Source organism: Schistocerca nitens, chromosome 7 (genome assembly GCF_023898315.1).
Source record: "Schistocerca nitens isolate TAMUIC-IGC-003100 chromosome 7, iqSchNite1.1, whole genome shotgun sequence".
In the NCBI taxonomy this organism is placed as follows: Eukaryota; Metazoa; Arthropoda; class Insecta; order Orthoptera; family Acrididae; genus Schistocerca; species Schistocerca nitens.
This window is the reverse complement of record NC_064620.1, coordinates 497,947,606-498,235,963: the sequence shown is the minus strand read 5'-3', so window position 1 is coordinate 498,235,963 and position 288,358 is coordinate 497,947,606. Positions and strand designations below refer to the sequence as shown.

At 41.6% G+C, this 288,358-nt stretch overlaps 1 protein-coding gene across 1 annotated transcript; it reads left to right on the top strand.

Moving 5' to 3' along the window:
* The first annotated feature begins 91,125 nt into the window (after positions 1-91,125).
* Positions 91,126-262,311, top strand: LOC126195105 (glycogen phosphorylase). Its single transcript, XM_049933575.1, has 15 exons — positions 91,126-91,424; positions 224,306-224,407; positions 224,519-224,701; positions 226,725-226,856; positions 228,806-228,917; positions 229,002-229,147; positions 229,223-229,396; positions 229,670-229,816; positions 236,915-237,078; positions 245,307-245,421; positions 253,289-253,471; positions 253,564-253,689; positions 260,740-260,961; positions 261,444-261,773; positions 261,916-262,311. The coding sequence occupies exons 1-15, from the start codon at positions 91,182-91,184 to the stop codon at positions 262,108-262,110; spliced, it is 2,574 nt and encodes an 857-aa protein (XP_049789532.1). The 5' UTR covers positions 91,126-91,181; the 3' UTR covers positions 262,111-262,311.
* The last annotated feature ends 26,047 nt before the right edge of the window (positions 262,312-288,358 follow it).

The following is a 288,358-nucleotide window of genomic DNA, read 5'->3' as shown; positions in this document are numbered from 1 at the left end:
GCCAGACTGAAAAATGTAAGCGGTTGGTAGAACATCAGAGTGTCAAAAGTATCTAAAGTTGTTGTGAAACTTATGTACGAGGCACGTTTTTTTAAGTAAGTACCGTTTTGAGATTTAAAAAAAGACGTGCTAAGATATCTCAATAATTTTATTTTTACATGAAAGCCTGTACCTTAATCTACTTTTCTACATAATTTCCATCAATATTGAGGCACTCATCATAACGGTGTACCAGTTTTTGAATACTCTTCTCATAGAAGTCTGCCGCCTGACTTGTTAATCACTGCATCACCACTGTTTTGACTTCATCATTGTTTTGAAGACGCTGACCACCCAGGTGTTTCTTCAAGTGCAGGAACAGATGGTAGTCACTGGGCACAAGATCCGGGCTGTACAGAGGATGATCTAGAGTTTCCCATCAAAAAGATGTGATGAGATCTTTGGTCTGATTCGCCACATGCGGACGGACATTGTCTTGCAGCAAAAGGATGCCCTTGCTCAACTTCCATGAACTGTTGCTTTGATTCTGGTGTGATGTAGGGCATCACCCATAGCAATTTGGCTTAAGAAGTCATCAACATCATTGTGGTACCGCTCAAGGAAAGTCAATGCAATGTCTAAACTTTTGGCTTTGTGCACATCCGTCAACATTTTCGGTACCCAACGTGTACACAATTTTCAGTAATTCAAGTGCTCGGTCACAATGCAATACAAAACTCTACGAGAAACATAAGGAAAGTCATCCCGCAAGGAGGAAATCGTAAAGCACCCGTTTTCTCTCACTTTATTGTCCACTTCCTGCACCAAACTTTCATTAACGACCGATGGAGGCCCACTCCATTGTTCATGATGCACATTTGTGTGGCCATCTTTAAATGCTCTCAACAACTTTCTTACCATTCCATCACTCATAATGTTTTCTCCGTAAACTGCACAGATCTCACGATGAATACCGATCGCTTTTAGGCCTTTAGCACTAAGAAATAACAGCCTGTACTTTACAGTCGGCGGGACTCACGATTATCAGAGGCATCTTAAACACTCAGTACACAACGAAACAAGGAAGAATCAGACGGTAATAGTGTCATTGTGTAGTTTAAGGTGCAGGCTTTCATGTAAAAATAAAATTATTGAGATATCTTAGCACATCTTTTTTTAATTTCGAAATGGTACTTACTTAAAAAACACGCCCTCTAGAATGCGACATCTAATGATCCACTTGTGGTTACTGTGCCCCAGGCTTAGGAACTTTAATTTAAAAAAAGAGCTGATACACATATTAACACAACAGTAAATACTCCCAAATGTAGTTGGATTCAAGTGAAAAAAAATTGCACCTGCTGTTATCAATATGAGAACAATGTGTAACAAACTTGAAGACTGGAGCATCTACAAGAGTTCAAGAAAAGGGTTATACTGACTTAACAAAGAACTTGGTTTTACCGTCACAACAATATAAAAATAACTTTTCAGCTGAAAAGAAAAAGGATCTGCAAACAGATGCTGTCATACTTGAAAACAAATAATAGAAAATTTTTTGAACAGTTAATCAATTAAAATTGCTTTGTGCACTATAAAATGAAAAGAAGGATTAAAAACAATTAATCACAGGGTAGTGTACCTGTAAAATACGTCTCTAAATTGTTTATTATTAAAAAAATCTGATAAATTCATACCTAGTTTTAACCAGTACCACTATCATACTTAGCACATACTGTGTTTTGCAGAATGAAATATTTATTTTCATTGATAAAAGAAAGGGAACTAAAAAAATTTTGCAATGGTAGTGTGAGTGTTACTGTAGACAGTAAATAAAAAATATAGTTGAAGTTTTTTCATTAAAATATTTTTGTCAAAATAAAAAACAGCACTGAATAACTTTGATTTGGTTTATTAGCACTTAGCCCGTTGATTTCCACTGTATATGTGATGTTCCTCAACTGCTTCTAGTTGAACCACAGTCATAACCAGTTTTGTAACTGACAAGATCTTAATATTATGAAAAGGATAGACTGTCACTCACCATAACAATGACTCAATGAGTTACAGACAGGCACAGTGAGTAGACTGTCACACATTGAGCTGTCAGCCAAGCTTACTTCAGAAAGAAAAACACATACAGATTCACACAGGCAAGTGCACTTCACACAAACATGACTGTTAGCTCCAGCTGCTTTGACCAGAATACAACTGTGTCTTGTTGAACTGAAGTAGCAATCAGAAGAACGGTAGGAAAGCATGCAGGGACTAGATGGTGGCAGGACAAGGCTGCCAGGTACAACACTGGGTGAACAAGGGAGAAATAGAGAAGGGGAAAGACCAGTGGGTGTGCATTGGCAGAGAGTAGTGCACAGTGAGGGTGAGGGGATGTAAATTTGGAGGAGTTGATAGGATAAAGGGGCAGAAACTGTTGGACGAAGGGTACAGAAACAGTAGGTTACCATAGGTTGATTGAGAATGTGTTGTAAGGGTAACTCCCATCTGCACAGTTTAGAAAAGCTGGTAGTGGAGGGTAGAACCCAGCCATTGAAATCAAGTGTATTATGTTCAGCTGCATGTTGTGCCACAGTGTGGTCCACTTTGCTCTTGGCCACAGTTTGGCAGATCTCATTCTCTGCTCTTAAAATCATCCCAGCCTAAAATACAGTAACACACTGTCCCCACACCCTCCACCCAAGTGTCTTTGCCCTCTCTGTCCTATAACATCCTCTCAGTTCATGTCACCTCCCCCTCATTATGCGCCACTCTCTGCCAATGCAACACCTGTCTTTGCCCCTTCTCTGCTCCTTTCTTTATCTGCTCCTCATTTCCCATCCCTTCCCTCTCCTACAGCCTCCTGATGATGCACTTGGCAGCCTTGTCGTGCCACCATCTAGACCTTGCATGCTGCGTATTCCCCCACCCCACTCCAGACTGCTACTTCGGTTCAACATGACACAGTTGCATTCTGGCAGGTGTGGCTGAAGGTAGCAGTCACATGTGTGTGAGGTGTGTTTGCTTGTGTGAATCTGTTTGTGTGTTTTCAGATCTGAAGAATGCTTTGCCCAAAAGCTCAATGTGGAACAGTCTTTTCATTGTGCCTGTCTGCAGCTCAGTGTGTCATCTTTACTGTGAGTAGCAATCTATCTTTTACAGTTTCAGTGAGTCAAAGGGCTAGGATTGAGTGGGTGTGTCATTCATTTAAGACATAATCCATTTATTATGATATTAAAAGCCAACAAACATTTCATTAAAATAATTTTTAAAATATCCACTAACAATTTCTGTTTTACAATTTTAAAATCTCAACCTTCCCAGGAAGTTTATTGTGATGATCCCTGATGCAATAAAAATAATAATGATAATTGTAGTAACACTGTTCACGTTTACGTCGCACTTCACTTAGCTTAGACCGGGACTGTGTCCTAGGCATGCCCGATGTTAACTGACTGGGCACGGCCCGTGCTGCCTAAGTTGTTGTTGTAGTTGTTACGCCGGCAGAGGTCACGACTGAATTCTTGCGTGCCCTCTGGTGGATGGGACGCTACTTGCGGCAACTATCGTCCGTGACGCGCCGTGCCAATGTGTGCCTCCCGCGATCTTTCTGGTGGCTACTGCACTCATCCTCCTTCAGGGGGTGAAGCCACTGTGATCCACTACATCGGAAGGTGGAGCATCGGGCAGGAGCAATGACCTCCACATCCATTGGAAGGCCGGAGTCGAGGGGATCTGCCAACCCTCGAGCCAGAACCTTCGAATATGGCTGGAAGTGACCCACACGAAAAGGCCCCCGTCGTCCCACCACCAGAGCCCGGGACAGAACGGGTGACAAGCTGACGAACTCCAGATCCTGTTCCACCTTGGGAGGGGCAAGACCCAGGGGTGGGGACGATGGGGAAGGGACGACCACAGGTGAACCAGCGTCCTGAGAAACCGGGCCTCCGAGGGGGGCCAGCTCTCGCTGGGGCATCTCGAACGATGGTGATGCCAGTGCTGGAGCTACTGGAGGCTGCCAAGGCTGAGAACCATCGCAGTGTGGCAGAGTCAAAGCGGGGAGAGGCGGTAACGTCCCCTGAGAAACCAACACGGGTGCCGGCAATGGGGAAGCTGGTGTCCGAGAGGTCGGAGGGTGGGTGCCCAAACGTGGACGTAGCTGATTTTGGTGACGACGTACCACCCGGTCCCCCACCTGCAAGGTATAGAGCCGGCGGCCATTTCAGCGCAGGACCACCGCCGGTATCCAATGTGGATTGCGACCAATCCCACGTGCCCAGACCGACATACCCAGTGGAAAGCCAGGTACTCCGTTTTGCGAAGACTGGCGAGGACCAGGCCGGAGGAGGTGCAGCAGAGTCCTAGGTTGGCGCCCATGGAGGAGCTCTGCGGGGCTGCGTTCTCGCATTGGTGTGGTCCGGTATGCCGTCAGGAAAAACGTCAATGCCTCCTCCACAGGAAATTCGTGCACATACTTTTTCATCTGCGTCTTAAATGTGCGCACCATGTGCTCGGCTTCCCCATTCGATTGTGGATGGAAAGGGGGAGAGCAAAAGTGCCGAATACCAAAGCGCCTACAAAAATCCTGGAAGGTCTGCGAAATAAACTGCGGTCCATTTTCCGAGACCAGGGTGATTGGCAGACCTTCCACAGAAAAGATTTTTGCGAGTGCCTGGATTGCAACGTCTGAAGTGAAGTGGTTGAGAAGCAGCGAACCACATATGGGAATCGGGAATAAGCATCAATGATAATGAGCCAAAAGCCATTGAGAAACGGGCCCACAAAATCAATGTGAACACGTTCCCATGCTTGGGTTGCCGGCGGCCATGAAGAGAACGTTGCCCTGGGAGATGCCTGTTGGCTCGCACACTGGGAACAGGCGGCCACCAAGTGCTCAATTTCTCTGTCAATACCGGGCCAGTACACATGTCTGCGAGCCAAGGTTTTAGTACAGGAAACACCCCAGTGCCCCGCATGTAATAACGTGAGGACCTCCCTTTGTAAACTTGCAGGAACAACCACGTGAGGAGCTGTATCATCAGTAGCCAGAAGGAGAACTCCTTCCAAGACCGAGAGGCGGTCTCATAGAATAAAATAATTACGAAGAGGGTCCGAGGCCCGGCCTGGAGGGCGGAATGACCACCCCTGCTGAATGAGGTGAACTACCTGCCGGAGAACAGGGTCAGCTGCCGTTTCCCTGGCGACTTGAGAACTAGTGATCGGGAAGCCATCAACCGCTTGGCGGGACGCCACATCCAAATGAAAACACATAATCTCCTCTCGATCGAACGTAGGATCCGGGCCCACCGGAAGATGGGAAAGAGCGTTGGCGTTGGCATGCTGTCTGGTAGGGCAAAAATGAATGTCATAATGGTACTTAGAGAGGAACAAGGCCCAGCGCTGTAGTCTGTGGGCCGCCCTATCCGGAATCTGAGAGGCGGGGCCAAATAATGATATCAACGGCTTATGGTCAGTGATTAACTGAAACTTCGTGCCATACAAGAAAGGGTGAAACTTCATAACAGCGTAGACAATGGCCAAAGCCTCTTTATCCACCTGGGAGTAATAGGCCTGCGCGGGACTAAGAGTTTTAGACACAAACGCCAGTGGTTGCTCGGAACCATCTGCGTTGCGATGGGCCAGGACCGCCCCCACCCCATACTGCGAAGCATCTGTAGCCAGGACCAACGGCTTATGGGGGTCAAAAGTAGCCAAACAAGGTGCTGACGTGAGGAGGCCCTTCAACGAGGTGAACGCTCGCTCGCATGCAGGCGACCAATCAAAAGGAACACCCTTGCGCAGAAGGCAGTACAGGGGGCGGGCTATGGTGGAAGCCCTGGGAATGAACCGGTGGTAATAGGCTATCTTACCTAAAAAAGCTTCTAACTCTTTCAGCGAAGCGGGCCGAGGAAGGTCGACGATACCTTGGACCAAACTTCCTAGTGGCTGGACGCCATGCCGAGAGATGGTGTAGCCCACATACTCAATGTACGGTTGGAAGAAGTTTGACTTATGCAGGTTGCAACGCAAGCCCACAGACCTGAATTTGAGAAAGAGGGTGCAAAGGTTGTGCAAGTGTTCCTCCGTGCTGCGGCCTGTGACAATTATGTCATCCAAGTAATTAATACATGAGGGATTGTCGACGTGACGTGCTCAAGATAACGCTGGAATATCGCTGGGGCACTGGATATTCCGAAGGCCAACCACTGGTATTGCTAAAGGCCAAACGGGGTGTTGACGACCGCCAGCCATTTGGAGTCCTCATCAAATGGTATCTGATGATAAGCCTCCGAAAGATCGATTTTCGAAAAATATTGGCCTCCCGCCACGGAGGAGAACAATTCATCAGCACGAGGCAAAGGTTAGGTGTCCACCACCAATTGGGAATTAATGGTGGCCTTGAAATCGCCACAAAGACGTAATTTTGCCGAGGGCTTCCTTACAATAACGAGGGGCGAAGTCCACTCACTAGAAGAAATGGGAAGAACGACCTCTAGGGCTGTCAGCTGGTCTAGCTCTTCCTTTACCTGAGGGCGTAGAATCCGCGGGTGAGCCGATGCCTTCAACGTTAAATGAACTTCAAAGTCTGAAACACGCCCCAGGCCCTCCTCAAAGATATCTGGAAATTCTGAGATCAAAGATTCCAATGATTGATAGGGAACGTCTTCGGACACCAACTGTATGGTGTCAGCGATAGAAAAACCGAAAGCTTGAAAGGCATCCAGGCCAAAAAGGTTAGCGGAGCTCGCATCACTGACAACAATAAAAGTAATAGGCCGAGTGACTGATTTGTAAGTCACGTCGGTAGCGAATTGACCCAGTAGGGGAATGAACTGTTTACCATACCCGCGTAGACGCCGGTAAACTGGCGCCAATGGGGGCAATCCAAGGTCGGAGTAAGTTTGTGCATTCAACAACGAAATTGCCGCGCCCGTATCTACTTGCAGTTGTAACCGGCGCGGCCGAACCGACACCTCGATAAAGAGTTTGCGTGCCGATGCGTCGGGAGCCTGGCCCGATGAAACTTCCTGAATGTCAACGTCCATGTCCTCTGTACCTGCTTCCTTCGATTCTTTTGAGGCTGAGCGGCAAACTTTAGCAATGTGACCTTTTTTATTACATTTGCGACAAACGGCCCAACGCTGGGGGCACTCTGACCGATCATATAGCACGACGCACAGGACGGCAACAGGGGCCGGCGGCCGGAATTCTGTTTATGCGCCGTGCGGGAGCGGCCGTAACCGCCGGATTGTACCGCTCGCACGTCGTCCACCCCGGACACAGTGGACGCGGCCGTGCCGCCCTGAACCGCCGCGACGTCGCACCACGCTTCCAGCTGTTGACCTGCGTGAGAGATTTCATACGATTGAACAATGGACAGGACTTCCTCGAGGGAAGGGTCTTCTAACTGCAGGGCCCGTTGCCGGACCTCCCTATCAGGGGCCGAACGAACAATGACGTCGCGTACCATAATGTGGGCATACGACTCTCGTGACTGCTGCGTGACGAAATGACACTTGCGACTAAGACAGTGCAGGGTAGCGGCCCACGCCCGGTAAGACTGATGGGGCTGTTTCTTACATTGATAGAACTCGACCCTAGCCGCCACAACATGCGTGCGACGGCGATAATATGAAGACAGCAATGAACACAATGCGTCAAAAGACAAGGAAGAGGGTTCCTGCAACGGCGCTAGCTGCGCAAAACTTGATACAGCGAGGGAGATATCCAAGACAAGAAGAGAGCACGACCTACCTCCGCATTGGCAACATGAAACGCCTGGAAATGCTGCCGAAGGCGATGTTCATATGCGTCCCAGTCCTCCGCCGTCTCGTCATACGGGGGAAAGGGAGGAGGGAACGGCGCTGGAGTAGACTGCGTGGAGAACAACGCCGGAAGCACTTGTTTCATGGTGGCCATGAGCTCCGTCTGCTGCTCAACCAAAACCCGCACTACATCCTCCATGCCGTGGAGAAGCTGCGAAACCGGAACAACGACGCAACACGCGAAAGAACGACCCTACTCGTCGCCAATTGTGTAGTAACACTGTTCACGTTTACGTCGCACTTCACTTAGCGTAGACCGGGACTGTGTCCTAGGCATGCCCGATGTTAACTGACTGGGCACGGCCCGTGCTGCCTGAGTTGTTGTTGTTGTTACGCCGGCAGAGGTCGCGTCCGAATTCTCGCGTGCCCTCTGGTGGACGGGACTCTAGTTGCGGCAACTACCGTCCGTGACGCGCCGTGCCGATGTGCGCCTCCCGCGATCTTTCTGGTGGCTACTGCAATAATAATAATAATAATGAATTGGAAAATTTTTCAGATAACTTCTCACACAATAATATATATATAACAAGACAGAGTTTCAAAACGCTTAATTGCAAATAATTTCTCATGCAGTTATAACAAGGCAGAATTTCAAACACTTACTTCCAAAAAACAAAAAAAAACAAAAAAAAGAAGAAACCCTGATATAAATTTACAGCTTAGCATTGCAAGCTAGTACACAACCACCCCTTTTACAACAGAAAAGTTTTAACTGAGCAGTACATAACTGCACACTCAATTTATGAAGAACATGCCTGGATGATGATTCTCCAAGACACACAGGTGTCTAATGCACCGAATAAGAAAACGTTACAGCTTATAAAATAAATAAAAATAAAATGGAATAGAATATTAATGATTAATTATTCTGTATGTATGATGATTGGTTGTAATTGGTATTTGCTTATCTGGAACGTGGACGTTTAATTATTCGGTATCAGACGCTTGACAATGGCTATTTGGAAAAGGCAATGTAACTCGTAGTTGACCGTGAAAGAAAACTGAAATAATCGGACTTTGTAATTAAATTGTTTCCAAAGACTGCTGCGGTAGGTACGGACTCATGATCTAATCTCAATATTACAATGATTTGCCAGCCATGCCAATACGTCGTACAGAGGTGATTGTCTACTAAACATAAAAAGTTACACAGTTAGTTAAATCAGATATATTCAATGAAATAGCCTACAGTTCATAATCCTACTTACTTTTATAAATATAAATTCATTACAGAATCGAGTGCCTAGTGTGGTTGCAACTCGCAGTATTCTTCTATAACATGAAAATATGGCGGTGTGCCAGACAATAAAATAAAATACGTGCTTCTCGCACCACTTCTACCTGAGCTCTCTCCTCTCTTAATCAAACATAAGAGTAACGTAATTATTCTTTTGTCTTTATCAGCGACACAGCGCTGCAGTTGTGTGCCATAGGCTTTATTTATTAGTCACTGATTATTTATTTAATTAATATTTCGCGTTTCCGCGGAAACTCACGCTCGGCATGCAAATGTGCCTTTATAAGCTCAACACTATTCACAGTCGTCAAAATGTGTTCTTCCACAGTAACTTCTAGCACCTATAACCTATTTAACATTACTTGCTTCATGATAACGTCAGCACCACTTTACATGCCCTAACCAGCACGGGGTCTGCACTGACACATTAGCCATGTTGTTTACTGGCAGCCAACAAAGTTAAACCTCAGCTACAAGCTTGTTTGACCATCGACGCCAACCAGTACATTAGTGACAAGTGTGATGGTGACTGCCACTGTTTCTGATACCGACCAAGTCAACAAGCTGCACTGGTGTAGCAAACAGCATGTGGCAGTGAGAGCAAGGTGATGCCGACCTTTCCAGGTTGTGAACACAATCAGACAGTAGCTCCCACAATGTGTCTGGTAAGCCACAGCTGGAACTAGGAGGTGCCACGTTTGGTGCTGCTCACAATGCCACACTGCAATGAGTGCAGAAGATGTGGATGGTGGAATTCAGGTCACCACAACTTGTGAGAACTACAGACAGCACAGCATCATTTTCATAATATTGATGATATTCCAACATGGACTTCCCTTTGTTTGAAAGGACCATAGTTCAGTTAATTTTTTTTTAGTCATTTTGACATTTTCTGTAGGAAGAAGGGCATGAAAATAACCTCCAAATGGGGTAACATAACATGTGGGGTGCCACAGGGCACTTGGCCCACTCGTTTTTTCTAATATATATAAATGATCTTCCAATAACTTTAAATAGTTGTTCAAAAACTGTAATGTTTGCTGATAATACATACATATTAACCAAATGCTCAAACTCAGCCCTAACAGGAACAGCTCAACAGGCCTTCTAATGGTTCACAAGTAACAATGCAAGTCTTAATCATCAAGGAACCTAAAACAGACAGAGATTTGAGGTTTTACTTATCTATCATCATGCTCTGAACTGAGGGACATCCTACCCAAGACCCTTCCCATACCTCCTAAAGTGGTGTTCTGTCATCCACCCAACCTCCTCAGCATGCTAGTCCATTCCCATGCCACTCCTAATCCCAACCCCTTGCCACAGGCTGCAAGACCTGCTAATCCACCCAGTCAGCACTTCCTATTCTAGTCCTGTCACCAGCTTGTACTGTAATCAGAGATTGGGATTCTTTGAAAGCAATCATGTCATATATCATGTCTGCTGCAACCACTGTATAGCTAGCTCTTTATATGGGTGTGACTACCAACTAATTGAGTTAACTGTCCGCCGGCCAGGGTGGCCGAGCGGTTCTAGGTGCTACAGTCTGGAACCGCGCGACCGCTGCGGTCGCAGGTTCGAATCCTGCCTCGGGCATGGATGTGTGTGATGTCCTTAGGTTAGTTAGGTTTAATTAGTTCTAAGTTCTAGGGGACTGATGACCTTAGCAGTTAAGTCCCATAGTGCTCAGAGCCATTTGAACCATTTTTGAGTTAACTGTCCACCAGGGTGATGAATGACCACCATCAAATTGAAGCCAAGAGCAAAGGGAACCACCCTGTTGCACAACATGCAGCTGAGCATAACATGCTCAGTTTCAGTGCCTCCTCCACAACCCGAGCCATCTGAAACCTCCCCTCCACCACCAGTTTCTCTGAAGTGCACAGATGGGAGTTATCCTTACAATGCATGCTATAACGATACAGACTTCCCCAAAACTCTAATGAAATGTCCGATACCAACCTTTTTTTTAATATGCATCCACATAATTATCGGGCAATTTAGTGCTTCCTAAGGCTTTGTATGTGTGTCTTTATATATATCATTCTGTCCAATTTGCTAAAACACTTGATATTCATTGTGAAAGCAAATAGAAGGTTTTGGAAAAATTTATATTATCATGATTGTCAGGGGACTGTTGTCATTATCAAAATTATGTACAGCTTCCAAATCAAAAACCTAGATGAGAAGTTGAAGTAACAGATATTTAGTAACAAATGTTAAAAGGCCATGGAAATGTTGGCATAAGTGGCTGGTGCCTCTAATTACCATAATTAGAATTGAATAACGAGTAGACACAGAAAACATCTTTACTTTGAGAAACAGCTTAAAAGTTATTACCAAGCGATGTATTTTCATTTGTTATCTATTTTATGTCCTCCTCTGTAATTAATATCCTTTATAATTAACTCTCCAATTGGTTATATCACACAATTTTCCAATTTTCAGAATTTGAGGCATTTTTTTGTAACTTTCACGTAAGTAACCAGATAAAGTATGAGTTCTGTACTACCATTGAATGTTAGTAACCAAATCCAAACAGTAATTAATTACGTAACTAAAATAGTACAAGAGACATCATTGTAATTAAAGTTCAGATCGATTTTCATATTTAAAACTAGTGGTGATACTATAAAAATTACATCAGTTAATATTGTAGTTTTTACCTTATTCAGCTGTAACATCAGTTTCTTTACGTTTTGTAAATTTTAATTGTAACATTGAAATTGTACAAATTTAATAATGGATTATGTTGTAATTTATTGTTAAAAATTCTATATAAAGCAAAGCAGCGATGCTGCCAGTCACTCAGCCTTGAAGTTAGTTTTGGAAGTCAAAGAGATCAGTGAAATATGTCAGTCAGTGTTTTGTTAACATGACGAGTATGCAATTCAGTTGTCAATAAATTTTGTGAAGTTGGAAACTGTTATTTTCATTCATCAAATGAACTCCAGGCCAAGTTAAGTTAATTTAAGTAACGTTCAAGAATATAGTGTCGTTACAATGCTGTGCTCCTGAAATTTTCCCAGCCTCAAATACAGGAACTTTCTACACCCACACCCTCCACCCAACAGTTTCTGCCTGCTATGTCCTGTCATCTCTTTCCAATTCATGTCCCCTCACCCTTACTGTACGCCACTCTGTGCAAATGAACCCATCAGTCTTTTCCCTTTTTCTGCTCCTCTCTTTTTCTGCTCCATCTCTCCCCTCCTCTCCCACTTCCACTGCACCTGGCAGTCTTGTCCTGCAACCATCTAGTCCATGCATGCTGCACAGTTCCCCATCCCTCTCCAATTTGCTACTTCACTTCAACATGACACAGTTGCATTCTGGCCACAGCTGCTGGTGTTAGTGGTCATGTATACGTGATGTAAGGGACACATCCTTAAATGTTCCACAATAATTCCTTGAATTATTTCTTCATAATAACATCACTATATAATGTCTCTCACCCTTTCCTAGGTGGAAGATAAAATTCATTAAACTGCAGAAAGAATTTGGTACTTGCCAATTAAAGATGGCTTTAGTGTCTATGTTTCTTCTCATTTTGTGTAATATTCCATAAAAGGAGGTCCTGGGTGTTATAAGCTTTGTCTGAACAAGTAACAGTTTCAGTTTACAACAGCTGTTCATATTATTTTTTTATTTGAGCACACACATTTTCACAAATAGTGCATACACTTTTTCAAAAGCAAACATAGAAAATGTATCTTGTTCATACAGTAATATGACTTTAATTGAAAACTGTTCAATTGTAAACTGAAAGCAACATGGGCCGTTCTCTAAAAATGCCAATTCCACTCTGATGTACATGGTGCCAAAAAATTAATATACAGGGTGGACCATTTTACTCCACAATGAGAAATAGCACAGGAGAGAGATGAGATACTGCAAAATGTTTTCAATAAAAGTTGTAGGTGGAAAAGAGAGTCCCACATTGCTACTAACAGTCATGACATTGAATGTTATTTTCAAAGTGATTTTGGGGTTAAAGTGATTTTTTTTTAAATGGGAACCCTAATATTTGATTAAAAACTTGAAAGTGCTGCAAATTTGATGTATAAATTGATACATTATTCAAGGCCATGGCAAGATTCAATGAAGGTCAAATAAGTGAATATGTTTTTAGTTCTAGTAGGGATTAACTTAAAGTAGAGGAGGAATACAGCAAAATGCAATGTTAGATACAAACTGGCAGGGGCGCCCATAGGAATGAGATACAAGGGGGCTCATTTAATGACTTGTAAATCATGATATACCGGTACATATTATGTATGTATTTTTTTTTTTTTGAAAATGTCAAAATAACATTTATATGTTTTGATGTATTTATTTTTGCCCGCAAATATGTTAACTAACACTTAAAATTCAAAACTCTCTTGTCTCTTTCGATATCTGACGTCACAAAAACCTTCGATAATTACATTTAAGATCATGGCATGTGACCCCTCATGCCCCTTCCAAATTGTATCTAACATTGTATTTTGCTGTATCCCTCCTCTGCTCCAAGTTAATCTCTACTAGGGCTAAAAACATTGTTGCTTATTTGACCTTCATTGAACCTTATAATGACCTAGAACAATGTATCAATTTATACAAAAATCTGCTGCTCTTTTCAAATCTTAAATCAAATATTGGGTTTCCTATTTTAAAAAATAGCTTTAACCGCCAAATCACCTTGAAAATCACGTTCAAGGTCATGGCCATTGGTAGCAATGCTGGACGCTCTTTGCCACTTACAATTTTTACCTACAACATATCACTGTATCTCATCTCTGTCCTGAGTTATTCCCATTGTAGATTGTAATGGTCCACACTGTATATGTTACAAGCCCAGGTTCCAGAACCTTTGAGAACACCAAGTAGACCAAATTAGTATTAAGATAGCTTTCTTTATTGAAATTGTTATCAACTTTTTGGAAAAAAATTATTTAAGTGAAGATTTATAGGCCTAATGATTAATAACAAAGGTTGCAAATTTTTGGAAATATGAAAACTACAGGATTCCTGTTATTTTATAAAATCAGACTCATTATCAACAATAAAAGTAATAAAATTATAAATGGAGACAGATATTCTGTTTGCAGATAATGTTGAAGAATAAAAGTTATTGTGCTAATGTGTATGCCAATTCAGATCACATACTTGTAAAACTGAGACTACTAATTTTCATAGTGTAAGAGCAATACCTGATTATATATCAAAATACAAATAGAAAATTGTACAAGGTGGTCAGAAATCTCTCTTGACATCCACAGATAAGAGCTACATAATTTACATAAGAAAATCCACTTCAGTCTGGCTAAATATAAAGTGGTATGTGGTATTCATTACTTGAGAAGGAGTTCTGAGGGAGGTGGATCTGTACAATATCCCCCCCCCCCCTCACACAATATTACACACACACTTTGTAGAATATTTTGTGACTTTCGGTATAATGCATGAAAATAAGATGTTGCCTAAAAAAAATGTAACAAAAGATGAAGGTACTGGAAGCCTTTGATATTGAGAAGCCTTTTTAGTAATAATAATGTCATGCAATATGATGATACATGAAACTGAAACATTAAACTCTTTTACGTAAGTTATTAAGAATATTTGAAGAAACATAATTTTCTATGACCATAATGATTGTAACATGCAAATCAATTTTGAATGTGAAGAAATGATACACTATATGAAATACAGCACACAGCACATGGATACCTAGAAAATGGCCTGTATGCTGGATCATATTATTATTTATTTTGTTTATTTGTTCTTTTCTTTTCAAATATGTAAGCTATAAATATATAAAGCCAAAGGTAAAGTAACTAGTTATTTTATGGCAAAGATAATGTTTTGATACATAAAAAGAGAAGAGATACACTCTTCAGTTGATTAATTTCAGTATCTTCATCTGCTTGATTCTATGAGTGGTAGCAGGCAGATGTATACTAACTCCATCATACCAGTATTGTTTAAAAATGTGTATTCCAACTGTATATTAAAAAGTGTTATGAACTAATTAGGACGGCCAAGTTTATTCATATATTTACATCAATCACACCTGGCTCTTAACGAATTCACCTGTGATGAGAATTCTGCATCAAGAACTTCGAAGCAGACGAGAGGAATTTATGCGAGCAGCAGAGAGATGATCCTGTATCGGTATTGTTATAACCAACACTATGCACAGTGGAACTAATGTGAAGCAGTGCGTAACTAAAAATACGAATATTGATTTTAAATGTACTGAAATTTAAGGTTAGTTGATACTAATACCAGTTAAAGTTCACCCAGGATATGTGTACAGAATTATAAATTATCTTCCAATTTCTCTCAATTACTCTTTCCAATCAATTTTTTTAAAGTATTCAAGCAACAATTATTAATCAGTTTCTGTTGTTTGCCGCCACCTATATGCCACTATTCAATGGCATCCGTTTAAAGGACGGCACCAAGTGGAACATGAACAGACCTACCAACAGTTGAGATAAAAAAAATTTTGAGATAAATGATTCACTTTATTGTCACAAGAAACTAATGAAACTTTTGTTGCATTTGTTACATGTCCATGAGATTGGGAATAAGAAAAACATTGAAGGAGCAAATTAAAATTAAATTCTGCCCGCAAACGAGACGCACAGGGAATGCTAGTTTCAGCGGTAAAGGTAGGAAGCTGCTATGCTGTATGCTTATATGGTCATGCTTGGCACTGTCTCTCTGGCAGTAGATAATCTCTTTTCCTTCCAATTAATATCCTTTACGGAAAGTGCATTTCCACAGAAAAGACGAAAATTGCTATAAAGTCATCATTAAAGTGCAAGATAAATCATTAGATTCTATAAAACTGTGTCAGATAATAATGAGGTTCATTAATTAAAAAGTACTGATACAGGCAAATTTTCATTTTTGAAAATTTTTTTTCATAATTTTGTTCAACACTATTCACAATGGAGTGAAAGGAAATGGCCATTCTCGAAAATTCATTACAAAATGCAGTATGCCAAGACGTAGGAAATCCAAGCTTGGCAACAGTTGAAGGTAATGCGCCAACTCATGAACTGGCCGATGGCAACCAAAATAATGAGGTTGGCATCCCACTATCAAAAGTGGACGACACTGATAATATAACTAATCATGATGTCACTTTTATGATGCTTGCTCAGTTCTCACCGGGAAACATTTTTTCAAATAGTCAAACTGAAGTGCGTGACAGTGAAAATTCTTTTGATTACTTGGCTCATGACATCGTGAATGCAAGAACAGGAAACAGTTCATAAAAGCAATGTAAATAATAGTGAGATGCACAATTTGATACAACTCATACAACTAATAACACGACAGGAATTTCAGCAAAGTGTAACACAACAACTTAAGGGTGTGCCACAGCAGTTCACAAAACATCAGGAAAATACAGGACAACAATTTACACAGTAGAATAAGACATTTAATGATTTCAAGAACAGTATTAGTCAACAGTTCAGTGAGGTGAGCAAAACTATATGCACTGAAATATCAGACGGACTATCCGGGAAGTTGACTGAGCTAGGTAAACAACTAAAACAAGAAATAATTACTGACATGTGTGCAATATAAATACGTTAACAAAAAAGGTTTCATCCATAGATGACAAACAGGAACAACTTTTAGGTGAGTTACAAAACCTTAGTGAACCATATTCTCAAATTCAGGAGACTCAATCCCATGCATCAGTAAAAATTGTGATGGAGGCAGTCAGCGAGTTACAAGACATATGCAAAAACTTACCTACAAAAGCACAGAAAAGTTAAATTTAGAGACAAAATTTGCCAAAAAACAGAGGGATAAGGTATGTGTAGATGTAAAGGAAATAACTGAAAAAGCTGAAGCCGGTACACTGGTAAGAACAGCACCCTTGCTGAAAAGGTAGTGTCAGAGTGCAAAATTTATTTCAAGTCTTTCAAATTATGTTACAGTATGAGACAACTAGCTCATTCTTATATGTTTTCTTAAAAATTGAATTATTTAGCTACTTATGTAAAAAAAAATATTGGCCATAAATTATGCCAAAAATGTCACTAACACTGAAATTTACTTTAAAGAGCTGTTCATTAACTATTTGTCACAGTTACATTTATAATTCTTATTTCACATGTACATAAAGTACACTGATTCAATGGGGCAATATGAAAGTTCAAAACATATACAAAGCAATATCAAACACCAAAAAATTATTTATGATAGTAAACACAAGTAAATTATATACAGTACAACATATAGCAGTTATTTTGTGAGAAATGGTGTGGTGCTTTCTACACACATTCCCAAAATTAGAATACAAGAAATGTCATATTTTCATCGGGTGATCAATAATTTTAGATAGCAAAACAAGATGCTTTAATGGTTATTTTTGTGCTTTCAGAGCCTTTTTTCTCTTTTTTTACACAAATATCACGATCAAAATTAACAGGGAAATGACACAAGTACTAATCCATTATGTACCATAAAGAAAGTTATATTAAGAACTGAATAAATGTTCAGAATTGATTGATACTTGCACTTAAAAATTACTCTAAAAATTGACAAATAACACTCTAAAAAATAAACTAATTACTTCTCATGAAAGAACATAATAAAATAAAAATCATGACTTATTTACAACCTGTAGAAAGTAATGCAGTACAGTCAAAAGTAATAATTTACAGCTAGATCATTTGCACAAAAATGTAGGAGAAACTGTAACTTCATAGTTCATTAAATGTGCTAGAAAACATTTTGTTTCTGTAACATTCCAGTAAGAATCCTCTTCATTAGTTATCTTTACATTTTTGTTTGTATTGTTTCAATGAGGTAATGATTCTGAACCCCAAGAAGCTCTTTAGATTTAAGATAAATCATTTTGTAGACATTGGGATGCAGTTTCTCAAAGGCATCAAATGGACCAACATACATACCCAAAAAACTAATTAACTCAGATGTTAACAGTTTAGATTTCTCATGTGCTTTAACAAGAATGTAATCTCCAGTGTTAAACTTAGTGATTTTGACATTATTATTGTGTTTTTTTTTCTTTCGCATCTCTCCCTGTTTTTCATGGATTCTCTCACAACTGCTTCACATTCTTGAGCAGATGTGACAGTACATGGTGAATAATCTACTAATTCAAAGACAAGATTTGCTGGTTGATTGTGAAACATAACTACAAAAGGTGAAAATCCTGTGGAACTGTGTTGCAAACTATTCATTACATCTTCAAAGTCACTAATGTATTCATACCATGTAAGGTGTTTGTGGTTACAATATGTGCAACAGAGATAATTAATTTCATATCCATATCTCTCTGCTGGATTGGATGAAGGATTATAAACTGAAATCAAAATGTGTTTAATGCCAGATTTTTCTATGAATGACTTTCAACACTTAGATACAAGCCATAATCCATTGACAGGATTACTTCATGTTTTCCTACATTTTTTAAGTAATCTCTCTCAATTTTGGCCATAATCTATTTACGTGTAGCTTTTCTGAAACGATATAATTTTACATATTTGGAGAAAATATCAACCATAACAAAAATAAAACAATAACCATTTTTACTTTCGGCTAAAATTCCATAAAAATCCACAGCAACTAAATCCATAAGTTTCTCAGGTGTTAATTTTGCATCCCACCTTGACTCTCTGACACTTGTCACAAGCAGATAGTTCTCTCCTAGATTTTTTAGTCATATTATAGAAATAGACATTTTTTGTAGCTTTTGAATACATTTTTGAATACCACAGCGTCCATAGCTTCCTGTATATACTTAATCAAGTGTACTTTTCCAGCTTCTTTCTCTGGCCAACATGACTTCCAATCATCAGAATCCACATCTGTTCTCGTGAAAAGTGTTTCTTTCTATACTTTATAATACCTGTCCAATTTTTCATAACGTCTTTTGCTTAAACAGCTCTTTCCTAACCCCCAGTTTGATTCATGGTTTTAGTTCCTTTTAATTTTGTTGAACATTCTCCTAATAATTTTCTCTTCATGTATACCCTTCATATATCTGATTTTAAACTCTTTTTCCATGTTTCAATCAAAACTTTCTTTATCTCCACCCAATGGCATCCTTGACAAAGCATCTGTAACAATATTGTCTGCAGCTTTAATATATTTCATTTCATAATCAAACTGTTGCAAATACATTCCCCATGTGGTAAGTCTGTTGTGATATAGTCTACAATCCTGTAGGTAGATTAGTGCTTTGTGGGCCAAATATACAATAACTTTATCTGTCAATGGTCCGCAGCTCGTGGTCTTGTGGCAGCGTTCTCGCTTCCCGCGCACGGGGTCCCGGGTTCGATTCCCAGCGGGGCCAGGGATTTTCTCTGCCTCGTGATGACTGGGTGATGTGTGTCTTTCATCATCATTTCATCCCCATCGACACGCAAGTTGCCGAAGTGGCGTCAACTCGAAAGACTTGCACCAGGCGAACGGTCTACCCAACGGAAGGCCCTAGCCACACGGCATTTCCATATTTATATCTGCCAATGGATAGTTCCTGAATTTAGTAAAAGCCCTGTAAACAGTTAATAATTCCTTCTCTGTAACTGTGTAAGATTTCTCCTGTTTTAACAGCATTCTACTTGCAAAGGCAATTATGTCTTGCATAATTTCCTCACAACTTGTTTTCCCTGAAATAGTTATGCTGTCAAACCATAATCACTACTAACTGTGTGTAAACAAAATGATAGGCTAAAATCTGGCCTGTGTAGCAAATTTTGATTATTCAATTCTTTCTTAATGTTTTCAAATGCTTGCTAACATTCTTGGGCCCAAACCCAATCAGTATTCTTTTTAAGTACATGGTTAAACAGGATGCTTTCAAACTTTGTCCACTCACAAATTTTCAATAAAATCCACATAATCCATACAATGACTTCAACTGTCTTCTACTACATGGTACTGGGAAATCTGAGATTGTTTTAATTTTATCAGGACCTGTCAAGATACCTTCCCCAGTAATTATGTGACCTAAGAATTTTAGTTCAGAGACAGCAAATTTACATTTTTTGAGTTTCGGGGTCATACCCCCTTGTCCAAGTTTTTCACGTACCTGCTTCAACAACTCAAAGTGCTTTCCCCAACTTTGTCCAGTTACCAAAATGTCATCCACATAAACAGTAAGTTTTCCTACCAGATCTTGGTCAAGTACAAAATATGGCTTTATAAAGAATGGTTTATGTGGTTTTAGCTGTAAAGTACACTGATATCCTCTAACTTTACCTGGAATATTACTAAACACATCGCTATACTCCCATAATAAAGATTCCAATGCCTGTTTCTGATTATCAGTTAACCCTTTTGCTTCTGAAATCTTAGCTCCTGGCATATCTTTGACTACAAACCCAATTAAATATTGTATGCTATTTATTTTACCCCTCATAAGATATAGTTAACTTTATAAGATCAGTACAAATACAATCTCCATCAGGTGAACTGATAACCAACTTCTGTAATCCCTAATCAAAACCTGCATTCACCCTAATTATTCATGTCATGCTACAGATAAGATCTTCACAGTGATCTTGAATTATTAAACATCCTTGTGTAAAAGTCACTCCCTCAGTTGTAAAAGTTATTAAAGTCTGACTTTTAACCAATTTAAATGATTAATGGAAAATCTCATATAAAGATGTGAAACAAATACTAACAAAGAGATGGAGGGGCTGGCCAGTACTTACCTCAGTTCAGTACAGCTGATAGATACACAAAACAGAGCAGAAAATTTAAGTTCCTAGCTTTCGGAACTTTATTCCTTTGTCGGGGAGGAGAGAGGGGAAAAAAGGGAAGAAGGGAAAGTGGATTCAGTTACTCACAACCCAGACCCAGATCACGTAAGAAACAGATTGACCGTCCTTACGGCAGAACAGGCAACCGAAAAAATAGTTTTCCCGTCGGTCAACAGATGTCGCAGGCGACGCTTCAATGCTAACTGACCTGTCCATGTTGCGGAATTGGCAACACTGTATCTTCTGTGACGTGAATGACGCTGATTTGCGTTCGGCTAGAGCGATGCGCGCGAAATGCATTCGTCACACTGTTGACTGTAGTAGCTCATGATCGGCTGTGGTTTTTCCCGAGTTTTCAATCTAAGAATGTAGATTAGCTCCTGTAATTCTACAAACCAAGTTTATTTCTCACAATCATATGCGAAATGAAATAAATGAAACGTAACATACAAACATTTCTCACGAGTTACTGTTTAAATGCAGACTGTATTGCATTCACATAGGTTTTACACTCGCCTTCCATGCCGTCTATTTCCTCTTTGCTATACAGCTCTTCTCATACGGATTATGGTAGTAAAAAAGATCTCCACGTGCAGGTTAACACTAGAAAGTTTTCAAAATCCGCACTCCGCTATGATGCGAATTAATGCTGAGCATATATCAGTGACAGTCATTTCAAATTTAAATTCTTTTACTTTGCATGTAACTTATCGTAAATGATATAAGAGTGGCACAAAACGATGAATTTTGGATTGTTGTTGAAAGGGGGCTGCAAACGCGGTAATGTACAAGTGGAAGCGTGTTTTTTGAGCATATTTTGGCGGTGTCAACTTTGAAGAGCCACAGACGGCAAACCATAATTATGTTAAAAATTTACTTTGTATAGTTTAAAGATAATCCACAAATATTCGCAACAGAGGTACGCTTTTATCTGCAACACAGTTATTACTGGGGATATTCGCACTCACGCAGACCTGTTACTATAAGTAGTGTTGTTTTCGAGTGAAAGCTGTGGGAGGATTATTAGCGCACAGATAAAAAAAAATTAAAACAGGCAGCGTCTATAGTTTGCATGTTATGCTCGTTCTCTTCTATTCTCCTCCCTTCATTCCAGTATAAACGCTTGTTCACAAGTATAAACGAATGGCAGTGAAAATTGGCGAATTATCTATGAATACTCGTTTGCTGCAGTGTAAACGAGGTTTTACACTCATTCACTTCGTTTGCTCTAGTATATACCAGGATTTAGAGGGACCGATGACCTAGCAGTTAGATGACGGCTATTATTCATTTATTTCACTGTTGGGATTTCAGCTCTAGAGCCATTTTCAAGTACCAAGGGAAAGGTCTTGTAAGGTAATGCTTCTTAAATTGTTTACCAAATGTTACCACACTATGCTTTGCATTTTGTTATCCATATCTTATATTGGTTTCAGTTTTCACATTGCACACAAAAATGCCTCTACAGCCAAAATTACAATAGTGCAGTGAATAAACAGTTTAAAAAAGTCCAAATCGCAGCAAAGATTTCATTTAAAAATTGTATGCTATGATTCTTGTACAGGAAGGGCTGCCACGTTGTACCAGAATATAAGATCGACAAAATTTAGATAGGATCGAATGCTTAGGGCTCTTTATTAATTCTTACTCGTAACTAATTTATTGATTTATCTTAATTTAAAATCCACTCCCGTAACCTTTCTTTATCTTTGACGGGAAATCTGAACATTTTTAGTTCAGGATTTGTCCGTCTACTCCTTCCACAGTTGATATACTCACATGCCCTCGACATGACGACTCGATCCACTACCACCGGTATGTCAGAAACAGCTGTACTTCACAGACGCCAAATGGTGGAAAGCTGCATGCGTTCGGACGATGTTGCCACATATTTCACAGAACGGAGTGCCATCTAGTGGCTGATGCCACAAGTAAGGGTGTGACGCAGTTGCCGCCTGGTGGCTGTTCCCTGACAAGAGTTGCCTGATAGACCAAGCGATTGGGCAATCTGTTTCTTACGTGATCTGGGACCCAGGTTATGAAGCAACAGGGAAAGGTAAACTGGGAGGGTAGCAAGGATGGAGGCATGGTTGTCAGAGGGAAGCCAAAGATATTCTACTGTAAGTACTGTGCCAGCTTCAAACCAGAGAGGATGCATACAGAGGTAAAGAGGTATATAGTATAAACACAACTATGTAGGATGAAAAGATGTGTGAATGGCTAAAGAGGAAAGGGAAAAAGGAGAAGACTGAAGAGTAATTGGGAGTGAGGTTGGTTAACATAGGTTCAGTCCAGGGGGATGGCGGGATGGAACCTGCTACACCGTACGTGCCATTTGGCTTCTTCCACACAACACCAGTCCCTCGGAACTGCGGAGATGGGAACTTGCACTCCAAAACATCCTTTCATCCCACCATCCCCCTGGACTGAACCTATGTTAACCAACCTCACTCCCATTTACTCTTCAGTCTTCTCCTTTTTCCCTTTCCTCTTTAGCCATTCACATATCTTTTCATCCTACATTATCTTTATACTATATACCTCTTTACTTCTGTATGCATCCTCTTTGGTTTGAAGCTGGCACAGTACTTACAGTAGAATATCTTTGGCTTTCCTCTGACAACCATGCCTCCATCCTTGCTACCCTCCCTGTTTACCTTTTCCTGTTGCTTTATAACCTGGGTTGTGAGTAACTGAATCCACTTTCCCTTCTTCCCTTTTTTTCCCCTCTCTCCTCCCTGTTGAAGGAACAAAGTTCTGAAAGCAAGGAACATAAATTTTCTGTTCTGTTTTGTGTCTGGCCAGCCTCTCTATCTCTTTGTTAGTATTTGTTTTAACCAATTTACCATGTTTCCCAGTTGCACATTTAATCCATACTCGAATTACAGGTAATTATACATAATAATAATAATAATAATAATAATTTTGTTGTCTTTAAGCTATTACAGCAATAGACAAAGTCATACACATAATATGATACAGTACATGCTATAAAAGAACAGAGTGGTTATTAACGTTACAGCTTAATATCACAGGTCATGAAATCCTTTATATTGTAGAATGGGTTTACAACTAACCAGTCATAAAGTGTTGTTTGTATTGTTGCTCTGGTAAATTTTGTGTAGCTTGTGGAAGTTTGTTAAATAATTTGTGGCCCATAAATTCATAACTGTTAACTGATTTTGACAGTCTGTGGTAGGGCGTATAGATAAAGCTGTTTGTCCTAGTGCTGTAACAATGTATATTTGCCCTGCGTTTTACTTTAGGTAAGTTCTTTTTTGTGTAGATTAAAACATAATAAATATATAGGTTTATTACTTGGAGTCTCCCCATAAAATAATACCTTAGGATATGATGATTTGGAAAAATGAGTAGTAAGATACTCTAACATAATTTTTAGGTACACAGTGCATTAATCGCCTTAACAAATATATTACCCTAGACAATTTACCACTAATATACTTAATATGTGGATTCCAAGAAAGTTTATCATCCAAATATACCCCCAAAAATTTAACACAACGAGGATCATCTGATGGAAACTTATCTTTTAAACTAAATACCATCTGCTTTCATTAAGCAAGAACCCATTTTCTTTAAACCAGAGTGAAGCTTGCTCAATTGTCTCTGTAACACATGCTTTAAGGCTACTAAGATCACTACTGCTGTTCAGAAACGTTGTATCATCAGCATAGAGTACTGTTCTGGATTTAATAAATGATGGCAGGTCATTTATCATTATCAGGAAAAGGAAAGGGCCCAGCATGGATCCCTGCGGAACACCTACCTTAACTTGTTCTATACTGTACATTTCTTTTCCAACATAGACGGCTTGCTTATGGTTTTGTAAATATGATCTTAATAGCTTAAGGCTGTTACCTTTAACACCATAAAAGTCCATTTTTTCGAGTAGCAGTGTATGTTCTACACAGTCAAAGGCTTTGCTTAGGTCACAAAAGTCACTTGAGCAAAGCATTTATCTTCAAATACTTGATGGATGCATTTAACAATATTGTCTATGGCATCAATGGTTGACAGGTTTTCCTAAAGCCGTACTGTGATCCACTTATTAATCCTATGTTATCAAAGTAGGCAGATAATTGTTGGTAAATTATGCATTCTAGAACTTTTGAAAAAACTGGGACTATGGATATTGGCCTGTAACTTGAGACAGAATTTTTATCTCCTTTTTTATGTACTGGAACTACCCTAGACAGTTTTAGCTCATCTGGGAAAAAACCCTCCAGTATATATTTGTTTATACAATGTGTTAGGGGGAAAACTATACAGTCTATTACTTTCTTCAGCATGTTACAAGACAGATCATATATGTCTACACTGTCTGATGATTTTAACTGCTTCACTATTCTTAACACAAAACCAGGTGACCTCAGAAAAATTGAAAGTACTTGTGTTTGTTGATGACCTAGCAACATTTTTTGACAGTAACTGTGATGAGCTGATTTCAGGTTTAATTATAGCACTTCCTACTTCCTCAACTGATTTAATAAAAAAGTCATTATATTCCTGGGGAGATATACTAATTTTTTCACTTCTTGTATCTTTGGCAACACTATTTATTAGTGTCCATGCTGCTTTGCACTTATTGGTGGATTTCTCAATACTTCTGAGATTGTGTGCTTGTTTGGCTTCCACAATTGCTTTTTTGTACTCATCCCAAGATGTAACATAAGCTAGTTTAGCATGGTTGGTTTTCAGATTTCTGTAAATAATGTACAAGAACATAACTTGATTGTTCATAGTAGACAGCTGTTTTGTGTACCATGTATTTTGTCTATTTGGAACTTTTGCTTTTAGAACTCTCATTAAAGTGTCCCAAAAATGCTTTAAGAAACCTATCAAATAGCACCTTTGCTGGCAGATAATTGCTTAGAGTATAATACGTGTCATCATAACACAGGCCAAACCAATCTCTGTTAGAAAGGGATGTGCGAAACCTGTCAATTTTCTCATCTGTGACTGGTCTAGTGACCACAACTTCTGGGACAGGCTTATTTACGTTACTCTCATCAAGAGGGAACCTACTTGTATAATTTAAAGATACTGAATCGTGATCAGAATATGGAAATACTGTCACACAATATGATTCTTCTGTTGTTTTAAAATTTATGAAAATATTGTCAAGATATGCACGTACTCTTGTACACTTGTTATTGACTGAATGTAAGTTGCACTGTCTTAGTAGGTTTTGGAGTTCAGTGACAGTACGTGTTTGTGTTGTAACATCAAAATCAGCATTCACATCTCCACCTATCACAATATCATAAAGCATCCATCTAGTATCTGTAAGTACATGTAACAGCAGGTCCAGTTTTTCTAAAAATACATTGGTTATACCCTTAGGTGACCTGTACAGGGAAATTACAACTAACTTAAAACTGTCTATTACTATAGCAGCAGCTTCAAAGTTTTGTTCATCACACAGAAAATCTAGATATAATCTATTGACTGTGCTGCAAAGTGACTTGTTAACATAGATTGCCAAGCCACCTCTTAAATGCAATTTTCTGCAGTAGCTACTGGGTAGATTATAATTATCAAATTTAATAAATTTGAGTTCACTCTCACTAGCCCAGTGCTCACTTAAAAAAAAGATATCAAACTTATTTTCTAATCTAAAGTCATTGACAATAAATTCTTTATCCCATACACCTTCAATGTTAAGGTAACAGATTATAAAATCAAACCTGTCTTTCTTTACAGATGCACTATTTTGCTGAGAGGCTATTAGATCTCTGGCACTTTTTATCTTATGGGCTTCTTCCCCTTGCTGCCTTCTACTAAAAAATCGTTTAGACATAATTGAGGTACAGTTTTCTGTTTGCCCGCTACACTTGATAATGCTTCTACTCTTGAAGGTCTCTTCTCTTCTTCTTGTTCATGACATGATCTAAGTGGCTGGGTTCCCGCTGTAGGTAGTTCAAATGTTGCTGCAGAATGGACAGCTGGATCACCTGTTGGTACACTTGTTGCTGAATATGCTGCCACCTTTATTGTTTCTATTATCTTAGTTCCTGAATGGGGTGTTCTACCTGTTGTAACTGTAGTTACAGTTGCTTCTCTCCCAACACATTCTTTTGTAATTTTTTACTTAAGGATTCTGATACTCGAAATTTGGCTGCCTGTATCAGCAAGACACCTGCCATCCCATGATCCTATTCTGACCTTAATGAATGGACAACAAACTTCTGTACCTTTATCAGTCTTAACATCCTCATGTGACAGCTCATCTTCTATCTCTTCAAAACTAAAGCCTGTAAAATAACTCTTGTTCTAACTATTTTCATTGCCTTGACACACTTTCATTAAATTAACACAGATATCATTGTCACTGTCACAGAATTTCATCAATCCATATGCACTTACCTGTTTCACTTAGATCAGCACTATGGTACTTGTCTTTAAGATCTTTTACAATAAGATGTTTAATTTTATGTCACCAGTCTGGATACAAAGTTAAACACAAGTTTTTTATCATGATTCTAAAGCTTTCATCTTTCTCAATAGCTGCACTATTTAACCATGTGTTATATAAAAAGGATTCATTTTCATTCATAATATTAAGCAAGTTACTCTCACTGTCATAACCGGTAACTGAATTACTGTGATCATCTATACATACCTCCTTCCTAACAATTAAATCAAGAGTTTTATTTGCTACGATACAGTCATTAATGTCCTTTTTTCTTTTGACAGTGTCCTTGGGTATCTTTACAACATAGAGCTACTACTACACATTTCCTTATTAATCCTAATGCCTCCAGTTCTTCTTTAAGGCTAAGAAAATACTTTTCTCCCTCATTGCTATTCGCATCATTGCTTACCTTCAATTCATTATGTTCAGAAATACCATAAATATCATTAATATCATCACACAAATTACCGACATCATAATTCTCTACTTCATTATTGTTTAAGTGCCCAGTTTCACTTAAGTAATAATAATACTTTTTTCAGCATCAAATGATTCCTTGCATATGTATAAAAACAGGTTACAATTCTTGATACAAATCACAGTAATACATTCTTTGAACATGTCATTGACTGCCAAAATGATTAGATTACAAATAAACACTATGTACACATTTTTTGAAGCACTTCCTATTATGCATGTAAGCATGGTATTCTTCTAATGTGTAAAATTAATTTGTAACAGGAATTTCTTTAGCTGAAATTTAAGCTTCATTGTGGATAGAGCCATAACTTTATTCGACAGTTCATTGGCTAACTTTAAACCAACATATTGTACACCTTTTACACAGACTGCTGTTCTGTGGCTGCTGATGTAAAATTTTTCTTTATTTCTGGTATTTTACTGATACAAATTGGAACAAATGTTGGGCTGCAGTCTTTTAATAAGTAATATGGCTTTTAGAATGTAAATGTTTACTACAGTTAGTACACCAGTTTTTGGATACAAGCTATGGCATGATTCCTTATATTCTGCTCCACAGATGGTTCTTATAGCCCTTTCCTGAAGTAAGAATAGCTTATTTAGATTTGCTTTGGTTCTTGCTCCTCATATTTCTGTTCTGTAATTCAGGTAAGGGGGAAATAGAGCATGATTGTTGCTCCTCATATTTCTATTCTGTAATTCAGGTAAGGGGGAAATAGAGCATGGTATGCGGTCTTTAGGACAACAGTGTCTTTGCGGAACTTGCTGGTTGTATTAATTGCAAATATATTCTTAGACAATGTACATGCTAGAGTGTCAACTTGTGTATCCCCCTTTAGATTGATTTGAATTGTTAAACTGAGGAATTTTACATTAAACTCTTTTTTTATTAATTCATTGCCTATGTATAGTTTTATTTTGACATTAAAACTACTGTTGTTAAACTCCATGAGACTTGTTTTACTACTGCGTATATTTAAGTGTCTTTCATTAAAGCACTGTACAAATGCATTTGTCATGTTATTACAGTAGATCTCTAGTGCATTATAAGATTCATTTTTACACACAATGGATGTATCATCCACATACAGAACTATTTTGGAATTCTAATATAACAGCTTATGTCATTTACATAAATCAGAAACAGAAGAGGACCCAATATTGAGCCCTGGGTCACTTCATATTTTATATAAGTGATTTTGGATTTGTGACCACCACTTTCAGTTTTAAGAAGTACAAACTGTTTTCGGTTACTCATATAAGATTTTATTAGGTCATGAGCAGTGCCTCTGATGCCAATGTTCCTCAGCTTTTCTAATATGATTGTGGTGTTCACAGAGTCAGAAGCTTTCACAAGATCGAGGTATATATCTGCAACATGTTGCTTGTTCTCGATGCCACTTATTATCTCTTCAATTAACTGAACAGCTGGTGTGCTGGTTGATTTATATTTTAAGAATCCATTTTGATTTTCATGAATTACACTGTGCACATGGAGAAAGTTTACAGTTCTGCTGTATATGACTTTTTCAACTATTTTGGAAAAGACTGGAAGTATTGAGATTGGTCTGTAGGTTTGAATTTTGAGTTTGTCTCCTTTTTTAAAGATTGGTGTTACTGGAGCTGTTTTTAGTCTGTCTGGGAAGGTGCCTGATTGTATTATATTATGTACTGCTACAGACAGAGGTACAGAGACACTTTGCCTGCACACTTTTAATACATTAATACTAAGACCATCATGCCCTGCGGAACTGGAAGATTTTAGAGCGCTAATGATGCCATTCATTTCTTTGACATTTGTGGGGGTATATATATGCTATGTTCAGATGGATTGCCTTTAAAATTATACTGCAAGTTATTGTGCTTGTCATTGATAGCTTCCCCTGCTGAAGATATATATTCACTGAATATATCAGCAATTTCAATCTGATCTTTTACTACCATCCAATTGCGGCCAATATTGAAGTCCATACAGCATTTGCCTCTGCCTGTTCTAAAACTATTTATCACTCCCCAGACACCAGTGGTAACACTGTGTGAAGCCTGAAGCTTGTTTGCAACATAGCTGCTCCTAGTCTGTATTAATAAATTTTTATAGCATTCTTGATAAGTTTTGAAGGCCTCCTTTAGCTTGAAATTTTGTCTATTATTCAACATTGCACTATGAAATAATTTTAATTTTTCTGTTGCTTCAATAACCTCATTAGTTATCCAGATACTTTTGTTTATATTTTTAGTTTGACTTTTGTGGCTACAGCTGGGCATGTGGCATCAAAATAGTAGAAGTCAGCAGCAAAGCCATCATAGGAAACCTATCATTCTCAAATCATGGTATGTGTGCTAAGATGCAGTTTAGTCAGTTGATGTTATCATTATACATAATTCTTTTGCTTACATATAGAAAGGGCATCTCATTTGCCTGCAATTGAAGCTGTACTGCATGGTGATCAGAGATGGCCAGTTTCAGAACAGCTGTACTGTAGGAAAAATGGGTCATGTTTGTTATTATATTATCCAGACATGTTTTGCTGTTGCCAGTCTCTCTAGCTGGCTCGTGGATAAGTGGTGTCAGATTGAATTCATCTAGTAGGAGGTGTAGCATTTTGGTGTTGGCATAATTGGTTAATAAGTCTATATTTATATCCCCTCTTATTGTAGTATTTGCTATTCCTTAATACAGTATTCACTTTTTTCTTAGCTGGTTCTTACATAAGTTTCCAAATTCCAAAATCATCAAAAAATCAGTAACTTCAGTATTTAACAAATGACAGTTATAGAATTCTGACAAATTAATTTCTTCAGTATCCTCTTTTTCAGTTTCTGTGAGCTCACTTACCTTATTTGCATATTTTGCCTTACCTGTGGAACGTATTTCTTTCCCAATAGATATCACATTAACAAGATAGTACACATCTTTAGGATAGCTACCGATTCCCTCACTAGAGTGTTTTTCTTGTGTGTGTAAGTATTTGTGTAATTTCTGGTCCATTTGTTTTCTGTTTCGTGAGCCCCTAACTTGAGGACCAACAATGGGGCCAAGCTAGTTTTTTGTTTCCTGAATTAATGCCCCATCTTGCTTCCTTGTGTTTCTGTTATCACCTCTATTTCAATTTCTGTTCCAACCATGTTGCTCTCCAAAATGAAAATTGTTACCATTTACTCCATTATGTTCCTTCTGATGATAATTGTTACCATTGTGAGTGCTATTTTCTCTCCTGTTGTGATTATGTTGTGATTATCACTGTGCCAATTTTGATTACTAATGCTTTTAAAATGTATGTGCCTATTGTAATTCCCTGTTTTTTTCCAATACTCTATCTAAGTTATCTAAATATTTCAAAAAGTGGCCTACAGTATCGTCTGGCCCATGGACTAGGTCTCGCTGTACCTAAGCTGGTAACCTCCTTTTTAGAACATCAACCTGGGTAAGTTCATCAAAAGGTTAGCTCAAATGTGCTAATTTTTTAAGCTGATGTTTGCAAAACTGTTTTATACTGATCTGCCCTTCCCTGTAATTTGGTGCATTGAGAAATAAACTTTTTATTTTAGCTTGTTCAGTCTCTGACCAACATTTATATAAAAATCCTTTCCCAAAATCTACATAGGCTGTGTCATTATTAATATACTGATTTGCCCAACTTAATGTTTCACCCTCCAGAAACTTCTTAACAAACTTGATTTTCATAATATCAGTCCTGTCAGACAAAGTTATCTCTGCAATGCTGCAGAAAATCTACAGGATGTGAACTACCTTCACCTGAAAAGTTTTTGCTGAAATGTTGCAAAACATGGTACCCATATTGTTAACAAGATTTCAGTCAGCTACTTCATTAGACAATTCTTCAAATTTTTATACAAAACAGAAACACTACTTTCTAGGGTGCTAGTTTTACTGTTACTTAATTTTACATTTTCTGTGAGTTTGCTGTCTACTGTTTTCATGTGTTCAACAAAACTGCTTTCAACAAGTGTCACTTTTGAGCCAACATTAGTTTCGAAAGTCTAAATCCGACTATTTACGTTTTTGTCAACAGTTCTTATTTCCTTATGCACTTATTAAAAACAATTTTTTTTTTTGACTTCATTGGTCTCATCTTTGACATTTTAACTTCAGTATTAAATTTAAGTTCAATTTCTTTCATTTTGTACTCCAAAGACTCCACTCGATCATCTAACCTTTCAATTTTTTGATCGATATCATTTCACTGAGCTGTCTTTCTACCGATACAAGCAAGTAATGTTCCTATTGAATGACCAATTTCTGTGAACTGATTCTTATTTTCTTGTTTATAACCCATGATCACTCACGTTGTAAGAAACATCTAACATTTATGATTTTAATGAAATATTCCAACACATTTCAAAGCTAATGAACTGAAAATCTAGAAATGCTTTCTTTCGTATCCTGTGCTTCAATTAATCTGTGACTCAACAATCAAATCTCAACAACAACTTGCTAGTTGTGCCATTATTTTAAGTGGTGCACAGTGTCAGATTTTTTCGAACACGGGAATCTTTACGTAACAATTACTTCTCCTTTCGTGGAATACCGCCTTCTTCCTTTTAGTCTGTTTCTTGTACTTGTAACATGTGGCTGTGTTTGATTGTTTTCTACTAAAAGTGTTCAGCATATGTTATGTATTTTATAAGAAAAGTAAGTATTCTTATTGGGTTTTACAAATTGAATGAAGCAATTGTTTAGACAGAGTACATGACATTCCCTGTCAGATATGAAAAAATATAAAACATTTCAGTGAGGAAGTCTTGTCAGAGGAACAGATATTGATGTGGCTAGATGAACCATTAGACAAGGATATTTACACGGAGGGTTTGTCATCAGATACTGACGCATCCTCTGAGCATGAAGAGATCAATGCTGCAACAGATCAGTCAGACAGCGAATCTGATACTTCTGCTACAGCTGTTTCTCAATATACAGATCGTGAAACATTTGTTGGTAAGGATGGAATAACAGAATGGTTGAAGCAACATGCTCCTCCAGCAAAAACTGCCCATCAGAATACTGTAACACAGCTTCCAGGTGTGAAGGGTATTGCAAAAAATTCGAAAACAATTTTGGAATGCTGGAAATTATTTTTACGAGATAGTGTAATTGGTTGCATTGTGGAATACACAAACCAGAACTTGACAGAATGGCACCATATTATTCACGGAGTGCCCGAGACTGCCCACAGACATATTTTGAAGAGTTATCTGCTTTCTTTGGTTTATTATAGCTCACAGGAGTGAAAAAGGCACAGCATCTTAATACTGATGATGTATGGGCCAGAGATGGGACTGCACCAGATTTCTTAATTGCATCGATGAGCAAATGTAGATTCCGCACACTTCTCCAAGCTACACGTTTTGACAACAAATCTACGAGAGCTAAGAGAAAGGAAACAGATAATCTGACACCTATTAGAGAAATATTTGACAAATTTGTGGATTTTTGCAAGAAGAGCTATAGTTCCGGTGCACTGACATTGATAGACGAGATGTTTCAACCATTCCGTGGACATTGCAAATTCAGGCAGTACATAGCAAACAAGCCTGCAAAATATGGCATCAAGGTATATGTGCTCCGTGATGCCAGGACATTTTATACACTAAATATGGAAGTATATGCAGGTAAACAGCCTACTGGGCCATATCAAGTACCCAGTGATGCAGAGACTGTGGCTGTTATGATTGATTCGACTGACTGACAAAACAGGTAGAAACATGAGGATGGACAATTATTTTACATCTATACCATTGCCTAACAAAATGTACGCCAGTCATCAAGTCACAGTAGTAGGTACTCTACAGAATAATAAAAGAGAAATTCCACCAGAACTTCTGGACATAAAGTGTAGGCAACTAAACAGCAGCATATTCGCATTTGGAGAAAAACCAAGCAACCACTGCTTGATTTGCTTATACGTCCCAAGAAAGAAACAGAAACAGAATGTTCTAATGCATGCACAGCGATGATGTTGTAGATACTGACAGTGGTGAAGTGAACAAACCTGAAGTATTACATTTTACAATCTCACAAAAGGAGGTGTAGATGTTGTTGACTATTTTAAATCAGAATATTCTGTTTCAAGAATAAGCAACCACTTGCCTCTTACACTGTTTTTGCAGCTTGTTGAACATCAGAGCAATAAATGCTCAAATGATATATAAGTTAAACACAAATGACTTAATTCCGCGGAGAAGATTCATCACAGAATTGATGCTTACAAAAGCCCACATGATCAAAAACACGTCAATTTCGAGGGTATCACTTCGCTTGAAGGAGAAAATAAAAGATGTTGTACACATTTGCAAACTACCAACAGCTAAATAAGAAAATGAATCAAGAGAAAAAACAAGATGTCACTGCTGCCCTAAAAGAAAGAACAGATTCACACAGCATCACTGCCATCATTGTTCCAGCCCCATGTGTAAAGAACATACAGCGTCGAATATTCTTATTTGCCAGGAGTGCATGTCACAAGAAGCCATATCTGAATGAGATGAGTAAAAGGGAGTGTGGTACACCTTTTATTCATCGCTTGCTATAAATATTACGAAGTGATGTTCACGCAGGTGTTGTAATTGTAATCAAAAAAGTTTGTGAAATCTTTGCATGTTGAAATATTTTTAAGTTTACAAAAATTGCATGTTCCATACAATGTTTATACTAATTTATAATGTTTTGGTAATAATAAAGAAATGATTTATTGTATAAACATGTATTTGTCTGGCATAAAGAGATAAAAAAGGTGCAAGATCTCATTGTTAGAAAAAATCTAACACGGGAGTTATAGTGTGACAACAATATACACGAACAACCACAGGTTAATTTTCAAGTTACGTATCCATTTTTGCCAACTGGTCTTTACTCATATTTGTTAACTGATCCTTATTATCATTGCCCATTTTTATTAACAATGATAGCATGGTACTTATGCCATTATTATCATATCATTTTAATTCATCCGTTAGTTTATCCAGTTTATTACCGACTTTTTCCTGTTCTTGTTTCACTACACTATTTGTCTCCCATGTCCATATTATTCCCTATTGTTCCAGATTCTTCAGTGACTGTCATTATTAATAATTATGCAATGAAGCAACAAAGAAAAAATAAATTACTATTTTCAGTACTTAACTTTGTCCTTGGATGTCAATGTTGTTAGTTGCTCGTTATTGTTGCTGTTTTGTAATTCTGGTTCATATCTGGCCAATCTTTCACACAAAAGTTTCACACTATTTTCTAATATACAACAAGAAAAATAGCCCAACAAGTATTCACATTTCACTTTCAGAAAATCCATATTCTGACCATCCCCACCCTCTCGTTGCCCAAAGTTGGTTTGTTAATGTTTGGAGTAAGTTAGTAACCCAGGTAATCAATAACGTTTTCACAGCACTTGCCTTGCTGAGATAGTGACACACTGCAGCAAGTGACAGGAACAATCAAATTTAAATAACCAGTTCTGTTAACATGAAAATAGTCATCTTTTTTGTTGCTCTTCTTTGTTATGTATTGATGGCTCATTTTTCTTCTCCTTTCTGTGGTTTATCTTTCTATAATCATCTACAGCATGATTGGGTTGATATTTCAATAACAATATGAATTCTGGTGAATTTTGTGCAGAATTACACATATATTTTCAGTCATTTCACTTCAGAATACAAATCAATAAAACGCACATAACTCGTTCTTCATCCTCACACTTCAAACTCACGCAACCAACTGCCCAAAAGAAAAAAGATTTATCTCTAACAATACATAGCAAAGAAATTGCTACAGTATCATATATCAATCTATATATGCAAAACAATCTTTAGAACATAAATTTCATAAATAAAATACAATTAATCATCTATCTTTTTTGAGAAGTCCATAATCATTGTTGTAATTACATTAATTATTTATTAATGTTCGCATTTAAACATTTTCGTATAGCTGTGTAGTAGTGGATTTTTGGTTGTTGTTTCTTCAGTGCTGTATCGTTCACTTCATATGATCCAAGGTCAGTTAGCACATTTATCTCACCATAATCAGTTTTATTACAATATCGTGGCTCTTTATTCACAAACACTGGCAGAAAATCACAATGTGCTGATTGTAATAGACCATTTTTCAAGCTACTTGGAAATAACAGATAGCCTTAATCATCAAGCCAACACTGTGATGCAAGCAATGGTGAATTATTGATTACCAAAGTTCTGTGTTCTGCAAATGTTAATTATCAATCAGGGCATCATTGTTAAGTCAGAGTTAATGAAACAGCTGTGTCATCAGTTACTTATGCTTAAATAGAGAATGAACACATTACATTCACGGGTGAACGGAAAAACAGAGAGGGTGCATCGAACAACAGGGAAAACATCCACTATGTAAATAGCCATTACAATGACTGCAACACTCTGTTGCCATACATTGCCACAGATTGTAATTCAAATCCATGAAAATTTTGGCCCGTCACCAAATGAAGTACTATATGGCTGCAGAACACTGTCAGTCTTTGAGATTTTCAAACCAAAAATGGAAAAGAATGTAGGACTTAGGGGTAGCTCTCACATGTTATGTTTCCCCCTGCCAGTAGTTAGAATTTTTTTTTTTTTTTCAAATTCGTTAGATTCCTAAAATAGCCATTTTCATAATGTATAGTAGAAACATGAAAACTTGAACATCATAGTCAGGCCCAGTTCAATGTAATATTATTACTCAAATTGTTCTTCTGATTATTCTATATCCATTATATAATTAGTTTGGCTAGAGAGCATGTTAATTACATACTATCAGTAACTGAAACCACACAATATGACTCTGCAGATTTATGAGAGTTAACATACATATTTCAATATAATGACCTGTACTGTTCTATAGTACAATATTCCAACTTTCAAGTAACACATTTTATTTTCCTCAAAATTAATTATCTTCTGTGTTAATTAAATTTGAAGTTCAGAGAGGCTGCTACTTTTTATTGTAAATTCTGTCTTAATTAATGTGAGATTCGGGACTTCTATTGCATACTTTTGTTGCCTTAATTTTTCTGCACAATATGTCATACAATATTGACTGATTAAGTCATTAATTAATAATTTCATGTAATCACTCTAATTTGCAATATGATGCTCATTCATATAAACAAGGGGATTCACATTGTGCAAAGATAATAGTTCCACATATGTTTCTAATGTTCTATAACTGGAAATCAAATTAATTGTTGTAATTCATCAAAAATGGTAAAATACTACCTAGATGTTTTTCAGAGCATTATGTAATTTTATAAATAACAGTTTGTTCTTGCACCAATCTATAAGTAATCTAATGTCGCCCAAAACAGCCAGTGTACAGTTCGAAAGTGACTGCGTATTTGACACACTTTCATTGTTGACTCATACCACAATCATTCACATGTTATAAGTGAAAATATGTGTACCAAAAACCAGAAAACTTAAGAACTGTAATGTGTAAAGAATTTTGAATGATTTCTGTTACCCACAGGCAAGAATATGTTGATTAATTTGTGTTGTAATTAGCAAGACTGTGAACTGTTGTGTCACTGTAATCAGTGATTATTTGACATGACGAATTTGATTAGGGGAGGACTTGATTGAACTATCACTGTGCAATCCTCTTTACAGATTGCTATAGGACAGTTTTAATTGTGAACTGTGTCATTTTTAGATAAACATGAACTATTTATTTTGTGCCACAATAAACAATTAACTTCACCACTGTAAGAATGGGAGCCAATTGTGGATAATTGTACCAATGATTTTTTGTAGTGTATAAACTGGTCACTATACTTAATAAGTGAACTTCATAGGGGATAAAGGTGTGTGTTAATAAAACCTAAATATTGGTGTCATGTAATTTTGGAACTAACACCATTTCACACTTTTGTAGACTTTCTGCTTTGGGGTGATCCATATTGGCGCTACTGAGGTGGGACTATGTAATCCATGCAGTTCCATTATGGTATTGGGCACAGAAAGCCAATACAAAAGCTCTTGAACATCTGGAACAAATGTGACAGCACAATAGAAAGCTGCCAGAGTACTGTGTGATGATAGTGAGAAACCCGCACACCCCAAAGGAAAAATGAAGAAACTCATAGTCCAGCATCAAGATCCATATCGCAAAATTAAACTGTTCTCAACAGCGAACATTAAAATAGAGCTACTGATGTGTATAACAGTTGTGAATCTTGGAAATATCCATTCTTTACTGTACACGTGCTTAGCTAAGTGGTAACGTGCTTGCCTTCCATGCAACACGGATGTGGCGAAATGTGAGGAGATAGATGATAATGTATTCTCAGCCATTGTAACCATAGAAAATGAAATGACTCACAGCTGATCAGAAGTTTAAAAACAAGCCAAAATTATGGATTACTTTTAAATCCAATGATTTCTGGAAACTTTTAAGTACACACTGCTAATTCTTTTACTCAATTTAATTTTTTTTAATGATGAAAGTATTGTATTTTAAACTTTTAATTATTGACTATTTCAGAAGAAAGAAAACAATATGCATAAAAATCTATCTTGATTTCCTTTTTATGTTAACAAAGCTAAACATAGGTCTAGATCACACACAAATGTGAAAAAAACATAGTACTGTAATAACAAAATTGTAGATTTACTACTTTTTTTTCAGGAACCTAATTATATCAAACACTAGATATATCAAATGAATTTTGCCTTCCCTAGAGATTTGATATATCAAGGTTTGAGTGAATACAAGAGTCTTGGAGTGATGGGTGGGTATACCACCATAGAGTTATCAGTTGACACTTGAATGTTATTGGTGGATACAGATGTGACTTAATTTAGAGGTTATAATATGTGGGAAAATTTCATTTTGTGATAGGTTAACAATTTTGGGTGATGTCATACGAACTGTTTTTGTCTTGTTAGTATACCAAACTGGTGACTGCTTTCAGAATGAGATTTTCACTCTGCAGCGGAGTGTGCGCTGATGTGAAACTTCCTGGCAGATTAAAACTGTGTGCCCGACCGAGACTCGAACTCGGGACCTTTGCCTTTCGCGGGCAAGTGCTCTACCATAGCGCACACTCCGCTGCAGAGTGAAAATCTCATTCTGGAAACGTCCCCCAGGCTGTGGCTAAGCCATGTCTCCGCTATATCCTTTCTTTCAGGAGTGCTAGTTCTGCAAGATTTGCAGGAGAGCTTCTGTAAAGTTTGGAAGGTAGGAGACGAGATACTTGCAGAAGTAAAGCTGTGAGTACCGGGCGTGAGTCGTGCTTCGGTAGCTCAGATGGTAGAGCACTTGCCCGCGAAAGGCAAAGGTCCCGAGTTCGAGTCTCAGTCGGGCACACAGTTTTAATCTGCCAGGAAGTTTCATATCAGCGCACACTCCGCTGCAGAGTGAAAATCTCATTCTGGAAACGTCCCCCAGGCTGTGGCTAAGCCATGTCTCCGCTATATCCTTTCTTTCAGGAGTGCTAGTTCTGCAAGATTCGCAGGAGAGCTTCTGTAAAGTTTGGAAGGTAGGAGACGAGATACTGGCAGAAGTAAAGCTGTGAGTACCGGGCGTGAGTTGTGCTTCGGTAGCTCAGATGGTAGAGCACTTGCCCGCGAAAGGCAAAGGTCCCTGGTGACTGCTTTGTTGGATTTCACAGTGTACTTGAGATGACATTTGTTTGTTTTGTTGTATACAGTGTTGGGAGATATAGCGATGAGTATTTTCTGTTTGTATGACTGTGGTCATAGCTCTGGCAACAGTATTGCTTAATTATTATCATTATTTGAAGTGGCAAATGCAGGGAAAAGATGACTCTTTATAAAATTTATGGAGAAATGAATTAAATGGAGAAAAAGCTCATTGTAATTAGTTATGTATAAGTTCAGGAAGAGCATACTACAAACTGCTTCTCTTAACTTAGCATGGAACATTGGGAGATGAAGTAATTCACAGTAATTGTCTCATGTAATGACCATCTAGGATGACTGAGACTGCCACAGGGACTTGTGAATTGCTTTTAGGAGGGACAGAAATGGAAGGATGCCCCATGGGACATCCCTGCACTGCAACCTCATTTCCAGAAGGCAGGTCACCATTGGGTATATGCAGTATATCATCCAGTGGCAGGTATTGCAAGTTGTTATGAGCAATGTTAGTCTAACGGCAGCAGAATGTTAATAAATGGTATAACGTGTGACATTTCACAGCCAACTTGACATCCAGTGCATATAATAGGAGCTAAAGTTCTGAACCTAACATATCTGCTACAGCAATTTCCAAACAAACCTTTGGGAATATTACCTTCAAACCTCCCCTGCTCAGTTCTCTGGACAAGCTTAGAGCAGAGCAGAAGGGAAACTTTAGCACAGAGCAGATGTTTGAAGACATTCAACAGTATCATCGTTAGTATCATCACAAAATCATGATGACAGAGACCTCATCTTCAAGTATCATCTTGATCCTAGTTCTTGTTTGTGCAACCTAAAGTATGTGTGACTGTGGCAGAGAACTGCCCACCCAGCCAAACTCCCTGTGCACCATCCCTAGAGTGTAAATACTTTTGGGTGCTCCAGTTGTCAAAAACTGTGAGTTGGACTGTTCTAGTGGTAGAAACAGTTACTGTGAAAAGTGTAGAAAGATAAATGTAGCACTTACTGTATAACATTTAAGTCATAAACAGATCTAGCAGCAGCATAGATTTAGTAGACTGAATTTTCTACATGGAGAATGAGTGTTGCACCAACACCTTCCCTAGCAGACTTCACAATCCACAGCCAGGTAGGCCAGTATGCTGTCTTTGAAGTTCTGCTGCGGGAGCCACAATAATGTGAGGCAACATGGTTCAAGACACCAGCCTGGCTCAGTTGCATGTAGAGTTACCTGATGTTGCACTGTGTTTGGCTCCTCTACAAGATTAGAAACAGTGCCTTGTCATAATAGAACTGAGCTGAGCTGAGCAAGTAGAAATACTGGCCATTCCGGCCTGTCTGTATCTGTTGTAGATTGTTGTCATACTACTCCTCTGGTGACCCAACGCAGATCACCTAGCCTCATCTAGAACTAGGTGACAGCTCCATTATCTTATGGTCTTTGTGCTCTATGTGCTTTTCCTAGGCCTCATGCTACTGGTGCCTGAATGGGTGCCATCCAGCTGGTGTCTCCTCCCAACCGTTGTTAACTGAGTGCTGGACATCTCTGAGGGGTTCTACGTTCACAGTCCACACTTATGTGCATCTCGCACCTAGCCTGCTGCTGAAGCTACTAGGTGTCCAGTACCTCCTCGCTTTGCTGTCAGTAAAATGCCTGACATAATTATGCACCCACATGGTCACTGATGCAGCAACTCTGCCAAGTCCTCCTTGCTGCCTGCTGGCATCTGTGCAGTGTCAACACATTGCCTTGTTTTATGCTCCCACCCAGCTTAACACATACCATTGAGATGCCATTTACAACTACCGTACTAGTTCTTGTTCAAAAAAGTGTGATGTTTATAGTGGTGTATTTTTGATTCCACAGCTGCTGAGGAACTGGTGCTACACACCATCTCTCTGCTCACCATTCTGAGTTATCATCCCAACATTTTATAGTGTCCGTAATTACTGGAGTACCCTGATACTTATTGGGCTACCTGCCTGTAACACATTGTAAGTCAGTTACTGCAAAGGTTTAAATAATGGCTTCATACAATTGTTTTGTTATGACTTTATTCAAGTATGACTGTTGCAAGGTGTGATAGCTCCACTTGCAACATCCTACTTCTTAATTATGTAATCTCTTTTTCTTTTCTCCATTACACACATAATGCATATACCGTAGTTACATAAAGTGAATAATTCTTACCTTTCCAATAACTCATTAAACTTCATTGTTCACAGTGCAATGTTATTCCCTCTAATGAACTGTGTCAAGCTTCTGTTAATTAGGGTAGCTTACTAATCTGTGATAAAATATTGAATCACATGCATTTTACTAAGGTGATCATTGAAATGGAACTTGTTGTTGTTGTTGTGGTCTTCAGTCCCGAGACTGGTTTGATGCAGCTCTCCATGCTACTCTATCCTGTGCAAGATTCTTCATCTCTGAGTAACTACTGCAACCTACATCCTTCTGAATCTGCTTAGTGTATTCCTCTCTTGGTCTCCCTCTACGATTTTTACCCTCCACACTGCCCTCCAATACTAAACTGGTGATCCCTTTATGCCTCAGAACATATCCTACCAACCGATCCCTTCTTCTTTTCAAGTTGTGCCACAAACTCCTCTTCCCCCCAGTTCTGTTCAATACCTCCTCATTAGTTATGTGATCTACCCATCTAATCTTCAGCATTCTTCTGTAGCACCACATTTTGAAAGCTTCTATTCTCTTCTTGTCCAAACTATTTATCGTCCATGTTTCACTTCCATACATGGCTACACTCTGTAAAAATACTTTCAGAAACGACTTCATGACATTTAAATCTATACTCGATGTTAACAAATTTCTTTTCTTCAGAAACTCTTTCCTTGCCATTGCCAGTCTATATTTTATATCCTGTCTACTTTGACCATCATCAGTTATCTTGCTCCCCAAATAGCAAAACTCCTTTACTACTTTAAGTGTCTCATTTCCTAATCTAATTCCCTCAGCATCACCCGAGGCAACTCGACTACATTCCATTATCCTCGTTTTGCTTTTGTTGATGTCATCTTACATCCTCCTTTCAAGACACTGTCCATTCCATTCAACTGCTCTTCCAAGTCCTTTGCTGTCTCTGACAGAAATACAATGTCATCAGCGAACCTCAAAGTTTTTATTTCTTCTCGATGGATTTTAATACCTACTCCAAATTTTTCTTTTGTTTCCTTTACTGCTTGCTCAATATACAGATTGAATAACATCGGGGAGAGGCTACAACCCTGTCTCACTCCCTTCCCAACCGCTGCTTTTCTTTCATGCCCCTTGACTCTTATAACTGCCTTCTGGTTTATTTAGTATCAATAAATATTGTGTTGTGTATATTATTTAGCAACTATTTATAAAATCCATTCATTGCAGGAGTGCAGATAAACAGAAATTCCTTGAGACTTAGAAGATGTAAAACAGGTCAGTAACATTTCAGTTTGTGTCCAGCATGTTAGTCTTAATTTTCTCACAGTGGCAGCTTTACTTTAAGTCAGTACAAGATCATATGTTTGACTTTTGAAAATTTTCTTCAATATGTATTGAAGAGTATTAAACTGAAAATTTTACATACATTAATTAGAATACCACCTTTTGAGATACAGCAAACACCTAGGAAACTTAAAGATGCATGAAGCAGATAATGAAACTCATTGTCAACAACAAACAACCAGACAGGATAAGTAAAATTTTATAATTCTGTTGCATTCTGCTACTACATTTTCTAAGTTTGTGTCATGCATCATTATTTATCAGAAACAATACACACTACGAAACAGCATTTTTGTCTGAGCTCGTGATAGAAGAATGTCACAATGGCAAGTAGCGGTGTTCGTTATACAGAAGCAAGACAAGTAATGATGTGTTATAAGTAGGACTCCATATTCATGCATGTAAAAAATATTTTATTTGGAAAATACCGCTGTAATCAAGTAAACAGTAAGCTACTAATAGCAGATAAACATCAGCTATAAAATAAAACTGTGAAGCCAGCAGATTTTTTCAAACTAGAAGATTCCTTACCAGTTTACACAGTAAAATTTAGAAGCCATAAGTATGAACAGCATTATAATAATATTTTATTGTTCATACAGTAGCCATATTAAGTTCTATGATATCTTTGTTGTATGTCAATGTACTTGTTTCACATGCCTTAAGGTTCTCCTGCTTTGTGATGAAAGGAATAATCAGTAAAAGTAAGCTTATGACACTGGTTGTTTAGTTTATAGCAAATGTGGTCACAGGGAAATGTTTACAGTTTATTCGTGGATGCAAATCTGGTATAATAATATTTCTCATTTTACCATGAGATGACAGGTAACTTGCTAAAAGATTATTTAAATAGAGCAAAATCGCACTGTTACTTTGACATTATAGTTGTATCTGTATCTTTTATCATGTTTGTAGAATGTCATAATTTGCCTGGGGCAAAAAATGCATTTGTTAGTTAATTTACTGTCATAGTGGAATGTAATTCTTCCCATATGCCATAATGAAATATTTATCAGTGTGTGCATCTCTAGAGCTGTAGCTACTGATGAAGCACTTCGATTCAAGTTATAGAGAAGAGTACATTTGACAAATATGAGGCACATCCATACATCAACTTTCCTTGGGGTAGTGAACAGACACAAAACACAATTTGATTGAAAGATTTATTGGAACAGATATAGGAATAGTTGAGCTATTTTTCAGCAGATTCATCAACCAAATTCCCTGTTTCATAGAAGTCTGCCACCTGAGATTGGAACCATTGTGTGAGGACCATGTCTGCCTCTCTGTCAGTCTGAAAATGCTAACTCTAACTGAATACAAATTTCTTGAAGTTCTGGAACAGCTGGAAATCACTGGGAGTGAAGTCCAGGCTGTAGGGTGGGTGATCAAATAAATCCCAGTCAAATGTTTGCACGAGCTCTGTTGCCTGTTAAGTCATGTGTGGCAGAGTGTTATCTTGCAGAAAGACATAACCAGCATTTAGTATCCCATGCTGCTCATTTTGAGTGGCCCGTCACCATTTCCATATTGTTTTGCAGTAATGCTCAGCATTTACCACCTCACCTCTGGTCAGGAATTTTATGAGGAGAACTATCTATCTGTCCCAGAATACTGAACACAGCACTTCCCACTCTGACAGTCTGCTTGAATTTCATCTTGCAGGAGAGCCATTGTAACACTAATGCACTGACTACTGCTTGGCTTCTGAGTTATTGTATGCAACGCACATCTCATCACCTATGGTGATACAGTCCAGAAACTTGTTGCTGTCATCTTGCTACTACTATAGAAAAGTCAAAACTTCTCTTATGAACATTGCCTCGTGTTCCCTCATGAACATTGCCTTTAACTAACAAATGCGTTGTTTTTTTAGGCAAATTATGACATTCTACAAACATGATAAAAGATACAGATACAACTATCATGTCAAAGTAACAGTGTGATTTTGTTCTATTTAAAGAAACTTTTAGCAAGTTACCTGTCATTTCATGTAAAATGAGAAATATTGTTATACCAGATTTGCATCCACGAATAAACTGTAAACATTTTCCTGTGACCATATGTGCTATAAACTAAACAACCAGTGTCATAAGCTTACTTTTACTGATTATTCCTTTCATCATATGAAGCATTTCCAATTTAAATAAAAATTAATGTTTAAGGTACCCTCAATTCATTCATGCATTTATCATATTCCACCTGAATCACAATTTCCAGAATACCAGGTGTCTGTCAAGTTACATGATTGTGAAGCGACGATTCTCAGTAATGTGTTCCCACACTTGCTCCACAAGGTCACCTGTAATTATGTGTAGCCTTCTGCTGCAGTCCCCATCATAAACATTGTGGCGACCTGCTGCAAAGTCTCTGCATCAATAATTCATCATTTGCTTGCTCATGGTGTTAGGCCCATAGAACTGGCACAGCTGATGATGAATTTCAATCACCAATATTTTCAAAACTGGAATGCATCTACAAACCTGCAGGAGAGACAAAACATGAAAATGCAAGCGACTGCCACAATCTGGAGACTGGAATAAACAATACCCAAATGTAAATATTATAGAAGTAACTAGTGATACTCCACCTCCATCTGTGCCTGCACCCATTACAAATGTGACGATGTCAAACTAAAAACAGTCACTACTGTGTCCCAGGTCATGGCCATGGAAGATTTGGGGGGCGACTTCAATTTAAATTTATTATTTGACACACCCACTTTGCAAAGGCACAATAATCATGTACCTGACAGAAGTATACAGCAACCATTATTATTCATAAGGTATAATCACGACGATGAACTGTTACGAGAGAACATACAATGTCGTTCATCAACCAATGAAATTGTTTTGGCCTCAACTACTGGGATTGTGGGTAGTGTTCCCACTACTATTATTCTGTACACAGGAGCAGCTGTTAGTGTCTTGTGATTTTTACAAGAAAATGTATAAGTTTGAATCCCTACCAGAGTATCCTGTCAAGAATTGTAAAATTTCAACTGCCGTAGGCAATAAGTCTTCTAGGGTTAAGAAACAGATATTTGTGACAGTCAAGGTAGGTAATGGAATCGTACAATGGTCATTCCTTGTCATCCAAAATCTGGTCACTAATTGTATTTTAGGTGTAGATATATTGCGCGAGAAGGACAGCACTATTGACTTCTCCCAACGTAAATGTATACTTAAAGATAGGGGCAGTGAAATTTCAATTGACCTGGATACCAGGACTCTGAAGCACGATATATATTGTACAGGGTACAAGATTCAGTTAACACAAGACACTGATGATGTTGACACACAGACACATGCACCTGATGCTGAGTTTGAGGACTTAAAAACTTTAATTAGTAAGAAGTTATCAGAAACAACAGCTGTCACACATGATGAATGTAATGAACTTTATGATATTTTGTCCAATTACATACAAGTATTTAGCAAACAACCAGGTGTGATCAACACATATATGTATAAAACATAAGTTAAGCCTCAACAGATTTTCTCCCACAAAACCAGTAATGTGCCACTATCCCAATGATCTGCTGTGTGGCACGAGTTGAAACAAATGTTAGAGAAGGTACAATACATATGTAGAATTGTGGACAGTTGGGAATGTGAGTCTCACGGGAAGCGTGCAAGGGATAAGTCCCGGCGGTCGCGCTATTCATCTGTGTCCTCGGTGGCTCAAATGGATAGAGCGTCTGCCATGTAAGCAGGAGATCCCGGGTTCGAGTCCCGGTCGGGGCACACATTTTCAGCTGTCCACATCGAGGTATAACAACAACACCTGTCAGCAGCTGAGGTTGTCAGTTAGTAATCATTTATTTCAGGGAAAAGCTGCATGGTCATCAACAATAACTGTTCTTTCGAGAACAAGTTACTGTCTTTGTATATATATAGTTAAAGGCTACCCAGCCATTGACCTTTGTCTGTGCGAATGCGCACAGGTTGCCCAAACTCCTGCAGTCGCGCTATTCATCTGTGTCCTCGGTGGCTCAGATGGATAGAGCGTCTGCCATGTAAGCAGGAGATCCCGGGTTCGAGTCCCGGTTGGGGCACACATTTTCAGCTGTCCACATCGAGGTATAACAACAACACCTGTCAGCAGCTGAGGTTGTCAGTTAGTAATCATTTATTTCAGGGAAAAGCTGCACGGTCATCAACAATAACTGTTCTTTCGAGAACAAGTTACTGTCTTTGTATATATATAGTTAAAGGCTACCCAGCCATTGACCTTTGTCTGTGCGAATGCGCACAGGTTGCCCAAACTCTTACGGGAATCGCCAACGCGTGCGCGAGTAATGAGTGGGTGGGCAAATGTCTATAAGGTACAATATATATGTAGAATTGTGGACAGTTGGGAATGTGAGTCTCACGGGAAGCGTGCAAGGGATAAGTCCCTGCAGTTGCGCTATTCATCTGTGTCCTCGGTGGCTCAGATGGATAGAGCGTCTGCCATGTAAGCAGGAGATCCCGGGTTCGAGTCCCGGTCGGGGCACACATTTTCAGCTGTCCACATCGAGGTATAACAACAACACCTGTCAGCAGCTGAGGTTGTCAGTAATCATTTATTTAGAGAAGAAAATTATCGAACCTTCCATGTCACCTTACTGCAGCCATTTACTTGTTGTAAAGAAACCCAACAGGAATATCAGAGATGTTTTGAAAGCTCTTGCAATTAATGAAATTATTTTACCTGTTCATATGAAACCTGAGAATTCAGAGGAGCAACTCCCGAAATTTTTAGTTTCTAAGTATTTTTCTATGATAGATCTGACCAATTCATTCTGGCAAGTCACAATCATGGCAGATTCTAGATGGTATACTGCATTTATATTCAGGGGGCAAACCTATCTATTTTGTGTCCTTCCCTTTGGTCTGAACGTCAGTTCAGGCATGTTTATCACCACATTGGATACTGTACTTGGTGAATAATTGGTGAATCAGTTACTCATTACACTGATGACCTGCTCATAGCTAGTAAGACTTGATCTGAACACATTGATACTTTGCAAAAGATTCTGCATAAATTTGCACAAGCTGGAGTGACAGTGACAACTAATATAAAAAAGTTGAAATTTGCTTGCAGTGATATTAAGTAGCTTGGACATATTATTAATGCTCAGGGTACATGACCTGAGCCAGATAAGTCCACAGACTAGAAAGCAACTGAAATCTTTCCTTGGACTCTGTTCTTTCTTTTGACAATTTTTACCACACCAACTTTTAAACAGCAAACATCTATGGAACCTACTCAAAAAGAATCAGATATGGATATGGTCTGGCCAGTGTCAGAAAGACTTTGATAGTCTTAAGCATGCTTTGATTAACGTAAACATTTTGAATCATCCTGATTTTAACTTCGATTTTTGTATGACATGTGAGGCCTCATCCTATGGCTTAGGCTGTTGTTTGTTTCAAGTTGTAAAGAATGGAGAACAAGAACATGTGAAAATTATCAGTTTTGCGAGCCACACATTTAGTGAATGTGAATGCACTTACTCTACCACAGAACTTGAAATGCTCTCTAAAGTGTGGGCCTTTAAGAAATTCAATTATTATTTGTATGGTAAGCACACAAAAATTTATACTGACCACCAAGCTGTCACATTTCAGTTAACTTGTAAGCTTGTACATAACAGACTGTCACGCTGAGCTTTACCTTTGCAAACTATTCCTTTGAAACTGCATATATTAAGGGTAAAGATAACATCATTTCCGATGCTTTGTCTCATCTGCCTCAAGGCTTGAATGAGTGTAATTCTGACCTGGAGAATGTGAATAATTACCAAATACTTCTTATGCAGGATAAGCTATATCATCAGTATTATATCGACTTATGCTGTGGAATGGGAATCCACTGGTCTTCTATCAGGTGATGTACGACCTATGGCAAAAAGCAGTGACATCAGTCTAAATAAACAGTGCAACCAGTGAAAAAATATAAACTGTGCTACGAGCGATCGCACACACGTATCTGTATCAAAATTGCAAACTGTTACATTTAACTGCCACAAACAATGCTCACCTTTATAATGTTATTGTATGTTTTTGGTCCATAGGACTGTGAACAATGACACATTGTGAAAAGATGTTATATCTGAAACAAAAAGACATTTCAAGTGCAATACTGTGTGGAAGAGACTATCAGCAATTAGAATTTGTAATTTCATGTTAACAAATGTTGTAACTTTAGGATTTTGTATCTGTTTTAAATGTTAAACCATATTTGTGAAATCCATGATGATAAATGTTGTCTCTGTGGTGTCATGTGCACATGAACACACAGACTGAGTAGAAACCACGAGTCGTGTGATGAAGTCGCTTCGCAACGGCCACACTAGTACTGAACTTTACTGTTATAGGCGCATGCACCACATTCTAACATTGAAAATCTGTTCTGTGTAAATATTATGTTATGATATGTGTGTTACATATGATACATATGTGTATGTGTAGACTTATGTATGTAATGAGCTTTAGTGTGAGTTGCTCACCTGCAGGTGTGTCCTTTTGCCCCACAACTCAGTTCAAAGGCATATTTGCATGCTGAGCTTTTATTAGCAGAAAAAGTAATTTTAAGTAATGAAATAAAGAAATAATTTGAGACATAGATGTAGTCCATGGCTGTATAAATATTGTATGCAGCTGCTGGAAACATTTGAAGATTTTTGATCGTCACATCATTAGCAAAATAAGAGGCACATTTTGTTTTCTAGGTCTTGTCCAGATCAGACGTATTTTGGCACACCACCATTAATGCTACATTATTTTATTAATACATTCATGAGTTGCAACCATTCGGCACTCATAATTGCATAATGTAAGTGTCATAACTTAAATCGTGTTTTTATTTCAGAATATACTGTTACTATTAACCTATGTACGTTTTATTTTGTATCTTTAGTCATTGTACGATTCTTGGGTGACTTGGCATGGCAAAAGGTTCCATACTTCTAAGCAAAAAGTCATCCAGCTTGATCCACCATCATCTTCGGGTGCTGTCTTACTACAAAGTCTGATTTTAAACACAGAGAGAAGAAACACGGTTAAAAAATATATGAACTGACCTTTAAAAAAAAAGCCATGTTCAAGTGCCGAGAGTTAGCATGATATTTAGTATTCATTACTATAATTCACTGTATTGTCTCAGTCCTGAAATGAATGAACCAAAAAAAATTAAAAGCTTCAGCAATGCTTCCAGGAAATGCATGTTGTTTCAGCATTGCCATGAGAGAAGGCATATGCGATGGCTCACATTTTGACCTCATATAAATCTTCTGCTGTAGTAGACAGACAGAAGAACAAACTTTTTGTCCAGTTAAAGTGGCTCATAAAACAATGATATTTCAATTAGACACTGGTGCATCTGTCTCCCTGATCAATAAAGACACATATGAAAGGATCGGTAGCCCATCACCAAAGGAGCCTAATTCTGTCTTGTCTGCATACAACAGACATGAAATTACAAGTACTTGGAGTGTGCTGTTTGCCGGAAACTTTTCATGTCATTAAAAAATGTGTCTTGTTTCATGCACTCAGTTCGAGGAACAGAATAAACATTTTTTATTTAGACTTATTTGCTACGTTCAGTCTCTGCACACAAGACAGTGTGTTACAAATCAGTGTTTCAGTTCCTCGTGCTATTGTTTCTGCTTATGTAATAAAAACAGTGAACTGTCTGAACCAGTTTTAGGAAGGGCTGAATATTTTGAAGGAGAGATAACTGTTAAAGACAAAGTGCAACCACAATTTTTTCATGCAGGGCCTGTCCCTCATGCAATATGTGAGCAAGTTGCTCAGGAAGTGCAACAATGGAAAGACAGTGGGGTTATACAATCCCTTTCTACAAGTCAGTGGGCATTGTCCTTGGTCATTCTCAAAAAGCCATCAGGAAGTTTACATCTGTGTGCTGACAGGGAAAATTCTTTTCCAAGACTGATTTACATGAGGCACACTTACAGTTACTGCTGGATGAGCAATCTAAGCAATATTTTATGATCAACATTCAGCTGGGATTGTTCCAGTTTCAAAGACTGCCTTTTGGAAGTGCTTTGGCTCCTCCAATTTTTCATAGGTTCCTGGAACAATTAAGAGCATAAATCCCTTCATGTACAAACTATCTGAGTGATGTTGTTGTTATGAGTTGTACGCCCGCTGAACATTTAGCAAATTTAGACTGCTTGTTTTAAGTTCTTTCTGTGGTTGGTTTAAAGTGCAACATGGAAAAGTGCTCCTGTTTCCACTCAGAACCTGAATATTTAGGACATGTTATAAATGCACAACGTATTCATCCTGCTAATTCACACTTGTCTGTAATTAAAGATCTGTTCGGTCCCTATAACATGGCAATGCTGGAAAAGCGCTTCCTTCAAATAGTCACAAGAACATTAGAATGCATTTCAGTATTAAAGGACATTTATTCAATTGTCATTGTTTGATTCATTTTGATCCAGCTAAATCTGTTGTGTTACCTGTGGATGCATCTTCTTAAGGTATTAGAGTTGTGCTCTCTCATACAATTGGTTCATCTAATAGGCTCATTGAAAAACTTGCAACAAAGTGCAGTGCAATTAGAGGTAACTTGAAAAAGAGGCACTCAACATTATCTTTGGTGTTACCAAGTTCCACCAACACTTGAATGGTCAGAAGTTCTTTTTTACCGCAGACCATCAGCCTTTGATGGCTTTGTTCAGTCATTCTAAGCCTGTCCCACCATATTATTCAGTGCAAAAACTGCAATGTTGGGCTCTGATATTATCTAATTATCAGTTTTATCAGTATGAATTGTTGTACAGGCCCAAAGCCCAACATTAGAATGCTGACTTGTTGTCTCAGTCAACAGTTGGTAATGACATGGAGTTTGATTCATCAGAGGAATCATGTTACCAAATCGATAACCACAATTTTGAAATTCTTCAAAATTTCCATCTCGATTTTTGGTGTATTGCTGCAGCAACTGCTTCTCACCCAGCCCTTCAGGTATTCCTGTGATATGTGTGCCATGGGTGGCCATGTAGTTTGAAAGAAATTCCCCACCCAGTGACATGTCATTGTTTTCCACATCATTACACACTATCTACACAGTCAGTTATTCTGCTGTTGCATACAGAGAATAATGATGCATGGGTTGTGATTCCTCACTCCTTCCAGTGGAAAGTTTTATCTTTGTTGCACCAAGGTCACTGGGGTTTAGTTTGCACAAAGCAACTCACCTAATTTCATTGACACCCAGATTGAGCAAATGAGCTCCTGTTGTAACATTACTGTAGAACATCAATCAGCTCCATCACAATGCTATCCAGAAAATATCAATGCATCCATATTGATTTCTCAGGTTCATTCTGGAACGTGTGACACTTGTTGGTGGTAGACACATACAATAAATTTCCTTTTGTTCTCCTCATGACATCCACCACTACTGCAAGTATGTTAGTGGCTTTGTCTTCTATTTTTTGTTTCGAAGGTCATTTAGAGGTGCTTGTCTTGGACAATGGACCACAATTCACATCAGCCTATTCTCAAACAGATTATTGCTGCCATCAGTATATGCCTTGTGACTGCTGCTCCCTTTCACACTCAGTCTAATGATGAAGCTGAACAGTTTGTTCAATCATTCAAAAGTCATATGGAACAACTCTTCTCCTCGCACACACGGGGGCAAGTCTTAAGATTTTCTTTCCGTCTACTACTCCTTACCACATGACAGAAAGTCATCAGAAGAATTATTATATGGCCATCATCACATCGTCACTGTACCCTTTTGGATCTTATGCAGCCACTGCAGGAACAAAAAAATTTGTTCTGCAGTCTTAGCCACAGGATGAAGTCTTCTTTAAACTTTTTGTCAAGGAACAGTGTCAGGAGCATGGTGTCATTACATACATCTTGGGATGTTCATCTTACATCATCCAAGGTTCCACTGGATTGCATCAGCATCACCAGAACCAGCTGCGGTGTTCTTATGTCAGTTATTCGGCTGCAGAATTTTTGCCCACAGACCCAGTACACCACTGGGGTCCGCAGCAACAGACATCTCCACCCCTCCACCAGTAATGGTCGGCACCATACAGAGTGGTGCCAATGCAGATTGACATCACCCCTCCACCTCTGTTGCTGAAGTCAGAGGCCTTTCTGCAGTCTGAGTCAATGCTTGTGGAGACGCCGCTCCCAGACAGTCACCATGCTGCCCCTGGAGTTCCACTTACTACGCATACATCTTGTGGCTGGTTTTTCGGCAAGCAGGATAACAGGGTGCAGACAGGGAGGTGCCATGAGTAACCATTTCACATCCTGTCTCCTCCTCTATGCCCACATTCAGGTCTCTGCCACTTCGTTGTCACATCACACAGCACTATGCGATGATGGTGCTGAGGTTTGGGGGTGGAAGGTGGTTTCGTCCAAAGAACAAGGTCCCAAGGCAAGGTTGGTACCTTGTGTCAGAACCACAAATAAGCACAGTCGCTGCCAGCTGCAACGAAGAATGAGAGACATCAGCGTAGACATGCTCTCAAGAGTTCCCATATGCCACCACTGGAGCATGCTCACTTACGTCAGAGTGGAGTACCAATTAGCCCAGTCTGCAATCACTGAAGATGACAGCATCATTTCAGTAAAAGGGCCACCAGTGTGAGTTATATTAGACAGATGATGTATCAAAGTTTATAATCAACTGTACTCTGATCCTTATGTTATATTGTCGATTGCATTTACTTAAACTTATAGTCTGACTCTTTTGAGTTCATAGACATTTTATTTTTATCTGTTATTGCTTTTCTGTTGTAATTTCATATATTGACACGTTCCATGAACTTGGAGATTTGCTCCTCAATTTGGTCCTATGGAACTCGATGTGTAAATAAAATAAATAAATAAACTCTGAGAGAAGACACTATTATCCTGTACTGCATCAAGTGATCCAATAGCATTCAGTAACAGTAATAAATATACATGACATTCTTGTGTCAAGGGATTGTTACAAAGTTAAATATTTCATTTGGTTCAAGTTATAATATAGTGATCTAATATTTTGTGTGTGTTGTAGTACCAACTCAGTCTGCACCAAAAGTAAATCTAAGAACCCACCGCTGAGCTGGCAAGTGTTACCTCCTCCAGCACAAAACATATTTTACATTGAAGATGATGTTATGGGAACAGGATACGATTATCGGTTGAATACAATAACTATCCCCATTAAATTCCACATAGAGATATATTTCATAGTTAGTCATAAACGTGTACACTGCTTGAGATACAGAACAGAACTAAAAACTAACATGGAGACTCGGCAGAGCGATAAGAGTCCAAAGATGGTGTTAATCATAGTCAATACGACCTATCGATGCCACACAGCCCAGCTCACCCCCCCCCCCCACCCCGCAGTACGGAGTACCACCCAAGAGGCTTGAGTGGAGGTGTAATGTGGGAGTCGGCGTCGGTACTATTCGTGTGAGGCAGCAGGCGCACGACCGGGATTTTCATCTCGGTCGAGGCGGAGTGTGGAGGTGGAGTGATTGGCAGCAGGTCCACCTCGTAGTCCAGGGGTGGGCAGGAATCCTGCACAAGTGCGGTGCACTTGCTCGTGTGCAGTTAACAGGTGTTCTGCATGCACACAGGGGCGAGCTGACCACCTGCTTCTCTCCCCTCCTCACCATAGCTTGCTTTATTGAATGAAGGAATAAGGTTAGTAGGAGTGCTTGAAAGAAATCATGGTTTGAAAGAGTGCCTATTACATACGATACATTTTATTTAATTATCACAGGTGAGGTTTACAATACATTTAATGTCTGGAACAAAATTTCTACATACAGATAAATGCAAACAGTTAAGTAAATTTTCATCACTGATGTTTGCTCTCGCAAACGAATGTCGAGCCAAACACTGACATTATCTTCGCAGCTTCACGATGGAGACGAGGAAGCTCTTGCTGTGGAAAGTCATGATAAAAGTCTATTACACATCTCGCCATAAGGAACTTATCTCTCAGGTGAGAATTACACTGTAGATCTATTAATTCCATTTGCAAATTGGGATGAATATCATCTACAGAAACAGCAAATGGTTTCAAGAACCATCCAAAAGCTTGGGATAAATATGATATATCCCCAAATTGCTTGAGAAATTCCTCTTTTATTGCACTAAGTATGGAAACATATTCTATTGTCGCACAGTAGACAGAGTAGGGAAATGTACTGCATTCCCTGATGAGAGCTGTCATTCCCACAGCTCAAGCTTGTTAGTGAAAGCTTGCACCTTTTCAGCCATTTCACAAATTAGCTGATTTTCTCCTTGCAAACTTGTGTCCAATGTATTCATGTGTCCGGTAATGTCCACTAAAAATTCAAGGTCGGTAACCCACTCTGGATCTTCTAACTTGGGATCGTACCTTCCTTTGTCCTTTAAAAACTGATTTATTGGTATTCTCAGCTCAAAAAATCTTTTGAGTGCATTACCACAGCTAAGCTAGCGGCCTTTACTGTGGTATGGTACGTCACCGTACTCTTCCCCAATTTCAGCTAAATATGTGTGAAACTGTGTATGTGTAAGCCCGGGGGATCTCAAATAATTAACTGCCCGAATAACCAATTGCAAGACGTCCTGCAGTTTTACTGCTTTTGCACAGAGTACTTCTTGGTGCAAAATGCAGTGGATGCTGTACAACAATTCTTCTGTATGCTGTAGCTTTTTTCTTAGTAATCCAACAAATCCCATTTGTTCCCCTTTCATTGCAGGTGCTCCGTCTGTTGTCACTGACACCAAACGTTCCCAATTTAAGCCAGCTGAATCAACAGCTTCTTCAACGGCTTTTAGGATGTCGGCGGCGGTGGTTATGCTTGCTTTTTAAAGATATCATATCTAAAAAATCCTCTGTTATGTGCAGAGCAGTGTCCACGCCGCGGACATAAATCACTAATTGTGTGGTGTCTGAAATATCTGTGGACTCATCAAGTGCGATGGAAAATACAATAAACTCCTGCACTGCACTCATTAATTGACAGTAAACGTCACCTGCCATGGCACTTATTCGATGACTTATGAGCTCGAAACTGATTTGCATTCAGTAGGCAAAGTAAATCAGCAGCGTCACTGATGCACTCCTTTATAAACTCACCTTCAGCAAATGGTTTTCCAGCTATCACTATATTAAGCGCAATCTTAAAACTTGCACGTACCACTGGGCTATCATTGTTGTTGTCCTGAAAAATTGAAAACAGTGCTCCATAAAATGTTAAATCAGTTAGATGAGAGACATGACGAAAGAAAGTCACAGATCTCTCGTGACAACAGCAACTTACATCAGATTCATCTAGTATCGTCAGATCGCTCTTCTTAAGCTCAGTCAATTTCCCCATCCGCTCAGAATCCGACAATAAATTGTACTCGTCCTTGTGAAATTTGTTATAATGGCTTTCAATACTAAACTTCTGCTGAGCAGTGAGAATACTGCCATATATTAAACATTTTGAATTTTCACATTTTCGCACAAAGAAAAAATGATTCTCCCATTACTTTTTAAAAGAAAGCAAATCTCCACTTCTCCATTTCCTTGATTCACTCTGCATTCTCCGGTTCTTGAAATACAATGTTCACTACGTAGCAGTCGCTTAGCATCAATGTCCACAGCCTAGCCTGGTACTACACTACTACACTACCACACTACCGCAACCTGCCGGCTGTCGCCACTGCCCCGGTCGACGATTGCATGCGAACAGCACACGTGAGGCGCTGCGCACTCATGAGCTGCGGTGATGTTGGGTAAAGGAACAGCTTCCACCCAGTGAGACATGCGGTCGATTGTGGATAGAATATATCTGTGGCCCTCCAACGGTGGTAGTGGACCGATAAGGTCGATATGTACATGACGAAATCTTCCTTGCGGAATGTCGAACTTGCCTAGTGGAGGGAAGGTGTGACGAGAGATTTTGTTGTGTTGACAGGAGATGCAGCTGACTGCCCAGGTCTGACAGTCCCATTTAACATTTTTCCAAATAAAATGCTCAGATATGAGCCATGTGGTGGTGCAGACACCAGGGTGAGCGAGGTTATGCAAGGCATCAAAGGCTCGCCAGTGCAATGGTCGCAGGAACAACGGCCGCAGGGTGCCAGTAGAAGAATCGCACCACACCTCGTCCAAAATACCAAGGCACTTGGCTTTGGTAAACACAAGAGATGTTTGAGGATCTGTGAAGAGAGCTTGAGATTCCTCCTCAGAGGCCTGGAGAGCGGCCAGGTTGGATAAGTCGATGATGCGTGAGACAGTATTGATTTGTGAGAAAAAATCAGTGGGGATGTTTTCTGTGCCTTTGATGTAGCGAACGTCTATTGTGAATTGAGAGACTAAATCAAAGTGGTGGAAACGCCGTGGGGGTAGGCCCTTGGGAGGGTTGCAGAAAGCATCCTCTAGTGGTTTGTGATCAGTAAGGGTGAAGAAAGAATGGCCCTCGACATTGGGGCAAAAGTGTTTGATGGCTTCATTCATCACCAGAAGTTCCCTATCAAAAGCGGAATATTTCTTCTGAGCAGTAGACAGTTTTTTAGAGAAGAAATGAAGGGGAAAAACCATGTCACCTTTGTGTTGCTGTAGTACTGCCCCCATTGAGATGTTGCTGCCGTCCATAGTGATGAACAACTTGGCTGACAGGTCGGGATGGGCGACTGTCACGGCATGGGCTAAGGAAGTTTTTAGAGCCTTGAAGGCCTCCAGCATAGGTTCAGTCCAGCAAACTGGTTTAAGGCCTGAAGTCTGTTTGCCCAACAGCAAGTCTGTCAGCGGGGCCTGCACAGCAGCGGCAGAAGGCAGATGCCGACAGTAATAATTTATTGTACCCAAGAATCGTCAGAGTTCTTTGTAAGTAGCTGCAGGCGGCAATGATGTGATGGCCTGCACACAGGATTTGGGAGGCTGTATACCATCTGTGGATACTGTGTAACCCAAAAATGTGACATAAGACTGGCGCAGTTGGAATTTGTCCTTGTTGACCTCGACGTCATTGGAGTCAAGGTCTGGAGGACCTCGGATAAATGATTTTCATGTTCCTCAGCCGAGTTGCTGAAAATGAGTATGTCATCCAGATATGCAAAGCAAAACTTGAACTGTTGTAAGATTGAGTCGACGAAACGTTGTCATGTTTGTGCCACATTTTTCGGGCTGAATGGCTTGAAGTTGTATTGGAACAAATAATAGCTGTCTTTGGAATGTCTTCCCACGTTTACAGTCAACAACACTGAAGATTGTGGCGCCCAATAACATAAGAGTGAAATTGTTTATGTTTGGCACTGTGTAATTACCCATGATGGTACGAGCTTTTAAGCATCTGTAGTGACTGCACATTCGGAAAGAACCGTCATGTTTGGTGACGAGGTGAATGGGTGAAGACCAGTGCTGTCTGATGGTTGCAGGATACCTGCCTCCAAAAGTTCGTTAATTTGCTGTCGGGCCATACACAACTTAATGGGTTTGAGGCGTCTAACCTTGTGCCTAATAGGAGGGCCAGCAGTGGTAACTGTCTTGTGTGTCATTCCGTCAGTGACGGAAGAAACTGAGAACTGCACATGAGACTGAGCAATGTCCTGACGTGAAGTTTTTGGACGAGTGGGGCACGACAAGGCGTAACTGCTAGTGCAAGTGGGAAAAGGCAGCACGAAAGTCACATGCCAATTACGTGAGCATGGCGTGAGCTTGTTTGGAGAAGTCGGTTGCACGCACAAGGCGGAGCAGGTCGGGATGCGCAGCAACTGTCTGTTGTCAGCCTTGCCTTGCATAACCAGCGTGGGCGAGAGAGGCTTTGGCGTCGTGCGGTGAACAGCGATGGCCGCCAAGTCCTGTGGCTGGCACGCGAGAGAGGAGGAATGTTTATCAACACGCGGGATGGCTGTCTGTGCAGTGGGCATGGTCGTATCATGCACATGACTGTCAGTAGAAGCACTGTTTGAAACACATGGCACTGAACATGGCAAGCGCGCCTGGGTGCGGTGTCCATCGGACGGGAATCTTCACATGCAATTAATGTTTTTGGACTAACCTGCTGAGTATCCGAGCTGGTGTCTGCTGGAGAAACACAATTAGGTGGTGGCACTGTGGACTGCAATTTCAGCAGCAAGGTATGAGCTGCGTTGAGCTCGTTGTTTCAGCTCGTCATTTTCCCAGCAGAGTTGTGCTGCCGAGTCGTATTCTGACAGTAGGCTAGTGACACAGGTGATAATGTCGCCCACAATGTCAGAGCACTCGTGTACTAACTCACATGTCGCAAGAGAAACAGAACGTGGAACATAAGTGCAGGAGCACAGTATCTGAGTGTTAGTGGGATGATGTAGCACTGAGCCCTGCACCACGTTTGGAGAGAGTTTGTAATGTGAAAAAAAAAAAAAAAACATACAGAAAATGGGTTCATCAATGTAGTAAGTCCACAGAAAACACAGAGAAGGAGATAGGTGCTCTGTAACTTTGACAGAGCCTGAGGTTTGTAACGATGACACTTTGACAGCTTATAGAAGTGACCTCATCAGTGAAAAGGCAGGAGGAGCCAACAATGTGGGTATGATAGACACGTCAGTGCCTGTGTCGACTAGGAAGACGAGCCGTGATGAAATGTGGTCATATATAAATGACCACTCGGCCGGGTGGATGGAGTGCAATGTGTGAGGACGCCTGTGAGGTTCCCCACAGGACTCGGTGTCTTCTAGATCCTGTGGTCAGCGTTTGGGTGCTGGCAAGGTAATCAACACTTCTTGGCATCATTGCTGAAAATCTTGTGGTACCAACAATATGGATGAGCCAGATGTGGTAGTGGCGGTGACTGCGGCAGCAGAGGAGATTTGTCCTCACTGATTTGTTCCAGGATGTATACTGGCACGTATGGTGCGTGGGCGATTCTTGAGTGCTCGGATGGAGGATCGAGCGAGCGGATACTGCCAGGCAGTGTAGACAGTGCGGAGGTGGAGCAAGCTCTGCCTCTGCCCGCATACAGCCAGTAAACAGGAGCAGTTGTGCCAGCCAGTCGTGAGTGGTGTGCTGGTTGGTGTTGTCGTAGCAGTGCATACAGCTGGTCTGCAAGGCGAAGGTGGTACTTCGTACGACAACAGTGTGAGTTTTCTGTGCACATCAGGAACACACACCGTGTGGTTGGACTGTAAATTACTGGTGAAACTTGCTGAAGATCACATTGTTATGGTACAACGTTCCTGGAAGGCAAAGCGCCGTAAGATGTGCTCGAGCCCACGTTGTCAAAAAACTGAGCAACAGGTCTGGTGGGTGAGCAATGGGAATTTAGTGCATGAAAATGTCCATCGTTAGTTTGTGAGTGAGGCAAAACCGGAATAGGTTGATAGCATGTGAGTTTTCCACAAATGGCGGCGTTGCACACGGCACGACTGTAACTGACATTGCAGCCCATTGAGAGTCAAAGTACGTGTGCGAATGTAGATCACTTTGAACATTACACGACCAATCAGTAGTTACACAGTTCTGAAAATTACCCACTTCACATTTCACATGTTGGCGAGCACAGTCTGGTGACATGAAACCTGAGTCCATTGTTTGAGTTAACGGTGTAGCACTCGACCATTGTAGAACAACAAAGTTTGAGGTTAACTTGGTTGGAGATCATGAATCACTGTCGATTAGTGGAGAGCCGGCCATTGGTGAAGGATTGGAGTGGCCTGGTTGTCATAGTTGGGCCTCCAAATCTTCGAACAAAGCATTGGGTGTGGTAGCCATGGCGTCTTGCACATGACCTGTTGATTTACAACACCCGGCACATAAGTCGCAGAAGACATAGAAACTTCGGGGTCGCCAGTATGGGAATGGGAAACGATTATCAGCCAAATGCAATAACTATCCCCATTAAATTCTGCATAGAGATATATTTCATAGTTATTCATAAATGTGTGCACTGCTCAGCAAAGCAATAAGAGTCCAATTATGGTGTTAATCGTGGTCGATATGGCCTATCGATGCCACAATGTTATAGACTCACTAGTACTTGACGAGTACCTTTCAGTGGTGTGTATTTGCTCTAGAAGTTTATTTTCATTGAGTATCAAATTGTAAAAGCGCATACAAGGGAGGCTAACAAATGTGGTTTTTATCATTGTCAGCACTTTTACTGTCTCTAACTTGTGTCTGTTTCTTTAATCTGTCCACAAAGCTTTAATTACTGGTAACATTCTTTGAATAGACTGGAATAACAAGTGGAAGTTCAACCAAGTTTCAAATATGTTTCAAATATTCAAGTTCAAATATATCACTCATTGTGAAAATGAGAAAAAATTTCCTGACATTTTTCACTAAGGCTAACATTTGATTTCATATCCAGTTCATAATTTTACCTTCACAGAATTTACTTACACAACAGTACTCGCCAAATAATTCTCTCTCATTCACAGTGAAGTTTGTGACACTATATTTCACAAAACTGTACAATTCTTTAACGCTAAATCAGTTGATGGTTTTATTTAGGGTGGTACACTACATTGGCTGAGGTTCCAGAAATGGCTCACACCATTCCTGAATATATCAAATGCAGTTACAATAGAAAGCTGTAATAATATGACTAAATCGATAAGCTGTTACTAGTACATCACTTTCCAGCTCAAGAACAGCTGTTTCATTGAGATGCCAAAAATCTTTTGGATTTTCTGGCTTCTAGTTTCTTGAGCAAAATATTTATTTTGTCAGAAACTACAATTGTAGATACAACTTCTTTATCTGAGTACAGAATACAGTCGGAGAAAATACTTAAATGGCCTGAAAGGAATTGAAGGGTGCTGAAGGACAGCATATTTTTGAAGAAAAATTCTTCACAGTGATAGGACACTTGTCAAGAGATGGGAAGTAGGATTTTAATGCTTGAAAAACACTGATGACTCTTTCAACAGCTGCTACAAAAAAAACCATCTATGACCTGGATGGAAAATAGGAACCCGGGTAAGCTACTACAAACAGCTTAGTGAACGCATTATTGTGGCCAAGATAGATACGAAGCCCACACCTACTACAGTAGTACAAGTTTATATGCCAACTAGCTCTGCAGATGACGAAGAAATTGAAGAAATGTATGATGAAATAAAAGAAATTATTCAGATAGTGAAGGGAGACGAAAATTTAATAGTCATGGGTGACTGGAATTCGAGTGTAGGAAAAGGGAGAGAAGGAAACATAGTAGGTGAATATGGACTGGGGCTAAGAAATGAAAGAGGAAGCCGCCTGGTAGAATTTTGCACAGAGCACAACTTAATCATAGCTAACACTTGGTTTAAGAATCATGATAGAAGGTTGTATACATGGAAGAACCCCGGAGATACTAAAAGGTATCAGATAGATTATATAATGGAAAGACAGAGATTTAGGAACCAGGTTTTAAATTGTAAGACATTTCCAGGGGCAGATGTGGACTCTGACCACAATCTATTGGTTATGACCTGTAGATTAAAACTGAAGAAACTGCAAAAAGGTGGGAATTTAAGGAGATGGGACCTGGATAAACTGAAAGAACCAGAGGTTGTTCAGAGTTTCAGGGAGAGCATAAGGGAACAATTGACAGGAATGGGGGAAAGAAATACAGTAGAAGAAGAATGGGTAGCTTTGAGGGATGAAGTAGTGAAGGCAGCAGAGGATCAAGTAGGTAAAAAGACGAGGGCTAGTAGAAATCCTTGGGTAACAGAAGAAATATTGAATTTAATTGATGAAAGAAGAAAATATAAAAATGCAGTAAATGAAGCAGGCAAAAAGAGATACAAACGTCTCAAAAATGAGATCGACAAGAAGTGCAAAATGGCTAAGCAGGGATGGATAGAGGACAAATGTAAGGATGTAGAGGCTTATCTCACTAGGGGTAAGATAGATACTGCCTACAGGAAAATTAAAGAGACCTTTGGAGATAAGAGAACCACTTGTATGAACATCAAGAGCTCAGATGGAAACCCAGTTCTAAGCAAAGAATGGAAGGCAGAAAGGTGGAAGGAGTATATAGAGGGTCTATACAAGGGCGATGTACTTGAGGACAACATTATGGAAATGGAAGAGGATGTAGATGAAGATGAAATGGGAGATACGATACTGCGTGAAGAGTTTGACAGAGCACTGAAAGACCTGAGTCGAAACAAGGCCCCCGGAGTAGACAACATTCCATTGGAACTACTGATGGCCTTGGGAGAGCCATTCCTGACAAAACTCTACCATCTGGTGAGCAAGATGTATGAAACAGGCGAAATACCCTCAGACTTCAAGAAGAATATAATAATTCCAATCCCAAAGAAAGCAGGTGTTGACAAATGTGAAAATTACCGAACTATCAGTTTAATAAGTCACAGCTGCAAAATACTAATGCGAATTCTTTACAGACGAATGGAAAAACTGGTAGAAGCGGACCTCGGGGAAGATCAGTTTGGATTCCGTAGAAATGTTGGAACACGTGAGGCAATACTGACCTTACGACTTATCTTAGAAGAAAGATTAAGGAAAGGCAAACCTACGTTTCTAACATTTGTAGACTTAGAGAAAGTTTTGACAATGTTGACTGGAATACTCTCTTTCAAATTCTAAAGGTGGCAGGGGTAAAATACAGGGAGCGAAAGGCTATTTACAATTTGTACAGAAACCAGATGGCAGTTATAAGAGTCGAGGGACATGAGAGGGAAGCAGTGGTTGGGAAGGGAGTAAGATAGGGTTGTAGCCTCTCCCCGATGTTATTCAATCTGTATATTGAGCAAGCAGTAAAGGAAACAAAAGAAAAATTCGGAGTAGGTATTAAAATCCATGGAGAAGAAATAAAAACTTTGAGGTTCGCCGATGACATTGTAATTCTGTCAGAGACAGCAAAGGACTTGGAAGAGCAGTTGAACGGAATGGATGGTGTCTTGAAGGGAGGATATAAGATGAACATCAACAAAAGCAAAACGAGGATAACGGAATGCAGTCGAATTAAGTTGGGGTGATGTTGAGGGTATTAGATTAGGAAATGAGACACTTAAAGTAGTAAAGGAGTTTTGCTATTTGGGGAGCAAAATAACTGATGATGGTCGAAGTAGAGAGGATATCAAATGTAGACTGGCAATAGCAAGGAAAGCGTTTCTGAAGAAGAGAAATTTCTTAACATCGAGTAAAGACTTAAGTGTCAGGAAGTCATTTCTGAAAGTATTTGTATGGAGTGTAGCCATGTATGGAAGTGAAACATGGACGGTAAATACTTTGGACAAGAAGAGAATAGAAGCTTTCGAAATGTGGTGCTACAGAAGAATGCTGAAGATTAGATGGGTAGATCACATAACTAATGAGGAGGTACTGAATAGGATTGGGGAGAAGAGGAGTTTGTGGCACAACTTGACCAGAAGAAGGGATCGGTTGGTAGGACATGTTCTGAGGCATCAAGGGATCACCAATTTAGTATTGGAGGGCAGCGTGGAGGGTAAAAATCGTAGGGGGAGACCAAGAGATGAATACACTAAGCAGATTCAGAATGATGTAGGTTGCAGTAGGTACTGGGAGATGAAGAAGCTTGCACATGATAGAGTAGCATGGAGAGCTGCATCAAACCAGTCTCAGGACTGAAGACCACAACAACAACATGACCTGGAAGTTTCTTGTATTCTACTTCGACAAAATCACAGAACGATTTTAGTTTTTCAAAACATGCTGCATTAATGTGGAAATGTTGATAGGTTTTACTAGTTATGAGCTGTATATCAATGGGTAAACTGTCAGCACCAGTTTCAACAGAATTATGCACAATATGAGCTGGATGTACGGTAACTATTAAATTATTTTCACTCTTTTCTTGCAACTTAATATGAAGATTGATTTCACCTTTCCTTTTCATTCCTCCATAATTGGTATTTGTATTGTCAACCAAAATTACTATAATACTATTCTTAAGACTGAACTTATCCAATCCCTCAGAGACATACAAAGTCAAATGTTCTGTATTTTCAACATGAAGGTTCATCATCTCCAACATTCTCACTACAATTCCTTTGGCTGGGTGATAAAATCTAACCATTACAGGAACCAGTTTGCAGTCTGTGTGGCTGGAAGAATACATCACCATTGAAGTAAACTGTACTTCTTTCAATTCCTCCATCATCTGTTCTATCACAAACAGTGCAATCACTTTTGTGATAACTGATCTTGTTTTAGCCTGTGAGCATGAGAACTTCTTATTAAACAATAATTTAATTATGTCAGTCATGCAGTCCATCTTTGGTTGTGCATAACAGCGCGGTATGTAAATGTGGGTTCTTGCATCGAAAGTTGCTTATCCATATCTGAAACTACCTTCACTAATAAGCATTTATCAGTATTTGATATCAAAGAGTTGAACAGCATCACAATTTCATGTTTGTTTGACTTTACATGAATTACTATGTTTTATGCATCATCTGTTTCCAGTGCTAAATTTTGCTCTACAAACTGTACACTCAGCATTCCACTGCGTCCTGTAATAAGTGAGAATTCTCACATAATCTTACTGTTCAGTTTGCACTTATGTTTTCCCACGATTAACACAGGTAATATTAAGATAAATTTTATCAAAGTCACTGCAGCAAACAGTGGAAATGGTATGAAAACATGTGGTTGTTCATTGCAAGAGAATCATTACAATCGAGCTTGACAACTGATACAGTTTAGTTTCCCCATGTGAATGAAACACAGCCAACATTGCAAACCTGGCAAAAAAACATTGCATTAGGACAAGTGATCTAAATAAATAAATAAAAATTAAAAAAAACACAAGCTAAGATGAAAATCTGGGACGAAGAGGCTTTGGGGATATGATGACATTTTATTAAAATCAGAACTGTTTGAAAAAAATTGGAATGAAAGAGAACCCTACTTATGCTGGTGAATTATTAATAAAACTGCTACTTTGAAAAAAGGCTGCTATCGCCTCAGTTTTATTATACCAGGTGCCAAGGAGGGATGGTCAATATTCAAGGATATGACAGGAATGATCATTTAAAAGAAAAAAGTCTTGTAATCATGGGCTCTAAGCTGCATATGTTAAGAGCTACGTATTTTGCAGTATCAAAGATGAACAAGTGCTCATAACTCATAAGTTTTGTTTTGTTTTGGTTTAGGGCACAAAAACAACTAGGGCTGTACATGCCCTTGTCAAAACTGAAGAACATGAAGACCAAGAGAGGAGTTAAAAGTGACTACACATCAATCCCAATCGACGGAAGGGAAGACAGCTCGAAACAGGGACATGGAGGAAGGTCTATAAAATACACCATAGGGAAATGGAGGTCCAGAACTTAAATAGTCTCTGACATATTCCTATGATGGATAAAAAGTAAATGTAGTCAACAGCCCATGCCTCGTTCGCTGAAATGGCTGATAGCTCATATGTCAATCACAAACAGTTAAAAAAAGGGCATCCTGTTAGGAAACGGTAAACAGTCAAAAGTTGGGTGCAATGTGCACAAAGTTGTGGTGGAGCATCACTTAACAAATGGCGATGGCTAAAGAGACAGTGCCCAATATGCAACCTAGTTAAAATGATCTCCTTGCAGCGAGAGGGCTGAGAGAAGGTGGTAGAAGCCACTGCAAGACCCGTAGCTTGTTCCCATGAAGGGAGGACAGGTGGTGATGCCAAAGTGACACCATCTGCTGACAGATGGCAACACAGAGCTCATCGGAGGGAATTTAAGAACTAGCAGGCTGACATATAAGGACTGCTGCCTTTGCAGCAATGTCAGCGGCCTCATTTTCTGTTGTACCGACTTGACCAGGAGCCCACATAAACATCACAGTGGCTCCATCAAGAATGAGTAAGTGACAGTTTTTCTGGACCCATTGGACTAAGGGATTGATGGTGATCAGCAGACAGAGGCTTTGAAGGGTGCTGAGGGAATCTGAGCAGATGATGTAATTGAAATGTCTGTGTCACCAGATTTACTGCTTGGCCTGATACAGGACAAAGAGCTCTGCTGTAAATACTGAGCAGCGTTCCAGAAGCTGATACGAAAATACGTCGGTGCCAATGATGGAGGCACACCCGACACCACAGTCTGAGAGCCATCAGTGTACACAAAGGTACTATAAAAAATTCCATGCAAAGGTCATGAAACTGAAGGCAATAGAGCGAGGCTGGAGTAGTGTCGTTAAGAAGAAAATGAAGGCCAAGGTGAACACGAGCCACCACATGAAGCCAAAGTGGTGAGGGTTTCACAACCAACTGGGAGAATTGCAGGTAGCATGAAGTTAAGCTGCTGGAGCAAGAGCCAAAAGTGAACTCCAGGAGGTAACAGAGAAGAGGGGGTGCTCCCCATACTGGTGATCAAAGGAGTCATCAAAGAAGGAGGCCTTGAATGGATGGCCACGCATGGCAGATAAACGGCATGCATATATGCTAAGGAGAAAGTCACGGCAGTATAACAGCGAATCGGGCTAGGGTAGAAGGCGCCAATGGCAAAATGGATGCCACACAAATGGATAGTATTGAAATGGCGTAATAGGGATGGACGTACAGATGCTTAAACAAAATACCGATAGTCTAGTTTTGACTGGACAAGGGACCAGTAAAAATAAAGGAGGGTGGTTTGATTAGCACCCCAGGAAGTACCATTGAGGACACATAGGATATTGACGGACCGCACACAGCAGCTGCCAAGTAAGACACATGGTAGGACCAAGAAAGTTTCCTACTGACAAGGGAACCTCCCCATCGCACCCCCCTCAGATTTAGGTATAAGTTGACACAGTGGATAGGCCTTGAAAAACTGAACACAGATCAATCGAGAAAACAGGAAGAAGTTGTATGGAACTATGAAAAAAATTAGTAAAATATACAAACTGAGTAGTCCATGCGCAAGATAGGCAACATCAAGGAGTATGTAAGCTCAGAAGCGCCGTGGTCCCGTGGTTAGCGTGAGTAACTGCGGTACGAGAGGTCCGTGGTTCAAGTTTTCCCTCGACTGAAAATTTTACTTTCTTTATTTTCGCAAAGTTATGGCCTGTCCGTTTGTTCATTGACGTCTCTGTTCACTGTAATAAGTTTAGTGCCTGTGTTTTGCGACCGCACCGCAAAACCGTGTGATTAGTAGACGAAAGGACGTGCCTCTCCAGTGGGAACCGAAAACATTTGATCGCAAGGTCATAGGTCAACCGATTCCTCCACAGGAAAACACGTCTGATATATTCTATACGACACTGGTGACGGCATGTGCGTCACATGACAGGAATATGTTGTCGACCCACCTAACTTGTACACTTAGCGAATGGGTAAAAAGATTCTTCTACCTTGCCCGATTTAGGTTTTCTTGTGGATGTGATAATCACTCCCAAAAAAGTGGTGAAAACATAAGAGTTTGACACATAAACTGAAAATAAAAAACTAAATTTTCACTCAAGGGAAGACTTGAACCTAGGATCTCTTGTTCTATAGCTGCTCTCGCTAACCACGGGACCACGGCGCTCCTAGACGTTCGTTCGCCTTGGTGTTGCATATCTTCACATGGACTACTCAGTTTGTATATTTTACTAATTTTTTTCATAGTTCTTCCTATTTTCTCGATTGATCTGTGTTCAGTTTTTCAAGGCCTATCCACTGTGCCAGCTTATAACTAAATCTGAGGGGGATGCGATGGGGAGGTTCCCTTGTGAGCATGAGCCCCAAGAATTTCACAGTGTCAGAGAAGAACAGCAACAGATCCAAGATCTAAAGATAGTGGAAGAAACCAGTTGCACTGCTAGAAATTCATAAAAATGGTTATGTCAGTGCAAAAATGAGTCACTGTTGATGCTCCATGAGTAGAGATGATCGAGACATTGCTGAAGATAGATGGCAAAATCGTCAACAAAAGGGGAGCCAGAGATTACCAGCAGGACACAGGGGTTAATGGCGACAGCAAATAGGATGACGCTCAGGGTGGAACCCTGAGGCACACTGTTTTTCTGGATAAAGGTGTCCGACAAGGCAGAATCCACACATACCTTGAAAACTCGGTCTTTTAAAAATTCCTGAAGGAAAAGGGGCACAGAAGCCCCATGTGTAGAGAGTATGGATGGTACCAGTCCTCCAGCAGGTGTCATAAGAAAGAGAAACAGCATTTTTAGTACTGGCTGCTTGCTTTTCAACAGTTTTGGATATTTTTCCACCTAATTTACAAATTGCTTTTGCAGTAAAGTCATTTGCTACCCCAACTTGAGCTACTATGTCAATTTCCCTATCAGCTGTGTCACTGTCTAAAATTTCTTGTTTTCTTTTTGTTTGTAATCATATTATAACTTCTTTCGATCATCTCCGCAGCCGAATAGACAGTTCACCTTCAGTGCCGAAGCGGTGCAGGTGGAGCTGTTTACGTCCTCACCACGACATGTGCCTCATGGTTGTTTACTTCACAGTGGTATTTGCACATGTTACAATCAACAATAGAATGGGTAACTCCTACTATGAAACCACACTGAAGTTCACCTTTATGGATGAATATGTGTGACCAAAAGCACTGACTGTTGAACAATTCCTACATGACAAAGTGAAGATCCTCCAGAAGACTTGATTAGAATACACATGACCATTGAAAATAGCATGGTTTATGTGAAAGTGAGAAATGAAGTAGCTTGCAACAAGATCTTAGAATGGATGAATGATGGCCTCAGATTCCAGCATTGGACGACAACACTGGCCCAGTAGTTGTTGAACATGCCAGTCTGGGATTATGTATGATCCGTGTCTTCAAAATTCCATTCGAAATGCTGGTAGAAGATGTGATGGCAGGACTGCATCCTCCAGAAACAGTACTTGGACATGTAGCAAACAAATAAGCACACTGCACTACATACCGATAGAGGTACTCAAAGCACCCTCCGCAACACACCGCCAGGGGGCTTGCAGACTATGGATGTAGATGTAGATACCCAGTTTTGAACAGAATGCGGCAAGTATGCATCGAGCTAAAGAAACATATCCCATCCTACCTCTTCACTGATGGTTGCCGGGCCATAGTCATATATGATGACAGCCAAAGACCTGTTCTGGATGTGATGAAGAAGGGCGTGTGTGAAGTGAACGCCTCCAACACAGAATTACGCAGCTGTGGACTGACAAAGCTTTCCTCTTTCCGGCTATGACATCCCTTCCATACAACTTTGTGGTAGCACTGAGACCCGATGCCTGCACAGCAACTTCTGCTTGATTTTCCACAACCTGCAGAGACGGGATGAGATAAGGTCAACCACCTCCTCCCCCAGAGATCACGATGCGAGATGAAGATCTTATGGATGTGAAGGTGACAGGGTTTTCAATGCCATGGCTGTGCCTACTGCCGCCTTCATTCTCAAATGTTGTGACTCCATAGCATCATCCAACTCTGAACCACAACCCCACAGACAAAGCTCAACAAAATTATGCAAGAAGAGCAGGATGATATAGACAGAAGAGTTGGAGACGTACTTCCAGGATGAAACCGTCATGCGTCTACCAGATGATTCCCAGGAGAAGGACACAAACACAGTTGCTGGTACCCACTCCCCTCCTGGGTAGGACAATTTACTGAGTGACTCTGGAACACAACAATACCCAGAAGACACCCATGGCAACATTTCCCATGCCATCAACAAGGAAACCCTTATGACAACAGATCTCCCTGCATTAGCGCTGATTGGACTTAACTGCCCCGTTTCATGGGCAGACTAGACTGTTCCTGGACCCTCGCCAGATGAAGAAATGCCACAGGCTGCCCTGGTGAACCAGGCATTATCAGGAGACAGACAATGCTTAAGACACCATGACATGTAGACACCACAACATATTTTCTTACCGATATGAGAGCGCACGGCAATGTGGTGCTGATGCAGGCATACAGAATTGCCACCATCAGTTTAACTCTGATCAGTTCCTATGTTAAATTTCAATTGTTATGTGACATATTATGAACAGTAGACATTGACATGGCCCTGTTCCTGGAGTTATGGACAGAGACTTAGCTGGTTTTTATGGTAATGCTGCATACTTCACACCAGCCACCAATGGAGGCAGTGGAGCAGCAATTATCGTACACAATGGCATTGCAGTAGAAGACATCACTTACTTGCAGCCAACACAAGGGCTAACACTAACACTCCATAGGATCAGACTACTGAATGTCTATGCACCATCTGGCACAGACCAATGATGAAGGCACTCATACTTTTATTCTGAAAAAATCAAATCACTTTTTCTGTGATGATATAATCACATAATTATCCGCAGAGATATCAACTATGTTCTCAAGAGGAAGGACCAATATCCAAATTTTACTACCTCTCCCAAACTCCTTTACACAATACTTCAACTCGCAGAAAGGTGGCCTTTGACCTTCTGAGATCATAGTATTTACGTGCGCACAATCAACCTCCAACTACAAACAATAGGGTGCAGTTGGGGTCAATACAAACTTAATTATGCCTACTTACAGAAACTGGATTTTTGATTAATAGTCATGACCACATTGGATTCTTGTGAAAGATGCATCACACAATACTCGTCCATACTTCTGTGGTGGGTACAATGTGTAAAGCCAGCCACATGCCATGCACTGGTCTAGTATGGCAAGGAATGAAAGCAGTAGCACCAAGACATGGCAGAATTTTATTACCTGATTCTTTGGGATCTTATGGAGCACCCACCAGGTCAAGGTTCAATGCATCAAGGCTAAAATTTTGGCCCTTAATCGGCACCGCTTGCAAGGCATAGTTGTCTGAGTGTGATGCCAAGACAGCATCAATGGAGAAATGTCCTCAATGCATCATGTCATCACAAATCTCAGACACTGTCAACAGTCACTGGTCCATTCTTTAGATTTGCCTGACAGCCAGTGGCTGGTATCGAATGTGTACAATGCAACAGCCTTCAAAGCTCACTATCATCACTTCTATCACGAAGAAGACTCTAATATTGAGGCACTTACAGACATACTACAGACAGTCTGGTGAAAGCTTGATGGCCAGGTGGCAGACACTCTTTTAGCAAACATCTTCACTGAAGACACCACAGATCCACTCGCCAAGGGGCTCCAATTGATTGCCTAGACCAGACGACCTATTGTAAGAATTTTCAAGGACTTAATGTGCCATAATGTAGAGAAATGCACCAGAAACTACTGTCCCCTGAAATGTCATCACCACCAGAATTTCTGGAAGATCTAATTATTCCGATACCCAAACCCTCTGGAGGCACACAACCTGACAGCTATCAGCAAATCACTTTACTCAATTCAGATTTTAAGATTTTTACAAACCTCCTTGCAATGTGTCTCAGACAGGTCTTGCACCAGGCCCTGTCACATGCACAGATGCCCTTGGGCAGTATTCTAATATACAGTCAATGCTATGAGATTATAGATATGTCATCACCACTGCAAGAGTCTGTCAACTGCAGGGAGCCATGACTTCCATTGATTTCAATCATACATTCAATAGCATGAACCACCCCTTCCTCACGAAGGTGATAGAACAGATGGCTTTCTCACCAGCCTTTGTCCTCATAATTATGCGCCTACCTAGTGATGCTTCGTTGAGCGTGATGGTTAACTGATGGGTGATGATACCAATATCAATCGCATGGTCAGTCTGACAGGGTTGTCCCCTTTCAACAACCTTGTACACCATCGCACTAGAATGACTTCTCTGTGGCCAGCAACATTGTTTATCAGGGATCACCCTGCAAAGACTCACAAGTGCCGCACCTATGCAGACGACCTTGTCTTTATTGTATGTACCAATTAAGAGGTTCAAGAGGCAACACAGTGGATCGAATGATACAGGAGCGGCATGGTGTCACCAAATACTGTGTGATGACCATTGGAAGGGGACTACCTGATGATAGTGTGGCTGTGTTCAGGATGGGGAGACTCAGCAACATATAAGAATAGTTTTTACTGAGACAGCCATTGTACCATGGTGATCAGCTTCCAGCATCTACTTCAGAACATCAGGATGGCCATTCAAAGTCAGTAATTGTGAGAAATGGACTTGTTAAGAATGGTGCAGCTTATTAACATTTATATGGCATCCCGCATAACACATCATACAAATTTAACCTGTCTCTACAGTGATGGTGTGTTGGATTCAAGCAGTCTTCAGTTATTGTGTCAGTACTGGACACATATTCAAGGTCAAGTGTGACACCCTCACAGTTTCTAAGTGAAGAGAGGGTCTTGCTCCGGTCAGTGTCCACGCATGTGCTACTGATCTTTCCATATGTACAATCTTGAAGTTATAGAATCATAACCTCAACAATATCACTGGACATTTGGTAGAAGAACTCACACAACATTCTTGTCAACTGTCGATCGCCCTCACCCACAATGCACCAGCGCAATCACATATCACACTTTTCCATGAAGACATTCCTCGTACTATGGCTCCCACTATGTGGACTCTCCACAGGAATGCTGTTGAAGGACATCACCAAGAGGTTAGGTGGCTGGCAGTGTGGCCGATAGCTCATCAACCATACATCACCACAGAAATAAGCGCCACTTGGTACAACGTCATTACAAGTAAATACCTGACATGATGCAAACTCCTTGTCATTGCCCTGGCAGAGAGACCCCTCTGTCGGAGGTGTAACATGGATGACACAGACAAACACCATCTCCTCTGCAGCATATGGTTGCTTCGTCAGCAGATACTGGCCCTCTGTCTCTGGGTCCACACATTATTGTCCCCAGTATGCTCCTCTGTCTGGACAAGACATATTTTCCACCATCAAAGATGCATAGTGTTACCTGGATAAAGGGTATGTCCATCTTTTGTCTCATCAGAAATAGACCCAAGAACGTGATTGATTTTTGGACATTTTTGCTAACACAACACCACATACTGAGACAGCACATTAAATACCAGTCCACTTTTGCTAATTATCTGGGGAGCATTTTTTCAAACCTGCTCCACAGTTGGAATCTCTCTGATGGGCAGGGTTGACAGATGAAACTATATTCTCACGACCATCAAAGGCTTGGTGTTCCCTTTCTGAAGGCATGTCCCCAACTTGCGACTTAAAAATGAGCAGTTGTAGATTCATTTTCACACACCAGAAGCATCTCTGAATTATTTTTTCCTGTTTCCCATGTTAAATAAAGGAGTTTTCTAGTATTCTTTTTACACTGAATAACAAGAAAAGACCCACACACAATTATTTTGCCAGTTACCAGTGTTCTGTAATTTTTAGTCAAAGGATAAAAGTTAATTTAGGAGTGAGTGCTGTTTAATGTAAGAACTATGATTATTATGTTCATATATATAAATTTGTTTTGTTATCAGCATTCCTAACTGAAATATTGTATTTTGTAATGCTGGAACAGCATTCTTGTGAAATTTAATTGCAAAAGTTGCTAACACATGCCTGCACGGTGAAACTTGATTCAGAGGGGTAGGGGGAAAGGTTAGCATCACTATCTTTAGTGCTGAAGGACCCAGGTTCAATTCCTGGTACTGCCTCAGATTTTTCCTGAGTTAGGGAGATCTGGTATGGGGTCCACTCAGACCTTCTGAGGCCAAATGAGGAGCAGCTTGAATAAATAAGCAGCAACATCATCATCGGGATTTATCTACTAGCAATAATGACTGAGGGATTGGTGAAATGCTGACCACTTGTTCCATGATCATAGACTGCATCTCATAGTGCCTTGTAGGCAGCAGATGACCACTCAGAACAGGCCTGAGACCTAATCCATGAGTGGTGTTTACATTTGCTATAATCTATTTTCAAGACACTATCCAATCCGTTCAAATGATATACGATGTCCTTTGCCATCTCTAGGAGAATTACAATCTCATTGGCAAGGCTTAAGGATTTTACTTCTTCTAACAGAAATTCAGACAACCTTAAAAACAAATTTATTAACAACAATTCTTTCTCAACAGTTATTAGAAAACACTGTCTTTAAGCCCAGTGTAATTATAACACCAATTAAAAGTTTCATCTCAAGCTCAATAACTACTTGTGATAAAAGCTTAAAATGCCCAAGGCTGTTTCAAAATGCATGTAGTAACCTTTAAACAAATTTACAATAATAAACTGACAGCAATTCAAACCTAAAAACAGTAGTCAGATAAATCCAATTTAACCAAAGCACTTGAAATACACAATAAATTACAAATTACAGTGAACCTTCTTATCACAAGTTTTTTACATGCTTTTCTTTTTTTTTTTTGGGGGGGGGGGGGGAGGGGGGTTGCCACAGTTTAAAATTTGTTCATTTACTGTACAGGAGTACCGCACAATTTCAACCAAGTTTAGGTGTAAACCTCTTCAGATGAAAGCCCAATAGACATGTGTGAATTATTCAATCACAAAGATAATTGCTTAACTCAAGAACAAATCTGAAGCATTAGAGTTCATCTGCTGCTACCACAGTGGGTTTACAGAGCCATAATCTCGCCATCTTATTTTATTTCACGCATCAGTCTTGTGCACACTTCCTGGCAATACATTACACACATCATTAAATTGGTGTGATAAGACCTGAAACATAAATCAGTTACCACTGGTCCCACACATGCATACAAATAATGGGACACACTAGGGCAAACTCAAAGACAACCTTGTAACATGAACAGTTAAAACAAACAAATGACCAGTCATGAAATAGTGCAACTAATAGCATCCCACAAGAGCAGATGCAGTAACAATTTTGGAAGATGAACAACTAAACACACAGATGGGCAAATACTCAATAATAAGGTTACACAGGTTCACATGGAGTTGTCAGTACTCATGTGTCAATGCAACCAGGGTGCAACGACAGTATAGTGACAGATGTACAGACCTCCAACAGCTGCTTTAACTCCTTCAGGCAACATCAGTATTCTGCATGCAAAATGGGAGCTCCTTTCCAAATTACAGAGTCCCAAACAATGGCTCTCAACTACAACTAGACCGCACTATCATTCCAGGTGCAGCAAAATTATTTTCCAGCACATACATAGACTGCTCCCAGCATAGAGCCGCACTTGTCACCTTGCTTGTGCCACTGCTAACTCAAGACCCCTCCACTGCCTGAGCCATGCCACCTTGCGGACCATGTTCACACCACAAGACTCTCTTGTAAAGAGATTCTACACAATCAGCAATTCCACAAGAGAGGCACAAAGTCAAAAAATACCAAATTTTGTGGAAGGTTTTGATGCACAGCACAACAAATACTAATTACTCCAAAATAATACATTTGACACATCAAAATGATAAGCACTCCTTGTAAAGGAACAATCTCTGTACTTCTTTAATATATCAGAGTTTTCCATGGTCATACTATTTTCCTTCCATTAACTCCTATTTCAAATTTCAAATGATACTGTATCATGAATGTCACATAGCAGTTGCTTAATTCAATTGAAGGAATTTGCCAATATCTACTTAAATTGACCCATTTTGTGGCCAGAACCTTACAATATGTAGAGATTAATTAATCTGCACAAGCTATCTATCATATGGCAGTGATGTTTCACAGATTATGAAATGAGTTAAAATAACCTTCTAGCTTCCATATGACCCACTTATCTTAGGAACATGAAAGGTGTCTTGTAAACTCCTGCTGATCTGGTCAAGATTATGACATACCACTCAGATTTCATCATTGTAATACCTAGTTACGAGGGTGGTTTGGAAAGTTCTCAGAATCACCACGAGAGGTCAGTGCTAGCGCAACAAGTTGTTCACATGATATTCATTGGAATGTTGCCTGTAAACACATGCCACATCAGTGCTCTTGGAAGAAAGCTGTGGCAGTGACATGGCTCTGTTGTCGTTCCCGTGTAGTGATTTGCAAAGATGGGAAAAAATCAAGATTCGAGCAGTGATTAAGTGCTTTGTAAAGAAAGGTATGAAACCATCAACTGTTGCCAAGTGGACAAATGAATTTAAATTTCGTCGGGAGAGCTTAGATGATGATCCTCACAGTGGTCGGCCAAGATGTGTCACTACTCCAGAAATCATAGCAAAAGTGAACAAAACGGTCATGGAAAATCACCGATTGAAAGTACTTGAAATTGCTTGCACTTTCCAGATGTCATCTCAGAGGGTATATCACATTTTAACTGAAGAATTAGAAATGAAGAAATTATCTGCAAGGTGGTTGCCGCGACTCTTGACACTGGATCAACAACATGTGGCATCGCTGCGGCAAAATTACATGAACTAAGGCATGAATTGTTGCCACACCCACCTTATTCACCTGATATGGCTCTGCCAGACTTCCATCTCTTCCCAAAACTGAAAATTTTTCTTGGTGAATGAAGATTCACTTCAAATGAAGAACTGACAGCCACAGTTGACAACTATTTTGCAGGCCTGGAGGAAACTCATTTTCGAGATGGGATCAAGGCACTGGAACATCATTGGACCAAGTGTATTTATCTACAAGGAGACTACATGGAAAAATAAAAAACGTTTCAGGGATGTCAGTACTTTTTTTCTATTCCGTTTCGAGAACTTTTCAAACCACCCTCATATTTTGCACCAACTTTCACACTCTCTTTTATCAGGGCATGGCAAAGCCTTTCTCTGTTATACATTCCTTATTAGTAACGTCTTCTACAAATTACCTTATTGTTCACACTCAAGGATTTTCATTAACTTTGTGAGAGGAAGCAATGTTCATAATAATTATAGTCATATCTTTAAACAACATCATATTCGCCATATCTTTCTATTTATTACAATATAAATTGTTGCAATTATGACCTTAGGTCATTTTCAAGTGGTTATAACTGCAGTCAATAGATATATTACTAATGAAGAGACATATATGTTTCACTATACATCAGTGAAAGATTTGGCTTAAGAATTAACTAAAAATTACTCACATGCAGAAAACACAGAATTAACCAAAAATTACTCAAGTGCACAAAACCAGAATCAGAAACAGCTCACCTGGCTCCGATTCACTGATGACATCTTCATGACCTGGACAATGGGTGAGGACACCCCATCCACTTTTCTCTTGTCCCTCAACACCTTCCCTCCCATTCGCTTCACCTGTTTCTCCTCAGCCCAACAAGCCATCTTCCTTTATGTCGACCTCCACCTCACAGATGGCTCCATCACTATCTCCTTGCACATGATACCTACCAGTCACCAACAATACCTCCATTTCAGCAGCTGTCACCCATTCCAGACCAATAAGTCCCTTCCAAACAGCCAGTACACTCACGGTTGATGCATATACAGTAATAAGCAGTTCCTCTCCAAATATATTGAGGTCCTTGCTGAGGCAGTCACAGACCAATATTACCTTCCACATTTTGTTGACAAACAGATCTCCCGTAATTTGTTTCCTCCAGGCACTTACCATTCCCCCACCTCCAGTACTCACTCATTGGCCACAAATGAGTGCCCCCTTGTAACTCAGTACCACCCAGGACTGGAGCAACTGAATCACATTCTCCATGAGGGAGTTGTCTACCTCTCATCATGTCCTGAAATGAGAAATATCCTCCACTACCCACAATGGTGTTCCTCCACTCACCCAGCCTACTCAGTATCTTGTCAACTTGTTCTTCCCTAGTCCACCCAAGCCGATGTGGCTGCTAGCTATTCACTGCAATTGGGAGATGATGAGGGTTTTCTGTGTAAGAGCTGTACATGTATGAATGTGTATGTGAGAGGTGGTGGGAGTGGCCCCTCCCACCTACATCTGAGAAGGACTTTGACTGATAACTTAGTCTACTTTTAAATGTAATTGCACCTGACTGTTGCTCTGTACCTCCTCTTTGTTTAAACTATATTACTGCTTGTATTTTAAAATTAGTTGTATCCTAACACCCCAATACTTCAGTTCCATATGTGAGCTATGGCTACACCACTACAGAACACACAATAAGCATTTGATTATAAATATGAACTTGTGATAAAATATTTCACTGTATAAACTGATTTGTTTAATTTTTGGCACAGAAGACCATTGTGATGCTCCCAAGACAGATGCCTGGCTACATTTCATAAAGGTTGATAGTAGGGTCATCTGTTTTTATTTCTATTAGGAGTAACCTTTTAACAACAAAAATACACGGTAGAAGTAACACACAGAGCCATTCTGGATTTTGCCAGTAATTATTTGTCAATTAATAGGCTGTTTGATTTCAAGGAAAAGAACATATTCTTCAAAAAATTAAATGCTGATTCAAAATCACTGTTCTTTACTAAATGTGATCATAAAGTAGTGATTACCAATTTCCCTAACACAGTCAGTTAAATGAATGCCTACAGTTTAATAGGCAATCCACATCACATTTGTCCTTCTCTCAGTGAAAATTATGTACCCATGTCTATTGGTAATGCATTCCTGTGCAATGGCTTTCGATGGTGAGGTAAGCTGGTTCGAATCCTGGTGCTAGGGAAAAATTTTGACTGCCAATGTTTGGCAAGGAGTAGATTATGTGCCAGCATTGGGTTTCACCCTCTCCTTTCTCTCATTATCATCATACAATGGAAAATACAGGATGGAATGTAACAATATTATGAGAAGGAAAGTTGCTACTCATCATATAGCAGAGATGCTGAGTTGCAGATAGGCACAATGAAAAGACTTTCACACTTAAAGTTTTCGGCCAATGGCCCTCATCAACAATAGACACACATACGCATACACACACACACACACACACACACACACACACACACACACACACACAACTGCAGTCTCAGACAGCCTCAGTTGCCTGAGACTGCAGTCATGTGTGTTAGTTGCATTTGCATGAGTGTGTGTGTGTGTGTTTATGTGTGTCTATTGTTGATGAAGGCCATTGGCCGGAAGCTTTAAGTGTGAAACTCTTTTTGTTATGTCTATCTGCAACTCAGCATCTCCGCTACATGCTGAGTAGCAACTTTCCTTCTCCTAATATTTTACCATCATACAATACACACACACACACACACACACACACACACACACACACACACAAAATACATACGTGTTACAAATATTGTAATGGAGCATATTGCAAATAAATAAACAAAAAAAACATAATTACGTTAAGGACCAGAAAATCCACTGGATCCCTTTATCAACAGTCTGGAAGTTGACAAACTGGACTATGGATTTAAGGGTTTAAAAACATTTAAAATAAATGAATTTAGCTTAAAGAAACTAAGTTAACTGGACTATGGATTTAAGGGTTTAAAAACATTTAAAATAAATGAATTTAGCTTAAAGAAACTAAGTTATGTGAGGAGATCATAAAGAAAATAATGGTGCTACTACAATAAAAACATATAATGATGATTAGTTCAAGAATTCGAGAAAAGTGTTAGCAGACTTGTCCACTCATTTAAATAACAGTTGACAAAGGCGGTCAAAACATATCCAATCATGTCAGCCCTCACCCTATTTTTGAGCACCTATGGTACCACACCAATTGATGGACGTAGTCCGGTGGAGCTCCTCCATGGGCAACAGCCGTGGACCCTGATCCATTTGCTGACGCCGTCCCCCTCCTGCTCCCACTCCCGGCCCTCTCAGCATTACACCCCCGGTGTCATCGACCATCCAATGGCTTCAAATATTTTTGGCCTGGATGCATTTCAACTGTTTGGCTTTTCAATTTCTGATGAAGTTAAGGTCGTTTCCACAACTGTTCCTTTTCAGTACTTGGAAGATCTGTGCTCTGCTTTTGCGTCGTTGTTTGTGACGGATCTCGGATGTGCTTCCGATTTTCAGGCACACATCACACTTTGGCCAGATGTCCAGCCTCACTTTTTCTGGGCCCGACCCCTTCTGGTGGCCTTATGGCTGGCAGTCAAGCAGGAACTTGATCGGCTCCAGGCCGCTGGTGTTCTGGATCCTGTGACATACAGTGCCTGGAAGACGCCATTGGTGGTCATATGGAAACCCAAAGGGTCCCTTTGGCTATGTGGGGACATTGGCGCTACTGTCAGTGCTCAGTTTGTCATAGACACTTACCCCATTCCCCGACAGGAAGACCTTCTCGCCAAGCTTGCGGGGGGAGAGTACTTTTCCTGGCTGAGGCATACCACCAGTTACCCTTGGATGCCGATTCCCAGAACATCTCGGTTATCAATATGCCTTTCAGATTGTACAAGTACAAGTGCCTTCCATTTGGTGTCTCTTTGGCACCGGCCATTTCCCAGCAGTTCATGGAGCAGCTTACACAGCCTATCCCCGCCTGCATGAATTATCTGGATGACATCTTGGTCACCAGGCATTCCCACCAGAAACATCTGCAAAACCTCAGTGCCTTATTGCACGCTCTCCAATCTGCAGGTGTACGCTGTCGGCTGGACAAGTGTTGATTTTTTCAGCTGGAAATGGAATACTTAGGCCACTGGCTTAGCAAAGATGGCATTCGCCCTTCGGATCGTAATGTCGCGGCCATTGAGGCCCTTCCTCGTCCCGAGGACTTATCTGAACTCCAGGTGTTTTTGGGCATGGTTACTTATTACTTAAAGTTATTACCCCAGGCTGCTTCCATTGCTCAACCCCTCAATCACTTGTGTCACAAAGGGGTGCCTTTCGATTGGACTCCTGCCTGTGACCAGGCTTTTTTCATTTAAAGGCGATGCTGAAGTCCATCCCTTGCCTCACTCCCTTCTCTCTAGACCACCCTTCGGTTGTGGAGGCTGGCGCGTTGGCATACGGCGTCGGGGCTGTCCTCACACATCGGGATGCCGATGGCTCGGAACAACCCATCGCTTGTGCATCTAAGACGTTGACCCCAGCACAATGGAACTACTCCCAGATTGCAAAGGAGGCCCTGGCAGTCATCGTCCAAAAATTTCACACCTATCTCTTTGGGACAAAGTTCACCCTCCTGACGGACCATAAACCCATAGTTAGGCTTTCCCGACCCCACTCTCACCTTCCAGAGCGGACGGCTCAACGTCTCCAGCGCTGGGCGTTATTTTTACGAAATTATGCTTACAGCATCCAGTATAAGCCCACTGCCCACCATGCTAACGCAGACACTTTGTCACGTCTCCCAGCAGGCCCCGATCCTGCGTTTGACCAACAGGATGTCCTCTGCTTTCACATTGATTCTGCCTGCTGGGATGAGCTGTACAGTCTGCCTCTTATGGCTGCTCACATTGCCACAGCTACACGAGGTGACCCTATCTTGTGGAAGGTTCTCTGCTACACGGTCCACGGGTACCCTCCTACATTACTCATCGGACGCATACCGACTTCAGTCCCGGGAACCACCCGTCCCGCAGGCTCTCCGTGGTTGCTGATGTCCTTCCGTTGGCCACAGAGTCGGATGCCCACTGGATGGTCATCCCTCCAGATTTGCAGCATCAAGTGCTCAGTTTGTTGCACCACGGGCACTGGGGTATGTCCCATATGAAAGTTTAGGCTCACTGCCACGTGTATCGGCCTGGCATTGGTGGCGATATCGACCGCCTGGTCCACAGGTGCACTGTTTGTGCGCATCACCGGGCAAGCCCCCCTCAGTCGTTCGCACCCTGGCCTGTGCCTCATCGGCCCTGGGATCGCATCCATCTCAATTTTGCAGGACCGTATTTGGGGTCCGCGTGGTTACTTATCCTTGATGCCTACTCCAAATACCCGTATGTCGAACGCACGGCATCCACCACCGTGGAGGTCACACTCGTGGCCCTGGCCCAGGTTCTTGCCACTGAAGGCCTGCCTCACACACTGGTCTCCAATAATGGCCCCCAATTCACGGCATCCCCCTTCCACGACTTCTGTCAGGCCAACGGCATCAGTTGTAGCCCGCCTTTCCACCCTTCCTCCAATGGCACAGTGGAGAGGCTTGTCTGCACATTTAAACAACAGTTGATGAAGGCGGTCGAGACAACTCCAACCGTGGCGGCCCTCACCCTATTTTTGAGCACCTATTGCACCACACCAATTGATGGACGTAGTCCGGTGGAGCTCCTCCGTGGGCGACAGCCGCGGACCCTGATCCATTTGCTGATTCAATCCCCCTCCCGCCCCCACTCCCGGCCCTCTCAGCATTATGCCTCCAGTGCGGCCGTGTGGGCCCGCGTGTACAGAAGCAAGGTGGGTTGGATGCCCGCCACAGTCATCGTGGCCCATGGGTGGCGTGTGATGTCGGTGCAGTCATCTAAAGGGTTGGAGCACCATCATCATATCCAGATCTGCCTGCACACCTCCACGGGACTCCCGCTGCCGCCTCCTCCTCATTCACCTCCTCCGAGTACAGACATGGTCCTCAAGTCACAGTCGCTGCTTCCAGTTGCTGCCTCCCTGCGGGCCTGTCACCAGCCTTCCCTGCCCCCACGTGGATTGGTGGCTCCGTCTGCCGCCCTGGCCTCTGGGTCAGTTGTCATGGACATCTCAGACATCCCTTCCTCCCCACCAACGGCAGTTGATGAGCTTGGGTGTTCTCTCATCTGCCGACCACCGCGGCACTGTACGGGGTGTTTCCCCCCCCCCCAAGCACAAGTTTTAGGGGGGAGGGATCTAGTACTGAGCACCGCGGGTTTTGAATCTGCCCCAGACAGCATGGACCTCGATTATCACTAGAGGTCTCTGCAGCCGTCGCGCCATAAGCCGTGGCTGCACACACGTATAATGTGAGGGCGCCACGGTAGAGCACGTGTTTCCAGCTGCCAATAGCGACGTACCCTTCCACGTACTTAAGTGCCTGCCTCTCGCTCAGTGAGGCAGTCTGATATTCGCATGAGTTTATCGACATCTTGCCTACAGACAGTGTGTTTACTTTGTTTCGATGTACGAGTGGACATTGTCGATTCGTGAGGTTTTCACTTGTGACACTGTTGCTTTTTGTGTGTTGTTGTTCGTAAAGTCTTGCCCAGTCATCTGTCGTTGTTCTTGTCCGTCCTTTCCCATTCGTTTTGTTTGTTCACGGGCCGCTCCCATTTGGTCCCACCACGCTTTTGTTCTTCCCCCCCCCCCCCTCCCCATGGTCACAACAGTTATCATGATCCCTTACTTGAGCTTTCCATCTACTACACCCTTTTTTCTGCAGGTTCTCCCTCTGACTCCCTGGATTTCCATGTAATATCATTTTAGTTATATTATCATCCAGGCCACATATCCACCCATCTCAGTTTGAATTACTTCAATATTCTTTGAATAAGTGGATATTTACATATATTGTACAGTCAGATTTTACCTAGTCATATGTCTTCTTCCTTCACAGGTTTCAAAGCATCTTCCTCTAATAGGCATGTAGCATTCCAATATCTTTTGATCTTAATGGCAAAGTTTAAAACACTTATAAGTGTTTTATAAATCATTAATTTGGTGATATGAGTTATGGGTGTTGGGGAAAAAGGTTTTTTTAATGCAACATAGGCTGTTGGGTGCTATTAATTTCTTATTTCTTACGAGGTGTCATTAGAGATGGCGACAGTTGATCCCTGATATTTAAACTGCACAGGTATCTCAAAAGTATATTTGTCCAATGTTACTGAGGATAGCATGATGTACTTACTTGCTTTCCCAGCAGCCATATATTATATGATTTTCTGTTGGTTGACATTGAGTTCCATGTCCCTACTGGCCTGCAAAAGTGCAATGAATGTCTCTTCCGCTGCTTTCCTAGTTCCAAAGAAGTCAGATGTATTTGTTTTCAGTAACAAATTACTAATATTATGAAGTATTATGATACCTATTTACATTGAAACTTTACAGACAGGAAAGCCATGTCTGCCATGTATCAAGGACGAATATTTTTCCCACATCTGTGTCAGGTATGTGACAAAAATAATCAACAGAAGGTATACAATGGCAAATGTAGAATACAGTTACTATACATTCTGCACAGAAGAAATACACAGGAATTTGAATTAACAATACTGTGGGAGTACCATGACTACAGGAAAAACTTCTCTGATGGTAATAAAGGCTTTGCCGGTACTCCCTGTGAAAGAAAGTATGAAACTTTAGCTGTCTTAACTGTTGTGTGATCTTCTCAATTATTATATGTCAAATAGCTGAATCTCACTTAATCTATGTTGTAGGTGTCTGAGCAGAGCTAAAAGAAATATTCTTGTGAACAAAATCAAACATCAGACTCTCTATTTTATAACAGAATGTCAAACTATGCTGAATTATGTGAAAACAGGAATTTACTGCCTTCTTTCATTTAATATCTTACGTATATCTTGAAGCCATCAAAATCTGAAGAAAGTGTACTACTATAGGTCTACTTCAAGATCTGTAATACACGTTGAATATACTCTCACAAATCTCTCTGGAATTCAGTTAGATGTGATTAATCTTTCAACAAATCACACTGTGGAATTATTGTCACAGCTAAATAAGATTCATCTATGGAGAGTAACATATTGCTTTTAACATGTTGTATTGTAAATATTGTAATGGAGCATGTTGTAAATACAGAAAAACAACATTGCTTCGAATGGAATTTTTAGCTAATGCTGATATCATGAGTACAGACAATGGTATTTGTCAGTTCTCCAAGTACTAGTTTAAATCTCTAACTGCTATTAAAAGTCAGCTAAATTAAACAGATGCTGCTGTTTATAACTACATAATTGTGAAACTTTAATTTGCTGCAGTAAAATTTTCCTCGTATGAAGGTTGAATGAAAAGTAATGCTTCCACCTTCGTTAATTGGGTTTGGATGGGAATATTTTAATAAATCAGATGTAGAGATAATCCTTAGAATGTGATCTTTAATTACCAATATTCACTTTTCCACATAACCACAGCCAACTCTATACTTTTCTGCCAACAATGAAAAAGTTTTCTGAAGCCGCCACGGAAGAAGTCGAAACTTTGTTTCCGCAATCACAGTCTCACAGTTCTCTCAGTGTCTTCATCAGAAGCACAGTGATGTTCCTGCAGATCATCTTTCATTATCAGGAACATATGGAAACTATGCTAAATCTGGACTGTGTGGAGTATGCCACACAGTGGTGAGATTCAGTCGCAGAAGTTCTGCTGTGCTGGCACGTGAAGTGTGTGGTATAGCATTGTCATGCTGCAGGTAAACATTTCCCTTTTCCTTTCAGACCCTTGTTACCTGTCGTTTCAGAATTCACAGCGTTGTGATGTAATGCTCTGAATTTATTGTTGTTCCATGATCAAGGAAATAAACATGGATAACACCATCTGTGTCCCAGAACTCTGTGGCCATGATTTTTCCAGCTGTGGGCTGTGTCTTGAATTTCTTTTTCTAGGGCGAGTCTTTGTGTTGATATTTCATAGAATGACGTTTCGTCTCCAGGTCATAATGGTGTATCCACCTTTCGTCTCCTGTCACAAGTGAATGGAGAAAGGCATCACCTTCATTCTCGTGACGCGAGGAGTTCCTGGCAATTTTCAAGTCTGTGCACTTTCATTTCAGGGGTCAGCATCCAGGATACCCATCATGCACAGATCTTCCGAGAGCCAAGCAAAGCAATAATGTGACCTACATGTTCTTGTGAAATGCCGATAGTTCTTGCAATTCCTCTCTGAGTGATACGACGATCATCCTGAATCAATCTGTCAACATTTTGCTTGTGCAACTCAGTGGTTGCTGTCACAGGCCATCCAATTCTTTGTTTGTCACGCAGGTCACATGCTCCCGTCTCAACATCTTTAAACTTACTCGCCCAACGACACACAGTACTCACATGAACACAATCACCATAAACTGCTTTCATTCTCTGATGAATCTCCTTTGGGGTGACACCTTCTGCTGTCAAGAATTCAATGGCTGCACATCACTTAAATCACATTGACTGGCCATCTGCGCAGGGTTCCATACTTTACACTGTAACAACACAACCGTTCAATGCTAAGGTTTCCTGCCAACTGAAGCTGTAGAGAAGAGGCTATGTAACAAGCCAGTACCTGCCGCATACCAATGCTCCCAACTGTTGAAGAGTTACAAAGGTGGGGGCATTACTTTTCAGTCAACCCTCATACCTATGTCATATAGATGTTGATACAACAAAAATGTCAGACTGCTGTTCAAAACAAAATGAAGTTACTTGGCATCATTGGTGAACCATCAAGTTTCTTTCAAAAGATTGACTTTTTTTTTTACTACTTTCCTTACGTTAATTTCTAGTATGTGGAAGAATGTGAATAGTCTCCACTGACAATGAAATGTGAAAGCTTGTTTACTTCAATTTTTGCACTTTATTATAATTTATTAATTCTCAAGGGATATTCTTCACTCAGAAAAATGCAATAAGAGTAATATTTTAATGTACATTTTTGAACTTTGTGCAGGATGTCGTTCCAGTGTAGTGAAATTCTAATGCTACCATCCCAAAACCCTGATTGTGGGTTCATCACTGTCCCTGCACAAAGTTATACACAAAGCAACATGAAAGTCTCCACATAAGAACATTTTTAACCAGATGATCATAAGTTGATTGATGCCAGACACAAGTTGGACCCCTTGGACATCAGGATTCTCAGAGGCCCAAATGTAGTTTCGAGCCATATTCTGCTGTGGATACGACTGAGGGCTAAAATCTCCAATGCATCTAATGGAACCCAAACCAACAGAGAAAAATATAATTTAACAGCTCTAGAATCATCTGCAATTATAGAGCAATAGCAGGAGTATCACATATCATTGGGTTTCTGAAGATGTTACAGCATCGAGGATATGAGGGAAATGACAAAGAATGTGGGGGAGATGTCAGCAAATGAAACACTGAATACTGAGTCAAGGTGCATAAAATCTGCTTAGTCTGATATCGTGTGAGAGATAGGAACAGATGAAAAGAATGTGGCATGCAGAATAGCATTGCAATTCAATTGTACAAGAGCACTAGTGGAACTTTATAAAGAAAAAAAGTAGGACTGAAGAGAGGATGCATTGACAAAAGAAAGAGGGAGTAGATGAAAGCAAACATCAAAGAACTGGAATAAATGAGGAACCAGAACGAGATGAGTAAATTTTATATGGAGGTAAATGCTGCCCATAAGCCCTTCAGTCATTAAACTAGCTTGTTAAACTATGAAACAGGAAAATCATGTGTGAGAAAAGCTATCTGTGAGAAATGGCACCACAATTTTGATAAGCTCCTCAGCTCCAGAATGATACCAAGAGGGTAAACTATCACTTACAAATTCCCATTCCTCTTACATAGTAAGATGAAGTAATTGCAGCTACAGTGTGCAAGGAAATGTCTAAGTGCTTGATGCATAGTTTAAAATTCTTTGAAATTGTTATGTTAATTGCTTTTGAATAAGCAAATTGTAAATTATTATCATGGGCACAAGAACAGAAAGTAACTTCTTCTGGATCTGGAGAGGTATCTCACATTGTGAAATGTATGACACTTTAGCATGCTAATGGCCAGTGATGTGCGTATCATATAATCTTTTTAAAAGATGGAAAAATTTATAACAAATTCTGAAGACTGCAGGCTCCATTTGCAAGGCCACGAACACTCAAACAATTCCATCCCACATTAATTGATTGATCCTGTGAAATTATATTTTGTACAAAGATTGTACTGTAATGTAAAACAGGTCAATTAATGCAATGTTATATGGCAAAAAAGAAGAAAAAGAAACAATACTATAATCAGTATCAGTACAGGATATACAATATTACATTCAAGGTTTCAATAAAAACAACAGTACTGCAGGCAGTATTGTACAAGATATAGTATTACATACATTGGAATACAATTACATCACTTATGTTATAATACATCTTTTACAAAAATTATAGCTCTAGAAATTCATTTAAATTATATACAGTATGGTTTATGAGGAACTGTTTTAGTTTCCTCCTGAATACATGAAGATTGTCAATGGCCTTTTCTATACTCAGTGGGAGATTATTGTAAGTTCTTATTCCTGCCTGGATAAATTTTTTTGTCCTACATTAAGAGTAGCTGAGCCTCTGTGAAGGCTTTGCTTCTGCCTTGTGTTATGACTGTGACTGTCATAGTTTGTCCTGAAATACCTCTAGTTGTTGATTACAAATGAGTAGATGTACTGACTTGCGAGTGTCAATATTCCAAGTGTCTTGAATAGCTGCCTACAGAATGTCAAACTTGAAACACCATAGGTCAATCTCACAGCTCATTTATGTATATGAAAAACGCTTTTCACTTTTGCAGCATTTCCCAAGAATATTACATCATATGAGATGGAAAAATGCTAAATACGACAAGATTATTGTCTCCTTATCAAAATAGCACAAAATAGCTCTTGGAGGAAAACGTGCTGAGCTTTTCTTGAGCAGGTAATCAATGTGTTAATTCCATCTTAATTTATTAACTATTTGTTAAATCATATGTGTGAAGTTTCATTTATTTTCTGACCACTGAAATCTATTTCAAAGCCTTTAAGCTTGTTATTTGCTGTCGGAAATTGTGTTGAATTTGTTTTTGAAAGCTTAATGACAGACTATCTGCTGTGAACCATTTGTATATTTGTTGTGTTATTGCTTCAGTTGTAATTTGCATTGAGGATTCTGTACCCTTGATCAAGATACTATCATCATCAGCAAACATTACTACATTTGCATTTTTATGTACTGATATTGGTAGGTCATTAATGTGCACTAAGAAGATCAGTGGAGCAGGGATTGGGCCTTGGGGAACATTGTATTCAACAGTTGCCCACTCTGATTTTATTGTTTCAGCAGCACCTGTTAGGGCAACCCTGTTTCCTTTACCTGTGTATGATTCTTGCCAAGCTAATGTTGGTTTTTGATGCCATTGTGAGAAAGTATTGTAGTAATTTGTTTTACACAGTTTCTGATTACACATTTAAGATTTTACAATATATCTTATAGTGTATTTTCTTTGCTTTGTGTGTACTATTCCTCTATCCTGGGTAAAGTTCTCTTTTTCTGACAAATGATATTCTAATCCCATATGTTACCCATTCTTTCTGCCTACTTAGATTTGATTTAGTTTTGTCTTTGGAGGAAACTTGCTTCAAAGTGTTTCAGAAAAAGGTTTAAAAATGAGTAACAGTTTCTTATCCATAATGTCTTCATGGTAGGATTCTTCCCATAGTTCCTGCTGTAGACTGTTTCTACAAATATTGGAGGATTCATTGTTTATTATTCTGATACACCTAACTTGGGTTTGTCCATAAAATGTTTTTCTGTTCCTGAATTTTAAGATTGTTATTTGACCATCAAGATCAGATTGGCCTTTTACTACAGCCTGTATATTTACATCATAGTACACTGTGGAGTATGGGGAAGCACTGTCAATCACAGGCTTACTGCAGTCATGCACCCATACACATACAAATCCTTCTTGAGAAGGAGTTGAAAGGGTATAAGTCAAAATAGACATCACTGTTCCTAATTTATACAGTTACTATTGGTTGACAAAAAGCCAATGTTAAAAACGCCACATTAGGAAATTTTACTGTTACTCTTGTAAAGTTTTGTACAGACTCTTTCTAACTGAGAATGAAACTTTGGGATATCTCCTACTGGTGCCCTATAGATGATATGATTATGTCGTACTGCTTCTAGAGATTTAGTTTGACTGCCCAGTTTTCACAATCTTATTCAGTGCAGTAGTTACACCTACAACCTGTGACCTAAGAGTGTTGTGAATAAAAATTGCAACATCTCCTTTTTTTAAGTTGGTTCTAACTCTCGCAAAAGAATCAGGAATGTCATTAACTTAAGATGAAAATCGATAAGAAAACTGTAACACTCTCGCCAGCCTCCTATTTTATTATTTTGTTCTTCATATACATGCAAAATTAACACGTCTCGTGATCTTGCGAACATTTTCTAAAGATGGCTGAATCTAATAGTGGTCCTACCTCGATTCTAGTCAGAATCTCACCATACAAGTCCCTACGGATATGCCTTTCTTGTTGATGCCACAAACTGAAGAGAATTGGACGGTAGTAGTATCGCAGATACAGTGTGCGCTCATTACTAAATCGGCCGATAAACATCTACTCTCATTAAAGCTAACAGGTAATTAATATAAAAGAGACGTTATAAGAGGCAGTAGACGTACAAGAATGAAATGACTAACGAAAATCCTGGCTACAATCTCTGGAAGAAACAAATACGTCCGAATTCTTTTAAGTACGTATGAAAAGAATAACAAAGAAAACAACAACAGAGAGGAAAATACGTACATGTGACTGTGTCAAACGTTCACACAGTCACTCCTCTAAACAAGCACAAGCAACAAAAGCTATCAGTTTCGGAGACTCGTATACAGTGACTAACCACCTACGCCGTAGTTATAGGGCACCCTTAAAACGTATTCGCATTAAATGCTTCCATCACTTATGTTCTAAGGAGTCTATCTAACCACTGTGGAAGAATAACATGAACTGTAAAGAATCACGTACCCTCCTTTTTGAACTTCCCTCGTCGGCGCGCAGCAGATGACAGCTACACCAGTGACACCTATCGCCACTGTTTCCAGACACGACCTTCCTGAAGGTGACTATCCCATTCGCGGTCTGTGTTGGTTAGGGCTCGGAAGCAAAGTGTAAGGATGGCATTACCTCAGTCTGATATCGAGAAGAGGAAGCAGATTAGCGTGAGAGGAATAGCACAAGTGGAAACTGTATCTACACTAAAGAAATCGTTTAATCGGCATCTGCATTACACTCTTGCCAAAGACCGAAATGTTTCGACACCGAGGGACTACTATTTTGCTTTAGCCCATTGTGTTAGAGACAATTTAGTCTCAAGATGGATCAGGACACAGCAGTATTATTACGAAAAAGACCCAAAGGTAAGTGTCTTTTTTATGTATGTAATTTAATGTATGCTGAAACATGCAAGCGTTGTAGCTTTGTCGTCTGCTTCTAATCCACATTTGTAAATAAACAAACAGCTGATTGTTGTGGGTAAACACCCTTTCTCGTGCTGTAAAAAACTTACATAAATAGCAGCATTAACACTTTCAAAAACTAGGACAGATTTTGTTTTTACTGTATGTTTCCGCTTGTATATACGATTAGCATTGTTCATGAGTAGTTGCAAATGTGTGTATCTTTCTAGTAAACTACGCTAAAACCCTTCTTTCTTAAGGAAAATAATTAAAAACTGTAGATGTGACATGCAAAAATTTCTGTTCGAATAATTTGATTAAGGTATAACCTAACACCATAGCCTCGAAATTTCTTTCCAACAAAGTCATCTTTATTATCAAAAAGGAAATGTAGTTGTCAGAAAAAATTCCACTAAAACATAATTTTCAATTTTGTACGCGGTTTTCTAATTGTTGTTAAATGTAAGACAACGTGTTTTTTGCGCTAGATATTGAAATAAAATCTTACAGTACTACATGAATCTCGCGCGCCGGCGATTGTGAAATGACACCAACGTTTGCATTTTCAGATCGGTGATATATTCGCATTATTCTTATTTTTGTGCTAATGTATAGTTCCTTTACGCATCGTTCTAGACTTAAAAATAATTGATATTTTGACTCTTGCTTTCAAGTATTTGTGGTATATTCCGATCTATGTGGTATTAAGCGTAGATAGCTTCGTAAGTGGGCGTACAGAGGACATCTACTGTTACAGTATAAACGCTGTCAATTCATTTGATAGCCTCCATTTTTACTGTTTATATTTAAATCCTGTTGATATGTCGTTTATGGAGAACTGCGCAGAGTCGTAAGACAGGTCATTAGAGAGCATCCCGTCACTAAACGCGGAAGTACCTTCCTGTCCTCGAGGCTTCAAGCGTGAGACTGCCAGTTCTCCTCTTTTCTCAATACTTTACATTTTAATTACAGTCGCCAAGGCAGAGATATAAATTTTTTGGCCTGTAATTTATCGTTGCTAATCAAAACCAAAATGGAACCATTGGAAATGATTGTTCTGTGACGGTATTTGACGAAGGTACTTGTATTATCTATGGTCATTGTTGTACTAGTGAACATCTAAGACTCTACAGCTCACAGTTTTTTTGGAGATCTTATGTGGAATGTTAGAAGAAAGAAGGGATGACGGTTAGAGCTGAAAATCCTTCCAAGGCCACAAGGAACGCAGCGTTTGGTTTGGATATGGGTAGGGATAGAAACCCGTGGCGTTGTCAAAGAACCTTCCCGGCATTTGCCTGGATCACGGAATGCGTAAATCAGGTTGGCTTTACAGGAATATTAACAGCTTTCCTCCTTAATGACACCCAGTGTCATAACAAATTCCCCACTTCGGTCTATAGAGATGTAAAAAGTTACGTAAAGCTTGTTTGAAAAAATGTAAGGTCAAATATACAAACGAACGCGACACGAAGCAAGACATCTGGTGAAAGAAGAAAAGCTGCTAACTTATATTATTTAGACGTTGCCCCAATATGCCAATATGTTGTCGATAAATAATGGTCATTAAAAGCTTAGGTTCTATTAAAGAAGCTAAAACACACAACTGATGTGTTAAAGTTTCCGCAATTCTAACGCATAATTTTTTACATTTTCATGTTATTCTGTTGCGGTAAAGATCACTTCGTACGAATACAGGTTTGCGTCTGTTTTACTCCTGTACTCTGCAAACCACTGTGAATGCATAGCAGAGGGATACTTCAAATTGTACGACATAGGGCTCCAAAAATGGCTCTGAGCAATATGGGACTGAACTACTGTGGTCATCAGTCCCCTAGAACTTAGAACTACTTAAACCTAACTAACCTAAGGACATCACACAAATCCATGCCCGAGGCAGGATTCGAACCTGCGGCCGTAGCAGTCGCACGGTTCCGGACTGCGCGCCTAGAACCGCGAGACCACCGCGGCCGGCGTACGACATAGGTCTTCGTTCTATTCCATTCGCGTGTGGAGTGCTTAAAGTATGATCGCTAAATCCGGGCGCGCTTAATCATTATGTCTTCGCGGTCCTTGCGGGATGGATTCACGGGGAGTTGTATATTTCTCGATTACTAACTTAATACTGTTCCTTTTTTTATACAAAAAAAACTCCTTACGTAGGCTTTAGCGGGAGCTTTCCCATGGGTCAAACCTGTGACCATATGTGCTGCCTTTTGTAAATGCCAATCTCCCCTGACAGTCATATTTGGCATGGAACCTGCACACTAGGGCTACATTCTAGCATGGGTCGTACGAGTGTTCAGTAAGGAAATTACTTCGTAGGCCCAATGCATTTTTCAAGTGCCCTGTCTGTTAATCGAAGTCTGCCATTTGATTTACCCACGACTGAGCCCTTAAGATGATTCCATTTCATAACCCTACAAACTGTTCACCCATGTATCTGGATGAGTTGACTGATTCCATTTGTGACTTATTGATATTGTAGTTTTTGTTGTGTGAAGTGTAGAATTTTACATTTTTGAGCATTTAAAGCGAGTAGCCAGTCTTAGCACAATTTTGAAATCTTATCAAGACCTGACTTGAATATTTCTGCGGCTCTTTTCAGACATTACATCGTTTGGATAACGACGTCATCTGCAAAAAAATTGCCAAGTCATTAATATACAGCAGCAACAGCATGGATCCATGTATACTTACATAAAGCGCGCCGGAAGTTATACTTTATCCAAGAGTACATAATGCGTTCGCCTTCGACCAAGAGATCCTGAGTCCAGTTGCGACAGCGTGTAGACACAAACGCGTTGTGCTATGTAATCTCTTTAGGATCTCACACCTGTGAAAGGGGGGAGGCAATTTTGAACTGCCAAGTGCCTGCCAACTGACATCCGCATTAGAGAAACAAGCGGATTAGGACCATTTATCGTTAGGGACTAGACCGTTGGTTCTTGTTTATTTTAGACCTTAAATGCCTGGCTATAACCTATGCCAGTGGTTCACAACCGGGGGGATGTTACCCCCTTAGGAGTAAAATGAAACTTTCTAAGGAGTAAAAAATAAACGATTCTATTCTGTTTCAGTCACGAAACTAAAATATTTTCAAAAGATCCTTACTATTATCACAATTTTGTAAGACTCTAATATTGATTATATAAATTATCAATAATTATTTCTTTTCAGTTAGTAGCATTAATACGATATAGGTTACAGGCTCTTTAGATAGTCAACCTACTGCACATCTATGTTATGCTCTGTCCCGTATGTCGCTGATGATAAAAGTGAGACATATACGTAACAAATGCGAAACACCTCTAGAAAACGTTTTCTCCATGTTGTACATAGGACCTGCAGGAGTCCAGAAATTGCGTCATTACTCGCGCCGAAAGAGATAAATGAATTAATTGACAGCACGACACAGCAGGGCTACTATAGTGCTGTACAGAGTTTTTTTACTAGAGTGATCAGACGGAAAGCAATAACAGCCTGAAGTCGTCTTAATTTCTGCCATTTCAGAAGTAAGGACTGCAGCAACAACGTGATTTACGAACAGTAAGTATACTGCGCACATCTGAACTTGTTTGATTTTAAATGGGTTGCAGTGTGCAACTCAAGCAAGTTCAAATGGCTCTGAGCCCTATGGGACTTAACTTCTGAGGTCCTCAGTCCCCTAGAACTTAGAACTACGTAAACCTAACTAACCTAAGAACATCACATATATCCATGCCCGAGGCAGGATTCGAACCTGCGACCGTAGCGGTGGGCGGTTCCAGACTGTAGCGCTTAGAACCGCTCGGCCACCCCGGCCGGCCCCAACCAAGTGTTGCAATGGAGAGGAATAATGCAGGGGAAGCATGTTTTGTAACAAATATGTATCCTCAGTGTGGATAGTTAGTTTGCTTTTCTGAGAAGGAGTTGTGGGTAGCACTTGGGATGCACCACACAGAAACTAAATATCATTCGTCTTTCATCATTTAAATAAGTGTTCGAAAAAAAGTCTTTCATTCTAAAGTTTAGTTGGGTGCTAAAGTTGGTGATTATGAGGGGTAGGGCGGAGGTACTACCTAATGTCTAATTGCACTCAGGGGTAATGGTCGAAGAAAGGTTGGGAGCCACTGACCTATAGCCAGCCACAAGACAATCATTTGTCAACTGACGTGGAATCGCATTCAGGAGAATGTGTGCTTAAATCGCCCCCACCTCCCCCAGGCTATCTGGATTTCAAATTGCCTTGGTATCCCAGAGTTACTCAGAGTAAAAGCTGTGATGGGTACATTCCCTTTCCAGTCCAGACGAGCAATTGTTCCTTCTCTATAGTGCTCTCATAGTCAGGCTGACGTTAAACCTTAGTCTTGCTTCCTTTTTTCTTTTCAGTTGTAACACATCGCCATTCTAAAATTCAGTTACGTTAATCATCGTAGTCAAAGACAGACACGTATAATATGTGTAATTCTTGTTGAGACTTGCACACGCTGTGAAAGTCGGCAGAAAAGATTTAACATAAGTCTGTCACGTCCGTTAGGAGTGGTCGTATTAACATCTCTCCTCACTCCATCATGTATCTCTTGCGAAATTTTAACACATTTTTTCGCAGCAGTGGTAGTTCACCCCAAATGACTAACTAGCTTCATACGTCCCATTAAAGTAACTTCGTCTGTCTCGACAGAGATGTTGTTCTGAACAACTGTAGCATACTTCCTCTTTCATGACATAGTGACTGGGTTTCACGTGCATCTACTGTTTTACACATATTGTGTTACAAATTATAGATCCTTGTATAATGCGTTGCTTCGTCACTTCCGTGGCGCCACCTTATTCACTTTGCTCTCGTACTGCACTTTGTTTTCGGAGCGCATAGGGATCTCCTTATCGGTGTAACAGTTCACAGGTCTATCGCTGTCCAATTTTTTTATGATGTCAGTCTATGATGATTTCATGTTACTAACAAGGGCAGGGGAGTATCACTAAGGCGTCGCCTAGAATGTTTGGAAAATTCTTGGAGAAAAAGGTTAATGTGGTTGGAACCAGAAAATAGTCCGACTCGTTACGAAAATAGTATTTTGGGAATTCGATTGTTTTCCTAAGACATAACAGTTGCACTTAAGCTGACCTTGATTGATCCTGCAGAGACAATCTGCTACGCATCGTATCATCTCTGTTTCCAAGGTGCTTAGTTGACGCTCTGCCTTCTCCGTAGTAGGAGTTCCATCATTGTAGGAAACGACATGACGGTGTGATAATCGATCGGTCTCAGGTGTCATTGGTTTTGGTCGCGCGCGCACGTGTGTGTGTGTGTGTGTGTGTGTGTGTGTGTTGTCAGAGACTTTTCAAAACCGAGGTGCAACATGAAATTTCTGTGTTTCTTCGTATTCACCAGTGTCTCTCTTCATTGCATTCATGTCTACATCTTCGACAGATAGATCCTACGTACAAAAGCATTTTTTAAAAAAAAATTTGCAGGGTTTTTAGTTCCATTAAGCCATTAAATCTCCTCTCGTGTCTTCAACTGTTTTCGTCGGGGTTAGTCTGAATGCCACGCCCAGTATAAAAGATAAGTTCCAAGCTAAGCCTATAGCTCGCTCAACTTACATAGCGATAATATCAACCTTTCTTCGCAAATGATCTGTTTAACTGTATTCAAAACCAGTTTTATTAGAACTTTTTATATCGAGAACTTCCGTCGACTGAAACTTACATTGTTGTAGAAAGCAGATAATTACTTTGGATGGAAATAGTATTGTAGAGCAGCACCTTTCCGAAATCAAAGAACTGTTGAATAACGCATTCATCAAGGTTACATTTGTTGAGAATTTACAGACAGGTTCAAAATAGTTCAAATGGCTCCAAGCACTATGGGACTTTTTTAACATCTGAGGTCATCAGTCCCCTAGACTTAGAACTACTTAAACCTAACTAACCTAAGGACATCACACACATCCATGCCCGAGGCAGGATTCGAACCTGCGACCGTAGCAGCAGCGTGGTTCTTGACTGAAGCGCCTAGAACCGCTCGGCCACTGCGGCTAGCTTACAGACAGGACATGCGAAATTGTTAACAAGCGAACCGATGTTCGCAGGAGAGCTTCTGTAAAGTTTGGAATGTGGGAGACGAGGTACTGCCAGGAGTAAAGCTGTGAGGACGGGGCGTGAACGGTGCTTGGGTGGCTCAGTTGGTAGAGCACTTGCCCGCGAAAGGCAAAGGTCCCGTGTTCGAGTCTCCGCCCGGCACACAGTTTTAATCTGCCAGGAAGTTTCATATCAGCGCACACTCCGCTGCAGAGTGAAAATCTCATTCTGTGTAAGGCGTTATTATGTGACATCAATTTGAACTTGATGCGCCAAACTGATAGAGAGAAAAATGGTCGAAAGAGACAGACAGACGGATAAAAAATGACGAAAGAATATTTTTTTCATTTTATACATGGTGATTCACGAAGATATGCAAATATTTTAGTATGATATTCTACAAGTAAAACTAAAGGAAAAAGTTCCGATAAACCTAGGTCCGCAAATGTTTAGTAACGAAGTTACGACCAATAAGAGATTTTTCCTGAAATTTAGCAACTTCGCTAATACAATGCCATCGCAAAACTGTACGAGGTTAAAGTAATGCACAATTTCCGTTTATTTTATTGTTATTGGTCTGGTGAATCTAATAAAACAAGTCCCGGATCTGCAGTAGTTTTCGAGAACATCCAGAGAAGCAAAGACGTAATTTCGTAAAATTTTTAATTTATTAAGTACTTGGCTCAATATGTTTTTTAAATTCCAGACAATTGCACAGTTTTCAACAGAAGAACATTTGCCATAAATAAACACCATATCGGCGTATTCCTATGTCGTAAATTTGAAAGGCATCCCTATTTCACAAGTAAACTACAACAGTTACTATGTGGTTTCACTTAAATGCACTGTTGTTATTATGTTCTTTCACTGAACAACAAGAAAACTAGCACGTTTGAAGGTTAAGAAACGACTGAAACAGCTCACTAATGGTTGCTAATAACGACATAAACATTTCTACATTCTTAATGGAAAGTAAACAAATTTACTTGTAAGTAATCTTTGCTTTTCTAGATGTTCTCGAAAACAACTGCAGATACACGCCTGGGACATGTTTTATTAGATTTACCAGACTAATAACAACAAAATAAATGGAAATCGTGCTTTACTTTAACCTCGTACAGTTTTGCGATGGCTTCATATTGGCCAAGTTGCTAAATTTCAGGGAAAATCTCTTATTAGCCGTAACTTCGCAACCAAACATTTGCGGACCTATGTTAGTATGAACTCTTGTCTTTAGTTTTACTTGTAGAATAACATATCGAAATATTTGCACATCTTCGTGAATCACCCTGTATAATTACGAATTCAGAATTTTCGGATTTTTTTTCCTTTACTAGTAATGCGAAGCCTTGCTTCATGCCAAATTTCGTGGTTCTAGGTGAACGGAAAGCACCCTGTAAGTCTTGGCGAGTGAGTTTCCGAATGTCAAAATATGTGACGTAAATGGTCATATCTTTTGATTGCATTGACTTAATAGCTCAAAATTTTTACGCCGACGAGCGACTGTAATTCTTAATATACGACATACGAGGGTCACTCCAAAAGAAATGCACAGTATATTTTTTTTAAATCCATCATTTATTCTACATGTTTGAAAGTTTTACAGTGTGTAGATACATCCTTTAGGAACAATATTTTCGTTTCTCCACATAATTTCCATCCCTCTCAACTGCCTTACGCCATCTTGGAACCAGCGCCTGTATATCCGAACGGTAAAATTCTGGACCAACCTTTTGGAGCGACCGTTTGACAGCGTTCACAAGGGAGTCATCATCTTCAAACCTTGTTCCACGAAGAGTCTTTCAGTTTCCCAAAGAGATGATAGTCACATGGAGCCAGGTCAGGACTGTAAGGCGGGTGTTTCAGTGTTGTCCATCAGTTTTGTGATCGCTTCCATGGTTTTTTGACTGACATGTGGCCGTGCATTGTCGTGCAGCAGCAATACATCCTGCTTTTGCCGATGTGGTCGAACACGACTCAGTCGAGCTTGAAGTTTCTTCAGTGTCATCACATATGCATCACAATTTATGGTGGTTCCACTTCGCATGGTATCCAAAAGCAAGAGTCCTTCGGAATCGAAAAACACTGTAGCCATAACTTTTCCAGCAGAAGGTGTGGTTTTGAATTTTTTTTTTTTTTTTTTTTTGTTTTCTTGGGTGAATTTACATGATGCCACTCCATTGATTTCCTCTTCGTCTTTGGTCAAAACTGATGGAGCCATGTTTCATCACCTGTCACAATTCTTCCAAGAAATTCAACTTCACCATTCTCGTACTGTTCCAAAAGTTCGCTGCATACCGTTTTTCTTGTTTCTTTGTGAGCCACTGTCAACATCCTGGGAACCCAACTGGCACAAACCCTTTTTTAACGCCGATACTTTCAGTATTCTGCAAACACTTCCCTCCCCTATCCCAACGTAGCGTTTCAATTCGTTCACTGTGATGCGTCTGTCAGCAATCAACAATTCGTTAACTCTCTGCACATTGTCTGGAGTGCGTGCAGTACGAGACCTGCCGCTGCGAGGACAATCGTCAATATTGCCGTGCCCGCTTTCATCACGTAACCTGCTTGCCCACCGACTAACTGTACTGCGATCGACAGCAGCATCTCCATACACCGTCTTCAGCCTCTTTTGGATCTTTCCCACTGTCTCGTTTTCACAGCTCAGGAATTCTATGACAGTACGGTGTTTCTGACGAACGTCAAGTGTAGCAGCCATCTTGAAGACACGCTGTGACGGCGCCACTTACGGGAACAGGTTGAACTAACAAGGAGACGGCACGACCGTGGGGACGGGGATTTGCCCGCAATTTTGTGTGGTGAAAGAGGACCCCTAACACCTCACGTGGTTAAAATATTAGGACGCACTACTCGGAAAATCCCGAGAAAAATCGATCCAAAGTTTCTTAGGTGCCGAATGAGTATAAAATGTTAGTCCATTGCCGAGCCGCAGTTTGGCCTACATGCCGGCACGGTAGCTCAGCGTGTTCGGTCGGAGGGTTAGCAGCCCTCTGTAATAAAAAAACTGAGTTAATGGATGAACAACGAACTGGAACGGGTGTCTTGCGACGTCCGCTCCGAGCAGATGCAACGAACAAAATGAGATTATGAAAAAAAAAAACATGGTTAGCGTTTGGACAATTACGCCAGAGGTCTCGGGTTCGATTCCTTCTCCAGCACATTTTTTTCCTTCTGTTGCTTGCAAAATTGCAGCGCATTGTTACAGGAGAATCGTGAAATTAATTCCCGGGAAGATTGTATAAAAATTCATTCTACAATTCACCATCAATCGTCGTCACCAATATTTCGAGACATGATTCAATATTCCTGGTTTGCATCAAAATTATCAGAAACTCAAAACATTTTCGTAAATGTTAATGGGGCATGTTTTTGTACAGATTTATTGCAAATTCCCTGTGACTGTAAAAAATCCGTTTTCATATGTTGCGCAAGATGTCGCAAAAACTATTGCTTTGTTTGCAGTTCTTGTTTATAATTATTATATGTATAAAATTTGAATGTTTCCCAATCGACTTTGTTATTCTGATTAAAAACCCATTGTTTCTTCTCATATACTTTACAATGAAAAATGGAAAACCCACTGCCATGAATTGTGTTGTTGGACAAAAAGAAAATAATTTTTATTCAATAATGTAACTAATTTGCTAAAGATAATGTAGGTTTGGAAAACCTTCTGAGTAATTGGTGGAACAACAAAAGAAAATGAAACAGAAGTGCCGGAGGAGGAATCGAACCCAAGTCCTTTGGCGTAAGAGTCCGAGCACTAAACTCTTTTTTTTTTTTTACAAAACGAAGTTTTTTACGAAACAAATCCATCCTGCCATGGAACAGCTCCAGTAGTACTGAAATAATGTTTATATTTATTTCTAACAGTTTCTGCGCTTTCAAAAATTTGTCCACTCCTTCCACGTTGCAGGGCGTGCATAATTTCTTCGTCACATCTTTCACCCAGTTCAAGAGAACATTCGTTGATATTTTCGCGATCCATTGACTCATATGGTGTGTAAAATTGCGGGTTTTTTTCTGCGCAAAAAGTTGTGTAAAACACATTAAGTTAATATCACAGTGCCAATATTCTATAGCTTCAAGTTTATGGTTGTATGGAAAATACGAAACCTTGATGCCAATATTCCAAATGTATTTTCAACAACTCTGCGTGCCCTAGAGCGCGGTAATTAAAGATCCTTTCTTCCTTCGATAATTTTTCTTGACGATATGGCTTCATTAAATCTTTGCGAATTGCGAAGGCATAATCACCAACAAAAACATACTCCATTAGGCCTATTTCCAGCGAATTTGCAATTCGTTGAGGTTTCTAGGCCAGACGGCGCCTCGGCAATGCACTAAAATTTTATACTCATACGGCACCTAAGAAACTTTGGATGGATTTTTCCCGGGATTTTCCGGGTTGTGCGTCCTAATATTTTAACCACGTGAGGTGTTAGGGGTTCTCCTTCACCACACTAAAATTCGGACAAATCCCCGACCCCACGGTCGTGCCGTCTCCTTGTAAGTTTGAAAACAAGCGGGAATGACGTATCTACACACAGTAAAACTTTTACACATGCAGAATGAAAACTGTATTTTTACAAATATAGTATGTGTTTCTTTTGGAGTGACCCTCTTACAGATGAACGTTTCCTGAGAAAAAAGGGTTCTTGACAGACACACACACAACTCCTTTTTTCGTTGCACGTAGAGTGCAAGGAGAGGAAGATTTGGAGGTCTGCCCCGTGGTGCAGTGCCAAGCCAGACAGCTGATCGCTCGCCAGGCCCCTGGCACCTGCGTTTTAATTGTGCCGTTTCGCAACACGTGGACGAGTCCTAGTCGGAAAGTGAGCGTCTGCCTCTATGACCATCACCACCAGCCAGTGCGATACGTGACCTATTCCACTTCTTTCGCGATCATTTCCACTCCTAATCGATGCTCTAACGAGGTGCAAAGCTCATTGTTTGTTTCGAAAGTAAAGCTCTATGTACTGACTTGGCAGAAAATCGTAAGAAATTTTGGTCTTATGTCAAAGCGATAGGTGGATCAAAACAAAATGTCCAGACACTCTGTGACCAAAATGGTACTGAAATAGAGGATGACAGACTAAAGGCCGAAATACTAAATGTCTTTTTCCAAAACTGTTTCCCAGAGGAAGACTGCACTGTAGTTACTTCTCTAGATTGTCGCACAGATGACAAAATGGTAGATATCGAAATAGACGACAGAGGGATAGAGAAACAATTAAAATCGCTCAAAAGAGGAAAGGCCGCTGGACCTGATGGGATACCAGTTCGATTTCACACAGAGTACGCGAAGGAACTTGCCCCCCTTCTTGCAGCGGTGTACCGTAGGTCTCTAGAAGAGCGTAGCGTTCCAAAGGATTGGAAAAGGGCACAGGTCATCCCCGTTTTCAAGAAGGGACGTCGAACAGATGTGCAGAACTATAGACCTATATCTCTAACGTCGATCAGTTGTAGAATTTTTGAACACGTATTATGTTCGAGAATAATGACTTTTCTGGAGACTAGAAATCTACTCTGTAGGAATCAGACCGGGTTTCGAAAAAGACGATCGTGTGAAACCCAGCTCGCGCTATTCGTCCACGAGACTCGGAGGGCCATAGACACGGGTTCCCAGGTAGATGCCGTGTTCCTTGACTTCCGCAAGGCGTTCGATACAGTTCCCTACAGTCGTTTAATGAACAAAGTAAGAGCACATGGACTATCAGACCAATTGTGTGATTGGATTGAAGAGTTCGTAGATAACAGAACGCAGCATGTCATTCTCAATGGAGAGAAGTCTTCCGAAGTAAGAGTGATTTCAGATGCGCCGCGGGGGAGTGTCGTAGGACCGTTGCTATTCACAATATACATAAATGACCTTGTGGATAACATCGGAAGTTCACTGAGGCTTTTTGCGGATGATGCTGTGGTATATCGAGAGGTTGTAACAATGGAAAATTGTACTGAAATGCAGGAGGATCTGCAACGAATTGACGCATGGTGCAGGGAATGGCAATTGAATCTCAATATAGACAAGTGTAATGTGCTGCGAATACATAGAAATAAAGATTATAATTCAGCTACAATATAGAAGGTCAGCAACTGGAAGCAGTTAATTCCATAAATTATCTGGGAGCAGGCATTTGGAGTGATTTAAAATGGAATGACCATATAAAATTAATCGTCGGTAAAGTAGATGCCAGATTCATTGGAAGAATCCTAAGGAAATGCGGTTCGAAAACAAAGGAAGTAGGTTACGGGACACTTGTTCGCCCATTGCTTGAATACTGCTTACCGGTGTGGGATCCGTATCCGATAGGGTTGATAGAAGAGATAGAGAAGATCCAACGGAGAGCAGCGCGCTTTGTTACAGGATCATTTAGTAATCGTGAAAGCGTTACGGAGATGATAGATAAACTCCGTGGAAGACTCTGCAGGAGAGACGCTCAGTAGCTCGGTACGGGCTTTTGTTGAAGTTTCGAGAACTTACCTTCACCGAAGAGTCAGCAGTATATTGCTCCCTCCTACGTATATCTCGCGAAGAGACCATGAGGATAATATCAGAGAAATTAGAGCCCACACAGAAGCATACCGACAATCTTTCTTTCCACGAACAATAGGAGACTGGAATGGAAGCGAGAACCGATAGAGATACTCAAAGTACCCTCCGCCACACACCGTGAGGTGGCTTGCGGAGTATGGGTGTAGATGTAGATGAAACATTACTGTTACGTGTGTAATTGAACAGTAATTTCCTCTGTTATGACGCTTGGTAAACTGTCCTCAACGCGACAGTTGAACACCACAGTGGTTTATTAGCCATGGTCATTTTGCGGCAGGTATGTTCTTCCCTTCCTCTAACATTAGACACGACTTAACGAGCCACTTATAGCGAGGCCTGAAGTTCAATGTGGTCGCAGAACCACTCTTGGGCAAAACGTGTTCGTATAAATGTGTTGTGTGTGACAACTTCTTTGAGTCCTCAGTCTTCTGGCTCGCATGATGTGGCCCGCCAAGAATTCCTCTTCTGTGTCAATCTTTACATTTCAGATCAACACGTGAAACCTTTGTCCTCAGTTTCTAACTGGTTTTCATTCAATTTTTGTCGTTCAAATGGCTCTGAGCACTATGCGACTTAACTTCTGAGGTCATCAGTCACCTAGAACTTAGAACTAATTAAACCTAACCAACCTAAGGACATCACGCACATCCAAGGCAGAGGCAGGATTCTAACCTGCGACCGTAGCGGTCGCTCGGTTCCAGACTGTAGCGCCTAGAACCGCACGGCCACTCCGTCCGGGTTTTGTCGTTCTCTATAGCTTCTACCGTCTACAGCTCCCTCTACTGTCTTGAAAGTTATTCCCTGATGTCTTAACACATGTCCTAAGCGCTGTCGGGCGTGGTCGGCACTTGGATGGGTGACCATCTGGGCCGCCATGCGCTGTTGCCATTTTTCGGGGTGCACTCAGCCTCGTGATGCCAATTGAGGAGCTACTCGACTGAATAGTAGTGGCTTCGGTCACGAATACCATCATAACGACCGGGAGAGCGGTGTGCTGACCCCACGCCCCTCCTAACCTCATCCTCCATGAGGATGACACGGCGGTCGGATGGTCCCGGTAGGCCACTCGTGGCCTGAAGACAGAGTGCTTAACACATGTCTTACCTTCCTGTCCCTTCTTCTCGTCAGTGTTTTCTACATATTGCTTTCCTTGCCGATTCTACAGCGAACCTCCTCGTTCCTTACCTTATCAATTCACCTAATTTTCAACATTCGTCTGTAACACCACATCTCAAATGCTTCGATTCTCTTCTATTCCGGTTTTCCCGTAGTTCATGTTTCACTACCATGCAATTCTGTGCTCCAAACGTACTTCCTCAGAAATGAGTTCCTCACATTTCATACTAGTAGCCTTCTATTGGCATGAAATGCCCTTTTTGGGAGTACTAGTCTGCTTTTTACGTCCTCCTTGCTCCGTCCGTCATAGGTTATTTTGCTGCCTAGGTAGCAGAATTTCTTAACTTCATCTGCTTCGTGATCACCAATTCTGATAAGTTTCTCGCTGTTCTCATGTCTACTACTTCTCTTTACTTTTGTCTTCCTTCGGTTCACTATCGGTCCGTATTCTGTACTCGTTAGACTTTTCATTCCATCCAAGAGATCGTGCAATTCTTCTTCACTTTCACTCAGGACAACAAGGTCATCAGTGAATCTTATCATTGATACCCATTTACCTTGAATTTTAGACCCACTCTTGAACTTTCCTTTTATGTCCGTCATTGCTTCTTTGATGTATAGATTGAACACTAGGGGCGAAAGACTACATCCATGGCTTACTCTCTTTCTAATCCATGCACTTTGTTCTTGGTCATACACTCTTTTGTTCTCTCTTAGTTCTTGGACGTACTATTTATTACTCATCTTTCCCAATAGCTTATCCCTATTTTTCTCTGAATTTTGAACATCTTGCACCATCTGACATTGTCGAACGCTTTTTCCAGGTCGACAAATCCTATGATCGTGTCTCGATTTTTGGCTAGTCTTGCCTCCATTATTAACCGCATCGTCAGAACTGCTTTTCGTGTGCCTTTACCTTTCCTAAAGCCAAATTGACCGTCATCTAACAGATCCTCGATTTTCTTTTCCGTTCGTCTGCATATTATACGTGTCAGCAATTTGGATGCATGAGCTGTTAAGCTGACTGTGCTACAATTGTCGCACTTGTCGGCTCTTGTAATCTTCGGAATTGTATGGATAATATCTTTCCGACAGTCTGATGGTATATCGTCAGTCTCGTACATTATGCACACCGACGTGAATATTCGTTATGTTGCCACTGCCCTCAGTGATTTTAGAAATTCCGATGGAATGTTGTCAATCCCTTCTGCCTTATTTAAGTACCGATGACCTCGCTGTCTGGTCTCCCTCCCCCAACCAACCAACCAACCAACCAACCTTATTTAAGTCTTCCAGAGCTCTTTTAAATTCTGATTGTAATTCTGGATCACCTATCTATTCCCTGTCGACTCCTGTTCTTCCTCTATCACGGCATCAGTCAGACAGACAGAATCACTGAATTTCTTTCGCTTACAAGTTATTCACTGCCACGGATGCGAAGTGAAAAACGTGACACTTCTTAGCGTCTTCGTGTCATCGCATGTTAAGACTTCAACGTACAAGGGGACAGCGCCTACTTACTGTCATCGATTTTGTACAAACTTATGGTATAAGCAAGGCTTGACCAGAAATGTGAAAGGAGCGGGAACTCCAGATGGGCAAGCGTTTAGGGAAAAAAAAGCAGTTTTGGTGCTGGTTGAACTAGACATGGGCCATATATATATATATATATATATATATATATATATATATATGTTACTGTTCTGTACTCTATCCGCTATATATATATATATATATATATATATATATATATATATATATATATATATATATATATATATATATATAGCGGATAGAGTACAGAACAGTAACATCCGCTATATATATATATATATATATATATATATATATATATATATATATATATATATATATATATATAGCGGATAGAGTACAGAACAGTAACATGAGGACCGTGCGGTCGAGTCCCAATCGAGAAAGGCCTACTAACACCGTCCACGAGGACTCTGGGTAACTTTTCAAGAAGGGATTGTAATTAAAGCATACAGAAATTCCGTTAGTGTCATTTCGACGTTCGAGCAGCTTTCCTCAGCTACTGGCGAATAAGAAGTTCCCGTGGTTTAGCCTGTAAATCGTCAACCGTAAAATAACAAAAGAATCTTATATGTGTTCTCGTGGACGCCTTGCACTGAGGTGACAAAAGTCATGAGATACCTTCTAATATTATGTCGGCGTTTCTTTTGCTCGGCGTAGTGCAGCATGGACTCCATAATTCCGAGTGTGTTGCCGGTGCAGGATATTGTGCTCGAACTGAGCTCTCGATTATGTCCCATAAATATTCGATGGGATTCATGTCGGGCGATCGAGGTGGCCAAACCATTCGTTAGAATTGTCGGGAATGTTTTTCAAACCAATCGCTAACAATTGTGGCTAGGTGACTTGATGCATTGTCATCCATAAAATTTCCATTGTTGGTTGGGAAACTGAAGTTCATGAATGCAAATGGTCTCCAAGCACCAGAACATAATCACTTCCAGTCAATGATCGGTTCAGTTGGACCAGGGGGCCCAGCCCATTCCATGTAAACACAACGCACACAATTATGTAGCCACGACCAGCTAACACGGCGCCTTGTTGACAGCTTGGCTCCATGGCTCCGTGAGGTCTGCGCCACAATCGGAAATCGGGACTCATCTGTCCAGGTCACGTTTTTACAACTGTCTACCGTCCAACCGACATGGTCACGAGCCTAGGAGAAGAGCTGAAGGCGACGTAGTGCTGCTAGCAAAGGCACTCGCTTCAGTCGTCTGCTGCCTTAGTCCCTTAACGCCAAATTTCACCGCACTACCCTACAACCGTAAAATAAAAAGAATCTAATTTTACATACATAAGTTATCGTGGATCATAAGGAAGGGCAAACCTATGTTTCTAGCATTTGCAGACTTGGAGAAAGCTTTTGCCAATGTTGACTGGAATACTCTCTTTCAAATTCTGAAGGTGGCAGGGGTAAAATACAAGGATCGAAAGCCTATTTACAATTTGTACAGAAACCAGATGGCAGTTATAAGAATCGAGGGGCATGAAAGGGAAGCAGTGGTTGGGAAGGGAGTGAGACTGGGTTGTAGCCTCTCCCCGATGTTATTCAATCTGTATATTGAGCAAGCAGTAAAGGAAACAAAAGAAAAATTCGGAGTAGGTATTAAAATCCATGGAGAAGAAATAAAAACCTTGAGGTTCGCCGAAGACATTGTAATTCTGTCAGAGACATCAAAGGACTTGGAAGAGCAGTTGAACGAAATGGACAGTGTCTTGAAAGGAGGATATAAGATGAACATCAGCAAAAGCAAAACGAGGATAATGGAATGTAGTCGAATTAAGTCGGGTGATGCTGAGGGAATTAGATTAGGAAATGAGACACTTAAAGTAGTAAAGGAGTTTTGCTATTTGGGGAGCAAAATAACTGATGATGGTCGAAGTAGAGAGGATATAAAATGTAGACTGACAGTGGCAAGGAAAGTGTTTCTGAAGAAGAGAAATTTGTTAACATCGAGTATAGATTTAAGTGTCAGGAAGTCATTTCTGAAAGTATTTGTATGGAGTGTAGCCATGTATGGAAGTGAAATATGGACGATAAATAGTTTGGACAAGAAGAGAATAGAAGCTTTTGAAATGTGCTGCTACAGAAGAATGCTGAAGATTAGATGGGTAGATCACATAACTAATGAGGAAGTATTGAATAGGATTGGGGGGAAGAGAAGTTTGTGGCACAACTTGACTAGAAGAAGGGATCGGTTGGTAGGGCATGTTCTGAGGCATCAAGGGATCACCAATTTAGTGTTGGAGGGCAGCGTGGAGGGTAAAAATCGTAGAGGGAGACCAAGAGATGAATACACTAAGCAGATTCAGAAGGAAGTAGGTTGCGGTAGGTACTGGGAGATGAAGAGGCTTGCACAGGACAGAGTAGCATGGAGAGCTGCATCAAACCAGTCTCAGGACTGAAGACCACAATAACAACAAGTTATCGTGGACACGTTATAATTCCTTCCTTGAAATTTATTTGCAGTGTAACATTTTCCTTTGTCTTTTCTTTCCATGACTTTCATGAAAATGTTAATAAATACAACGTACTGGACATCATTTCAGTTTATTTGCAGTATAAGTAACGTAAAAATTGGAAAGAAATTGATTCCACATTGGGACTCGAACACTCGACCCTCGTCTTAGCGTTGTGAACTCTTGCTGCTGCGCCAAACGCCGCTGCTTGAATATAGCTCGCCCGATCCGCGCCAAAATTGCTTTTTTTTTTTTTTTTTTTTTTTTTTTTTCTAACGCCTGGCCTTCAGGAGCTCACACTTACGTTTCTATCATTTCCAGCCAAACCCTGCAATCACCATAAATTTGAACAGGCCCCCAAGGTACATCAGATGATATTAATGCCCAGGGGGGATTCTAGAACATTCTGGTTTCCATAAAATGAAAAAAGGCCTCCCGTTTTTCTTATGCTGAAGTGTGGAGTGTGACTACTCAAATGTCTTTCTCTTAGTAGGAGTATCCATGCACTCAAGCACTCCGTCTTCAGGCCACAAGTGGCCCACCGGGACCATCCAACCGCCGTGTCATCCTCAGCTGAGGATGCGGATAGGAAATGGCTCTGAGCACTACGGGACTTATCTATGGTCATCAGTCCCCTAGAACTTAGAACTACTTAAACCTAACTAACATAAGGACGTCACACAGCACCCTGTCATCACGAGGCTGAGAAAATCCCTGACCCCACCGGGAATCGAACCCGGGAACCCGGGCGTTGGAAGCGAGAACGCTACCGCACGACCACGAGCTGCGGACTGCAGATAGGAGGGGCGTCAGGTCAGCACACCGCTCTCCCGGTCGTTACGATGGTTTTCTTTGACCGGAGCCGCTACTATTCGGTCGAGTAGCTCCTCAATTGGCATCACGAGGCTGAGTGCACCCCGAAAAATTGCAACAGCGCATGGCGGCCCGGATGGTCAGCCATCAAAGTGCCGGCCACGCCCGACAGCGCTTAACTTCGGTGATCTGACGGGAATCGGTGTATCCACTGCGGCAAGGCTGTTGCTAAGAGTATCCATGGCGAACATGAAATTTGTGCAAAGACAGTAGCTGTTTCTTGAAAACGAGGAAGAAAGGCTATTAATTCCCCTATGGCGTTCATCTCTTTACAAGCCGAATATCTGTGGATTTCTAGCAAATGATGTATGGAACTATCAGTATGTCCAGCTGTTCGCATTTGGACGTTAAACTGAAAGTTTGCAACTTGAGCATATCTGGTTACTGCCAGTATGAAGCAGAATGGCTAAAATCACCACAGTCTCGAAGAAAAGACAGCACAAGTATTAAAAGGTCGTTGGGTTAGTTTATCGAATCATTCGGATGTTGCAAAATATTGATAACAGCCTATTTCCATTTTAGTTGTACACAGCGATCAGCATCGTGGACTACTTAATGAGTGCGTGCTGAAAAGTAATGCCTCCGAATCTTTGATGTAAAAACTCTTAAAGCTTCTTAAGCAGTACAAACTTTATTGAGATTCTACATTTTTATTCTTCGTGTCTACATATTTGCAGCCCACTGCCACTTGTGTTCAGTGTCATCGATCATCCCCCCATACAATTCCGACGTGGCCTCATACGATTTTCATCTGTTTCCAAAACTTAAAAAAAAAAGGAAAGAACCTCTGAGGACTTAAAAAAGAACTTTGACTTCACTTTGGTAATGTTGAAGTGGTGCAAGTGGAAGTGAGGTTGTGTCTTCGTCAACAAAGTCGAGCATTCTACAGTGACCGTATCAACAAATTGGTCTGTCGTAGGGAGAAATGTGTAAATATGTAGGCGTGAAGAATAAAAATAAGAATGGTAATAAAGTTTGTTTTATTTGAGATTTTTAAGACTTTTCACATAAAAAGTTCGGAGATATTACTTTTCAGCAGGCCCCCGTACATCTGTGTAGTATCTGAGAGAGTAGGTGCTTATTTTCAAAAGTTCATTGTTTCAGGAAAGTTGTGTGTTGGTTTTGCATTATTTAGGAAATTACGTAATGTAGTTTTCTGGTAGCGGGATATTTCTGAATACTTCGTCTAGAGCGTTATGTGGAAATTTGCCAGCTGGCTCCTTCTACAATAGAAAAGATACTGTTTCTTGCGAAACTTTCCACATGGGACTATGGCAGCATAAGTACCAGATGGTTATAATTAAAATGCGGCTGCTCACAGAGGTCAAGTGTGAGCTGTAATTATCGTATGGCAGTGAAACTTGAGGAGATATGTTCATGAATTAATGCGGAACCGATTACCACTGGAGAAAGATTAGTCCCAAATTTGTCAACCAAGTGCAAATTTGGCGCTGTGAATGCAAGAAAGACGTTTAGAAATGTTACCTTTTAATAGCTTAGGAACGGGAGATAGGCAGAAAAGGTCAAACAAGTGAGAAACGCATAATGTTAATTTTCTTATTAACCCTTATTGCTTGTCAGAAGACAGCATAGATGTCATACAATGTTCGGCGCCAGATTTGCACATGTTGATCAAAACCGAAACCGTTTTTTCTTCAGTACAAATCGGTTTCGCTCTAAGAACACTTGTATTCGTGTCGAGTTTTGCCGCCATACAAAAATTACAGCCCACACTGGACCCCCGTCAGTAGCTCACTTTAATTTTAGCCACCTGGTATGAAAACCGTACATGAGAAAGACAGATCGGTTCTTGTTGTTCATTGGGTTTCCACAAAGTATGCAAATTTATCTACTTTGTTAAGATGCAGTGTCTGTAAGTTATAGCAGTCTTCATTTCTTTGTAATGATATTCGAGTGGGGATATCAAATTGAACGTACGCTTATGCACAACTATACGTAAAGAGCATGAGAGATTTCGCTTCATTAATAATAAAGAGTTCATCTACGAACGAGACCGCTTATAGAAGCTTTTACCAACAATGCACTATTAAGGAACGTCAAGTGAATATAAAGAAATGCAGGCTTTTCTTTACTTTATATGAATGTTTGAAAGCAATACTGCAGAATCGCTTGTGGCAGACGTATGGGGAAAGACACCTGATGTAACACGGAAAACGTATGTACACATGCATTTACATACATACTCTGCAGATAAGTGCATGGCGGAAGGTACTTCGCGAAAAATTAGCGATTTTCTATCTTATTCCGTTGACGTACTGAGAGAGTGGAAATAAATGTCTACGTACACACCCTAATCTCTTACTTGATTCTCATGATCCTTACGCTGAATGCGGGATCCTGGAAGCCGATTTGTCGCACCGTTTTCTTGGATTACACAGTTTCTAAATTTATCCAACCGGGTTTCATGAGAACTGCTCGACTTTCTTCCAAGGATTCTCTTTTCATTTCCCATAGAATTAGTGTTAAACTTTCGTATGGGCTATGCCGCCCCATTACGATCCTAGCAGCGCGTGTCGTGTCGTTTGATGTTCGTTGTCATGTCCACTTCATAAGGATTCAAACGACATGTCAATGCTTTAGAATCAGTTACACTGACGTCTTGGATGTTGTTTCCTCCACAGATGCTCTGCAGTTTCCCCGAACCTTCCCAATAAATTTGTCTTCCGTTCGCATTCCCTGATTTATTTTATATAGTCGCGTATTTCATATCGTGTCATACACCGAAATACGTACACGATGTGGACTACTTACGTTCGCCACTAGTCTTGTAATCGCAAACTCTCAGATTCTTTCTCGCCGTTAAAGGTATTATGTTGCATTTATCCACATTTAAAGGGAGCTACCATTCCTAACACAGAGTGGAATTTGGTCCAAGTCTTCCAACATTTCTTTACGATCGTCCGTCGACGATACATTGCCGAAGACAACATCATAGTGTGCTAAAAACTTTATAGTACATCTGCTAAGACATTCCGCATGATCGTACTTTAATCAGCAGGCGCCTGTGTTTTTACAGTGTCTGGCGCCTTTCGGAAATCCAGCAATACGGAATCCACCTGTTCACTTGAATGTGTTTGTAATATGTCCAAGAAATCATTCTCAAAGGCAAAATCTGCTCGTGTTCTTAATCCCCCTTCTTATCGCTGTTGTTAAGACCAAGAAGATAAAATAAGAATAATGACTGTTCACGCAGACGCACATCAACAGCCATTCCTCCCATATTCTGGTCGTAAACATGATTGGAGGGGGTTATTAATCTGACTGCACATCTGTTTCTTTTTTTTTTTTTTACCTTGCGGGATGCTTGGTTAACAGTGAGCTCACAGTATCATAAACGTTACCATTGTCCTAAAGAATTTTAAAATTGCTTTGGTCTACTCCATTCGTCTACGGAGAAGGCTGAAAACTGTGTACTTAATTTTTTGTGTCGTATTTTGTGTTGTACCTGCGCTTCACCGCAGATAGTTGGAAAATTACTTTTATTGGTAGATATGTGCATTCCACGGGAAATCTTTGACAAACTGCATACAGTAAACACGGACGGATCTTAATGAAAATGCTAAAATGTCTTACTCTTACGTCGAGCTCAGTCATGTACAGTTTTGCAGAAACCACAGAATTCGGGGTTAAACTGAAGTTTCTTTTGCAGGAAGTACATCACATTTCAGATTTTAGTATCGTCTAGATTCCATCCCGTTTTTTTTTTTTTAAATTATTAGTACTATCGTGACCAGTTTCGTTTCCCATCAATCATCTTCAGGTGTGATTGTAAATGGTACAAGAGTAACTCCTGCAATTCATCAGCAAAATTTGCACTCTTCTTCATAGGATAATATTTGCGACTTAGCATGTTAATTTTGTAGATGAATTGGTTGGGTTACTATTGTTAATATGTGCAGCCATTCTTCCGCGGTTGTTACTTCAAAATGTTATATTTAACGTGGTAAATACGAAAAGTTCCATTTTTTTTCTAACAAAACATGTTTTACCTACCCATACTAGGCATCATCAGTGTTTTTTATTTAACTGTTTTTCATGTATACGAGTATTCGCCTGTAGATACTAAATACACAGTAGAGGTTTTCAACTGATGGGTCACATTTGTACAATTAACTACTCACAGCTTTTCCCATAGCATACTGCACTTAGCCGTGCTCGCTTGCTGTAGTGTGCAGTCAATTCAACAGCAAGTGAGCAAGGCCATGTGCAGTGTGCCCTGCAGGTCACTTTGAACTAATTCTTTTTCGCCCATAGTTAAATATATTAATCAGCGCTGTTTATGGTGATCTAGTTGGAAATTAATGGAAATAATCGTAGAAATGGACAGTTTCTCCATGACATGGCAAAAACTCTCCATCGGCCCTCAGACGGTGATGACGACCTCTGTGTGGAGGGTACACCATGCCTCAAACAAAAGATCCCCCTGTGCTACGACAGCTGGAAAGAGCGATGTTGTGTTCGTTCTGGTCACAGTGTAACAAAACACCTGCGACACTTCGTCTCGTGTTTGTTACCCACGCAACACGCGAAGCGGCCAGGAAGTTATACCATCGAGCTCGGCGTGAGCTTGCAAATGCGAATCATAACTGTTTATATTGATATGCAGAATGGGTTTTACAGTCGTAAGCGTCTGTAGCGCAATAAATTGGAACAACAGCAAGATTTTGTGTGTGTGTGTGTGTGTGTGTGTGTGTGTGTGTGTGTGTGTGTGTGTGTGTGTGTGTGTGAACCGCTACATTATAAAACAGTTTATTTACGATTGTCTTGTAACCTACAGATAATTAATGAAGAATGTCGTGTTCTTTTAAGAACAAAAAAATTGCTAGTAAACATCAGAAGACCTGACATTTGCAGGAAGACATCGCATATCTACTCTACAACGTGAATTTTTGTTCACCAAACGTTGAGTCAAATCTGTGAATGTGGAACGTAGAAACTGGCATGGAAGGCGATATCTGCATTATTTAACACACCAATTAAGCCACCACAACTGCAAGTGAAGGAAAAACGACACAGACATGACAATAAAACAACAAAATCAGCAGAACTGTTTCCCAACACAGAGCAGCCAATTTCACGATTGTTGCTACATCTGAGCCACAAACGGCAAGAATCTTAAAACACATTCGCTTCTGAGACAAAAGTAATTACATTCACAAAAATATTCATGTATTAGAAAGCCGAGTGAAGTGTAAGAATGTGCGCATCATTAGACTTCCTGCGTGTCAACGAAGTGACTTCCACCACAAGAACAAACAACAAAAGAAATATATGCTTCTCATGCACGAAATGTGAGTTTATTTTCTCTTGCTTTCAGCTGATTGTAATGAAGTTATACGCATATTCGAAAGTATTTCTTAACAAATAAGTTGTCGTTAATATAACTGAATCAGTGACTTTAGGCTGTTTTTACATTTATTTCACTATCATTCACGTCTTCTGATAATTTACTAATGCTTAGAACGCAAAAATGTATTAACTGCTGTGTTAATTAAGTAGAGAAATAATTACAATGACGGTTCCTTTTCGCCGCTTGGGGCGCTAGAGTCGTATCACCTGTCAGACCGTAATAATTTTTACAGTAGTGAGCGTCGCGGCTGAGTTATGTTAGACTGTGGTGCTGATCATGAAGGTACATTTGCAAGTTCTCGCGTCCTTTAGCCCGAGTGACCTCTTTCGAGCGCAGGACGCAATCTTCACGCATACTCGCGACAGTTAGTGCTCATCGCTGCTATAGTGCCAACAGGCGTCACGTGGTATCTTGATGATCAGCCACTAACTGGCCCGGCGCTGACCCCGTCTCGCAACGAATCGTTTCTCCGGAAGCTAATGAAGGCTGCCTTAACTTGTGGCATGTCTTTCGTACCTGTTCAAGCCCACCGCTGTTTCAGCCCGCCTGATTTTCTCACTTCTTTGGGCGGGGTGTCGCCAGTCTTTCGACTAGTTTAATGAGTCATACTATGACCCTTGCCAGTGTCTTCATCTCAGAGATGTTCACTACATATTCCTGTTCTCCGCTTCCGCAGAGAACAACCTTATTTCGTAACAGTTAAATTGATTTTCAACAGTTAACACCACATCCCTGACGTGCGTGTAGAACACCGACTGATACGCTTCCGACCTGGCTGTAAGACAAGAGGTGCACAATATTGGCTCAAAAAGGGCGAATATGATAAGAAAAAGGAGATATTGGGCGCTAGTACCACATCTAAAAATATAATGAAATATGCATTGATGGAGAATGACAAGAAACAGGGAGAAGAAACAGAAGTCATATCTCTTTCCGCCCAAGGGAGCTGTAAACTACCTGTCGGAACATGGTCTGTATCCCACCTACGAGGGTCACTCCAAAAGAAATGCACACTATTTTTTTTTAAATCCATCTTTTATTCTACATATTTGAAAGTTTTACAGTGTGTAGATACATCCTTTAGGAACAAATATTTTCATTGAAACTTCCTGGCAGATTAAAACTGTGTGCCGGACCGAGACTCGAACTCGAGACCTTTGCCATTCTGGGAATATTTTCATTTCTCCACATAATTTCCATCCCTCTCAACTGCCTTACGCCATCTTGGAACCAGCGCCTGTATACCCGAGCGGTAAAATTCTGGACCAACCTGTTGGAGCCACTGTTTGGCAGCGTGCACAAGGAGTCATCATCTTCAAACCTTGTTCCACGAAGAGTGTCTTTCAGTTTCCCAAAGAGGTGATAGTCACATGGAGCCAGGTCAGGACTGTAAGGCGGGTCTTTCAGTGTTGTCCGTCCGAGTTTTGTGATCGCTTCCATGGTTTTTTGACTGACATGTGGCCGTGCATTGTAGTGCAACAGCAAAACATCCTGCTTTTGCCGATGTGGTCGAACACGACTCAGTCGAGCTTGAAGTTTCTCCACTGTCATCACATATCCATCAGAATTTACGGTGGTTCCACTTGTCATGATGTCCACAAGCAAGAGTCATTCGGAATCAAAAACAATGTAGCCAAAACTTTTCCAGCAGAAGGTGTGCTTTTGATATATATATATATATATATATATATATATATATATATATATATATATATATATATATATATATTCCTTGGGTGAATTTGCATGATGCCACGCCATAGATTGCCTCTTCGTCTCTGGTGAAAAATGATGGAGCCATGTTTCATCACCTGTCACAATTCTTCCAAGAAATTCATCTCCACCATTCTCGTACTGTTCCAAAAGTTCGCTACATACTGTTTTTGTTTCTTTGTGAGCCACTGTCAACATCCTGGGAACCCACCTGGCACAAACCTTTTTTAACGCCAACACTTTCAGTATTCTGCAAACACTTCCTTCCCCTATCCTAACGTAACGTGACAATTCGTTCACTGTGATGCGTCTGTCAGTAGTCACCAATTCTTTAACTCTCTGCACATTGTCTGGAGTGTGTGCACTACGAGGCCTGCCGCTGCGAGGACAATCCTCAATATTGCCGTGCCCGCTTTCATCACGTAACCTGCTTGCCCACCGACTAACTGCATACACCTTTTTCAACCTCTTGTGGATGTTTCCCACTGTCTCGTTTTCACAGCAAAGGAATTCTATGACAGCACGTTGCTTCTGACGAGCGTAAAGTGTAGCAACCATCTTGAAGACATGCTGTGACGGCGCCACTCACGGGAACAGGTTGAACTAAGATTGAAAACAAGCGGGAAGGATGTATCTACACACTGAAAACTTTCACACGTGCAGAACGAAAACTGTATTTTTACAAAAATAGTGTGCATTTCTTTTGGAGTGACTCTCGTATGTAGTGAAAATACCCCAACGCACCACAGACACTTGTGAATGCAGAGCAATCGGCACCCTGGATCACATCATCTGGCAATGCGTCAGCAGTCTTGGTAATACGCCAGTGTATAAAATAATAAGGAATGAAAAACTGGGACATGAACTGAAATTTCTGACGGTCAAAATATCAGCTTACGAAATGCAAGGCTACATGGTGGAGAGAGATTAAAGAAGAGGAGGCCATACGTCATGACAACGAGTCCGTAAGCGCCGAGGAGATGAGTCTAGGGCAGCACTAGGAAGGATTTCCTGAGACCCAACAGCCATTTCGCAGTCTCAGCACTTCGGGTGCCGTGGTCGTACAGCCCATGCGAATCCTGAGCTATGTCTCCATGCGCCAGAGGTTAACAACCCAGACAAAATGAGGAAATCTAGCTTTGCTTCTGATACCAAGTACAGTAGAGTAGTGTAGTGTAGTGCAGTGGTGCATAGTCTAGTATTGTATAGTATAGTATAGTATAGTATAGTGTAATCTAGAATTATAAACTACAAAATTTGTGACGTAGCTATGTCGTATAGTACAGTAGACCAGTAGTGTGTGCCTTCCGAATTCCGGATTAACATATACCTACGTGGCATATGGCCAAAGAGTAGTGTGTAGATTTAGTTATTTTTTGTTTATTTCAGTAGATATTGTTATACATTTTTTCCTTAAACACCATATCGCTGAGTTTTACGAACATATTTGAAATTTTGTTTTAAAATATTGCGTTTTATGCTCATAATACCAATTCATGTGCACTATTTGGTCTGTTCTTGCAATTAGGTAACAGGCTAAAAGAAAATATCAAATAAAAAGTATTTCACTTTCATGCAGTTCTGTACTGCAGACGTAAATTCACATTAATTTTAATTCTGAAGTTAGGGCCTAGTAGACCTTTCGCCCGTGGAATGGTATCTTTGCCTTTGCGAACCTGTTTCTTATGCCCCCTTGTTTTCGTTCTTCACGCATTATTTCGTTGCCAAAAGAAAGTCATTCGGGGGTGAGGACCAGAGAACACGCCTTGCTGAGCAGCCTCCGTGGCATCCTTCACTACGGCAGGGAGGGTCGTGGGGTCAGCAAACCGTTGTTAGCGTTCCAGAACTTGGATCCGCTACTTCTCGTTCCTGTAGTTCAATCTGGCCTCAAGAGGTTGATTGCACTCCGTTCCAGTCCTGCCACTAGCAAAAATCCCAATCTGTATCGGGATTGTACTAGATCATCTGCATTGCACGATGAGGCACTAATGGCTGAACTACTGAAGTGGGTATATTTTGCGTGCAAGGTGGTAGAATTCCTTCACTTCATCTCCACGGAGTCACAAATTTTGAAATTTTGACACAAAGTTTGTCGCTAATCTCATTTCTGTCACTTCTCAATGATTTGGCTTTCTTTCTTTTTCTTTACTCTCGATCCATATTCAGTTATCATTAGCCTGTTCATTCCCTTCAACAGGTCCTGTAATTCTTGCTAGCATTCAGCGAGAACAGCAATGCCATCAGCGAATCTTACCAAGATACCTTTTCGAACTGTCACCTCGTTAATCGTAGTTTAATCCTACGCTGTAACATCCCCTAAGTCGGGTACTTTTTACGGTCGATTTCAGCCAGCTGACGAAAACTTGGGCATAACTCGTTTATTGGTGTGGATGGACGATCTATCTTACTGAAATTGCATCGCCATTGGTAGATAAAGTATTGTCCCTTCATTCCACACACCGATGACTCTCATTACCGCTAGGGCTGAACATCTCTCTGTGCTGTTTTAAATAATTATTATACTAGATAATTACCCGTCGTTTCCCGGTTGTTTATCCCATCATTAGATAGGGAAAGGAATGAAATCGGTGCATATTTTGGAAACAGTTCACTACGTATTCACATCCGCTGCGCTAACTTTATGCAAGCATATTAGCATAGGCAAAGGGTATTCTTCGTTAAAAGATGTCTACTACTACTACTAAACATAGGATCTGATTTGAAGAATAAATTTCTGAGAATATACGCTACGAACACGGAAGTGTATCATGGACGGTGGTAAAACCAAAAGAGAAGAGAATCGAAATGTTTTGAGAAGTGGTGTCACAGAAAATCCCTCACGAATCGGAGGTGAATACATGGAAAACACGGACTAGAAGAATGAACTGGATAATAGGGTGTGTGTTAAGTCAGGGAATAACTTCGATGATACCAGAGCGAGCCGCATAGGGCAAAAACGCTAAGGCCGACCAGAGGCTGGAATATGTCCAAAGCATAATCGAGGTCGTTGAGTGCAAGTTTCGATTTTATAGAGAATAATCATCGGCACTGACACGTTTCTTGCCTTGCATTTATCGTGAATCTGTCGTCCAGCCCAAAGGCCACACTGACTGATAAAAAAAAAGAAAAACTCAGGTGACTCCTGTCTATAAGAAGGGTAAGAGACCGGTCCCGCAGAACTACAGATCAGTAACCTCAACATCGTTTTGCTGCAGAATTCTTGACTATGTTCCAAGTTGGACTACATAAAATACCCTTCAGGCAGAAAGCTTCTGTCCACAAATCAGCGCGGATTTAGAAAGCATCGCTGGTGCGAAACTCAGCTTGCCTATTTCTCTCACGATATTCTGCGAACAGTGAACGAAGGGCGAGAGACATTCCTAGATTTTTGTTGCCACAGCGGCCCATTGCTGACTGTTAACGAAGGTTCGAGCATACGGAATAGACTCTCAGATATACATTTACAGTTATACTCCGCAAGCCACCCAACGGTGATTGGCTTGAAAACTTCTTAAGAGATAAAACCCCAGTACCTTGTCATGGACGGCAAGTGTTCATCAGAGACAAGATTATCGCCAGGAGTTCTCCAGGCAAATCTCATAGGACTGCTCTTGTTGAGGACAGGGTCAGCAACCGTCTGCGACTGTTTGCTGGTGACGCTGTAATGACGGGAAATTGTCGTCGTCGAGTGATTGCAAGAGGACATAGGATGACTTAGACAGAATTTCTATTTGGTGTGACAAATGGTAGCTTGCTCCAAGCATAGATAAATCAGATATGTGCAGATGATTAAGAAAAGCAATCCTGTAGTGTTCGAATACAGTATTAGTGCAGCACTGCTTACCACACTGACTTCGATTAAATATCTAGGCGTAACGTTGCAAAGCGATATTAAATAAAAGAGCACGTAAGGTTGGCAGTAGCAGGAGAGAGGTTGATATCGGTATATTGGGAAAATTCTACGAAAGTTGTAACTCCTCTATAAAGGAAATCGCATATAGAACACAAGTGCGACCCATTCTCGAGTACTGCTCCATTGTTAGGGTCTGTACCAAGTCGGATTAAAGGCAGACATCGAAGCAATTCGGAGGCTTGCTGCTAGGTTTATTACCGGCAGGTTCACCCAACACGCGAGTATTACATAGATGCTTCATGAACTCAAATGGGAATGCGTGGGATGAAGACGACATTGTTTTCAGGAAGCGCTAATGAGATATATTAAAGAGGCATTTGCAGCTGCCTGCAGAAAGATTCTACTGCCGCCAACGTACATTTCGCCTAAGATCTAAGAAGACAAGGTAAGAGAAATTAGGACTTGTAAAGCTAGTAATGGTGCAATCTAGCCTCCTCCGTACATCCTATGGTGACTTGCGAAGTACGTACATAAAATTTGATGAGAGGAAGTCGTGGCGAATCGTGTCAAAGCAGTCTTGATGACCCCAAGGGACTATATCCTGATCGTGCACGGTAACATTACGCTGAGGTGTCAAATGTCGTGGATTACCTCCTAATTTCGAGTCGGGTCTTCTGCCCGTCGCAGTATAATTGACGTGGCGTGGACTCAAGAAGTCGTTGGAAGTCACCCGCACAAATATCGAGTCATACCGCCTCTACCGCCGTCCGCAATTGCGAAAGTGTTGCCGGTGCACGATTTTGTGCACGAGTTGACTTCTCGATTACGTTCCATAAACGTTCGATGGGTTTATGTCGGTCGATCTGGGTGGCCAGGTCATTCGCTGGAATTGTCCAAGTTGTTCTTCAAGCACATAGGCCATTGTCACTCATAAAAATTCCATCGTCCTTCGGGAAAGCCGGCCGGGGTGACCGAGCGGTTCTAGGCGCTACAGTCTGGAACCGCGCGACCGCTCCCGTCGTAGGTTCGAATCCCACCTCGGGCATGGATGTGTGTGATGTCCTTAGGTTAGTTAGGTTTAAGTAGTTCTAAGTTCTAGGTGACTGATGACCTCAGCAGTTGAGTCCCATAGTGCTCAGAACCATTTGAACCTTCGGGCAAATGAAGTCCATGAATGGCTGCAAATGGTCTTCAGGTAGCCGAAGACAACCATTTCCAGTCAATGACCTGTTCAATTGGGCCAGAGGACTCAGTCCATAGCGTATAAACACAGTCCACGCCATTACGGAGCTACCTCCAGCTTGCACAGTGCTTGTTGACTACTTGCGTCTGCACCACACTCAGCTCTTAGCAACCGAAATCGGGCCTCACCTGACCAGGCCGCTGTTTTCCATTCCTCTAGGGTCCACCCGATATGGACACGAGCCCAGGAGAGGGCCGCAGTCTTGCTTTTAGCAAAGACACTAGCGTCGGTCGTCTGCTACCATAGCCCGTTAATGCCATATTCAAACGCACTGTCCTAACGGATACATTCGTCGTACGTTCGACATTGATTTCTGCGGTTATTTGACGCAGTGTTGCTTGTCTGTTGGCACTCACAACTCTACGCTGCTCTCAGCCTTAAGTGAAGGCCGTCAGCCACTGCGTTGTTCGTGGTGAGAGGTAATACCTGAAATCTGGTATTCTCGGCCCACTCTTGACGCTGTGCATCTCGAAATATTGAATTCCCTAACGATTTCCGAAGTGGAATGACCCATCTCCAGCTACCATTCAGCATTCGAAGTCTGTTAATTGGCGTTGTGTGGCAGTAATAAAGTTGGAAACCTTTTCACATGAACCACCTGAGTACAAATGACAGCTCCAGCAATGCCCTGCCCTTTTATACCACGTGTAGTTGATACTATCACCATCTGCATAGGGGCATATCGCTATCCCACCACTTTTGTCATCTCAGTGTAGGCTGTGTGAGACGGTGCCACAGGAACGCGCCCAGAGGCCATTGTGAATGCCATACTTCATATTTCTTCTCCGGGATATCGTGATGACGAGACATCGCAACCTAATAAGTAAAGCCTTTGGGCGTGATCGTGCAGACAACCTGTCCACGCGTTCAGGTTTCAGCGAGACCGCGCCGAGTCAGCTGTCGGCGGAACACGCGTTGGCGATAACCGTTCCGCAACCCCGTGGAGATTAAGCCGGGCTCTGGCGCGGGAGGACTGACCGCCAGCCACTGCCCTCGCACACTATAGCCTCGTGCTCAGTTGCGCGAGGTCTCCGTGACGTCACGCTCTTACATCACGCAGTGTACGGGCGCCTCTTCGCGTCTTGTCGCGCTCTCGCTGCGTGTGGTGGACGCGGAAATGATTGCACCAGTACAACCGGTTCCATCCAGTTGCTCTCAAACCGCCTAATTACTTCCCGCTTATTTTCGATTGGCACCGTGCAGTGGACTCAGTGACACACTAAACATTAGTCAGCTTCAGCATAATTATGTCCATTATCGTCAGGTGGAAACACGGCTGCATTGCGTCCACACGAAGTTGTTTGGATACAGCTGCCCACACACTAAGGTGCCTATGCAAATCTCTTCGTTTCTGCATAACTACAGCAACCTACGTCCATCTGGACTGACTTACTATAGTCAGACCTTAGTATTCCTCAATAATTACGAAATAGACGATTCCTTGACGCCTCAGCACGTCGATCGATTGATTCCACAGTCTCAACGGCATCCTAACTTTCTTCCTGACGATCCAGACCATTATCGACATTTATACTCCGCAAGCCACCGTACGGTGTGTGGCGGAGGGTGCTTTGTATAGAAGTGTCACTTCCTCCTCCTGTTCCAATCGCGAATAGTTCGCGGGAAGAACGATTGCTGGTAAGCCTACGTGTAGGCTCGAATCTCTCTAATTTTATCTTCATGGTCTTTTCCTCTTTAAGGAAAGCACGCCCTCAGAACTTAAACAGTAAACGCTAACGTGATGCAGAATGGCTCGCTTGCGGCGTATGCCATGGAATTGGCTCGTATGCCATGGAATTGGCTAAGCATCTCCGTGACGCTTTCGCTCTTGCTAAATGAACCTGTAACAAAACGTGTTGATCTTCTTTGGATCTTCTCTGTTTCCTCTATCAGTCCTATAACGTACGGACACAATATTGCAGTACTGGTCTAACGAATGTAAGTTATCCCTTTCTCGATAGACTAAATTTTCTGAGGACTCTTCCAATGAATCTTTCTGTCATCTACCTTACTTGCGATTAGTTAAGCATACTACTAGATATTTTACGGAAGTAAATGCTTCCACTGATTGTTCCGCAATTTTGTAATCATATGGTAAATTGTGTTTCTGTATTTGTATTCGCAGTACATTGCATTAGCTTATGTTGAGAGTTAATTGCCAATCCATGCACCAAACGTCGATCCTCTGCTGTCTTCCTGTATTTCGGTACAATTTTCTAGCGTCGTCACGTTTCTGTATGCAACAGCATCATCCCCGGACAGCTTCATGAAACTTCCGACGTTATCTGCTAGGTCACTCATATATGAGGTAGTAGTAGAGGGTGTTTTTGGGCTCACGACAGCAAGGTCTTCAGCGCCCGCTCAGTAACAAATTGAGACGGGTGTCAAGAAAATGCTCAGAACAGTAAGATAAAACAGAACGTAAAACACAGGTAACAAGGTTTGAAAAATGTGTGCCTACCCACACCGAAGCGTGGGACGAAGCATGTCGTCAGCAGTAAAACATGGACAACACAGGAAGAAATTGTAGAGGAAGCTAAAACAATATAGCAGATGGAAGTGGCTGGCTGACCGCAAGGAAAAAAGTGAGGAGCCAGCCACTCTGCAATACACTAAAACCGACATCCTAAAAGTTTAGGCCAGAGTCCAGAAACATCACAAAATTTTAAAACCCTAGACCCACACGTCTCATCGTTAGCTAAAACACAAGGCAGATCCCCATCAACTTGTGCTTTTGCCCTTGCATCATGGTATAAAATGCAGTCTGGTAAAACGTGCCGGACATCATCTACACTCCTGGAAATTGAAATAAGAACACCGTGAATTCATTGTCCCAGGAAGGGGAAACTTTATTGACACATTCCTGGGGTCAGATACATCACATGACCACACTGACAGAACCACAGGCACATAGACACAGGCAACAGAGCATGCACAATGTCGGCACTAGTACAGTGTATATCCACCTTTCGCAGCAATGCAGGCTGCTATTCTCCCATGGAGACGATCGTAGAGATGCTGGATGTAGTCCTGTGGAACGGCTTGCCATGCCATTTCCACCTGGCGCCTCAGTTGGACCAGCGTTCGTGCTGGACGTGCAGACCGCGTGAGACGACGCTTCATCCAGTCCCAAACATGCTCAATGGGGGACAGATCGGGAGATCTTGCTGGCCAGGGTAGTTGACTTACACCTTCTAGAGCACGTTGGGTGGCACGGGATACATGCGGACGTGCATTGTTCTGTTGGAACAGCAAGTTCCCTTGCCGGTCTAGGAATGGTAGAACGATGGGTTCGATGACGGTTTGGATGTACCGTGCACTATTCAGTGTCCCCTCGACGATCACCAGTGGTGTACGGCCAGTGTAGGAGATCGCTCCCCACACCATGATGCCGGGTGTTGGCCCTGTGTGCCTCGGTCGTATGCAGTCCTGATTGTGGCGCTCACCTGCACGGCGCCAAACACGCATACGACCATCATTGGCACCAAGGCAGAAGCGACTCTCATCGCTGAAGACGACACGTCTCCATTCGTCCCTCCATTCACGCCTGTCGCGACATCACTGGAGGCGGGCTGCACGATGTTGGGGCGTGAGCGGAAGACGGCCTAACGGTGTGCGGGACCGTAGCCCAGCTTCATGGAGACGGTTGCGAATGGTCCTCGCCGATACCCCAGGAGCAACAGTGTCCCTAATTTGCTGGGAAGTGGCGGTGCGGTCCCCTACGGCACTGCGTAGGATCCTACGGTCTTGGCGTGCATCCGTGCGTCGCTGCGGTCCGGTCCCAGGTCGACGGGCACGTGCACCTTCCGCCGACCACTGGCGACAACATCGATGTACTGTGGAGACCTCACGCCCCACGTGTTGGGCAATTCGGCGGTACGTCCACCCGGCCTCCCGCATGCCCACTGTACGCCCTCGCTCAAAGTCTGTCAACTGCACATACGGTTCACGTCCACGCTGTCGCGGCATGCTACCAGTGTTAAAGACTGCGATGGAGCTCCGTATGCCACGGCAAACTGGCTGACACTGACGGCGGCGGTGCACAAATGCTGCGCAGCTAGTGCCGTTCGACGGCCAACACCGCGCTTCCTGGTGTGTCCGCTGTGCCGTGCGTGTGATCATTGCTTGTACAGCCCTCTCGCAGTGTCCGGAGCAAGTATGGTGGGTCTGACACACCGGTGTCAATGTGTTCTTTTTTCCATTTCCAGGAGTGTATATAGGAAATTAATGATGCCTTAACACTCTCCTGTTTTACTTTTACGTCTGAAGACTACTCTCCGTTCAGAATGACATGCCGTGTTCTGTTCGCTCAAAACTTCACTCAGATGGTCGAGTATTTATATGCTCGTATTTTGTTCATTAGACGGCAGTGAGAAACTGTGTCGAATGCCTTTTGGCAGTCAAGGAACACGGTGTCTACCTGAACGCCTGGATCTACTGCTTTGAGTGCCTCGTGGGCAAACAGAGCGACCTGGGCTTCGCACAGTCGTTGTTTTCGGAACCCATGTTGGTTCCTGCAGAGGAGATTTTCGGTTTCCAGATATGTCCTAAGGACTTAACCTGTTATGAAATGCGCTGTCTCTTTTTGGAATCAGTCGAACAAGACTTTGTAAGCTACCTCTTTCGTGATGGATTACACTTCTTCAGGTTTCTGTGAGTGAATCAGTCTGGCGCCTACGTTACCTGCGGTATGTTACCGTTCGCCGCCTGTGGGTCCTCCCGTAACGCGTGTGAGAACATTGTCATTTGACAATAAAGAAGTACAATAGCGAAATGCGTTCGTTTACCCGAGTTCAGATTTTTCTGAAGAATGTTACAGTGGCACGGCAAATTTCTTACTTGGTGACGAAAAGGTGCTACCTGTCAGTTACTATATGCTACTGCAATAGAGTAAAGCATATACTGTAGCTACCGTACACTGTATAGTTCCGAAGATATAATCAATATGCAGGCTCAACTTTAACGGTCGATCGTCGAGGGCGTAAGCGCATTGGTAGCAGTAGCTGTAGTAGTATTCATGTTTATAAAAATTTCCTTATCACGATCTTATTTGTTATTGTCGACATAGCAAACCAAAGATATTCACTTTCTATCAAGTTCCACAGCAATTCATCTTTGGTCCTAATAACATTTAATCTTGAACTAGTTTATGATTTTTCATTAAAAAAACCACACTCACGAAGTTTCACTTTTAAAGAATAATTGGCTTTTGGACTAGTTCCAACTAACACTTTTCCATAATTAGTATGACTTTCCACTTTAAAACTGCATTTAACGTAACTTACAATATCCAGCGACTTGAGCGTAGTAGTCCGTCGCAGCTGCGCTTCAAGTACAAAGATAATCTTTGTCTGTTGATTTACAACTGTCACTTGAAAACTTATTTCGCCCGTAATGTGATAAACCTTCGTTTCTGCAATGTTATGAATTTAGATTTATCTTTTGTATGCCTGCTAAAGAAAATCTCAGCATCCTATTCGCCGTGAGGTGTAGTCCATAAAATATCATGTCCGTGCATTCAATATTCCAAAGATAGCATTATCCCGTATAATTTGATCTCCGTTTCATTAAGCTCACTTCAACTTTAAAAAATCAGCTTCACTTAATCCACAATATATTCCACTCTGACACAGTTCGTAACAATTATCCTCATATAAACTTTTCGACTGAACACTTCAGAATTAATAAGTTCACTTTTTATCCACTTCATTACAGTGAAATCACACAGTTATAAATAGCCACGTATCAAACATTAGCAACGTGGATGAGTAAGTTTGCAACAATTCGTGACTAAAGCTGAACATAAACTCTCTCGATCTTTACAGTATCAATTCCATACAAAATCTTTTTCAGTTTGTAACATTCTTCTTTTTCCAATTATTACGGCAAGGTTAGGCGAGTCGCTTCGGGACGCCTTCTTTGAAATTCGACGGTCGTTGTGACGTTTTTGATGGCCGGTAACTCTGTGACAACGGGAAGACATTTCCTTCCGTTACTGCCACACCCCTGCTCGTATCATGAAACAGAAATAAACACAAACATTTCTTCCAGTATTGCAGTTGAAACAACAAACTATAATATTTGTTTTGCCATCTCTAAACATTATAACAAACCTACAGCTACTTACATTCCATGTGTCACGTGGCGGAAACAGGTTGGTGGTACGGCGCTCCAAACACTTTATCATCATAATGTTTTGATGTTTTTAATCCTTTAACAAGGGGAGGCCGCCAAGTTAAGGGAAGAAGTAGAAACGATATTCTGAAACGAATACGTATAGCGTAAGTCAAACGTTCGAATTAGAATAGAGACCCCACGAACACAAATTCGCTGTGGCAGGTATGAAATATAAACTCCGTTACTCGCTCGTTACACTTGAAGGACAGATGTTGAATGGGCCGAAACGAGCCGTCGCATAACAGCGTAGTTGCCTGCTAACGTCGAAAGAAGGTAGATGCGGTCCCTAGCGCAACTTATAATATCGTCGAAAATCAGTGCGGACGGGAGAGCTTTGGTACACCCTGTTAAAAAAACGGAAAAATGGAGGCGGTACAATTGGAGAGCGATCCGCCTTCACCAACATGCATAAGCAATTCATTAATAGTTTATATATATATTTGAATTACAAAAAACTAATAATAAAAAAAATTGCATGGCGCGAGATTCGATCCGGCGACCTTCGGATTACGAACCCGAGCGCTTACCGCTGCGCCACGACGCTGTAGAAAACTATTTATCGTAGAGAGTATTTCACAGCAACGGTTTCTTTTAACTGTCGATTTTCTCGACAGCGGCTGAGAAGTGCATCTTGGTGCTTTGCCACATTACACCTCTGACCATGAGCTTTTATTATGCGCAGTATGAATCGAATCTAAATTTCACAATTGGCGGCCTCCCCTTGTAAGTACTTTACTTTTCTTCACAGCTAAGAAGAACTTTATTAAAGCCTTGAAACTTGCTAAAGATCTGTGCGCTGGAGGTCGATCAGAGCAAGTACAAAATATTAATTAATTAATAATAATAATACTGTCGTTGTCGTCATCGTCTGCCTCGTTTCCGTACAGACACTTCGAATTCCGAGCTGATGGAATGTATTAGATGAACAAGTATTTTTGCTCAGGCCTTTCGATTTCGGTCCGTTACACCAAACATGCTATTCAGCCACAAAAATCAGTTCATTGCACCACGACGACTTTCAAGGCACCTCCCCTCATCTTCGGATATATAACTTCATTAGTAATCGAATATAAATCGTAGTTTTCCAGACACGATATGATTGTTCCATAATTTAATCGAACTGCGTTAGACATGAAACTTGCGCCAGTAAGGAGTTTCTTTGAGTAAGCGGAGGCAGTTGGCTTTAATTAGTTGTGCTCTCTTTGTGGGACAGATGTTACACACAATATGTTGTTTTAAGTGCTCATTGTGAAATCTAAGAATTGTTTTCTTCTCAGTGAGCTGTTATTCGCTTGCAGACGAGGGGAAACCCTCTGAAAGTTTCTTGGAGTAGTAGATATGGTGTGCACTTGTTCCCATGTTGGACAGTCATAGAAGTCTACCGTAGGTTATTACGTAAGGCTTCTTTCCGAGTAGCCCAGATTCTGCCAGGACGTTATCAATCCGGTGGTAGTCTGCCCTTCGCAAATGACAGAGGAGAGGATTGAAGATCGAGGACGTGTGGTAATATTGATAACTGTCAGAGCGTCCGAAACAAACATTATGATGATGATGATGATGTACAGTAATACTCCAAACTTCACTTCTAAAATGACGTGTGGTATTCGGTATTGCCACCTACTTTCATTTACATTCCACATTGAGAGCGAGACACGATTTCGTTACCGAGTAGAAGTACGTGTTTGTACTCTGTAATCACAGAATAGAAATGAAGTGAAAGCAGTCCTTACATGACAGTACTGGAGAAAGCTGACTCGTTCTCGTAGGTCTACCTCTTCACTGGGTTTCGGTGGATGCAGATACACGAGGTCTCTATTGTCAGTATCAGACAGTGGTGCTTAAATTTTACGGTAGGCCCGACAACCAAAATCCCATCTTAGCTGAAAGTTCCTAATTAGGCTGGAACTAATGAAAGTTCTTGCATACACAACAGCATTTGACTGATGCTCCCGCATTTAGTCTATCATACGTACGCATCTATTGGTACTTGCGTTAGAAATCGTAAGATTTTTGTTTTAACCCTTGTTAGTAGTTAGTTTGGTTTGTACAGGTTTCAGACATCCGCCACTTGCTCGGAAATTAACGAAAAATCACTTCAACAGTCTCTCTCTCTCTCTCTCTCTCTCTCTCTCTCTCTCTCTTTCACTCTGTGTGTGTGTGTGTGTGTGTGTGTGTGTGTGTGTGTGTGTGTGTGTGTGTGTGTAGTGCCATTTTGTTTACCAGTTTTTCTGACATTTCCTTACCTTTTTTTTATTTTTGGGCATAAGAGGTATGCCATATGTGGGTCATTTTAGGTCTTTACGGTTCCACATAAACAGTGCCAATAATCGCAGGTGTGCCTCACAAAGTCTGGACACACAGTTTTCTTTTTTTAATTTTTCCTTTTTACTCTCATTTGGTTCTTGTACATAAAGTACTAGTTCGCTTCTGCAGTTTATTCCATACTGTTGTCAAGTGACACCAATCATCCGATGGATAACATCAGAAACTCCCAGGGACTGTTCCCAGATGATACTGTTGTCTATGGGATGGTTTCAAAGTCAGAGGACTGTAGCAAATTCAGGAACACCTGCGGAGCACAAATAATTGATGCAAGTACTGACAGTTTGCCGTGATTGTAAATTATTGTAACATATTGCAAATAAATAGGGGAAGAGACTGATTATTGTTTGATTACGGTTTTGGTGGAAACCACTGGAAACGATAACAACCATGAGATACCTCGGAATAATTCTTTCGGAACGACTTTAAGTGGAATATTCACATAAAACTAATACTAGGATAATCAGATGGTAAGTTGTGATTCATTGGGAGAATATCAAGGAACTGTAATGACTTGTTGTTGTTGTTGTTGTCTTCAGACCAGAGACTGGTTTGATGCAGCTCTCCATGCTACTCTATCCTGTGCAAGCTTCTTCATCTCCCAGTACCTACTGCAACATACATCCTTCTGAATCTGCTTAGTGTATTCATCTCTTGGTCTCCCTCTACGATTTTTACCCTCCACGCTGCCCTCCAATACTAAATTGGTGATCCTTGATGCCTCAGAATATGCCCTGCCAACCGATCCCTTCTTCTAGTCAAGTTGCGCCACAAATTTCTCTTCTCTCCAATTCCATTCAATACCTCCTCATTAGTTATGTGGTCTACCCATCTAATCTTCAGCATTCTTCTGTAGCACCACATTTCGAAAGCTTCTATTCTCTTCTTGTCTAAACTATTTATTGTCCACATTTCACTTCCATGCATGGCTACACTCCATACTAATACTTTCAAAAACGAATTCCTGACACTTGATGTTAACAAATTTCTCTTCTTCAGAAACGCTTTCCTTGCCATTGCCAGTCTACATTTAATATCCTCTCTACTTCAACCATCATTAGTTATTTTGCTCCCCAAATAGCAAAACTCCTTTACTACTTTAAATGTCTCATTTCCTAATCTAATTCCCTCAGCATCACCCGAGTTAACTCGACTACATTCCATTATCCTAATTTTGCTTTTGTTGACGTTCATCTTGTATCCCCCTCTCAAGATACTGTCCATTCCATTCAACTGCCCTTCCAGGTCCGTTGCTGTCGCTGATAGAATTACAATGTCATCGGCGAACCTCAAAGTTTTTATTTCTACTCCATAGATTTTAATTCCTACTCCAAATTTTTCTTTTGTTTCCTTTACTGCTTGCTCAATATACAGATTGAATAACATCGGGGATACGCTACAACCCTGTCTCACTCCCTTCCCAACCACTGCTTCCCTTTCGTGTCCCTCGACTCTTATAACTGCCATCTGGTTTCTATACAAATTGTAAATAGCCTTTCGCTCCCCGTATTTTACCCCGGCCACCTTCAAAATTCGAAAGAGAGTATTCCAGTCAACTAGTAAAAAGCTTTCTCTAATTGTACAAATGCTACAAACGTAGGTTTGCCTTTCCTTAATCTATCTTCCAATATAAGTCGTAGGGTCAGTATTGCCTCACGTGTTCCAGCATTTGTAATGACTTACAAACCACATTTTCGACTGAATTTTGAATACTGCTAATCAGTCTGAGATCGATGCGAATTTGGATAAAAAAGAGATAGAAGAGATCCAAAGAAGAGCGGCACGTTTCGTTATGGGATCGTGCAGTGAAAGCAGCGCGATACGAAGATGCTGAGGAAACGCCAATGGCAGACGCCACAAGAAAGGCGTTGTGTATCATGGAGAAGTTTACTGTCGAAAATCCGATAGCGTACCTTCCAAGACGAGTCGGACAACATATTCGTTCCAAATGTGACTTGCGAAATGACCACGACAAGAAAATGAGAGAATTAGAGCTAAAGCGTGGGAAAGACAGTGGAGTTGATGATATACCAGCAAAACTCATCGAGACTACTAGACAACAGGTTCATTAGGAACACTTTCATCTCACACAAGTTATATACGAAACAGGGTGCTCTAAACAGACTTTTGAAATGTATTACAGTGCAGTACCAAAGACAGCATCTGCAAATACACTCCTGGAAATTGAAGTAAGAACACCGTGAATTCATTGTCCCAGGAAGGGGAAACTTTATTGACACATTCCTGGGGTCCGATACATCACATGATCACACTGACAGAACCACAGGCACATAGACACAGGCAACAGAGCATGCACAATGTCGGCACTAGTACAGTGTATATCCACCTTTCGCAGCAATGCAGGCTGCTATTCTCCCATGGAGACGATCGTAGAGATGCTGGATGTAGTCCTGTGGAACGGCTTGCCATGCCATTTCCACCTGGCGCCTCAGTTGGACCAGCGTTCGTGCTGGACGTGCAGACCGCGTGAGACGACGCTTCATCCAGTCCCAAACATGCTCAATGGGGACAGATCCGGAGATCTTGCTGGCCAGGGTAGTTGACTTACACCTTCTAGAGCACGTTGGGTGGCACGGGATACATGCGGACGTGCATTGTCCTGTTGGAACAGCAAGTTCCCTTGCCGGTCTAGGAATGGTAGAACGATGGGTTCGATGACGGTTTGGATGTACCGTGCACTATTCAGTGTCCCCTCGACGATCACCAGTGGTGTACGGCCAGTGTAGGAGATCGCTCCCCACACCATGATGCCGGGTGTTGGCCCTGTGTGCCTCGGTCGTATGCAGTCCTGATTGTGGCGCTCACCTGCACGGCGCCAAACACGCATACGACCATCATTGGCACCAAGGCAGAAGCGACTCTCATCGCTGAAGACGACACGTCTCCATTCGTCCCTCCATTCACGCCTGTCGCGACACCACTGGAGGCGGGCTGCACGATGTTGGGGCGTGAGCGGAAGACGGCCTAACGGTGTGCGGGATCGTAGCCCAGCTTCATGGAGACGGTTGCGAATGGTCCTCGCCGATACCCCAGGAGCAACAGTGTCCCTGATTTGCTGGGAAGTGGCGGTGCGGTCCCCTACGGCACTGCGTAGGATCCTACGGTCTTGGCGTGCATCCGTGCGTCGCTGCGGTCCGGTCCCAGGTCGACGGGCACGTGCACCTTCCGCCGACCACTGGCGACAACATCGCTGTACTGTGGAGACCTCACGCCCCACGTGTTGGGCAATTCGGCGGTACGTCCACCCGGCCTCCCGCATGCCCACTATACGCCCTCGCTCAAAGTCCGTCAACTGCACATACGGTTCACGTCCACGCTGTCGCGGCATGCTACCAAGTGTTAAAGACTGCGATGGAGCTCCGTATGCCACGGCAAACTGGCTGACACTGACGGCGGCGGTGCACAAATGCTGCGCAGCTAGCGCCATTCGACGGCCAACACCGCGGTTCCTGGTGTGTCCGCTGTGCCGTGCGTGTGATCATTGCTTGTACAGCCCTCTCGCAGTGTCCGGGGCAAGTATGGTGGGTCTGACACACCGGTGTCAATGTGTTCTTTTTTCCATTTCCAGGAGTGTAGATGTGAACAATGTATGACCCTCAGTTTGATAACACAAGCTTCCACGATCTTGACCTCTACCATTCTAAAGCGGATCAAAGCCAGGATAGACGCAGTGATCTTAGACAACCAGTTTGGGTTTGGAAGAGGTGTAGGCACGCTAGAAGAAATACTCGGCTTACAATTAATTTTTGATAAAACGCTATGGAAGCTCAAGACACATATTGCGACCGTCGATTAGGAAAAAGCATTTGACAGGGTGGACTGGCTACAGATTTTTGAGATGCTGAGAGGGAGTGGCATACAGTATAGAGACAGAAAATTACTGCAGAGATAAAATGTGAAGTACTGCCGTGATAAAATGTGAAGAACATCAAGAAGAAGCTGCTAGTAAGGAGGGTATACAACAAGGCTCTTCACACGCTCCTGTCTTGCTCAATGGAAACATTCTGAGGCCAACATATGAAGTCGGTGAGAAACAAGAAACTACAGAAGGAATTACATTTCATGGTAAGAAAATAGAGATGTTCAGATTTTCTGATGACCTCGCAGTGTTAAGTGAAGATTGGGAACAATTAGAAGCTTCGCTCTCCCTGATGGAGGCTACCCTGAGTTCTTCTTACAACATCAAAATTAATAATGGAAAACAAAAATCTTAGTAGTGAGTAGACAAAACACCGTTGCCCAATGCTCACTTAACAATGAGCGACTGGAGACTGTCGAATCCTCTACCTATCTGGAGTGTAAAACTACGTCAGATGCAAGCTCAAGGAAGAACACTGGAAGCCGGACCCACCAGGCAAAAGCCGCTTTTAACTAGAAAAGAAACCTCAGGAAAGACCTCATAAAGACGTTTGGGGTGTGCTGCTGTGTAGAAGTGAAACATGGACATTCGGAGAAACAGAAAAACACACGATAACAGTCTTGAGATGCGGTGTTACCACAAGATGGTCAACATTTGCATTGGCAAGATATCAAACGATGAGGTTCTCCACAGAGTGGAGGAAGAAAAACTCTCTTGAAGGTTATCCAACACACAAGGGACACATGGGTGGGCCATCTGCTGCGCCATGATGGTATCATTAAAATTATCATTGAAGGGACAGTAGAAAGTAAGTATACAAGAGGCAGAGACTACAATAGAAAGAGATTTTCACTCTGCAGCGGAGTGTGCGCTGATATGAAACTTCCTGGCAGATTAAAACTGTGTGCCGGATCGAGACTCGAACTCGGGACCTTTGCCTTTCGCGGGCAAGTGCTCTACCGACTGAGCTACCCAAGCACGACTCACGCCCCGTCCTCATAGCTTTACTTCTGCCAGTACCTCGTCTCCTACCTTCCAAACTTTACAGAAGCTCTCCTGCGAACCTTGCAGAACTAGCACTCCCGAAAGAAAGGATATTGCGGAGACATGGCTTAGCCACAGCCTGGGGGATGTTTCTAGAATGAAATTTTCACTCTACAGCGGAGTGTGCGCTGATATGAAACTTCCTGGCAGATTAAAACTGTGTGAAGAACCGAGACTCGAACTCGGGACCTTTGCCTTTCTCAGGCAACTTTGGAATGTAGGAGACGAGGTACTGGCGGGAGTAAAGCTGTGAGGACGGGCCGTGAGTCGTGCTTGGGTAGCTCAGGCGGTAGACCACTTGCCCGCGAAAGGCAAAGGTCCCGAGTTCGAGTCTCGATCCGGCACACAGTTTTAATCTGCCAGATCACGGAGGATACCAGCTGCACCACCTGTAGTGTTCTCAAGAGGAAGGCGTAAGACAAATCCATGGCGAGCTGCTGCTAACAAGCCTGATGTTTGAAGACCTAATATGGGGGCTTAGCGGTAGTCGTTTCTACCGCGCACTATTCGTGAATGTAATAGGGGAAAGTGGTGGGGGGATTGATAGTAGTATCAGAAATACCCACCGCCACATTCCGTTAGTTTCAGAGTGCAGATGTGGATGGTAAAGAGTAGCAGTCCAGAGGGACGCACTTACGAGGGTGAGTCAAATGAAAACCTTAAATTTGTAATAACAAATCAAAATTTCGCCCCGTTATCCTGTAAGCGTGCTACAAACAGCGTGCAGAATGGCCTGTAGGTGGCAGCATAGTGTAGATGCAGACATACCGTCGCAGTATCAGTATAAAGATGGCCGCCCCACTTGCGACTTGCAACAGGGAAGAACAGCGTTCTGTTATTCGATTTTTGCGTAGTGAAGGTGTGAAACCTATTGAAATTCATCGACGAATGAGGGTTCAGTGCGGTGATGCATGTTTGACACAGCACCAAGTCTACGAATGGAGTAGGAAGTTCGCAAATGGTGTGACTTCAGTGGAAGATGCTCCTCATCCAGGTCAGGCACAACGAGTTGTGACTCCACAGAACATTGCAGTAGTTGGAGCCATAGCGAAGAAAAACCGCCGAGTGACACTGAATGACATTGCATCAAGTTTAGAGATTAGTCATGGGCCAGCACACCACATTATGCATGACGTGCTCCAGTTTCACAAAGTGTTTGCAAGATGGGTGCCACGGCAGCTGACTCCTAAAATGAGAGAACGATGTGTTGATGCTTGTGAAGAACGTCTTCGGCGCTTTGGACGAGAAGGAGATGGCTTCCTTGCAAGAATCGTTACTGGGGACGAAACCTGGGATCACTTCCACCAACCGGAAACGAAGAGAGCGAGCAAGGAATGGCGCCATTCGTCATCACCAAAACCTACATCTACATTTATACTCCGCAAGCCACCCAACGGTGTGTGGCGGAGGGCACTTTACGTGTCACTGTCATTACCTCCCTTTTCTGTTCCAGTCGCGTATGGTTCGCGGGAAGAACGACTGTCGGAAAGCCTCCGTGCGCGCTCGAATCCCTCTAATTTTACATTCGTGATCTCCTCGGGAGGTATAAGTAGGGGGAAGCAATATATTCGATACCTCATCCAGAAACGCACCCTCTCGAAACCTGGACAGCAAGCTACACCGCGATGCAGAGCGCCTCTCTTGCAGAGTCTGCCACATCTCCGTAACGCTATCACGGTTACCAAATAACCCTGTGACGAAACGCGCCGATCTTCTTTGGATCTTCTCTATCTCCTCCGTCAACCCGATCTGGTACGGATCAAAGAAGTTTCGAACCATCAGCAGGAAAGGTTATGCTGACACTCTTTTAGGACAAAAAAGGCGTCATTTTGGAGCATTGCATGCCTAGAGGGACCACTGTCACCAGTGCATCATACACAGATCTCCTAAAAAAATCATGTGCGGCCTGCAATCAAATCAAAGCGACGTGGATTGCTGTCGGCAGGTGTCCTTATGCAACATGACAATGCAAGGCCCCGCACTGCCCGTGCAACAGTTGCATCAATCACAGACCTGCATTTTGAGTGCCTTCCTCATCCACCATACTCACCAGACCTTGCCCCAAGTGATTTCCATATTTTTGGATCACTCAAAGACGCAATGGGAGGAAAGAAGTTCCGTTCTGATGAAGAGGTACGCCACGCGGTGCATGAGTGGTTGCGCGGACTACCAAAAGCATTTTTTTCTAAAGGAATTTATGCACTTTGTAAGCGCTGGAGGAGTTGCATTGAGCGTGGGGGAGATTATGTTGAAAAGTGATACAGCTTTGTACCAGTTCTGCACAATAAATAATATTTTAAAAAATATTTAAGGTTTTCATTTGACACACCCTGGTAATAGCAGTTTTGAGCCGTGGGCTGTTGAAATGCCGCCGATGAAGCGACCGAGAGGTGTCGGGGAGAGAGCGACCGCTTCGACCTTCAGCGGGCTCGCGATTCGCCCGCTATCCTTGCACCCGTACCGAGCGGTGACCTGCCCGCGGCCGCGGTGGGCAGCTGCCAGCAGTCCGCATTTAGGCGCATTCAAAATAACAGCCGCGCCCGCACCGTATCGCGCTCACATTCGCCGAGCCATCTGACCTCCGCGTGACCTTGGCGCTCCGTAGACCCTCCACCACCTTGCCGCTGAGGTGAAGTTCAAAGTGCTAGGGAGACAGCCGCGGAGGAGCCAACAACCTTGTGGCAGTGTAAGAGGACCGTAGCGAACTCGGTAGGATCAATTCCGCGCAGTTAATCAGGGACCTCCTCTCGCCCCAGCGCTAGCTGCTAGTGAACTCATCCTAGGTCTCTGACCTGCGCCTCAGCTTGCGAAGTGTTCCGGGAAGATTTTGGTAGACACACACAGCTGCAGTTGGTGGTGCTTCTATCAAACCACAAGCAGTCTGAGGAAACGCTGCTGGTACTTTCTCAGTGCTTGCAGCAAACATGAAGAAAGTTACAATAATTGGCAGCTAAATGTCAGTGGAACGCAAGCAACGAACACTGTTACTTTTCATTTTGCTACGCTAACCAACACCTCAAATGCAAGTTTAGCTGATTAATTATTTCACTTCCAATTACTTTTGATCCCATAAAGATTCGAACCTGCGACCGTAGCAGTCGCGCGGTTCCGGACTGAAGCGACTAGAACCGCTCGGTCACGGCGGCCGGCTATTGCGGCAGACTGGAGTCCAGCAGGATGCTGTTTCAGCAATACCCTAGCCCCGGCAGCAGCATTCCACCGTCAGCTCGCTTGCCCGCTTCGCCACGGTTTGTGAACTCTGCACTGAGAATTATGCCACAACAGACATATAGTCTCCCAGAATTAAATTAAAGAGACTGATGACCTCAGAAGTTAAGTTCCATAGTGCTCAGAGCCAATTAAATTAAAGAGAGTTCCTATCTTTCGTTTTCAGGTGGTTTCTCTTAATAGTAAAGCAAACATAGGAGCTGTAAACCTCCCCTCCCCCACCCCCACCCCCCTCCTACATACACTCATACACAAATGACAAACGTTCTCAACTGAGAATCCCTCTGGCACACCACCAACACTCTGGCTATGTGGCTGCATAAAGCCTGACTGTACAATGGCTCACACCTCGAAGCAGCCTATTCTACTTTTAAGGGTAGAGAAGAAAACTAGACGGATTGTGACCAGGCGCCATGAAACAAAATCACAGCGATAAATGCATGTACTTTTTTATTTACGTCCACAGTATATTTTCCGCAAGAATAGCAAATCTGTGATTCAGTGACATAACAATTTTGTAGGTTTGACAAGAAATTATGGAGTAAAAAATGCATTGAATATGGAGACTTTTGTCTGTTGTGACGGGCACTGAAAAGGTCGCTGGAGCGCTTACCCCTCTCGCCACGGGAAGTTGCTCCGCCGGTTTGAGACTGAAAGTCGTGCATGAGCGTTAGATCGTAGCAAGGTGGCTACAAAACATTGTCCTTGTTTATAAAAGTGAGGAACCCGTAGGAGAGCTACTAAGTATACAGAACGGACAACATATTCAGCACACGAGGAACTGATAGGAAGTATGAACATGATAACTGGACAAAATGTGCAAGGTGTAGGTTACATGTGGAATGTCCAGATATGGCTAAGCGGGAAAGACAAATTGCAGGAGACGAAAAAACATGGCATCCTGGCATCAAAACATAATAATGAATTTTGGTGTAGTATGTGCACGAATAAAGTGATAGTCAAAGGACAGAAATGAAAAGTGGAAGAGAGATAAACTACTAAAAACGGAGATGACCAAAAATAAAGGTGAGATTGTTTATTAAGTTATTCTGTGGAAGCCTTTTAGAGTTTTAATTGCAATTGTTAGAATCCGCGCCGTTGATATTTTTTCCACTCTTGCGTATTTCTTAAAGCTTTTGAAAAATATCATACTGTATTTGGAACGCGACGTCTGCAACGACGACGATCTGGTTGGGTTTCAGGCATTGATGCCACATGTAAACACCGCTCACACCTTCAGAAGATGTCTAACTCGGTCATCGAAATATTATGCGCAAAAACTTGAACGAAGGGGTCGGTGGAAGGAAGTGGCCTAATCTCAGCAGGGATTTGTTTCTGAATGCACCACAGGCTGTATAAAAAGTACACTGCTGGCCACCGTAAATGCAACACCAAGAAAGACAAGAGGTAGCACAACAAAATTTATGTTGTAGATAACATGTTGACCAAGTATCAAATGATTATGTTTACAGACGTCTGTGACATGTGGTTCCTGCCAGAATCAGTACCCAGAGTAGCCGCCATTGTTGGAGATCACCGCTGTCACACGTCTCGGCATTGAGTCAAAGAGACGTTGGATGTGTTCCTGGGGTACAGCAGCCCAAGCAGCTTCCACACGTTGCCAAAGATCATCTGGTGTGGCAGCTGGGGATGTAATCTGGTCACTCGTTGAGCAACCATGGACCACATGTTTTCTATAGGCGAAAGATCCGGAGACCGAGCTGGCGAGGGAAGCAATTCAATCTGGTTATTGACGGTTATTGACGAAGAACCTTTGGACAATGCGTGCCACGTGTGGTCGCGCATTATCCTGTTGAAATATGGCTGTGGCCGAGCCCTGAAGGTAAGGAAGGACAACTGGCTCCAGCACCTCGGATATGTAGCGCCGGCTATTTAAAGTACCGGCAATGCGTACTAGAGGCGTGCGAGAGTAATATCCAATACCGCCCCATACCATAATACCCGGTGCAAGACCAGTGTGGCGGTGCATAATGCAGCTGTCCAGCATCTTCTCTACACGGTGTCTCCACACTCGAATCCGACCATCGTGCTGCTGCAGACAGAAGCGTGCCTCGTCAGTAAAGACGTCATTCCATTCTGCCGTCCACATCCGTCTGTCATCACACCATTGGCGACGGAGACGTCTGTGGTTCTGCGTCAATGGTAGACGAAGCAATGGACGTCTTGCGGACAGACCACTCTGCTGTAAACGACGTCGAACGGTACGCGCAGACACTGGATGATGCGTTACAGACGCAATGTGCTGTGCTATGGTTCGGGATGTCACTGAGCGATCCGTCAGTGCCATGCGCACAATTTGCCTATCAGCACGTGCAGTGGTGCACCGAGGTGAATGCGATCGACCACGTCGGTCCGTCGTACGCTCCTGCATCCAACGGTCACATATCCGCATTACAGTTGTTTGGTTTCGTCCAACACGACTAGCGATTTCTCAGTATGATAATCCACAATCTCGGTAAGCCACTATCCTTTCTCTGTCGAACTCGGATACTTGATCAAACGATGTTCGCTGTTGTCTACGAGGCATAACTGATCGTGTTGGCCGGCCGAAGTGGCCGTGCGGTTAAAGGCGCTGCAGTCTGGAACCGCAAGACTGCTACGGTCGCAGGTTCGAATCCTGCCTCGGGCATGGATGTTTGTGATGTCCTTAGGTTAGTTAGGTTTAACTAGTTCTAAGTTCTAGGGGACTAATGACCTCAGCAGTTGAGTCCCATAGTGCTCAGAGCCATTTGAACCATTTTTTTGATCGTGTTGTGAAACAACCACAAAGTAAACACACGTGCCGAACGTACACTCGTCGAAATCGCCAAGCCTTAAATGGCACTATGAGGTGGCGCCACAGGCGCGCGTGATGTGCGTCTGCGCTGAAATTCTAATCAGTTGCATATCTCATCGCTGCAAACCCATGGTATAAATTTCACTTGATTCGGATGCTTCCTTCAGGGTGTTGCATTTACGGTGGCCAGCAGTGTATTTCTGTTTGACCAACCAGAAGTAAATGCGTACTGTATACACTGAAGCTCCAAAGAAACTGGTATAGGCATGCGTATTCAAATATGTTGTTGTTGTGGTCTTCAGTCCTGAGACTGGTTTGATGCAGCTCTCCATGCTACTCCATCCTGTGCAAGCTTCTTCATCTCCCAGTACCTACTGCAACCTACATCCTTCTGAATCTGCTTGGTGTATGCATCTCTTGGTCTCCCCCTACGATTTTTACCCTCCACGCTGCCCTCCAATACTAAATTGGTGATCCCTTGATGCCTCAGAACATGTCCTACCAACCGATCCCTTCTTCTGGTCAAGTTGTGCCACAAACTCCTCTTCTCCCCAATCCTGTTCAGTACCTCCTCATTAGTTATGTGATCTACCCATCTAATCTTCAGCATTCTTCTGTAGCACCACATTTCGAAAGCTTCTATTCTCTTCTTGTCCAAACTATTTATCGTCCATGTTTCACTTCCATACATGGCTACACTCCATACAAATACTTTCAGAAAAGACTTCCTGACACTTAAATCTATACTCGATGTTAACAAATTTCTCTTCTTCAGAAACGCTTTCCTTGCCATTGCCAGTCTACATTTTATATCCTCTCTACTTCGACCATCATCAGTTATTTTGCTCCCCAAATAGCAAAACTCCTTTACTACTTTAAGTGTCTCATTTCCTAATCTAATACCCTCAACATCACCCGACTTAATTCGACTACATTCCATTATCCTCGTTTTGCTTTTGTTGATGTTCATCTTATATCCTCCCTTCAAGACACCATCCATTCCATTCAACTGCTCTTCCAAGTCCTTTGCTGTCTCTGACAGAATTACAATGTCATCGGCGAACCTCAAAGTTTTTATTTCTTCTCCATGGATTTTAATACCTACTCCGAATTTTTCTTTTGTTTCCTTTACTGCTTGCTCAATATACAGATTGAATAACATCGGGGAGAGGCTACAACCCTGTCTTACTCCCTTCCCAACCACTGCTTCCCTTTCATGTCCCTCGACTCTTATAACTGCCATCTGGTTCCTGTACAAATTGTAAATAGCCTTTCGCTCCCTGTATTTTACCCCTGCCACCTTTAGAATTTGAAAGAGAGTATTCCAGTCAACATTGTCAAAAGCTTTCTCTAAGTCTACAAATGCTAGAACCGTAGGTTTGCCTTTCCTTAATCTTTCTTCTAAGATAAGTCGTAAGGTCAGTATTGCCTCACGTGTCCCAGTATTTCTACGGAATCCAAACTGATCTTCCCCGAGGTCGGCTTCTACTAGTTTTTCCATTCGTCTGTAAATAATTCGCGTTAGTATTTTGCAGCTGTGGCTTATTAAACTGATTGTTCGGTAATTCTCACATCTGTCAACACCTGCTTTCTTTGGGATTGGAATTATTATATTCTTCTTGAAGTCTGTGGGTATTTCGCCTGTGTCATACATCTTGCTCACCAGATGGTAGAGTTTTGTCAGGACTGGCTCTCCCAAGGCCGTCAGTAGTTCCAATGGAATGTTGTCTACTCCGGGGGCCTTGTTTCGACTCAGGTCTTTCAGTGCTCTGTCAAACTCTTCACGCAGTATCGTATCTCCCATTTCATCTTCATCTACATCCTCTTCCATTTCCATAATATTGTCCTCAAGTACATCGCCCTTGTATAGACCCTCTATATACTCCTTCCACCTTTCTGCTTTCCCTTCTTTGCTTAGAACTGGGTTTCCATCTGAGCTCTTGATGTTCATACAAGTGGTTCTCTTATCTCCAAAGGTCTCTTTAATTTTCCTGTAGGCAGTATCTATCTTACCCCTAGTAAGATAAGCCTCTACATCCTTACATTTGTCCTCTAGCCATCCCTGCTTAGCCATTTTGCATTTCCTGTCGATCTCATTTTTGAGACGTTTGTATTCCTTTTTGCCTGCTTCATTTACTGCATTTTTATATTTTCTCCTTTCATCAATTAAATTTAATATTTCTTCTGTTACCCAAGGATTTCTACTAGCCCTCGTCTTTTTACCTACTTGATCCTCTGCTGCCTTCACTACTTCATCCCTCAAAGCTACCCATTCTTCTTCTACTGTATTTCTTTCCCCCATTCCTGTCAATTGTTCCCTTATGCTCTCCCTGAAACTCTGTACAACCTCTGGTTCTTTCAGTTTATCCAGGTCCCATCTCCTTAAATTCCCACCTTTTTGCAGTTTCTTCAGTTTTAATCTACAGGTCATAACCAATAGATTGTGGTCAGAGTCCACATCTGCCCCTGGAAATGTCTTACAATTTAAAACCTGGTTCCTAAATCTCTGTCTTACCATTATATAATCAATCTGATACCTTTTAGTATCTCCAGGGTTCTTCCATGTATACAACCTTCTATCATGATTCTTAAACCAAGTGTTAGCTATGATTAAACTGTGCTCTGTGCAAAATTCTACCAGGCGGCTTCCTCTTTCATTTCTTAGCCCCAATCCATATTCACCTACTACGTTTCCTTCTCTCCCTTTTCCTACACTCGAATTCCAGTCACCCATGACTATTAAATTTTCGTCTCCCTTCACAATCTGAATAATTTCTTTTATTTCATCATACATTTCTTCAATTTCTTCGTCATCTGCAGAGCTAGTTGGCATATAAACTTGTACCACTGTAGTAGGTGTGGGCTTCGTATCTATCTTGGCCACAATAATGCGTTCACTAAGCTGTTTGTAGTAGCTTACTCGCGTTCCTATGTTCCTATTCATTATTAAACCTACTCCTGCATTACCCCTATTTGACTTTGTGTTTATAACCCTGTAGTCACCTGACCAGAAGTCTTGTTCCTCCTGCCACCGAACTTCACTAATTCCCACTATATCTAACTTTAACCTATCCATTTCCCGTTTCAAATTTTCTAACCTACCTGCCCGATTAAGGGACCTGACATTCCACGCTCCGATCAGTAGAACGCCAGTTTTCTTTCTCCTGATAACGACATCCTCTTGAGTAGTCCCCGCCCGGAGATCCGAATGGGGGACTATTTTACCTCCGGAATATTTTACCCAAGAGGACGCCATCATCATTTAATCATACAGTAAAGCTGCATGCCCTCGGGAAAAATTACGGCCGTAGTTTCCCCTTGCTTTCCCCTTGCTTATAGAGATACGTAAACAGGCAGAATACGCCGCTGCGGTCGGCAACGCTCGTGTAAGACGACATCAAGCTTATGGCGCAGTTGTTAGCTCTGCTACTGCTGTTGCAATGGTAGGTTATAAAGATATAAGTGAGTTTAAACGCGGTGTTACAGTCGGCGCACGAGCAGTGGGACGAAGCATCTCCAAGGTAGCGATGAAGTGAGTATTTTCCCGTACGACCATTTCACCGGTGTACCATGAAAATGAGGAATCCGGAGACGCCAAATCTTACAAGGGAACCTCCCCATCGCACCCCCCTCAGATTTAGTTATAAATTGACACAGTGGATAGGCCTTGAAAAACTGGACACAGATCAATCGAGAAAACAGGAAGAAGTTGTGTGGAACTATGAAAAAATAAGCAAAATATACAAACTGAGTAGTAAAAGTGTAAGATATGCAACATCATGGGCTATTTAAGCTGAAGAGCGGCGTGGTCCCGTTGTTAGAGTGATAAACTGCAGAACGAGAGGTCCTTGGTTAGAGTCGTCCTTCGAATAAAAATTTTACTTACTTTATTTTCGCAAAGTTACGATCTGACCGTTCATTCATTGACGTCTCTGTTCACTGTAATAAGTTTAGTGTCTGTGTTTTGAGACCGCACCGCAAAACCGTGTGATTAGTAGACGAAAGGACGTGCCTCTCCAATAGGAACCGAAAACATTTGATCGCAAATTCATAGGTCAACCGATTCCTCCACAGGAAAACACGTCTGAAATATTCTATACGACACTGGTGACGGCATGTGCGTCACATTACAGGAATATGTTGTCGACCCACCTAACTTGCACACTTGGCGAATGGGTAAAAAGATTCTTCTACCTTGCCCGATTTAGGTTTTCTTGTGGATGTGATAATCACTCCCAAAAAAGTGATGAAAACATAAAGAGTTCGTCACATAAACGGCAACAAATGAATGCAACAGTTTCACAGTCGCACAGTTTTCCCTGTGCTCTGTCAAAACATACGTTTTTAACGTTTTCAAGTTTTTCCGTGTGTAGACCGTCAAATCCTGCATGTGTCCAAGCAAATCTGAATTTGTCCTGGAATTTTGGAGAGCGAAGTTGATCATGTCTGAGTGCATGAACTTTGATAATTGTCTGAAAATAAAAAATTAAAACTTTTCACTCGAGGGAGGATTGAACCAGGGACCTTCCGCTCCGTAGTTGCTCGCGGTAACCACGGGACCACGGTGCTCCTCAGTGTACACGTACCTTGACGTGGCTTATCTTGCACACGGACTACTCAGTTTGTATATTTTGCTTATTTTTTTCATAGTTCCATACAACTTCTTCCTGTTTTCTCGATTGATCGGTGTTCAGTTTTTCATGGCCTATCCCTGTGCCAACTTATAACTAAATCTGAGGGGGGTGCGATGGGGAGGTTCCCTTGTTGGACGTCGCTGCGGCCGGGAAAAGATCCTACAAGAACGTGACCAACGACGACTGAAGGGAATCATTCAACGTGACAGAAGTGCAACCTTTCCGCAGATTGCTGCAGATTTCAACGATGGGCCATTAACAAGTGTCAGCGTTCCAATCTTTCAACGAAACATCATCGACATGGGCTTTCGGAGCCGAAGGTCCTCTCGTGTACCCTTGATGACTGCACCACACAAAGCTTTACGTCTCGCCTGGGCCCATCAACACCGACATTGGACTGTTGATAACTGGAAACATGTTGCCTGGTCGGACGAGTCTCGTTTCAAATTGTATCGAGCGGATGGACGTGTACGGGTATGGAGACTGAAGTGTCGGCAGAAGTGCCAACACCGTGTTGTTTGAGGAAGCCGAAATGCACGCTATAAGCTCACGCAGGATGGCGTGAGGTCTGAAACAGGATACTTAATGAATGCTATAAAGAAAAGTACGTAGCTGCTGGAATACTTAACTTTAATCAACAATTGGCGAACATTGGTCTTGTTACTGTACATGCTTCATTAGATACATAGCAAAGGATAAATGGCGCCTTGCTAGGTCGTAGCAACTGACTATGCTGAAGGCTATGCTTACTATCGTCTCGGCTAATGAGAGCGTAATTCTCAGTGAACCTTTCCTAGCAACGTCGGCTGTACAACTGGGGCGAGTGCTAGTAAGTCTCTCTAGACCTGCCGTGTGGCGGCGCTCGGTCTGCAATTACTGACAGTGGCGACACGCGGGTCCGACGTATACTAATGGACCGCGGTCGATTTAAAAGCTACCACCTAGCAAGTGTGGTGTCTGGCGGTGACACCACAGAGACAACCTTATGAATCCATGATCCCTACATGTCAGCAGGGGACTGTTAAAGTTGGTGGAAGCTCTGTAATGGTGTGGAGCGTGTGCACTTAGAGTGATATGGGACCCCTGATACGTCTAGATATGACTCCGACAGCTGACACGTACTAAGCAACCTCTCTGATCACCTGCATCCATTCATGTCCATTGCGCATTCCGACGGACTTCAGCACTTCCAGGAGGACAACGTGACACCCCACACGTCTGGAATTTCTACAGAGTGGCTCCAGGAACACACTTGTGAGTTTTAAACACTCACGCTGCCCACCGAACTCCCCACCGGATTATGGACAGCCCTGCAGGATTCGTGGTTCAAAAATGGTTCAAATGGCTCTGAGCACTATGGGACTCAACTGCTGTGGTCATCAGTCCCCTAGAACTTAGAACTACTTAAACCTAACTAACCTAAGGACATCACACACAACCATGCCCGAGGTAGGATTCGAACCTGCGACCGGAGCAGCAGCGCGGCTCCGGACTGGAGCGCCTAGAACCGCACGGCCACCGAGGCCGTCTGGATTCGTGGTGTCAGTTGACTCCAGCACTACTTCAGACATTAGTCGAGTCTGAGCCACGTCGTGTTGCGGCTTTTCTGCGTGCTCGCGGGGGCACTACACGATGTTGAGCAGGCTCTTCGGTGTAAGTTGTTCTGTTTTACTGTTTTTGTTCGTGTCTTTGAATTTAACGATAAAGTAACATGCAATAACTCAAAATTACGCTATCGTGGGTTACCACTTTCTTCCGCCGACCCCTTCAGTTGTCATTTGGGCTAGATGTCATAAAGTAAACCATTCTGTGCAGAAACTTAATTCTTTCTTTTTTTTTTTTTTTTTTTTTCATGCTAGATGTGCCTCCGTGTGTGGTTTTATAAACTACATGCGTTCGCTTAGAGGCATTAAGAGTGAAGGTGTGATCTGAGATACGATGGGGGATGGAGCCTCATGATGGAGTGGGTGATGTATGGAGGAAATTGAACAGACAGCTGTGGCAGAGCGGACGCTTGAGGATGGAGGGGTGCTTGATGGCATGATAGGCTTGCGGCCTACTAGAGATGATCTCAGCCAATTGCGAAGAGGGGACGTGACCTAACCGAGGCAGCTGGTGAGAACTTCAGCGCAGCAGTAGAACCAGGCGCAAGCAGGTCACGCGTTCTCACGCATCCTGGTTGTTAAGAAGTGCGAAATCTTTTATGAACAGCTAAAACTGTTAAATGCATAGTGCACATCGACAAGAATTGCAGATAATATAATAGGAAGTCCAGTTTTGATATATGCGCAAGCCTAGTGAATCTGCAACCGGCGCATGCGCTGTGTGTATAAGTGGAAGTTCCGTAATATAAGTGACAATGGACGGTCACGTATGGTAGGCATCTTGCGTAATAGAATTTGTCAATTTTTGTCCTGTTTTTGTTTTGTTTTTTGTTTTTAGCGCTCAAAAACAACTGGGGTCACACGCGCCCAAGGCAAAACTATAGAACACGAAGACACAGATGAGTTACAAAACGACTACATGTAAATCCCAATCGACGTAAGACAATACATGTAAAAACAGGGACGTGGAGTAAGGTCTATAAAATACGCCATGGAGAAACGGAGGTCCAGAACTAAAAATTAAATGGCCTTCGCCATATTGCTATGACGGATAAAAACTAAAACGCGCTCGACAGTCCGCGCTTCATTCGCTAAAACGGACGATAACTCAGAGAGAAAACCCAAGCGGGCCGTAAACGGTTAAGAAAATGAGGTTGTTTCAGGAAATGGCGGGCAGTTAAAACTTGGGCGCAGTGTGCACAAAGTGGTGGGGGAGCGCCACTTAGCAAATGGCGATGGCTAAAAAAGGCAGTGCCCTATACGCATCCTAGTTAAAATTACCTCCTCCCGGCGGAAGGGCCGATAGGAGGTCGTCCAAGTTGCTGGGAGCTTATTCCCATGAAGGGAGAATCAATGGTGATGCCAACGTGACACCACCTCCTGACAGAGGGCAACACAGAGATCATCGGAGGGAATATAGGAACAAGTGGGTTGACGTGCAACGCAGCTAGATCTTTTTTCGCACGAAGTAATGGCCGCTATCGACAGGGGATCTCAAGTTGATTCCGTATTTCTAGATTTCCGGAAAGCTTTTGACACCGTTCCTCACAAGCGACTTCTAATCAAGCTGCGGGCCTATGGGGTATCATCTGAGTTGTGCGGCTGGATTCGTGATTTCCTGTCAGGAAGGTCGCAGTTCGTAGTAATATGCGGCAAATCAGCGAGTAAAACTGAAGTGATATCAGGTGTTCCCCAGGGAAGCGTCCTGGGACCTCTGCTGTTCCTGATTTATATAAATGACCTGGGTGACAATCTGAGCAGTTCTCTTAGGTCGTTCGCAGATGATGCTGTAATTTACCGTCTAGTAAGGTCATCCGAAGACCAGTATAAGTTTCAAAGCGAATTAGAAAAGATTGCTGTATGGAGTGGCAGGTGGCAGTTAACGCTCAATAACGAAAAGTGTAAGGCGATCCACATGAGTTCCAAAAGAAATCCGTTGGAATTCGATTACTCGATAAATAGTGCAATTCTCAAGGCTGTCAATTCAACTAAGTACTTGGGTGTAAAAATTACGTACAACTTCAGTTGGAAAGACCACATAGATAATATTGTGAGGAAGGCGAGCCAAAGGTTGCGTTTCATTGGCAGGACACTTAGAAGATGCAACAAGTCCACTAAAGAGACAGCTTACACTACACTCGTTCGTCCTCTGTTAGAATATTGCTGCGCGGTGTGGGATCCTTGCCAGGTGGGATTGACGGAGGACATCGAAAGGGTGCAAAAAAGGGCAGCTCGTTTTGTATTATCACGTAATAGGGGAGAGAGTGTGGCAGATATGATACGCGAGTTGGGATGAAACTCATTAAAGCAAAGACATTTTCATCGCGGCGAGATCTATTTACGAAATTTCAGTCACCAACTTTCTCTTCCGAGTGCGAAAATATTTTGTTGAGCCCAAACTACTCGTACATAGGTAGGAATGATCATCAAAACAAAGTAAGAGAAATCAGAGCTCGAACAGAAAGGTTTAGGTGTTCGTTTTTCCCGCGCGCTGTTCGGGAGTGGAATGGTGGGGGGATAGTATGATTGTGGTTCGATAACCCTCTACCAAGCACTTAAATGCGAATTGCAGAGTAATCATGTAGATGTAGATGTAGACGTACGAGGGCTGCAGACTTGGCAGCAGCCTCGTTGTCTGGCAGACCAACGTGACTGTCATTACAGTGCAAAAATTGCATCAGCGATACAATCAAGCACCTTCAGATGGAAGCAGATGGCATCGGCTGTTTCGAGGATATTTCTGCTAAGGAAAAAGTACGAGCCGGCCACTTGAAACACGTTGCCTTTAACTTAAACATAGTACCAATAAAATAACTGAAAATATTCTGAGGTTTCTTTCACATTCTGTGTGATTCTTATCAGTGTATCGCTAAGCATCAAATAGTTGAAGACGTTTGTAATCGTTTTATCTGTTCTAAGCCCTGTATCTCGCGCCAAAACGGGAAACACAAGGGGCATGGATCCGGTAATGGCTTTACGAGTGTATCACGCGTGTTAGACCTCACCTAGCTTACGTCGACATGTCGTATGGCAGAGTTACTAGGCATCTTGTGAAGACACTCGATGTGTATCATTACAAAATGCCGCGATTATTCGTAAGTTTTAGGATCCATTTTGAAGAATTGACTATTAATAGAAACAATGGAAGCACCCTTACCCATACATAGAAAGTACCTCAGCAAGAAATTTATTACGAAACAGCAACAAAGCTTTGGGGATGACCTGATGAATAAAATTCGCCATCTTACAGGGAGATGCTACACCAGCTGATTTTCAACGCTAGGCAAGTTTGCAGAATCGTAATAACAGTTACGGCTGCTACCCTGTTTTGAGCAACAGTACGGAAAATATCAACCAGGTACTGTACTTGCACATTAATGAAGACTATTGAAAAGGCGGTACAAGACATTATCACGATCCGAGCTAAGCATTTCGTAATAATATCGGATTCGCTCTCTGCGTTACACAGACTAACATCAGTTGGTAAGAAGAAAGGAGGCTCTATTTTCCATACTAAAAAGCCTCTACTGTATTGTAACTACGAAGTAACGGTACAGAAGTAATGCTGACCAAGGGACACATGGATTTGTGGGGAGTGAGAAGACCGACCAACTACGAAGATCGGAGCAAAGAATGGAATACAAGAGAGAATCAGTCCAGCTGGCGATGTAATTGCTGTTGGCAGAGACGTGGCCAGAAGTGAAGGGAACGAGGGATGGGAGACAGAAGATCTGTGCAAGGTTTAGACGGATCCACCCACATATGCTATGCTGAGAAGTGTGATACGAAGAGTAACTACACTGGCAAAAGGAAGAAGAGACTGTTCCTCGTAAGCACTGTAAAGCTGATATTCAGCAGCGGCTGCCACCGACTCCACCTAGAATTCTCGTGAAACCGTCACCATACCGCTACTGTGACATCCAGGACGCCAAACGCATAATTATAGTTTGGTTGCCATAGACACAGAAAGGAATCAGTCTGGATTCTTACGGAAATGATTAAAATGAAACAAGTCCTCGAATGTGTTGACAGTCATAACAACTGTGAATATAAGCATCCATAAAAAAAAGAAAAATTCGGAGTAGGAATTAAAATCCATGGAGAAGAAATAAAAACTTTGAGGTTCGTTTATGACATTGTAATTCTGTCAGACACAGCAAAGGACCTGGAAGAGCAGCTGAACGGAATGTAGAGTGCCTCGAAAGGAGGATATGAGATGAACATCAACAAAAGCAAAACGAGGATAATGGAATGTAGTCTAATTAAATCGAGTGATGCTGAGGGTATTAGATTAGGAAATGCGACGCTTAAAGTTGTAAATGAGTTTTGCTATTTGGGGAGCAAAATAACTGATGATGGTCGAAGTAAAGAGGATATAAAACGTAGACTGGCAATGGCAAGGAAAGCGTTTCTGAAGAAGAGAAGTTTGTTAACATCGAGTATAGATTTGTCAGGAAGTCGTTTCTGAAAGTATTTGTATGGAGTGTAGCCATGTATGGAAGTGAAACATGGACGATAAATAGTTTGGACAAGAAGAGAATAGAAGCTTTTGAAATGTGGTGCTACAAAAGAATGCTGAATATTAGATGAGTAGATTACATAACTAATGAGGAGGTATTGAATAGAATTGGGTAGAAGAGAAATTTGTGGCACAACTTGACTAGAAGAAGGGATCGGTTGGTAGGACATGTTCTGAGACATCGAGGGATCACCAATTTAGTATTGGAGGGCAGCGTGGAGGGTAAAAATCGTAGAGGGAGACCAAGAGATGAATACACTAAGCAGATTGAGAAGGATGTAGGCTGCAGTAGGTACTGGGAGATGAAGAAGCTTGCACAGGATAGAATAGCATGGAGAGCTGCATGAAACCAGTCTCAGGACTGAAGATAACAACAACAACAACAACAACAACAACCTACAGTGTTTCGTGTTTTAGTGCATTTTCAAATGTTAACCGACTTTTGGGTCAGCCTGTGGTTAGAGAACAACAGCTGTCCCATCACACTTCTCTGGGGGCACTCCTGATGATACCCTTGTCTCTGCTGAACACTCAACACCAAGGACAATGTACTGGGTTCTATTACATAAGAAGACTTTGAGCCATTCACATATCAGAGAACCTATTTCATATGCTCAAACCTTTGTCAATAGTCTGCAGTGAAGCATGGTGTCAAACTGTTTCTGGAAATCTAGGAACACACAATCTGCCTGTGCCCTACATTCATAGTTCACAGGATATCTTGGGGGGGGGGGGGGGGGGGGCAAGCTGAGTTTCACTTCAAAATACTTTCTAAATCTGTGCTAATTTGTGGACAGAAATATATGTAGCGCTACACAGGCATGCTTTGCAGGCACAAAAATACTGGCTCCAAAACCTCTGTGTCAGTATATAAATTTTAAAAAAAGGTGGAAGATGAGCTTTTTTCTCCGCCCCGAGTTTCGACCACTGCATTTTCATACATTATCCAATGAAGTAAATACAAATTCCGTATTGTTCATCTTAGAATGTAGCAGCCTTTCAATGTACTACGAAAATCCGACAGGCTAGACTGTTTGGGATGTTTGTCAATATGGCCAACGCCACGTTCTGAATTTTTTCCTACCTGTGACAAGTGATGGTTGCTAATAGGAACTTTTATGAATTGTGAATCACATGCAGTATTCTCTTCACCATAAGAATAATACGAATGTAAACATTTTCCCATGTATTCTTTCGTGTTTGCTGCTATCTTATTTAAATCCTGTCTGCCTAATAAGCTAGAAACTAGAGTGAGACAACAACAAACGCGAAAGAATAGGCTATAAATATCATGTCATGTTTATATTCATATTATTCTTATGCCGAATAGTGATACAGTCAGAAATGAAGCACGGAAAGCGTTTCTGAAGAAGAGAAGTTTGTTAACATCGAGTATAGATTTGTCAGGAAGTCGTTTCTGAAAGTATTTGTATGGAGTGTAGCCATGTATGGAAGTGAAACATGGACGATAAATAGTTTGGACAAGAAGAGAATAGAAGCTTTCGAAATGTGGTGCTACAAAAGAATGCTGAATATTAGATGAGTAGATTACATAACTAATGAGGAGGTATTGAATAGAATTGGGTAGAAGAGAAATTTGTGGCACAACTTGACTAGAAGAAGGGATCGGTTGGTAGGGCATGTTCTGAGGCATCAAGGGATTACCACTTTAGTATTGGAGGGCAGCGCGGAGGGTAAAAATCGTAGACGGAGACCAAGAGATGAATGCATTAAACAGGCTCAGAGGATGTAGGTTGCAGTAGGTACTCGGAGATGAAGAGACTTGCACAGGATAGAGTAGCATGGAGAGCTGCATCAAACCAGTCCCTGGGCTGAAGACCACAACTACAACACAAATTTCTCGTGGAATTCATGTTAACACTTGGCAAGGATATTGTGTTTTAAATTACGTAGGGTTGAAAGGCAGCGGTCGGTAAGCTTGACTTGGATGTGTGGGGAGTTTACAGAGACGCCTCTATTCCCCTCCCCCCCAAAAAATCCAATATCCTTATGGCATCTTTACGTATCAAGACTCGGGACGCCGAACAACTTCCCTGTAGGAAGAAGCGCAGATTCCGCATGCACCAGTCGTGTGAAAACCCATCTTGCTGTGTTAGTTGGAGAGATCGAGAAGGCTATATGTACCAGAGCACATATGGGTGTCGTGTTCCGAGACGTAATGGAAGACTTAGATATAGATCACGCCGTCGCCTAGGAAATAAAGAACGTGCTCGTGGAATATCGCAACAGTAGTGAGATTACTTTGGAGAATTAAGAGGGAACAAAATTAACTTCAGCCTTCTCAACGGGAGAACATTGTAAGAAGACCTCTAGAATTGTGACATGAGCGTCACTGTTCACGCCTGCAGTGTGTCCCAAATCTTTAGCAGTGCTGCCAGGGTTGCAGGATCACATCGCTACGACTCTGCTGGTGAGCCGCTATTTGTCTTACTAAACGTCCGACCCAGGGCACGGACCCAATTATGTTGCCATTCTTAAGGGCTCAGGGGCAATAAAAATTTGACTTTTAACATTTCGTACTGCTACTGATCTAATTAAAATTTTTTAATTCTGTCATAACCTAAGCTTTAAGAGCGATAGTCTTATGTTAAAGATTAACACAGTAAATCACATACTACAATTAGAGACTGAGTACATGTCTTAGAGCTGCGTAAATCATGGCGCGAAAATACCCAGACTAATGCAGCCAGTATTTGAGAATGAGAGGACGTCGCGACTTCCGATAAATTTTTAAACATAATTTTTAACCTTTTCGTAACTTTCACGCGCGTACAGGCTTAGCGTCAATATTTAATACTCGTGTGTAAAGGAATCAGACTCTGAAGGTGTTTTATACGTGGGAGTTACATTCCTTACAGAACTTGGGGATGGTTGAATTACTGGTGTCGCCCCAATCCACGTGCTCGCTGTAGGTCAAAGTGCACAGAGATAAGCATAGCTGCAAGAACACCGCCGTTGGTCTCTTGAGGTATGGTTAAACGTCACTGGACTGATGATTCTTTGTTTGATATTGGTTCACGCCGATGATAGAGGGCGAGTAAGACGAAACCGCACGAGACGGCTTCATATCGATCTCATTGGAAGCGTTATGAAGAACGCCTGCTAGTAACCTTTCTCAGATTACAGTTTGCAATTACCAACAGCACTAGTTTCAGTGAAGCAGGAAGAAGTATACCTACGTGGAGGTTGTTCACACGTAATGAAATACCCGTGATACGTCTGTCAGTATATCCCGCCCATGAAACACACGAGAATTGACTGTACAATTATACCGGCCAATACAAAAAAAATCAATTACATGAATAATATTATTCGAAGGTAATACATCCCTGAATCTAGATCTAATTTCAGAATTTCTGTACCCGTCCCAGTTTTCATGAAATAATGGTTTTCGTTTTTAAATGCTTGCACCAGCCTATGCACTATAATTGCAAAATGAACGTTCTCACAAGACTTCTTTATGCAAACTGCAGAAAAGACAAATACACAGTCATAGGTAAGATTACTTCCTTCCGTATTTCCTTAGATACTTTGTCTCAAGAACGTCTTTTCATAAGGACCAGCAGTAATGGGACAATACTGTGATTCTCCATTTGCCTTGATGACGCTTTTACATTTGTAAATATCTTGTGAAACCTTTCTTCATTATCATGTTCCTTCAGATGGATGTAGGTTGCAATGGTTACGCAGAAATGAAGAGGCTTGCACAGGATAGACTCGCATGGGGAGCTGCATCAAACCAGTCTTGAGCCTGAACACATCAACAACGGTTTAAGTCAAACGCTACATCCTAGAAAGTGATTTGATCGCGGTAGTTCTTGTACAGTGTCGCGGTAGTCCTCTACCCTATGACTGCAGTAAAAGCTCTTTCAACCAATCTGAAAGACAACCTTGCCATTCTTTCAACATCACTCAACAAACCAAGTTAATGTTCATCAGACATTCATTCCTCAATTTGCAGCCCAAAAAATATTCCTACCTTTATTTTGGTTTGACTGATACTTGGAAACTTCTCTCGCAAGTACTTAAATACATGTGAAGTTTTGTCTTTTTCACGAATCCCAATTTAATATGTAGCAGAGATAGACACACATATTTGGAGCCTACAGGACATTGTTTCGTCCAAACAGTAGTTAATTTCGGGCAGGCAACTTTTGCCGTCACAGTACTTTCTTCTGTCTTTGCTGTCCCACTGGCATAGAAAGAGTGTTTTTTGTACCCGAGCTGCAAGCTGAGAAGAATTGAAATTTTCTTAAGAGCTCCACATTTGTGTTATACTTGATAAATGTGCGTAGCAATTTAAAGTTCTCTCAAGTCTTCGTCAGATTGACCGCTTGAGCAATTCGGAACTGAAAGAAATGTTTTCCGCGCTACGAAGAAGAACTGCTTTGACTAACTTTTGGAATCTATGAAGATGCGCCATTCATTTATACCGACATCGTGGCCAAGAGTCTTCATAATGGACGCGATATCATTGCCAAAAAGAAGTCATATATCTTGGAGAAATATTCATAAAAACGCATCATGGCGTTCACAGTTAACAGCCATTTCGTTCCGCGAAGAAAGATTATATCCTTTTAATCGCGAAGGTAATAAAGATCACCTTGTTGACTGAGCGAGACGACGCAGTGGTTAGCACATTGGACTCGCATTCGAGAGGATGACCGTTCAAACCCGCTTCCGGCCATCCTGGTTCAGGTTTTTCGTGATTTTCCTCTAACGCTTCAGGCAAATGCCGGAATGGTTCCTTTGAAAGGGCATGGCCGATTTCCTTTCCCATCCTTCCCTCATCCGATGGGGTCCATGACTTCGCTGTTTGTTGCTTCGACAAATCTTAATTGCGAACAAGTTCGTTGTGACTTCCTAGAGACGAAAAGTATGGCTTATTTGATTCAGAGTGGTCTTGATATGTAGGGTCGGTATGCGTATACTTGGTCACTGTATTAGTCTTCGTATTGGTCTTCACTCACTGTCGTATTCTGTGAGGGCACAGTTATCGACAGTTCATGTTTGTGATATCCACGACTTAAAAGATTCCGTTTTGTGATTTGAGGATTAACTCGGCAGTGCTGTCAAACCGCCTGCATTTCTTGGAGGTAGATTTTCAAGCCGGGAGTCGAGAATGGTAATTCCTTGTGTACAAATATCAATTATTTTTCGACATTTAAATCTGCAGAACATTTAAGCCACAGAAGACTAACCATTATGCAGCGTTTTGAAGGATTTAGATAGATAGTGGTATGTGTGTCACAAGAAGACTGAGGTGGACTGTCGTAAACTCATTTCATTCTCCAGCGTAGGCCCCACGCCTTTACTAGAAACATCGTTCACATTATCTGCAATAAAACTCCGGCTGACCATTATGATGTACATCCGTTTGTAACCCTGCAGCAATCCGCAGGCGATATGTGCGTTCAGCAAGATACCTATGCACCTCACCATTGCACCCGAAATGTTTAAGGATCACCACGCTTGTGAGAGAGCTCCCTTTCCGCCCTTCCTCTGACTTATCACTTGACCTCATTCCTGCTGAGGACATTTGGCACTTCATTGACAGAGTTGTGAGCGGCGGTTGAGCGTTCATGACCCACGATGACTCACCATCGCTTTCGGTATGTCGTGAAGTCCATAGTGCGACGTGTCGCTGCCGTCGTGTCGCTAATTTCTAATGAGCGTGAGTCCATTTACCGTTGGAGCAATCAGATACGCTGTCTGTCAGTAACTCATTAATCCCATTGACTCCCACATTTGAACCACTCTGATGTCAACAACAAGAAACATCGTTTCAAACAATTTAAAGCTTTAAAGGATTGAGCATAATCATGGATAAAGCGTGAATTATTTCTTACCGGAAGCAAATCAAATTTTATATATACTGGTTGGCAAGTGACTCCATGTGAAATTCGCGAAAGTACACCGCGTAGCCATTGTTGACTGACTTCTGTTATACGCCGTAAACTGACGTGTGGTGTACTTAATTTAGCGAAGACCGTGTGGCAGTGATTTCATTGTGAAATATTAACAACATTTTGTGATCCATATTGGATGTAGCTAAAGGTAGATGATTTTAATAGGCCGAAGCTGCAGCTCTTAGTTCGGCGTTGATTTTGAGAGAACTGTTCCTCGTTAATTTGACTCATTTGCATGGTAATAACAGTTGCTCCAGACAGTTACCAGTGCCACTCTGCCTTGTAGGCATACGTAAAAGTGAATGTACACTACTTGCCATTAAAATTGCTACACCACGAAGATGACGTGCTACAGACGCGAAATTTAAGCGACAGGAAGAAGATACTGTGATATGCAAATGATTAGCTTTTCAGAGCGTTCACACAAGATTGGCGCCGGCACCTACAACGTACTGACATGAGGAAAGTTTCCACCCGATCTCTCATACACAAACAGCAGTTGACTGGCGTTGCCTGGTGAAACGTTTAGTGATGCCTCGTGTAAGGAGGAGAAATGCGTACCATCACGTTTCCGACTTTGATAAAGGTCGGATTGTAGCCTATCGCGATTGCGGTTTATCGTATCGCGACATTGCTGCTCGCGTTGGTCGAGATCCAATGACTGTTAGCAGAATATGGAATCGGTGGGTTCAGGAGGGAATACGGAACGCCGTGCTGGATCACAACGGCCTCGTATCACTAGCAGTCAAGACGACAGGCATCTTATCCGCATGGGTGTAACGGATCGTGCAGCCACGCCTCGATCCCTGAGTCAAGAGATGGGGACGTTTGCAAGACAACAACCATCTGCACGAACAGCTCGACGACGTTTTCAGCAGCATGGACTATCAACTCGGAGACCATGGCTGCGGTTACACTTGACGCTCCATCACAGACAGGAGCGCCTGCGATGGTGTACTCAACGACGAACCCGGGTGCACGAATGGCAAAACGTCATTTTTTCGGATGAATCCAGGTTCTGTTTACAGCATAATGAGGGTCGCATCCGTGTTTGGCGACATCGCGGTGAACGCACATTGGAAGTGTGTATTCGTCATCGCCATACTGGCGTTATCACCCGGCGTGATGGTATGGGGTGCCATTAGTTACACGTCTCGGTCACCTCTTATTCGCATTGACGGCACTTTGAACAGTGGACGTTACATTTCAGATGTGTTACGACCCGTGGCTCTACCCTTCATTCCATCCCTGCGAAACCCTACATTTCAGAAGGATAATGCACGACCGCATGTTGCAGGTCCTGTACGGATACAGAAAATGTTGGACTGCTGCCCTGGCCAGCACATTCTCCAGATCTCTCACCAATTGAAAACGTCTGGTCAATGGTGGCCGAGCAGCTGGCTCGTCACAATACGCCAGTCACTACTCTTGATGAACTGTGGTATCGTGTCGAAGCTACATGGACAGTTGTACCTGTACACGCGATCCAAGCTCTGTTTGACTCAATGCCCAGACGTATCAAGGCCGTTATTACGGTCAGAGGTGGTTGTTCTGGGTACTGATTTCTCAGGATCTATGCACCCAAATTGCGTGAAAATGTAATCACATGTCAGTTCTAGTATAATATATTTGTCCAATGAATACCCATTTGTCATCTGCATTTCTTCTTGGTGTAGCAATTTTAATGGCCAGTAGTGTATTGGTTACACGTCTCGGTCACCTCTTATTCGCATTGACGGCACTTTGAACAGTGGACGTCACATTTCAGATATGTTACGACCCCTTTACCTTGCAACTGTACTATTAAACCCAAGAATCGAAAAATATGACAAAAGATTACTCGGAAAGTTCCGCGCGGTTTGAGGCGCCATGTCACGAATTGCGCTGCCCCTCCCGCTGGAGGTTCGAGTCCTCCCTCGGGCATGGGTGTGTGTGTGGTTTTTTTTTTTTCTCTTAGCACAAGTTTAAGTAGTGCGTAAGTCTAGAGACCGATGACCTCAGCGGTTTTGTCCCTTCGGAATTCACACAGATTTGAACATTTTTTACTCGGAAAATTATTGGTGGCTTCCGTGAACAGCTTACAGTATTTTACCAACGATGAAAATCGTCTAGCATCTCTGGTGACCGCACGTCTCCAGGTCAAAATATATTGCAATCTGGCGTTCAGTTTAGGTATTTAAAGTGTGGTTGATGACCCTTCAAGAATGGACAGTATGTCAGACATTTAACTGTACTTTGCTAAGCGCAGACAGGTTTAGATTAGAGCTTTTAGCTGCGGCGAGTGCATATTTCAGCAGGCATCGTGTACGTGATTTATACTGCTGGCTGAAAGCCATATCTGCCGCTCTAAGCTGGCAGATGCGTGGGGAACGAGGTACGCGTGCTGGCGCGAAGTCTTTAGCAGCTCACTACTAAGACAGCTAACGGCACTTGGGGTTTTAGCGCAATGCAGACCTAACTTCCTAGTACATTTCGCACAAACGCTGTACATTCTCTGTTCAGCGAGAAGTGTCATTTTAACTCATGACATCCTAAAAGGTGACAGGCAGATAGACCTGTGACAAATAAAACTCGACAGGTAGGACGGTCGATTAAAAAGAATATGTGATACGAGGCTTAAGAATCGTTATACTTATGGGAGCTGTGTTCAGCCAGATTTTTTTTTCTGTACAACTCGCGCGATGTTCCGTAAGGATGGATAATGGCAGACTGAAGCAGTCCGGTGATAACAATTCGATGTCTGGACGGACTGCCATTTCGACTGAAAATATCGAGATTCTGCTCGATGCGTCGCGGACACAGTTCAAACTGATGTGGTTGTGAACTTGAGAAACATCGTTTATAGCCTGTCTTGCGAGTACAGTTCAGGCGTTATGTCTGTGCCCGGTCTGAAGAACTGTTTCAACGTAACAGGAATTTTAATTCCACCTGTTGCTAGCAGTACGGTACGTTGCCAAAGTGTAGTACCAAGTTTACTATTTCAGCTCACTTTGACAAGTATGTATCACCCACGCTTTTGTACGTGTTGCCCACTAAGTAACGTTGTGAAGAGTATATTCGCATTTCTGCCAAGGTATTGGCAATCTAGTTAAATTCTGCGTCACAATTTTTTTGCTGATTTGTAACGAAAAGCTACAGGAGAATGCTGGTGAAACAGTATAAATTTATGTATTTTTTTATACAACATGAGGAAAAATCAATGTAATGAATTGTATCTGCCAACAGGGAAACTCCCCATCGCAACCTCCCCCGGTCCAGATTTAGTGATAAAATGGCCCAGTGAATATCCCGTCAAAAACTGAACACAGATCAAGCATGATAACAGGAAGAAGGTGTACTGAACTTTGAGAAAATAAGTGAACGGTCCAAGCTCATGATATGCAACATCGAGGGGCCAGCAAGTATCTTGGCATCGTGGTTGTGTGATTACGGTATTAGACTGCGATGTGGGAGATCCGTGTTCAAACGTCCCCTGTGCCCTGAAATTTGTTTTTCTACGGTCATTAACGTGTCTCTTTCCCTTCTATAGTCTTGGCAATTGTCACACTACACGTTGGCTACAGAATATGAGTTGTGTGGTAAGAATATACAGGGCGTTTCAAAAAGGACTTTACAACTTCGAAAATTCATATAAATTAATTCATAGTACCTACAGAGGCGATTGCAGTGTTAATTTGCAGGGAAATACATAAAGTTTTGTCTTGCTTAGTTCGCTAGTGCCGAATCGCATCGTAAGGAGCCCTAGTGGCAATTGCATTAAAGATTGCTACCTTCACTGGACCCGAGCGTGCTAGCTGTGTGTTTTGAAGATTCGAAGGTTAACTGTAGGATTTGAGGCAGTGAAAATCCACATCAAAGATTGCAACGCGTTCGTGATAGCCCTAAACTGAACGTTTTTTGTGCATTGAGCAAGAACAAAGTGTACGGTCCCTTTTTCTCCGTGAGAGAACCATCAACGGGATAACGTACCTGGGTATCTTACAAAAATTTTTGATACCACAGATCCATGAGGATGACCAAGAACGAAATGTTTACTTCATGAAAGATGGTGCACCACCCCACTACCTGGCTGAAGTCCGGGATTGTCTCTGCGACCGCTGTCCAGGTCAATGGATTGGCCGTGATGCGCCAACTACATGGCCCCCACGTTCCCCAGATCTGATACCACTCGTTTTTTTTTTTTATGGAGAGCCGTCAAGGATATCGTGTTTGTACTTCCTGTGCCGGCTTCTCTAGTTGAACTTAGACCAAGAATTTACGTCGCCACTGAGCAAATTACACCTGCAGTGCTACAGCGAGGTTGGGAAGAAATTGACTTTCGATGGGTTGTGTGCAGGATAACTAGCGGAAGCCACATACAACGTCTTCAGTTTAAGGTAAAAAAAAAAAAAAACTTGATGCGTTTTCTTACAAAATAACACTAAACCCAGCTCTGTATCTTCTTTCAATAAATTTACATGAATTTTTAAAGTTGTAAAGTTCTTTTTGAAACACCCTATATTACCGTCACAAGTAAATATGATAAATAGTGAGAGCAAAACAAAAAAAGGCTCTGAGCACTATGGGACTTAACATCTGAGGTCATCAGTCCCCTAGGACTTAGAACTACTTAAACCTGACCAACCTAAGGACATCACACACGTCCATGCCCGAGGCAGGATTCGAAACTGCGACCGTAACGGTCGCGCAGTTCCAGACTGAAGCGCATAGAACCGCTCGGCCACACTGGCCGGCGTAGTGAGAGCAGGTGAGATGCCCCATAGATCTCGCATAGAAAGGAAAACAACAAAAAAAAAAAAACGGGCGTGAACTGTGTTACAATAAAGGAATTCAAGAGTCAGACCTTCCAATATGGAACGCAAGAGTCTTAACATGTGGTATTTATGTAGGACAAATAGGAGGTATGTGCGTCTGGAGGTCTCTTCCTTACACCTCGCTGTTGCAAACTGACGGTACACCACGACACAGATGCATATTTGAATACAGCGAACAGTCACGTCAATGACCGGACAGACAGTTGATAATTTTGTGAAAAAAGAAAAGACATGGGGCACGAGGGAGACCTGAACACAGGTCTCCCCCTTCACAGTCGAACACCGTGACCACATAATATACACGATGCCACGGTTACTCAAACTCGCTCAATGTTACACATGTTGGGCTTGGACCGTTCACTGTTACGATTTTGATGCTTTTTCCGCAGTTCAGTCCACCTTATTCCTGTTTTCATGCTTGATCTGTGTTCAGTTTCTGAAGGGCAATCCACTGGGCCATCTTATCGCTAAGGGGGTGCGGTGTGGATTTTCCCTTGTAAGACTTTTCGAGAACTCATTGTTTCTTTCTTCAATATTGAGAAATGACGCAGATTTTGTACATTCTTCGTAATATTAGAGCTGCATTTCGGGAGGTTGTTATAATAACAAGCTACCACAGTGTTAAGTTTTTAAAAAAATAGCTCTTTTGAGGTTGTCATCCTTTTGTGTATCTGTCAGAAAATTACGAGGGGCATTTGAAAAGTCCGCACAAAGTCCGAGAGATGGCACCACCGGCGCGTATCGAGCTCATGTTTAGTTAGTAGCATCTATAGAAAGAACGCACACCAGATTTCAGCCATATTGGTCTATTCCGTTGTGTTTGAAATTCGTATGAATCAAGGAAGTCCAGTGATTGTCAAAAAATGGACGAAAAAGAATTTCGTGTGGTGATTAAACATTACTATATGAAAGGCAAAACGCCTCAGGAGACTAAAGAGAAGCTTGATAAACATTACGGTGACTCTGCACCTTCCATTAGAACAGTTTATAAGTGGTTTCAAAATTTTCAGAGTGGGCATATGGGCACAAGTGATGCTGAACGTTCTGGACGCCCTGTGGAAAATCCATGATATGGTGATGGATGACAGAAGAGTTACGGTGCGTGAGATTGCTAGTGGTGTGGGCATCTCGAATGAAACGGTGCATAATACTTTTCATAAACATTTGGACATGAGAAAGGTATCCGCAGGATGGGTTCCGCGATTGCTCACTCTTTACCAAAAACGGAATCGTGTGAAGTGTTGCAAGGATGGTTTGCAGCTGTTCAGGAAGAATCCGCAGGACTTTATGCCTCGTTTCGTCACTGTGGATGAAACATGGATACATTACTATACTCCTGAGATCAAACAGCAATCTAAACAATGGGTTATTAAGGGAGAATCTCCACCAAAAAAAGGCGAAGACAATTCCTTCGGCCGGAAAGGTTATGGCAACTGTCTTTTGGGATTCGCAAGGGATAATCCTCATCGACTATCTGGAAAAGGGTAAAACTATTACAGGTGCATATTATTCATTGTTATTGGACCGTTTGAAAATCGAGCTGCAAGAAAAACGCCGGCGATTGGACCGCAAAAAAGTCCATTCCATCACGACAATGCATCAGCAGTTGTGGTCGCAAAATTAATGGAAATAGGATTCTAACTCGTTTTACATCCCCCCTATTCTCCAGACTTTACTCCCTTGGACTACTATTTGCTTCCCAATTTGAAGAAATGGCTGGCGGGACAAAGATTTTATTCAAACGAGGAGGGGATTGCAGCAACTAATAGCTATTTTGCAGACTTGGACAATTCCTATTATTCGTAAGGGATCAACAAATTAGAACAACGTTGGACGAAGGAGACCATGTCGAAAAATAAAAAAGGTTTACCCCAAACAAGTAAGTAGTTTTTGTTTTTGCACGGACTTTCCAAACGCCCTTCGTATCTGGCGCAAAGGGTTTGAAGAATGCTGTCTTTTATATGAGTCTGGATGATGTTATTACATTAATTAATCTTGTTCTATACATTCCTTCGAGCGGCTATGTTTTTGTATGGTGAGTCAGTTAAGTTAGTGCCGAATTGTCGTCATCTCTCTGGCATCTGTAGTAGAAATGAATTTCCATCATTTCGTGGACTGTAAATCGTGTAGGCTGCTGCGTGAGAAAAGCTAAACCGACGCGCTGTGGGACTGTTTCGTCCACTTAGCGCTGTTCCTGGAGACACGTGCTAGCACCTCACGCACTATGTGCACGTGCCTTGAGCGTGTCAACACGGGTGCAGGCGGTCTATTTTGGAGCGATTTGGGTTTATGTGCGTGACTCACGTCAGCTGAGGTGCGGCGCCACGGCTGCCGCCTGTTTGTCTTGGAACTGAAGGGGAGGAGGAACAGTGGGAGCCCGAAGCAGCAGCTTGCGTCTCTCAACTCTCGGCAGCTCAGTCTGCGCTGCCTCCACTGCGTTACGCTACCCAGCCGTTCCCCCTGAAAACTTCCTGCTTTTGTTTTTCAGTCGACAGAGGAACGCAGTGACCGTGTCGTGCATTATCGAGGAAGAATTTGCAACAACCAGACACCATTTAGGTTACGGAATTTATTTAATTACTAGCTTAGCACTCGCTGCTTCGCTCGTGCAGACTGTGTAATCAGCACAGAATTTTTTCGTTTTTCTTTAATCGAATCTTTATGTTGTTCAGAAATTGCAACATCTTTTAAACTTTTCACGCCTATTAAGGCCGTATGAGCATGGCGTTTTCCGAATATACACTCCTGGAAATGGAAAAAAGAACACATTGACACCGGTGTGTCAGACCCACCATACTTGCTCCGGACACTGCGAGAGGGCTGTACAAGCAATGATCACACGCACGGCACAGTGGACACACCAGGAACCGCGGTGTTGGCCGTCGAATGGCGCTAGCTGCGCAGCATTTGTGCACCGCCGCCGTCAGTGTCAGCCAGTTTGCCGTGGCATACGGAGCTCCATCGCAGTCTTTAACACTGGTAGCATGCCGCGACAGCGTGACGTGAACCGTATGTGCAGTTGACGGACTTTGAGCGAGGGCGTATAGTGGGCATGCGGGAGGCCGGGTGGACGTACCGCCGAATTGCTCAACACGTGGGGCGTGAGGTCTCCACAGTACATCGATGTTGTCGCCAGTGGTCGGCGGAAGGTGCACGTGCCCGTCGACCTGGGACCGGACCGCAGCGACGCACGGATGCACGCCAAGACCGTAGGATCCTACGCAGTGCCGTAGGGGACCGCACCGCCACTTCCCAGCAAATTAGGGACACTGTTGCTCCTGGGGTATCGGCGAGGACCATTCGCAACCGTCTCCATGAAGCTGGGCTACGGTCCCGCACACCGTTAGGCCGTCTTCCGCTCACGCCCCAACATCGTGCAGCCCGCCTCCAGTGGTGTCGCGACATCCAAACCGTCATCGAACCCATCGTTCTACCATTCCTAGACCGGCCAGGGAACTTGCTGTTCCAACAGGACAATGCACGTCCGCATGTATCCCGTGCCACCCAACGTGCTCTAGAAGGTGTAAGTCAACTACCCTGGCCAGCAAGATCTCCGGATCTGTCCCCCATTGAGAAGTGTTTGGGACTGGATGAAGCGTCGTCTCACGCGGTCTGCACGTCCAGCACGAACGCTGGTCCAACTGAGGCGCCAGGTGGAAATGGCATGGCAAGCCGTTCCACAGGACTACATCCAGCATCTCTACGATCGTCTCCATGGGAGAATAGCAGCCTGCATTGCTGCGAAAGGTGGATATACACTGTACTAGTGCCGACATTGTGCATGCTCTGTTGCCTGTGTCTATGTGCCTGTGGTTCTGTCAGTGTGATCATGTGATGTATCTGATCCCAGGAATGTGTCAATAAAGTTTCCACTTCCTGGGACAATGAATTCACGGTGTTCTTATTTCAATTTCCAGGAGTGTACTTCTGACCGAAAAGCTATTCTGGTAGCTGGAGTCAGAGGTCTTTGTTAATCCTGCCTTTTGAGTTCTTGTGGTGATATTTCCATAGAAACTTTCATCCTCTAACACAGATATCAATTTTCATAATTTAGTTTTAATTTAATATAACGAAATAATTCCCTAAAAATGTTTGCTCTCTCAGGGGTTGAACCTAAAAAAAAAAAAAAAAAAAAAAAACACTGAAACATGTATTTTTCTGTTTCTAACCGGAAAGCCAAGTACAAATTCTCAGACATCTAGCTGCAAAAATGCTTTCTTTATGAAATATTTCCATAAAAATTTTCATCCCCTATTTTATTCCCTTAACGGTTGAATTTCAAAAATGCTGAAGCATGTATTTTTTTATTTCTGATCGAGAACCAAATTTTCTCTAGTTGTAGCATTAAAACTTGCCGTAATAGCGACATATCTTCAAAAGACCTCTCATCCCCCTTACGGATGGAATTTCGAAAAAAGCCCTACTAAATTTCAAAAAACTCTTAAATGCATTTTTTATTTCTAAACGAGAAGCCAAATTAAGCTTTAAAAATATTTTCATAATGAAATATTTTCATAAAACATTTCAGCCCCTAACGGGTGGAATTTCAAAAATCCGTTCTTAAACAACGCCTATAGTATAATATCAACACCCTCTCCAAATTTCAACTTTCTATCCTTAGTGGTTTTAGCTGGGCGATGATGAGTCAATCAGTCAGCGCATCTTCTTTTATGTATGAAGATCTTACCGGTAGCAGTCAACGGCGGTGCACATTTAATGTATTACGCAAAACAAAGAACAGGACTGGTTTTTGTTCTCAACATGCCTAATATCCATCTTTCTTTTTCCCCATAAGCGTGGCTAACGAGATAACAACAAAATACATTGTAAACACAGTTTACATGTCCCTTACACGTGAGTTTACGGCACAACATTTGTCTAACAGTATCCGGAAGTAACAATAAATTTTTTCACATTGTCAACTTGTGCAAAATTTGTTTTTATCTAATATTAGCATATGTCAATGACAGTCAAAAATGCCAGGTTGTTGTCTTACATTAGAATTCATGTAAGCATTATCATTTCATTTAAACAGTCTCTGCCAAATACTAATATGTACAGCAACCTTGACATGATTCACAAGTATATTTTTTAGGTAGAGAGCACAACACTAGCAACAGTCGACTTGGACTGCTTGAGCAGGCGTGAAGTCTCCCTCATGAATTTTCTGCTCGGGTGACATCCAGTGACTGGCCTACATTCGAACTTCCTGAGCCCTGCTGACTGACCCATTCTTCTGTTACTGTTTCTATACTGACAATACAATACTCCCCGCCTAATTTTATACTGGCAAATTTCAGGAAAAACTTCAGTTATTAAAACGCGTTAGAGATATAATTATGAGGAGCTGAGAATTCTATAGTACTCATTGTTAACAGTCGAAGTGTTCGAAGTAAATTGAGGGGTGTCACGACATGCAGTGTCTAGTATATCCCTGCATGGAGTGAAACGCGGTCAATAAGCATTTCAGACAATAAGAGAATAGAAGCTTTTGAAATGTGGTGGGGACAGAAGACTACAGCTACAAAAACAAAACAAAAAAATTACTAGCAATTATGATTTATTTTACAGGTTTAATTATTTGTTTATGCTTTTTGATACGGGAGTAACAATTGTTTCTTTAGTTCTTAACAAGTTGATCTGTGCTTGTGATGTATTGTGTTAATATATTGCTAGCCACAGTTAAGAACAGGACAAGAATGTGTGATTGTTCAGAATAAATTATCATAACTTGCCCAAAAAAAAAAAGGGAAGGGGAGTAAAACATTGAACTAATCTACCCTGATCTATGTGACTTGAAGATTGCACAAGTGTACATACCACCAGATATTTAGGGCAACCCCTATCGTTGCAGCCATTACCGACTCCTTTTACCAGCTTGGGAGACTTTAATAGCCGCCGTAAATTTTGCGGGTTAGACAAACGACGACGAAAATGGAGAGAAACTACCTACTTCGGGTGAAGGATATGGTTTGACCATATGCTTTGATGGTAAAGAAAACAAATAATTTCGTCCAGCAAGACAAACCGATAAGAATCCTAATTTAGGTGTGATCTTCACAATGAATCAGAATATCTCCTTTGACTGTTCAGAGAAGACTGTAAACCATTTCCCAGACGGAGCACAAGAATTTAGATGAACTGTATCTCACACTAGAATTTGGAATGGTGATTATGTATTATGTTTCGCCTGTTAGAAAAGAAGTTCACAGAAATTTTATGTACAAAGGGATGTAATGAAACAAGTAATCGCCGTCGAAGATAAACTCGAGGCATATCACGAAAATGAATTATTTTAAGTTATTGGTAGCAAAATTCAGCGTAGAGTAATACACTACTGGCCATTAAAATTGCTACACCACGAAGATGACGTGCTACAGACGCGAAATTTAACCGACAGGAAGAAGGTGATGTGATATGCAAATGATTAGCTTTTCAGAGGATTCACACAATGTTGGCGCCGGTGGCGACACCTACAACGTGCTGACATGAGGAAAGCTTCCAACCGATTTCTCATACACAAACAGCAGTTGACCGGCGTTGCTGGTGAAACGTTGTTGTGAGGCCTCGTGTAGGGAGGAGAAATGCGTACCATCACGTTTCTGACATTGGTAAAGGTCAGAATGTAACCTATCGCGATTGCGGTTTATCGTATCGTGACATTGCTGCTCGCGTAGGTCGAGATCCAATAACTGTTAGCAGAATATGGAATTGGTGGGTTCAGGAGGGTAATACGGAACGCCGTGCTGGATCCCAACGGCCTCGTATCACTAGCAGTCGAGATGACAGGCATCTTATCCGCTTGGCTGTAACGGATCGTGCAGCCACGTCTCAATCCCTGAGTCAACAGATGGGGACGTTTGCAAGACAACAACCATCTGCACGAACAGTTCGACGACGTTTGCAACAGCATGGACTATCAGCTCGGAGACCATGGTTGCGGTTACCCTTGACGCTGCATCACAGACAGGAACGCCTGCGATGGTGTACTCAACGACGAACCTGTGTGCACGAATGGCAAAACGTCATTTTTTTTCGGATAAATCCAGGTTCTGTTTACAGCATCATGATGGTCCCATCCGTGTTTGGCGACGTCGCGGTGAACGCACATTGGAAGTGTGTATTCCTCATCGCCATACTGGCGTATCACCCGGCGTGATGGTATGAGGTGCCATTGGTTACACGTCTCGGTCACCTCTTGTTCGCATTGACGGCACTTTGAACAGTGGACGTTACATTTCAGATGTGTTACGACCCGTGGCTCTACCCTTCACTCGATCCCTGCGATCCAGCAGGATAATGCACGACCGCATGTTGCAGGTCCTGTACGGGCCTTTCTGGATACAGAAAATGTTCGACTGCTGCCCTGGCCTGCACATTCTCCAGATCTCTCACGAATTGAAAACGTCTGGTCAATGGTGGCCGAGCAACTGGCTCGTCACAATACGGCAGTCACTACTGTTGATGAACTGTGGTATCGAGTTGAATCGGCATGGGCAGCTGTACCTGTACACGCCATCCAAGCTCTGTTTGACTCAATGTCCAGGCGTATCAAGGCCGCTATTACGGCCAGAGGTGGTTGTTCTGGGTACTGATTTCTCTGGATCTATGCACCCAAATTGCGTGAAAATGTAATCACATGTCAGTTCTAGTATAATATATTTGTCCAAGGAATACCCGTTTATCATCTACATTTCTTCTCGGTGTAGCAATTTTAATGGGCAGTAGTGTAGACGTACTGTCTTCACCTTTTCTTGACTCCTAGCTTTGTACACCTGTTTCGGCATCAAACGAAAAATATTGCACACGCCATATTGGCAAATTCTGCATTCAGGCAATAACTTCTCTGCAGCAGCATGATCATCGTTACGAAACGAGTTGTGAAATGTCGCAGGAAGTGACTGGCAGTTGCACTTGGATGATGCGCAGCGTCACTAGAAATGTATAGAACCGTCAGTCACCTTGACAGGCCGCCAAGGCCTCGGCCACCGCCAGCTAGCAGGTAGGACACTGTGACGGCACAGCTCAGGGTGCTGGAGACGCCTTGTACTGCTCAGGCTGTTCTGGCAGCCAGCCAAAGCGAGCAGGCAGCGGCGGCGCCAGAACTCGCTCCTGTCCACCTGCAAGCCATTACGAAACACACGGGCTTTATTTACATTCGGCATACAGAAGACAGCTCCGTCGCTGTCAGAGCATCTCCAGTTCTCGATGGACAAACAAATCTGTTCATTCCTTGTGCTCCCAGTAGCTTTCCCGAAGGCGACAAACAATTATAGTGATGACATACTGTTCGTACACAGCTGCTTCACACTGCGTTGTGGGAAGTATTTGGTGTTAGTTGTATTTGAGGGGGATTCGTCTGTTCCTCATGCTGTCGTTCTTTCTTACACGTCCACAGGTTGAGCAAGATGGATTTCTGTTTGTGAGGACATGTTATGCCTTTATGTAGCTATAGCATACGCGTCTAAAGCAGCATACACAGCGTATTCCGTAAATTATGTAATCCCTGTTCGACTTAGCTTACACTGCTCTTTGACATACGAGAGGCGTTTGAAAAGTCCGCGCAAAAACCGAGAGATGGCACAACCGGCGCGTATCGAGGACATGTTTAGTTAGTAGCATCTTTGGAAAGAACGCACACCAGTTTTCATCCATATTGGTCTATTTCTTTGTGTTTGGCATTCGGGTGAATCAAGGAAGTAGAGTGCTAGTCAAAACATGGACGAAAAAGAATGTCGTGTGGTTATTAAAAATTACTTTATGAAAGGCAAAACGCCTCAGGAGACGGAAGAGAAGCTTGATAAACATTACGGTGACTCTGCACCTTCGATTAGAACAGTTCATAAGCGGTTTAAAAATTTTCGGAGTGGCCATATGGCCACAAGTGATTCTGGACGTTCTGGACGCCCTGTGGAGGTTACGACTACAGAAATCATTGATAAAATCCATGATATGGTGATGGATGACAGAAGAGTTAAGGTGCGTGAGATTGCTAGTGCTGTGGGAATCTCGAATGAACGGGTACATAATATTTTGCATAAACATTTGTACATGAGAAAGCTATCCGCAAGATGGGTTCCGCGATTGCTCACGCTTGACCAAAACTGGAACCGTGTGAGGTGTTGCAAGGATGGTTTGCAGCTGTTTAGGAAGAATCCGCAGGACTTCAAGCGTCGTTTCGTCACTGTGGATGAAACATGGATACGTTACCATACTCCTGAGACCAAACAACAATTTTAACAATGGGTTAACAAGGGAGAATCTGCACCAAAAAAGGCGAAGACCATTCCTTCGGCAGGTTATGGCTACTGTCTTTTGAGATTCACAAGGGATAATCCTCATCGACTATCTGGAAAAGGGTAAAACTATTACAGGTGCAAATTATTCATCGTTATTGGACCGTTTGAAAACCGGGCTGCAAGAAAAACGCCGTCGATTGGCCTGCAGAAAAGTCCTTTTCCATCATGACAATGCACGAGCACACACCTCAGCAGTTGTAGCAAAATTATTGGAAATAGGATTCCAACTCGTTTCACATCCCCCCTGTTGTCCAGACTTGGCTGCCAGGGACTACTATTGAAATTGCTGGTGGGACCAAGATTTTATTGAAACGAGGAGGTGATTGGAGCAACTAATGTTGTGGCGTAACAAGCTAGCTACGCCACACTGAGAAGTAGCCGAAAGGCACGCGTACACACACGCCGACTTGCGTTAAGTCTGAAACAGGATACGTGATGAAAGCTATAAAGAAAAGAACGGAGCTTCTCGTATACTTAACTTTAATTTCTTGTTGTACATTGCTCTTGATAATACAAGTGAGACTCTCTCCAGATATGGTTAACTGCGCCTTGCTAGGTCGTAGCCATGGACTTAGCTGAAGGCTATTCTAACTGTCTCTCGGCAATTGAGAGAAAGGCTTCGTACGTGTAGTCGCTAGCAATGTCGTCCGTACAACTGGAGCGAGTGCTAGTACGTCTCTCGAGACCTGCCTTGTGGTGGCGCTCGGTCTGCGATCCTGACAGTGGCGACACGCGGGTCCGACATGTACTAATGGACCGCGGCCGATTTAAGCTACCACCTAGCAAGTGTGGTGTCTGGCGGTGACACCACAACTAATAGCTATTTTGCAGACTTTGACAAATCCTATTATTCGAAAGGGATCAACAAATAAGAACAGCGTTGGACGAAGTGTATAAGTCTAAAATGAGACCATGTTGAAAACTGAAAAAGGTTTACCCCAAACACGTAAGTAGTTTTTATTTTTGCACAGACTATTCAAACGCCCCTCGTATTATCTGAGACGGAAAATGTGGCATGGTTGCAGGCATTAGTCTGATCAGGAATGGGAAACAGCACAGTAGCTTGTAAGGCCTCAAATTATGTCCTGGCGCTTCCCTATTTAGTTTCTATGCCTCGGGCCTATTACATAAAATTCTCAAGTCTTGGGTAGTGAATATATCTACAGAAGATACAATTAATCGTTACAGCAAAATAACCAGAAACCAGCGTAGACTTTTACTGCGATCTGGGTGCTTAAATTAGAGACACCTCACTGGTAAAAAATTACTTTTCTTTACAGCTATACTCCCTAATATTCCATTTGTAGTACTAAGTATAAAGTACGTCTTAAGCAAATGTATTCTTATAAAATAACTTACTACACACTGTAGCTTGCAAACAGTTAAAAGTATGAAATATGATGATGATATCGATCGCAAAAATCGCTAAATTTGTACTAAATATTTATGTATTTTATTAACAGTATCTACTAAATATAATGACACTCTTTTTTTTAATTAACCTTACAACTGTATAAGAGGTCTTAGATCCTTCTTTCCGCTACCAATAACTAATTTTAAATGTTAAATAGCTTCTCACACATAGCGGTATAACAACACTATACCTCCACGTCCTCATGGAGTGTATATCTTTCCTTTGTTTCTCAGCCTGGCAGTAATTCAGCTATATTGTACTTGTCTCGTTCTCCATCACTCACGCCAACTGCCGATTATTATTGCTAACGAGATCTTTTTAATCAGTTTAAAGGATATGAATTAAGTATTTCCCTTAACTCCATCAAATTAATTTCATAGGACTAACCTTAATCTGAATGTGATTTTGTTTAAGATCTTTGTTCCTTCTTTTATTAATCTGAGAATACAATAAGAGTTGCTAGATACTACGATCTCTGCATGCAAAGTCACTCTTTCCTATTTTTGGTTATATTTTATGTCTGCTATTTGAAAGCTTACTTTTCATGGTGGAACAAATTATATTTCTCCTTAGATTTTATATTCTCAGTATTCCTTCAGTATATTACGAAAGCAAGCTAAAAGATCAAGAGGTCAAGGTCTTTATTTATTGCTGTAAGGTATGTCTTGGCCTAACATAAGTGAAAAGCTGGTAAGGCTATTGTAGGGTAGGTCGTGGTGAGGAGTAATTGTTAAGAAAGAAATTCGATACGTTGCGCCGTTTCAGAGTCAAGTAGCATTGCAGTTGGTCGATCAGGCCATTGCGCGTGCAAATTGAACCGGCCCGCTGGAGATCCTTAGTTCGGTTTTCTCAGCGGGGCGCAGAAAGCGATGCGCATAAAGCAACGTGTTTTCCGAGTTGTGCGCATGACGTCACGGTGGAAGCAGCTGTACCAAACAGTACACAGCTCGAATTGTGTGTGATTGTTTTTCTTGTGTTGTTTTGTGTTTGAAGGAGTATTTTGATTGAGTTCTTCCTTCTGAGGTACTCAGTCAACAGCGGAAACATTCGGAATTCGGGAGTGTTAACGGTTTTTGCTGTAATTGATATTTGATTCGGAAATGAAATAGTTAGCGATAGTGGACAGCGGGATCAACATTGTGTTCGCCAGCTCTATAGTTTATGGTTCGTCCTGTGAAATTCTTATTGGAGAATCTACAAGTGAGTGAGAAAATTAATTTTTACAATGCCAGGCTGTGCTGTTACGGGCTGTTTTTCCTACAACCGGAACACAAAGGAAACTGACGTAATGTATCACAGTTTCCCGCGTAATGAAACATTACAAAAACTATGGTTGTCGAGTCCGCAGCTCGTGGTCGTGCGGTAGCGTTCTCGCTTCCCACGCCCGGGTTCCCGGGTTCGATTCCCGGCGGGGTCAGGGATTCTCTCTGCCTCGTGATGACTGGGTGTTGTGTGATGTCCTTAGGTTAGTTACGTTTAAGTAGTTCTAAGTTCTAGGGGACTGATGACCATAGATGTTAAGTCCCATAGTGCTCAGAGCCATTTGAACCATTTATGGTTGTCGAAATGTTGTAGGAAAGACAGTGCAAATGTTGCGCATGCACGAATATATTTCGCAGAAACAGATTACTTAAGGGATTTACAGTCTGAATTGCTTAATTTGCCCCGAAAAAGAATGCTCAAGCGAGATGCAGTTCCTTAGTGCAATTTGCCGTGCAGTAGTGCGACTGTCAATGTGTCACCCGCAACAGAAGACAGAACCAAACGGTATAAGAAACGAGAACTACATAAGAGATCTCTGGAAAAGCTGTCACCAAATAAGAAACATCATAATAAGAGCACATGTACAGATGACAGTTTTTTTTTTCAGACACAGATAAAGTTACTTTGATGAATACTGTAGCGGCTTTAGAAAGAAGGAATGCTGTTCTTACAAACAAGTGTGTGCAGCTTCGAGCTCTTAAGTAAATTCATTTCAATGCGATTAAATGAATAGTTTCTGATTTATTTGAGCCGAGGTTTCGAATTTCAAGTGTGTGTCAGTGTGGTTGTGATCTGATATTTTACCGATGTCATCATTTCATCCCCATCGACACGCAAGTCGCCGAAGTGGCGTCAACTCGAAAGACTTGCAGCAGGCGAACGGTCTACCCGACGGGAGGCCCTAGCCACACGGCATTTCCATTTTTACCGATGTGTGAGGCATAAGCTGCGAAAGAATATAACTCATAAGTTTTAACTGTATTATTTTAGCAGCAGAAAAGCAGTTTAGACATCTCAGTTCTGGTATAAACAAAATCTTCCGCCAAAAACTTGACGTAAACGCGCATGTCGTGTCGTCTGCTTGTGAGCGCTTGCTTCCACGATGACGTCACTAGGCCAGCTAATGGCAGAGCAGAGCGCTTACTGCCCAACCTTATTATTTAGTAACCTTGGGTTTTCTAAAATTCAACAAGAGAGCGATACAGGTATTGGAGGTGGGAAAGTAGTAAGGATCGAAACCGAGCCAAAAGCAAAGCAGTCTCCTGCGCTGTTATCAAGCTATAAGAACAACTGATACTAATTATATTAGGTGGTCCGCTCGAATTTTCGTGCACAACAGCCTGATTTGCTGAATTCAAAGCTAATTAACTGGAAAACGGCGTAACGTATCGAATCTTTTTTAACAGTTATTTTCTGCACACTCTACCCTCCAACTCCCTTGCAAGCTTTTCAGACTGTTTCCGACCGCCTTGTGTGTATAGCACTGCCCCTTTCGTCATATAAATCAGTCGTTGGCGTTATACGACATCCCTTTTCCCCAAATATAACAAGTTGCAGTGGTAAGCGGAAACTAGATCCGGCCCACGAGTTAAATGGACACCGTATTTTACAAACTATAAGACGCTGTGGACCATAAATCGCAGCTTAATTTTGAAGCAGTTTGTTAAAAAAGTAACATTTTTACAATTTTTATTATTAAATTGCAAAGTCAAACTAAAAAAATTCTTAGTTCATAAAACCGAAATGACCTTGAAAATACCCGAAAATCATCTGAACTTTTTCCTTCTTTCTCTTCGTCGTCATCGTTTTCTTCATGTATAAGATGGTCTTCACTGCCATCGAGAGCGTTACTTATTCCGCACTTCTTGAAAGAATTGTCACCAATATCTTCTCTCTCTCTAGAACACTACTGTTTTATCCATTGACGCACTTGTTTGATTATAGGTCGTTCCAAAGTTCCCTTCGGCGAGAATTCATTTTTGGTTTCATCCATTTGTTACATTTCTCTCTCATATACGCTTTAAATGGTTTATTTATCGATACATCAAGTGATTGCAATTGTGAAGCAAGTCCTTCCAGAATAACAGCAAGCTCTATATTTCCCTGCCTCAATTTCTCTGTCATAGAATTTTTCAAATGACTACTAAATTGATCTAGCACAAGAAGAGAATTCTTGTTCAATAAAGCACCTTTCCTTCTCTCCCACACCCTGTTAATCATAATTTCATACCAGCCTCGTCCATCCAACCATTGTCATTTTTGTGAACAACACTTGGCGGTATTTCAGAAGGTTTTGGCATGCTAAGTCCGTAACGCTTCGCAAAGCTGTAGCACCAACCAACTCCACCCTTAAAGTCTGTCAAGTTCTACTGTAGCGCTAGCTTACGATCATGTATTTGAATCATTTTTGTATTAATTACAATGCCATTTTGACGGTGTCCTTGAATCCATTTCAATACGTCATCTACTGGTTTTGGGCATTGTTTATTCAGGCCTCTATTTGCACATTCAATCTTCCTCTTTTTTCAGTTCTTCAGTAAGCCCGCCAATCGCGAATTTTTTTTTCTGTTGGTGGAAGGCCGAAACGCCGTTCAGCTGCTCTGTTGCCATGTTCTTCTGCGTACGCTATTCCTGTCAATTTATAGTCCGCATTATATGAATACCATTTTTTTTTCCATCACGAAACTAGCTACTGACAAAAGTTTTGCACTTTTACTGATAACGCAAAACACTTTCAATTCAAGTTCACTGGCACCGAAGCCTGCAATGACGCATTATAGGCTGGACAATGTTCAGGCATCGTGATGGCGGAGCGAGAGGGAGACAGTGTCTGCAAACTTGTGAATCCCCGCAACTCATGTTCGTCCTATCGGTGCACTGCTGCTGCCAGTAGACCTAATGTTGCGAGATAGAGAGAGGTTTTCCGCGGCATCGAATATATGGCCATTTTCAAGACTGGTCGGAATTTTAAATCAAACACTGGACATTTTTGTATTAATTTAGAGTAAAAGGCGCACCTGAATTTTGTAGGCAATTTTTCGAAGAAAAATGTGCGTCTTACGGTCCATAAAGTACGGTACTAACGCTGTTCATTTTAGTATAATGACTCCACATGGCCACGTAGTAAAATGGATAATCCGACTATTAAAAGCTTGATTGGGTATTAAAAGTGTTCACTAAGCGACTCACAGTCCGGTTATACGATAGCAGCCCCTGATTAACAACCAGTTCTGCATTTGAGACTATTCAAAGCATTCAGTGTAAGAACATTTATATCCTTCGAAAAGCAAATAAGACACCTGTCGCTATAGACAGGGCAAGCTACTTCGGAGCGGAAGCCGACCAGGTATTCGTCCGACCAAAACTCCTCCGTACGAACAGCTATTTATACAATTGGAGTTGCTTCGGACTAAAGGATCACTCAATAATCTGTTTTCTCGGTCTATATTCCGTTCATCGTAACCACCTTGTATCTGTATTACTAAATCGCTGCCGGCCGGTGTGGCTGAGCGGTTCTAGGCACTTCAGTCTGGAACCGCGCGTCCGCTACGGTCGCAGGTTCGAATCCAGCCTCGGGCATGCATGTGTGTGATGTCCTTAGGTTAGTTAGGTTTAAGTAGTTCTAAGTTCTGGGGGACTGATGACCTCAGATGTTGAGTCCCATAGTGCTCAGAGCCATTTGAACCATTTTGAACTAAATCGCTAAGCCAGTGCACTGTCACCCAGGTATCATTGCAGTTTGCCTATCTAAATGCTTCCATGGGCAAAAAAAAATATTTTCAGTACTTCATATAATTATTGACCGAATTGCAAAAAGTAAAATGCTGCCATAATCTGCTCATTGTGGCCCGGTGACATGGAGCATTGTCATCCATACAAATGCCATCGCTGTTTGGGAATATGAAGTACAATAATAGCTGCAAATTGTCTCCAAGTAGCCAAACATAACCATTTCTCCCATTCCACGTAAACACAGCCCGCACTATTATGGAGCCAGCACCAGTTTGCACAGTGACTTGTTGATAACCTGGGTGCATGGCTTAGTGCGTCTCCCTCACATTCGAACCCTACCATCACCTCTTATCTACTAAAATCGGGACTGATTTGACCAGGCCACACTTTTCCAGTCGTCTAGGGTGCAACCGATACGGTAACGAGCCCAGTAGGGGCGCTGCAAGCGATGTCATGGCTGGTTCAAATGGCTCTGAGGACTATGGGACTTAACGTCTAAGGTCATCAGTCCCCTAGAACTTAGAACTACTTAAACCTAACGAACCGCTCGGCCACCCCGGCCGGCAGCGATGTCATGCTTAACGCCATTAACACCAAATTCCATGGCACTGTCCTAACGGATACGTCTGCTGTTATTTTCCACAGTGCTGCTTGTCTGTGAGCACTGACAACTGTAGTCAAACGCAGCTGCTCTCTGTCGTTAAGCGAAGGCCATCTCGGCCACTGCGTTGTCCGTGGTGAGAGGTAATGCCTGAAATTTGGTATTTTCGGCACATTGTTTACATTGAGCATCTCGGAATACTGAGTTCACTAACGATTTCCGAAATGGAACGTCACCTGCGTCTAGCCCCAACCACCATTCCGCGTTCAAAGTCTGTTAATTCCCGTCGTGCGGCCGTAATCACGTCGAAAACCTTTTCACATGAACCACCTGTGTACAGACGACAAACCTAGGACGCTACTTGTAGAGTAGTCAGTGAGTTCGATCGCCGCTGTTGCAGATTTCCTGCCGAGTCGTACCAGCAAAGCGGGGTCCGTTCATTCTGTGTGTGTCCTGTTGGCTCCCTTTTGGCACCTCGTCAAGTTTCATATGGGACCAGTTTGGCGTCTTGCCTGAATAGAATCGTCACGCACAATTCCCGCCGCGCGAGTGCTTACCGTTACCTGCGCGGGTCACTGGTCGTCGTCGCTCTTTGTTTGCACTGTTAAGCGAGCATACCTGTACATTTCACTAGAGGAGCGAATACTGTAATACACACAGTGACAAAAATGTTAAACGCCTGCAAGAAATTGTCCGACGTACACGTAATTATTAGACGTACGTACCTTCATCTGCTGTCAACAAATGACCATGTAATCCCGACCCCCCTTCCTTTAGTCCTTATAGAATCAAACTCCCATGTATAAAACAACTTCAGTTTTCTGTTTGCTTTACAAATCGGTTAATGTGTTTAATATTTGACATTAAGCATGTAATACCTTTATAGTTGAACAAGCAAATGCCTAACTGTTTTGTGGAACTATAAGCGAGGAGAAAGATCAGACACGCGTTTGTGTGTGTGTGTAGTTTGTTGAAAATAGATAAGTGCTCTCATTCTCAAATACTGACTGAACATGTTCTAGGTAAATTGCGCGCCGTGAATTAAGCTACCGTAAGACATATACACAGTTTCTAACTTCATATTTTCTAATTTCATATAAGAAGTCTTCACGGGTCGTCAGCGGAGTAGCATCGTCGTCTCGTAGCAACGTTTCGATGGAATGTGTCTCCATCATCTTCGCCTGAAGATGATGGAGACGCATTCCATCGAAACGTTGCTACGAGACGACGATGCTACTCGGCCGACAACCCGCGAAGACTTCATATACTTACTACTCGTGCTGGAAGACTCTTTACAGGTGGGGCTTCTGAGGCGATCTCTCCCATTTCCTTCGGGAATTTTTGAAAGACCGAGATTACAACGTATGTGTGGGTTCTATCTTGTTGGACAGTCTTACCCAGGTGAACGCAGTGCCTCAAGGCTCCGTCCTGAGCGACGTCCTCCTTGCTATTATGGCCCATTATGGCCTGTCTCCCGCGAGGCATCTCCAGCTTCCTTTTCGTCAACGACTTTGCAGTCTATCGGAGTTATCCGCGGACTTGCCTCCTTGAGCGGCGTCTTCAGCGTTGTATCGGTCGTCTTTACTTGTGGAGTATCGAGAATGCCGGCCGCGGTGGTCTCGCGGTTCTAGGCGCGCAGTCCGGAACCGTGCGACTGCTACGGTCGCGGGTTCGAATCCTGCCTCGGGCATGGATGTGTGTGATGTCCTTAGGTTAGTTAGGTTTAAGTAGTTCTAAGTTCTAGGGGACTGATGACCAAAGCAGTTGAGTCCCATAGTGCTCAGAGCCATTTGAACCATTTTGAGTATCGAGAATGGCTTTCGCTTTGCCACTGACAAAACAGTTTGTATGAATTTCTGGCGGAGCTGTGGGTTTCTTCCACTATCTTTACATCTTGGACCTGTTGCTCTTCCATTTGCTGAAAGTACGGAATTCCTGTGGCTCATGTTTGAAAGGAAACTTTGTTCCTCCCACATGTCTTACCTGGCCATACGCTGTACCCAGTCAGTCAATGTCCTGTGTGTCCTAAGCGGTACTTCCTGGGGAGCTGATCGGACCATCCTCTTACCTTTATACCATGTTGTTCGTTCGAAGCTGAGTGTGAGTGTTTCGTTTATTCCTCTGCACGTCCGTCTATCTTACGCCGTCTGTACACAATCCACCATCGCGGAATACGTTTGGCCACTGGCGTCTTTCAGCCCGGTTGAGAGTCTCTGCAGGAGCCGCCAAACTATCACTGTCATACCGGCGTGATGATCTCCTCAGCAGATACGCATGCCGTTTGTCTTCCATGCCCAGCCACCCATCCTAAGCGCCCTTTATCGATGACTCCCTTGACCGCTAGTATGGGGCGCGGTCTTCTTTGTTACCTCCCGGAGTTCACTTTTGACTACTGCTCCGGCAGCTTAACTTCACGCTACCTGCCACATTCCCGATGAGTGTGAACCCTTCACCGTCTTATCTTCGTGCAACGGCCCATCGTGGGCTTCATTCAAAAAATGGTTCAAATGGCTCTGAGCACTATGCGACTCAACTGCTGAGGTCATCAGTCGCCTAGAACTTAGAACTAATTAAACCTAACTAACCTAAGGACATCACACACATCCATGTCCGAGGCAGGATTCGAACCTGCGACCGTAGCGGTCACGCGGTTCCAGACTGAAGCGCCTTTAACCGCACGGCCACACCGGCCGGCTGGGCTTCATTCACTTCACAAGTACAGTACTCCTATAGTTATAAGTTTCTCGGCCTTCGCACGGAACTTAGCGATAGCACCTTCATGTACACTGATGCACATAAGACCGACCGTGGTGCCGGGTGTGCCATCATTAGCACTGACCATTTTCGGTATCGGCTACCAGAATACTGCTCGATTTTTACAGCACAGCTCTTCGCCCTCTGTTAGGCCATCCAGTACAGCGACACAGGCTTTTTAATTATCTCATGTGCTCCGTTTCTTTCAGTGCCTTTCTAACAATACCACCACTTGCAAAGTAGATTAGAAATCAGATTAATAATGTTGCTCACGCAGCATATGTTCGCTTTATCCTGCAACAACAAAATTATTGACTGTGGATGGTATCGTCAGAATCGAAATAATGAGGTCACTGTAAATAAGTGATTAATTTGGCACTTATCTTGAATGGATTCCCACGTAGATTTCGTCGAAGTCGTTATGGCTCATCTTGTTGATTCTAGGGTGATTCCACTTTGACTGCTAGAAGGTCCGAATTTGTATTTTAGCAATATTTGAAGACCTAACAAATGCGTTTTCAGGAAATTCTTAGTGATCAAACAATCCCAGACCGGAACAATGGCATGATAGAAATAATTTTTGACTTGGTGTTCATGATCCACATTTTTAATAAACTTCTTGTAAATTCACATATACTTCTCCTTAATTGTCACATCATCAAGAAAACAGTTTTGTTTCAATCTTCACATACTTAATTTCCACTTTAACCAAACACAAGACTTGACTGTTCTTTTACAAAGCGAAATAACATAACTTCTGCAAAGTGAAACAAAGACTGCACTGTGCGCATTCACGCCAAAACGATTACAAGTAAGTCAAAGATTATGACAGTCTCACAGAAATGAATACACACAAGAACCATATCACTGTAATATATCGATACATCGGAGTACCTATATATTAATAAAACCAAATGTGAATATTGTCACAAAAATATGCCTGTTACTTCACAAAAAAGTAGTTCGATGCTACTGGTATCGAGAACTGCGGTTGGAGTGCCGTAATGGTCACGTAAATAAAGAACCATTACACCTTTCAGCGCCTCTATGTGAAGTACGCAGTCAACCCCTTAATGCAACAGGTCCAAGAAAGCTTCCGATCGCGTTTTGCTTTTTATCGGTCGTAGTAATACGGCCAAGGACTTTAATCTTTGGGTAGAGTACTCCGCTGTCCCTACGATGTATTTTTTGGACCTATCTCTAAGGGGACGTCCTTCTTTTTAGCTTTCTTTTCTTCCGTACATTGGGTTTAACGTATTGTCCCTTTTACCTTCCTTTACTTATTCATGATGTGGGTGCTTATGACCTCGGTTGTTTTTGCGTTCTAAAACGAAACAGAACAAAAAAAAATCTTGCGTCCTCAAGTGTTACACCTCGTGGCAGGATATCGTGATTCTGTCTTTCAATAGGACAAAACATTGTATATTCCTCCATGAACCGCTTGCATGTTATTGCAGTACTCTCTGGAAAGCAAAACGCTCCGCCGGCCGTGTGGCCGAGCGGTCCTAGGCGCTTCAGTCTGGAACCGCCCGACCGCTACGGTCGCAGGTTCGAATCCTGCCTCGGGCATGGATGTGTTTGGTGTCCTTAGGTTAGTTAGGTTTAAGTAGTTCTAAGTTCTAGGGGACTGATGACCTCAGATGTTAAGTCTCATAGTGCTCAGAGCCATTTGAACCAAATGCTGCAGTCCGTCCTGTCCCTGACAGAACGCTAGTGGGCCAGCTCGGATGTCGACTCCATGCCAGTGCCAAAACGTAGGATACGTGAGAGCCTGTTGAAGACGTTCTAAGAGGGGGATATAACTGCATGACACCCTTCCCGAACCACTGCATGCACCGAGGTCCGTAGCACCAGCATTGAGCGCATACTGCCATTTTCGTTAGCCATTTTACTTGATTTTTTTATCACTGATATCGAATGACAATATCTCATTGTACGAAATTTCACTTCTCTCCTCCTCGGCGCATAACTTTTTATATGAGTATATGTATCCTACATACAGTGCAGGAATCTATAAACAGTGTGCTTAGATCACTCGCCATGTTGTAATACCATATTCCAAACGAAGCAAAACGATGTACACATTCATTTAATATGGTGTCCAGTGTAATGTTGACACTGTTAATATTTCGCGAATGATTTATTACACCGAAGTGATGATCTCAATCTGGGAAGTACACTTACTTTACTCTACGTTTAATACTCCAAACTTTATCTGCCGGGCTAGTGAAGTAGCGAATTTTTGTTTATTTGTGGAATTGTGAACTTGTCTAAGTAGTGTTGAGTATCTCTTTAAAAGAATAGTGGAATAAAAGTGAGACTTTTCGAAGAATGCGCCATGTGACGTGCTACACGTGATGGCAAAGCTTATTCTGATCTCTGCGGTCACGTAAAGATAGGATACGAATGCTGATAGTGTCTTGGGCGCGATGACTTCAACCGTACAATAAACATATTCCCACGATGCGAGTTGAGGCAGTGGTTAAGGTATCATATTTGTGTTTCAGAGGAAGGGAGCTCAAAGCTCCGCCCAGCTGTTCAGGTTCACATTTTCCATTATTTTCCTAAAGCAATTGAAGCAAATACCTGGGTGGTTTGTTTGAAAAAGTCACGGCCGACCTCTTTCCGCTCCTTGACTAACTCGCACTTACACCAAACCGTAATATTTCATCTAAACACATTTCCCCCCAAGTTTTCACAAAAGTGCTATTGTTCTCTTCTTTTCAAGAGAGAAAGTATTATTCAGAGAAAATACCATTCAGTGTTAGTCTAGTTTACAGCTCCTTCTCGTTCTACCACATTACGATTATTTTTTTCTTTATCTGGAACAATGTGTGACATATTTGTTGTTCCGCGTTACGTTTAGACATGATGTACATAAAACACTCCCCTGAAGAAACTACAGATTGGATAACAACAGCTGCTCAGTCTAACTAGTAGAAAGGCCGGCCGGAGTGGTCGAGCGGTTCTAGGCGCTACAGTCTCGAACCGCGCGACCGCTACGTCGCAGGTTCGAATCCTGCCTCGTGCATGGATGTGTGTGATGTCCTTAGGTTAGTTAGGTTTAAGTAGTTCTAAGTTCTAGCGGACTGATGACCTCAGATGTTAAGTCCCATAGTTCTCAGAGCCATTTGAACCATCTAACTAGTAGAAGACCATTTCAAAGTACGAAGGGGCTACAAAAAGTGACCCATTATTATGGCTGGCCAAGTAACTTTTGTTGAATGCTGCACTACACTTGAGAGTGACGCAGATACATGACACTATTTTTCAACAAAGTCACCAGTCACCAGTTCCTCAACGATAGAACTCTGCTTCTTGGTCAGGGAGCCATTGGGGACGTGCTGTGTGAAAGTCTGTATCGTTGAAAAATTTGCGATTGCTGTGAACCACTTCCTTGGTTGCCTGGAAACTGTGGTCTGTAGTCGATGTCGATGGCCTTCCTACCCGATCACCACTACCCATGCTTTTGCGGCCTTGATCAATTAGTTGGCATCATTCCACTACGGCTGGACGTGACATAAAATTTGGTCCTAATACGGCAAGACCTTGACGGTGAATCTGTTTGCAGTTTAGACGTTTCGCTAGTAAGAATCGCACTGCCTCGCGCACTTCAACTCTGAAGCACGTTTCCAGTTACTGCGCCATTTCACTCCCACACTGTAGTGCACCAGTTATCTGTACTGCAGCAGAACAGTGGCTGCAGGAAAGCCACAACATTTACTCTCTTCTGACAAAGCGCCATTCTTGTTACGCAACGCCCTTAGCGTGTGATGACAGGTGTAAACTCACTTTTTGAAGTCCCCTCGTATCTTTATTCTTTCATCGCCATGAGAAGCAACTTAGGCCTCACTAATGACGTCCCACTTCTTTATTACCGGCACATTTGTATGTACGGGACTTTTCAAACATAGGTGTTTTATCATACTGCCAGTGTGGCAGTTCATGGCGAGAAGACGCGTTTGAAAGCTTGTAACAGTTTCAGTTGTAAGTAGATTTAAGGGACACACCAGCCTGCAGCGACTTAATAGCCGGTGCACGTGGTTACATTACACCGATTGAGTCCCGAAGTAGTTTCTTTGGAAAGGACTCTGTTGATTTCCTTCGTAATCCTTGTTTAATAGCATCTGGTCCTCCGTCTCTAATGGCACTTCATTGACGGCACGCTTCTTGTTTCCTTGCATGGAACCCGAGAGTCAGTCGTCCTTACTAGAGCTGTAGATAAAATATCGATAATTTTTTTCAAAAGAAGTCCGATTGCAGTGGGATGTGGGGGGGGGGGGGGGGGTGGTTAGTGTTTAACGTCCCGTCGACAACGAGGTCATTAGAGACGGAGCGCAAGCTCGGGTTAGGGAAGGATTGGGAAGGAAATCGGCCGTGCCCTTTCAAAGGAACCATCCCGGCATTTGCCTGAAACGATTTAGGGAAATCACTCAGCAGTGGGATTTGCCGATATAAATGGAGCAACAAGATTTTCGATGTGAAGAAATAGCTCAACAGTTGCGTTAGAAAACAATGAAAATGATGAACAAAAAAAATAAATGGCAAGGTTGAATAAAAATCTCTCGGTGTACATGCCGCGTCAATTCAGAATAAAACTCCCAAGCTTTCGACCACTACCTTCATGGTCGTCGTCAGGGCTAAAACAGTTTTAGCCCTGACGACGACCATGGAGGTAGTGGTCGAAAGTTTGGGAGTTTTATTCTGAATTGACGCGGCATGTACAACGAGAGATTTTTATTCAAGAAATGCGTCGCGAAAGACTTCGTAGCCAAATGGCAAGGTTGATCTTCACGTTAAGTGGAGACGTATGAGGGGAAATGCTGACGTAATCGTCACTCGGCTAGCAAAAGAAACTGCGATGGTTAGCTTCACCACACAATTTTGACACTACCAGAAATTGGAAAAAAAAACAGTGTAGTCGATATGAGGTGTTGCAGACAAATCCGATATATGACGAAATCGAATGACGGACCCATCGTACACCTTTTATTGTGCCAGTTACATGCAGTTACCAATGTTAGCAGAGTGGTTATCGCCAAGCGTCAACGTGCAGCGTTTCGAAAAAATGGTTCAAATGGCTCTGAGCACTGTGGGACTTAACATCTGAGGTCATCAGTCCCCTAGATCTTAGAACCACTTAAACCTAACTAACATAAGGACATCACACACATCCATGCCCGAGGCAGGATTCTAACCTGCGACCGTAGCGGTCGCGCGGTTCCACACTGAAGCGCCTAGCACCGCTCGGCCACCACGGCCGGGTGCATCGTTTTCCTTTCTATTCTTGCTCTAAGGGGGGTAGACAGGCTGCTAGCTTGTTGATGAACAGAATATCTAATAATAAATCGATACTAAAATACACAGCTCTAAAACAGGCAGTGTATTTACAATGTTCAGCCGATATTTTTATAGCCAGTTATGTCTTTACTTTTCCGTCGATATATCGCTACGAAACTTCCTGGCAGATTAAAACTGTGTGCCGGACCGAGACTCGAACTCGGGCAAAGGTCCCGAGTTCGAATCTCGGTCCGGCACACAGTTTTAATCTGCCAGGAAGTTTCATATCAGGGCACAGTCCGCTGCAGAGTGAAAGTCTCATTATGGATATATCGCTGCGTTTTCTCGATATATCGAGAGCCGTCTAAGATTTTATTAAATATCGATAGATCGGATTCCCGATGTTTTTCATAAAAATATCTATAGTCCTAGTTCCTTCTGTGCAAATGACGCCCGTACACACATGCTTTGCACCACACATCGTACGGTGGTTTGACGTGTACGGATGCGGATATAAAAGTTTGATCGCAGTATGACGTCATACAGTGCTGAAAGAATTCGCAGCTAGGAGACTCTTCACGCAAGCAATGGACGTAGCAACAGAGTATTACAGAAGTGTTTGTCGTGCAGACTGCCACAATCGCAGGAGGACGGAAAAGTGGAGTTGGATCAAAAAACGGAGTAAGATAGGGTGAGACGGATGTCACTCGTAATCTGCGCCCGTCAGAATAGCTGACCTGTAGGGGGGACGGGTCACTGTGAGCGGTTTATTGCGTTCGGGTATTCACGTGGGGAAACGCTGGGATGATAATTCCGTGCGCCATTTCGACTCATTAAGACTTTCATAGAATGCTTCCGCACTAACGATCCAACCTTGCTCCAGTGCATGTGGACTTACCATGCCCTATGGTTGCACGCCGCGCTCAGTATTTAGAAATAGCTATTTTAAGGGGAAGTTTACTATCTTTGGCCCGAAAAAAGCATGTTCTTTGAGAATTTTTTTTCTCGGGATGTGTTATGGATATCAATTTCAAATTTGGTCAAAATGTTTATTGATATTTCCCCTACCAACTGGAATTTTTTCGACCGGAAATGTCGAAGAGCAAAGGCGGAAGTGTCGTCGGAACGAAACAAAATTTCGATGTAGACCTCCACGCGCGGTATGTCACAGATCAGCCGGCTCGTCTGAAATCAAAATTGAGTTGACGTTAGCGAAGTATATAAGATTCTTTAGGAGTTGTACCTCGCTTAAGTTATTTGGTCCATAGGAAACAAAATGGCGGCCATTTGAAAAAAAATATGGGGTTTTTCATAGATTTTTAGACTTCGTCAGCCAATTAAAAATATTTATAGTTGATGGATCGGAATAAAAGTCGTAAAACACGTAGACAATTTAGTTAGCTTCGTCGGAAACAAAGAATCATGCTAATCGGTTCAGTAGATTTGAAGTTACCATACCGCGCGATAAAAAGAAAGACATTTCGAGAAAAAACCCCTTTTAAGTTTTGACAACATATAAATGCGGTATTATGCAAATTACGTTCAATCTGCTATTCCGGGTCCATAAACTAGTCCATCCTCTTCCTCATAGAGAGCGTTCTGCTCGATCTGGGCCATCCTGCGCTGCTCCAGAGCCGCTCGTACGGCCGGTGACAAGCGGTTTTCGACCGCTTGAATCCGGTGGTCGTCCGAGTACTTGGCGAATTCGTCGAATAGAGTCCCAAGGTGACGTCCATCGTTGTCATGATCTTCAGAATTGCTGAATACCCTTCGTTGAAGCTGCTCACTGCCAGAAAAGTCGCAATCTCCACTGTCTTCGCACCAGAATGTTAATGCTTGGGGGCTACCTTCCAAACACAGACATTCAAACTTTCATTTGAATTTTGTGTGTTTCCTCCCAAGCCCCGGTGCAACAACTCGTCCTCCGAAAGGGCCTCTTAGATCAGATGAACCACTTTTTGAATTTCTTTGGAGAGCGGCTGGTCGTGTTGATATTCGTAAAGGTGTCCGGTAGCCTCTGCAATGCGCCACTTGCACCAACTAGTTTCCCCAGCCGGACAATTTTGGTGTTGTGGGTGGTCATCCGCCGAACACTTGTGGAAATACGTTGTCCAAATTGCCTGCGTCATCTGTTCCATCGAATTGGAATGCCGTCGGATTGCCAAGCCGTAGTACGTCGTAAGCTCCTTGATCACTTTACCAGTTTTAATCATGGGAAAGCACATAGAATAATATTTCGCGGCTACACAGTCGAAATTCACGAAAAAAAACGGGTGCGTGAAAAAGGCCGATTTCAGGCAGGTGCATTCGGTTTTTTTTTTTCAACCGCGAATAACAAACATTTCCGTTTCGTATTCGGAAAAACCATTTCAGGGGTGGATTCTAAACACTTTTATGGATCCAAAAATGCAATTTTTAAAAAATCGATTTTTTGAACCAAAAGATAGTAAACCTCCCCTTCATGCACAGGCAGCAGGAAAAGCACTTCTAAAGTAACTCAGTACGGTTTGAATGGCTGACCATTACGGATTTATCACACCTGCTGTGAGAGAGCATTCTGTGTCTGTGTCGCGGTGTCAAATAAACAATACCTCAGAGTCGACGCTCGTGCGACAGAGGACATTTTCATTTTTCCTAGGGTGGCTGGTAGACGGTGCATTTTTTTCGGGCATTCGTGCGTATAACCGATTCCCATGTTACACAGATGTCGGCGACTGTCCTACACGACTAGCCGGTTTCTGTGGCCGATCGGTTCTAGGCGCTTCAGTCCGGAACCGCGCTGCTGCTACGGTCGCAGGTTCGAATCCTGCCTCGGGCATGGATGTGTGTGTTGTCCTTAGGTTAGTTAGGTTTAAGTAGTTCTAAGGGGACTGATGACCACAGATGTTAAGTCCCATAGTGCTTAGAGCCATTTGAACCTAGACGTCTTTTGTCAAGTACTCGGATCGATGGCCAGACCATTACAAATATTTAGAGTCTAGGAGCAGAGTACATCGTAGACGAGTCCTCGTAGTACTTGTTACAGACAAGATGAGTCGCTAGAATACCGTGCACAAAAAGGGAATCGACAACCCTCTGGACATGCGGGAAATACGGTCTCTAACAAAATATTCGTGGTCTAGGTTACATAGACACTACGCATTGAAGAAACTTTCCATTCTCTTCTGTAAATATTGGGATCTGACTGGCATATTCCCAGGCTTACTGAATTGAAACGAAGTTCCTTTTTTTCCCCCTCGCTTAGGTCGAACGACATGGCGCCGTAACACACAAGTCTCATATTCGGAGAATCAGAAGTGTTCCCTTCGATCATTCTTATGTAGATTCCCCTTGCTTTTCCTACTTCATGCAAGACTAAGTAGGTCACGGAGTAATTCTTTGTACAAAACCATTGCCACTCCTTTCATCCAGTCTTTTCAGATAGTGCTAGACCTCCCTCAGTAACGATTTCCTTGTTGACGCGACATGAGATTCTAAAAATGGCTCCGAGCACTATATTCGAACCTGCGACCGTAGCGGTCGCTCGGTTCCAGATTGTAGCGCCTAGAACCGCACGGCCACTCCGGCCGGCATGAGATTCTCTTTATGTGTTTAACACCTTCCATCTTTTTTTGTTAGCATGTGATGATTCACCACGGTACTTTCTGATCAATAGTATGTGGACACTTGTTAATGGACATCCGTTTGGGTTGTGTCCACTATTCGCCCGTATGTTACACGCTTTTGGTGTCGTGTCTGAACCTACGTAGAGGAATGGCAGTCCATTCTTCCTCAAGGGCCGAAACCAGAGGAGGTTGTGATGGTAGACGCTGCGTTCTGGAGTGAAATCGACGTTCAGACTCATCCCAAAGATATTTCATTGGGTCTAGGTCGAGACCCTGGGGGGGGGGGGGGGGGGGCGGGGCAGTCCATGTCAGGAATGTTACTGTCCAAAAACCATTGCCTCACAGACGCTGCTTTTTGGCAGTATGCGTTGTCATGCTGTTACAATCAGTCATAATCTCTGAACGGTCCCTCTACTGTAGGAAGTGCACAATGCTGTAAGATGTGCTCATATCCTTTGGCGAGTACATGTAGCGATTTCTTATACTTCACTGTTGGCACTACACGTGATGGTAGGTAACATTCCACAGGCAGTCACCAAACCCAAACTATTCTACCGGATTGCCACAGGGTATAGAGTCCGCAGCTCGTGATCTAGTGGCTTGCGTTGCTGCCTCTGGGTCACGGGGTCCTGGGTTCGATTCCCGGCCGGGTTGGGGATTTTCTCTGCCTGGGGACTGGGTGTTTGTGTTGTCCTCATCATATCATCATCATCATCATCATCATCATTCGTGACAGTGGCTAGATTGGACTGTGAAAAAAATTGGACTGTGTAAAAATTGGGAGTTTTTACAGGCGCTGATGACCGCGCAGTTGAGCGCCTTACAAACCAAACATAATATAGAGTGATTCATCACTCGAAATCTCTTTTTCCAGGCATCTACTCTCTAGTGCTGTTCGTTACACCGGTCGCTTAGCACTGACTACAGAAGTGTGTGGGTTATGAGGAGCTACTCGACCACTGGACCCCATTCTATTAACTCTTTACATAGGCTTTGTGGTACCTGAACTGCTAGAATAACTTTGGAACTCTCCAGTGATCCCTACCGCTTATTTCATGCGATTTTTGTACAGCCACACTCCACAGTGTTCAACGGTCCCTGTCCATCAGTGTATGAGGCTTAGTTTTGGTTGTTTCTTCGAGTTTCCACCTCAAAAACACATCACCAACTGTGGGCTTAGGCAGCTTCATTGGGGTTGAAATGTCGCTGATGGATTTGTTAGTGACTGACCAGTCCACGTTCGAAGTCGCTGAGCTCTTCTGACCAACCATCCGCAGTTCGTGGTCTAGTGGCTCTGGATCACGGAGTCCTGGGTTGGATTCCTGGCCGGGTTAGGGATTTTCTCTGCCGGGGGACTGGGTGTTGCCCTCACATCTTCTGACCAACCCATTCTGCTGTTGCTGACCTATTCTCTACTGAAAAAATGAAGTTATCGTATGGCATTGTTGGCAGAGAGGCCCCATTCGGGGGAGTTCGGCCGCCGTATTTCAAGTCCATTTTAGTTGACGCCACTTCAGCGACTTGCGAGTCAATGATGATGAAAATGATGATGACACACAACACCCAGTTCGAACCGGGGCCCCCTGCGTGGTAGGCGGTAACGCTACGGGGGCGGACATTCTCTACTGACAACCCAATACTCCTAGCCTCCATTTTCACTGACAGGTCAGCCTCAGGCGACCGACATCTGGTGATCAATTCCGCGTCGCATAAGAGTGTCCAGAAATTTTTGGGTAGATAGTGTGTATTTTTATCGTTCGTGGCAGCAAATTTGAGTGAAGTAAATGTCTCAGCCCACAAGAGGAAGGCTGTTGCTTGCCTTCTGGAAACAATCCCCTGCGCTGTGGCTAAGCCATATCTCCGCAGTATCCTTTCTTCCAGGACTGCTGGTTCCGCAAAGTGTACAGGAGAACCTATGAGCAGGTTGCAAGGTAGGAGATGAGGTACTGACAGAAGCAAAGCTGGGAGAACAGGTAGTGAGTAATGTCCGTATAGCCCAGTCGCTAAGGGCATTGCTCGCGGAAGACAAGGTTCCGGGCTCTAGTCCCGTCCAGCGCACAGATTTAATCTGCCAGGAGGTTGCAAATTAAAGAAAACCCCGCTGAATATTTGAAAAACCATTCTGCACGCTGTTTCTTGAATAAAAATGAACATTCTTTCCCACATAGTATTTTAGGGTCAATGCATTTTGGACGACGTTTTCCCAAAACGCTATCATAACCCCGTATTGATAAAAGCGGGAAAATTTCGCGCACACTATAACAGTACAAGTAACGCGACATTTGCTGTTTTGAGCGAAATAATGTGAATTAGATACCGCAAAAAAAATTCAGTAAATCTCAGAACGACAGTTGACTAACATTTGTAACTGATAGTTATCGACTTTAAAATCGCATTTTGACTTCTAATCTCAAGGCCGAGGTTCGTGTATAATCTTAAAATGACTGTTCACTTCCAGCTTAACGAACTTCGATGTGGAAGAAATAAGCGACACGTCTTCAATCGTGGTGACACCAGTAAAATATTACCTTTAAATAAAAATGTCGTCACTGTTCGCCTCGTTGCGTATTTACCTTCTGTACAATACGGGAGCAATTGTTTCAATGTATGATTCAAAATTTTCGAGCTCTGTTACTTGGTAATGACACATCATGCGAAAGTTACTTTCATCGTTTAAATTTTGCACTCCAGTGTACCATACCATTTATTCTGATATGCGTATAGCGTCACCTGTTTCATACAGCTTTAATCGCCATATTTCTATCACCACGTCATGCCATTTCTTGATGTTTTTGATGTGGTTTAATTCAGTCACCCCATTCCTAAATTTTGAAAAAATTTAATTCCGTGTAAGCCTTCGCCAATTTTGATGAAATTCCGATAACAATAAACCTCAAAAACAAAGAATTTTATGACGGTACTGATTACAGTTAAAGCATTAGAACAAAACTCTTACAACATGAGAACTTTAAAAAGCCATATGATCTGAACTATTCCACAGATACAGCGGTTACTTGACCGACTTTATTGTTTAGGCTGTTCCGCAATAATAAACACAGAAGGCCGAGAAATATCGTAGTAGCTCACACTTTGCGCCGAAATTAATGCACGTCTCACTGACACTAACTCCCCTCTTTCGCTCTCCCAGGGAAGTTGCGTGTTGGTAAGGTGCTCTTTTGTGCGCTTTTATGTAAACACTAAAATAATATCGCCAAATGAAGTAGAAAGGAAATGTTGGTTTCCGTGTATTTCCTTTTCCATACTCAAATTTTATTTGCGTAAAACTAGTTTCTGATTAACTTGGAATATCATTATATGAAGTAATTTCACTGTAGTAACCAGTACACAATATTTTACTCGCGAACAGTGCGATTTGAGAACAGCCTATGGGTAAATCCACTAAGCCTTTGAGTTGTCAGTGTAGAAAGATTCTGTTCTCTTTTGTGATAATCTCGGATTGTAGTAGAAACTGCGCCATCACTGTTTTTGGAGTTCTGTGTTTTTTCTAATGCATTCTAATCCAGTATTCTGATTTTTCCCTAATGCTTGTCCACCACAGAGTTTCCTATCGGATCTTTCTCATATCTGATCATGTCTCTCGTACTGGCGACAACCTCTGGTAAGCATGAGGGTGAGGAAAAGAAGCAATATTCTAGACACCTGATTTGAGCATCCTGGTTCGCTGAGAGACTTACGTTAAGCACAAGACTAGTAGATTGTCAACGCTTATTGTTGTATAAATTAAAATATAACCTGATGAGGTATACAAGACAAGCACTATCTGCGACGAGGATGGGCGTTGCCCAAAAATTCTATGGGTGTCGTCCTTTAAATACAGTAGAGAAGAAGAGAATAACGTAGCATGGCGATGGAACAAACTGCAGTTTTCGATGCAAAAAGTCCAATAAGGATTTAAGAACGGTGGCAATGAATAACTCCAGAGATAAATTACATATCGTGTCGTTAGTTTATGGGTAACAGAGTTCAAACAGCTGCGGTTTATTTTTAAAGTAGCTATCTGATGCAGACAATAGCATAATACTAACTAAGTAACAGTGCATTCCAAAGGCCTGTGAAGTAGCAACGGTGACTGAAGTGTCGTAGTCAGGGTACTGTGATTTTAAAACAACTTCATGCCCCCTGTCCACATTTTTTTGCAGTTATATTAGAAAGTGTTTGCTATGTGTTGTCTGAAAACTGTTGAGATTTGTTTCAAGCTGTAACTATTTAAGAAATTGCCGTGGCCACAAATAAGCTTCGTAGGTATCAGGCGATCATTGGTAAGGAAGAGTACGTTTTTATTTAACAAAGTCGCAAGCGAATTGAGCACTTTTAGCAATGGCTGTAAGTCGTGTTAGAAGCTGTGTTTGCTGCGTAAAGTATGTCAGGTCCAAAAATATCTTTGTCACAACTAAATTTAATACTAAGTCGAATTATTAACATATGTCAAACATCGACTGTCATTGAAGTGAAACGGTGTGGTGTGGCTGATGGGTTTGTTGGTCTACCTAGCAGTGTCGTACCACAGACTTCCGGCGACATAGTGATGCCTGTTTGAAGCAGGTTACTGAATCGGGCGAACAATCGTCAAAGATGGCTGATGTTCCGTACGCCCAAACATCACTCCATTCTCAAGACAATACCTGCATGCGAGAATGTTGCTGCGTGATTTCACTTCGCCGTGGACCGTGGACAGGGCGGCGTCTGTACACGCCATTAGAAAGACAAACGAAGAGGAACTATACCTAGGAAGCACGAACGCCACCTGTCGACGGTTAAAACCAGAGATAACAGCCAAGGATGTTCGCTGGGCGAGGACTGTTCGTAGGCCTAGTAATCGCTGGTGCCTTCTGCACCTATCAGTTTTAACACAGCTGAATCTCACTCGGAGTTCAAACAGAAGTCTCCATACTTGTTTAACAGACCACGGGTTGGTCAAATCTCAATCTTGACATCCTTAACATTGTCCTAGTAGTTTGAGTTGGGGCGGAAAGTTCCATCTTGTAGTAATCAGCTGGATCATTAGTGCGGCAGTGCTCTGGAACATCAGACTTATTTGGCTGCTGCGGACGAATTTATCGTGTTTGTTCATAGCTGCGGTCTTCTACGGTCCTCTTGGTCCGATCTAAGTAGCCTATATCAAGCTGCAACTGCAGGGAACACGGTAGACCGCAACGTTGCACAGGCGTAAGACATCCTGAACAGAACATACCAGGTACCTGGTCTTTGACAGAGGACAAAAAATGGACCTTACTTTGTGTTACCCCAAAAGTCCACCAATATTCGTCGAAATATTCGCTACTTTTGAATGAAAGATCTAGTCAAGGAAGGCTTGAAAAGAGGATATTGCTCTTTGTTGATCTGTTAAATTTTCAAATGTAGCAGTAGACTCTGTTGTTGGATTCAGCATTAATACCAACGTAGAAAAGAAAAGGTTACGTTTGTAATGTGTAGACTGTAGACTCCAGTGAGCTGGATACTTATCGAAGGCGCACACGAGACGGACTGACATGTCAGAAGCCACGACCCTGAACTTATACTGCAATCCGAGATAAATGTAAAAGAATACTTTGTGCGTAATATGATATCTCGTATTTTAATTTCTGGGGCACCTACTATCGACGAGTTTATCTTGTTTATTCCAGAGTGGTGTCCCGACCGTACGTTTGCATAATGGAAAACGCAGATTTCATTCATAAACCATTGTGTAAAATTTGCATACAAGCCTTTCGGATCCCGTGGGCCCATTATTAGATGAAAGTACTGAACTTACGCAACTGAGAGATCTTTGTGAATACCGCAGTTCCTGTTACGACTGGCGTCCTTAAGTTTCATAGAGCTTCCGTAATGGAATCCTGTATCGTCAGACAGTTTTCTGCTCCTAACAAGGGAACCTCCCCATCGCACCCCCCTCAGATTTAATTATAAGTTGGTAGAGTGGATAGGCCTTGAAAAACTGAACACAGATCAATCGAGAAAACGGGAAGAAGTTGTGTGGAACTATGAAAAAAATTAGCAAAATATACGAACTGAGTAGTCCACGTGCAATATATGGAACTTCATGGGTACTGTGCTGTCAGGAGCGCTGTGGTCCTGTGGTTAGCGTGAGAAGCTGTGGAGTCAGAGGTCCTTGGTTCAAGTCTTCCCTCGACTGAAAATTTTAATTTTTTGTATTCAGACAATTATTATCTGTCCGTCCGATGCGATCACTTTTTTGGGAGTGATAATCACATCCACAAGAAAAACTAAATCGGGCAAGGTAGAAGAATCTTTTTACCCATTCGCCAAGTGTACAAGTTAGGTGGGTCGACAACATATTACTGTCATGTGACGCACATGCCGTCAACAGTATCGTATAGAATATATCAGACGTGTTTTCCTGTGGAGGAATCGGTTGACCTATGACCTTGCGATGAAATGTTTTCGGTTCCCATTGGAGAGGCACGTCCTTTCGTCTACTAATCGCACGGTTTTGCGGTGCGGTCGCAAAACACAGACACTAAACTTATTACAGTGAACAGAGACGTCAATGAACGAACGGACAGATCATAACTTTGAGAAAATAAAGAAAGTAAATTTTTCGCTCGGGGGAGGACTTGATCCAAGGACCTCTAGCTCCGCAGCTGCTCACGCTAACCACAGGACCACGGCGCTCCTGATTGCACGTCACCCTTGAAGTTGCATATGTTGCACGCGAACTACACATTTCGTATATTTTGCTGATTTTTTTCATAGTTCCACACAACTTCTTCCTTTTTTCTCGATTGATCTGTGTTCAGTTTTTCAAGGCCTATCCACTCTACCAACTTATAATTAAATCTGAGGGGGGTGCGATGGGTAGGTTCCCTTGTAAGTTGTGCCGAAGTGCGTCTGTGGCTATATGCAGGGCCAGTTCTAGTACATTTTTTTCTACACAAGCCAGTTATCATTTGACGCCCCCACTTTCCGTTCTGCACTTCCACCTGTGTCAGTTTGTCCTGCTAATTGTGGTTCGCACTGTATATATACGTAAGCTTGGGAGCTTCCTCTCGGCTTGGTACCCCAAGCGACGTGTGGAGAAAATCAATCTGGTAGTTAAGGCCGGAGCAGGATAGGGGATATCAAAAATGGTTCAAATGGCTCTGAGCACTATGGGACTCAACATCTTAGGTCATAAGTCCCCTAGAACTTAGAACTACTTAAACCTAACTAACCTAAGGACATCACACACACCCATGCCCGAGGCAGGATTCGAACCTGCGACCGTAGCAGTCCCGCGGTTCCGGACTGCAGCGCCAGAACCGCTAGACCACCGCGGCCGGCATAGGGGATATCAAGTAGGGATTAATTTTCCAGCTAACTATAGGTTAGAAATGCACCAGTGAGGAACTAGCTCAATAAAACGACGGGCAGTCAGCGACTGGCGTACGGAAGTGTGTGCATCTCTTATCTTCTCTTCTGTTATCAGTAAATATAAGCTGAAGTCGCTTGCTCACATCCGTTTGTATACTCACGCTAATCTCAGGAACTGCCATATGGATTTTGATCCGGTTTTGACCATTAGATATACTGACTTACGAGGAAAGTTTTTGTGTATAAGTTATAAACATATCGTTCAGATTGTTTGAATTATGATTGTTTGAATTATGATTGTTTGAACTATGATTGTTTGAAGACATGCGAGGAAAAACAGGCTAACCCTCAAATGTAAGAGCTTGGAGATATGTGTTGTCATCTGTTGCTGGGTACGGGAAGTATCAAAATTGACATTGGTCTCACCCCTAAGTGATATAGGGGGTGAGACCAATGTCAATTTTGATAGTTCCCATACCTGGCAATTGATGACAACACTTACCTCTAAGCTTTTACATTTGAGGGTTAGTCCGTTTTTCCGCGCATGTCTTCAATTACAGTTAGGTTATGAAAATGATGCCAATGCCACCTAGAGAACAGCCGCCGTAAATAGAGAGAGGAGCAATCCCTCGAGAACGCAGCAAACGGGATGTAATTCGCATCTGGCCTGGTGGTCGAGCGCAGGGTTTCCCAAACTGTGTTCCACAGAACACTGGTGTTCTACAGGAACTGAATAAGTGCTCTGCGGAAACACTTAATATTACAGGGCGTTTTCTTTTAAACATTTTGACTAATTATTTTAATTTCATTGTGATTTCTGTGTTACTAGTTGTAGTTTAAAATTGAAGTAATCACTGAATATAAACAATATTTTGTCCTTTTTTTAATTTTATTAACCTTCAAACTATACAAGGTGTTCCATCAAACTAAAATGATTCTCAAAGTGCTCTGTCCGAGGAAAAGTTTTGAAACCCCTGGTCTAGTGGTGGAGCATGTGACTGGAAGCTGAAAGGATGTGGGAGCCAATCCTGGCTGGGTCATTTCTTTCACTCCACCTTTTAACATAGCATTAATTTCAGATTGCCAGTTCTTGCTGTCCTCAAAGTAACCACAGTTCACACTCTTTCAAATTCTTCGAACGACGTGTAGTGAGTTACTCAAGTGTGAAGTAACGTATTAAATATGACCAAATATTTTTAACCAATAGTTTCGCCGCAGCCGTTTGAAAACAGCTGCATAACGGAAATACCGAATCCAAAATATGTGGTGTTTCATTTTTATGCTACGAGGACGTTTGCTGAAAAACTACTTCAGCAAATCTGCGTCGTTTACATACAATACGTTCTGCCAGCTGCGCAGAAAATGACTCAGCTTTAAGCATTCTGCCTTCCTTGAATCAAACTTAGATGTGGACACGATTTTTTACGTGGAGTGCTGTAACATGAGCGAAACATATACAACAAACGTGTTTTTTCTTATTTTTTAATTGTGCCACCTCAGCCAGCCTCCGTTACATACTGAATCACCCAAACACACATACATCCATAGTTCGCAGACAGTATTGACATTGGTAGTAAACATATTACTTACATCGCGATACTCCAATGGGTTCAAATGGCTCTGAGCACTATGGGACTTAACTTCTGAGGCCATCAGTCCCCTAGAACTTAGAACTACTTAAACCTAACTAACCTAAGGACATCATACACATCCATGCCCGAGGCAGGATTAGAACCTGCGACCGTAGCGGTCACGCAGCTCCAGACTGTAACGATACTCCAAACGCCCATTCCTTACCGAACCCACAACATTCGTGCCTCCAGGCAAATTTCCTGCAGTGCGCTGCGTACATCGCGTAAGTTATATGAAAGTAGTGAAATTCAGTTATTAACCTTATTCTTTGACATCTATTCATAACTCGACGCAGTGGCTCTCAAACAAGATACGCTAAACGAGGGCCGTAGATACTTTCTGCTACCCGTACGAAGCCCGGGGGGCCGGATCCCTAATTTGCACTAACTAGCCCCAACTAATACCAGCTACGCGAAAGAACGCAGTTACTAATTAAATTAGCTAAAGATACGGGTATCAACTGAATAGTCAAAACTAGGCAAACCTTAAATTCCTATCCATGGCTGGTTGGCTGTCGTTTTATAGCCTAGCTATAGAAGAGCGGCGCGTTTCGTCACAGGGTTATTTGGTAACCGTGATAGTGTTACGGAGATGTTTAATAAACTCAAGTGGCAGACTCTGCAAGAGAGGCGCTCTGCATCGCGGTGTAGCTTGCTCGCCAGGTTTCGAGAGGGTGCGTTTCTGGATGAGGTATCGAATATATTGCTTCCCCCTACTTATACGTCCCGAGGAGATCACGAATGTAAAATTAGAGAGATTAGAGCGCGCACGGAGGCTTTCAGACAGTCGTTCTTCCCGCGAACCATACGCGACTGGAACAGGAAAGGGAGGTAATGACAGTGGCACGTAAAGTGCCCTCCGCCACACACCGTTGGGTGGCTTGCGGAGTATAAATGTAGATGTAGATGTAGTAGCTCCACAACAGTTATTCCCACCGACGATTATTTGGAAAATTTTGCTCGAATCGACGGACTCGGATCTTCTCAGGTAGTTTTTGTCTATCCTGTATACTAGAAGTGTGGTAAAATAGTTCTGAATTTCTTTCTGCATTACAGTTTTTGGCTATTTTCAGACTAAAAATTGTAATGTAGAAATAAATTCAGAATTCATTTCATCACATATCTAATATACAAATGTAGTAAGAAACAAAATGCGTATTGTAGAGCACCGAAAATTCTTGGAAAATAAAAGAAGTGAAACTTGTATAGCTGCACAGATGGGATTTATACGCTAAGAAGATAGCATTATTACATATGACGACTAAGGAATGGCAGAAAATCCATAAAATAGTGAATCCTATTTGATTTGAAGCGCCTTCCCCTTATTCTCGTCTGTGTACAGACCATTTGCGTACACGTTTTGAGCAACAGCAACGCATCAGGACTGGTCTGGAAGTGAACCACAGATCTTTCGGTTTCTAGTATGAGGCGTATTTTTTAAGTAAGAACCGTTTTGAAATTAAAAAAGATGTGCTAATATATCTCAATTTTAGTTTTACATGAAAGCCTATACCTTCATCTACGCACTGACGCCATTACAGTCTGGTTCTTCCTTGTTTACGTTGTGTACTGAGTGTTTAAGATGCCTCAGATAATCGTGAGTCCCGCCGACTGTGAAGTACGGGCTGTTATAAGATTTCTTAGTGCTAAAGGCCTAAAAAAATGGTTCAAATGGCTCTGAGCACTATGGGACTCAACTGCTGTGGTCATCAGTCCCCTAGAACTTAGAACTACTTAAACCTAACTAACCTAAGGACACCACACACATCCATGCCCGAGGCAGGATTTGAACCTGCGACCGTAGCAGCAGCGCGGCTCCGGACGGGAGCGCCTAGAACCGCACGACCACCGCGGCCGGCTAAAGGCCTAAAAGCGATTGATATTCATCGTGAGATCTGTGCAGTTTACGGAGAAAACATTATGAGTGATGGAATGGTAAGAAAGTGAGTGAGAGCATTTAAAGATGGCCGCACAAATGTGCATGATGAGCAACGAAGTGGGCGTCCTTCGGTCGTTAAAGAAAGTTTGGTGCAGGAAGTGGGCAATAAGGTGAGAGAAAACAGATGCTTTACGATTTCCTCCTTTCGGGATGACTTTCCTAATGTTTCTCGTAGTGTTTTATATGACATTGTGACCAGCACTTGAATTACCGAAAATTGTGCGCACGTTGGGTACCGAAAATGTTGACGGATGCGCACAAAACCAAACGTTTAGACAGTGCATTGACTTTCCTTGAGCGGTACCACAACGACGGTGATGATTTCTTAAACCAAATTGTTACGGGCGATAGAACATGGGTGGCCTACGTCACACCAGAATCAAAGCAACAGTCGATGGAAATTGAGCAAGGGCATCGTTTTGCTGCAAGACAATGCCCGTCCGCATGTGGCGAATCAAACCAAAGATCTCATCACATTTTGTCGATGGGAAACTCTAGATCATCCTCCGTACAGCCCCGATCTTGCGCCCAGTGACTAACATCTGTTCCTGCACTTGAAGAAACACCTGGGTGCCGGCCGAAGTGGCCGAGCGGTTCTAGGCGCTTCAGTCTGGAATCGCGCGATCGCTACGGTTGCAGGTTCGAATCCTGCCTCGGGCATGGATGTGTGTGATGTCCTTAGGTTAGTTAGGTTTAAGTAGTTCTACGTCTAAGGGACTGATGACCTAAGATGTTAAGTCCCATAGTGCTCAGAGCCATTTGAACCAAACACCTGGGCGGTCAGCGTCTTCAAGACGATGACGGAGTCAAAACAGTGGTGATGCAGTGGTTAACAAGTCAGGCGGCAGACTTCTATGAGGAGGGTATTTAAAAACTGGTACAGCGCTATGACAAGTGCCTCAATATTGACGGAAATTATGTAGAAAAGTAGATTAAGGTACAGGCTTTCATGTAAAAATAAAATTATTGAGATATCTTAGCGCGTCTTTTTTTTTATTTCAAAACGGTACTTACTTAAACACGCCTCGTATATTTACTCATCGATCCAGCTATATTTTCTAACAAAATTGTATACAGTGGGTTATAAAAGTTTGTGGTAAGTAAGAATACTGTTCGCCTTGAGTGGCAAAACCACGAAATGCCAAGATGGTTTACGTGAAGATAACGGTAATACAGAACATAATGGCAATCTCTTCTCAGCTAAGGAATAATCCTCGTGTCTTTCATACGTGTGTTTAAATGTGAATGAAGCTGCGAACAGTGCGACTGATTACGTTTCAGGTATTCGGAAGAACGTTTGTGGCACTGCCTGACTAAAAGGATCTGTTGAGTGGACACACCCTGAGGTATCTAGGAATCGCCAGTTCTCGTTTTCAAAAACTATTATTAGTTAAAATTTGCGGGATTTTGCAGTTGTGCGCCCCGATACCAGTAAACCAGTTACTCTGTTGGCTGCAGAATAGACACAGTTACAACTGCGGTGTTACTGGCAATTCTTGCAGGTTTCCAGGTAACGTGCATTGTTTCACAGAGGGGTGGGGAGGGGCGGGGAGGCAGTCTCTATTTCGAACGCTCTGCAAGACAATGCAGTCTCCCCAGCCAAGAGACAATGAATTCTTCCCGTTGCGCAATGTTCCGTACTGCGAGTTCGTATCTCCTGAATAACTGTGCTCCATGGTGCAGCAAAACGACAGACAAAAGCCATTTGACAGGACGCAACACTAGCATTACGTTAACTTTCAGCATGTGGAGCAGCTAATGTGACACTGACTACGTCAACAAACCTCCGTCGCATCTAGGCTTGCCGTCACTTAAATTCCCGACCCCGGAGAAAGGTATCCAAAACTCGCGACATTTTGGTTAAATCGGATTATTTTCCGAGGCACACACAGACCGTTGACAATAAGCTGACCGACGAACATAGCGTCCCATGTGAGAGGAACATAGCGTCCAATGTGAAGCGGGGACTTGGGAGGGGAAGATGTTTCCCCGTTTGTCTTTCAGTGCTGTCAACGCCAGCTTGCGCATGCTTTATACTGATGAGCGGCTATGATATAAATTACACACAATACTAACAGTGATTTGTGAAAGCGCTTATAGTGACGTTCATGGTTTGAATGTACTACTTATTTGCAGTCATGAACATGAACTTAAATTATTTGTTCAAAAATGGTTCAAATGGCTCTGAGCACTATGGGACTTAACTTCTGAGGTCATCAGTCCCCTAGAACCTAGAACCACTTAAACCTAACTAACCTAAGGACATCACACTCATCCATGCCCGAGGCAGGATTCGAACCTGCGATCGTAGCGGTCGCGCGGTTCCAGACTGAAGCGCCTAGAACCACTCGGCCACTCCGGGCGGCAGTTATTTGTTATTGAACTCAATCACTAGAAGACAAATGACGGTTAAAACATTATATTATGTTCGCAGTGTGGGCATGTGGAATGAAAGGTATTTACAAGGGAACCACCCCATCGCACCCCCCTCAGATTTGGTTATAAATTGACACAGTGGATAGGTCTTGAAAAACTGAACACAGATCAATCGAGAAAACAGGAAGAAGTTGTGTGGAACTATGAAAAAATAAGCAAAATATACAAACTGAATAGTCCATGTGCAAGATAGGCAACGTAAAGGACAATAATAGTTGATGAGCGCCGTGGTCTCGTGGTTAGAGTCAGCAACTGCGGAGCGAAAGGTCCTTGGTTCGAATCCTCCCTCGAGTGAAAATTTTACTTTCTTTATTTTCGCAAAGTTACGATCTGTCCGTTCATTCATTGACGTCTCTGTTCACTGTAATAAGTTTAGTGTCTGTGTTTTGCGACCGCACCGCAAAACCGTGCGATTAGTAGACGAAAGGACGTACCTCTCCAATAGGAACCGAGAACATTTGATCGCAAGGTCATAGGTCAACCGATTCCTCCACAGGAAAACACATCTGATATATTCTTTACGACACTGGTGACGGCATGTGCGTCACATGACAGGAATATGTTGTCGACCCACCTAACTTGCACACTTGGCGAATGGGTAAAAAGATTCTTCTACCTTGCCCGATTTAGGTTTTCTTGTGGATGTGATAATCACTCCAAAAAAAGTGATGAAAACATAAGAGTTTGTCACATAAACTGCATCAAATGAATACAACAGTTTCAGAGTCGCACAGTTTTCCCTGTGCTCTGTCAAAACATATGTTTTTTACGTTTTCAAATGTTTCCGTGCGTAGACCGTCAAATTCTGTATATGTCCAAGCAAATCTGAACATGTCCTGGAATTTTGTAGAGCGAAGTTGATTATGTGTGAGTGCCTGAACTTTGATAATTATCTGAAAATAAAAAATTAAAACTTTCACCCGAGAGAAGATTTGAACCAAGGACCTCTCGTTCCGCAGCTGCTCACGCTAATCACGGGACCACGTCGCTCGTCAGCTCACACTCTCCTTTATGTTGCCTATCTTGCGCATGGACTACTCAGTTTGTATATGTTGCTTATTTTTTTCATAGTTCCACACAACTTCTTCCTGTTTTCTCGATTGACCTGTGTTCAGTTTTTCAAGGCCTATCCCTGTGCCAACTTATAACTAAATCTGAGGGGGGTGCGATGGGGAGGTTCCCTTGTTAGACTGTTGACTTGCTTGCGTATAGATTGGCGGGGCGGCGGCGCGGTGCATACTAGGGACGGCGGTTATCGCTGAAACAACTGGTTTTGGCTTATATCGATTTTTTTTTCCGCCTCAGTTTAACCTGACTGTTAAAATCGCGCAAAATAACCGGCTTCTGAAGTAACAATTTTTTTTTTAATAGCGTGTAGTAATCGTAGATTGAAAAATTTCGTCTCACTGTTTCAGGATACATAGAATTGAAACATTAAACAGGCAAATAAAAGAAAATTTAGTCCGTCCATTCACTGCTTTTCTCGAAGAGTAATAAGTAGCTGAATACTGTAAAAAGTCACTAATATTCTCCTATTGATTGTAATTTTTTGCAACTGTTCAGAAAACATGTAATCGGGCATCATACCACTGTTTGGCCATTACTAATACTCAGTGCTAAAAGGTGAAAATTGAGGATAAGGTGAAAATTGAGGGTGAAGAACTCTATTTTTCGTGTTAATTTGTCCGTTTTCAAAGTCTACAAGCAGATAAAGGCTTATCATGTAGACATAGGCAGCAGATCGGCTACTTTCTATTTTTATTGTCTACATGAATGGATTGCTGTTAAGTTTTTAATTTATTACTGTTACCGCAGTTTCCTTCCTCTTTCATATAAATGGCAGACAGATCTTTAATAGCCGGCCGCGGTGGTCTAGCGGTTCTGGCGCTGCAGTCCGGAACCGCGGGACTGCTACGCTCGCAGGTTCGAATCCTGCCTCGGGCATGGGTGTGTGTGATGTCCTTAGGTTAGTTAGGTTTAAGTAGTTCTAAGTTCTAGGGGACTTATGACCTAAGATGTTGAGTCCCATAGTGCCCAGAGCCATTTGAACCATTTGAAGATCTTTAATATTTTAAACCAAATGAAGCATTGTTCTTCACTGCTACGTCACGTCGTAAAAATATTTCCAGACTAGGGTTGATGCCATTCTGCAGTACAACGCACACGCGTACCTTAGGCCACGGCACATGGCAACAGGGACAGTACTGTCTCAGCAATACTGTACGAATTCTTATGCCATGTGTGTGTTGCTCGTTTCTAAAATGGCTCTAAGCACAATGGGACTTAACATCCGAGGTCATCAGTCCTCTACACTTAGAACTACTTAAACCTAACTAATCTAAGGACATCACACACATCCATGCCCGAGGCAGGATTCAAACCTGCGACCGTAGCAGCCGCTTGGTTCCGGACTGAAGCGCCTAGAACCGCTCGGCCACAACGGCCGGCTTGCTCGTTTCTGCCGGCATTGTTATTATAGTATCACTGATCGCTTTTCCCATTTTCTACAATAACGCAATATTTCAAACCAATGCAAATTTTACGAATAAAAATTACTCCTTTTTTAAAAAAGTTGTTATTGAAAAATATGAAATTTTAGCACTTCTGCTACTGCTAACTAATATTTCGGTTTTTTTCTTGGTTATCACTAAAAAATATATGTGTTATAACCGAGACGAAACAAATACCGAAAAATACCAGTTATTCAGAACTAAAATACCGGTATCGGCTTGGACCGGCCGGTTTTTCCCGTCCTCAACGCATACAATCCCAGATTTTTGGCGGCTTCTCGTTGTTCTCAGTAAAGAAGTATGGGAAATAGGGGGTAGGGAACGTTGAAACGTATTAGCCGCTGGTTCTTCAACGTAAAAGGAACGAAAGAACCGACGCACTAGTCCTCATTTAGTGAATTTAACTAAGATTTCTTAAAATTTGTTTATTTGCAATCCATTTTTTCTCTATAAACAAACGAGGATTAGGATTTAACGTCCCGTCGATATCGAGGTCATCAGAGACGGAGCGCGAACTCCGATTGTTTCAAGCACGAGGAGGGAAATCCGCGGTACCCTTTCAAAGGAACCATCCCGGCATTCATCTGTAGAGATTTTGGGAAATGACAGAAAATCTAAATCTTGATAACCCAACGCGGATTTGAATCGTCGTCCTTCCGAATGCGAGTCCAATGTGTTAACCAGTGCACCACATCACTTAGTCCCACGAAAAAAAAAAAAAAAAAAAAAAAAAAAAAAGTTTTACTGTGGGCATTTGTATAAGAAAACCAGGACTCAAAACTAGGACAAATCCGGGGAAACCCGGACGTATGGCAATCCTAGTCACATCAAGATATCATTATAGGACAATATCAAGTTCATTCGGTGAGATTCATCCTAATCTGTGAGATAAAATGTGGGAGGGATGGGTGTTCACCTCGCATTCATCGGCAGACCGCTAATCGATGACGCTGAGAAGATGTATCCATTAAAAAACAGTTTTCAGTCGTTCATGTTAGACCTATGAAACATTTTTCTCGCTTGAGGTTCCCGTAAATTTGTTTTGCAACATCTCAGATCAGCGGGAAGGTTTCCACATTTAAATGACTTCCGGTTGGTCGCGGTAGCCATATCTCCCAGATTCGTCGCCGATTGACGAGGCACTTGGAGTAAAGCAAAGGACACGTTCTCAGGAAGAATGGAGTTAGATTGTCCGGCCGGCCATAGTGGAAAATTCTCTGTTTCGTGGTACTTTTTAAAAATAGTTATTTTGGCGAAACTGTGAAATCAAAATTTTCAGATGTACGTAGCACACATTCATTGGTACTACCTGTAACATAAATCTTCAGGTGACACGTAAGTGGTATTTGTAAGGAAGAGATCTTACAGCTAAAGAGTGTAATTTGGTCCTTCGGATAAGGGGTTCTTAATGCCGAGTTTTAAATAAACACTGAAAGTTCATTTGAAAGAAACAAACGTGTTTGAAAAACTTTCAAAGTTATTAAAAATCAGTTAGATTATTTTAACATCGCACAATATCTTCGTATGTACAAAGATCTGTTTTTCATAGTACACACATGTTCTCCCACCATTTTATTCATTACCCTCCATGGGAGAGGTTCCTTGCACCCTCCTATTCTCCGGATGTTTCTTCGGAATGATGTGTATAATTGAACGCTTCTGTAAAGGAAGATCACCGCTTACAAGCTGACGAATGATGAGTAGTGCATTGTCACATACAAAGGTTGATTTTCCTCCGCACACTCCATTTATTCTCAAGTGTGCAACATAAGATGCTATTTCGATAAACATAAAAGCAATTGATACCCACAAGCTTGCTGCAGTTACTGTACCCACTACGCTACCGCAACTGTGTAGATTTGGTGGTATTTTTGTAATGATCCTATACCATATTTTTCAAATTTATTAAAAAGAAGGTGAAAAATCAAGCGTTTCGATATTTCACGTTAACAGGAGAAATTGAGAGTATTTACAAACCAAGCTGACATGTACCGATGAGAACTGTCCACAATGTCGTCCAAGAACTGTTCGGAGGAAATAACTGTACACTGAGATTTGAAATAATAAGTACATGGCGTAAGCATTGGGCTTACTGACAGCAAAACTATTGCTGTTGTTAATGCTGCAGAAAATCTTAAAATTTCATTAGCGCTAGTATAACATAAAATATCTTATATACAGTATAATTAGAACCTACTTCCAATAACGTAACAACACCCGTGAACGTGTCCTATGACCGCTGACCAATCACCGCGCTTGTTTGTTTCCATCGGGATCGTTTATATGATGAAGAGTTACTTACACAGTGACCGTCTTGTAAAATTTATTTTTTTGTTGTAGCCCCTATACTTCAGCTGCATGTCACAGAAGTGGTATCAGTACCGGTTTCGACATACAGAGGGGTCCAAAAAATGTATCCACTGTTTAAAAGTCCATAACTTGCAAACTAATTGACGGAGTTGTCTCATTTTTGGTGAAAGTGTAGCTTAAAGTCCAACTTAAAGATATCACTGTAGGTGTTCGAAATGGTCACCATTAACATCAACACACAAACGATGCCGCCGAGCTGCAGCACGAACTACTGGCTGCAACGTGTTCAGTTGGATATTTGCACATGAATGTACGATAGATTCTAGAAGTTCATCCAATGTGCGTGGCTTTTGTCGATAAACGACGTCGTTTAGTGTTCCCCACAGGTAAAAGTCCAGAGGAGTTAGGTCTGGGGAACGTGGTGGATACTCCACAGCACCTCTACGGCCAATCCATCTTATGGTAGTTTTTCGTCGAGATACGCCCTAACACGATTTTGGTAGTGGGGTGGGGCACCATCTTGTTGAAAGTAAACTCTTCCGTCTCCATACAAGTCTCGGATGGCAGGTAAAATGGATGTCTGAAGCTTCTGAAGGTACATCTCACCGGTAACTGTGCCGTCAAAGAAGAATGGCCCAATCAAGCCCCGGTAAGACAACCCATACCACACATTTACTCCTGGCAAATTCACGGCTTTGTCTACATGGACGTTCGGATTTTCGGCGGCCCAATAGATGCAATTGTGGCGATTTACTGTACCATTGAGTTTGAACTGTGCCTCATCAGACCACACAATCATCTCTGCAATCTCTTCATCGTTGCGCACCATGTTAGTAAACCACTCGCAGTACTCCATTCTACAATCTGGGTCGTCCTCGTTCATTGCGTGTAGCAATCGTGGGATGTAGCACTTCCACTTTGCTGTCTTCAAAATTCGCCGAACACTTGAGCGACTCACTCCAGTTTCACGGGCACACTGTCTCACAGACTTCTGTGGTGAGCAAGTGAAAACACACGACGGGAGTTAGCTGGACTTGTTACTGTTACAGGTCGCCGAGATCGTTGTTTGTGTACATCTGTAACACAGCCTTCGGTTTCAAATTTGTCTCGGATGCGACGAATCGTTAAACGTGTCGGTGGCACTGTTTGATATTCATTTCGCCATTGCCGTTGAACCTCATTAATGTTTTCGTACTTAAAATACCACTTCAAAACTGACTTCCTGTCATCGAATGTAAGCCTTGCGCCAGCCATGTTTACTCGAGTAACTAGATGCAACTAAGAACAAAACACTATCTGGCGACTGTCATCTGACAAAACAATACAACGCAATACATCGCTTGTGTGGCGATTGCTGGAACTACAAACTATTACACTACCAAACATGAGACAACTCCGTCAATTAGTTTGCCAGTTATGGACTTTTAAACAGTGGATACGTTTACTTGGATCCCTCTGTATTATAAATTCATTCTCAGATCTGTTCAAAAAGAGAGTAAAAGAGGAGAAACTAAATTATAAAACTAAAATACAAACTAACTTCTATACACAAACATAATTACTTGAATACTTTGCATAATAACTCGTCCACGAAAAGGCCGAGAGAACCGCTCAGAGTGTAAACATACCTTTGCTGTGATTGTTGGAACCGAAGGCTACCACTGAGTACGTAATAATATAAAGTTGGCAACTTAAATCGCAGTATAAGATTAAGATCATTCACAGTGTAAAACTGATTGTGGGGGGGGGGGGGGGGGGACCCCCTCAGTGTGTGGAAACTAATGTAATTGTTCAACTACTGGTGTAAATACGCTAGACGTCCAATAGAAGCAGGATGGGTGACACCTTCCTGCAGTCCGATTCGCTGCTCGCTGATCCTACACAGGCAGCCCAAATTTAAGCCTTACATGTGTTGCATGTCGTACTCCAATCTCGGCTCACTTCCTGTTGTCTGGCCGTGGATAACAGACTGTAACTGATAACAGCGTGTAACTAGCCTATAACAGATAACAGCTTGAAACTAGGCTTGCTGGTGACTCGCTTGACTCGATCCCTACAAATCGTTTATGAATTGAGATCGTCGTGTATCGCTGTAGCGACACGCTTCAGGCAGAGCAGTCGGGTATCGGCGTAAGAGATGTATGGGGCCGCAAGTGAAAGTGGTTGCGCGGTCAGTGAACTGGGACCACGTATCGCATTGCAGGCGCCGTCCCACATCTGGTGAGTAGCAACGGCTCCTGCTAATGGGTGCAGCGCCGAGGCCATCGCTATCGTATCTAGAACACCCGCGCCGCCTCGGGTACGAATAATTTACTGGGTTGATTACGAGACGTGTTAAGTAATGCAGCGGACTACCGAAACCAGTTCCCAAAACTGGTACGAGGGCTGTTCAGCAATCATTGTCTCATACACATGGATCCAAATGTCCAGACACTCTGTGACGAAAATGGTACTGCAACAGAGGATGACAGACTAAAGGCCGAAATACTAAATGTCTTTTTCCCAAGCTGTTTCACATAGGAAGACTGCACTGTAGTTCCTTCTCTAGATGGTCGCACAGATGACAAAATGGTAGATATCGAAATAGATGACAGAGGGATAGAAAAACAATTAAAATCGTTCAAAAGAGGAAAGGCCGCTGGACCTGATGGGATACCAGTTCGATTTTACACAGAGCACGCGAAGGAACTTGCCCCCCTTCTTGCAGTGGTGTACCGTGGGTCTCTAGAGAAACGTTGCGTTCCAAAGGATTGGAAAAGGGCACAGGTCATCTCCGTTTTCAAGAAGGGACGTCGAACAGATGTGCAGAACTATAGACCTATATCTCTAACGTCGATCAGTTGTAGAATTTTGGAACACGTATTATGTTCGAGAATAATGACTTTTCTGGAGACTAGAAATCTACTCTGTAGGAATCAGCATGGGTTTCGAAAAAGACGACCGTGTGAAACCCAGCTCGCGCTATTCGTCCACGAGACTCAGAGGGCCATAGACACGGGTTCCCAGGTAGGTGCCTTGTTTCTTGCCTTCCGCAAGGCGTTCGATACAGTTCCCCACAGTTGTTTAATGAACAAAGTAAGAGCATATGGACTATGAGATCAATTGTGTGACTGGATTGAAGAGTTCCTAAGTAACAGAACGCAGCATGTCATTCTCAATGGAGAGAAGTCTTCTGAAGTTAGAGTGATTTCAGGTGTGCCGCAGGGTAGTGTCTTAGGACCGTTGCTATTCACAATATGCATAAATGACCCTGAGGATAACATCGGAAGTTCACTGAGGCTTTTTGCGGATGATGCTGTAGTATATCGAGAGGTTGTAACAATGGAAAATTGTACTGAAATGCAGGAGGATCTGCAACGAATTGACGAATGGTGCATGGAATGGCAATTGAATCTCATTGTAGACAAGACTAGAGTAATGTGCTGCGAATACATAGAAAGAAAGATCCTTTATCATTTAGTTACAATATAGCAGCTCAGTAACCGGAAGCAGTTAATTCCATAAATTATCTGGGAGTAGGCATTTGGAGTGATTTAAAATGGAATGACCATATGAAGTTGATCATCGGTAAGGCAGATGCCAGAGTGAGATTCATTGGTAGAATCCTAAGGAAATGCAATCCGAAAACAAAGGAAGTAGGTTACAGTACACTTGTTCGCCCACTGCTTGAATATTGCTCACCAGTGTGGGATCCATACCAGATAAGGTTGATAGAAGATAGAGAAAATCCAACAGAGAGCAGCGCGCTTCGTTACAGGATCATTTAGTAATCGCAAAAGCGTTACAGAGATGATAGATAAACTCCAGTGGAAGACTCTGCAAAAGAGACCCTCAGTAGCTCGGTACGGCCTTGTGTTGAAGTTTCGAGACCATACCTTCACCGAGGAGTCAAACAGTATATTGCTCCCTCCTTCGTATATCTCGTGAAGAGACTATGGGGATAAAATCAGATAGATTAGAGCCCACACAGAGGCATACCGACAATCTTTCATTCCACGAACAATACGAGACTGGAATACAAGGGAGAACCGATAGAGGTACTCAAGGTACCCTCCGCCACACACAGTCAGGTGGCTTGCAGAGTATTGATGTAGATGTAGATGTAGATTTACTGTTACGAAAATCCATTTCTCCTGCACAACAAAGTATTAGGGAGCGAATTCTGGTAGATCAAGGAATTTTAGCTAAAAATATGACTACAGCAACCATTGTATGCACATATACACATGGCGGTAGTATCGCGTACACAAGGTATAAAAGGGCAGTGCAATGGCAGAGCTCTCATTTGTATTCAGGTGATTCATGTGGATAGGTTTCAGACTTGATTACGACTGCATGACGGGAATTAAGATTTTGAATGGGGAAAGGGAGCTAAACGCATAGGACATTCCATTTCGGAAATCATTAGGGAATTCAGTATTCCGAGATCAGCAGTGTCAAAAATGCGCCGAGAATACCAGGTTTCAGGCATTACCTCTCACCACGGACAATGCAGTTGTCGACGACCTTCACTTAACGACCAAGAGCAGCGACATTTGCATAGACTTGTCCATGCTAACAGACAAGCAACACTGCATGAAATAACTGCAGAACTCAATGTGGGATGTACAACAAATGTATCCGTTAGGACAGTGCAGCTCATATTTGGCATTAATGGGCTATGGCAGCAGATGACCGTTGCGAGTGCCTTTGCTAACAGCACGAAATCGCCTGAGTGCCTCTTCTGGGCTCGTGACCATATCGGTTGGACTCTAGTCAACTGGAAAACCGTGGCCTGGTCATATGTGTCCACAATATTAGTTGGAAAGAGCTGATGGTAGGAATGGAGTGTGGCACAGACCCCACAAAGCCACGGGTCGAAGTTGTCTACAAGGCACTGTCCGAGCTGGTAGTGGCTCCGTAATGATGTGGGCTGTGTTTACAAGGAATAGACTTCGTCCTCTGGTCCAACTGAACCAGTCATTCACTGGAAATGGTTTGTTTGCCTACTTGGATACCATTTGCAGCCATTCATGTATTTCATGTTCAAAATCCAATGTGCCATGTCACCAGGCCACAATTGTTAGTGACTGGTTAGAAAAATATTCTGGACAATTTGAACGAATGATTTGGCCACCCAGTTCACCTGTTGTGACTCCCATCCAACATTTATTGAACATAATGAGGAAATCAGTTCGCGCACAAAGTCTTGACTCGGCAACAGTTTCACAAATATAGAGGTAGCATAGCACAATATTTCTGCAGGGAATGTCCAATGACTTGTTGAATTTGTGCCTCATCCAATTGCTGCACTACATTGGACAAAAGGATGTCCGACACGATATTAGGTGGTGTGCCATGGCTGTTGTTACCTCATGGTGTGCCATAACTATTGTCACATCAGTGTAATGCTGTTCTATTTATTTCAGTTAATTTTGACAGGCCTACTGTGCATGTGGGAAGAGATTATAATTAAAAATTTAAACTACTACATCCACCAGCTTTTCCCAACCTCAAGTGGTAAAGGCAGTAAATCAGTTCCCCATGTACCTCAGTGTGTGAAGAGGAATAAAAATTTTTGTCAAACGCAATGTCATTAGTAAAAACTGAATTTTTACTGAGACAAATATTTTAGAACTTGTGTTTTTTGGCAAATGATGTGCCAGGCTCTTCTGGTTACCTGCTTTATGTGGTATATGCTATTTGGTGTGAAGCCACAATTAGAAGAAGAAAAATCCTTGAGGTTTTCAAACTATTTCTTAACATAATTTTGATGAAGCCCACTAATCCTGTTAATGCATGATGCTGCTTTGTTTCTCCTAATTCTGATCCTTGGGTTTCATTCAGAAATGCTCCAAATCAATCTTTTCCTGCTAAACATTCTGTTTTAGAAAATCTGTGAGGAGTTACTGTGAATTCCAAGACTGCAGTACTGTCAACATACTGTGAGCAGACTGCATTGCCTAATAGTTTTATGCACTTGATGAGGGTTGTCTGTTACTCACAAATGAAATTAGTTTTTTGTCTCAATTGAAATATTACAATTTTTTGTTTGGTTTTTTTATGCCTAAGTTGGGTACTGAAAAAGCCTTTGACCATTCTTCTAGCATCAGTTACTGAATTTTTTCTATAAATTTTGAATTAATTTTATTGTTTGCTCTTTTCAACTCCCCATAATGGTCTGCCTTCTTGATTTCCTTGGCATCTGCAACAGACCATTGTATTGTAGTTTTAGCATGCAAAAGAAGCATTTTTAAAATTGTGTAAGGTCAGCATTACAAGTAATGTAGCACAGCTTGGGTTTGCTACCACCAATACTCCATCGGCCTCTACGTGGCTAGCTGTTTTGCATCGTGTGAGAAAAGAACCATTGCATCTCAGATATATACATAGTTACAATAATTAAAAATATATTATACTCAAACTCAGTACGAAAGCTGCCTGTGCACAGTGACTGTTTGACAAAAGTAGTGAGGACAGATACTTTCAGAGAGGATATTTCCCCATTCTGTTCAAGAATAGAGTGCGGAATTAGTATAATCTTGTCCTCGCAGTCACTACAGCAGTGATGTCTTGGGGGCTGAAGTGTATTCTTAGATTCTTCTGTTAATACTAGTTCTTGATTCATAGTAAGTTGGCATTAATGTAAAAATTGCCATCTGTCTTCAAGCATCCACCATTTGTTTTTTCAGAATCTCTGTGATGCTCTCCCATGAGTCAAAGAACCCTGTGACCATTGGTGCTGCCATTCTTTGAATACATTCAACATTTCCAGTTAGTACTATTTGCTGTGGGTCCCACACACTAGAGCAATGTGCTATGGTGAGACACATCAATGTTTTATAATTAGCCTCCTTTGCACTTCAGGCATAGCCAAAGATCTCATATATATATATATATATTAGAGGGAAACATTCCACGTGGGAAAAATATATCTAAAAACAAAGATGATGAGACTTACCAAACAAAAGTGCTGGCAGGTCGATAGACACACAAACATACACACAAAATTCAAGCTTTCGCAACAAACGGTTGCTTCATCAGGAAAGAGGGAAGGAGAGGGAAAGACGAAAGGATGTGGGTTTTAAGGGAGAGGGTAAGGAGTCATTCCAATCCCGGGAGCAGAAAGACTTACTTAGGGGGGGAAAAGGACAGATATACACTCGCGCGCGCACACACACACACACACACACACACACACACACACACACACACACACACACACACATATCCATCCGCACATGCACAGACACAAGCAGACATTTATGCTTGTGTCTGTGTATGTGCGGATGGATATGTGTGTGTGTGCGAGTGTATACCTGTCCTTTTTTCCCCCTAAGGTAAGTCTTTCCGCTCCCGGGATTGGAATGACTCCTTACCCTCTCCCTTAAAACCCACATCCTTTCGTCTTTCCCTCTCCTTCCCTCTTTCCTGATGAAGCAACCGTTTGTTGCGAAAGCTTGAATTTTGTGTGTTTGTTTGTGTGTCTATCGACCTGCCAGCGCTTTTGTTTGATAAGTCTCATCATCTTATTTCCAAAATTTTCTGCTAACTTTTGGAGAATATAGTATCACAAGAACTGAGTGCCTCAAACATGGCCACACTGGAGTCGCATTTGGGAGGACGGTGGTTCAGACCCGCATCTGACCATCCAGATTTAGGTTTTCTGTGATTTCCCTAAATTGCTCTAGGCAAATGCTGGGATGGTTCCTTTGAAAGGGCATGACCGATTTCCTTGCCCGTCCTTGACACCATCTGAGCCTGTGCTATCTCTAATGACATCAATGTTGATAGGGTGCTGAACCTGATCTTCCTTCATTCCTTCTTTTGAACATGGCAAGATACTCTAACAAATTCCCTGCATTGTGTAACACAGGATACATTTCACTTGTTTTCCTGAGGACTGGTACACCTGGATTGGTTTTCGTTCTGACTGGCAATATAAAACATTCCAGCCAGGAAAATGCTTCTGTTCATAGGCTGACCACACTGTTCCCAACAACAAAACTGACATAGTTTGTGAGCTGACCAGCGGAACTGGTAAACTACAGGCAATTGTGAGAAGGCAGGGTAGAAGGGGAAAGGTGCTTCGCAAAGAAAAAGTGCTGGAAAGAGTGACTTTTCTGAACATAGCTGGAAACAACACAAAGACACAGCGACCTCTCCATTTACACGTTCGCATACAGTTGTAGTCTACAGATTTGTGTTCACAATCTTAGTGCTAGCAATCATAATGGTGACTGTACGCTTCGATTTTATACCGTATAAGTTGTCAAAGTTTTGATAGTTTGTTGCTATTATACTTCTTGAATCAATTGGATGACCTAGTTCTCTGTAAAATTTTTGGACAAGTACTTTTCAAATGATGCATTTATCTGATTTGCAGTTCCTAGGAAGTTATGCTGAAGTGCTGTACTGTGTGTGGATGTAAACAATTTGTTGTATAAAATGTTTTAATACAATAATGATATATTGTTATTATATTTAAAATCTTGGGCTTCAAGTTATATTTGAGTGAGTGCAGGGGGAGAGAGGGGGGGGGGAGACAGGTGCAGTAACAAATTCTCAGATTCCCCTCACCCCCACCCTCCCCACTAAGGAACTGAAGTTTAACCCGCTGTTTTAAATACAATTGAATGTCTGTGACAGTTCTATTTCACTTCAATACAAATTGATACAACCAGATTGACTTCACTGGGGTTTATTGATGTTGCAGTCATAGGACATTACGTTTTTCATTGTGAAGTTCACAGTTTTACAGTTCTGAACATTTACTCATAAAGCAAATTGGCACTCTTGCAAAGCTTGGGATTACTATTATGTAAAGGGTCATTAATATAAAAATGAAAAGCAAATGTTCCGACGTATCTCCCTGGGATGTGCTTGATGTTCCTTCTACATCTCTGGCTGAGTCTCAGTCCAACATAATGTGCTGTCATCCATACCCAATAAATTTTTAATCCAGTCACAAATTCTGTTTCATATCCCATGTGATCATACTTTTTCTAGCAAACGGTGATAACTGAATCAAATTCTTTGAGGGGTCAAGAAGTACTACATCTGCCTGACTGTCTTGATCCACAGCTTTTAGGATGTCAAGTGAGAGTTGGGTTTCTGATGACCAGTGTTTTGAAAACACAATAGATGCTGATTGACATCGATGAGTAATGCAAATTGGTGCCACCTTGACATTTGAATCTTAATTCTTGCCTTTCATTAGCAGTTATCTTAACCATTAGGTGATCTGAGTATCACTCCAAGCCTGACTCAAGCTTCCTTAGGCACAGACTCCCCTTCTGTTACATTTGGACAAACAGAGATCATAGTGCATAGTATACAGTCTTACTTGCACATTACAAGTTATTGATGCCTGGTTTCATGTAATGCAACTTTTATTACATTTTGAATACCGATGAAGCCACTACTTTATCACAGAGATGAAGTGATGTTTTGTCAGATTTGAAATTTGATAACAGGTTTGTGTCATTTCAAACTGCCCATTAATAAATTATAATATGAAGTAAGACTATTATGATTTGACCACTTGCTGTTGCTCTATGCCACTACAAAGTTGTGAAAACATGTAGATGGTTCTCAATTCCGGAAGAGGGTCTTGGCTCAGCCAGTCACACTTCAGTGATATCATTTCCATTACCTGCATCCATTTCATGTAAGTGAATTCAGATCATGTGGTGTTATCTGAAAACTTCTCGAGACAGCTGGATTATTCTGCTACAGTAGAAAATTTCTGAAAACTTTTTTTCCAACATTTACCAAAAGAATAAAACTTGCAGAACCTGTAGACAGGTTTTTTCAATTGTTAGCAAGTAACAGATATCTTAAATAGCCCTTCCTCTCTTTTTACAGAGCAGTTCATTACATTATTTTGTAAATAAAATAATGTAAGCAAGCATTTGACTTTAACACTGGTGAACACTGAATGTGTGGAAAACTTAATAAAATGATTTTGCTGCCAGTAACTTCAATTAGTATCTACTTGAAATTATACTATATCCCTCCCTACTTTGTCTCCTTTACAAAATCTAGAGTGATAAGTGAGGAAGAGCAGATGTCTTCCCACAGTTATTCTTTAGATGGAGCAGTCCTTTCACATAATATATATTTACAACATGTAACTTGTATATGCTTCTCAGTACAAAGCCATCTTGCCAGTGATGACTTGCTGTTAGTTCTGAAGTGACCTTTTAATGTCTGTTATCCTATTTATGTTGTCTGGAAATATAGACAGCCAGGGCATGACAAGGTTTGTACCTCATATTATTACACTGAAGTATTTGATCAATAGTCTGTCCCTCTGAAGTGAGATGCAATATACTGGTGTCAGCAGTTTCTTTTCTGTTTTCCCCCCGTTTTAAATTTACTTCATGTTGAAAACAACTAAACAAAAGGTTATAATTTATATAAAAAACAGCTACCAGCCGCATGTATGGTTTAAAAAGGTTTACTATCTTCAGACCATGACCGGTTTCGGATTTTTCTTTACAAATCCATCTTCAGATTGCAGATTACAAGCATTCTTAGTTGGACCTAGTTTTGTTTATGTTGTTCGTTTGCTGCAGAGCTGTGTAATTCTGCCTGACGAAATATTCGTGTGTTTATGTTTTCGAACGCAAGCTTAATACACTTTTCAATATGCACTATGTGAGTGCTATTCCAGTCAATGGACGTCACTTTCAACCTCATGATCTTAATTACACACGCAGCACACACGAATAATGTTTACAAGACGTGGCCCAGCTTCACATTACAAACGAGAACAATATTTGCAAAGAACTTACAGTCATAACGATGTTAACTTACAGATGCTGTATAGTCGATATGGGTACAGTAAAATACACTCCTGGAAATTGAAATAAGAACACCGTGAATTCATTGTCCCAGGAAGGGGAAACTTTATTGACACATTCCTGGGGTCAGATACATCACATGATCACACTGACAGAACCACAGGCACATAGACACAGGCAACAGAGCATGCACAATGTCGGCACTAGTACAGTGTATATCCACCTTTCGCAGCAATGCAGGCTGCTATTCTCCCATGGAGACGATCGTAGAGATGCTGGATGTAGTCCTGTGGAACGGCTTGCCATGCCATTTCCACCTGGCGCCTCAGTTGGACCAGCGTTCGTGCTGGACGTGCAGACCGCGTGAGACGACGCTTCATCCAGTCCCAAACATGCTCAATGGGGGACAGATCCAGAGATCTTGCTGGCCAGGGTAGTTGACTTACACCTTCTAGAGCACATTGGGTGGCACGGGATACATGCAGACGTGCATTGTCCTGTTGGAACAGCAAGTTCCCTTGACGGTCTAGGAATGGTAGAACGATGGGTTCGATGACGGTTTGGATGTACCGAGAACTATTCAGTGTCCCCTCGACGATCACCAGTGGTGTACGGCCGGTGTAGGAGATCGCTCCCCACACCATGATGCCGGGTGTTGGCCCTGTGTGCCTCGGTCGTATGCAGTCCTGATTGTGGCGCTCACCTGCACGGCGCCAAACACGCATACGACCATCATTGGCACCAAGGCAGAAGCGACTCGTCCCTCCATTCACGCCTGTCGCGACACCACTGGAGGCGGGCTGCACGATGTTGGGGCGTGAGCGGAAGACGGCCTAACGGTGTGCGGGACCGTAGCCCAGCTTCATGGAGACGGTTGCGAATGGTCCTCGCCGATACCCCAGGAGCAACAGTGTCCCTAATTTGCTGGGAAGTGGCGGTGCGGTCCCCTACGGCACTGCGTAGGATCCTACGGTCCTGGCGTGCATCCGTGCGTCGCTGCGGTCCGGTCCCAGGTCGACGGGCACGTGCACCTTCCGCCGACCACTGGCGACAACATCGATGTACTGTGGAGACCTCACGCCCCACGTGTTGAGCAATTCGGCGGTACGTCCACCCGGCCTCCCGCATGCCCACTATACGCCCTCACTCAAAGTCCGTCAACTGCACATACGGTTCACGTCCACGCTGTCGCGGCATGCTACCAGTGTTAAAGACGGCGATGGAGCTCCGTATGCCACGGCAAACTGGCTGACACTGACGGCGGCGGTGCACAAATGCTGCGCAGCTAGCGCCATTCGACGGCCAACACCACGGTTCCTGGTGTGTCCGCTGTGCCGTGCGTGTGATCATTGCTTGTACAGCCCTCTCGCAGTGTCCAGAGCAAGTATGGTGGGTCTGACACACCGGTGTCAATGTGTTCTTTTTTCCATTTCCAGGAGTGTATCTCTTTGCTATTGTATGAAATTAATCTAAAACGGAATAATAAAATTACATACAAATAAGATTACAAACATGATATGTAGTACAGAATTATTGTGTGTTACTAATTAGTTGTTACAATAGTAGGAGATAAATTCTTATATATGACATAATATGTGATGCACGTGTTTTCATTATGCTATTTTTCAATGACGTATAAACAGTTTTTGGGGCCTGTATACTGAATGTTTTTTATGGAATATTGGGCTTAAGTTATTTAAAAAAAGTAAAAGCTTCTTCAAAGTTATTTAAGAAGGGGGTGTTAACTGACTCTGTCTGTTCATTCAAAATGAGATCAGGGAACCTGTTTTTATGTGTATGAATCTCAATCTCCTCTAGGAGATTCAATGTGAAACCTTTGTCTTTGAGGTATAATATCTGCAGGTTGTTTTCTATATTTTCAACTGTATGATTGTTTTCTGCAAGATGGGTGGCAAAAGCAGATTTGCTTAGGTTTTTCAGACGTAGGGCATCAAGGTGTTCCTTGAATCTTGTTTCAAAAGCTCTACCTGTTTGGCCAATGTAGAATTTAGGACAGTTGTTACACTTGAGTTTATAAATTCCAGATCTTTTATGGGGTATGCTACTGTGTGGGAGTGAGTGTATGACTCTTTGTTGGAGTTTGTTATTGGTAGAGAAACTAATTTTGACATTCTTCTTCTTGAATAAGTTGGAAATTTTATATGAAAGTGGGCCTATGTATGGTAGGGCTACATATTTTACTGATTTTTTGTCTTTCATAGTTATTGTGGCTGATGCTTGTTGCAAAGACTTATTGCTAGCAATTTTTACTTTTGTTTTTTGAGAAAGTGTGTCTATGATTGAAGCATCATAGCCATTATTTTGGGCAATTAATTTAATTATGCTGATTTCTTTATGCTGTTCAGTGGGGGTGGGGGGACTTCATGCATACAATGTAGCATTGACCGGAAATTAGCCATCTTATGTTGGTTCGGGTGGCAGGATGTGTTACTGATGGTAACATCTGTGGTTGTTGGTTTTCGAAAGATATCAAAATGGTGTTTGTTATTTATGTTTGATATTTTGAGATCCAGAAAATTGATGCTATTATTTATTTCATGCTCCACTGTAAATTTGATGTTGTGTAATTTGCTCAGGTCTTCAGCTAAGGCATCAATTTCGCTGCTGTTACCATAAAAAAGTAATAGTGTCATCTACGTATCTCTTGTAGTAAATTATTTTACTGTTCATTTGGTTATTGGATGAGAAGAACTTTTGCTCAAGATGGTTAATGTAAATATCGGCTAATAATCCAGCAAGACTGCTACCCATTGCAAGGTCATGATTTTGTTTATAGACTTTATTATTGAAGTAATTATTAGACAAAATGAGTGTGAGGATCTCTATTAACTCGTATATTTCTGGTAGATTGATCTTTTTGTGTTTTAAAAGGTTACTTTTTATTATGTTAATTGTTTCGTCTACTGGGATGTTAGTGTATAGGTTTACAATATCTAGTGAGGCAAATCTATCTGTTGGTGGTATGTGGATGTCTTTGATATGTTCTATAAGGTCCACTGTGTTTTAACTGTATAACTATGTTCGAACATGTAGTAAGTGGTAAGGAGATCCTTCAATTTTCTGCTTATGTAGTATGCTGGGCTGTTTCTTGAGTTCACAACAGGGCGTATGGGGGAATTTTCTTTGTCGATCGTAGGCTGTGACCGAAGTTTCGGTGCAGTTGGATTCATGGTAATGCAGTCCCGAATTTCATATTTATTTAAAAGGGATTCAAAACTGTTGAGTAATTTACGAAGTTTAGCTTAAAATTTTGCTGTGGGGTCTGATTCTAGTTCTGTGAAGTTACTGGACTGAAAAAAATTCAAGAGTTTTTTCAATGTATTCTGATTCATACAAAACAACAACTGAATTTCCTTTATCAGCCTTTACCATTCCTATCTTGGAAGCCTAATGGTTCATCATGGGGCTGTGTGTTAGATGCCTGCAAAAGCTTCACCGTAGCATGCATAAGTGAGGAAAGTCACATCTCATTGCACAATATACTTTTATATATTTATTTGATAGTTCATTGTAAATTTAAATTGGCTACTATCATATCTATCATTTACCAAAATAAGTATGGAAACTGCCTAGGAAAACTGTCCAATAGGCCAGCTTGCCAGACTAACTGTTGTTAATGTGGCACATCTTAATTACTGACTTGTCTTACAAACAAACACATAAAACATTGCAAGATGCAAGCAGAGTAGTACTGGTAAAGAAAGTAATGCAAATTATAATGTTTTTCACTCAAAATTTAATTAATTTTTAAAATGTATTGAGTTTTCTTGAGTCAAATCAAAACCTCATATATAAATTCGTCATTCTTTTGCAACTAGAAATTGATGATATTCCAGTACATTCAGCTGTTCTCCAACAGCTTTGCAAATCGTTCCTTTAGAAGCAAATCTATGTTGGGTTACTGCAATGATAACTATGAGTTAAGTCAACCAATTCTATTTGGTTCCATGTTGTGTATGATTTGGGTGCCACTGACAGATATGATTGATATAGAGTTAATACCATACTGAAATCTGTTGCTTTATAAACTTACATTACTGTTGTCTGGCTGATTTTCCTGCTAGTTATATTATACATGGACATAAGCATGCAAAATAAGTATGAATTGTCATATACTTGAAGTGTTGATGTAAATATTAATATAGATTTTTTGTTGCAGAGGATATACTACCTCTCACTGGAATATTATATGGGCCGTTCCCTTCAGAACACAATGATTAACCTTGGCATACAGAATGCATGTGATGAGGCAATGTATCAGGTAAGAATAACTTAATGTGTGCATTTTATTACACAAAAGGGGATATAATTTTTTATTCTTAATTTGTTTTCTGTTGCTGTAGAATAAAGAAAAGTAATGTTATTCTTGCAGCTGGGGTTAGATATAGAAGAGTTAGAGGAACTTGAGGAAGATGCTGGTTTGGGTAATGGAGGCCTGGGGCGCCTTGCCGCATGTTTCTTGGACTCGATGGCAACACTTGGGCTTGCTGCTTATGGATATGGAATTCGATATGAGTATGGTATATTTGCTCAAAAAATCAAGAATGGAGAACAGGTTTGCTGATATTTTATTTAATTTTTTTGGCAGTTGACACTAATGTTAAAATGTTTTATAAATATTTGCGTGATTAGAAATCACCTAGTTTATGAAGTGCTATCAGTAAAACATATTGTGTTGAATACTGCTAAAAAAGCCTTCTTTTGAGAATCCACATTTGCCTACTTTATCCACCACTTTGTAAGTATGAGAGAACATAAAGATGAATGAAATGGAGACTGTGAGTACTATTGAAAATATATATGGTACTCAAATATGTCTTGCTGTTTATACTCCAATCCTCCTCCTCCTCAAAGTTCCTATGTCTCTCCCACTTTTATTCAAATGCACCCTCTACTGAATATTAGTGTGATCTGAATTCAGGTTAGTGATCTAAATATGAAACAGTTATGAAACTTTTACTCTTAGTTCCTTGTTACTAAAAGATTCATCTCGTTAATCCAAGAGGACAATCAGTAACTTCTGGCCTCGAAGTGCCTGTCTGGATCATCTCTAGGTGTGGCTATTTGGTATAATGTCATGCCTCTTACTTACAAACCCCAGAAATGGGAACTTCACTACCAGGGCTTACATATACAAAAAATAAAAGTTGAATCTATGGCATACAGTATTAATAAAATTTCATTTTTGGGGAAAAGAGAGATAGGAAGGAGAGGATTGCAGGTGCTGGAGGAAAGGAGTAATCACCCTAGGAGAAAAAGAAAGATGTGGGAAGGAATCAGAAGGTAATGTAAACAAAGAGCCAAAATTTAAATTGCAGGGTACTTCTGATAATGAACTATTGATAACTGATAGATCAAAGGTGAGTGATGAAATATAATGCATTAAGAGGTAGATAATGGTAATGAGAAATAAATGATGTCAGGAAAAACATGATAAAACTATGGGGGGATTAAACTGTGGGGAGATAATAAATAAATTATGCTGTTAGGCAGGCAGAGGGAATGTTAAAGCAGAATGAAACAGGAAAACCAAAGAAGCAGAGAATTAGTTTAAATTAAAATACATAAGCTCTCACAGTCCAGCTAAAGGTAAAGTTACAATTTCTGCAGCTCAGAGGCCCTTGTACTTGGAAGTAGAATCCAAATATCCAGATGATGACAGTGTAGCAAGTGGGCAGTCCTAGCTGTCACATTCTGTAACATGATCAGTGATGGGATATTGAGTGCCCTTGATTACTGCATATGTTGTTCTGAGGCAGGCACCTTGTTTATATGTTCAGACAAGAAAATAATAAAATCCTAATTTTTACATTGTGGTTGGGAGAAAGGATAGTTCTGAGGGGAAAGACGTAATGGTAGTGGACATTGACTAAGGTACAGTTCCAAAACATGTTATTTTTCAAATGTTTCTTGATTTCTAGGCTCTCTAGTTCTTGAACTGATAGAAGTTGAAAGACTTCGAGCTGCTAATGTTTACAGTGCAACAACTGTTAGTGAATGTCACATTTTGTTGTCTGTTTGTTTGGTTCAAAATAAATGTTGAAAAATTCTGAATGTATTGCGGGTAGCTACTTGGGGAATGAGGGTCACAAACAAAGTGAGATGTAAGTCACTTTTGCTTCAGTATATGCTTGATATGGAGCACTAATAAGTGCAGTACCAGCACTATGTGAAGAGGGCAAAGTATGTGCCTCCCACACTTCTCTTCTGATAGCAGCAGCTATTATGCTGAGTATAGCATTCTTCCATTGACTCCACACCCAATTCTGTTGGCAACTAAGGACAGCTTAACAAATAGCAGGGATTCAGTTTTATTATCTCACCTAGTAATTCTCAGCATACATCTCACCTTGTTTGCTGGCTAAACTTCAGTTTTTTAATGATTTTTCCATATCTCTATGTAAGAAGCAAACACTGGGAGAAGTGTAACTGTTAAACAGTAAAACAATACTGAAGACTGTACAGGGTAGCGTAGAGTAAAATCGATTAAGTAGGCATGCCATGGGCTTCATTATTAAAAATTGTTGTTAACACAAAATATTACTTTCTTTTTTGCACAATGACAATGTGTTCGTCAGGTTGAAGAGCCAGATGACTGGTTAAGATTTGGAAATCCATGGGAGAAGGCACGACCGGAATACATGCTACCAGTGAACTTCTATGGGAGAGTGGAAGATACTCCCCAGGGCAAGAAATGGGTTGATACACAGGTCTGTTTTTGATGTAATTCTTTATTTTATGTATTGCTTTAAAGCAGACTACTTAGTATTTTTTTATGAAGTAAGTTTAATTAGGTATTTGTTGCTGCTCTTGGACTAATTTCTTTAATTGACTATTGCTGCAATTAATGTCAATAAATACTGTTAATTTCTAAGTTCCTTTATCTTCCAATATCCATTTGACTTCAGTTACAAAGATTTGTTAAAAAGTAAAGAACAGTTAAGAATAGGAGAATTGACCAAAGTCACTTCTTGTTATCAGCATCACTTTCCATTCTAGCAAAGTAATATACTGAATCGGAGAAAGCTAAGTGGCAAAGACGTTATCTGAAAGACTCTATGATAATTATATTGTTGACTCGGAATATTGCTCTCTCTGTGGTTTACTCGTAACTAAGGGTAACTAGAGTTTCCTGTTCGCTTCTTTTGATGTTATGTGGAGAATTGTACAAGAGACACAATAAACCATTATTATTTCATGAGAACAAAGGTGAGCATCATGACCTTTATTAGTATTTTTGGAAGTACTGAAATAGCAGAATTGTTTCAGATTGAATGTGACATGTACGGGAAGAGACGTGGACAACAGCACTCGAACCTGTAATCTCATGTATGAGTAGTTGCTAAAAATATCCAGCCGTCTCTCCCAAGACTCTTCATACTCGCAACAAACAGTAATTCTTTTAACAGCACTATCAGAGACAATTTTATCACGTTGTTACGACCTTTTACTGCGAGCATAATACATCGACAACAGACAAACAAAAAATAGACGAACGCCGGCCGAAGTGGCCGTGCGGTTAAAGGCGCTGCAGTCTGGAACCGCAAGACCGCTACGGTCGCAGGTTCGAATCCTGCCTCGGGCATGGATGTTTGTGATGTCCTTAGGTTAGTTAGGTTTAACTAGTTCTAAGTTCTAGGGGACTAATGACCTCAGCAGTTGAGTCCCATAGTGCTCAGAGCCATTTGAACCATTTTTGAATAGACGAACACATAAAAGAATCTACCACACCATCCACAAAGTGCTGTAGGAAGCTATTACATTCCTTGCTACCCATCCAGAAGTGACTTTTATGTACATCTTGTTTGAATCCACAAAAGGATCCCTCAGTGAAAATTCTGTAAGCTACCATTTGTCTTCATTCTTCTTTCCTGTATTCCATTATAAATTATCTGAAATACAAAACATTCTGTACCTTTCCAGTAAAATATTTTTGTTTATTATCATTTATCCACTTCAAGTCTATTTACATAACATTCTCCACGCTAATGACAAATCCTGTAGAGTCTTGCTGTGGTATATCCTTATTTCTCCAACTTTCTCTCTTCCCATAACTTTCTCTCTTGGCATAACTTTGTCACATAACATCAAAGAGGTGAGTGTCCAGCTCACAGCAGATGGTAAAAGAGAAGCAATACATGCAACTCAGAGGTTTGTTGTGACAAGTTGTACAATGCACATTCCACAACAAGTAAACTAACACATTATGTAAAATAAGGTAAAGGTAAACACTCACTGTAGCTGATGGATGCATGGAGCACTGCTACACATAACAGAAAACAGCATTCACAGTAGTTTCGAGCACTAACTATTTTCGCAGCAAGAATACACTCACATGCCCAACCATACAGACATGCCCACAAACATTCCCATAGCCATGGTGAGAGTCCATTTTCTGTTATGTGCTCCACATATTGATTCACTATAGGTGAGTGGCTGACTTTCCCTTATTTTACATATTACTGTATATAGAAATTGCCATTATTGTTACATTAGCAGGCTTATCAGCAGACATTATTTCTGTATATTATTCACAAATGAAACAGGAAAGTGGGGGCAAAATGATCATTGTACTCTACATGTCCTCCACCCCAAACTGTAAGGTAGCTTGTGAAGTGAATATGTAAGTTTGTAATGCAGTTCAACAATTTTGTTCCAGATTGTGTTTGCAATGCCATATGACAGTCCAATTCCAGGATATGGTAACAATGTGGTCAATACTTTGAGACTGTGGTCAGCAAAGTCACCTGTTGAATTTAACCTCAAATTTTGTAAGTGTTGTGAATCGTGATTTATGTTTGACCAAAACAAATTATTTAACTTTCAATAGGGTACATTTTTCTTTTCTTTTTCAGTCAATGATGGTGATTATATTCAGGCTGTATTGGACAGAAACCTTGCAGAAAATATTTCACGTGTATTGTACCCCAACGATAATTTCTTTGAGGGTAAAGAACTAAGACTGAAACAAGAGTATTTCATGTGTGCTGCAACCCTTCAGGTAACAGCTGTGAAATGTTTTGCTGATTCTGGTGGATGTGAGAAGTGATTTTTGATGATGTGGTATTTTTGACAGGACATAATACGTCGTTTCAAGGCCTCTAAATTTGGCAGCCGTGATGCTGTGAGAACCTCATTTGATCAATTTCCAGAGAAGGTTGCAATACAACTAAATGACACTCACCCATCAATGGCTATTCCAGAGTTGCAACGAATTCTTGTGGATGTTGAAGGTTTACCTTGGGAGAAGGTATTATGCTGTGATTTCTTCTCATCTGTGACTTTGTAATTGTTTTCGGAAGTGTTTGAAGAAATTATCTCATGGAAGACAATAGAGATAACTTCAATACTCATTTAAGATTTTTAATAACTTTACAGTCCCTATAATGCTTTCCCGACTGCAGATTATCTGATATAATGGTCCCTAGATGTAAGTTTCCTGAGTATTGTTGTAAGAATGATGTAGATTTGTATGAAGGCACAGAAATGTATGTACATGTATAATGAAACCCATTTTCCTTAGGCATGGGATATTGTGGTACGTACCTGTGCATACACAAACCACACTGTGTTACCTGAAGCTCTGGAGAGGTGGCCTGTGCATATGATTGAAAGAATTTTGCCACGGCACATGCAGATCATCTACCACATCAATCATGTCCATCTTGAGGTAAGCTAAATGCTTAATCAGCATATCAAAATAGCGGTTCGATATGACTTGGACCCTGATATCCTTGATTTTGAGAGCCTTATTCATACACCTGAAGGATGACTTTTAGAAGGAGATTTAAGTCTGAGCACTATTCCTGATAAAAATGGGAAAATTATAGCAGTCAAATTAAATTCACTGATATAGTGCAGTTGATAAGAAAATAGGAGAAAAGATAACTTCAGCCTCTTTCTCTCATACGTTTGCCATTTGTAATATACAGCACTGAGCCAAAAAATTATGACCACCGGTTTAATCGCATGTTGGTCCACTTTTCAAACAAAGTACGGCAGTGATTCTGCTTGCCATGGATTCTACAAGTCCCTGATAGGTTTCCAGAAATATGTGGTACCAGATGTCTATTGACTGGTCACTAAATTCCAGCAAATTACAGGACGGTGGTTTGTGGGCATGCAGCTGGTGCCCGACGTGTGTTCCAATGGCCACAGGTCTGTGGCATTTGCTGGCTAAGACATAAATATGAGTTCACTATCATGCTCCTCAAGTCACTGCAGCACGATTCTCGTCTTGTATTGTGGAGAGTTATCCTACTGGAAGATGTCGTCGCCTTCAGAGAAGACTTCAATCATGAAGGGGTGCAGGTGGTCCACAGTTATGTTCATGTTGTTCATTGCTGTCACGGTGTCTTTGAGAGTAATACCACAGGTCCCATAGAAGCCCAAATCAGTGAACCCTGTAGCACAAGTCTGCTCTTGCCGGCCTGCATCTGTGACACGGTGCACCTTTCCAGGAGCCATTCGACTGGATGATGGCATTTAAGGGCCCAGCCATCAACCTGTTGTATCAATAAATGCAATTCATTCAACAGGTAACAGGTTGCTATTGATCCATGGTGAAAACTCAGTGATGCTGTGCCCACTGCAATCATAAGTGATGATGTTGTCGGGTCAGCACAGGAACATGTAGGGGTCATGTGATGTGGACCTCCATGTTCAACAATAGTCTTTGAATGGTGTGTTCCTGCACTAGCATTGTATTCTGTCATCAGATCTGCCACAGATCAGTGCGTGTCCTGGATTACACAGTGGCGGATCCTCCGACCTCTGTGTTTTGTGATGAGACCTGGACGTAAAGTATCATACAGCCTATGCGTTATTCCATTATCCTTCAACCGATTTCCGTAGGTGTTCACGACAGTAGTACACAAACAGTTGACCAGCTTTGCCATTTCAGAGATTCTCATTTCCAGCTGCTATGCCACAACAATGTGCCTTTTGTCAAGGCCACTTATATCAGTGGATTTTTTCACCACAGGGGGCTCACCACTCTTTGGTGAGTTCATACTTGGCTACCATGGGCCAAGCCTTTGCAGGACCACTTCCCTTTCTGTGCTGCATGTCTGTCCTTCTGCTATCCTTTTTCTCCTCCCCTGGGGAACATGTCCGGGATGTTTTTGGGAATGCATTCTGATGTTTCAATAGTCTGGCATTAGAATAGCCTGTAACCTGTTTTTTCTTTCTTTCTTCATTCCCCATATCATACTCTTCCTGCACTTGGGCATTTGAGGTTCCTTTGTTTCTGAAGGGTGGCCCACACACTTGATTCATAACAGGTGACTGTGTAATGCATAATTCCCAGCCCCGGGTCAACAGGTAGGGTTCACACGTACCCCTGGTGCAGGCGAGGCCCAGGGGGGTGGGGGGGATCACTGTCTGAGCTGTGATGTTTCCAGATTGCCCATTGGTACCTCTGTCAGAAGATCGGAAGGTGTGACTAGAGGTGTGAACAATCGTGTAAGGTGGGTGAGCCCACCTCTGAGAGGGGCCCCAGTTGGAAGGAGCATGCCATCAGAGACGCTGGAAATCAGGGGGGATTTTTTTCGCAATGAGTCGCTCACCTTCATCTCAGTCTGTGTAATGTGTAATGTAAACAGACTGCTAAATATTCAAAGACTCTCCCAGTCGCACCTCAGTTCCTCGTGGCATGTTGTACTGAAGGACGTCAGCCCTTTTCTACAGTTAATCCTTTTATTATTCAGAAAGATGTGGATGCAGTTACTGGCTCTTTGAAATCTTGCTCTCATCAACATAATACTTTCAATCCTAACAATTGCTTACAGCTGCTCTCCTACACAGGTATCCTATTGTGTAGATGTCCATCAAATGCTGAATTCTTCATGTGATATTATTTACACTCGGCTGCTTGATGGTCTGACTGAGGGAGAAATCAAAACTTACCTCCCTGATTAGTGCATGACTGCAGTGCACTGGGTAATGAAAACAGTTGGTGCCATCTAAATCCCTAGGCACACTCTTTTTCTCACTTTTGACTGAGTAGTGCTTCCATCATAGATCAAAGCAGGCTACAAAGTCATCACAGTCTGACTGTACATTCCAAATCTGATGCATTGATACCAGTGTCCATGTTACAACCACACTTGAATGTTATGTAAAAACACTGCCAAATGTGTTACTTGTGGTATGGTTGCCCACTAGGGCGATTGCCTTTCTTCTCCTCCCCACTGTATCAATTATAATGGAGACCATGCCGCCTCATCCTGAGAATGTCCCATTATCTCAGTGAGTGGACCATACAGGAGGTGTGGCTGAAGTCCCTTTCCCTGTCGCTCGCAAATTGTTGGTTAGTCGAAAAGCCCTGTGTTTTACCGTCAGGCACTTACAGTACCATTCTTGCTATGCATTGCTCCATGAAGGACATGGCCACACAGACTTGTAACTTCAAATTCAGCACTGCAGTTATCAAATAGCCCAGTATCACTGTAGCATCCCTGTCTGCTTCTCCTACAACTGCACATGAAGCCACCAGATCTATGCCCTTGGCATCGAAATCCTACGCATCACAACCGGCAGGCCACAAAAGGATGGAAGGAACACTTCTGCAGTGACTTCTTACATTCCTTCAGGCATCAGGCATCTGAGCCTTCATCTGCCAATCACAAAGGCTCAAAAAATCAAACATAGACAGTCTTCTCCTTTGCCAATGCAGAGATCCCCCTTAAACAGTGTTATCGCATGATACCCTCAACTGGCAGATCTCCATTTCATTGGTGCACATTGCCAACCATTTTTCTGTCCTGGAATCTGCAGCCTGACCCAAAGAGAATGCTGATGACTCTATAGATGTCCTCCAGCCTCTGCATCCTCTAGCAGTGCGTCTTCAAAGGCTGGCACTCGGCAACTAACACGGTACAACCCTTCATTTTTTTCCTCCTTCGCTTTCTCCTCCAATACCATGTTTGGGGCCTTAAATCCAACAAGGAGGAATTACAGATGCTCTTGGAATCACAGGGTCCACTTGTTTTCTACCTCCAGGGAACAAGCTCCGAGGAATTAACCTATCCCCAGTGATGTGCCATCTTCCTCTCAGCCCTCTTGTCACAAGGAGATCATTTCAGACAGTTATATTGGGGACTCTCATTTTAGCCATTGCCACTTGTTAAGCGGTGCTCACCTACCACTTTGTGCTCATCGAAATCAACCTTTGACAGTTTATCATTTTGTGACCGAATGCCCCTTTCTTAACCATTTACATTCTAATGTCTGTTTGCCGTCTTGAGTTATTGGCTGTTTCAGCGAACAACACATAGACTGTCAACTGTATTTTACTTTTTATCCGTCATAGTTTGGAACCTCCATTGTCTCTATGGCATATTTTGTGGAGAATCTCAAAGAGGAAGTCCTTTTTCTTAGCTCTCTTTCCTCCCATTGATTGGTTTTAGCTCCTTTTTTGTATTAGTGTTGTAAGGTTCTAACATGGGCGCATATGACTAGTTGTTTTTACACCCTAAAACGAAACAAAACCGAATCGCTGGATCTCTGCATTTGTGGCACATATCTTAGCTATAATGACTGCCCATTTGTCTGTGTTCTGCTTACATTCTTTCCTTATTGTGCCGCATGTCCGCAACACCACCAGGAGGCATTCAGCCTCACAGTGGGTAGTGGTCATAATGTTTTGCCTGAACAAATTTCCCCTAAATTTTACAGGAAATGTATCATTTCAGTCTTTCTTATAAACAAAAGTTTCTTCAGTCTAGTCAGCATTACAGCAGCTCTCTCTCAAATTGTTGTTTTAAAAATATATATCAACTGTAACACTATTAGAAAATTTATAAAAGGCAATGACTATTCACATAATGCACCAACACCTCTAGGCTCCTCTCTCCTCACTGACAAAGGAACTATTAGTTCCAATGACTCCTGTAGTCTGTCACTTTTACTTACATGTATTTATCGACAGTAAACACATTTTTCCATTTGAAATTACATACTAGTCAGTCATTCTCTCACATAATTTATTAGTTTTTTTTTCAGTTAAATTTCCCTTCAGTACTGCTACAGAGTTCTCTCTGTCAGGGATAATTTTAGTTCTTCATTGAACGAAACCAGCTCACCCTTATAAATAAAGGTTGTGATGGCTCGGACTTCTATGTACAACTAAGGTTTTCACTGTGAATGAGAACATCACAAACTGATTTTTGACTATTGCATCATCAGGTACAAAGATACATATGAGGTGCAGTGAAATTTTGTTGGATCAGAGATTTGAAACTAATGCATCTACGGAGTATCTCCATTACCAGAGATGAAAAATTTTAATCTTTAATCTAGGAATAAAACAAGAGGGATTACTTAAGTGTAAATGCAATGTAAGATTATTTAACTAAGATAAAACATATGACAAATTAATTAATAAACTACGGACAAATTACAACAGTTGTACACAGAAGAAAATAATTGAACAATAAACTTTGGTTACATGTTCCAGAAAGTATGAGGATACTATGTAGATGCACTAGTTTAAAATCTTTGAGCCAACAAAATTTCACTGCACCACGTACTTCTCTATGTACCTGATGATGACATAACAGCCGAAAACTGGTTTGTGAACAAATAATAAATATTGTAAAACATTACACCAGTATTATGTGTTTTCATTCATAATGTATAAAATAATCTAACGGTTGATAGTGGAACTTAGGTTTTTGTTAAACCTCAGTCAGATTTGTGTTGGTGCATAGCAGAGAGAAAAAGGTGAAGCTATAATGCAAGGGAGAGTGACAAAACAGGGAAAACTCTTTGTAATCCTATCTGGCGTCAAGTCTGTCTCTATACCAAAGCAGTTCTCTTGTAGCTGGCATAGAGATTTTATATCACTTCAAAAAACTCAAGCATAAATTTCACTTACGTCGAGATAGCTATTTACTTCATATTTATATCTTATCTGTTCCCTTCTGTTTCCCCATCAAAGAATGCAGTATTCAACAGTTTACTCAGGAGACGAAATCTGTAGTAATCTCCTGCCTCCATTTTTAACTTAGAAACATGAGCAACAGTTCACTTTTTGTAACACTGGAACTGCACTGTATTGCAGTTAGAAGGCATTGAATCCACACAGATTAACTGCCAAACCATACAGTTCCCATGCACAGTAACACATTCATTTTTCAATTCAACATCCAAGTTAATAATTCCAAAGGAGTGGAATTCACAAGGCATGACCTTGCATCTCAGTAGGAAAGGGAAGGATAAATTGGCCAGGATGATAGCAAAATAATTTGGGGGGGGGGGGGGGGGACACTGAAACTCATGAAAGTACCTCTTTTTCAGGCTAAGATCACTATCCAATGATCCAACATTGAATGAAATTAAGCTTAATGAGAAGCTCAGAAAGGCAGGTACTAGATATGTTAAAATATCACAAGATTCTCATAAAAGTGCAGTGAAAAATAATGTTAGTATACGGCATTAGAATATCAGGAGATAAAGATCACTTGTCTTCCCCATTCTGTTATTCTCTTCCAGTTCTTTGCAATGTTCATGTAGGAAAAAAATTCTTTTCTCTTCTAGTTAATTTCTGAAACTCTGCATTTTTGTTTTTAGAGAATATTACTCACAGTGGAGTATTTCAGGGACTGGAAATTAATTACATATTAAAACCAACAGCTGGACCAAGATTTCATTTGCCTTTCATTATCTGTAAAAGCCCAGTGCCAATTTTAAGGATTGTGGGAGAAGCATGTGCTATGGTTATTGTAATAATATATTCTTAGCCGCTAAGGGGGCAATACATAGGGAGCTAAAGAACATCTCTAAATTCTCCAAATAATACTGGTTTAAAAACTTTGTAAGCTGGCTTTAGTGGCATACTTTCTATCAATCTTAAAGTGTGACAATTCATGTTTTTTCAACATTTCTGGGACACTCTCCCATGAATTGCACAAACCTGGGACCATTTGTGCTACCCGTTCATGTAGATTCAGTATCCCTTGCTACTCCTATTTGGGTTTTGTAAACAGTATCCTTTGTAGACTTACAGCATTTTCCCGGTATCCTGCCAATGATTCAAAGTCTGCCACCTGCCTAATATAACTGAATCTAAATGACCATACCTTTTCATATCTCTAGAAGCTGTTGTTCCCAAGTATGTAAAAGTCGACTACAGTTGTGACTCATGGATACAACCACACATATGCGAACAAACCAACCTGCAGCTACAGGCAGGGAACCAAGTGGCAGCTGGTATGGAAAGGTAATGGAAGGCACGATAGATGAGGGAGACAGGGGGCGCTCAACAGAACTAACAAAATTAGAGCTGAAATAATGTATGATCCTGAGGAAGTTCTCAGTGTCACTGCAGTTGTGGGGTAGTGTTCTTTTCCCTTACACTGGAAAAATGTTATATCTTCAAAATTAATTAAACATGTGTGTTGTGTTTGTCATTGTACCGCACATCAAAACAACTATGTTTGCTCATTGTTTCCATCCTGGCAGTTCCTTTATTGTATAACTTTAAATTTGTTTTGACCTGACATATACTGCTAATTTATTGTTGAAAATGAATGAGGAATACTACACATCTGTCAAAGTGCAGAAATTCGTGCCAGATGCTGATGGAGTTGAGTTCTGCAAGTCAGATACTCTGTTCACCTGTGCCAATCCCTACTCAGCATTAGAAACTGAAATTGGTCAGAAATAACTCATCTATTTCACTGTCTTCGTATATAAAAATAATTTTGTTTTATTTATTGTACTTTCTAAGTTTATTCACATGTCTCTCAATTCCTATTATTTACAGGAGGTTGGCAAGAAGTACCCTGGAGACCTAGACAAACTACGACGTATGTCTCTGATTGAAGAACATGGTGAAAAGAGGGTCAACACGGCACATCTTTGCATTGTTGGTTCACATGCTGTAAATGGAGTTGCAGCTATTCATTCAGACATTCTGAAGAAAGATGTGTAAGAACCTGTAATTCTATATAAGCATTTATGTTATTATGGGACCTTATGATAAACACACAACGTTAGTATTGTATGCTGTGCAAAATTAATACGGACGTACTGATAGTAAGTTTATGTACAACTGAGTTTCATAGTAAAAGGTTAACTTTCATTTCATTTCATTCCAGGAAAAAAATAAGCACTGGCATAACATCAAATGTTTGTCGTTTACATTTTTTTGAGTTTGAGAAGATGGGACCTGGGTAAACTGAAAGAACCAGAGGTTGTAGAGAGCTTCGGGGAGAGCATTAGGGAACGATTGACAAGAAAGGGGGAAAGAAATACAGTAGAAGAAGAATGGGTAGCTTTGAGAGACGAAATAGAGAAGGTATCAGAGGATCAAGTAGGTAAAAAGACAAGGGCTAATAGAAATCCTTGGGTAACAGAAGAAATACTGAATTTAATTGATGAAAGGAGAAAATATAAAAATGCAGTAAAAGAAGCAGGCAAAAAGGAATACAAACGTCTCAGAAATGAGATCGAAAGGAAGTGCAAAGTGGCTAAGCAGGGATGGCTAGAGGACAAATGTAAGGATGTAGAGGTGCATATCGCTAGGGTACAGGAAAATTAAAGAGACCTTTGGAGAAAAGAGAACCAATTGCACGAATATCAAGAGCTCGGATGGAAATCCAGTTCTAAGCAAAGAAGGGAGAGCAGAAAGTTGGAAGAAGTATACAGAGGGCCTATACAAGGGTGATGTTCACGAGGACAATATTATAGAAATGAAAGAGAATGTAGATGAAAATGAAATAGAAGAGTTTGACAGAGCACTGAAAGACCTAACTCGAAACAAGGCCCCGGCAGTAGACAACATTCCATTAGATCAGTTTAATAAGCCACGGCTGCAAAATACTAACATGAATTATTTACAGACGAATGGAAAAACTGGTAGAAGCCGACCTCAGAGAAGATCAGTTTGGATTCTGTAGAAATGTTGGAACACGTGAGGCAATACTGACCCTACGACTTATCTTAGAAAATAGATTAAGGAGAAGCAAACCTACGTTTCTAGCATTTGTAGACTTGGAGAAAGCTTTTGATAATGTTGACTGGAATACTCTCGCCCCCAGGGGCTCAGCATTCATTTGCTGAGTACGGGCTTGGTGACCCCGGGGTCCTGAGCTGGGGACTGGTCAGCGCCGCCAGTCTCCTGTCACCGTAAGCCCCAGACATGCTTCAGCGACCACCGTATGGCGCAGCGGTGGAATGTTGTGTGCTGCGGGGAATGGTAATCTTGGCTTGATCGCCTGGATTGTGAGGAAGGCCAACCTCTATAAAAATCCCTCAATCTTACGGTGTGCTCCACGCCTATAAGACGCATGGCTGTTGGGGTGGAACAGTTGCAAGCGGGCAACCTCTGGGGCACCTGCCGCACCCCAGTTGTATAAGGCTTACTCAGGCACGCGGGGCTCTGTCTGAGCAGACCTTTAGTTCCCTAGCTGCTCGTGGGACCGCAATGGACCCTTCGACCTCTACATTTCCCCCTAACAGTGGATTGGGTGGGCCACTGGTAGGAAAACACACCCCATCGAAAAAGCGACTTCGTGCTGTGAGTCCTCCAGCGCCTGGTGTTGCTAGAGATTTATCAGACTGTCGTAACAGAGCACATGCTGACAATCAGAATGTGTTTTTTATTATTAAACGGAAGGAGGGTAGCTTTGAGAGGGTTTCTCCCTTTTACATCCACAAGGGTCTTGAGGGAATTGCAGGAACACTGAAATCTGTGAAGCGACTGCGCAATGGGACTCTGTTAGTTGAGACTTCTAGTTCCAGTCAAGTCGCTTCTCTTCAGAAAGCAACTGGTCTCGGAGAGTATGCTATCGAGACCGAGCTCCACTCCACTTTGAACTATAGTAAGGGTGTGATGTTTAAAGCTTTCCCGGCGTACTGATTGTTCCATAAAAACACGGGAGAACTGCCGGATATCAGTAACTTCCTGCCACAATATTTCAGCGCAGAGTCTTTTGGCCATCTTCAGGTGAGTGCCACTGTAGTAGAATGCCAACTATAGTAAGGGTGTTGTGACATGTAGGGACTTGGTGGATATCCCCACAGACGAGTTAAAATCTGAGTGGGCTGATGAAGGTATTGTTGACGTGCAGCATATTATGAAACGAGTCGATGGGGACCTAGTCAAATCCGACTCGTTTATTCTCATGTTCAGTTGCCCGAGACTCCCAGAGCATGTTAAAGCGGGGTTCTTACGTTTGTCAGTACGGCCATATTTCCCCAACCCAATGTGCTGTTTTAAATGTCAGCGCTTTGGGCATACTACGTTGGGGTGCAATGGGATAGCCACTTGTGGTAAATGTGGTCAGCCTGCCCATGAAGGAGCCGATTGTTCATCGCCTGTGAAGTGCGTGAATTGCTCTGGGAGTCACCCTGTCTGGAGCCGGGTCTGCCCCATCTATCTCGAAGAACGGAAGATACAGGAGATTAAAACATCTAAGCGCATCCCCTATGATGAGGCCAAGAAGCTCTTTAAGGCCATGCAACCTCCTGTGTTTACAACATCTTTCGCTTCCGCTCTGAAAAAACCGGTACAAATGGCCACTGTTGCTATGCAAACGGAGGTTGCTAGTGTTAGCACTAATACCTGCATTTGCCAGTGCACTTGTGCTGCTGCGGTTGTTTTGAAACCTGCGGCTCTCCCCGCTACGTCGGACAAGGCCGTGGTTGCTGACATTGGGGTACTTCCTGCCTCTCCCCATATGGCACCTTCTGCCCAGGCGAGTAAAGCTCCAACTGTTGACAAGGCTCTGCACTCTAAGCCCCCCAAGAAAAAGATACCCAAGGTGAAGGTTTTGCCATCTGAGGAGACTAGTCAGGGTCGGTCCCATGACGACAACATCGTACTGTCTTACATCTCCCGTGGGTCGTCATCGGAGCTGATGGACGTTGATGTCGACCGGGGACGATCTTCTCGCCCCCAGGAATAAATCTCCGGCCAGTAAGGGCTCTCCTCCAAAGCACAGAGGCAGGGTGAAAGTTCAGCCACCCTGATCACTGGCTCCCATATTACAGTGGAACCTGAATGGGTTCAGGACGCATGTGGCCAAATTACATCTCCTTGTACAAGAGTGCCCTTTGTGCTTATGTCTCCAAGAGACACATTTTCGGGCCACTGATACTCCTTCTTTATGGGGCTATACCGTATATCGAAAAGATGATGTGACGGGGGAAAGGGCAAAGGGTGGTGTTGTGGTTTTTGTCTGTGACATGCACCACTCATCTGAGCTCCCTCTCATTACAGACTTGCAAGCAGTTGCAGTTGACCTTCTTGTGGGTCGGAGGCTCACAGTCTGTTCAGTTTATTTACCGCCCCAGGATGCATTAGACTCTGAGGCTCTCACAGACCTTATTAGCCAACTCCCCCACCCATTTCTTCTTCTGGGGGACTTCAATGCTCATAATGTCTTATGGGGCTCTTCGACTACTTGCCCCAGGGGTCGCATTCTGGAAAGCCTCATGATGTCTGAAGAACTGTGCATCCTCAACTCTGGTGATCCCACTCATTTCTGTACTGCTTCTGGGTCGTCGTCAGCTATTGACCTTTCCTTTTGCTCTCCAGCACTCGCGGATTCTGCTCTGTGGGAGGTTGCTGCTGACCTCCATTCTAGTGACCACTTCCCCCTTTGGATTCACCTCCTGGATGAGGCTGTGGCATTAACAGTGCCGACCCGGTGGCACCTCTGCAGAGCTGACTGGACACTTTTCAGCCAACTGGCTGTTTTGGAACACCGTGCCAGCGTCCACGAATGGGTAGACCATGTTACAGCCGTGATCTCCCATGCTGCTGAATTGTCAATCCCACGGTCATCCGGTCATCCCAAGAGGCGTCCTGTCCCTTGGTGGACCACTGAATGCTGCTCAGCCATCTGAGCCCACCGTGCAGCTCTGCGCCGCTTCAAGTGCCGTCCCTCAGCTGACAATCTTGCAGCCTTTCGGGTGGCAAGGGTCAAAGCGCGGTGAGTGATTAAAGAGACCAAACGACGGTCATGGCAATCGTTTTTGAACTCCATCTCCCATTCCACTAGTTCTACGAAAGTATGGGAAGCCATCAGGAGGATTTCCGGGAAACTCAGCCAACTACCTGTCACGGCATTGCTGTATCGGGGATGTCTCCTCACGGCGCCGAGAGACATTGCCCAGACACTGGCCATACATTTTGCGGAATCTACCGCCACTATTAACTGTGATCCAGATTTCTGCCGCTACCGCACTGCCATCGAGAGGGGTCACTTGGACTTCCGGTCTCCAAATTCTGAACCCTACAACTGCCCCTTCACAATGTGGGAACTGGATTCGGCACTGTCTGTGGCTCAAAATACTGCGCCTGGTCATGATCAAATCCGGTACAGCATGCTGCAGCACTTGTTGCTGCCATCCAAGGAAGTCCTCCTGAATTGTTTTAATATGATATGGTTATCCGGCACGTTCCCTGACTCATGGAGGGAGGCGATTTTGATTCCCCTCCTCAAACCGGGGAAGGACCGAACGTATCCCAGTAGTTATCGAAGTATTGCTTTGACGAGCTGTGTCGGGAAGACGTTGGAATGCATGGTCAACCGTCGCCTGGTTTGGCTGCTCGAGACCAGACAGCTCCTTAGCCCCTCTCAGTGTGGCTTTCGGAGATGTCGTTCAACTATAGACAACTTGACCCTGCTTGAGGCGGCCATCCAGCAGGCCTTCCTACGTAACCAGCATTGTCTAGGTGTATTCTTTGATATTCATAAGGCGTATGACACTACTTGGCGCCGCCTTATCCTCAATCAACTCCATCAGTGGGGCTTTTGTGGCCGTCTCCCCATCTTCATTCGGTCCTTTCTTTCCCACCGCCTCTTTCGATATTGGGTTGGTAATGTGCTATCTGATTTGTACGTACAGGAGAATGGTGTTTCTCAGGGAAGCGTTTTAAGTGTCACCCTCTTTGCCGTCGCCATTAACAGTATCACGTCCACTATCCGGAGTCCTGCCCAATGCTCCTTGTTTGTGGAAGATTTTGCTGTTTTCTGTTCTTCCTCCAGTCTTGTCACTGCTAGTCGGCAGTTGCAGCTTACGATAAAGCAATTAGAGGCACGGACTGCGAAGACGGGTTTTACCTTTTCTGCAGACAAATGTGTGTGTGTTCATTTTAATCGTTCTCGACGTCCTTTTACCTCCCCTGAATTACGTCTGAGGGACACCATTCTTCCTTTTAGAGACACTGTGAGGTTCCTGGGCCTCACTTTTGATTCCAATTTGTCTTGGTTGCCTCGCCTTAAAGACCTCAAGGTGCGGGCCCTGAAGGCACTGAATATTTTGAAGTGTCTGAGCCATCGGTCCTGGGGAGCAGATCGGGCGCATCTGCTGCAGTTTTATAGGGCTTTTGTCCAATCGCGTCTTGACTATGGTTGCACCGTGTATGGGTCAGCAAGGCCTTTGTATCTGAAGATTCTTGACGCAGTACACCATGAGGGTATCAGGCTGGCCACTGGTGCCTTCCGTACCAGTGCCATCCCCAGCCTGTGTGCTGAGGCAGGGGAACCGCCGCTCGCCATCCGGCAGAAACTCTTCATGGTGCGACGGGTGTGTCAATTCCTTGCCTGTCCTACCTCCCCTGCGTACCCTACCATTGCCCGACCGCCTATGGAACATCTCTTTTCCAGTCGTCCCAGGGCAACGAGACCATTTGGGAGTCCTGCCAAGCATTTGCTTGAGTCCCTTGGTGTGGAGCGTGTGGCCCCCCAACTCCAAGGTTTTACCCGCCTGCCTCCCTGGTTGCTCCAGAGGCCCAGCGTCCTTTTAGACTTGTCGGAGTACCGGCGGAGCTGCACTCTTGCGTTTGTTTTTAACCTCCTTATTTTCCGATATTTTACACCAGCATCCCGTCCATGTACCAGTATTTACGGATGGCTCTAAACAGGGGGACTCTGTTGTTTGTGCTGTTGTTTTCCCTGATCGAGTCGTCAAGTTACGGCTTCCTGCGGCGTTTACCATCTTTGATGCCAAATTGTTTGCGATCTTGTGGGCATTGGAGCAGATGAGATGTGTTCCCAGTCTTAAGTTTCTCATCTGTTCTGACTCCCTGAGTGCCCTTCAGACCATGCAACACTTGTACCCAGCAGATACGGTCGTCCAAAACATCCATGATGCCCTACTTCACCTGCAACGGCAGGGGAAGGTGGTTTCTTTCTGCTGGGTGTCGGGGCACGTGGGTATTAGGGGAAACGAACTGGCAAATGTGGCTGCCAAAGATGCATGTTCCCTCCTTCAAGTTGTTGAATGTGCCGTCCCCCTCCATGTTGTTACCTCCCTCCTGCATTTTCGTGTTATGCATCAGTGGGAAGAGGAGTGGCTGGTAGTCGATGAATATAAGCTGCATTTGGTCAAGGGCACCACACGGCCATGGCGTACGTCCTACCAATCATGCAGGCGGGATGAGGTTTCCCTCACTCACCTCCGCATCGGGCACAGTCCCTTAACGCATGGTTTTTTACTCCGGCGGGAAGACCGCTAAATCTGCAGTGCTTGTGGCATCCAGATTACTGTCCGCCACATTTTACTTGACTGTCTTTTATTCTCTGACCAGAGGGCGGTGGTTTCTTTGCCACCGGATTTGCCCTCTATTTTGCAAGATGACGCAAGGACTGTGGTTAAGGTCTTACGGTTTTGTGTCCTGTCCAATTTGTTGCCTCAGATTTTAGGGAGAGGTTTTTAATGTGCTGCTGGGTGACTGGCTCACCCAGGTTTTAGGTAAGAGGTCCGCCAGTCACGATTACCTCCTTGTTTCCCTTCGGTTTCTGTTCTCTTTTCCTTGTGTTTCCTTTCGTTTTTTAGTGCATTTCTTCTCCTCTTGTTTTGATTCTGTTTGTGAGGATGTGGAACTGCGTCAGGTCTGCGTCTTTTAGCCGTTCTCCTTGTTCGCTGTCCATCTTAGTCCCTTCACTGCATCTGTTCCTGTTTTTAAGCGTTTGGACGCTGATGACCACGCTGTTTAGCGCCCGTAAACCTCAAACACACACACACACACACACACACACTGGAATACTCTCTTTCAAATTCTGAAGGTGGGAGGGGTAAAATACAGGGAGTGAAAGGCTATTTACCAGAAACCAGAGGGCAGTTACAAGAGTCGAGGGGCATGAAAGGGAAGCAGTGGTTGGGAAGGGAGTGAGACAGGGTTGTAGCCTCTCCCTGATGTTATTCAATCTGTATATTGAACAAGCAGTAAAGGAAACAAAAGAAAAATTTGGAGTAGGAATTGAAATCCATGGAGAAGAAATAAAAACTTTGAGGTTTGCCGATAACATTGTAATTCTGTCAGAGACAGCAAAGGACCTGGAAGAGCAGATGAACGGAATGGACAGTGTCTTGAAAGGAGGATATAAGATGAACATCAACAAACGCAAAACAAGGATAATGGAATGTAGTTGAATTAAATTGGGTGATACTGCAGGAATTAGATTAGGAAATGAGACAATTAAAGTAGTAAATGAGAATTTGCTATTTGGGGAGCAAAATAACTGATGATGGTCGAAGTAGAGAGGATATAAAATGTAGACTGGCAATGGCAAGGAAAGCGTTTATGAAGAAGAGAAATTTGTTAACATCGAGTATAGTTTTAAGTGTAAGGAAGTCGTTTCTGAAAATATTTGTATGGAGTGTAGCCATGTATGGACGTGAAACATGAACGATAAATAGCTTATACAAGAAGAGAATAGAAGCTTTCAAAATGTTGTGCTACAGAAGAATGCCGAAGATTAGATGGGTAGATCACATAATTAATGAGGTATTGAATAGAATTGGGGAGAAGAGGAGTTTGTGGCACAACTTGACTAGGAGAAGGGATCGGTTGGTAGGACATGTTCTGAGGCATCAAGGGATCACCAATTTAGTATTGGAGGGCAGCGTGGAGGGTAAAAATCGTAGAGGGAGACCAAGAGATGAATACACTAAACAGATTCAGAAGGATGTAGGTTGCAGTAGGTACTGGGAGATGAACCACCTTCCACAGGATAGAGCAGCATGGGGAGGTGCATCAAACCAGTCTCTGGACTGAAGACCACAACAACAACAACATTTTTAAAAATATAGTAAAATTTGCACAGAAGTTACAAATACAGATAATTACTAGGTGTACATAATTTTAGTTTTTAAGATTCATAGAGGTAGTTCCTTTCACAAAATTTGTTATTTTGTTACAGGTTCCATGACTTTTATGAGATGACGCCTCATAAGTTTCAGAACAAGACAAATGGAATAACCCCTAGAAGATGGTTGCTGCTCTGCAACCCTGGACTGGCTGATCTCATTGCAGAGGTAAACTTAATGCTTAACTGGGTATCATGCATCTACATCTACACCTACATCCATACTCTGCAAGCCACCTGACTGTGTGTGGCAGAGGGTACTTTGAGTACCTCTATCGGTTCTCCCTTCTATCCCAGTCTCATATTGTTCGTGGAAAGAAAGATTGTCGGTATGCCTCTGTGTAGGCTCTAATCTTCCTGATTTTATCCTCATGGTCTCTTTGCGAGATATATGTAGGAGGGACCAATATACTGCTTGACTCCTCGGTGAAGGTATGTTCTCGAAACTTTAACAAAAGCCCATACCGAGCTACTGAGCGTCTCTCCTGCAAAGTCTTCCACTGGAGTTTATCTATCATCTCTGTAACGCTTTGGTGATTACTAAATGATCCTGTAATGAAGCGCGCTGCTCTCCGTTGGATCTTCTCTCTCTTCTATTAACCCTATCTGGTACGGATCCCAAACTGGTGAGCAATATTCAAGCAGTGGGTGAACAAGTGTACTGTAACCTGCTTCCTTTGTTTTTAGATTGCATTTTGTTATGATTCTTCCAATGAATCTTAGTCTGGCATCTGCTTTACCGATGATCAACTTTATGTGATCATTCCATTTTAAATCACTCCTAATGTCTACTCCCAGATAATTTATGGAATTAACTGCTTCCAGTTACTGAGCTGCTATATTGTAGCTAAATGAGAAAGGATCTTTCTTTCTATGTATTTGCAGCACATTACACTTGTCTACATTGAGATTCAATTGCCATTCCCTGCACCATGCGTCAATTCGTTACAGATCCTCCTGCATTTCAGTACAATTTTCCAATGTTGCAACCTCTCGATATACCAGAGCATCATCCGCAAAAAGCCTCGGTGAACTTCCGATGTTATCCACAAGGTCATTTATGTATATTGTGAATAGCAACGGTTCTACAACACTCCCCTGTGGCACAACTGAAGTCACTCTTACTTCGGAAGACTTCTCTCCATTGAGAATGACATGCTGTGTTCTGTTATCTAGGAACTCTTCAATCCAATCACTCACTTGGTCTGATAGTCCATATGCTCTTACTTTGTTCATTAAACGACTGTGGGGAACTGTATCGAATGCCTTGCAGAAGTCAAGAAACATGGCATCCACCTGGGAACCCGTGTCTATGACCCTCTGAGTCTCATGAACGAATAGTGCGAGCTGGGTTTCACATGATCGTTTTTTTTTTTTTTTTTTTTTTTCAAAACCTATGCTGATTCCTACAGAGTAGATTTCTAGTCTCCAGAAAAGTCGTTATACTCGAACATAATAAGTATTCCAAAATTCTGCAGGAAAGGTAAATGAGTCAATTTGTAGTGACACTGCTTCATGTACCTGCTATTATTGTGGGTCAAACTCAAAACCTCAAAAAAGAAAACTTTCATCCATTGGGGTGTGGAATACTGTGCCTGTGATGAATAAGAATGTTTAGAAATGACTACTAAATTTTTTATTTTACCATTACTGTTTCAGGACACCTGATGACTTGTCATTAGATGGTATAAAGTTCTTCACAGTTGTTTGTAGCATTGTGGGGAATGTATGGCGGTGACAAGACAGGAAAATTGGAACAAGTAAGCATTGAATGTGGCAAAGTATGGGGTTGGTGCATAAGTTCATAGTGTTATTCCGTAAGTTTAATAAACATAACAGATCCACATAACAGAGACTTTAGCCATCAATAATATAGTCTCCTTAACTATTTACAATAGTCTGCCAACATTGGGGTAACTTTTTGATTCCGTGACTGTAGAAATCACGTGGTTTTGAGGCTAAGAAGTTGAGTCATGTTTGGAGCCCATTTTCATCCAGAGAGGTTGTTTGATAGAGTGTGGAAAAGGTGAAAATCTGAGGGCACAAGATCAAATGAATAAGGTGGCTGCAAATGACGTCTTAACTCAACTCCTGTATAGTGTTCTTTGTCAGTCTAACAGCATGCAGGTGGGCATTATCATTGAGTAGCATCACTTCGTACAGCTTTTCCTTATGTTAGCATAAAGACACCATTTGTTGTCACCAGTAATGATACGAGATAGGAATGGTTAGTTTTGTTGACGAGCCAATTGATGATAACCAAGCAGACGTGCACATATGGTCACCTGCTGATTTTTGTGATTTCAGCTGAGAGCATGCAGTACCCATACACCCAATTTTTTGATCCTTTCCCTTTGCATGCTTACATCACATGATGGCGGAATGATCACAGTTCATCACATTTGCCAGTTCTTGAGTACAATGACATATATCATTGTGGATTAATGCCTTTAAACACTTTTCATAAAACCCAAAGGTCTTCCTGAATATGGAGAGTCACTAATGTCAAAACAACCCTCCTTAAAGCAAGAAAACCATTTTCTTCCTGTGCTCTGTCCAATACAAAGCACAACTGTTCCTGGCTGCCTTCACTGCTGTCACTCCTGTATTGAAATCAAATGGATAGATATGTTCAAAATGTTCAGATTTCTCCCCTTGGCACTCCATTTTATAGTGTCCACAGCTCCGCTCACTATCCCAAAATGACAATATGTAAACCCAAGCAACCAGCACACCAACATGAAAAACAAAAATGCTATGAACTTATGTACCAACTTAATATCTGGAGTTATGTAAATCATAAGGTTGATTCGACAGTATTACTTAGAGTATTGCTGTATTACTATAAGTATTTTCCTCAGTAAGTAACACCACCCTTATGACTAAATAATTCCGGATACTTTGCCACATTCAGTGCTTGCTCTTGTAAGCCCTCCAGGGATATAAATATATCACTCAGTATAATTGCACATCATCTGATAGGCATGGTGTGGAAGGATACATTTGCCCACTTCACATCACATGCCAAAACAATCACATTGGATTCAATGACTGCTGCAAACCACCATGGTTTCACTTGTCAACCAACCAGGGTGTATACGACCCGGGACAACCAGGAGATTCGGGAAAAACCCGGGAATTTTTTCATCCGGGAGAAAACCGGGAAAAACCTGGGAATTTTTTGAATTCCTGGGATTTTTCAGTGTTTTAGTTTTCTGTTAAATTTTTGTAATTTTGACTGGTAAGAAGCGATATTCTAACAAAGGATATTACTGCTACTGCAGAATCACTTCAACAATAAAACATAAATGAGAGAAAAAAACGAAAATAACTTAAATTGCAAAGGAAATGTGCCATATACGACGACACACAGTGCTCATGCAAGCGTGTGCCAACAGCAAAATGTGTCAAAGGCTTTAGGAAGACTATGCAATGCTTCATAACTAATTGCCTACGATGAGCATGAAGTCACAACTGTTTACATTAGATTCGTTTTAGCAGTTACGAGCGGGCTCATGCGCAGTTGAGTTGCATTTGAGCAGTAGATTCTCACGCTTCTGGCTACAGGAATGTGGCTGTTGGCTGTGCAAGCAGTTGCAACAAGCAGCTAGATGCTACTGGGAAAAGGGGGCGCCAACTTCATATTCTTGAGGAAAAAAACTTGTTTCACAAAGCACCTAGCATCCAGCGCACATTGGTTTATCGATTATTCATATGATTTTGAAACGCACCCCTGTTGGTTTTTGAACATTTTTGAACACATTTTAAGTTGATTTCTGAATGAATCATAAGTTTATTTTTTAATACGTGCATAGTGTATGTGATGTCTCTGTCAGGAGAATCCTCGTCGCATCTAGAAATAAACTTTCCGCTGACAAAAGGGGACGGGGCTGTACGAGCTGAACGGAGTAAAGCCAAACGGATGAATGCCAATTGCTGTCTGATTATGTGGTTGATTGGGTTTCCGAATCATCAGTGTTGTTATAATTACTAGCGAAATCCATAGATTCAGACTACAAGAATGGAAATAAACGACTAACAGGAATAACAGGTGAGAAAGATAACGTATTATCTTCTCTGTGTATCCAAGAAAATGAAATTTTGACAGAAAATTTTTGGCCAGATCACTACACTAGTAAGGACCAGTTGTACAGTCCCCTGCTAGCAGCAGCATAAGTTCTATTCTGGAAGTAACGCGGAAAACGTGTTGCACGAACACGTAACAACGCCTAACCGGAGAATAATCGCGGGATAACTAAATCTGTGATTCTGGCCGGGTTAGTGAAGTTAATCGGCAAACAAATTTTGACAATGGCAGGAATAACTATAGAACTGGTGATGACAAGATTGTTTGTTAGAACGAGGAAGGAGAAGAATCGGTGATATCACACAAATTATGGAAGAATAAGGCGATTCCAAATTTGTATAAAAATTTCATGATACTACTTTTCGATCTCATGCTTGAGGAACTGGTGCGTGTGAATGAAATATGAAATTATTTCCTAACATAAAGCTTTTTGATTGTAGTAGGCCTAATAGGCATTTGATATAGGTACTTAGTGAATTATATTCTGCCATGTTATAAAAATGACCATTTGTGCCAAAACAGTCTCGTTTATTTGGTGCGTGTTACAAAATTGCTGCAATATTAGAAAGGCCTATTTTGTTTTATCTGTCAGACAGTGACAAAATAGACGTAATCAAATCGAGAAACCACACCATCTTTGGTATTATTTGTATCAACATCTTTTTCAGTATTAGATAATGACATTTCGATTTTTCGTGTAGCAAAACATTGGACGAACTTTGATGAGGTAATAGATTCTTTCGCAGAAAGGAAAGCACGCCATGTAAAGCTGTAGCAAGATTAGAGAGAAAAAAGGCTAGGAGCTAAGAATTGAAGAAATGTGCACTTTCTTGCTTGTCTCGTGTCTTATTGGTTTTATGTTTCCTATATTTAATTTTATGTCACACAAAACAACAAGTTATTAGCTAATAGACAATAAAGAGTGCATATTTTTTTAAGAGTCCTTGTTCTCCCAATTACAAATAATCCCATCCGCTATTAATTGCGAGATTTCTTCTTCATCTCTCTCTCTCTCTCTCTCTCTCTCTCTCTCTCTCTCTCTCTCTGTCTCTTCAAAAAAAAAAAAAAGTATGGGCAGGCTGTCAAACCGGCCGAATGGGAGCAGGAGAGGCACCACAGGACATTTCAATTTCCACTGTCCTGAATATAGTTTGAGGGCATCCGGTACAAAATATACATGTTTAAATTCCACGGAGCGAAATACAGTGACGTGCGATAGAATGCTGTCTGAAGAGATGTGGCACTGCACTTTGGCACACTTAAGACCAAATAACATGTCTTACATTTCCTCGAACAGATATGTTTTATGTTTCAGACTTTTCAGGAAGATGTGCGCTACAAGATGAACATATTTTTGAAAATTCTATTTTTTTTAGTATTGACCTGGTTAGCAAATATCGTAGATCCGGGGCTGATGCGCAGAGCAGTCTGAGTTATAGTGGGTAGTCTCCACATGACCCATGTTTACATTTAGTGATTTTGCTGTTTCTCCTTCGTTTACTCTCACGTCAAATGAAGAGAAAGCGGATATCTGTGGCCAGGCACTATCAAGTGAATTAAAATACATTCACATAGTTACGAAAGGCTGAAATATGTTATTAGTTTTAGATTTTATTTTATTTCCACCTTTCTGAAAGTCAAGTATTAATCACCTTGCAGAACAATAAAGTTATTTTTGTCTGTTTGCTAAAGAAATTTGACTATTATTAACCTTTTCGGCAGAGGCAGTCAATGTATTTGAAACGAAATGTTTAATTCCACAGTCCTGGCTAGTTTCAACTGTTAGCTGCATTTCAAGTGCACGTTTTCATCTTCTAGCACGTATGACATTATGCCATAATAAAGAACCAAACATGATATAATACAGTACTGGTGCTCCAAGAAAATTTACATCCCAAAAACCACATAGGAAAGCTTAATATCAAGTCGAGGTCTACTTCATTGGGAATCTGGACATACGAATGTGCACTTTAAGTATGCATTTTAAATGTGCACATTTTAGTATGGTTCACGAAATTCTGATGCTCTTGGAGTATCCTCTGATGTCTTGTTTCTTTTATGACATAATGTAAGATCTTTCAACTTTTATAGCTGAGCTGTTATAAGTGCTCTCTGGCAACTGCTGAAATGAACATATTTCTCACAGGTTGCGGGAAAATATTGCGAATGGTGGTTTGAAAAGGGTTACTTTCAAAGTAAATATCCTTTTATGTAGGTTGAACTATGTTCGAGAATGTACCATGAATTTCTTAAATTACAGAGCGTTTGACTCTCATTTAAAAATCAACTCTTTGATGACGAGCCATTTAGAAGAATTTCGAACCCTGAAGATCAGACATTTATGTCATTATTAAAAATTTTACTGGCACATTTGTGTGGTATATCTTAAAGTGTAACATGCCCAATAAAGATCAACATTATATGTGAAAGCTTAGCTTCTCTTGTAGCTTATTAACCTTAGATACCAATATTAAATTTGAAAGCTTTGCTTTTCTTGTAGCAACACTATGTATATTAAATTAAACTATTAACTTTCCCTGTTTGTGTGTTCGTGTTACGTAAGTGACGTTGCTGTTGGTTGACTACATCACGTATCCTATGCTCTGAATATCCGCTGTCATCGGCTGGCGAGATCATGTGACATGAGCTATGACTGGCTTACACAAGGGCATCGCAATCTCGATTTCAATGATCGGAAAGTAACATGCGGTGTTTGGTGGGATTCCAATGTATACTTTCGTAATACGAAAATACGCAGTGTACATGTTGCTGCACATAAAAGATATTTCCAAAATGTGTCTTTTTCTCTGAGTTTTGTTTTCTAAAGTGCTGGGAAATTCAACGCCCGTGTATAAATCCATAACCATTCAAAGGACTGATAAGTTTTGCAGGGAAAATACACTGTCACTTAACACGGAAAAAGTGTGTTTTCACCCAGAAGAAAGTGTATTTTTAACTGGGAAATCCGGGAAAAATCCGGGAATTTTTTTTCCTTGTCCGCGTAGAGACCCTGCCAACTGATGTTTACAGCAAACTATCTGGAGTATCTATTGATGACGTTGCTTGGTCTTTGTTGATATCTGTAGTTGACATTTATCTAGCATGCAGACTTGTCAGTTTGTCTAATGTGGGACTGTGTCTAATTGAAGGTTGTGTGTTCAGTGAACAAACTGATGGCATAAGGGTGCACCAAAAATGTGGTTTGTATCTGAGTGTTTATAGTGGAACCTGCAGACAGTGATTGCCAATACTGATGATCAGTACTGTACTGACCACATGGTATCCATCTCCAGAAGTATTTAGTTTTGTATATTTCCAGAAAAAGCTGGAACTGTTACTTCAATGATTTGATTGTAAATAAGTCGTGATTGTTGAAGCAGCCGACATGCAACCCATACTTACTTCGATTTTTGTCTATCCTGGCAGAGCTGCATGACAACCTCCCACAATGTTACAACCAATCATAAAGAACTGTGTACCATTTGATGAAAAGTTGCTAAGTGGCCCGAAATTGGTAATGGTAAAATTTGTGTCACCATAAAAAGTAATTGTCAAAGTCAGTTAAAGCTCTTAAAAAAAAAACAGTAACTGTCGCCACTACCTTGAGCGAATTTGCTGCTGTGTGGGATGGTGTTTGGGCAGGGATAAGTGAAACTTATTTTACTGGATATTATTTTGATTTCTTATTTTTGTGTTAGATGTGTCCAGAATTAAAACCTATCCTGCACATGACTCTTCCTTAAAATGTTTATCATATCTAAGTAACTGTAGAAGTTCATGGAGTTATTCTAACACTAAGATTGTCATTGTTGTGCTGTGTACATTGACATTGTTACATTAAATGCTGCATGAATATTTAAAAAAAGGTCGTTGATGGAAAATTTGATTGTACAATTATTTTCTCAGTGTCATACAGATTTAAAGCAATGAGTATTTATTTACTCTTTAGAAAATTGGTGAAGACTGGATTGTGCATTTGGAGCAACTGCAGAAACTAAAGGCATTTTCAAAGGATGCAACTTTCCAGCGAGCTGTCGTGAAGGTAAAACAGGAGAACAAGCTGAAACTGGCCCAACTGTTAGAAAAAGAGTATAATGTGAAAGTAAATCCTGCTTCAATGTTTGACATTCAGGTATCGTTAAAAGAACATATTAAGTTTCAGTTCAGCAACAAAAATAGTTTTACCTTCTTTCGTAACACATGGCTACCCTTTTGTTTCCATAGGTGAAGAGAATCCATGAATACAAGCGCCAGTTGCTAAATTGCCTTCATATAATAACAATGTACAATAGAATTAAAAGGAACCCTAATGTCAAGATCTCACCTCGTACTATTATGATTGGTGGCAAGGTAAGCAATGAGTGAAAAACATCTACTTTTCTATTGTCGATTATGCATATTGTTAGTCTGTTATAACATTAATATTTCTTCTGTGTAAACTAACAGTGATCACAACTGATTTCCAGCCATAACTTGTTTTGTTCACAATGGTCATTTGCCCGGGTAGCTCCGTTATTTCTCTGTGAAATGTGAATGAGCGTCTTGTTAATGCAAAGGGAAAAATTAGTGCAACATTATATGATTATGCCTATTAACAAAGGTTTGAGCGTATGAAATAGGTTCTCTGATATGTGAATGGCTCAAAGACTTCTTATGTAATAGAACCCAGTACATTGTCCTTGATGTTGAGTGTTCAGCAGAGACAAGGGTATCATCAGGAGTGCGCCAGGGAAGTGTGATGGGACAACTCTTATTCTCTATATACAGGCTGACCCAAAAGTTGGTTAACATTTGAAAATGCACTAAAACACGAAACACTGTAGGTCGAGAGGTATAAATTGACACATATGCCTGAATTGACATGGGATTTTATTGAAACCAAAAACAAATACAAAAGCCGGCCAACAGATGGTGCTGGACAGCAACACGTCAGTGAGGCCACATGAGAATCATGTCAAAAATGAACTGTCATGAGAAACACCTGCTGGAAGATACAACTTTTATGCAGAATGACGCTCCACCCCATATTCCTACACGTGTGAAAGATCTCTTGTGCATATCGTTTGTTGAGGCTTGCATGCTGGGCTGCCATGTCCATCGTGCTTGAGCTCCCAGACCCTAGGCCTCAATCTGTGTGATTATTGGTTGTGGAGCTGCCTGAAGTTGCAAGTGCACTGTGATCGTCCAACGTTACTAGGGATGTTAACAAGACAACATCTAATGGAAATAACTCACCATACCTGCTGATATGCTATAGAGTACTGTTCACAACATTGTCCCTCAGCTACAGGTATTGTTAATGAATGTTGGTGAAATGTTAAGCATTTGTTATAAGGAACAACACCTTTGCTACATATTAATTTTTGTACTAATTATTGCTATTGTATCATCTGAAGTGCCATCTCTCGGCTGTTTCATGTACATTTTTGGTTTTATTAAAACTCCATATCATTTCAAGCATGTTTGTCAATTTTTACCACTGTACCTACATTATTGTGTGAAGAATTGAATTTTCAAACATTAATGAACTTTTGGGTCACCCTATATATAAATTATCTGAGGACAGGATGAGGAGCAATCTGTGTCCCTTTCCAAATAATGCTGTAGAATATGGGAAAGTATTGTTGAATGAGTGTAGAAGGATACAAGATGACAGACAGAATTTCTATTTCGTGTGATGAATGACAGCTTGCTGTAAATGTAGAAAAATCTAATTTAATGAACGAGTAGGAAAAACAATCCTATAATGCTGAAATACAGTATTAGTGGCGTCCTGCTTGACAAAGTTGTGACAATTAAATATCTAGATGTAATGTTGCAAAGTGATATGAAATAAAATGAGCACATATGGACAGTAGTAGGAAAGGTGAATGGTCAGCTTTGGTTTATTGGGAGAATTTAAGGAATGTGTAGTTCATCTACAAAGGAGACCACTTACAGAGCATTTTTGCAACACTCTCGAGCATTGCTTGAGTGTTTGAGACCCCACCAGATTGTATTAAAGGGAGACATGGAAGCAATTCAGAAGCAAGCTGCTAGATTTGTTACCAGTAGGTTCTATCAACATGTGAGAGTTGGGGAGATGCATTGTGAACTCAAATTGGAATCCTTGGAGAAAATACAATATATTAGAGAACAGCCATTTGCAGCTGACTGCAGAATGATTCTATGGCCACCAACATTTATTTCGCTTAAGGACCATGAAGACAAAGGCAGGAAAAATTAGGGCTCATGTGGAGGCATAGGAAATCAAGCATCTCCTGATTGAGTCCTGCAAATTTGATGATAACATTTGGATTCACCATGCATATAGTTTCATAAATAAGGGAGCCAGCATACCATTCTTGACAGGGCTTTCAAGAAACCACCTAGAAACTAGCCAAAGACTGGCAATGCACCATACCAGTAGTTGTTCACATTTTGAATGCCATGCCTACTCCAAATATATTTCTGTCAGTTGTACAAATAAACCCATATTAACCTGTAGTAGTTGCACAGTGTTTAGTACCATCAGTAGTCACTGTGGACTTTTAGTCCACTTAGCGATAAATACAAATTTAAAAGTAAATTAGAATATGCTGTTTACTACGTTTGATTTTAATGTACTAAGTACATACCTTTTATAAAGGTATATTTTTTCTGTCCAGTTCCACTGAAATACTAAGTCTCCAAATATGTTACAATATTTGTGTGGATATGAAAAAGATGTTTAATAATATTGTAAACAGGATGAAAGGCACACATTGGTTACAACAGTTCTTTCAGTTTACACAGTTCAGTCACAGTCTTCTGTGTTTTAAAGATTCTGAACAAATAACACATGCATGTTCCAAACACAGATATTTACTCATTAGCAGCAGCTTTACCTGGTAGGTCTGTTCTTTCTCCTGTCACAGTATACACAATGTCCTCTCTGTTTGTTACCATAGTTGGTGGGCCTTGCTTTCACCCCAATTAGGAAAATTTCACAAATCCTTGAAGGAATATTAGACAGTATGGTACTCATGGCAGCTCGGACTCACATGTGTTCTCTAACAACCTCATAAGACAACTAGCGCAGAAAATCTCTTTGTGGAGTGCAGCTGGCTGGGTTGTTGGCAGCATGAATCACTAAAGAAATGATGCCTCCAGCATTGAGTAATTAATAAAATATGACCATAGGCCATCAGCAAGTGTGTCTTGCACAATTTTAGACAGCACACAACTTGTCACACATGTCTATACCTCCTTTTGTCTTGTTACACATGACTATCATTTCTGCTTTGCCTGTCTCTTCATCAGCACTCTCATCATGGTGGAGACCCGATAACTGTACAAGATTTTTGCCGTTCTTAGCAGTATATGTTACAAGACTGCAAGATTTTCTAAAGGCAAACGTATTTGAACCCATTGGATGCTTACTTGGCTTTGTGAATTCACGTGGCAATTCCTTTGTTTTTTCATGTGGTTCCTGATAAAGTTAGCCAAAAATCTTTTTTTTAGTGTTTCAACCAGCTGAAGATTGGTAAACCAGTTATCCACTGTGATATTCCTGTGAATTCCTTTGATGGAGGTAGACAGTCTCTGAGCTACAGCGACTTACATAATATGGCCCCTCTGGTTTTGTTTTAACATGTACTTCCATATCAAGGGCATAATACATTTTGGCCTCAGAAAGGGCAAATATTTTTATTGCGTATTTGTTTGACTTGCGGGGTATATACAGTCTAAACCGACAATTGCCTCAAAATGCCCCTAACTTCTCCTAGATCGTGAGGTATTCAAAGGGAGTGTATGCTGTTATGCAATTCTAGACAAAAATGTCAAAAGGTTTTGTATTGGAGCTAACTTGTCATGTTTCAGTCTCTTGTCTCTTGTCAACTTGTTGTCAAATTGCAGACAGCTGAGAAGGAAGCAAAATCTAGACAGTGACATGGTGACCCTGAAAATTTCTACCTCTGTGCCATCAATCTTCCATAGATTGTCTGCATTTGGATGGTTAGCCTTCATCATTCCAGCCAAATGCAGTAAACCTATTGGAGCTTGAATGTCACTTGCACTCATAGCATTGCAGTCCCTGTCTCTGGAAAATTTACCCTTCTGGGGCTCAATAAGCAGGCTTGTCTTTTCTGCTATTGTGCTGATAATATCATCAGTAAAAAATATGCTTCCAAATTTCAGTTGGCATTTTCAGATGTTTTAGAGTAGACTTTACACCAGGAACATGGATTATGGTATTTTTGGACCTAGTTCTAACATTTTTGGAAGGTTTGTGTTTATTCCATTTTGTAACCTGATCTTTTCTAACATACACTGGATCATTTTTGATATTGTCAATAGCGTCTTTGCCATCAGACACCTCATGTTCTGTATCACAATTTTCAGGTTGCTCCTATGCCTTATCTACACTTTCTTCACATCCATCATCAAAGTCACCCTCATGATCACTCTCTGCCAAAACCTCAGCAAGCAAGTTTCTAATTCTTTTGGACTTTTTCATATGCAACCATTCTGCAAAATAAATAAATAAAGCAAGTAACTAACCTGAACCTAACAAAACAATGTAACTAGCAGAAAGTAACACTGCAATAATAAGAAACCCCTTGAAAATTAACAATAATATGACAATAGTATCATACCTTTTACTATTACTCAGGTAACACCATTGCTTGCACGGGACTGTGAGTCCGTAATTGTCAACCATTCCACCACCACTGCTCCAGTCCAAATGACACAAAGGAGTAACATAGTACTGCTGATTGTAGGAAGGTTCACGGATCAAGTGATTCTTAGGTCCAACGAGATTAAAACGAAAGAAAAAAAAAATCATCCGTATGGACTGTCAGTCCACACACAACTACTGCAGGTTTAAATAACCAGACTTTTCAGAAGGGCTCTGATTCTGATAATACAGCAATATTTCTTGTTCATTTGTTTATTTTGAATAAAAAATTTACTGTTTCAACTGGCAGACAAACCTGTACATTTTTTATTTACGTGTAGGTCACATCTGGGCAAAAATCTTGAGCTTTCTCCATCTTCATCAGGAGCAATTGAATGTTGTGACTGCTGTCACATTGACCATTTCCAGTCCACTGACATATCAGTTCTGTAACATTTGTATCAAGAATGAAGACCAGCAGCACACTGTTTGCTGTACAATATGGCTGTGAGATATAACTAACACGTATGGTGCACCTCAAAGAACTGAATAATTAAAAGATTTAGCAAGAACAGGCATTTCCATTTAATCTTGGATGCTGTCAGTGGCATAATCTACTACTGTACTTTAAATATAGTACTACAATACAGCCAGTTTAGTCTTTAGAGCTGTCAGCGAACTTTAAATGCAATCTTTAATGCTGTCAGCCAACTTTAAACTGTATATTCTGATAATGCTCTTGTACATTTGAAGAGCGAAAAAAGTGCAACTTGTGGCTGTTATTAAAAACTTAATTAAAACATAGGCAACGTATTTTATGAATCTGATACTTACGTAAATCGTGTTATTTGAAGTACACTGGTGTCCAAAATTAAAGCACAAATGGAAACTTTGCAAGGTTGCATTTACTTTGCCAGAAAACAGTTTAAATGGATGACAATAAAGTAGAAACAGTGTAAAAAATACAGAACGTAAACAATTGCAATATGTGTAACGGTAGACAAAAATGTTCTTCGTTTTTTTCCAACTTACCAGCATTGCTCACACATTCCAGCAACTGATTGGTGTGCTCAGTACGGAGTGTGACCACCTCTGGCAGCAACATAGGCCTGACAATGGTGGGACATGCAGTGAATGATGTCATCAATCGCATGTTGACACAATAACCTGCATTCTTCCTGCAGAGTTGCTTGCAAGTCTTGGGGTGTGGTTGGTGTATGCTGACATGATGTAACCTGTCTCCACAGTGTATCCCAAACATGCTCTATGGGATTCAAATCAGAAGAGCTAGCAAGCCATGCTATGCATACAATATGTCCAATTTCCAAGACAACATCAGCCACCTGTGCTCAATGAGGTCGCGCATTATTGTCCATCAGTACAAAGTCTGGGCTCACAGCACCTCACAACAGCAGCACATGAGGTCCCAAGATCTCATAACAATACCTGACAGCAGTTAAACCTTGTCGATTCACCCGTACAATTTCCTCAAGATCTGTTCGAGTGGTAAACATAATCTCTGCCCATGCCATTATGGACCCTCCTCGACATCAGTTTGTTTCCACAAAGTTTGGGTCTCAAAATAGTGTTCCACATTCCTTCTAGAGGCGAATCAATTGAGAATCATTCTCCAGACCATATCAGGACTCACCTGTGAAAGAACATTGGCTCATTCTTCAACCATACAGGTGGCATGTTGACAACTCCCCTCTAGATGTTCCCTCCTGAGAAGACATGTCAAAGGTACACTCACAGCAAGTCTCTGACAATAAAGGCCACTCTGCCAAAGCTTCCTCTACACCGTATGCCTCGATCCAACGTGTCCAGAAAATGCTGCTAGATCAAATCCCATTGTTGTACAGTACTAAGGTGGTACCGTTGTACCCTTACAACCAAGTAACGGTCCTCTCTTTCTGATGTCACAGATGGTCAGCCCTGCCCGGGTCTTTGGGATACAATTTTGGTCTCTCAAAACTGTCGCCACATCCAAGAAACAACAGAACGATTCACATTAAGCCATTGGTCCAAATCAGTTTGCAACTGTCCTACTTCCTTTCTTCCTATGGCTTTCCAATGGAGAGAGTCTGGTAGGTGTCTTTTCTGTACCATCCTGCACCATCTGTGACTTAGTACATTGTGATTGTGGACAGGTACTACCCCGTTTGACGGGTGCCCTGTTGTCATCGCTCGCATGGTTATCCGTTGACCAGAGTGCCATCTTCGGTGCAGAACATGATTGTAAGGACATTTGTTGATAGTTGGTATGATTGTATCATGACTTGGGCACAGAACAGGGAAATAGTGGTTTGTTGCTTCAATTTTGGACACCAATGTGTATTTATTAGTCATGTCTGAAACATAAATGGGCAACACAACATTTACAATTACAGCTTCTGCTTAGTTATATCATTTACACCCAGTGTCCATCTATATGAATGACAACATCATTGTCACAAATGAAATATTTGCAGTAAAGCCATTACTTCATGTGTGTAAACAAATAGTTTATTACACTTACTTATGTGGTATGTGGTGATAAAAGAATGGGGAAGCTCTGAGGTACACATTCCTAGAAATATAACTTCTCTATGATGTATTTCTTTGTTCAAATATGAACCTGAGAAAGATACCAAATGGGGAAAAGAAGATTTATTTCTGTGCAGTTCATAAGATCTTTAAAAAAAGTCATTGAACATGAAACCAAAAGAGTATGTAAACTGTTCCATCTTGTGAACTGTGCTTTTGTTTGTTTGTCATAGGCTGCTCCAGGTTATTATATGGCAAAGAAGATTATCAAACTAATATGCAGTGTTGGTAATATTGTGAACAATGATCCTGTTATTGGTGACAAACTAAAAGTAATCTTCCTGGAGAATTATAGGGTGACTCTGGCAGAAAGAATAATGCCAGCAGCAGATCTGAGTGAACAAATCTCCACAGCAGGCACTGAAGCTTCAGGAACCGGGAACATGAAGTTCATGGTGAGTGTAGACAAAGTACAAACAATACACCTACCCCAGTATGACTGATTAAGTATAAAGAATGAAGTTCAAAAAGGACAAATAGAAGGCTTTTATTTTCTCATTATGTCAACCCTGTTAAATTCTACAGTTGATGGGCATGACTTTTGCCTTTTAGATTGTATTAGGAGGTTTCATTGAACTGTATGAGTAAATGTCAAATTATAGTGAGAGTGGCAATCGTGCCAATTTTTAATAGCCTAACATACAGCTGGCCACAGGACTGTTAATTCAAGTAGTTCTATACCAAGATGTAACCAGAACAGTGAATAACTGAATAACGATTCACATGTTTCAGAGTGTGAAATATCTTTTCACCATCACTAATACATTTCTATTCAAACTCACCATTGATTTTATCCATAAACAGCTGTAAAGTTGTATGTTTGTGTTAAAGCAGGCCAAAATAATCCGTTGTATTGTGTACTATTTTCATTTTCTAGTTGAATGGTGCTCTCACAATTGGCACATTAGATGGTGCAAATGTAGAAATGGCAGAAGAGATGGGCCGTGATAATATTTTCATCTTTGGCATGACTGTTGATGAAGTAGAAGAACTGAAGAAGCGTGGCTACAATGCTTACGATTACTATAATAGTAACCCTGAAATTAGACAGTGTATTGATCAGATACAGAACGGTTTCTTCAGCCCAGGCAACCCTGATGAGTTCAGAGATGTTGCTGACATGCTAATGAAGTATGACAGGTTCTATTTGTTAGCTGACTATGAAGCCTATATTAAGTGCCAAGAAAAAGTTGGTGAAGTGTACCAGGTATGTGACAGGCTTGATACACTTAAAAATCTCTTCAAGATGAAGATACTATGTATGAAAACTTAATGTATCATGACTATAAATCTATGTTTCTCAGATTATCATTGTCATCATTGTTGTTAATTCACTGTTCTGTTCCCAGAACCAGAGCAAGTGGACAGAAATGGCAATAAACAATATTGCTTCATCTGGGAAGTTCTCAAGTGACCGCACAATAGCAGAATATGCAAGAGAAATTTGGGGTGTGGAACCCAGTTGGGAAAAACTTCCAGCACCGCATGAACCACGTGAAGAGGATGCTGCCAAAGAAGCACCCTCCAAACAAGCTAAGAAGTAGAATGGCTGCCTCCGAAAAGACCGTTTCTGTGTGGCACACTCTGCTGCTGTGTGCAAGAAATGTTTAGTGCGCTTACTGTAAAGAAAAGAACATTTCTTTGCTGGGCAGGTCTGCCACTGAAAGACTCTTGTGTGTATAAGAGTGCTGACATCATGTAAATACATTGTGCTATTTTCAGAAATAAAAGTAAACTAAATTTAATTTTATTTTTATTTATTTTTGCATATATCAGTAGCATGTTTTAACAGGCTGGCTGGGCATTAAAATTTGGAGTGTGTAGAAAGAATGTTTTAAGCTGTCTTCCTCTTACATTACAACCGATGACAAATTTAATTATAAACTGAATTTTTTAAACAAATATTAAGTATTTTAATATAGTACTTGTATTATTACTGCTCACTGCCAGTATAAGCTCCATGAAATTCAGCCTGCACATGTAAATAATACAATCTTCATCACAATATGAAATAAATGTAATTTTAGGAAACTTCTTGTATTAAATTAGATAAAAACTTATTTACAGAACAAGTTTTTTCCAACAACTCTGTTCAGAAAAGTAATTAGTGATATGTTACAAACTATTACATTTCATTTCTGTGGGGGTGTTTTTTATATTCCGGTGAAAATACACTGTTTCATGTAGGTATGGCAGCTTAATAATATATTCTAACAATGGAAAATCCAGGTAGGATCGTAACATTATGAAAAGGAATTCTGATGTTGTTTTAGAGAAATTGTCTACTCATATGTTCTATGAGAAATTAGTCCAAGCAAGCTCTTCCAGTTTTCATTTGATGGTCGTTGATGTATAGCAGAAAATTTCAGGTTTTTGAAAATTTTACCCTCTAATCCTTCCATTGGCAATGCAATGTCATAACTACAACAAAAGTGATCCTCCTTTTGCTGAAGCTCATTAGTAAAATTGGGACTACTGCTGCTCAAGCATTTTACAAACTCAGTACAAAGGACGGCTTGGTGTAAAAACACATGAAGTAAGTAAAAGGTTTGAATGCATACTTTATTATGATTGTCATTGTAATCGCATTGTCCACAAGACAGTGGATGTAGTGCTAATTATTGTCCTCTTCCCCCCCCCCCCCTTCCATATGAAACCTTGAGCAGATACTAGTATGCAACAGTGGCCCGGTGCATAGCCTAAGCTCCAACCCTGACAACTCAGGCAACATTGTAACTGCATTAAAAACTAGATTTATAATTCATATTGCTGAAGTTCTATGCCATTCCATTGTAGCTATCCCATTCCAAATCATGGCATCAACTATGTAAACCATCTTCATCTGTTTTTCCTTTATACTATTCTGTCTTCCACTGTTTCTTAACATTTTGCTTCAATTAAAGAAAATATTGTTCACCTCATACCATAAATTTTCATACTGGTTATTTGATCTTCATGTTTTCAATTCACTATAATGTATGGTAGTACTGGAGATAACATAACTGTACATACTGAATGTAAATGAAGCCATCCTGTAATACATTCAGACATGTGGAACTATTTTATAACAATTAACTTATTCCTTATTTTATTGGGTTTTTGCATGTTAGTAATTTATGACTTGCGTGAATGCATGCTTCTCTTGTACATTTAAGTTATAATACTAATTTTTGTATTTGCTGTATGGAAAAGAGATCTGAATAAAAACATAAAACCAGCATTTGTGTTGTACAAAGGGTCAGTTCAGTTTGTTCATCTAGTGAACATGTATTTTTCAAATAGGACTTCATATGTGATGCACCAGATGCAGTACGTAGTTTCACCAGAGTGAATATAAGAGGGAATCTAGGGAGGCCCTCTCCTGAAACTGCTGGACGTATAGTAGGAATAAACTTTAATAGTCAAGCAGGAAGAGAGAATATGTGCCCTTCAGGCACAGTTAGAGGAAGCCCGACAAGAACTGAAGAGGCTATGGAGCAGGAGGGTGGAGAAGTAGGAACTGGCAGTAAGGCTATTGTAAGAGAACATGTTCAGACAGTTTCATTTTGAATGCTGAGTAATAGATTTATCCAACTTTCAGTCATATGGACAGGAGTGTCCTGTAGCTGCCGGCGTCACCATTTGATGGTGCCAGTAGAGATACCCATAGGTCTGACTACATTAAACATGGTCTGCTCCTGAACAGGGGGAAAGGATGGTGGGCGAAGCCAATAAGTGACAGCATAGCAGGTGGATTTGGGCTCACTCAAGGCCAAAGCCTGTTGATAATGTGTACAAGGACCAGTATTTTATGTGAATTCAGACAGGAAGTATAACTACTTGTAGAAGTTTCCTTTAATGATGAAAGAAAGTTCAATAAATGGGGAATGCAAATCAGAAGGTGGAGTGAGAGTATTTCTTTAAAATATTAGGGGAATTAAAAGCAAAGTAGATAAATTGCTTGTATATATTGACACTTAAATTATTTGTATCTCATCGTTATTTATGTAGCAAAGAAATGCTAAGGTTTCCTTTGGGGATGTGCATGTTATTTAATTTCTTTACAAGGAGTTCATTGCAGAAGAGGGATGTGGCCATTTATGCCAAATGTTCTCTCTCATGTTACAAAAATGAGTTAACCTATCAAGACATTGCAATGACCAAATACTTAAAAGTTGTGCAGCAGAGAAATTTTTAAGGAAGAAAGCTTCTCATTCCAGGCCTCTGTAGCTCCGTCCATTTAAGACTACAGGGTTTTCCTCTCCAGACTTCACACATCACAATGCTCAGTTCTAAAGAAAGTCATGATGTTAATTTTTTGTGATGATTTCAATATAAGTTTTCTGACTGAGTCTCTAGAGGAAAGATTGTTAGTGAATTTACTTGGATCTCACAACCCACTACAGACAGTATAGTTTCCAAATAAAGTTCAGGAAATAGCAGCACTATCGGATAATATCTTCATAGATTGTTTTCTAGTTGATGAACATCGTGAGGAAAGTTAAAAATAGTGTGTTACAACAGAATGTGTAGGTAGTATTACCAAAAGGAACCCAGAGTCATGTTTCAAAGTAGTAAACAGAAGATTTAGATATATAAATCCATTTGCAATGTAAACATCTAGAGGCAGCTTCGAAGGACTAATTTGGCAAGAAGTCTATCACACACACAATTTGAACAACAAATATAATACATTCCTTCAAGCCTTTATCACTCTCTGTAACACCTCTTTCATACTAAATGAAGAGCAGGCACATATGTAGTACTAATGAACTGATTTGTATAACTAATGGCATTAGAATATCATGTAGGAGGAAATGGGAGCTGTATCATATTATGACAGAAAGTTGGAACCTGGTAAGAGAATTCCACAACAGACAGTATCTTGAAGTGCTGAGGAATGTCATCAGACAGGTTAAAATTATGCATTATGCCAAGAGAACAAGGAGCTCTCAGAACAAAATTGAGTTGTGCAGTGGAATTTTAAAGGGTTAATTTTTTTGAAACCCCCGTAGTTGTCACATTGCAATGCAGAAGTTTGAAATTTGGCTCAAAGGTGCATACAACCTTCTGTAATGGTGCAAAAGGTGTAGCATTCTGCAGTGTCAACCTTGGGCTTACTGACGTTTCAAACAAGTGTTGACACATGTGAAAACAGGCTGGATCTCAGCAGTTTCTCGTGAGGTGTAAGGTGGGTTAAAGATGCCACATTGGTACCAAATTTCACCACAATTCTTCCAAATGCCACTGTGGACATGTTACATGATGAGAAAGTTCATCATAGCCCCTATCAACCACATTTAACCCCTTCTCTTGGCACCTCTACATTGGAGGTCAGAACCAAGATACCCAGTGTTGAAATCGTGCAGTTTTCTCATGCGCGGCCTAGGAAAACATTTCAGACACACTGCAGCTCATAATCCACATGAAATGGCATCAGGGAGTGCTATAAAGGGTGTCAATGAAACCACCACTTCCCTTGGGGCATTGATTCCCACGCATCTCGTGGTCAAAAACAACAGTTTGCAGTGCGATGAGCAACAGGACAATGTTCCTGACAACTTTCAACACTGCTGGCACCCCCAGGCAATTCAAACCTTTACCAAGGACATCATGGAGTCGCAGTCCCACTGAACGTTAGCTGACCCCTTTTGGAGTGTGGTGCAACCACAATTTTTTCTCTGGTACACAAGGTGGGACCACTAGGATTCCTTAAACCATGAACATGATCAAAAGCAGCAAAAGGTGTCTATATATTTGCAGCCCCCTCATTTCGCACCCTCGTGTGACATCATCATGCTTGAATAAAGTGGCAAAGGGTCCGCCCAAGATACCTCACTTTGGCAACACCCTTGGTACATCTGTGCACCTTCGTTGGGCACTTAAAAAATATCCTTGTACAGAGACAGCCGTTCACAAATTCCTTGGTGCTGGTGCGACAGGCAACCATTTGACACAGCACGGCTGAGTGGCGACACATCACTGAACTATCACCTGCTGGCAGCATGCAAAATCTAAGGGGTGTGGAAAGGGATGCCGGTCATACTGGCACCTTGAAATCGATGAATGGTGGTCTGTGCCTAAGGACATTTGTAAATTACCCAATAAAGGTGCTTGGGTGGCACCAAAGGTGTTGCTGAACTGGGGGATTTTAGAGTGATAGAGTATAAACACCCTTTGCTGCTTCAGATCGCATTCAACTTCCATTGAACACTTTTTAAGGGTCCCTAGAGGTTCCACCTGCACACCATAGCAAAAATTTTCACCACTCTCTCCAAAGGAGTGTGATCATGTTCACTTGTGTTGTTGTGTTGCAGGCTCACAATATCCTTAGAGAAGTGTTGAAGAGTTTGGGGGGGGGGGGGCAGTATCAAAGATTATCAAGGACATCATCCTGTTCCTCGCCGCACTGCAAACTGTCGCTTTTTACTGTGAAATGTGTGGGAATCGACACACCAAGGTAAGGGAGGGGATGATTTAATTGATACCCTGTATGCAGCTTCCTGAGGCCCTTTCATGTCAATTTTGAGCAGCGGTGTGTCTGAAATGTTTTCCTTCATCGCCAATAAGAAAACTGTGTGATTTGGTTGCTGGGTGTCGTGGTTCTGTCCTCTATTGCTAAGGTGTCAAATGGAGGGTTGAAGTTTGGATGAGAGGGATGTGATGACATTCCCATTGTGTGACACATCCACAGTAGCATTGGGCAGAATTGCGGTGAAATTTAGTGGCCTATCTTACATATCGCATGAACTGCTGAGCTCTGGCCTTTTTTCACATGTATCGACATCTTGCTGTTTGAAGCATCACTGAGTCGGAGAGTGCCACACATTTTCACCATTACTGAGGAAGGCTGTAGGCCCCTTTGAACAAAATTTCAAACTTATACATCACAGTGGGAAACAGTAACTAGTTTTCGGAAAAGTGGCACTTTACTTGGGTTGCACAGTGCATATGGACACTTTTGAAAGAGGTACCAGGGCAGAATGTGTATGCTCAATGTATCACACCTCTTGTTACTGGCCCACCAGAGTTGTTACTTCTTGTCAACAGTCGTCAAGTCAAACCAATATTTTATTGGTACAGGTAAATACATTGAACTCTTGAAAGCTGCTGTTCCAAGACAACTACATTACATCCAGCTACAGGAAACTGAATCAGTTACTGTGGTATTAAAGAGTAAAGATTCCCATGGGTATGATGCAATTTCAAGTAGTGTATGAAGATCAGTACACCATCCATTAGTTCTGTATTGTCACCTGTGCAATGTGTCTTTCATGTGTGGTCAGTTTCCTTACAGACTGAAATACTTGTCAGTGAAACCACTTTATAGGAAAAGTGAAAGAGACAACATAGATAGTTAGCAGCCGTTTTCTTTGCAACCAGTGTTTTGAAAAGTTTTTGAGAAAGCATAGAATAGGAGGGTAGTGATAAATCTCGGTATACATAAGTTACTGTCAGACCATTGCTTTGGCCTCAGGAAAGGAATATCAACAGAAAATGCTAGTTTGCTATTAATATTGTCTGTATGAGACACTAGCAGGGCTAAATAATAGAGATTTTCTTTAAGAAAAGCGTTTCATTGTGTAGACCAGATAACACTTTTGCATAACTAGACCATTATGGGATTATGGAAGAGGTCAACAGTGGTTCACTTAATATCTAAATGTAGGAAGCAGGAGGTTGTCCACCAGTGTTGACAAATGGGGGAGAGGTTTGGGTCTGACTAGTGTAATCTGGGAGAAAGGGGGGGGGGGGGGGGGTTTGCCACAGTGTTCTTTTTGGGTTGATTGCTTTTCACGGTAAATATCATTGATTGCCCTTAAACATGACACCTGACATAGATATTGTTCTCTCTTCGATGACAGAAGTGTTATTGTGAAAGACATGGTAATTAGTAACATCAGCAGATAACTTTCTGAGAAAAGATTAATGAGATAACTTTCAGAGAAGAGATTAATGCTTAACTGCAACAAAAGTATCATGTTCAAGATCTAACACATTTGAGAATGAGTTCTTCTGTCTCCGACACTGAAATATGAAGGTTTGTTTACTTTCACTCTATTACCATGTGTGGTATTATATTTTGGGACAACCCTTGCATTCACAGGGGTGCCCGCAGTTTTTCATGTCATTCAGTCAGTCTCTTCTCTTCTTTTCTCTCTCTCTCTCTCTCTCTCTCTCTCTCTCTCTCTCTCTCACACACACACACACACACACACACACACAGGGTGTCTTTCCTAAGAGCCATCAGGCACTCTCTGGGGTTCGGTAGCATTTTGCAATATTGTTTTTGCATTGTGTCGCAAGGGTCATGTCCATACGATGCCAATAGTTAATGGAAAGCAATGCTTATCAGTATCAGTTAACAGAGATAGTAAAACACAAAGAGTAACGAGTACTGTTGCAGTGACAGAATCATCCAGCCCAGCAATTCGCTGCTGAAGAATTGATTAAACGAGTGTGGCACTAGACTTATTCAAGACAGTTTTATCAAATGGGCGTTTAAAAATTATATTCTTCATATTGGGAAACAGACATTTTCCATCGACAATGGGTGTCACATGAAAGATGTGATGAGCAATATTCATTTGGGTTGACACCAACTACACATTGCCAAAATGAAATTGCAAATACGGTCAAAACATCAGAGAAAATGGGGCTAATGACTGTTAGGAAAGACAAATATTAAAACCTGTTTTTACATTCCAAGATTTTACATTTTCCCATCATTTACGTTATTTTCAGTTGGTTCTATCATAAGCCCTATTCCTTCAATAAACTGTTTTCCCAGAATTAAAAATTGCAAAGCACATAAAAGCTCATTTTAATCTTTATTTTGCATAATATATAAAGCAAATGCAGTGAACACTGTTGGATTTAAATTAACAGTTCAGAGAAAAACACAGGACATTACAGTCAACAAGTTAATCAAAACTGCTTTCATTGCGGTGAAAGCTTGGTGGAATGCAGCTAACATTAATGTTCTACAGTTACGTAGAGTGGTATCTTTGAAAGATTGTTTCAAGTGGTATCACCCTATTTTAGAGGAAGCATATCTGGAGCATGCTGCTCCAAACAAGATACAGAAGCTGCAAGTGCTACAGAACATAGCCTTTTGGTGAGCATAGAGCTTCCGAGTGCCTGTCTTTCAGCTTTTGTGGTCATGTCCAGCCAAATACGTACAAGTCCTGCCCATTGCTTTTGTTAGGTTTTTTAGCAGTGTTACAAAGAATGCTCAACTAAGTGCTGTTCCAAGCTAACAATGTGATTGCGAGGAATAATGAGGAGGTATACTATACTGTAAGTTACTACTCACCATATAGTGGAGATGCTCAGTCACAGATAGGCACAACAAAAAGAAAGCTTTCAGCCAGTAAGGTCTCCGTCAACAATACACCCGTCAACAATACACACACACACACACACACACACACACAAGACTGCAGTCTCGGGCAAACAAAACAACAGTGCTATCAGAAGCACAAGTACACGTGGGAGTGGCAACTGAGAAGGGGGGGGTTAAGGAGGAGACTGGGGTGGGGGTGAGGGGGAGGATTAGTATAGTGGGGGGGGGGGGTAATAGCAGGAAAGGAGAGAAATAAAAAGACTGGGTGTGATGGTGGAATGACGGCTGTGTAGTGCTGGAATGGGAAGGGGCTGAGACATTGAAATGAAGGATATCATGTTTGGCAGTGTATTCAGCAACAGGGTGGTCCACAGTGGTGCAACCTTTGCCCACAGGTAGGATTATAAGGTCATGGTGGACTGTGGTTCTTTCTGTGGATGTAAGATTATTTTGCATGTTGAGGGATTTGGGGAATGATGGCGAGGCAAGATTCGAGATTACAAAGTTTTGGATTATTCGGATTCCCTAGTAGTATACTAATCATCAGCCGATAAGCCATAAATACAGCTTTGCTGTTTCATGTTAAAATTGATTCTGAGGAAAGAAACAAAATAGCACATTAGTCTATATAATTTTTAGTTTAAAATTATATAGAGGGTGTTTCTAAAATGAATGTAAAATATTTGAGGGCTAGTAGAGTGGAACATAACAAGCAACTTTCACTTAACAACCCACACCTATATTCCTTAGTTTTCAGTGCTAGGCAACGTTTAACAGCATTGTGTACCAGTGGGAAGGTAGGCATACAATATGACCTTTATTTGCAAACAGTTACAAAAACTATTTGAAATTATGCCCTTCTGCTTGAATGTATTCTATGCAGCAGCACATGAATGATTGTCACACCATTTCAAACACAGACATCCCATGGCAGAGTGGTGATTGCATCAGATGCTGCCATAATTTGTGCTATCAGCTCTTCATCCATCTTGACAGGTATTTTGTAAACAACAAATTTCATGTGTCCCAAACAAAAAAATCGAGGGGTATCAAATTGGGGCAACATACTGGCCCACCATGCCCTCACCAAAGATATCATCCAAATGATTTCGCATCACATGAGTGAAATGCGCCAAGCTCTATTATCTTGGTACTTGAATGTTGAATGGGACATGTTTCAAAAACTCAGGTAGTGTTTCCCTTAAGAAGATTAAGCACCTGTTTGCATTCAGTCACTGGGGGAGCAGGTATGGACCAATTAGATTATTGCCTACCAAACCAGTCCAAATTAACACTGAAGTGCTCTCGGTGACCACAAAAAAAGGTGGTGTGTGGGTTTTCCCATGCTCACACATTTTGATTGCGGCTGTTGAACATACCTACACCTTCCTTTGCAAAGAATGCCTCTTCCATTCAAAAGTACAAATTGTAAGAATTCGGGTTGAATGGCACACTTCTTCAAAAAGAACTGGCGGAAGTCAATGTGATGTGGAAAATCTTCAAGGTTAAGAGCTTGAACTTTCTGGAGGCTGTAACAGTGCAAATAGGACATGGAATGCCTTACACCCATTTCTCAAGTAACTCTCCATGTGCTTGTTGAGAGCATCAAACTCTGGTATACCCAATGTGTGTTGATTACTGCATCCACCCAGCCTCTGCATCAGTGTCACAAAATGATTGCATCAGGTTTCAATGTATGCCTTAAATGCACATGCACTATTCCAGTACCTTTTCAGTGGGCAACTCATCTTAAGTGCACCTGTCTTTCTAATAGACCTGTGGGTGGTGGTGATAAGCCTGGATCTGTCACTTGATGATTCAGAAACCACTGAACATGCAACTATTTAGCAGCGATAGCATTTCCCTCTACCACTGTAAGCACAATGCGTGTCTGCCCTTTCCTTCTGAGAAAAGCGTTCAATTTTCTGGCCAATCTGCACAGTATCAAACACAAGAGCATTCCCATTTGTTGACACACTGATGCAGGGCAAACCAGACTGTGCAGTGTTCGCAGGTGCTGCCTTTTGTGCAACATCATATCAAACAGGCATTTGTGCTGCCAAATGCAGTGCAGTCACATCCCAGCAAATGCCAGAATAAATTCTGTCTCATTGTCCACCTGGAATAGCTACTATTATTTCAATTTGGATGATGGGCTGTACGCCTATCTTCCCAGTAGCACACAATGCAGTTAACTGATGCCTATCGCTGAATGCAAGGGATGCGAGTATGGGTTGCTGCTATGTGAAAGTTACTCCTTATGACCCATTCTACCAGCCCTCTCGTTTTTTTACGTTCATTTTAGAAACCTGTATAATAAGGAAGAGCATATATGGGGGAAAAAACTGCCTTTGGTTTAAATTCCCTGACATTATAGTTAAAACTTACAGATAAAGAAAACTAAATTGCATCGCACAGCATTTTCATTTTATCATTGTCGGTTTTAACTGAAAATCTAAATTATTGTTTAAAAGGTATATAGCCTTATATGTGTGAATGTTTATTAGTGTATTGTGTAAAAATTTGAGGTAAATCAGCCAATAACTTTTCAAGATTATCACCAACAATCTTTCCATATACATGATGATATATGTAGTTCTGTGACAAGAAATAATAATTGTTGTAGATCTATTACACACTATTAGTACTATATTTTCATGACACAACATTTTTTGATGCCAAAATCTGGAAAGGAGTGAGCTGAAAAGAAAAATACAGACCTACAAAGATGAGCTGGATGACAAGAAAAAACACCCATTTCTCTATAATCCAGATAAGAACAACTACAAAATTGTAATACTTTCTGAGTACTACACAAACTCATCAGTAGTAATAAAGTAATTTGATGCTCAGGATATTAGTGAGATACTGCATATTATTTGTGCACTTTATCACTATTTAAATAAAACAGTCGTCTCATTCGTAATGATAATATGTACTATTATGCCGCTGTGACTGTCCATATTACTAGTGCTGCCACCTGACTTCTGTTTACTGTGTTAACAAGTGCTGGCATTCGATGGTTATCATTATGCTACTGAGACTAGCGATCCTCAGACAACACCAATTCAGGAACATCTGACTATGAGCCGACACAGCCGTATAGTTTTGAGTACCGTGACAGACTGAACGTGGCAGACAACAATTCGGAAGCACAATTACATGGCTTAATGTGGAAATGCACAAGAGGAAGATTGAGCATTATGTGCTTCACTGCAGAAGTTTAAAGGTTGTCAGTCACTGCAGAACTCGCAGATTATAAGCACTATAAAGAGAGACTACAAGATTTTCTGGACTGGCTCACCAAACCAGATGAGGGGTCCATGACCTGTTAGATGATGATGATGATGATGATGAGGCAGACATTTGAAAAGGTGAAGCTTATACAGGCATCACGCAACACACTGTTTTTCAAATGTCACATGAAATAAACAGCTTGTAAAATTTGCAGCAATCTTAAACATTACCAATACCCCCATGGTACAATCTGTAACAATGGGTGTTCTTTCAACTTCAATAATACTTCTGCTACCGAGTGAGGTGGTGCAGTGGTTAGCACACTGGACTCGCATTCGGGAGGACAACGGTTCAATTCTGTGTCCGGCCATCCTGATTTAGGTTTTCTGTGATTTCCCTAAATCGCTCCAGGCAAATGCCGGGATGGTTCCTTTGAAAGGGCATGGCCGATTTCATTCCCTAATCCGATGAGACCGATGACCTCACTGTTTGGTCTTACCCCCAAACAACCCAATAATACTTCTGCTGATCAGGCTTGAGCCCTTTTTTGGTGATCTTGAGACAGGGGCACAGTCCTGGAAACTGTTTGATAAGCCAGTCGACAAGGTCGTATTGCTAACTACCGTCAATAAACTAGTATTTTTTTCGTGGTTATCTGGATGCAGAGTTGAAGCATTTAGTAGAAGGTTTTGCAGTGACAGCTGAGGCATGTGCAGAAATGAAGAGCATCCCCTAGTCTTGATATGGCAACATGGAGCAGATAATTCAGGCACATCCAGATTACATACAAGCCACAAAACCCAGTCAGTGGCCACCCCAGAGGAACTCAGTTCGACATCATTGATTGTCAGTGATGTAATCAAGCTCTCCAGGCCCTTGGGGAAGACATGAATCGGTACAGGCAAGCCCTTATGCCAAAAATTCTTGGCCCTTTTATGGATGACATATGCCACTGCTGGACAATTCTTGCCAAGCGAAATGGGATACGATGCAGATGCAGTGACCCCTTCCCATTTTCTGATTGCAGAGATACTCTTAACAATTCCAACAGGACCATAGCATATGTCAAACACAAACCGAGCAATAGAATTCTGCCTAACTGAGACAGCAATTTTGTGTCAGCGTTTGGAAACATTGGACAAAACAATACCTGTTGGAGCTAAGGAACTTTCATTAACAGCTAGGATGGCTCATCAAATTCCATCTTGGGGACATTAGTCTGGTACAAGAGGATGGAGAAAGGCTAGAACACAGAGACTGTGATCATGATTTTTATTGGTCCCTTAAATTACTTTTTGTACAGGTATGTATTTGTAATATAAGACACGTCATTTTGCTTACCTCTAGACAATACACATATAATAGCCTACACAGTAATAACATACAACAGCTCGCATAATATGTATATAATGCTAAATGATTTACACCAGAGTAAAAAATACATTCTTGTGAATCTTATATTGTACATGTAACAATATTATGAAAAGGAAAGTTGCTACTCATCATATAGCGGATGTGCTGAGTTGAAGATAGGCACAACAAAAAGACTGGCATAAATAAAGCTTTCTAAGGCCTTCATCAGTTGCCTGAGACTGCAGTCGCGCGCGCGCGTGTGTGTGTGTGTGTGTGTGTGTGTGTGTGTGTGTGTGTGTTGTCTAATGTAGTTTTGACGAAGGCCTTACAGGCTGAAAGCTTTATTTGCAACAGTCTTTTTTCTTGTCTCTCTCTGCGACTCAGTATCTCCACTATATGGTTAGTAGCAACTTTCCTTAACATAATATTGATACATTCTATCCTGCATTTTCCATTATATTGTACATGAGTAGCTGTAATTCTAGTTCAGTTCCTGACACTAATTTGAAATTCTAGTTTTTCTTAATATTGTACATGACATTTGTCATTCACAGTATGAACTTCTCCTCATTGTCTGCACATGTACTCACACACTGTAGGGTTCTTCTTTCAAAAACTTTTGTAGAGATGCAGGGAACATTGTCTCAGTTTTGAGATTTTTAAGTCCCTTGTTAATGATTGTATTAATTTTATATCAGCATATATGGGTCATTTTTCAAAAATTTGAAATCTGTATGAAATGCACCACAATTGTTTTTTGTCCCTTGTGTTATGAGTATGAACAGTTTCGTTGATCTCCAGTCTTGTAGGGTCTCATAATGCAGTCGTAATGTTCCTGAATATATACACTGATGGAAACGTCAAAATGTTAAGTTCTTTGAAACAGTTTCTACAAGAACCTATTTTGCTTCGTTTTCAGTGCAATCCAAATGCCTTTCTTCTGAAGTCTGAATATTCTTTTCATTCCTGAGATGGTTGAGTTCCCCCGTACTGTGATATCGTATTGCATGTATGGTTCAAAAAGTCTACCACAGTCAGTGCACATTGAGTCATTTATTTCATTACAGGTATCACTGAGCTTAGCTTGTTGGATACAGTATTTATCTGCTGCTTCCAATTTGGCTCACTGGCTATTGCTATACCTAAATACTTAACTGAAGTTACTACTTCTAGTTTTTTTTATCTAGAAAAACTTCCATGTGTTCTTCCTTTTGTTTAGTGTTGAAAACCAGGTACACTGAGTTGGTTTTTTTTTTCAGATTAATAATTGACTCATTGTTCATGAACCATTGTGCTGTGTTATTGGCTGACATGAAAGTGTTTTTCTCAAGTGCCTCGAAGTTGTCAGCAAGATTTAGCACAGTCATATCACCTGCATACAATATCTTATTTTCATTTTCATATGTCTGTACATTAGTTACGAATACATTGAAAAGGATAGGTCTCGTAACAGATCCTTGAGGCACCCCATACTTAATGCTTCTAACTTCTGACCTGTTTGAGTTGTTAATGGTTACATATAGTGTATTGTTACTGAGATATGGTGTTATCCAATATGTTACTTGTCCAAGAACACCAGTATTCTCTAGATTCTTTAGTAGAACCACATGATTAATTGTGTCAGATGCTTTGGATAAGTCAACAAAAACCCCAGACACTACCATCCAGTTGTCTAAGGCCTGTACAATAAATTCTGTTAATGATTCAATTGCTGTTTCAGTTGATTTCCTTTTCTAGTATCCATGCTGTGCTGGAGTTGGTATATTATGCTTTTCCAGATAAGCAGTTAGTCAGTCGAGCATTAGCATTTCTAATAGTTTTGAGAAGCCTGATAATAAGGATATTGGTCTGTAGTTATTAGGATCATCATCTTTTCCCTTTTTGTATTTAATTTAAGTTAATCAGGAAATATTCCTTCTTGGAATGAGCAGTTAACAATATTCAGCAGTGGCGTAATTATTTCTGCTGCCACTTGCTTGATTAGGTAGTTGACACTTCACTGTGTCCAGCAGACTTTTTTCCCTTAAGCTTTTTTACAACCTCTGTCACTTACTCTTTAGATACCGGTTTCCGGAACATTTAACGGGTTGGCTTATCTTTCACTGTGCTGTGATGAATTCCTCAGTTATTGCTTGCATGTTTTAGGTTTTCTATTGTATCTATGTAGTTATTATATGTCACTAACAATTTCTGTTTTGTCTGTAATGATTTTGTTACATACTTTCATACTTTCTATTTCATTTGTTTTCTGTGTGTATTTTTTGTCACTCCTCTCAGTGTTAATTATATCCAAGGCAGTATTCATTTTATTTGTTGATTTTGAAATAATCTCATTAACTGATTTGCCTTTGTACTATCTGTACTACTTCTGATGCTGTTTGTAGGTTTAGCACTTTCCCTCTGTTTCATCATTCTTAAGGTAGCCTTCTCTTTTATTGTTTTCTTCATGATCCACTGTTTGTCTTGGAGGGTTTTTCTTTTCCTTCTTTTCCTCCTGGTTTTTGGAAATGTTGAAGAAATGTGTTAAGGTACTTTGAAAAGCATTGTATTTTTCATCTGTTCCCTGAACTTGAAGAATGTCTGTTCAATGTTCTTTTCTCAACATTACTTTAAATATGTTGATGTTTTGTTGGTTGAAAAGCCTAGTATCTCTTTCTACATTTTTATTTTCTGTTTGTAAGTTTATATTTCCATATACTTCACATAGGTGCCCAAAATGATCAGAAAGTCCTGTTTGTATAGCCTGTGTTGTATATTCATTGCTATCTATATTAGAGGTAATGTTATCAGTAATTGACTCAGTTTCCAAAGTTACTCTTGTAGGGTCCATTACAGTTGCCTTTATGTTATACTGTATTAGCATCACCTCCTTTTCCTATATCAATACTAAAATCACCACATATTATATAATCTTCCATCTTGTATTTTTTTCTAGTTGACTGGACATTTTTTGAGGAAAGTATTTATTTTGCCAATGGTGATTGGTACACACAGAATACTCTTAACTCGTTATGCACAGTACCTGTAATTTCAAAATCATTTTCTTTACTTCTGGGTAAATTTTTGTATGTATCATTCATACTGCTATCATAATTCTCAGCCGTTTGAACAAATGTTGCTACTCCTCCACCCTTATACAGATTTCTGCAGCTACAGTTTGCAAGAACATAATCTTTTATAGTAAAACTGCGCATTTCATTCTCTTTTAACTCATGTTCACTTACAGACATTATGTCTGGGCATGTTTCATTTGTCAGTACTTATACTTCCTATTTTTTATTGCTCATGCATTGTGTATTTTGATGCAGAATTCTGAGCTTTATTTTTTTCCTTTATGATAAAGTTCTCACTCTCTGTTTGATTCTCACATTCATATTTCTTGCCACTAATATCTAACTTCCACTTTTTCTTTCCTTGACTGTACCGTAAAAATTCACTGGCCAAATGTTGAGATGCCATCCTCTTTCTTACTGAAGTTCTTGTAGGCCCTATTTCAGGTGAGTTTTCTTTTTTTCTTTGTGCAACTGCTGCTTGCTGCTACTGATCACCTTTGTTGGGTTTTATTTATTTATTTATTTATTTTTGAGCTTAGTTCCAGTAGCATATGCTCTTCTTCTGCAGATGATTCTGTGTGTTTATATACTGTCTCCATTTCTGTTGAGAGAGCACTGCCCAGTAGAGATAAAAAGATAAGAACAAAAAATCTCAGCACACCAGAGGGTCATTTGAATAGTTGTCCTGTGCAGTTCTTCGTACCTCTACAGGTCGACCAAGTTGGGGAGGAAGTCACAGGGTGAGATACCTGTTACAAGTGAAAGATTATCTGATTATGCTTTGGAGAAGACTTGTTGATATTTGTAGTTCTTTGATGATAAATAAAGTTTATTGTGGATCTACTACACACTGTTATTGCTATATTTTCACAATGCAACATTATGTATTTACATATATTACAAACAGCATATGTCCATCCAGATATTTATTAGAGTATTGGGTTAAAGCTGTAAGTAAACTGGTTAAGAACTTTTTGAACGATTTGGTAACCAATTTTAACAAAGCCTTGTCTTTATATAGAAGTATAGAATAGTAATGCTCAGAGTTCGTTGATGTGTCAACTTTTTTTCTTTATGAGCTACACATTGTTCACAATTAATAAAGTCTTGAATATTCTGGCTACAGGAAAGTAAATTTAGGTTTGCATTTTTGTCATGTAGATACCATACGGTACATAATTTTTCAAAGATTATGTCGTTTTTAAGATTTCACTTGATATTTTACATGTTTGTGTTAAAAATCCATTTGTGACACTCAGTTTCATTATTGATGTGTTGGCAAGAATACACAATGCATGTGCCTCTAGGAAAAATGTCATAATATTGTTCTAGAACAGGGGTGGTGAAGAAGTCAGCTCGCAAGCAGTGTCCTGACACAAGTGCCATAGCACTCATACTGGCTGGCACATTCTCCCCACCATCATGCCATGCTGTCCAAGTACAAGCAGGGGGAAGAGGGGGAAACTCCAAAAATGCTGTATTTAAATGGCAGTGCAGTCACACTGTGTTTACAACTTGGTTTTTTATGTCACATTTCCCAATAACATAGGTTAAAAACAGAACAAATTTTTGGATCATTTAATTATTTCTCTTGTGCTGAAGACATTATATAATTTTTATCTGGTATAAACTGCCAGCATACAGACAGACAGAAAATTTCATAGATTTTTGCACTGAGGTTACCACATAATACTGACTTACTTAGTTTCATCACTGAAAAAAACGTCTTTCACAAAAACATATGTTGGACAAAATATTGTCGCACTTTTGCAGCTTCATTGTGAAGTTGTAAAAACACTACCCAAGGAAAGCAATGGACAGTTTTAGTGTTAAAGGGATTTGTCTTTAAAATGGTAATTACGTTGCAGATCAGTCAGTTACTTCTGCTTATGCACAGGGGTGATTTCAACTGACACAAAAAAAGATTTTAAAACAATCCTTGTAATTCTTTCAAAACCACAATGGATTCTTCAGATCTCACGTTTTCTTCAACAGAAGTTATCTTAGGGAACTGTACACTTTACAAAGTGATTTCCATTTGAATGCATTCCTATCAAATCAGAACAAAGCTGTAGGTCTGCAATCCATTCCAAATGTTCTAATTTTCATTCCTGAACTCATTTCTCCTTCATTAATTCAACAATAGGGAGCATTAAATAAAAAAATAGTTCCAGGTGTGCCCCTTGACTTAACCAGTATACTTTGCAATAATATATAAAATCTTCATACTCCTCATTCACTTCCATCAAAAATAATTGCAATTGACATTGGAATAATGTGTTTGTCTTCAAAAACTTTATTATTCATACCACCAATTTAATCACATGCTCTGTGCCTGCAATTTAGCACAAAGTGTTTCTTGATGCACAGAACAGTGAACCCCATCTGTTGATCATTATAATTTTTTGCTCTTTCATTGTCAGCTAAATGTGTAAACTCTTTCTGCTTGGTATTGTAATGTCTTTTCATAGCAAATTTGCAGTAAATGTCACTTATGTGACTGCATAATATCTATTGAGAAATCTCACCTCTCTCTCTTCTGTCATTCTCATTCATTTTCAAAGGCTTGTGATGATAGATCACCAAATTGCCTCTTTTCATGCAAACAGCTACTGGACCTGTTATGTCCTTCATACCATGAACATATAGTGAGGGATAAATAATGCTGATACCACAATTCTGCTGATTTGAAGAGAGTTGTGCTGACCGAAAAATGCCACATTGCTACAATCAATGGAAAGTCATGCTGTTCCAGGCACTTCCAAGAAGAACTCAGTAAAGCCAAGACAGGTCGAGCCTTGTCCAGCACACCCAAGGATGTAGCCAAAGCGCCGATGTAGCCAAAGGGCAGAGAGGGAGTTCCAGAGTGTCAAGACCCTCCTATCAACTAAATGACATCACACATGGAGTAGCTGCTCTGTAGTGAAATTGAAAGATATTTTGATTTTCAATCATAAGATGAAAAAGGGATATGCACTATCAATAGTCAACAAGGCCATCAATAGGTTGAAATCATCTATCTATTGATAGCACTATTGGCTATCACCTGTTACTAATTTAGCCAAGATAAACTGCTGCACATTATTGGCCTTGTGTGAGATCAGCTGTTGTTTTGTTAATCAGTTCAGTTCATACTAGCAGTTGAATTTAATTTATGTGCTGTAGTTTACTGTTTTTGTGCTGTTTGCTGTTGTTATAGTATCTAATTATGGATATGTTTGTAACAGGAAAGTAGAAGGAAACCGATTCTGATTCGTTCACTATTGTTACAGTAAGTTAAAAATATGTAGGCACTACTAATGCAGGAAGTCATTTCTGAAAGTATTTGTATGAAGTGTAGCCATGTATGGAAGTGAAACGTGGATGATAAATAGTTTAGACAAGAAGAGAATAGAAGCTTTCGAAATGTCGTGCTACAGAAGAATGCTGAAGATTAGATGTGTAGATCACATAACTAATGAGGAGGTACTGATTAGAATTGGAGAGAAGATAAATTTGTGGCACAACTTGACTAGAAGAAGGGATCGGTTGGTAGTACATATTCTGAGGAATCAAGGGATCACCAATTTAGTATTGGAGGGCACCTTGGAGGGTAAAAATCATAGAGGGAGACCAAGAGATGAATACACTAAACAGATTCAGAAGGATGTAGGTTGCAGTAGGTACTGGGAGATGAAGAAGCTTGCACAGGGTAGAGTAGCATGGAGAGCTGCATCAAACCAGTCTCTGGACTGAAGACCACAACAACTATAATAGCCTAATTATCTATCTAGAGCAATTTTATGTTAGCACTGGAGTTGTTATTTTGAGGTTGGTAGAACTTTCAGGTTGCAATATATCAGTATTTCAAAAGGCAAAGGTGTGATAAACATCATTACAAATAACATTAAATCAATATCAAAGCAGAAAAATATAGATCATGCAGGATATGGTGGCTGACATGCCGTGACCAGTTTTGATCCAAAGGACTGGGCGATTTTATTCATTGTTCAGAAGGTGAGGCTGAAAAGTGTGTGCCATCTTTCAGCCAGATGGTGATGACAGAATCAACGCACTCACCGTGCAATCTTTCCCAAATGATTTTACAGAAACTATTCAGTAAAAATTTTTATGTTTGCTTTACTTATAGCTTTATTTGTCAGGTTCATTATGATGCGCCCATCATTTCATTAATGGACATAGTTATTGTGTCATTTACATGGAAGTAAGACACTGTGTGAAGTTCAAAAATGTTTGCAAGGAAAAATAGGGCTCACTATGATTTTGTGTTTGGTGCGTATTACATATTATTTTGCTGAATATGAAATTTAGCTAATGGATGGATGTCGCTGTCTATCACCAATCTCAAGAAAATTGATCTGGTGTAGTGGGCTCATTTATGATCACACTGCACCAGAGATAAACCCAGAGTGAAATATCCAAAGCATTCCTCACATTTCATAAACAGTTTGAGATACTGAAGTGAGATTTTGGCAAATGATAGCATACAAAGGGGAGAGTATTTTTCCGTATGGTTATGATGCAAAACTTTGTTACCTACTGTGTTATTCCACCAACTACAGACTTTTTTGATGAAAAAAATGTAATTATTAAGGACCATCGATAGCTGGTGAAGCAAGAAACGGTATGGGTGTTGGAACAATGTAAGTTAAGTCATTACACATTCATTTTGTACTGAGGATGTGCTTTTTTGTAAGATGCTGACGTTACTTTTTCTCAGTTCCTCACTTAATAAACTTACTAAACCACTATTTCAGAATTCTCTCGCAGTTGCATCTGCACAACATTTTACTGAGGTGAAACTGTGTACACTTCACTGAGTTTTGTCAAAAGAAGCAAATCTTAACATGGCAACAAGAGAAATGTGTAGGTTTTAATTGAAATTCCCCACTCATTATACTTCTCTGAAAGTTACAATTCGTTAGCAAGCCACACAAAAGCAAGTCACTGCATTTATGATGGAATTCTTTTTATGTACCAACAAAAGAAGAGGTGACAGATCTTTTCGAATGGTCACCAGACAAGTGTGGGTGAGAAGGGGTCCTGCTTAACATTTACAAAAATGTGAGTGTAGATTTCAGTTTAGAACAGCACTTCCCTTCCCGTGCAGAGCATTTCCCTTACAGTGCCCACCCACAGCCTCCACCATAACCACCCACCCCAACCATGCCCTGCCATCTGTGCATCTACTAGCCATGGTATTCTGTGTGCACTGCAAAGACAATTTTCACTCTTGCTGATTAATGGACATTTAATTTTTTCACTTGTTCATTAACTCATTTGGCAGAAGAAATACATTTTTGGCAAGTGTACTTACCAATTCCCATTGCCACACTATTACCATAGCCTACATCCCGAACGAAGTGCATGGGTGTGACAGTTAAGTCAGCCCACAATTTCCCATTTCACTAGTGACCCCGATATGATCACTAGGCTAAATAAGTGGTGACGAACTTTCATTCGTGTGAGCGACATGGAACCGCAAGTGATCTAACACTAATGTCCTTGCATACGAAGAGTGAGTTTGTAAACAAACCATCGTGAACTAGATGCTAAAGCTAGATGATGACTTTAGAAGAACTGCAAAAAGACAATAGACAAAAGACAACAGATGAGCTGCTAGTGTGCAACCAGAAACTAGGAGCAGCTACAGGCACTCTTCACATGTGTGGTTTCTACTCACCCAAGAACAGCTGAGGAAAACTTCCATGCTCAAGGTGTAGCCACACTGGTACCTCCCACTGTTACAGGAATGGCGGCAAGCACAGGATATGTGTTGGTTGGGCTGCCACCCATTTGGCCCTGGGATCCAATCAGATGGTTCATGCAAATGGAGGCATTTTTTCTGAGCAACATCGCCTGTGACCTTGACAAATTCAGACCTGTCATGAGCCGGCTAGATCAAGACTATGTGGCTGAAGAGCAGGACATAATCACTTCCTCAACAATGCACTCTTCATATGAGCAACTAAAAGAGGAGTTAATCTAGTGAATTTTATTGTTACAGTGCCAAGAGGAGTGTGGCAGCAGGTGGCCATCTCAGTTCCTGCAGCCTTGCACTGTCTGACATGGTCCTGGACTCGCTGATGTGTGCTATCTGGATGCACAGCCTTTCAGCACAAGTGCAATAAGTCATTGCTGTGCAAACAGAAATGCAGCTAGACGCCATATCGACTTGGCTGATCCAATATCATAGTTGTGGCAGCCCACAATGCTATCGCCATGCTGGCAAACTTGACTCCCTGATGACACACATCTCCCACAATCACCAGCACAGACGCCGACCTGCCCCACACTGTTCAGAACTTGGGTGCACAGGTCGCAGCACTCAGCACAAAGATCAACTGGTTGGCACACTCATGGACAGAGGGCAGCAGGTGCTGTAGTGGCAGCAGATCCTGATACCACCAATGTGGCTTGCTCAACCAGCAGCGTGGTACCAGCTGTTCTGGTGGAATGCCGATGACATTAGAGCAGCAGCTGAGTGGATTTTGCTGGTGTCATTCCTGGTTTGGCAATGAAGCAACAGAATGCTGGCCTCCCTGCTCACATCCAAATGTCAGCTGCAACTGAGCCTTCTCACACATAGCTGCAGTGCAATATCCAGGCATCTGTTGAAACGGAATGGGCTGGCAGTATGATGTACCTTGTTGACACAGGTTCCAATCTGTCTATTTTGTCCTAATCTACGCTAAGAGACCACCAGAAGGCTGAGGCGCTGTCTCTTACTGTGGCAAAGAATTCAACATAAAAATGTGTGGCATTTATCACCGAAATTTTGACCTTGGACTGTGCCACACATTCCTGTGGATGTTTACTGTGGCTAATGTCAAAGAACCAATCCCGGGTGCGGATTTCCTCAGTCATTACAACTTATTAGCCAACATTGTGAATACCATGCTGATGGATTCAACAACAAATTTGAAAATAGAGGGACAGTGACAGCCGGCTACCTTCTTCAGGGTTAAAAAAAATGGAAATTTGCGGTAATGTCCTATGGGTCCAAATTGCTGAGGTCATCAGTCCCTACAAGGTTTTTTTTAAAAAAAAAGAAAGAAAAAAAAATCAAAGTCCCCGGACCATATGGAGACATGTTGGACAAATTTGCAGAGCTCAGTTGCCTGCCTGGTGTACTAAGGAATGTTAAACAGTCCACCATCTTGTGCCTACACCCGGCCCACCCACCTCATGGCATCCACATAAACTTGAGCCAGAGTGACTCACTGTAGAAAAGGCTGAGTTCAAGACCATGTTACATCAGAGCATTGTTCGACCATCATGCAGCCCATTGTCCTCTGCCTTGCACTTAGTACCAAAGAAAGATAATTCATGGCACCCATGAGGAGACTATCATGCCTTAAATGCATGAATGGTGCTGGACCAATATCCGGTACTGCAGCTGTAGGATTTTAGCCAAGCCTTGGCAGGCAAAGCTATATTTAGCAAAACTGACTGCACAAAGGCATTCACACAGAAGGTATTCAGGAAACAGCAGTCATCACACATGATGTTTGGTCTTTGGAATACTGCCCAGACTTGGCAGCGTTTGCTGGATGTCGTCTCACAACGCTTAATGTTGTTTAATGCACATTAAAACATCCTTATCTATTGGAAGTCACCCAAACTCCACCACTGCCACCTTACAACCATCTTTCGGCAACTGAGCGAGGCTGGCATCATCACTAACCCCTCAAAAAGTACATTTGGTGTCACGAAAATTGAGTTTCTAGGCAGTTAATCATTCCTAGCCAATCCATGCCACTACCAGGCAAGGTACAGGCAATCTTGAATGTACTGTGCCCACAGATGGACAAAGTCTTACGCTGCTATCTTGGCATGATAAATTTTTATTGGCAGCATCTGCCTAATGCTGCTGCAGTGCAGGAACCCCTGACTGCAGCCTTATGAGCCGCTATCTCAAAGGGAAGGATTACTGTTAACTAAACGGATGCAATGGAGAGAAGCTTTATTAAGTCCAAACGAAGCCCCACAGAAGTGACTCTGCTTCCTCACCTGGTGCATGATGCTGAACTGGCCATGGTTGTGGATGCTAACCAGAGAGCCATAGGTGTAGTACTTCAATAACGTGTTGGTGGCAGCCACTCAATTTCTTGTCATGGAATCTTTCAGAGTAACAGCATTGTGAATTGCTTATGATCGTGAGTTGTTTGCAGTGTCTGAGGCAGTAAAATACTTGTGCTCACTGGCAGAAGCTCGTCCCTTCATACTTTTAACCAACCACATGCCCCTAACTCACGCATTTTGGAGAAATAATACCAAGTTTATGCTGCACCACATCTGGCAATTGGAGTATGTGTCACAATTCTCCATGGAAAACACCCATATTTCTGAAACTGACATCATCACTGACTGCTTGTTCCACACTTGTGCCATTATCTCTCCTCATGTGAACTTTGAGGAAGTTGCCCAAGAACAGGAGAATGGCAAACAACAGAACAGCCTCAGCCACAACACCTCCAGCAGCCTACATCTCGATCTAGTGCCCATTTCTAGCTCTGTCCATAAACTTTGGTGTAACATTTCAACAGGCACACATCACCCATTTCTCCTGGAGAAATTCAGGCACAGTGCCTTTGAACATATCCACAGACTGTCTCACCCTGGCATCAAAGCTCCTTTGTTGCTTGTGGCCACTAGTTTTGTCTGGTCAGGACTAAGAGAAGACTGCCATCCATGGGCAGACATCTGCAGTGTATGCTAGCATGCCAAAGTCGGGAGGCATACCCATGCACCGATCAGTGCCTTTCCCAACATGACACGCCAATTTGCACACATCCATGTTGACATCATGGGACTGCTACTCTGTCCCAAGGCAAGCATTATCTATTGACAATGGTAGACTGCTTCCCATGGTAGATGGAGGCAATGCCCAAAGCAGACATCACTGCCCAGACTGTCGCCACCACCTTCATCGATATCTGGTTGGCATGCCTCGGCTGCCTCAGTCATGTCACAACAGATTGCAGCTGCCAGTTTGACTGTGTGCTGTTCACACAAGTCATCTGACTGTGTAGCATGCAGTTACACAGATCTACCAGCTACGGAGTGGTGTCTAATGGCATGGTCAAGAAGCTGCATCGAATATTGATAGCTGTCCTAACTTGCCGACGCCACCCGGATGGATGCACTGCCACTGGTACTGCTCAGCCTCAAGAAACACTGAAAGAAGAGATTGGCACTTCACCTACCAACCTTCTGTACAGACAATCTCTCCTCATCTCTGGTGATTTTATGGAGAAGATACCATCACCATTTGACATGTAGGCTCCTCCACTGGCAGAAAGTCCGCGCACACCCACATGGCCTGTCTCCGACTGCACGCACCGACATGGCATGGCACTGGCAAAGGGTTCATACACGCCAACCTACAGTGCTGTACACACATCATGCTGATTACTGACACAGCACAGCCACCACTTTGGCCGCTGTACTCGGGTCCACACCACATCATTACCTGCGGCGAGAGAACCCTCGACATTGAGGACAACAGCAAATCAACCGAAGTGTCAACTGCCTGAGTGCAGCCTTGACTACTCCTGCTGCCATTTACTGCTTTGACCCAGCAGAAGATCTGTTAACAAACAATGCTTCCTTCACCACCAGTCAGACAGAACCCACAAACATGACTGGTAATGATGGATGCATGCAACGAGCTGTCATCGCGCCGCCAAGTGTGCCGCAGCCGCAGCCCACCTTGCCCAGCTAGCCAGCACAGCCACCCATGCCGTGCTCACCACAAGTGTCTGGGCTACCCCCACTGCAGATGCCAGCAGATTACATCACAGGCTCCAACTGCAATATGTTATTCAAATGTCTGTGTTGTGTCATAACACCCCAGCCATCACCCTCTGTGGACACCCTGTCTCCAGTGAGCCATGTCATCAGCACATCATCTCCAGTCAGGCTGCAGAAACCAGCTCCCACATTACTGGTTGCTTGTCCATTACAGACCCAGACTCGCATTCATGTCCCTTTGCCTCTGCCATATCAGGAGTTGAGGCTGGATTAACTTCCATGCTGGCTTTCTGTGTCCTTCCTGTCTGCCTCCAGGCTTGTCCATCACAGTTCCAGGAACTGCATCCATGTGCCATGTGATGTCACCATAATTGTACGAGTATAGACACTTTACGGGATCTCCATACCTCCACTGTGCCAAAGCGTTGAGTCTGGACTGAATCCCATGTCATGCTCCCACAACCAAGTATGTCAACTTTGAACAGTGAAACTCATGAATGCTTTATTTCATTACTTTCTGCTATCAGTGTTTTTCTCAAGTGACATCTTTTCATGAACTCACAGCCTGTGCTGTATGCCACTACTGTCACTAGCCAGCAGCATGAGGGCACACCCACTGTGCACCCATGTGCTGACATCACATGCCACTGCCCAGTCACTGCTGACTGCCCCACCTCTATCATGCTTGCACCAACATCATAATGAAGCATGTGAAACCCAAACATCTGTCACACAAGCTGGATGCCTGCACTTTCTGACAGCTTCCGAGTTCTGCTCTCCAAGAGGGGATCGGTGTGGAAGTCTTGCTGCAAAAATGCATGAACGGATCAGAGCTACTCACGGTCAGCCCAAGTTAGCTGCGTCAGATATCCATTGTCATGCATACCTGCCAACAGGCAAAATTGTGGCAACATGTGATGTGCATGGATGTGGGTCAGCAGAAAAAGCAACAGGTAGTGTGAACTGAATACAGATGCATTTTTCAAGAGTCTGTAACTTCAGTTTGTGGACATTGTGGGTTGATCCTAATGTGAGCTCCACTCCCCACAGGTGCCACAGAAGTTTATT

What these genes read in the sequence shown, in the direction of transcription:
- LOC126195105 (XM_049933575.1), top strand. Translation starts at nt 91,182, where the DNA reads ATGGCATTACCTCAGTCTGATATCGAGAAGAGGAAGCAGATTAGCGTG. An exon ending in GACATTCTGAAGAAAGATGT is followed by an intron (nt 237,079 to 245,306) that starts GTAAGAACCTGT and finishes ATTTTGTTACAG; the next exon opens with GTTCCATGACTTTTATGAGA. An exon ending in CTTCAATGTTTGACATTCAG is followed by an intron (nt 253,472 to 253,563) that starts GTATCGTTAAAA and finishes TTGTTTCCATAG; the next exon opens with GTGAAGAGAATCCATGAATA.